At 40.7% G+C, this 262,029-nt stretch overlaps 2 protein-coding genes across 2 annotated transcripts; one reads left to right on the forward strand and one right to left on the reverse strand.

The window, feature by feature from the left end:
• Positions 1–60,772: 60,772 nt before the first annotated feature.
• On the reverse strand, positions 60,773–165,803 carry rnf150a (ring finger protein 150a). Its single transcript, XM_073042750.1, has 7 exons — positions 164,736–165,803; positions 135,031–135,281; positions 105,605–105,676; positions 103,203–103,285; positions 97,236–97,332; positions 86,438–86,648; positions 60,773–69,063 (listed from the first exon to the last, which is right to left on the reverse strand). The coding sequence occupies exons 1-7, from the start codon at positions 165,190–165,192 to the stop codon at positions 68,945–68,947; spliced, it is 1,290 nt and encodes a 429-aa protein (XP_072898851.1). The 5' UTR covers positions 165,193–165,803; the 3' UTR covers positions 60,773–68,944.
• A 32,927-nt stretch (positions 165,804–198,730) lies between these two features.
• znf330 (zinc finger protein 330) lies at positions 198,731–228,089 on the forward strand. The gene is made up of 9 exons (XM_073042751.1): positions 198,731–198,991; positions 202,394–202,413; positions 204,073–204,143; positions 209,104–209,183; positions 209,577–209,703; positions 222,214–222,318; positions 223,084–223,130; positions 224,628–224,745; positions 227,530–228,089. Exons 1-9 carry the CDS (start codon positions 198,872–198,874, stop codon positions 227,805–227,807), a joined length of 966 nt encoding a protein of 321 aa, XP_072898852.1. The 5' UTR covers positions 198,731–198,871; the 3' UTR covers positions 227,808–228,089.
• The last annotated feature ends 33,940 nt before the right edge of the window (positions 228,090–262,029 follow it).

Below are 262,029 nucleotides of genomic sequence, written 5' to 3' on the forward strand. Positions count from 1 at the left end.
AACTGAGCACAGTACTCCAAGTGGGGTCTGACCAGGGTCCCATATAGCTGCAACATTACCTCTCGGATCCTAAATTCAATTCCTCGATTTATGAAGGCCAATACACCATAAGCCTTCTTAACCACAGAGTCAACCTGCGCAGCTGCTTTGAGCGTCCTATGGACTCAGACCCCAAGATCCCTCTGATCCTCCACACTGCAGAGTCTTACCATTAGTACTATATTCTGCCATCATATTTGACCTACCAAAATGAACCACTTCACACTTATTTGGGTTGAACTCCATCTACCACTTCTCAGCCCAGATTTACATCCTATCAATGTCCTGCTGTAACCCCTGTCAGCCCTCCACACTATCCACAACACCTCCAACCTTTGTGCCATCAGCAAACTTGCTAACCCATCCCTTCACTTCCTCATCCAGGTCATTAATAAAAGTCACGAAGAGTAAGGGTCCCAGAACAGATTCCTGAGGCACTCCACTGGTGACTGACCTCCATGCAGAATATGACCCATCTACAACCACTCTTTGCCTTCTGTGGGCAAGCTAGTTCTGGATCCATGAAGCAATATCCCCTTGGAACCCACGCTTCCTTACTTTCTCAATAAGCCTTGCTGGGGTACCTTATCAAATGCCTTGTTGAAATCCATATACACTACATCTACTGCTCTTCCTTCATCAATGTGTTTAGTCACATCCTCAAAAAATTCAATCAGGCTTGTAAGGCACAACCTGCCCTTGACAAAGCCATGCTGACTACTCCTAATCATATTATATCTCTCCAAATGTTCATAAGACCTGCCTCTCAGGATCTTCTCCATCAACTTACCAGCCACTGAATTAAGACTCACTGATCTATAATTTCCTGGGCTATCTCTACTCCCTTTCTTGAAAAAGGGAAAAACATCTGCAACCCTCCAATCCTCCGGAACCTCCCCCATCCCCATTGATGATGCAAAGATCATCGCCAGAGGCTCAGCAATCTCCTCCCTCACCTCCCATAGTAGCCTGGGGTATATTTCATCCGGTCCTGGCACATTATCCAACTTGATGCTTTCCAAAAGCTCCAGCACATCCTCTTTCTTAATATCTACATGCTTAAGCTTTTCAGTCTGCTGCAAGTCATCATTGCAATCACTAAGATCCTTTTCCATAGTGAATACTGAAGTAAAGTATTCATTAAGAATCTCTGCTATTTCCTCCGGTTCCATGCACACTTTCCCACTGTCACACTTGATAGGTCCTATTCTTTCACGTCTTATCCTCTTGCTCTTCACATACTTGTAGAATGCCTTGGGGTTTTCCTTAATTCTGCCCACCAAGGCCTTCTCATGGCCCCTTCTGGCTCCCCTAATTTCCTTCTTAATCTCCTTCCTGTTAGTCTTATGATCTTCTAGATCTCTAACATTACCTAGCTCTCTGAACCTTTTGTAAGCTTTTCTTGATTAGATTTATTACGGCCTTTGTACACCACGGTTCCTGTACCCTACCATAACTTCCCTGTCTCATTGGAACGTACCTATACAGAACTCCACACAAGTATACCCTGAACATTTGCCACATTTCTTCCGTACTTTTCCCTGAGAACATCAGTTTCCAGTTTAAGCTTTCAATTTCTTTTCTGATAGCTTCATAATTCCCCTTATTCCAATTAAATGCTTTTCTAACTTGTCTGTTCCAATCTCTCTCCAATGCTATTGCAAAGGAGATAGAATTATGATCACTATCTCCAAAATGCTCTCCCACTGAGAAATCTGACACATGACCAGGTTTATTTCCCAATACCAAATCAAGTACAGTCTCTCCTCTTGTAAGCTTATCTACATTTTGTGTCAAGAAACCTTCCTGAACACACCTAACAAACTCCACCCCATCTAAACTCCTCCATCTAGGGAGATGCCAATCGATATTTGAGAAATTAAAAATCTCCCATCGTGACAACTCTGTTATTATTACACCTTTCCAGGATCTGTTTCCCTATCTGCTCTTCGATATCACTGTTTTCTATTGGATGGCCTATAAAAAACACCCAGTAAAGTTATTGACCCCTTCCTGTTCCTAACCTCCACCCACAGAGACTCCGTGGATAATCCCTCCATGACGTCCACCTTTTCTGCAGCCGTGACACTATCTCTGATCAACAGTGTCACGTCCCCACCTCTTTTGCCTCCCTCCCTGTCCTTTCTGAAACATCTAAAACATCTCTGTTTTGTTGAAACAGGGTCCAAATCCTCATCTGTATCCCGAGTTAACTGAAAAGAGGTGCTCGGAATAAGGCTCCAAGGGTCTACATTTCAGAGCCTTTCCGTTAGACGGGACTTGGTAACTGGTTCTCTTAGGTTTGACTGCTAGGGCTCCAGTGTTCTTGGACACCCCCTTGTTAGGCTTCTTGGCTTGCTCCTGAACTAGAGACCCTCTATCTCCGGTTCCAACACACCCCTGACTAAACAGGGTCAGGACTCGCGCTGTCCTATTTGCCCCGGAGGTAGGACCGGGTCTCCCGAAGACTTCTGAACAAAAGTCAGCCTCGTTGTTGGCTGCTGGTCTCAGAAGAGTCTGGGGGTTGGAGCACCAAACTCAGAACATTCCTTTTGCAACAACTTGACCATGCAATGATTCTTCCTTCCTTCCGGTTCACAGCAGGGTTATGCTTGGACAGCGAAGAGTGACCAAGGATCAGGGGTATGTGAAAAGAATCGATGAAATGGAAACGTATGTCCTCTGTATTTCCACCTGTCCTCACTTGCAAAACCAATGTCTGCTGCAGGATTTGTCCAGACCCAAGAGGGCAACTGTCCAGGGCTGTTGCAGGCATGGGCTGGCTCAACTCCTGCAGAGGTATATTGAACCGACGGGTGGTCCCCAAGTCCAGGAAATTACCAGCTGCGCCAGAGTTCACAAAGACATTCGCCTCTTGCTGGTTCTTCCCCCAGGAGATCTCAGCCTTCAGCGTGACTCCAGAATCAGCAGGGTTGGAGTAGTGGCCTCTACCGTCACTGGATGGTCTGAGCAGTTCTCCAGCTGGATGCAGCTTTGGACATTTGGCCCGCAGGTGACCTGCCTCCCCCAAGTAGTAGCAGCAGCATTGACTCTGCCGCTGCCTCCCAGTGATCAGGAGTCCTGTGCAGCCAGTCTGCACAGGTCTACAGGATCTGGTGCAGGAGATACGCTGGTCATTGTCCGAGGTCAGGAAGTGGAACTGTAGTGTGTTGAGGCCGGGCTTGGGCTAGCCCTTTGTGACCTCTAGGGATAGTCTCACCTTTGCTCCACAGGCAATTATCAAGGCAGATGGACTGATCAATCAGTACCTTAGAGTCCTCTCTCAAGGGAAAGGCATCCTTTAGTTCACCTCAGAGACTGTGGCGGTACAGAACGGCCAAGGCCACACTCCTCTGCCAAAGTCCAAAACCGAATGGCGTAGTCGGCTGCTGAACAACTACCCTGACGTACCTCCTTCGTACGGTCTGCGGTTCCATTTGCTCCCGCAGGATGATGGAAATACCCTCTTTATGGTGTTCATGATTTCCTCTGAGTCCGAGCAAATTTCCGACCTCTGCTCCCAATGCGTGGAGGCTCAGGCCAGGGCTTTCCCAGTCAGACAAGAAATCATGAAGGGCACCTTTCCGCCCTCCGTAGGGAACTGCGATGGCTGCAGTTCAAACACCAACGAACATCAAGTGACGAAGCCGCGGCAAGAGCCCGGGTCACAGCCAATCTCTCCGGGGTCAGAAGACAGACCGACTCCACAAAGCAACCGACAGCCTCACCCGAGCGATTCTGGCTTCCTGCTAACGACCAGAATTTTCTCGTTGTGGCTGCCCGCAGCTGACGAGAGGCTCCAATACTCCGCTGAGTGCATGTAACTCTCAATGGTACTGTGACGAGAGATCTAGGCGAGGATGGTTGGGACCCAAAGGCTGGCGTATCTGAGACTAGGATCCAGACATGAGAGGAGGACAGGGTTCTAAACTAGACGCTAGGTGCGATGCCAAAGTAGAGCTGACGATTGAGCACCAAACCTCGGTTCAGGTGGTCTTTAATTATTAACATCCCAGGGCCAAAACATGCCCACCAAATAGCGCGGCAGGCCCAAGGTTTTAAAGGGGCTGCATCAGCTATCCATGTTCCAGAGAGTCAGGGCATCTAAACCCTGGACGTTGGCACAGTCAGGTGCGTATCTTAACGTAAAAGTAGGGAAGGATTAGAACTTGGGTTGGTAAGTCACAGTTGATAAATCAAGTGATTGGAATAAAGGCAATTCAGATGGGGTGATGTTGGGGTAAAATCGAACACTATCAACAAGAGGTGTCGTGACAGCCAAATCTCAAGGTAGTAATTTGGTGCTTTGGAGCAAATGAGCTGGTGAAGATAAAAGGAAGCCGAAACAGGTATTCTTACAGAATACTTGAATTTGCAGTCCAAAACTCATTTGTGATTGGATTTAGGGTCAGGTATGAGGCCAAGTTTGCAAACATTCTGAATGCAAAAAACTTCAGCAACACACACAAAATGCTACAGGAACTCAGCAGGTCAGGTAGCACCTATGGAAGAAAGCAGATAGTCGACATTTTGAGCCAAGATCTTCATCAGGATTTCCAGCAACATCAGTCTCTCTTTTCCCCACAAAAATTGCAACTGCTGGAGATTTGAAATAAACTCAGGACTTGCTGGAAATACTTCACAAATACTGTACAGAGAAACTGAGCTACCATTTTAAATTAGTAACCTTTCACCCTCTGATCTCATGACCTGATAACATAAATTCTGCTGCCCTTTTCATCGAAGCTGCCTGAAGTTGGGTATTTCCAGCACTTCCTGTTCCTATTACAAACAGTCTAGTTCAGTTCCAAACACTTGCTAGGGTAAGAGATGGGATTAGTGGCTTGAAAATGGAGTAAGCAGCAAGAACTGCAAACAACTGCACTGGACTTCCCTAGAACCGGAGACCCCAGCTGCACACCCACTCCTGGACGTCAAACAGGCAGCTTGACAATGTAAGGATAGGAAGGAAGACAGGAAGGATGTGGTGTTGCAGGTAGAACTGGGTGTTATCAACCACTGAGAACATAAGTTTTTATGTTATGTTGCTGGGTGACCTCAAGCTGCTGCAGACTTCTGCTGATTTTTCATGAATATATACCAGTGATCACAGTAAACCAAGTCCAAAAAATGAATAGAATTGTATGCTATCAGAATTTGTAGCTCTGTACTCCGGCATACCCTTCACTTTGGTCTTGACCATCAAGCTGAGAGACGAACATTGCTTCACTGAGGATTTAGAGTGGCATAATACACAAAAAACTGGAGGAACCCAAATGGGTCAGGCAGCATCTATGGAGCACTGAATCCGACTGGAAACACTGACTGTCTATTTCCCTTCATAAATTCTGCCTGACATGTTGGGTTCCTCCAGCAAATGTTGCTCCAGACTGCAACATTCTGCAGTCTTTTGTGTTATCATTCAGAGCAGTCCAGAGGTTCCACTTTGCTGAAGTCACTATCTGTAAAATGTACAAGCAAGGACAGCATCTTGTGATCAGGGCCAAGCGAACTACAATCACTCAAAGATCAGATCAAAGCTTTTCAGTCCGACCATCATCGGTCATCAATGGCAATAGAAAATTAAACTAATTGGAGATTGAGACTTCTTAACAGTCCTCATCCATATAAAGAGGTGAGCCCAGTACCTGCCTTCAGAAGTAAAAGCTGAAGCATTTGTAATCATTTTCAGTCAAACAGAAAGATTCCAACATCACAGAGTTCACTCTTAAGCTAATTATAGCTACTCTCTATAATAGCTAAAATAGCCAAGTGTACTGGATATATTAAACGTTATGCCACTGACATTGTACTGTTGAACTGGCTGCATCTTAGTGCAAGCAGTTCCAGTAGAGATACAGAACTAACAGCCTGAAAACAATATGAACATTTGCCTCTAAATGTCCTGTCCTCTTAAACACAGCAACTTGTCTCTCCATTAATGGACTATCATTAGTAAGTTGATGAAAGTTTAAATTGAAGATGGTATCAAAAAGCAGCCATTCACCAATTACTGTTCACTGGTGTTTAGCTTAGGTTACAACTGGCTGCATCATAGCCTTGGTCAAAACACAGACAAAATGTCTGAACTCCAGAGATAAGTGGAGAGTGTCCTCCCTTGACATCAGTTGTGTAAGCCCGAGTAAATACAATCAGAATCAGTGGGAATCAAAGGGCAAACTCGTCACTTCCTATTTGGCACAAAGGATAGTTGAAGTTGCCAGCTCGAGGACATCACTGTAGGAGATCCCATTGCAGCCACAACAAGCCTTTCATCATAAAATCAGACGTGATCGCATTTACCGAAGTTGCAAAATGATTGATTTCAATTTAATGAAGTAATATATATTAACCAGATTTCAGGATTGGACTGATAAGTGGTATCAGTACATAGGAGCTAAGCAATGGCTATTTTTTTATGTTAACTGACAGTACCACTGCTGGATCCTTCACTGTAAACAACTTGGAGGTCATTGATCAGAAACCTAAATGAACCAGGCACATGAACACCATGCCTAGAAGATTAATTCAGATGCTGTTTCTCTGTGTTGAATGAGTTGCCTTCTGAGTGTTCAAAGCCTTTCCAACACCTACAAGACACAAGAGCCATTGAGTAGAATGCTCTCAGGTTATCTGAACAAGTGCAGATCTAACAACATTCAGGAAGCTTAACCCCATCCCAGGCTATGCAGTTAACTTGAGTGGCATCCTGACTACTAAATCAGCTCATTGCATAACTTAGAAGTAGTGTGTAACATGTAAGATGTGAATTGGTGCAATTCACTAAACCTCCTTCAATCCTTCTTACAAAACTGAAATCTCTAACATTTTGAGGAGCAGTTCATCAGGTACATAGGGTTAACCGCCTGCAACTTATCCTCCAGGTTATACACCTCCCATCTTGGAAATATATCATTAATCCTTTATTATCAAGACAAAATTCCAGAAACTCCTGCTCTGCAGCATCATTTACTTCATTAAATGAGGAACTGATGAGTTTACTCATTACAGGGAAGACAGAGGTGCAAGAAGCTACTTACCAATTTCTTCACAAGGTCATTTAAGGAGGGATAGCAAGCGTGGCCTTGATACTGCATTGCAAATGAATGTGTTAAATTGATATTATCAATTGCTACTCTTGCCTTAGCTAAGTGGAACCAGTAATATGAAATAGGACTCTCGATTAATCCATGATGACTCTGGAGTTAAAAATATAATAATATTCTTAAAGCTTGACTGTTCTTTATCAATGACAACTCCACCTTCAATACTATAATTCCAAGCAAATTCATCTTCAAATTCCTAGTCTTGGGACTCAACATCTCACTTTGCAACTGGATCATTGATGTTTCAACAACAGCTTTACCCCCCCTCTGCCATCAGATTTCTGAAAGGACAATGAACCCATGTACACTACCTCACTATTTTAGTTTGCTCTCTTTTGCACTACTTACGTGATTTAATATATATAAAATTATTATATGTTATTATATTATATATGTTATTGTAATTTATAGTCTTTTAAAAATTATTATGTATTGCAATGCATTACTGCCACAAAACCACACATTTCATGATGTATGCCTGTGATACTAAACCTGACTCTGATTCCAGCCATCGGACCTCTGTAAATAAGGATAGAAGGCAACTCCTCTGCCATGATTGTTCTCAACATACGTGCCCTGCAAGTGTGCATCCTCAGCTCCTTGTTCCACTCACGACTGCTCGGCCAGGTTCTGCTCTAACTCCAGCTAGAGGTTTGCAAACGATTCCTCTGTAGTGGGCCTTATGCCAAATAATGATGGGTTGGAGTACAGAAAGGAGAGACAGAATCTAGTGACGTGGTGTTAAGACAACAACCTATTCCTAAATGTCGGCAGACAAAGGAGCAGTTTATTGGCTGCAGGAAGAGGAGCTGTGCACATGGTCCTGTTTACATCAGTGGTGCTGAGATCAAGAGGTTGAGAGCTTCAAGTTCCTGTGAGTGAACATCACCAACAGCCTAACATAGTCCAGGTTATGACACTTACCAATTTTTTTTAAATCGATGCGCCACAGGAAAGCATCCTATCCAGATCGTGGCATGGTACGGCAACTGCTTTGCCCATGGCCGTAAGAAACTGCAGAGTGTTGTGGATATGGTTTAGCACATTACAGAAACCATGGATTCTGCCTACACCTCTTGCTCCAACATAATCAAAGAATTCACCAACCCTAGACTTCCTCTCTTCTCCACCATTTCAACATGGACCATGATGTTGTGATGATCTTTAAACCTACTCCATTATTAATCCAACTCTTCCCTCCCAGATATCCTATATTTCTTTCACCCATATGCCTATCTAAGATCTCATAATGTATCTGCCTCGATCACCACCCATGGTAGTGTGTTCAATGCACTTATGATTCTTTGTGTAAAAAACCTACTTCTGACAGCAGCCCCCCCCGCCCCCCAGTACTTTCCTCCAATCTCCTTAAAATTATGCCCTTTGGTATTATCCATTACCAAACTGGGAAAAAGGCGCTGGCTGTCCACTCTATCATGCCTCTTACTATTTTATACACCTCTACAAGTCACTCCAAAGAGAAAACCCTTAGCTCGCTTAACCTTTCCCCATTATACATGTTCTCTAATCCAGGCAGTGTCCTGCTAAATTTCCTCTGCAGCCTCTCTGCAGCTTCCACATCCTTCCTATAATGAGGTGACCAGAACTGAACACAATACTGTATCTGTGATCTAATCAGCGTTTTATTACTCCTGGCTCCAGAACTCAATCCCCCAGCGAACGAAGGCCAACAGGCCAACACACCCCACATTGTCTTAACCACCCTATCAATTTGCAGAACAATTAGAAAAGCCTGAAAGCACGTAACACCAGGCTAAAGGACAGCTTCTATCCAAGTGTGACACAGCAAATCTATTGAACTGTTTCCTAGAACAATAAGTGGTTCTCTTGATCTCACAATCCGTTTTGTTATGACCTTGCATCTTACTCTGTGTAACTGTACCTGCACTGTCCATTCACTATAACTGGAACACTTTAATCTGTACTCTATTATTATTTTACCTTGTACTACCACCTCAATGCACCCTTGTAATCCACTGCTCTGTATGAATAGCTTGCAGGACAAGTTTTCCACTGTGCCTCACACAGTATGTGTGATGATAATAAACCAATTTAATTTACCGCTTTAAAGCTTGGAATGAAATGAGCTAAAGGCTTTTACACCCAACTGTCTCTTGTTGAAGATGTAATTTTGCTGCCATTGTTTGCCAATAAAAGCCAAGAAAGGAACTGATTTAATAACATTCCTCTTTCAGGGCATTGATGTCAGGGCAATCTGCATTAAACCTTTCATGCCCTGATGTTTACGACAACCCTTCCCTTAAATGCTCTGCATGTGAATTTATATGTGAGGTCTGTCAAATCACCACCAATTTTGTATGTTTTTCCATTAACTTTAGCGAACGAAAAATTGGTCACAATGGAAAACATCAGCCAATCTACTAGCCATTCACTTTATATCCTTATTTAGATTTAACTGTGTTTCCTTTCTTAGCTGTCCAATCAATTCCCCATGTTTATCAATAAGTAAATAGCTGAAGTCTGAAATAGAAACAGAAAATGCTGGAAATACTCACTAGATCAGGCAGCATATGTGGAAGGAGAAACGGTTTCTAACTTTGCCTGATTTCATTTGACAAAGGTAATACTTAGCTTCAAATTGGCTGCCATTTTAATTCTCGTTCCACGCACACTCTTACCAGTCAACCTTTGGCTTCCTGTTTCAATGAAGAGAAATGGATTAGAATGTGACCTTTCCACCTGGCAAGTTGCAGCCGTTAACATAACAAACATGTGAATATACGAATCAGGAGAAACCAGCCATTTAGCCTTTCAAACCTGCTCTGCCAATTGTTAACATCTTGACAGGTCTCCGCATTGATTTCAACAATTTCAGGTAATCTGCGCTGTGAGTTTGTGTCAGAGCTCAGCAGTGCAGACTGACAGTCGCCAACCTGTAGCTTTAGCTCAGGTTTGCTTTCTCCACAGGTGCTGGTGACTTTCTGGATATTTCCAACATTTGCTTTGATTATTAATTTCCTGCAACTGTAGTCTTCTGTGTCTCTCTGATTCAGCATTTTATTTTCTCTTAGCTGTGTCCTCATTCATCTCTCCACTTACATCTTCTCAAAGTAGGTTACGGGCAATTAACAATCCTCACCAACTTTCTTTAACTAGCAGCCCTGTCGTTTGCACGGACTCTACCTCATTACAAGTATTCCCTTTGTTCTCTTCACCCCTCCACCTTCTCTGCAACTGAAAACATGCATTTGTTCTAACACCACCTAGTTCTGTTGAAGGGCCACGGACCTGAAACATTGACCCCGTTTCAAATACACTCATTAGAAACACAAAATAATTTAGAAGCAGACCTTTTCTGAAATCACCTTTTAAATGGCTTATATTTACCCTGTCTCCCAGACATAAAAATCATTAAATTGGCAATTAAAAGAGCAACCAGAAATCTTGCATCCAATATTTGATGGTGTCAATATAGTTTCATGAGTATGAAATGACATTTTAGCTGCAGAAGCACTAAGGTGTGGGCAGGTAAGAAAGCATTGCTGTCAATTATATTTGATGAATATATGAAAAATATAATGTCATGATTTCACTATTTTAGAATTAAGCTAGTTGCTTCCTGCCAAGCATTTAACAAAAACAAGATGTCATTTATACAACCTTAGCACAGCTATACTTTCATATTAACTTTGTTATTTTTAAAGGCAGACCACTCGATGCAGCATATTAACAGGCATTGACTATTTCAGCATGAAGATTTTGGTTATCTGTTAAAAGCAGGAAATAAAACCACAGTACTCTCTTTGAAGTATGAAAAACAAGCTCCTCACTATTTGAGCCAGCACACCACATAAGGAATGGAACACGTTAAAAACGGTGTCTTTCTGCAATGTGCGCACCCAGTACGTGCAATTCTGCCAGTGAGACAAGTTAAAGCAACGCACAAATTGAGTGCAAATTGAAATGGGGTCATCATTTTCCTGTTTGTTTAATTATCACAGAGGCTAACCTGTTTTAATCATTTAAATCTGTCGAATCCAAAATGATTGCATGACAATATAAATAAAGGAAATTAAAACAGAACACAGACTTGTATAATTGCACCTGGAAGTAGTTTACATTTTTAAAGAGCTGGTGGAATACTGTACCCTTTATTTCTCTTACCTTTCTGACGAGCTCTGCGGAGTTAGGATAGGGCATGGATTAGAAAGTAGAATTCACAGATGTTGGTGCTAGTATGACATCAGCATCACACATTCACATTCAGACTATCCATTCTGCGGGTTGCCAGAGTGTCTTTACCCCTATGAATATGTCATTCTGCACCTAAAGTAAGATAAACACTGGCTACCTAAACATGGCCAAGTTTAGCCCCCAGTTGTCCAGAAATTCCTCAGTCATCTGTGATATGGTAGCATCAGCATTTTCTACACTATCTTCAATAATCATTTTTTAAAAATTATGTTTTATTGAAGGCAGGAAATTTCTATGTAACTATTTTTTTACGATACCTTCTTCTCAGGCAGCACCCTGGGCTCATGGATGAGTTACCTCCAATTCAGTTTTGTGGGTTCTCGATGGCTAATGAGGTCAATTTTGGAACCGCAACCTCTTCCACAGATGGAGTGCCTGGTGGCTAATGGGGTGGGCAAGTAGGTTGTGAGGTGTACACTCGTCCACCAATGTGTTTCTCGTGCAGGAGTCAGTAGGAGTGCTGTAACTCTGCAAGGGGGTTTTGAGCAAATCCCTGAATCTTTTTCCCTATAGAGCGGGAAGTCCCTATCCTGACAGTTATAAGAATAGGATTCTGTGTGTTTCAGGGTTCTGAAGTTTGAAATGCAAGAGCAGTAACTCAAAGTCGAGTTTATTGTCATATGCCTAAATACATTTACAGTATGCATAGGGACGTACTATGTAATACTGAACTCTCAGGACCAGAAAGGAAATAGATGTTGGTTCAGTTATTCTTCTAGTGAATTTGAAGAATTTTTCAGAACAAGATTACACTGGTTTTCCAGTGTCCTGAGATGCCTATCAGAATGACTTCCGTCCAGTTGCACTCATGCCCATCATTGCAAAGTGCTTTGAGACACTGGTTCTATCACATCTGAAAACCTGTCTGCCCACTACCCTGGACCCCCATCAATTTGCCTATCGCACCAACAGGTCAACAGAGGATGCCATCTCCTCGGCACTTCACTCTGCCCTGACCCACCTGGACAGCCCCAACTCTTACGTCAGAATGCTGTTCATTGACTTTAGTTCGGCATTCAATACTGTGATCCCCTCCAAGCTGATCGTCAAACTTCGCCAGCTTGGTATCAGCTCATCCCTCTGCAATTGGACTTTCTGACTAACAGACCCCAATCTGTTAAGTTAGACAACCTCTCCTCCTCCACTCTCACCCTGAATACTGACGTGTCTCAGGGCTGTGTGCTGAGCCCTCTTCTGTAATCCCTTTTCACCTGACTGCATTCCTGTACATGGTTCTAGCTCCATAATCAAGTTCACAGACGACACCACGGTGGTTGGCCTGATCAGAGGGGATGACGAGACGGCCTACAGGGATGAGGTCCAGCACCTGGCCGCATGGTGTGCCGACAACAACCTGGCCCTTAACATCCAGAAGACCGAGGAGATCATTGTGGACTTCAGGGATGCTAGGAGCCACACTCACGTCACCATCTACATCAATGGAGCTGTAGTGGAGTGTGTATCAAGCTTCAAATTCCTCAGTGTCCACATTTCCGAGGATCTCACCTGGTCCCTGAACCCCTCCATCCTGATCAAAAAGGAGCAATAGCGCCTTTATTTTCTGCAGAGCATCAAGAAAGCTCACCTCTGTCCCAGGATACTGACGGACTTTTACTGCTGTACAATTGAGAGCATACTCACCAACTGCATCTCAGTGTGGTACGGCAATTGTACTGTATCGGACTGCAAAGCACTCTGATGAGTGCTCCGGTGGTGAAAACTGCCCAGCGGATTATCGGCACCCAATTGCCCACCATTGAGAACATCTACCATAAACGCTGCCTGGGTAGGGCAGGGAAAAAGCATTATCAAGGATGCGTCTCACCCTAACCATGGACTTCTTACACTCCTCCCATCTGGTGGGTGCTACAGGAGCCTCCTTTCCCACACCAGCAGGCTCAGGAAGAGTTTCTTCCCTGAGACTGTGACCCTGCTGAACCTCACGTTACAGCGCTAAGCAGTATTGCACCCATATTGGACTGTCTCAGTACTTTTATATTTGTGTGCTGTAGCACTTACTTTTTATTCACAGTTATTTTGTAAATAACACTATTCTTCGCATTTCTGGTTAGACGCTAACTGCATTTTGTTGGCTTTGTATCTGTACTCGGCACAATGACAATAAAGTTGAATCTAATCCAATCTAACATAATCTAAAAAAAATTGTCTGGATCTCAGAAGCATATATAGGAGGGCCAGGACCATGAGTTTTGTGCCAGATCGGAGATCCGTGTTTTTGTGTTTCAATGTGGTAGGATGGGACAGGGAGATGAAAGGTCTAATGGGCATCTTGACCATTCTATGCAAGTATTGAGGTTTTACCAACTTTTAATAAGAAAATTGTTGTTTCTTCTGCAATATGACAGCCTTCTAATAATGGGCAGAGTTCACATGGCAATGAATTAAACCTGCTGAGCGCTACATGATGTGTGCTGGTAGGCAACACCAAGTCCTTTCCAAACTGCTCACATTTGCACCTTTTTAGTGATCCAGCGGACTAGTGTCTGTGGTGAACAACTCTTCAAAGCTCTAAGTACATATACTATATTATCAAAGTATATATGTCACCATACACAACCGTGAGTTTAATTTTCCTGTGGCGTTCACAGTAAATACAAGAAACACAAAAGAGTCAATGAAAAGACAGGATGGACAAACAACCACTGTTCAAAAGACAACAACTGTGCAACTACAAAATAATAATAATAAATAAACAATAAATATCGAGAAAATGAGATGAAGAATCCTTGGAAGCGAGTCGATAGGTTGTGGGAACAATTCACTGATGGGGTGTGTGAAATTGAGTGACTTTATTCCCACTGGTTCTTGAGCCTGATGGTTGAGAATGTTCCAGAACAGGGTGGTGTGGGTCCTGCAGCTCCTGTACCTCATTCCTGATGGCAGCAGTGAGAAAGGAGCATGGCCTGGAAGATGGAAATCCTTGATGCTGTTTTCCTGTGACACAGCTTCGTGTAGATGTGCTTAATGATGGGGAGGGCTTTACCCATAATGGACTGGGCTGAATAGACTACATTTTGTGTGCTCTTGCATTGAGGGGCATTGGTGTTTCCATTCCAGGCCATGATACAACCAGTTAATATACCCTCTAGCACATATCTATAGAAGTTTGTCAAAGTTTTAGATGACATGCTGAATCTTTGCAAACTTCTACAAAAGTAAAGGTGCTGCCATATTTTCTTTATAATGACCCTAACATAAACGGAGGAATTCAAGGTTGCTGTCGTTCTCCAGCTCTGATCCCCTGATGAGGACTGGCTCATAGACCTCTTGTTTCCTCCTCCTGAAGTCAATAATCAGCTCCTTGATCTTGCCTACATTGAGTGGGAGGTTGCTGTTGTGGCACCACTCAGCTAGATATTCAATATCCTTCCTGTTCATCACCACTTTTGATTTGGCCTACGACTGTAGTGTCATCAGCAAACTTAAGTATGACATTGGAGCAGTGCTTGGCCTCGCAGATGACCCGAGTGTTAGAGCAAAGGGTAAGAGACGATAAGCTCCGCCTGGTAGCAAGCAGAAATTCGGCATGTTATTGCAGCAAAGAGCAAAATGTGGGAGGTTTCATCAGCATTCACTTTGTCAGACATCACGCTACACAACATCTTCTGTTTGTAAAATGCTTACATATTGCATCGGGAAAATGGCAATTTTCTTACTAAAAGTAGTTAAAAGTTCAATATCTACATGGAACAGTTGAGTTACCCAGTAGGACATTCCATCTACCTGTCCTATCTTACCTTGATGGAGGCAGAGTTTAGGCAGGGAAGAGATATTCTGCAGCCAAATGAGACATGGAGCCAGATGTTGTGTACCAAGGTGTATGATAAGGTACAATATTTGCGGACTAACCCTGTTATGTCATGTTTCGCTGTTAAAAGAACTGCAGCCCATTCACAAAATCACGATTGAAGTGTAAATGCTAGGCACCATTAGTACCTGAGCTCATGGCCAGGCAACAGGAAAACTGTAATTGTTGGGGAAATTCAAAAAAATAAAGATAAACTTAAATCCCTTTACTTTCCCTTCTATATTCCAAAATATGGGTAGATTTGGAGGTTCCTATCTGTTGCGCTCTTTTAGGCCATAGAGCTGGTGCTATTAATGGGAATTTCCATAGTTAGACCACAAGACAATAAGACATAGGAGCAAGATTGGCCATTTGGTCCAACTAGTCTTCTCCACCATTCTATCATGGCTGATTTATTATCCCTCTCTAACGTATACTCCTGCCTTCTCCCCAAAACCTTTGACACCTTTACTAATCAAGAACCTAACAATCTTCACTTTAAATATACCCAATGACATGGCCACCACAGCAGTGTGTGGTAAAATATATCAGAAATTCACCAACTTCTGGCTAAAGAAATTCCTCCTTGTCACTTTTCTAAAAGGACGTCCATCTATTCTGAGGCTGTGCCCTTTGCTTCCAAACTCTCCACTATAGAAATCATCCTCTTCACATCCATTCTATCTAGGTCTTTTAACATTCGATAGGTTTCAATGAAATCGACCCTCATTCCTCTAAACTTCATTGAGTACAGGCCCAGAGGCACCAAAAGCTCCTCATATGTTAACCCTTTCATTCCAGGAATCATTCTTCTAAACTTCCTCTGGACACATCTTTCCTTAGGTAAGGGGCCAAACCTGTTCACAAAACTCCAAATGTGGTCTGACCAATGCCTTATAAAGCTTTTATATCCTTGCTCCTATATTCTAGTCCTCTCTAAATGATTTTTGAATTGTCTATTCCTTTATTCCTTTTATCAAAGTGCATAACCACGTACTTCCCTACACTATATTCCATCTGCCCAATCTTTGCCCATTCTTCTAATCTGCCTCAGTGTTTCTGTGGACTTCTTGCTTCCTCAACACTACCTGACCCTCCACTTACCTTTATATCATTTGCAAAGATGGCCACAAAGCCATCAATTCCTTCAGGTAGGGGAAGATGCAGGGGTGAAAAGGTTGCTACCATTTTATCCATATAACATCAACACAAAACTATTTGTTTTCTTTTCCACACTATTTCATAACCATAAAACACCCCAACGTTGTCCAAATCAAGCTACTGAATAGTCTGGAGTAACACATACAAAATGATGGAAATGCAGCATCTATGGAATTAAGTTGAATTGACTTTATTTCTTACATCCTTCACATAAATGAGGAGTATAAATCTTTACATTATGTCTCCATCTAAGTGTGTAATCGTAATAATTTATAATAAATAGAACAGTCAATGTAACATAAAAGTACATTCAAATCAGCGTGTGTTAATCAGTCTGATGGCCTGGTGGAAGTTGTCCCGGAGCCTGTTGGTCCTGGCTTTTATGCTGTGGTATCGTTTCCTGGATGGTAGCTGCTGGAATAGTTTGAGGTTGGGGGTGACTCGGGTCCCCAATGATCCTACGGGCCCTTTTCTCACACCTGTCTTTGTAAATGTCCTGAATCATGGGAAGTTCACACCTACAGATGCACTGGGCTGTCCGCACCATTCTCTGCAGAGTCCTGCGATTGAGGGAGGTACAGTTCCCATACCAGGCAGTGATGCAGTCAGTCAGAATGCTCTCAGTTGTGCCCCTGTAGAAAGTTCTCAGGATTTGGGGGCCCATACCAAACAGTCAATGTTTTGGGCCAAGACCCTTCTTCAGGATTGAGAAGGAAGGGGGAAGATGCCAGAATAAAAAGGCAGGGTGAGGGGAAGGAGGATATCTGGATGGTGACAGGTAAAGCCCAGCTGGCTGGAAAGATAAAGGGCTGGAGAAGAAGGAACCTGATCGGAGAGGAGAACCTGAAGAAGGAGGGGACCCATGGGGCAATGATAGGCAGGTGAGAAAAGGTAGGATGGCCAGAGTGTGGAATAGAAGAAGATGAGAGAGGGAGGGATTTTTTTTAACCGGAAGGAGAAATCGATATTCGTGCCATCAGGTTGAAGGCTACATGATGGAATATAATATGTTACATCTCCACCCTGAGGGTAGCCGCATCTTGGCACAAGAGAAGGCCATGGGCTAACATGTAGGAACAGGAATGGGAATTAAAATTTCTTCTATTCCCCATTCTGGCCTCTTACCTCTTTTCAGCTGCCAGCACCTCCCCCTTCCCTTTCTCCTATGATCCACTCTCCTCTCCTGTCAGATGTCTTCTTCTCTAGCCCTTTATCTTTCCCTCCTGCCTGGCTTCATTTATCACCTTCTAGCAATCCTCCTTCCCCTCCCCCCACCTTTTTACTCTGGTGTCTTCTCCCTTCCTTTTCAGTCCTGAAGGAGGGTCTCAGGCCAAATCGTCGACTGTTTATTCTTTCCATAGATGCTGCCTGATGTGCTGAGTTCCTCCAGTATTTTGTGCGTTTTGCTTTGGATTTCTAGCATCTGCAGAACTTCTCTTTTTACTGAATACTCTGAGTTGCAGAATTTCTGTTTGTCTTATGTACTGTCCACATCATCCCTTTTACTTCAAACTCCTGATTGTTTTATGTGAGATATTCAGAAAGAAGTCCCGGAGGAATCCTTATGAAAGGAAGCCCATCAATTTACAAAGTAGATGGCCTCTCCTGAGTTTCAGATCCGTATATTCACAAGATGCTTGATTTTCGATTTGATAAAACCCAAGTAAATCTCCCATAGATATTTAGTGTCCTCTAACTCTTCTATCAGCCGACCTGTAAACCTGATTGACTGCTGTATTCAGAATACTTAACGCTTAAATTGACAGTACTGAGCTCTTGGCAGGGTGTCGGGGAAGGGTGAGGTAAGGGTTATTGATTGAATAGAGACATTGATGTGTACACACACCCAACCAAACAGACATTCTCAAAGTTGCAGTGACTTGAAATGGAAATATTTTTCTTCGTGGCAGTCGAGTGGTAAACAAACTAAGTTAAAATTGAGCTCAAATAGGCATAGAGGGCTTGGAAAAATAGTGTTCTCTTAGTAGATCAAGTTTAATTTAATTTGTTCAGTTTAATCAGTTCATTGCTGAGTCCTCAGGAATGATAATGTTAAAATGAATTCAAAGCAAACTCTGCTGTGAAATGCATGAAATGGCAAGATAAATATCAGGCTTTAAAAAACGGAATCATTATTGGTTTACTGCTATTTGGTAGCAAACTGAACAGAAACTCGGTTGGTTAATAAACTCCAGCACTTACCTTTTCCAAAGCTTCACTAAACAAATCAGTATCTGATTTTGCATTGTTAAAACAAAATACATTTTATGTGTGGACCATGACAGATGGAATTGGGAAGCAGAAGCGGTAGTGGAATTCTGGAATTTCCTCCATCAAAATATTATGGAGACATGATCAAATAAAACTTTCAATGCTATAATCAACAGATACGTTTCAAGGCATTGGGAGCATAGTGAAGAAGAACAGTGAAAAATGTAGATGGGAGAACTTTTGATGAAGAGTAAAGAAAGGGCAGAAGAACTGAACAAAATTACTTTTCTTCTTGGAAATCACACACAAAAAAAATCTCCTGGGATTACTGGAAGACTAAGAGACCACTTTTGGTAGAGAGAGAAAGAAACATTTTTAAAGAATTAAATCAACATGACTGGCAGAATAACAGTTCAAAACAGATTAGGTGGGCCAAAGGGCCTGTTTCTGTGAGACCACACTTAGAATATTGTGTATCATTTTGATTTCCTCAGGTACTTATTATTGGAGTGTTGTTTCCAAATTGATGGGTCTCTCATTTTAGGGGAGACTGGGTTCTCTAGGCCTCTGTTCTCTAGAGTCCGAGACCTCAAGAGGTTGGATCCAGGGATCGTGCTCCACCATCCTGGCAGTTGAAGTTTCAGCCGAGGGTACTAGATGTCAGCAGTTCAACCTCAGGGACGTTCTATTCCTGAAACTTGTGCCGTGACTTGTAGAGTCTCGAGGCAGCAGGATCATGGAAGGAGTCAGTCATGAGATTCTAATTGCAGGCGACGGACTACATGTCCAGTTCTGCAGGAGTGAACCTGCCTTTTCCGGAGGTTAGGATACCGGCATTCTCCATCTTTCCAGGCATGCGGTCATTGTGCCAGCAACAAGAATCTTGGTGGCTGACTTCAGGCTGCCTCATCCCACAAAGCTCACTTCTTCCTGTCTTAATTTCTTTCTCGTCCCCAGGCCTGATCTCTTCCTTTCTATGAGGGCAACATTTTCTTTAGGGAATATCTTTTGCCAGAGGATGGTGAATCTGTAGAATTCATAGCCACAGACGGCCATGGAGGCCAAGTCATTGGATATATTTAAAGTGGAGGTCGATAGGTTTTGATTAGTCAGGGTTTTCAAGGTTACGGAGAGAAGACAGGAGAATGGGGTTAAGGGGGATAACCATGATGGAATGGCGGAGCAGGCTTGAGGGATAAATGACCTAATTCTGCTTTCATATCTTATGGTCTTATTCTCTAACATATCAGATGCCATCCACAATCTCCGCAGCTTCAGGTTGTCTCACATCATCCAATTCTTCAACACCCCATCTGCAGTAGTGTGCAAGTCCTGTGTTTCTTCCCTGAACAAAAGCCTAAGTTGTTCCCTCAACTCCATCCAGCTCTGCTTGTCAGACATCTTCACACAGAACATCTCTTTTAACTCAAACAAAAAGCATGAGAACCTGTGTCTATTGGTTTGTGGCCTCATGGACGTCTGTTTTAGTTGTCTAAAGTCCTTTTCTCATCACTCTCTGTTATATTGATGCACACGTGTGTGGCCTCTGCACTGTAGATACCAATTAAGCTAGGGAGGGTCCTTGCTCTGAGCACTGCTCCAATAGTCTAATATTTAGACCTTCCTGTTTTTGTCCCTCGACATTGTTTTGATGAAGCTCAATACAAACCTAATTATTTCAGAAGCTCAACACCTGCTCAACCTCAATAATCGATCATAGGTATTGTACTTTAGCACATCGTCATTCATCGGTACAGGCCTTCGTGATTGAATTCAAGTAAAATGTCCTGATCAAGATTTTCAATGGCAAAAAGCAATGATCTTATGTACGTCACAATATATTTTGCTCAATTTTTAGTAGTTTACATATGTACTTCCATAAAAAAGTGGTGTAGTTCTTTTTGTGTCTGAAAAACATACATAGCAAAGCCAATAGACCTACACAGAGAGCTTGTTTGGAAAGCAATCTACCGTAGTTAAACACAGTGTCAGTGTACAATGAGTACTTGATACTAGCACTACCCGGGTAATGAACACCCAAACTATGGACACTAATATATATATATTTCCATAAACATTATTAAATTCAAACCAAGAACCTGACTCAAAATCAGCCCATTTTCATATTTTCAAGATCACCTTACCATTGTGATAAAGCACCATTGTTTCTTTATTCCATATCCACACTTTAATGTCTAATTTAATTTATATAATCCTTTATAATTATTGAATGCTGTTGTTTTTTATTGCATGTCGTGCCAACACACCATCACAAATTGGTAATACATGTACAGGTAAATGTGTATGGCAAATAAAATTGATTCTTGATTCTCAAGAACACAGGCTGCTAGTTTCACCATGGGAGGCCAAGTAAGAGAGTTGCTTTGGACACTGAAATGACATTGCGTCTACTAATAATTGGAATGATATTCTATTAAAGACGCAGGCTCTATCACTTCCTGCGCGTCCCCTTCAGTGTCATGAATGGTGTCTCTGTCTTCCAGAGGGAAATGGACTGGATGGTGGACCAGTGCCAACTGAAGGCCACGTTCCCATATCTGGATAACATCACCATCTGCGGTCACGACTGGCAGGATCACGACACCAACTTCCAACAATTTTTCCAAGCGGCCAAAGCTCTTAACCTCACCTATAACAGGGATATAGTGTGTGTTCGGAACCACCCGACTTGCTGTCCTTGGGTATGTCGTGGAGAACGGGGTCATTGGCCCTGACCCCGACCGTTTGCCCCCCCGTTGGAACTCCCTCTTCCCAACACCCTCAGAGCCCTCAAAAGGTGCCTGGGCTTCTTTTCCTATTACGCCCAATGGGTCCCCCATTACGCAGACAAGGCCCGCCCCCTGGTCAAGTCCACCACATTTCCCCTCTCTGCCAAGGCCCGCGCGGCCTTCAGCTGCATTAAAGGGGACATTGCCAAAGCAACGATGCATGTGGTGGATGAGACCATTCCTTTCCAAGTAGAGAGTGATGCCTCCGACTTCACGCTGGCTGCTACCCTCAATCAGGCAGGAAGGCCAGTAGCATTCTTCTCTCATACCCTTCGAGGCCCTGGAATTCAGCACTCCGCGGTGGAGAAAGAAGCCCAGGCCATGGTGGAAGCTATTAGGCACTGGAGGCACTATCTCACCGGCAAAAGGTTCACCATGCTGACCGACTAGCGCTCAGTTGCGTTCATGTTTAGCAACCAACAGCGGGGCAAAATCAAAAATGATAAAATTTTGAGGTGGAGAATAGAACTCTCCACCTACAACTATGATATCCTGTACCAGCCTGGAAGGCTCAATGAGCCCCCTGATGCCCTATCCCGGGGAAAATGTGCCAGCGCTCAGCTCGACCGGCTATACGCCCTCCATGCAGATCTTTGCCACTCGGGGGTCACCCGACTTTACCATTTCGTGAAAGCCCGGAACCTGCCTTGCTCCCTTGAGGACATCAGGACGATGACCAGGGACTGCCAAGTCTGCGCTGAGTGCAAACCGCACTTCTACCGTCCTGAAAAGGCACAACTTATCAAGGCCACCCGCCCCTTTGAGCGACTGAGTGTTGACTTTAAGGGCCCCCTTCCCTCCACTGACCGCAATGTCTACTTTCTCAACGTAATCGATGAGTACTTGCAGTTCCCCTTCGCCATCCCCTGCCCCAATACCACTGCCATGTCCGTCATAAAAGCCCTGCGCCAGCTCTTCACTCTGTTCGGATATCCCTGCTACATCCACAGTGACAGAGGGTCCTCATTTATGAGTGACGAGCTGCGCCAATACCTGCTGGCTAGGGGTATTGCTACTAGTAGGACCATGAGCTATAATCCCCGGGGGAATGGACAGGTGGAGAGGGAGAATGCCACAGTGTGGAAGGCCACACTCTTAGCCCTCAGGTCAAAGGGACTGCCAGTCTCTCGCTGGCAGGAGGTCCTCCCAGAGGCACTCCACTCCATCCGCTCCCTGTTATGCACGTCCACCAATGCCACCCCTCATGAGCGACTCTTTTCTTTTCCCAGGAAGTCGACCACCGGGACCACCCTACCGGCTTGGCTGACGTCCCCAGGGCCAGTACTGCTCCGGAAACATGAGAGGAGCAATAAATACTCCCCGCTGGTCGTGAGGGTTCGCCTATTACATGCGAACCCCCAGTATGCCTACGTGGTCTTACCTGATGGGCGGGAGGACACGGTCTCAATCTGCGACCTGGCGCCCGCAGGAGCACCAGACCCCTACCCCGAATACTCCACGGTGACTATGAACCCAGTACCCACCAATGTATATACCCACGAGACACCGTGCACGCCAAGCCCTACACAGACTCCTCTGGACACTCCCATACTGGGCGCCATGCACACGCATGAGGGATTACTGACGCCTAATGGGCTGGCACCTCAAGTCAGGCCAGAGCCAGCACAACCACCGTTACCGGTGCTACGTAGATCACAGCAACAGACTCGACCACCTGATAGACTTGACCTGTAAATATACTTGTAAGAAACTTCGCCCCATGGGAGACTCTCTTTTAAAACAAAGGAGGGGTGAATGTGGTAAACTATGTATACCTGTCTGGACATGCCCCTCTGCTGACTGCTCCTGTGGCTCCTCCCACAGACCCCTGTATAAAGGCGATTGGAGGCACTGCTCCTCCCTCAGTCTTCAAGATGTCGTGTTCCCTTTTTCTGTTAATAAAAGCCTATCGTTCACTTCCAGTCTCCGAGAATTATTGATGGTGCATCAGTTTGTTTACTCTTCATATAGATCAATTCGTGACAACTGGAGGTTGGGGTAGTACAAGGTGAAACAATCTCTTAAGTAGAGAATAGAGTGTTACAGAGAAAGTATTGTGCAATTAGACAATGAGGTGCAAGGCCATGAAGAGGTAGTTTGCAAGGTTAAAAGCCCTTCTTATCTTACTGGGGAACTGAAGCTGTCCTTGAACCTAGGTGAGGTTTTCCTGTCTGACGGGAAGGGGGAAAAGAGAGACTGTCCTGGGTCGCTGGTATCTTTTGTTATACTGGTTTCATTACTGAGGCAGTAAGAGTCCAAGGAGGGGAAGCCGGTTTCTGTGATGTGCTGACCTATATCTGTAGCTTCTTGTGGTCTCATCCAAAGCTGCTGCCATACCAAACTACTGATGCAGCCAGCTAGAATGATTTCTATTGTGCACTATTTAAAAATGTGTGAGGGTCAAAGGGGACAAGCCAGATTTGTTTGGCTTCCTGAGGAAAGTGAGCTTTCTTGGCTGTGGCATCTATGTGGTTGGATGAGGACAGGCTTTGGTAATGTTCAGTCCCGGGAACTTGAAGCTCAGCACTATTGATAGAAATAGAAGCATGTGCACTGCACCCACTTCCTGAAGGCAATGACCTGCTCTTCTGTTTTGCTAGTGGTGAGGGAAGGGTTGTGGACATGATACCATATCACTAGACCCTCCATCTTCTTCCTGTAGTTTGGTTCAATATTATCTGAGATGCAGGCCACTACTATTTTATCATCTGCAACTTGTACATAGAGTTGGAGCAGAACCTGGCCACAAGGTATGTGTGTATGGAGTGTGGAGTACAGGGTGGAGATGAGGCCTTGTGAAACACTGGTATTTAGAATAATCGGCAAGGGTGTGTTGCCAATCCTTACTGACTGTGTCTGTTGGTCAGGAAGTTGAGGGTTGAGTCCCAGCCTGAGGAGCTTGGGGATGTTTCCTTGTAATTTTAGCACTGAAGGTAGAGCTGTAATCAATAGCTGATATTTCTACTTTGAGATTTTCCCCTTCCATTTCGGTCCTGAAGAAAAGCCTCTGCCCAATACATTAACTGTTCATTCCTTTCCACAGATGCTGCCTGGCCTGCTGAGTTCCTCCAGCATCTTGTGTGTTGCTTTGGATTTCCAGCATCTGTAGACTTCCTCACGTTTTCAATACGTACTGTCTCAAGTAGGTGTCTTTACTTTGCCCTTCATAGATACATTACTTCACACTTCTCGAGATGAAATTACATTTGGTAAGATGTGCTTTTTTTACTTTGACAGGCCCTGAGCCAGAGAAATGATCAGATTCATTGCAATTTCCTTTTACCAAACATTGCCATCTGGATTACCCATTCAAGGGAGCCAGTAGAGTTCACAGGGTTAGTAAGTTGAGGGCATGCTATGTGGTGCCAGAAGCGTGGTGACACAGACTGTCCAGCACAATCCTCGCTCATTCAGTTTGGCACAATTTCACTGCATGTTTCAATGGTCATGTGACAAATAAAGCTATCCTTTGTTTTCTTTCTTTCATTCCCATGTTACCAGTCCTCACCCTCTTGCCCATAACCTTCTACTTTAGAACATCATCTCCTCCCATTCTTCTCTCTGATCTCCTCCTCAGTGACTCTTCAATTACCTCACAGCTCTCTGATATATCTCAATCCATTGTTTCCCACATACAACCTTCTCCCCAGATAATTTGAGTTTTCTCCACCCTGATGTAATTTCCTTTCATCCTTGCCTGCAATCCTTCCCCCAATTGTCTCCCCAAACTTTGATACCCTATAAATATCCCCAGGCTTCTCTCGCCACACGATCATCTCCCAACTATTCTCCCACTCCACCACCACCATGGTGAGAACTGCCTAAGGAAGACACATCCAGTGATTCACATCTGAATGTCTATGTTCGATTAAGAAATGTCACACTTTGTGACCTGGCTCCAAACCTACATGGTTCCATCACACAATAGCTTTTCAATGTGTGAAAGCAAAACTGAAGAATTTCTAGACCTATCTTGGATTCCTTTCCAAACAAGTTTCTGCCAAAATATTCCTTCATCACTACAAAATTTAATGTATGACTTCATCCACCATTGTTTCTTGCAGCAGCACCATTTTCACAAATAAATACTAAACTCGCTTGTAAACACAGTGGAACAAAGCAAAGTACTTCAGTTGATTTTAATACTGTTTAATGGCTAGAATTTCAATGCCCATTTATTTTCTTTATTTTTAAAAGATGAGCTTTATTTGTCACATGTACATTCAGTGGCCACTTTATTTGGTATCTCCTGTACCAGTGAGTGCATGTTTGTGGTCGTTCTGATGCTGCAGCCATCCACTTCCAGCTTCAATGTGTTTTGTGTTCAGAGATGCTCTTCTGCGCACCATTGTTGGATCGTGTGGTTATTCGAGTTATTGTTGCCTGTCAGCTTGAACCAGTCTGGCCATTCTGCTAACACGAGGAAATCTGCAGATGCTGGAAAATCAAGCAACACACACAAAATGCTAGTGGAACACAGCAGGCCAGGCAGCATCTATAGGGAGAAGTGCTGTCGACGTTCCGGGCCGAGACCCTTCGTCAGGACTTGCTTTCGATGTTTCGGGCCGAGACCCTTCGTCAGGACTCGCTGCCGACGTTTCGGGCTGAGACCCTTCGTCAGGACTCACTGCCGACGTTTCGGGCCGAGATTCTTCGTCAGGACTATTAGCCATTCTGCTCTAACCTTTCTCCTTAACAAGGCATTTTCATCCACCAAATTGTCTCTCTCAGGATTTTTTTCTTTTTCACACCATTCTCTGCAAACACTACAGATTGTTCTGCATGAAAGTCCCAGGAGGTCAGCAGTTTCTGAGAAACAAACCACCCCATCTGGCACTGATAACCATTTCACGGTCAATGTCACTTAGATCACTCTTCTTCCCTATGCTGATATTTGATCTGGACATCAACTGAACCTCTTGACCATGTCTGCATGCTCTTATGCATTGAGCTGCCACCACATGATTGGATGATTTTATATTTGCATTAATGAGCAGGTGTATTTAATAAAATGGCCACCGAGCGTACGTCAAATCAAACAGTGAAATGTGTCATTTTCATCAAATAAAACTAAGCGAGGATTGTGCTGGGCAATCTGCAAGTGTTCATTCTTTTTGCCGGGCCACAATAGCACAGGGCCAATAAAAAGAAAGCAGGTGTAATTAGAGTGGCCATTGTGGGAATGGGGCTTTGTTAGAGTGGTCCGGCTTCGGATCAACAGGCTTGGGCAAGCACAGGCAGAGCTTCTAAGTAAGCTTTTTCTCTGTTAGTAGATAGCTAGTGTGCTGACAGTGGGTCAGGACATAGTGGTATGATGTGGGAACTGTGGAAGCCCTCCAGTCTCCCTGATATCAATATCTGAATGAAGTGCATTGAACTGGAGCTCATTAGAGATGGGTTTAAGAAACTGCGGATGCAAATTAGTACATTTTTGTGGTACATATAGGTTCTGATTAAATATTAGACAAGGGAAGGAGGGCCTGAACAGAGAATGTGGGGAGTTGGGCAGAAAGCTGAAAAGCAGGATCTTCTGGGTGGTAATCTCTGGACTGCTGCCTGTGCCACGTGCAAGTGAGGGTAAGAATAGGACGATTTGGCAGATGAATGTATGGCTGAAGAACTGGTGCACGAGGCAGGGTTTCAGATTTCTGGATCTTTGGGATCTCTTCTGGGGAAGGTATGGCCTGTACAAAAAAAGGACAGGTTACACCCGGGCCCAAGGGGGACCAATATCCTTGCGCAGTAAAACAAAGGTGAGTAGATATCAGACCATTGAAGATGGTGCTGGAGAGGTAGCAATGGGAGCAAAAAAATGGTGGAGGAACTGAAGTATTCTGTGTAAGTCTTTACTGCATGAGACACAATAGAATGCAAGCAAAGTGAATGTGTCAGGGGGCAGAAGTGAGTGTCATTGCTATTCCTAAGGAGAAGGTGCTGAGGAAGCTGAAAAGCCTGATGGTAGTTAAGTCACCTGGAACAGATGGACTGCACCCCAGAATTCTGAAAGAGGTAGCTGAATAGATTGTGGAGACATCTATAATGATCTTTCAAAAATCACTAGATTGTGGAATGGTTCCTGAGGACTTGAAAATTGCAGCTGTTACCCCACTCGTTACAAAGAAAGGAGACAGAAGAAAGGAAATTACAAGCTAGTTAGCTGGACTTCAGTGGTTGTAAAGGCACTGTAAAGTCTCATTAAGGATGAGACTTCCTCGGTAATTGGAGGCATATGATAAAACAGGCTGAAGTTAGTATGGTTTTCTAAAAGGGAAATCTTGCCTGACAAATCTGTTAGAATTCTTTGAGGAAATAACTCTCTTAGACAAAGGAGAGTTGGTGGATGTTGTTTATTTGGATTTTCAGAAAGCCTTTGACAAGGTGCCATACATGAGGCAACCTAACAAGATAAGAAACCATGGTATTAAAGGAAAGTAACTAGAATGGATAGAAGATTGGCTGACTGGCAGGAGGCTAAAAGTGGGAATAAAGGGGGTCTTTTCTGGTTGCCCTGCCACAAGGGTTCGGGCCTTTCTTCATGTTGTATGTCAGTGATTTGGATGAAGGCATTGATGGCTCTGTGGCCAAGTTTGCGGTTGATATGAAAATAGGTGGAAGGGCAGTCACCTATAGGTGGCAGGGAGTCTGCAGAAGGACTTGGACAGATTGGAAGAATGGGCAAAGAAGTGGCAGATGGAATATGGTGTAGGGAAGAACATGGTTATGCAATTTGGCAGAAGGAATGCTCTGGGCCTGTACTTGCTGGAGTTTAGGCTTTAATGAGATCCTTCCTCATTCTTCTATCAAATATTGAAAGGTCTGGATAGAATGGATGTGGAGAGGGTGTTTGCTATAGTGGGGGAGTCTAGGACTAGAGGGCACAGTTTCAGAATTGAGGTACATCCATTTAGAACAGAGAAAGAAAAATGACTTTAGCCAGAGGGTAATGAATCTGTGCAATTTTTTACTATAGATGGTTGTGTAGGCCAAGTCATTGATAAGGCTGATATGGCCTGATTAATGAAGAACCTCAAAGGTTATGGGGAGAAGGCAGGAGAATGGGATTGAGAGGGATAATAAAACAGTATGATGGAATGGTAGAGTAGACTCAATGGGCCAAATGGCCTAATTCTGCCCCTATGTATTATGGTCTTATGGTTGCAATGCTTCCGCACCAAATAACATGCCCCTAGCTACACGTCTTTGGAATGTGGGATGAAACTGGTGCATTCGGTGGAAACCCACATGGCCAGAGGGAGAATGTACAAACTCCTTACAGGCAGCAGCTGCAATTGAACCCCAATCATTGCTGGCACCATAATAGTGTTACATGACAGTTTTGTAGTGCCCTCAGCATTATTTATCAATACTGTTCTCCAAGAGTAGAATTAGGCCCATCGAGTCTATTCCACCATTCAATCATGGCTGATCCTTTTCTTTCCCCCTCCTCAGCCCCACTTCTCCATGTAACCTTTGATGCTGTGTCCAGTCAAGAACCTATCAAGCTCTGCTTTAAATACACCCAACAACCTAATTCGGGGGATCGAAAGGGTTCTCATTTACTTCCATCTTTCCACTTAGGATTCTTGTTCCGTGTTAAAGCTGACTGCAAATAGCAACTCTTACTGTCAGTTTGTGTGCATAGTTAATCTTTTAACTTCAGTGCCTTCTTGTTGAGCTCCACTCTGTTTCATAACTGAAAAAAAATTAGAAAATTAGTGAATCGAACCATTATTTTCTGACATTTATCAAATGAGTCATTGACAATGAAAGTCATAAATCCTTCCAAAAAAATTCTTTTTACAAATTCTGCAGACCTTGTGAAATGTAATCACATTCTTTTTTTGGATGTGTTAAACCACAGCAAATGGCTTACTTTTCATCACTGACACTGCACTTCTTGCGTGGGTGTTGTAAAACGGATGTACAATCTAATGCAGAATTCACTGTTTTTCTTTAAGTGAGAAATCATACACCTTTTAACCTTCTGATATTTAAATATAATTCTTCTGTCAAATTCCCCATTGTCACCATTCTGAGTCACCTATTGACCCAAATAGGTGTATTGCGCTTTAGAAATATTCATTGTGGCTGACTCTCAGTGACCATAAGATGATACACAGCTACTGGGTTTTTCATGTGTTTTCTTTATATTTATTTGTAGGATATAAGCATTGTTGGATTGTCAGTATTAATAAGCGTTTCCAATTGGCCGCAGCAAGTAGAGTTAATCTACCTTCTTGAAACGTCCCTGTCAATAAAGTGTAAATAGTTCCATAATATTAGTGGGGATTGAGTTACAGTATTTTGGCTCATTGACAATGCAGGAACGGTGACATACACTTAGTGTCCACTTTATTAGGTACACCTGTATATGTGCTTGTAAATGCAAATGTCTGATCAGCCAATCACGTGGCAGCAACTCAATGCATAAATGCATGCAGACACAGTCAGGAGGTTCACTTGTTGTTCAGACCAAATTTCAGAAAAGGGAAAGAAATGTGATCTAAGTGACTTTGACCATGGACTAGTCCTTCGTGCCAGACAGGGTGGTTTGAGTATCTCAGAAACTGCTGATTTTCACTTACAACAGTGTCGAGCGTTTACAGAGAATGGTGTGATTTCCTTTTAAAAAAAGCATCCTGCGAGCAGCAGTTCTGTGGGCAAAAATGGCTTGTTAACGAGAAAGTTCAGAGTGGATATAGCTCAGTCCGTTACTGTAAATCACTCCCCACCACTGAGCACATTTACACGGAGCACTGTCATAGGAAAACAGCATCCATCAAGGACCTGTACCACCCAGGCCATGCTCTCTTCTCACTACTGCCATCAGGAAGAGGGTACAGGAGCCTCAACACTCACACCGCCAGGTTCAGGAACAGTTGTTACCCCTCACCCACCAGGATCTTGAACCAGAGGTGATAACTTCATCTGGCCCATCACTAAACTAATTTTGGATTTATTCAGTATGCCCACAAAGTAACAAATCTCAGGGTTGTATGTGGTGACATATATATACTTTGATAATACATTTACTTTGAACTTTGCCCTGCTAATCAGGCGCGAGTTGGATCCTTTGAGAAAATATTCACAGTGGATCCATTGAAAATAAAAGGCTGTCTATAAGGAGTTAACATGAGGAAATCTGCAGATGCTGGAAATTCAAACAACAACACACACAAATGCTGGTTTCGTCAGGACGAAACGTCAACAGCGCTTCTCCCTATAGATGCTGCCTAGCCTGCTGTGTCCTACCAGCATTTTGTGTGTGTTGTTGTTCTATAAGGAGTTTATACATTCTTCCCATGATTGCATGGGTTTCTTCCAGGAGCTCCCAAAGTACAAAGTTTCTTCCAGTTTTCTCCCAAAGTACAAAGATGTACTGAACTGGGCATTATAAATTGTACTGTGACTAGGCTAGGATAAAATCGCAGGGTTGCTGAGCAACGCAGCTCAAAAGGTCCAGAAGGGCCTATTCTCTGCTCCCTCTCAATAAAATTTTTTAAAAAAGGAAATTCTGAGCCAAAACCTTTATCATGTCCTAGACTCTGTCAGCTGCAAATTCCCTAGCAAATCCAGCAGAAATGCACTTTATTAGGTACCTCCTTTGCCTTTATGTTTGTGGTCTTCCGCTGCTGAAGCCCATCCACTTCAAGTCAGGCCATTCTCCTCTGCCCTCTCTCATTAACAATGCACTTTCACCCACAGAACTGCTGCTCACTGGATGTTTTATTTTGTTTTGCACACCATCCTCTGTAAACTGTGGAAGTCCCAGAAGATCAGCAGTTTCTGAGATATTCAAATCCCCCTGTCTGGCACCAACAATCATTCCATGGTCAAAGTCACATGGGTCATATTTCTTCCCCATTCCGATGTTTGGTCTGAATAACCAGTGAACCTCTTGACCGGGTCTGCATGCTTTTGTGCATTCAGTTGCCATATGATTGGCTGATTCGATTTTGCATAAACAAGCAGGTGTACAAGTGTACATAATGAATTGGCCACTGAGTCTAGGTGAAGAGGCAGGTAGTGTTGACGAAGAGAGAGTCTGCAGAAAGACTTACCCTGTTCAGGAGAATGGACAAAGAAGTGGCAGATGGAATACAGTGTTGGGAAGTGTATGGTTAGAATCAATGGAAGATGTCCTCTGATTGCACTGATGAGCTGCTCCATTATGTGTAAAGTTGAGAACAGAACTAAAAGCTGTGCAGTAACCTGCAAATGTTTGCACCTCGGATCCTATAATGGAAGAATAATAAGACATTTGGACTGGTGAAACTACCCTTAAGAACTCCTACACTAACCCCCAGGAATGAACTTAATCACCTTCAACAGCCACAACTATCTTGCTTTGTGTTACACATGACAAACCACTGCTGACTTTTCTTCTCTGATTTAAATTTTGCCTTGACACCACAATCTACCAGATACTGCAATCAGGTGAAAGGCAGTCAGTCTCAGCTCTGCAATTCAACATCATTGTCTACGTTTGGACCAAGGATGTGTGAAGCGTGGGGTCGGGTGATTCTGAGAAAAGACATCAGTGAGGAGATCAACGGCGAGTAAATCCTGTGTAACGGCACTGCTTTTGACAATTCCATCACTCTTGCTGACGATTGAGAACAGAATGATGGGGATGAACTGTGTGCTTGCCCTTTCTTATACACTATTTGCTGTTTTGTCATGTAGGTGCTGGTTTTGTTTTGGAACAGCCTGGATGAAGACTTAACTGGCTCTGGGTCATGAGCCCTCAGCACTGTAACTCGGTGACGTCAGGGCACTGCTCAGCTTTTTCCTGATGTTCATCGAGTAAAGCAAATTGGCTTATGACAAGTTTTTGTGAAGGTTAGGAAGAGGCTGAGGTTGATCAGCTGCTTATCACAAGTTTTCAGCTTTGGATTTCACACTCCTGTTCCAGCACCAATGATGGCAAGTTCATTCAGACTCTTCCTCCCATGAGTTTCTTAATTGCCTTTGATCAGTCATGACAGAATGTGGCAGAGCTGCCGAGCCACGTGGAATCCATTGGTCGTGCGATTGTGTAGCTCTATCTATAACACGTAACATTAGCTGTTCAGTAAACAAGCAGTCTTACAGATGTAATTTGATATTTAGATGCACAGTTAACCCTTCTGATCAACTCACAGCAAGAAACAGCCAGATTTATGCTGCTTGCAACAGGAATTCTCCCACAAAACATAGCCAAGCAATGAAAGATGACCCTGTGGAGGAGCATCTATGTCCTCACTCCTGAGAACAACAACTCTTTCTTGGTGTTCTCCAAATCTGTGCAGCCTAGAAAAGCTGCAGAAATTTGGCAGATGGGGACAAGATTTACTGTAAATTATGACAATCTAGAAAAGGTTGAACAGAATTATATGAGGTAATAGTAAAAGTTTGAATTGATATTAACTCTGTGAAGGGCAGGAAAAAACATATCAACACTTTTATACTATCCAGCCAATCTTCCATTTCTATTACTCATTGCTATATCCCATGGGAATAAATTGAAACATTGTTAGGTATATTATTATGTCCTATCTACTTCTAGGATTTTCCCTTGGGACTGAGGATGATTTGGTTCCTCTGGTTCTGTAGATTTTGAGATGGCTTGACATTTTTGGGAGTGATTGCTCCTTTCATTTTTTTACACTGAGCTTCTATATGCTCCGAACAAATGGACTCAACATTCTCAATGAGCTTCCAAGAGAGATGGCAGCATGCTCAGATCCAGCAGCTTCCACGGTGCCAACCAAAGGTGATGATATTGTCTTTTTGAAACGTATCTTTTTACGATCGCAAGATCCTGCGGGAACTGAAGGAGCTGGGCTTGGTGCGGACCATGTTGTTGCCTGCTACCGAGAGGCGTTGTCGGTGCGCAAAGGCGGTGCGCAGGCTCTCAGCAAGTGATTGTTTTAGTCATCTTTCTTGTGATCAAAAGACCCTGTTGGACGTCAGTAATGTGGAATATGCTGCAAGTTTGGTTCACTGGTTATTGGCAGGACTGGTGGCAGGGGAGCTGCGTGGCCTCAGTTGTAGTGAGGACTAGGCCTCGAGCTGCGGTGTCTCAGGAGAGATTGCCGGAGGTGGTGTGGCGCGGCGTCCATGCTGGCATCAGCACAGCTGTGGCCCTCCAGTGTTTACTCAGCAGAAGACAAAACCAAGTTGCTGAGACACCTATCTTAGTTTGGAAGTCTAATTAACAAACAGTGCTCTGGAAAATAAAACCTAACATTTGTACACCTGTTAAGTTTCACTGGTAAACAAACTCAGCATTTTGAATTTGCTACTTTGGATTTCCAGCATCTATAGAATCTCTTGTGTTTAAGTTTCACTGGTTTGCTGCTTTCCAGCAATCATCTACAATTCCATCACAAGCGTTGCTTGCTTAACTGAAATGTTTGAAGCCCACGTTTTTGACTCTACTTCTTAATCAGTATTCCTACCCCAAATATGTTTCAAGTACCATACTTAGTTATCATGTTCCTTGAAGCCTTAACGTACCTAGTCTGGCTTCCAGCAAAAGTTAGTGCCGTGGATTTTACAGCCTGCATGTTCCTGCTTCACCAAGATTTGTAGCTGTCATCATGCTTTGTATCTGAGATTTCACCATATGGAAACAGTTAATATCAGTGTTTGTTCTATCCTTGCATTGCAGCAAAACTTTGAAATACTAAGCCATACCAGGAGCACCTTGAAGTGGGCCTTTTTACATTGAAACTATTTTCTTCTCAGATTTCTAAGTTATTCTCTTAACTTCTCCATTTCTTTCTTGTGTCTCACCTTCAAACAGTGCCATAGTTTTCCTTACAGAGTGTCAGCTTGTGTCTGGGGTGTTTCACACAAAGCTGAATTGTTGTATCCTGAAGCAGGAAGATATGACAATGCAGAAGTGTGTATGATGAAATTTAGAAAGACCAATCAAGATCAAACAATGCATCTCTTCTGAGGACTGGCTGAGCAAGCTGGAACTTTTCTCTTTGGAGTGAAGGAGGATGAGAGGTGACTTGATACAGGGGCATTTATTGAAATGCAGCACAGACTATGCTCTTCCAGCCCTTCAAACCTTGCGATCCCCCAATTTAATCCTAGCGTAATCACTGGATAATTTACAACGACCAACTAACCTACCAACTGGTATGTCTTTGAACTGTGGGATGAAACTGGAGCATCCGGAGGAAACCCACATGGTCACAGGGAGAATGTACAAACTCCTTACAGGCAGCAGCGGGAATTGAACCTGGATCACCTGTACTGTAAAGCCTTGTGCTAACCACTACGCTACCATGCCACCTCACAGTAAGAGCCATAGATCGAGTGGATAGCCTGTGATTTTTTCCCCCAAAGGCAAAAAAGGCTACTACAAGGGGGGGCATAATTTTAAGGTGATTGGAGGGAAGTATAGGGGAGGATGTCAGAGGTAAGTTTTTACACAGAGAATGGCGAAGGCATAGAAATCCCTGCCAGGGGTGGTGGTGGAGGCAGATACATTAGGGATATTTAAAAACTCTTAGATAGGCACATGAATGATAAAAGCTGGACAGCTATGTAGGAGGGAAAGGTTAGATTGATTTTAGAGGAGGTAATAAGGTCAGCACAACACCGTGGGTCAAAGGACCTGTATTGTGCTGTGATGTTCCATGTTCTATGATGATTTGGAACGCGCCCTTTATCCGCTTAGTGTTTGTTGTATTCCCATCTTGATAAATTTTAAAAGACGCTAGTTTATTGCATTTCCTTCTAATTATAGGAACATTCAAAAATTTCCAAATACAGAAAACCCCTGAGTACTGTGTATCTGCTGGTTTATTAAACAGTAGCTCAAATTGCCAAAACAATTTCAAAAACCTATTATATGTCAGATGACAGAAGTGATGGGTTTTTGTCCAAGTTTTTGGATGGTATGAAGATAGGTGGAGGGGAAGATAGTATTGAGGAAGCAGGGAATCTGGAGAAGGACTTAGATCAGAATCAGGTTTAATATCATCACCTTTTTTCTATAGGGATGTTAGGGGGGAGGGGTTAAGGGGAGGGGGGATGGGTAACATACATTTTCTTTTTCATACACTTTTATTCTGTAACTACTTGAAAACACAATAAAAAAAAGTTTTAAAAAATATATATATCATCACCTTGCATTGTGAAATGCATTCTGCAGTAGCAGTACATTGCAATACATAGAAATAAAAACTGAAATTACAATAAGATATATATATATATATATATATATTTATATTTATATGATAATCCAATAAATTAAATAAATAGTACGAAAAGAGAGGGGGAAAAAGAAAAAAATACTGAGGAAATGTTCACTGGCTCATTATTCATTCAAAAATCTAATGGCAGAGGGAAAGGAGCTGTTCCTGTTGAATGTGTGTCTTTAGGCTCTTGTATAGGTATGTCCTGGGTGATGGGGGTCCTTAATGATGGATGCTACCTTTTTGAGGCATTGCCTTTTGAAGGTGTCCTCGATGCTGGGGAGGCTAGTGTCCATGATGGAGCTGGCTGAGACTACAACGTTCTGTAGCATTTCCCAATCCTGGTATGGCCCCTCCATACCCAACAGTGATACAACCAGTTAGATTGCTCTCCGTGTTACATCTGTAGAAATTTGCAAATGTCTTCAGTGACATATGAATTCTCCTCAAATTCCTAATGAAATATAGCCACTGTCATGCCTTCTTTGTAATTGCGTCAACATATTTAACCCAGGATTGATGCCCGGAGATATTGACACTGAGGAATTTTCCATCTCTGATCCCACAATGAGGATTGATATGTGCTCCTCCAAATTCCCCTTCCTGAACTTCACTATCAATTCCTTGGTCTTACTGATGTTGAGTGCAAGGCTGTTGCTGTGACACCCACTTAACCATCTAATATATCTCTCCTCTGTGTGCCTCCTCATCACCATCTGAAACTCTGCCAACAATAGATGTGTCACTGGCAAATTTAGAGATGGCATTTGAGCTGTGCCAAGCCACAGAGTCGTGGGTGTAGAGAGAGCAGAGCAGTGGGCTAAGCACACATCCTTAAGGAGTGCCAGTGTTGGATTGTCAGTGAGGAGATGTTATTTCCAGTCCACACAGAGTGGTCTCATGGCAAGGAAGTCAACGATCCAGGTGCTGAGACAGGTACAGAAGCCCAGATTTTGGAGCTTTTTGATTAGAACGAAGGATTTGATTGTGTTGAACATTGAGCAGCCTGATGTAAGTATAACTATTGTCCAGGTGATCCCAGACTGAGTGGAAGGCCAGTGCGATTGCATCCACTGTAGACCTACTACAGCAGGCATAGGTCCTTGCTTAGGCAGGGTTGAATCTATGGGGGGTGTGGGCCCAGGTTTGTGGGGATGTGAAGGTTAGGATAGAGATAGCAGTAAGGTTGGGGGATGGAGGTGAGAGGCTGGAAGGAAGGGGGGTCTGGAGTTTAGAGTTAGGGGCAGTTGGAGGGCTGGAGGAGAGAGGGGAACCTGGCAGGGGGAGAGCAGGGCCTGGCAGGGAATGGAGCGTGGGTTTGGGGGGGGGGTGAGCCTGGGTTTATGGGGATATGGAGGTAATGGTAGGGTTGGAGACAGAAGTGAGAAGGAAAGATGAGGAGTTTAGGGTTAGGGATAGTGTTGAGGGATGGAGGTGAGCAAGGTTTGTGGAGGTTAGGGTTAGTGGTCGGGTTCTGGGATGGAGGCGAGGCCTTGCAGAGGACGGGGGTGCTTGACAGTGAGAGAGAGGCAGCCCTGATAGGGCCAGGGTTTGTGGGGTTAGGGGTAGGGGTAGGGTTGGGGAATGGAGCTGAGGGGTTGGAGGATTGAGGGGAGACTGGCAGGTTAAAGTAGTGTTGGTGAAGCACAGCAAGGACTTGCTGGTGGCAAACGAAACAATTTACTGATTTGATCACACTTTTCCTCGGATTTGCTGACTGCAATCAATAGCCTGTAACTCCCCTTTCAGAGTTGAGCTTTTGAACCACCTGTACAATCTGGTATTTTCACAGTGGGAACTGAGGTGCAGGACAGCTGGAGCATGGCGTGTCTGGGTTGAATAAAGGGCCTGAGAGTCCTGGGCCCGAGAGTTCAGAATGACCCAAAGTTTGGCCATTACTGGAGTGAACTTGGAGGCAATTCAATGTGATGGAACTGAGGCGAGGTAGAGCTGACGTGTGGGGCCTGGGCCCAGGCCCGAGAGTAAGGATGGGCCTGAGGTTTGACCGAATTAAGCACTGAGCCAAATTGGAATGGTCGGGTGTGGGCAGAATAGGTGGTGGGGCCCAGGCCCGAGACCATATCGAAGAGGGAGGGCCCTGGTCCGAGAGCAAGGAACGACCCAAGGATTGGCCAGATTGAAAAGGTCAGGGTTGTGTGGTGAGAGGCATGGGACGGGCCAGTGTCCAGGTCACTGCTCGATGAGTTTTACTCAACTTTGCACTGAACTAAGGCTGCGGCCTGCAACTAATGGGCTCCTGAATCAGTTGTAGTGATAACTGGCTTTGTGGCTGTCGATTCACTTCCATGAACTTCAGTTCTGAATATCATTTGCTTACTTTTATTGTTTGCATGATTTGTTTTTTTTTCTGCAATTAGGTGCTTTTTAATGGGTTCTATTGGGTTTTCATTATTTTGTCTGTCTATAAGGAGACTAATCTCAAGGTTGTATATAGTGTGCGTGTGTATATATACATATATATACTTACAGCAAGGAGGAAGAGTGATCATGAGTCAGTTTGAGGAGCGGAAAGCTAAACGGAGAGCACAGCGGACCATTTCACAACACCCTACACATGCAGCAACTGTGGCAGAGCCTGCCGTTCTAGGATTGGCTGCAATAGCCACAGCCGACGCTGCTCGACAGACCAGTGACTAACCAGAGGCGCAGTACCCACGGTCGACCACGGCTAACGGAGGCCACACTTAGATAATAAATATGCTTTGAACTTCGCTCTTCTTGAACACTGCTAAGATTGTCACCCTTTCGAAGCAGGTGGGAACCTTCGACTGCAGCGGTGAGAGATTGAGGATGTCCTAGAAGACTCCTCCCAGTTTGGTGGCACAGATTTTCAGATCCTTACATGTTCTTGATGCCTAGCAAGGGTTCATGCTCTTGAAAAATGTTTTGATGTCAGCCTCTGAGACAGGTGCTGCAGGGATTCACACTGGTGTAGTTTTATTCTCCCTTTCAAAGCTTGCATAAAAGGCATTCTCATCTGGGAGTGAAGCATCACAGCCATTCATGGTGTTAGATTTCACTTTGGAGGAAGTAATGGTCTGCAAACTCTGACAGAGTTGATGTGCATCCAATCCCATCCGTAGCTTTACTTGGAATTGTTTCTTTGCTCTTAAGATAGTTTTCTGAAGGTTGTACCTGGAAATCTTGTATATTTCTAGATCACCAGTTTTGAGATCTTGGCCTTAATACCTCTTTGTGCAATTGGTTCCTGGATTTCTTCACTTGCTGACCCCAATCAGTTCAGATTGGCAAATCTCCATGATTTCCATCAGCACAGGTGCACCACAAGGCTGTGTGCTTTGCCCCCTGCTCCTCTTGCTTTACACTTGTGACTGTGTTAAGTCAAGTCAAGTCACTTTTATTGTCATTTCGACCATAACTGCTAGTGCAGTACATAGTAAAAATGAGACAACGTTTTTCAGGACCATGGTGTTACATGACGCATTACAAAACCTAGACTGAACTACGTAAAAAACAAAACACAGAGAGGAAAAAAAACCAACTACACTAGACTACAGACCTACCCAGGACTGCATAAAGTGCACAAAACAGTGCAGGCATTACAATAAATAATAAACAGGACAATAGGGCAGTAAGGTGTCAGTCCAGGCTCTGGGTATTGAGGAGTCTGATAGCTTGGGGGAAGAAACTGTTACATAGTCTGGTCGTGAGAGCCCGAATGCTTCGGAGCCTTTTCCCAGACGGCAGGAGGGAGAAGAGATTGTATGAGGGGTGCATGGGGTCCTTCATAATGCTGTTTCCTTTGTGGATGCAGCGTGTAGTGTAAACGTCCATGATGGCGGGAAGAGAGACCCCAATGATCTTCTTAGCTGACCTCACTATCCGCTGCAGGGTCTTGCGATCTGAGATGGTGCAATTTTCGAACCAGGCAGTGATGCAGCTGCTCAGGATACTCTCAATACAACCCCGGTAGAATGTGATGAGGAAGGGGGGTGGGAGATGGACTTTCCTCAGCCTTCGCAGAAAGTAGAGACGCTGCTGGGCTTTCTTTGCTATGGAGCTGGTGTTGAGGGACCAGGTGAGATTCTCTGCCAGGTGAATACCAAGAAATTTGGTGCTCTTAACGATCTCTACTGAGGAGCCGTCGATGTTCAGCGGGGAGTGGTTGCTCTGTGCCCTCCTGAAGTCAACAACCAACTCTTTTGTTTTGTTCACATTCAGAGACAGGTTGTTGGCTCTGCAACAGTCCGTTAGCTGTTGCACTTCCTCTCTGTAGGCTGACTCGTCGTTCTTGCTAAGCACAACTCCAATTCCATATTCAACTTTGCTGATGACACCATTGTTGTTGGCCAAATCAAAAGTGGTGACAAATCAGCATTAGGGGGGAGATTGAAAATCTGGCTGAGTGGTGTCAAAACAGTAACCTCTTACTCAATGTCACCAAGACCAAGGAGCTGATTATAGTCTTCAGGAAGAGGAAACCAGAGATCCATGAGCCAGTCCACAGCAGAGGGTCAGTTGTTAGGAGGGTCAGCAGCTGTAAATTCCTAGGTGTAATTATTTTGAAGGACCTGTCCTGGGCCCAGCACGTAAGTGCAATTACAAAGAAAGCATGGCAGTGTCTCTACTTCCTTAAGAGTTTGTGGAGATTCAGCACAACATCTAAAACTTTGACAAACTTCTGTAGATGTGTAGTGGGGAGTAAATTGACAGGATGCATTACAACCTGGTATGGAAACACCAATGCCCTTGAATGAAAAATCTTACAAATGGTAGTGGAAATGGCCCAGTCCATCAAGGTAAAGCTTTCTCAGCCATTGAGAATATCTACATGAAATGCTGTCGCAGGAAAGCAGCATCAATTATCAGAGACCTCTGTCACCTAGGGCATGCTTTCTTCTCACTGCTGCCATTAGAAAGAAAACACAAGAGCCTCAGGACTTGCACCCCCAGGTTTAAGAACAGTTATTATCCCTCAGCCATCAGCCTCTTGAACTAACAGGGATAACTTCACTCAACTTCAATTGCCTCATCATTGAAATGTTCCCACAACTAATGCATTCACTTTCAAGGACTCTTCATCTCACATTCTCAATATTTATTGCTTATTTATTTTTATTATTGTTTCTTTTTGTATTCTGGTTGAATGGCTATTTGGGTGGCTTTTCTGTTATAGTTACTATTCTATAGATTTGTTAAGTATACCCACAATAAAATTAATCTGAGGATTGTATATGGTGACATATGTGTACTTTGATAATAAATTTTCTTTGAACTTTTGAATGCCATAGACCTAGACCTCAGTAGACTATGAATCTCTTGATTCATCCAAAGCTTTTAACTTGGGTATGTTCTTGAATGCACACAGTCATCCACACAGGTTTCGATGAAGTCGGAGACAACTGTGGCGTATTCATCCAGACTCGAAGATGAATTCCTGAAAATTGTCCAGTTCACCAACTCAAAGCAGTCCTGCAAGCACTCCACTGCCTCTCTTGACCATACTTTCTTGGTCAAGAAAGGCTGCAGTCTTTAGTGACTGCCCATACACAGGGAGTAGAAATACAGCCAGTGGAAATAAAGGACTTTCCAAAGTGTGGGTGTGCAATGACACGGTAAGAGTTCTTGACGGTGACACAACAGTGGTCAAGAGTGTTGGTTCCTCTGGTTCTACAGGTGAAATGCTGGTGGTGGTTGTCAGACTTCCTCAAGCCGGCCTGGTTGAGATCCCTCACAATGATAGGGAAGGCATCAGAGTGAGCTGCCTCGTGCCGGCTGACCACAGAGCTCAGCTCCTCCACTGCCTGCCTGATGCTGGCCTAAGATAGAACGTACACCACTACCAGCATTATGGTGGAAAACCCCCTCAGTAGATAAAACGAATGACATTTGATCACTAGCTGTTACAGGTCGTGTGAGCAGGACAGAGAGAACTGCCAAAACTGTGCTCCACGATTAGTTAATTACAAAGTGCACTCCACCTCCTCTTCCTTTAAACGACTGAGCTACCCTGTCTTCGTGGAGAAATGGCGGAGGATAGCCACGCAGCAGTCCCTCGTGTTCCTCTGGTACAGCTATCTTGCTCTGAGGTCTTCAGTTTTATTTTCTAGAAGCCGTACATTCGCCAGCAGGGTAGTCGGGAGTGAGGGTCTAAGGCCTCTGTGTTTCAAGCCTACTTGAGGCCCGCCCAGCATGCTTTCCTCACTCCCTTATTCTTAAAGGGAAACTGCACTTGCAACCTGAGTTTGAGGTCCAGGATCCATCGATTTTTTTTAATATATAAAAAATATCTTTGAATGACTTAACTGAAGTACCCATGGCTGTGACAGTGGTCTTCAGCTGCAGTAGTGAATATTTGGTGATTTCCATTGGAGCTGCATGCAATGAGTCGTTCCTAATGGCACCATCATTAAACCTGAGATGATACACAGAGTGGGAAAAAAACAGATTGAGGGAATGGCCAAAGAAGTGGCAGGTGGAATATAATGTGGGGAAGTGTATGGTCATGTAGCTTGATAGAAGGAATAAAGGCAAAGATTATTTTCTAAATCGGGAGAAGTTTCAACAATCAGAGTTACAAGGGGACTTGGGAGACCTTGTGCAGGATTCCCTGAGGGTTAACTTGTAGAGTGAGTCGGTGGTAAGGAAGGTAAGCATTCATCTTGAGAGGATTAAAATATAAAGGAAAAAATGTAATTCTGAGACTTTATTATACATTGGTCAGAGTCCACTTGGAATATTCCAAACAGCTTTGGGCCCCTTATCTAAGAAAAGATGTGCTGGTTTTGGAAAGGGTCTAGAGGAGGGTCATGAGAATGATTCCGGGAATTAAAGGATTAATGTATGCGGAGCATTTTATAGCTCACTGGAGTTCATTAGGATGGGGGGGGGGGGGAGGATCTCATTGAAATCAATCAAATATTGAAAGGCCAAGATAGAGTGGATGTTGAGAAGATGTTTCCTGTAATGGGGGAGTCTAGGGCTAAAAGGCACAGCCTCAGAATAGAGGAACATTCATTTAAAACAGAGCTGAGGAGGAATTTCTGTAGCCAGAGGGTAGTGAATCTGAGGAATTCATTGCCTGTGGAGGCCAAGTAATTGGGTATATTTAAAGCAAGGGTTCATAGGTTCTTGATTAGTCAGGGTATCAAACATTATGGGTGAAGGCAATAGAATGGAGTTGAGAGGGATAATAAATCAGCCATGATGGAATGGTAGAGCAGACTCGATGGGCTGAATGGCCTAATTTCTGCTCCTATGTCTTATCATCTTATGGCATTACTCAAAGCCTATCAGAGAAGGTGCAGCACCACTTGGCTCATGACTTCTCAAAGTGGAGAAAGAGTGTTCAGGATGGCATGCAGAGTCTTGCGTCCATTCATTAGGAGCACAGAGAATCACGCTGTAGGCAGCAGAAGAGGCAAGTCAGACTGATTACCCACCCAACCCGTCAGGCTTGCTGTGGCTCAGTCTTGTCCCCAGCCCATAGCATTCTCAGTCCTGAAGGTGTGACTAAGCAGAGAGGAAGAGGACAGGTCTGTGTCCAGAGGAAGTTTCATGAGGAGCGAACATGTCCTGTGGGCTGGACAAAATCATAGTCAGAGTTACACAGCATGGAAGTGGTCTCTTTGGCTCAGCTTGTCTGTGTTGACCAGGTTGAGTGGTCCCAATTGCCTGCGTTTAGCCCACATTCCCCTGAGCCTTTCCTATCCATCTATCTGTCCAAATGTCTCCAAAATGTTTTAATTGCACCTGCCTCTACCACTTCCTCTGCCAGCTTCTTCCACCTCTCTCTCTGTGGAAAAAGTTTCTCGTTGGGTCTTAGTGGGAGCGTGATGGCCTCAAGTGTAAATGAAGGTGCCAACCTGATCTGAGTTGTGATTGAGCAATGAGCAACTGAAGCCATGTAAAGAACCCTCATCAGATGCGTTTCTATTCGCGGCCAGGCCACCTTCATCCGCTGTTTACCATTGTGGGATTAGGAATACCGGAATAATCAACATTTCCCCTGAACAACACCCACTAGCTTGATGCCCAGTCATCCGTCTGAGGTGCGAGATGCCTGACCCCTTCTTGAACCCAATACTCCTGGTCTGCTTGATTCATTTTGGCCCTGCCACTGAAGGTGGAGATTTGGGAACTGCTTCCCTAAGAGCTGCTGCCATACTGAGATCCCTGTTTCTCTTGTAGCTCTGCCATTCCCACAGTTGTTGTTACTGCACCGTAAGTTCGAGCTTATCTCCTTGTATGAAGTGCCCTTACATAAATTGCTTGTCTGTGAATCCCTGAAGAAACTGGACTGGATGCCCTACAGCACCATTTTTACAAGGATTTTTATGCACAACACACTTCCGATTCAACTGCAACTCTGACATTCAGCAGAAATTAAAAGTGCATCTTAATTTAACACAGTGGTAAGAAATAAAAGTAGGTGTATAATGTTTTGAATTAGAACATTTTTTTCTAACCTTCTTACTTTCCAATCCCACGCAAGAGACTAAAACCATTTGTTTGGTGATAACCGAATGTGTTCCATGTGGTAAATGTGTGTAATTTCCGTTAGGTGGTAAATTTGAGGCGAACTCTGTTGTCAGTAGTGACAAAGTAGCAGAATATAAAGTCATGCAGCACATTGTACTAAATAGCACATTACTTCATTGCACAAGCTGTTCAAATAAGATTTATCTGATTAACAAACATCTGATGGCCTTAGACACTGAAGATTAATCACACCCTTACTCCTCAGGACTATCATTTTATCCAGAAACTGCTTTAACCAAAGCCTCTTAGAACTAGGACCTAAAACAATATTTTGCAGACATACTTAGCAGCTTAAACTTCATTTGTGGGAAGTAAAAAAGAGTTAATGTTTCAGATCAATGATCTTTAACAGGAAAGACAGGCTGAAGTTCTTCGAAGAGGGGTAAGGCAAACTTAACTGAGGTGAACTAAATACAAGGAGGCTGGATAGTTTAAAGACGAAGACACGATTTCTTTGGCAGAGAGGTCAAAATCCCGGGATGCGATGCTGTAAGCTGGGCGATGGAACGGACCCCGAGTGGAGGTCCGAGGCTAGGAGGTTCAGCGAGGAGAGGAGACAAGGACAGACGTGCTTGGTTGATCACTTCAGGTGGTCCTGAGCTACGAGTCGAGGAGTTCGGAGGGGATCGAATGGTGGCCAGTAGAGTTCATTAATTGAGCTCCAACAGTTGTGCACGAAGTGGTTTGGACTTTGATAAGTTTGGCGCCTTTTCTTTATTTTCTTTTCCTTCATATATACTGTATCATTATTAATTACTTTGTTCTAGTAAGATCTATAAAGTGTAATTATTTAATCACATATGGTGTACTGTCTGTTCTTTGGCGTGGTGGGGATATCACACAGCATCCTCACAAGCTGATTATCCAGTTTGGCGGGGCCGAAGGCTGCTCCCCCTAGACGGAAGCAAGTTGAGCGAGTCTGAGGCGAGCCGGGGGCTACATTGACTTTATAGATCTTACTTAGAACTAAGTGATTAATAACGATACAGTACATATGAAGGAAAAGAAAATTTTAAAAAAGGCGCCAAACTTATCAAAGTCCAAACCACTTCATGCACAACCGTTGGAGCTCAATTAATGAAGTCTTCTGGCCACCATTCGATCCCCTCCGAACTCCTCGACTCATAGCTCAGGACCACCCGAAGTGGTCAACCAAGCATGTCTATCCTCGTCTGCTCTCCTCGCCAAACCTCCTGGCCTCAGACCCCCACTCGGGGTCCGTTCCGTTGCCCAGCTTACAGCATCGCGTCCTCTCTCTCTCACCCCCTTGCGCCGACTCCCCAAAAGCCCACCAACAGTAGTTTACAGACCCAGAAGAGAGAATCACATTAATCCCAATTGGTTAACAAATGAATACAATTCTCACAATTATCAGCAACTCTAAACCCAAACAAGCTGCGAGAGAAAGCAGTTATCATAACAAAGAAGCATTCCTACTTTTAACAAAACAAAGAAGCCATTTTGATTAACATACGCAGTAACAAAGAAGAAAGAAACCCCCTTACAATTGTTTTACAACTTTGAATAACAGTGGATTTAATTTGGCTTTTGATCAAAAGAAAACGACTGTCTTGTATCAAAGTGAAAGCAGATCTCTACAAAGTGATCAAAACTAATTACAAATATGAAACACAAAATAAATGATTGCAGAAGTATTTCCCCTCCCCCCTTCAAGTCAGTATTTAGTAGATGCACCTTTGGCAGCAATTACAGCTTTGAGTCTGTGCGGATTGATCTCTGTCAGCTTTGCACATCTGGACACTGCAATCTCTCCCCATTCTTCTTTACAAAATTGCTCAAGCTCTGTCAGATTGCATGGGGATTGTGAGTGAACAGCCCTTTTCAAGTCCAGTCACAAATTCTCAATAGGATTGAGGTCTGGACTCTGACTTGGCCTTTCCAAGACATTAACTTTGCTGTTTTTAAGCCATTCCTGTGTAGGTTTGGCCTTATGCTTGGGGTCATTGTCTTGCTGGAAAACAATTCTTCACCCAAGTCACAGTTCTCTTGCAGACTGCATCAGGTTTTCCTCCAGGATTTCCCTGTATTTTGCTGCATTCATTTTACCCTCTACCTTCACAAGCCTTCACAAGCTGATGCAGCCACCACCATGCTTCACGTTTTAGACAATGTGTGGCATTTGGTTTACGCCAAACATAGCATTTAGGCTGATGACCAAAAAGCTCAATTTTGGTTTCATCAGACCATAGAAACATCTTCCAGCTGAATTCATAGACTCCTATGTGCCTTCTGGCAAACTCCAGCTGAGATTTCATGTGAGTTTTTTTCAACAGTGGCTTTCTCTTTGCCGCTCTCCCATAAAGCTGCGATCGGTGAAGCACCCGGGCAACAGTTGTTGTATGCACAGTCTCTCCCATCTCAGCCACTGAAGCTTGTAACTCCTCCAGAGTTGTCATAGGTCTCTTGGTGGCCTCCCTCACTAGTCCCCTTCTTGCACGGTCACTCAGTTTTTGAGGACGGCCTGATCTCGGCAGATTTACAGCTGTGCCATATTCTTCCATTTCTTGATGATTGACTTAACTGTACTCCAAGGGATATTCAGTGACTTGGAAATTTTCTTGTATCCATCTCCTGACTTGTATTTTTTCAATAACCTTTTTTACGGAGTTGCTTGGAGTGTTCTTTTGTCTTCATGGTGTAGTTTTTGCCAGGATACTGACTCACCAGCAGTTGGACCTTCCAGATACAGGTGTATTTTTACTACAATGAATTGAGACACCTTACCGGCACACAGGTTTCCAAATAACTAATAACTAAATATGTGACTTCTAAAACCAACTGGCTATACCAGTGATGATTTGGTTTGTCATATTAAAGGGGGTGAATAGTTGTGCAAATCAATTATTTTGTGTTTTATATTTGTAATTAATTTAGATCACTTTTCACTTTGACATGCGTCTTTTTCTGTTGATCAGTGTCAAAAAAGCCAAATTAAATCCACTGTTATTCAGTGTTGTAAAACAAAAAAACATAAACTTCTGGGGTGTGTTGGGGGCGGGGGTGAATACATTTTATAGACACTGTATGTAAGTGTTGTCTGTAAACTGTAGCTCAGTAATTGATGTTGGGGTGACGTTGGTTGGACAGTTTCCCATTAGCCTTGTAAATTAGCTCCATTCCAGCTGGAAGCTCATTGAAGGTGAGGCACAGTACTGCAGTGAGAAAGACTGGGGAAAAAACTTCAGGAAAATGTGACAGCCTTGCTTATACTGAGGTCGGCTTCATTGAGGATTCCTTTGATGTGAATCATGGCTGATATGTCACCATGCCTCTGCACAATAGCAATAAGGAGAATAATCCCTATGGGAGTACAGCCTCCGTGGTCTTGGACAGACGTATTTAGAACACAGAACAGGATATCACAGGAACAGGTTCTTTGGTGTCTGTACTGATCATGATGCCATCTAACTAATCCCACTGAAATGCCTCTTAATACTCATATCATGTCTACTTTTACCACCTCCATCGGAAGCGCATTCCAAGCGCCCACTACTTCGTGGTTTAAAAAAAACTTGTCTCACATTTCTTTTAAACGTTTCCTCGCATCTTAAACCTACGCCTTCTAGTATTTAACATTTCAACCCTGGAAAATTGACCATCTTCCTTATCCATGCTTCTCATAATTTTATATTCTTTCATCATCTTGTCCCTCTGCCTCCGACACTCAAGCGAAAACAACCCAAGTTTGGCCAGGTTATTGAAGGAGGCAAGAGATGAGACTGCTGGAGCCTTAACCAGTATCTTTGTGTCCTCTCTAGTCAGAGGCGAGGTCCCAGAGGACTGGTGAGTGGCAAATGTTGTACCTCTATTTAAGAAGGGATCAAGGGAAAATCCTGGAAACAATTGACCAGTGAGTCTTGCATCAGTAGTAGGCAAATTGCGGGAGAAGGTTTTTAGGGATAGGATATATGAGCATTGGAAACCCATGGATAGGATGAGTCAGGAGAGATAACTAGGGAGAGTCGGCATGGCTTTGAGAGGAGCAAGTTGTGTCTTACCAACTTGATTGAGACATTTGACAAGGTGACAAGAGAGATTGATGAGGGTAGGGCAGTGGATGTTGTCTACATGGATTGTAGTAAGGTGTTAGATGAAGTCCCTTATGAGAGGCTAATCCAGAAGATTAGGATGCATGGGGTCCACGGTGAATTGGATGTTTGGATTCAGAACTGGCTTGCGCATAGAAGTCAGAGGGACTTATTTAAGTTGGAGGTCTGTAATTAGTGGTGTTCCGCTGGGATCTGTGCTGGGACCTCTGCTGTTTGTGATGTATATGAATGACCCGTATGAAAATGTAGATGGGTGGGTCAGTAAGTTTGTCGATGATATTGAGATTGGGTTGTTTTCTCTTGAGCGGCGGAGGCTGAGGGGAGATCTGATAGAGGTTTATAAGATTATGAGAGGTATTGACAGGGAAGACAGGGAATATCTCTCTTCAAGGGTAGAAATGTCTAAAAGCAGAGGGGTTTGGTTCAAAGGGAATGCGAGGGGAAAGTTTTTTTTTACTCAGAGTTGTGGATGCTTGGAATGAGCAGCCTGGAATGGTGGCAGAGGCAAGTACATTAGAGGCTTTTAAGAGATGTTTAGATAGACACATGAATATGACGAAGATGGAGGGATGTGGACAGTGTGTAGGTTGGAGGGATTATTTTTGGGGTTTATTATTTACATTTTATCTGGTTCAGCACTGTGGGTCAAAGGGCTTGTTCCTATGCTGTACTGTTGTATGTTCCACGTTCCAAGTTCTCCTTATAGCAAATGCACTCCATCTAGGCAACATCCTGGTGAGCCTCTTCTGTACCCTCTCCAAACCCTCCACACTCTTCCTGCAATGAGGTGATTGGAAATGCACACAGTATTCTAAATATGGCCTAACCCAAGTTTTATACAATTACAATATGACTGGTCAACTTTTATACTCAAAGCTATAACTAATGAAGAAAAGCATGACACATTTTCTTTATAACCTGATCCACTCGTGTTGAAACTTTCAGGGAGCTAGAGCTTTGCACTCTAAGATCCCTCTGTACACCAATGCTATTAAGAGTCCTGCCTTTAACTATATATTTTTCTCTTGCATTTGACCTACCAAACTGCAACACCTCATACTTGCCTGGATTAAACTCTATTTGCATTTCTCTCCCAAATTTCCAACTTATCTATATCCTTCTGTATCCCTTGACAATCTTCCTCTCTAACCACAATTCCACCAATTTTTTGTTATTTCCAAAATTAGTAATCAGATCACCTGCATTTTCATCTAAACCATTTATAGATGTAATAAGCAGAGCTCCCAGCACTTACAGATCACTACTGGTCACAGACTTCCAGTCAGAGAAACACCCCTCCACCACTACTCTCTGTTGTCTTTGGTAATGCCTATTTGATTCCAATTTACCAACTCACAGGGATCCCATGTAACTTAATCTGGAGAAGCTTATCATGAAAGTCTAAGGTCCACATAGATGTGAATCACTGATCCACTCGTCAATTATCTTTATCATTCCTCACAAAGTTCAATAAAATTTGGTGAGGCAGGACCTGCTCTGTGCAAAGCTATCCTGGTATTCCCCAAGAAGTAAATGTTTTTCCAAATCTAAATAAATCCTGTCCCTAAGAATACTCTCCAGTAATTTCCCTACCACTGAGACAAGGCTCACTGTCCGACAATTTCCTTATTTGTCCCAGTTACCCTGTTTGAATAATATTGGCTATTCTGCAGTCTTCCAGGACCTCATCTGTGACTAAAGAAGAAACAAAGATCTCAGTCAACAATCTCCTTCCTTGCCTCTTTCAGTACCCTGCGATAGATTCCAGCTGGCTCTAGGGACTTAATCATTTTTATTATTTTTCAAAAAAAATTTGATTCTCAATTTTAAACATGTAAAATTATGTTTCTCAGAATTTTATATGTTTAAAACTAGAAATCGTTCTGTGAAGTTTGGCAGAACTTTTCTGAAATTTCACATGACCTCAATTATCACAGCTGAGAACAATGGACACTGAGGAAGGGCCACTGTGGGGCTAAAAACAGATGGCAACTACTCTCAAGCTGGTGGTTCTTATTCAGGTAGAGACCCTGTATCAGGTTCTCAACCCAAAACAGTGAAAACTCCTGACCCACACAACCTCACTCATTGCTGTTCAACCAGCTGAGTTCCCCCAATAGTTTGTTTTTTCCCTGCATGTTCCTGCATCAGCAAATTCTTGATTCTACTCGTGGTTCTAATATTTGCTGTTTTAGGCAGACAATATTTGAAGTTGTTGGTTTCATTTAAAATGGATGAATGTTGTTTCATGGCCATAAAAGCTGCAATTCACTTAACATAGTCAGAATCCAAGTATGCAAAGCACTCATTAACTCTTGGGTTTTTCTAATGTTCATTAACTGTAGAGGGAGCCTGTTCTGAGAGCAATGTTTATTTTGTTGTTATTGGCCTCCCTCTGCTGGCAAAACAATTTGTTATGTTACAGCTAGCTCTTACTATATGTTGTACTGAGCATAGCGATTCCTTTATTCCACTTAATATTAAATGTTCTGCATAGCTTACTAATTAGCATCTCTGCACGTAGATAAATTTATATCTGCTGTGCGCAGCATTACCAAGTGAGGTTTTTGTCCCAGAGTTGAGTCATAAGGAAAATTACAATGCCATAAATGAAACTTTGTGAATGTGGCAACATCCTCTCAAAGGTAGCTGGAAGCAAATTATTAGCATTATAATTATTGTCTTCAATCCTTCAAATGGAAACTGACTTAATTTTCATTGATGTAGGAGTGTGTGTAAGGGGATGATGTTGGTGACTGACAAACATGGTAACCATACACTTAGAGGATCAAATGGGGCACTGGATGTCAGAACTGGCACCTGCTATCCTGGCAAAGAGGATGCCCCCATCTGAACCCTGTGTCATTCACAAAGTGTCTAACTGTGTTCATGTAATCCATCCTCTACCAGATTACTAGGGTGGTGGAGTAGAGATACACCTCTACCAAAGGAGGTATAGGGTGCTACTTCCTTCCGCCAGCCTGCAGGTCACCCTTGGGCAAGGTGTATTACCTGCTTGGGAGCAGGTGGTGGATGGTCTTATGAGCTGCTGGTGCATATCACATTCTGGTATGCAACCACGGATGAATTACAGACAATTCCTGAAGATTGAGAATGGGGTCGCCATCTTATAAAGCCACTGTACAGAAGAAGGCAAAGCACTTCCGTAGAAAAATATTGCCAAGAACAATCATGGTCATGGAAAGACCATGACTGTCCATGTCATATGACATGGCACATAACTGCCATAAGATGTAGGAGCAGAGCTAGGCCATTTAGCCATTTCATCATGGCTGATCCATTTTTCCTCTCAGTCCCAATCTCCTACCTTCTCCCAGTATCCCTCCATGCCCTGACCAATCAAAAATCGATCAACCTTGAATATACATTAAAAATTGGCCTCCACAGCTGCCTGTGGCAAAGATTTCCACAGATTCTTCCCTCTCTGGCTAAAGAAATTCCTTCTCGGTTTTAAAAGGACACCCCTCTATTCTCAGGCTGTGTCCTCTGGTCATAGACTCTCCCACCATAGGTAACATCCACTCTATCAAGGCCTTTCACCATTCAATAGGTTTCAATGAGGTCATCCCTCATTCTTCTGAATTCCAGAGATCCCAGACCCTGAGCCATCAGGCACTCTTCATATGACAAGCCATTCAATTCTGGAATCATTTTTGTGAACCTCTTTTGAAATCTCTCCAGTTTCAGCACATCCTTTCTTTGGTTAGGGGCCCAAAACTGGTCACAATACTCCAAGTGAGGCCTCACCAGTTCTTTATGAAGTCTCAACTTTACATTCTTGCTTTTATATTCTAGTCCTCCTGAAATGCATACTAACATCGCATTTGCATTCCTCACCACTGACTTAACCTGCAAATTAACCTTTAGGGAATCCTGCACAAGGACTCCCAAATCCCTTTGTGTTTCAGTTTTTTGTATTTTCTCTCCATTTAGAAAATAGTCAAACCTTTCATTTCTTCTACCAAAGTGCAGGACATACATTTCCTGATACTCTATTCCATCTCCCAGTTCTTTGCTCATTCTCCTAAACTGCCTATGTTCTTCTGTAGCCTCTCTATTTCATCAAAACTACCTGCCCCTCCACCCATTTTCACGTCATCTGCAAACTTTGCAACAAAGCCATCAATCCCATTATCCAAATCATTGACATATAACATTGATGTACCATCAATAACTCTCGGAGACGTGAGGCGAGATATAGGCTTTTATTGGCTGGAAGAAAGAACAAGCAGCAATTGACCACCACACTCCATCCTGGAGACTGAGGCCGGGGCTGTGTCTCCAATCGCCTTTATACCGGGGTCCATGGGAGGAGCCACAGGAGCAGTCAGCAGGGGGGTTGTGTCCAGACAGGTATATGTAGTTCACCACAAACATAAAAGAATCAGTTCCAGAACAAATCCTTGTGGAGCACCACTAGTCACTAGCAGCTAGTCAAAAAAGGCTCTCTTTATTCTCACTCTTTGCCTCCTGCCAATCAGCCACTGTTTTATCCATACTATTATCTTTCCTGTAATACCATGACTCATAGCTTGTTAAGCAGCCTCATGTGTGGCACCTTGTCAAAGGCCTTCTGAAAATCCAAGTACACAACATCAACTGATTCTCCTTTGTATATCCTGCTTGTTACTTCTTCAAAGAATTCCAACAGATTTGTCAAACACAATTTTCCCTTGAGGAAACCATGCTGACTACAGCCAATTTCATCATGTGCCTCCAAGCACCCTGAGACCTCATCCTTAATAATCAACTCCAACATCTTCCCTGCCACTGAGGTCAAACTGTTTCCTTTCTTCTGCCTCTCTCCTTTCTTGAAGAGTGGAGTTATAGTTGTAATTTTCCAGTCTTCCGGAACTATTCCAGAATCTATTGATTCTTGAAAGATCATTACTAATGCCTCCATCATCTTTCCAGAACTCTGGGGTGTACACTATCTGGCCCAGGTGACTTTTGTACCCTGACCTTTCAGTTTCCCAAGAACCTTCTCTCTCGTTATGGTAACTTCACACACTTCATGCCAATGCCAATTTGCCAAAGAGCAAATCAAATAAATCATCTTCTCCATTCCACTGAAGGACGCCAGGCTACTTAAGAACAGGACAGGTAATGGCATGGCTGTTTGAGAGTGCCTGTTGATCTACTTTAGAACAAATGAAATGAGGGCAAGTGAAGACCATTTAGCTTCTTTCACCTGCAACACCATTCAATGAGATTGCAGCTAATAAACTTTCTTGCCGTTTCCTTAACCCTCCACCTCCCATGATCAAAGAACTCGTTTCTCTGCTTAATAACAGCAGCTACAGTTCTCTGGGGTAGAGAATTCCGAAGACTCACAACCCCCTGACAGAAGAAATTCCTCCTCACCAAATCCACATGTGGATGACCCCTTGTCCTGTGATAAGAATTCTTGGTTCTAGACATGACACCACATCATCATTCTCACTGTATATGTCCCATCAAATCCCCTCTTTCAGTGAGATTCCCTGTCATTCTTCTAAACACCAGAGTACGTGGGTCTAATTGGCTTAATGTTTCCTCAGAGGACAACCCTCTCTTCCCAGGTATCCATCTTGTTGTCTTTTGCTCCACTGACTCCACAGCAAATGTATCCTTCCCTAAATAAACCATAAATATGAGCTGTAATCCAGCAGCGATGTCATCAAATTACTGTAGAGTTACACTGAAATCTGCTCACACTTGAACTTCAGCCCGACAATAAATGGCAACTTCCTATTTGTTTGGTATCAGTCTCTGCCGTTCCTTTAAAGTCATCAGCTGCGTAAGCCTGCTGCAGGGCAACAGCTTACTCTACTGCTCTGGCTTGTGTATCGTGTAGACAGCTGGGATGCAATATCCATGGTTGACCCCCAACTAACGGAAAGCCTCGCTTATTTGGTTTCTTAACCACTTGTTGCACCTGCATGTCAGCATTGGGTTTTCGGTATACAGATTGCCGAGTGCCAGCTTTTAATCTTTTCATATTATTTAAACAACACTCTGATCAGGTTACAGGAAGCAGCTTCATTTTTGATCTTGTTGATTTAGTCTATGAATATGGCTTCCACATCAGATACAAGAGCCTTTGATAAGAGGATAGATAGCCCTATTCTCCTGCCAAAGATTGAAGTACAGAGGGCAGATGAGGAGGGAGCACATGACTAACTGCTGGGAACTGATATCCTTTGTTTGATCATACACCAGCTGTACTCTCAGGACATAAAATCCCTTCTGGATGTATTACATTTTGGAGTTTACACGCTGCATCTATAACATAGTCAGTGTACTCTCTATCTCAGGGAACTCCACAGGGCATGGCCCTGTACTTGCTCTGCCTACTGTGGTCTTGCAAATGTGAAAGGAAAGGAATGGAGCAGAACGTAGCTCAGGCATGCTAAGGAGATTATGGATCCAGAAAGAGCAAGATATGTAAAAATTGATGGCCAGTCTGATTTCAATGGGCAATGGCAAAGCAGTTCTAGTATTGCTCCACATCTGTAGTTGTGGCTGCACCTCATACTAGACATCCAGTCCTCGGTATCTGAGGGTTTGCTAGCTGCAGGTCCACATACTCACAGATTTTAACTTGGCTTTAGGCCCCATTATAAATTTTTCATCATCTTCTGGCTGCACCAGAAGGATTTAAAACACCTCTGTATGACTGGGAATATTACAGATGCATTCCTTTTAGATGAGGGCTCCTCACAAAAACCAACCCAATCACAAAGGTAACAAAAGAGTCACAGCCTCTGGCCTCTTACCTTCTGCCACCTTGCTCCCTGCCTCCCTCTCCCTCTCAGCCTTCGACTTGCTGTTCCCCCAGTCTAAGAAGGCATTGAGTGCTCACTTTGGCGTGATACAACGGGATATGCATTTTTATGGGTATTGTAACTTCTTAATGTGATTGCTGATGGTATTGATGCAATTAGAACATTATAGAGAATATATTTAATTGGGCAGGGCTTTGGGTTATCAGGAGGGGGATAGTGGGATTTGTGTTGTTGGTTATTGATGGGAGTCCTCTGCCACTATCCCTCACAGATAACAAGGACTGAGTGTTTTTTTTTTGTGAGGCACTCTCTTCTGCATCTTTCTCAAAAACATAGTGGCTAAGACGTATTGAAGGTAGTTCAATATCACCATCCACATTATCACTCCTGCATACTTACTGCCTTACAGAAAAGGTGATTTGCCATCTGAGTCCATGCAGTTTCCCAGTTGTGGGAAGTTATCTGAAACACCAGCAGAATCCACAGTCATGGTGAGTGTGTGCAAACTCCATACGGACAGCATCTGCAGCCTGGACTGAACCTGGATCCTGAAGCCACAGGCAACAGAGCTAATTGCTGTTGACCAGAATGAATTACAGTCTAAAAATCAGTGAATTCAAATAAGTCAAGGACAATGGAAGCAGACAGACCAATTGTCTTTGTTCTTGCCATGAGGGAGGAGATGGAGGCTGCCATTTTATAAAGAGACTCCGTGTTTTTTCCATTTTGTGAGTTGAAGTCACTTGGCTTGATCAGTGTTTTAAAGTCGACACAATGATGCCTCAGGTAATCTGCTGAACTAGGGATAATTTCCAAATAAGAATTTATTTGTGAGGTGTAATCTGGTTGGATTTAACATACAGGTTTGTGACTGATGGGGTCTGTATTTGCCCTGTATGATGGAAGCTGGTTGCTGATTGAGAACCAAAAGGCATAAATTACTAATTGTCACTTGCTAGGAAAGGGGAAATAAATGGATTCTGGCCTGGAACAGAGCCAATAAAACGGTGTTAAAGGTCAGACACATGACCCATAGCCAATGACACTGGAGTGTAACATTTGAAATGGTAAGGAATCAATATAAAGACAGACATTTCAAGTGTGCTGGCAGCAATGACTCTCCAGAGATTAACCATCACAAATGAGGGCCCCACAGACACATGGAGATTTGAAATGGGGCTACCAGGAACCTGTGGCCAGCAGCAGAAACTCCTTTTTAACTGGTATTATATTTTCTGTTCTTTGACTGTTCAGGGAAGGTCAGGGAAACTTGGTAGGTGTGGTAAACTATGTGTATATCTGTCTGGACTTGCCCCTCTGCTGACTGCTCCTGTGGCTCCTCCCACAGACCCCTGTATAAAGGCGATTGGAGGCACTGCTCTTCCTTCAGACTCCAAGATGTTGTGGTCACATTTGCAGCTAATAAAAGCCTATCTTTTGCCTCCCATCTCCGAGAGTTATTGATGGTGCATCAGTAGGTGTGCACACAGGTTATGTACAGTTATGTAAATTCATGTGTCCTTCCAATGAGCCAATAAAGGTAGTTATCAGTAATTACAGATTATCCCTACGTCTCCCTGATCATTATTGCAGGGGGTTGATTCTTGTAATATTGCTGAGCCACTGCATTACCTTTGAGGAGGTCACCCTAGTGTGCCTGTTCTCTCCTTGTTCTTCCTATACAACCACACTGTACATAGAACGTAAATGAACTCCCCATGTATTGGAACAACTGGTTCATTCTGAATCCCTGAAGTGGAGACAAATGCTTGCTCCGTACCAGCACTCCCTGCTGTTTTCACAAGTTGCAAGCAGTAGAAACGATGAATATCAGCAGGCCGCTATGACATGGACTTCCTAGGGCAGCTACAGGATGAGGAAAAAATACCACAAAGGCCGAATCTGCAAAGTCCTCCACATCCACTGGAAGGGCAAGTAAAACGATGTTGGTGTCTTCTTTCATCCAAAAGCACCAACACTGAGGACCTAGTTACACTCAGTCAACTATATTTTGCTGACCACATTGTTTACATCACGCCTGATACCATCCATATTAATGATCTATTCTAAGCACAGTCATTGGAGGATATCCATGCTGGTAGAGAAAAAAGATTCAAGCTGTTACTCTGAAGAAATACAGCAGTACCTATGAACACATGTGAACCTTTGGGCAATGACTGCTTTGAATACAGAAGTAATATTCAGAAGCTGGATTTCATTAAAGTAATGGCACTTGCAACAAGGTGTGTTAAAATTGCGTTGGCATATATTTATTGCTAAACTTGAATTAAAATAGCAACCACAGGCAAAAACGATGTCTTCTGCTCGAAGGTTTTCAACTTTCATTTTCATATTTCCAGAAGATGTTCCAGAAGGTAGTTCCTCCGGTTTCTGTGCATGTTAGACCTTTGCTTGCACTGGGTCAAGTGTCCGTCCTATTGGCCAGAATTTGATCTATTATTTAAACTGCAATGTGATCACGGCTTTTTAATCCCAGCCACCTCTGATTGCTTCATTAACTTATTTATTTAGCAATACAGCAGAGAGTAGGCCCTTCTGGCCCTTCGAGTCACGCTGCCCCAGCAACTCCTGATGAACCCAATTAACCCTAACCTAATCATGGGACAATTTACAATGACCAATTAACCTGCCTCAGTACATCTTTGGACTGTGAGAGGAAACCGGAACACCCGGAACAAAACGTGTGTTCCATGGGGACGATGTACAGACTCCTTCGAGACAGCACCGGAATTGAACTCCAAACTCCGGAAAGCTCCAAACTGTAACAGCGTCATGCTAACTGCCATGCTACCGTGGTGCCCATGGTCTAATGAACGTTTTGGAAATCCTTGGGTAGTTCAATAGCATCCATTTAGAGAACAAGAGTGTTAAATGTTTCAGGCTAGAAACCTTTCAGTACAACTTGCTTTGACAAATTTAATGCCTTTATTGGCATAGATTTCGCCATTGCTTATCCATTTAGCTGGTCAGGTCCCATTTCAGGGTGAAAATCAAAAATCTAAATTTGCTTTAACTGAAATTGTTCAAAACACCCAGTAGTTCAGATAGCATTTTTTGAAAAAAGAAAATTAACATTTTAGATTCAAGATTCACATTTAATGCTTTCTGTTTTCATCCCATTCAAAATGGCCCTATAAAACCTTCAACACTGATAATAATTTAGCAACATCCAAATCCTGGAACTGGAAGCTATACATGTAGTATGACAGTCATCAATAGACCTCTCTTTCTCACAATTCAGTACATGGCACAATGCTCATGACAACAGCAGTAAATTGTCAGGGGGTACATACAGCTTAGGGCTGGCCAGTGGTGTGGTGGAGTCTGTGATGTAGTGGCATCAGTACGGAATTTGAGGCATATGGTCCCAAGTTTGAATCCGGCCGGGTCTCAACCTGGACAGCAGCAGTATCTGCTCAGAAGAGAGGCCTGGCACTCTGCTTCCGTATCTTGCCATGAAAACCCTATGGACAACTACACCATTCATAGTGTTACCGTGAGTCGACGATGACTTGATGGCACTCAACAACATAGGGCTTCAGTATCAATTCCACAAAGGACCAAATGTGACCAGATCAGAACAGCCATGAGAGAGCCCATGGCCAGGAGTGAAGCTGAGAACATTGACAGCTTCCACAGGCTGGTCACTGAAAAACTAAGTGGATAGCACAAACTGTATGTGTAGCCTACATCGTGTCAAACACTCAAGGATTAATTGAACTCTGGACATTATTTAATTTAGCACCTAATAGAAAGGATAAATGCTGGGATTTGGCTCAGAAACAGATCTAAACTAGTAAATGATAATGTTGGAACTGATGACTTTGCTCTTCATCTGAGGAATGGCTAATACTGGTGGAATGGCCATGACAAAATCCCTGGATACATTTAAGAAGCATCTGAATGTTGAAAGTGGGCATTAGGGACATTTCTGATGGGAAGAATCATTCAAATGGCTCCACATCTGTAATTACTTCACCACCATGCAATTGCTGAAAAATTAGTACCAAGTCAGTGAATATCTGGACACCGCTAAGGTCCACAGAAACTCATGGAATAGAAGTCTAAAAGCAAAATGGCAATGTGGCAAAATGAACAAAAATAGAAAATGCTGGGACAATTCAGTAAGTTAGGCAGCATTTTAGTATTTCAAGTTCAACTTGATGAAACCTTGATGCAACTCTTTTGCTCTCTGACACAACTAACAATGAGGTCTGCACTTGTCTGAATGTCAGGGATGCATTTTATTAAAACCAGCATTTGACAATAACTGAACAAGAGTCATTTGGTCAGCCAGTTTAAAACCTATGCTGCATGAAGGTACATAGGACCATATCAACAGAGACAATGAAAAGCAAAGCAGATTATCTTTACTGGGAATAAATTAAACATATCAATTTGCATTTGTATGGAAGCACTTCTACTTCAAAGTGCTATTGTTGTTATTACATTGGGACAATATTTATAATATTAGCATTAGTTTTCATGCCACTACCACAATGTTGAAATGTGTAAATGCTGAAAGAATTGAATAGGTCTTGACCAGCAAAGCAGTTCTTACAGTGAGAAAGGCCAACTTGATTGTTAAAGAGCCACAGTAATCCCAGTCTCCCGAGTAGAGAAAACTTCTGTTATCATAAAGCCCCACTGTCTGTGTGATCATACCTGGAAGGTTATGCTGTTTGAGGCCATTTATATTAAGTAACAGTAAATCATAACTTTAAGAGCATAAGCCACAGATAAGCACAATTGTAAGGTCACAGTTCTCAAAATTGCATCATTGTTTTGCTGAAGACCAGATATGTATAACTCTTACAGGCTGCCCTTGCATATCATGCAAATAAGGAAATTGCTCCCTTATCCCCCAGCAAGCAACTACCCCAGATCAACTGTGAAGTGCACATTTTTTGAGGTGTTGGAATTTCTGGGATCATGTACCTTACAACTCCTCCTGGTTAAAGACATCTTTGTTTCACATTTCATGCAAAGAATGAGGTCTTTGAAAATGTGATTTTGTGTCAAAGTCAAACTATTAGCTCAGGCTACATTCTCACATCCTGCATGGCAGTTTTACCCTCTGTGTTCTAGGGCAAGCATAAAAAAAAATGCAATGACATACTCACAACTTCATTCTCGAGCTGATTTACGAATGAACATGTAGAAGCACTCTATGCTTTTGGAAGATTCTAGTTTTTGGCATTCAGATAAGAATATCCTTTCACTGGATACTTTACTCACCAAAAATAGGCATCAGAACTTTTCACAGTGGCAATCAGAAAATATTTTAGATAGCAAGAATACTTAATATTTTAGGAAATGTAAGAGAATACTGATTAATCTTACTCTTTTGTAAAAGACAACATAAAATGCAACCTACTACTAGTGGCAATTCCAACTGAAATATTTAATCACAAACAAGAGAAAATCTGCAGATGCTGGAAATCCAAGCAACACACGCAACATGTTGGAGGAACTCAAAAGGCCAGGCAGCATCTATGGAAAAAGAGTACAGTTGACATTTTGGGCCGAGACCCTTCATCAGGGTTGGAATCTTGCCACCTCTCAGAAGAAAAAAGCCTCTATAATCACAATATAGAGATCTTGACTACTTCTTAAAACTGGAAGTATTGTTAAAAAGTGCGCCACAAATCGTGTGTCTGGTAACTGAATGAAAAATAATTTTCTGTTTCTCAGCACCATAACGTCCCTCTTCACAATCACAAAACTCTGCAGAGGTGCCCAGAATATGAAGGTTGGACAATGAAAGTTCTTGGAAAATCAGCACTAATCTGATTAATAAAGAAACAAACATGACTCACTCCTTAAGAAAACCATTCAATTAAAATTTATTGGAGCCCACTGATCTTTTGTTTGATCTTTCATAGTTGCATCACCTTACCTAGTACATATGAACACAGCAAAACATAATACATTGTTTTGTAACAAAATAATAGGCTAATGAATATTGTTTGTTCATTTGAATTTAACCCCTCCCCTTCACACAAGCATCAAGTCAATGTTGAAGCAAGTAATGTCAAACAATAAATGCTTTATTATTGACTGCATCAGACTAATCTGTTTTTCCCAGTAACATCCATGGATGCCCTCTTTTTCAGACTATATAAAGTGCATTATGGAGAAGAAACAAACAGTTTACTTCAGCAATAACAACCCACTTCAAATATAAAATAATTGCAACACTATTTATAAAAGAAAATGTTTAGAGTAAATGCATTATAACTAATACAACTGCATCATATTTTAGCTTTATACTACAAAATTATTTTGCAAGCTGTAGCATCTGGCAAAATGCCAACTAGAAAAGTCTATTGTAATCACCAGACAATCCATTTGCTGCTTGAATTAACACTTAGCAAACTAAGTAGTTATTTGAAATGTTAGAATAGCATTGATAAAACAAAATAGATGTTTTTCACTGGACTGATGTTTCTGAGGCCAATAGCAGCATACCTGACAATATAGTGAGGTGCATCAAAAAACATCTTTAAATGCAAGGCAAACAGTGAAACTTTCTGCAATAACATAACTAATGACTCTTGGAACTGGACAGCCCTGCTTTGCTACAGTCAGATAAAAGTTGGACTATTTAAAGACAGCTTCAACAACCTTTGGCAAACAGTAGGTTGAAAGAACTTAGATATGTGAATACTAAGCATGTTTACTAAGAATGAAATCTTATTACGTACATAGTCCCAACTACTGATGTTTTAGAGCTGTTTGATAAATAGCATTCTTAAATGTTACAAAACTGGACCAACCTCCTCTCATTTGTCTGTTATTAACACCTAACTTCTACTGCAAACTAACACTATAAACTGACTCCACTTTAAAGTCACTTTTGCTAGCTCCCTGAAAATATGTGATCAGTACAATTCAACTTCCTGCTCAATGAGAAAATCCCTCTTTTTTCAATTTTACCTCACTGCCCCTCTGCAACATTTTTAGACTAAGTGCTTCATTTGATTGATGATAAAGCAATGTAGATTTTCTTGAAAAATCTGTACACTTGTAAACAACTAAGGAGAATCACAGCACTGGTAGGTAGATACATCCAAACAAAATTGCCACATCACTGCTATGAACCTCTGCAATTCAATCTGGCAGCATCATTTCCTTCTGGCTGGTGTCTTTCCTGCATGGTACTACAAAGATTTTTTTTTAAACAGTGAAAGGACAAAATGCTAAGCGTAAGAGTAACTCTTGATCAAAACTGGATTAATATTCAAGAAATAAATACCAAAGCAAGTCATCAGTAACCATATATAGATGTTCCAATTAAAGATTGTTAGAGAGCAATGGATAATCTGTGCCTAAACAATGGTTTCACTACTTGTCATTATAATAAATTACTAATTTATTCATTCCATTGTGAGAAATTCTATTAAATGATTTTCAGCCAACATACAAAGTTAATCAAACAACAACTAACCAGGGCTGAAATTGGCATCACTTCTTAGGCTGGGAATTTTGGCAACAAATGAGAGTAATAGGGATAGAAATTGATCTTCTATGATACACACAATGTTGTGAGATCTGTGCTTTGAATTCTACTTGTTTTCAATGCCTTCAACATTGTGCATTTACCTCGGATCACAGAAAAATAATCTACCATGGTGACTGGACTGAACTGAACTGATCTATTCGCATAAGCACTATTCTCTGACTTAATCTTAGAGAACTGAAGGCTTTCAGAAAATAAATTTTATTAATATTCATTTTTAATGAATGTATTAAGCACTGAGATGGGATTTAACGATGGTCAGTGATCATTTCCTGCAATTGTCTGTGGTTTCAGACATTTGAAAACCTGTTTAGTAGGACAGAAGTAGTTGGGAGTCTGAATGGTTTACTAATTATACAACATTCACATTAAGAGAAATACTGCATTATCAAGGATATACTCATAAATCTTTGGTTCTAACATTAATAACATCAGATGATTAAATGTAAACGGAATGATATTCCGTACTGTAAATTTTTTTGAAACTGTTAAAACTTACGAAACAACGATTAGTGTGCTGTTTTCATGGTCTCAAGCACAAAATTGAGTATCTGAATGAACAGCATGATGAAATTAAAAACAGAAAACACTAACTAACTCAGGCAGCAAAGGCGAGACAGAGACACGGAGTACGAATGAGAGTTAAAAAACTTTCATTAGAACTGAAATAGGTTAAAAATAAGTTAAGAATTAAGGAAAGGAACAGGAGAAAGGAAAATGACAGTTGGTGATTGTACTGTATGTCAGGGATCAAATGACAAAACATTTTCTAGCTCTAATTGATGGCCATTGATCTTTATATTTGTACCCTTGGCATGTTCTGATTATTCGGAATAGTTGCAGAATTTCTTTTTTAAAAATATTTCACACATCCACAGATTTTTGATGATACTGTAAACTAAAGTATCTTTTCATACCTATTTTAGCTCAGAAAAAATAGCTCAGGGTTTACTTTGAAATCTTATTTCTTGTCATCTTTGTAAAATTAGTCCCTATTGTGTTATGAAGACAAAGCCAGTAATCTGAAGAATGAATCGTTGAAATGCCATGTGTATTTCTGGAACAAAAAAATTTTGTTGCATAAAATGGAATTAATTTAAATGGCAGAAAAATGTTATTCTGATTTATTCAAATAGAATACTTGAAAAATAAAACTTCTTAAACAAATCCAAAAGATAATGGATCAAAATTATTTTTCTATGCAAAGAACACAAGAATGAAGAGCTAATAATTAATACCACTACCAATTACTTATAAAGCACATTAGTCACAACCTTTATATTCAGAATTTTAAAATGTCTTCTAAACTGAGTCGTTTTCAAAATGATAACATACAAATTAGGAAGTCAAAATTAATGTAAAAGCATCTGTCCAGTTTAATTGATTGCAGAAATCAGTCAGACACAAGGATTTTATTAAGCTTAAAAGGATGCAGAGAAGCTTCACGAGGATGTTACCAACACTTTATATGGGGAAACTGGGCAGTCAGGGGCTTTACTCCCTGTTGTTGGAGGCTCTGGGGTGACCTTGTTGAGGTATATAAAATCATGAGCTATAGATTGGGCAAATGAACGTGGACAGGCTATTGCTAAGGGTAGAAGTGCTTGAAACTAGAGGACATAGATTTAAGGTGAATGTGGAAAAATCTAAAGGGGCAAATTTTTCAATACACATCATGATAGATATGTGGAGTGAACTCTCAGACAGTGGTGGAGGTAGGTACAATCACAATGTTTAAAAGTTATTTAGACAGGTATGTGGATAAGAAAGGGTTATATGCATATGTGGCAAATGGGACTAGCTCATTTGGGCAACTTGGTCCATGCTGCACAACTCTATGACAAATGTATTACGGTACTTTGTTACAGCCTCTCCTAAATTTGTCATGATCAGAATTTTTATTCATACAAGTACTAAAGAAGAAAGTATGTGCAGAATACAGCAAGTCATAGTTTATGGTAAGCCACAATCCTCATGCATTCTTGCAAAAATCAAATAGATTGCTTAGGGCATACTTGATTAATCAAGTGTTTGAAGTATAGTCACAAGAAAATGTTGTGGTCTTTTTTATCTTAGTTATTCTCAACTTCTCTTCTAAAGTGTGACCCAATTTCTACTCAGCATAATTATACAAATATCTGTTCAAAAACCTATTATACACTCACCAGGAGACTGATCCCAAAGTATCTCAGACCTGCTAAGATACTAAGTGCCACTCTGAGTCTCCACATCTCTCTAATGGAGGCAACTTGTAAATCTGGGTACAATTTTATGGACAGTTCAAAAGTTATTAAGGTTATGTGCTCAGTGGTTGAACATTTTCAATTGAATTATATGGCTTTTGAATAGAAAAAAGAAATGAGTTTTTTCTGGTAAAACTCATGCTTACCTTGTGAATTTTCAAATGAACTCTTGCAATTAACTTGATTCATAAATTAAAAAAATAAAATTTAATTGTTTCAATGATTTGAACTACACCGATGATTGGAGTGTTAGCATTCTAACGGTAGTAACAGGTGCTTTAAAAAAGTTACATACAAACTAAATGAAAGTCAACTTGGCCAGAACTTATTGTTTTTCTTTTAATCACAGTAATTTCAATATGAAATAAAGCATTGAGTTGATTATAAAAGGAAAAACGCTTTTCCAGAAGTACAAAACTGATTGTAGTTTTAATTGATTGAACAATTTTGAGTTATTCAAAAATTCGCAAAACTACTATTTACTGTCCGCTCCTGTGTCCTTCCTATGAACAAATGTGTTAGTAGTGTAATGTAGGGGCAAGTTCTTAATAAAAATAATTCATAAGAGAAAGACTGTAGAATGTTTAAACATATATCCTTAGAATGCATTAATTCTTTAGCTGGTATTTAGCATGTGAAGGGCTCTAACATCAAAGGAGAAAAGTCATTTGGAACACAAACTATTTAACAACACAGCATTTCTTGCAGAAGGCCATGCTTTGCAAATGTCGTTGAAGATCACTGAAGTGCACCTCAAATGTCTAAGTGCAAAGGAAGTGAAAGGGGAGGGACACAATTAACTTCGTGGCCCTGTAGTCAGAAAGGTAGATGGCTGTCAACATGATGCAAACATCTTTACAGAATCTCAAAATTAAATGTAGCTGTAGCTTGAAAGAGATGAATGACTAAGTGGATCAATACAGTCTGATCAAACCCACATTTAGATAGGCTAAGAGTTATATACAGCAACATATATCAGCATTGTTGAAGCTAAGCTAACCATTTCTGGAGACATGAGTGCAACTGGCTGTCAAACAAGCTCCTCTGGTCGTCTAGCTCAACATTACCGTGACTGAGTCTGAAGAAAGTTTAAATTTGTTTCCTTCTACAACCTTTCCTTTGCAGTAACTTCTCCATTGCTTGAGAATCAGTGCTAAACATTATTCCACTCCCAGTATTTTGAAGGGACTATCCCGTCTTCACTCTGACTCACTCCCACCTGCACCAATAGACCCTCCCTTTCTCATAGAACCTTTGCAAGCAACTGCAGGAGATGCAACGTGTGCCCCTTCACATCTTCCCTTCCCTTCCCACCATTCAAGAACCCAATACTCCCTCCAGCTGTAGCATTTATACTTTTTTTCAAGTTATTGCACCGTAATTAGCCCTCTATGGATTGGGCAACTGTTTTGTAGCATTTATCTGTTCAGTCTGCAGGGCTTCAGGTTGTCTGTTATTAGACTTTCAATCAAACTCCCATTTCATTTTTTTCCCCTTTACACTGTACAGTTGTATACATTTTAAGTATGCACCTTCTTTTCAAACTAGGCACGTTATAGACCTTAGACTCAACAGCAAAGACAAAATAACAGTTTTTTCCCCCGTTTGTATAATTTCTGATACAATAGTCATCAGCCTGCACTTTTAACAGTTTTTTTTCCCATCTCTTCAGATGCTGCATGAACCACTGGGTTTTTCCAGCATTCTCTCTTATTTCTGATTTCCAGCAACTGTAATGTTCTGCATCTCGTCGCGATCTGTGTTTCTCTATTCTACGTCCTCGATAATCAATTAAAGAGCCTTCACCACCCCTCTCAGCCAGTACCATTGCTATCACTTAAGTGACTCATTTGCTCTTCACCCTATCACAGACCCTTTGAGCCTTCAGCTCACTCCCTAAAATCCTAAAACATGCTTATATTAAAACTTTGTCTTAATAAGAAGTCATTGTCCAAAACTGTATTGCTCTGCATAGGTGACCTGCTGAACATTTAGGGAAACAGTCCCTGCAGAAAATCACAAACCTTGGTGCACAGGTGAACGCAGATCTTGATAAAACTCAGTGCAAAATGATAATGCAAGAAAATGACCAGAACTTAGTATAATAACATTATAATAAACTTATACAGATACTCAAACTTTGAGAAAGCTTACTCTGTAAAACTTCAGCAATGCATACAATGTTGTTCATAATACCAAATTAAAATTAGCAAATTTTTTTCAAATATGGAAAACAGTATAGCTATTCGCTATTTTACAGCAGAAAACAACAATGTACAGCACAGCACGACTCTTTAAAAATATTATTTTCTTGAAGAGGTGAACACCTCAAATGATTTTCTTTCTTACAATGATGAGTTTCATCCCATGGTGTGTGACAGAGATTTAAAAGGACTAACAATAGCTGACACAGTATTGATAATAGCTATTCTGATTTGTTATTTTGTTCAATTAGGACTGAGAATTTCATGTATGTATGATATTTTTCCAGTCAGTAATAAGCAATCTTAAATATGAATTGAATTCCTTTAAATTCTTCAGCCCCTTAGTTAACCTGAGGCACACTTCATTATCAAATATGTTTTAATTTGTTCCAAAATTTATTAGCAGTTAAACATTTAACATCCATCATCAAGTTTAAACTAGAAAAGAGTAGGTTGATCATCTCCTATGCCATATGGTCTTTCTTGAATATTTCAAATCCTACATGAGGGGATATTTTCTTTCAACATCAATCAAAATACTATCTCCAAAACTTTCAAATCAATACACCATCAACTTCGCCTATTATTGTACTGTTCCAAGTCAAAAGATGTACCAGAACAATTACAAACCCTACTAACTATATGATGATGTCTGGGATCCAAAAGATCACCCCAGGGCTTTTAAATTTACTCTGAAGCATTACAATGATCAGGTTCCCTATTTTGATGTGTTAATCTCAATAGTTAATCTACATATGGAACAAAAGCAATATTTTCAAAAATATATAACCTCTGTTACATTGCAGGAATTTTCCTTTCTTTTTGGACAGAACTTATAAATTTGCAATAACATTATGCTTTAGTACTAGGTTCTTTCCTGCAAGGGAAGGATCCATATGCAAAAATGCTGCTGTAGAATTCTATGACTTGAATAGTCATTTATTCAGATTGTACTGTATAACGATCCGTAATTTTAATACATTTTCATATATTTTCAATGTACAAAAGCTATTATTGGATAGATGACATAAAGCAACTAAAATTCAAATTACATAAAATACTAAAAAATTCTTTTGAAGTACAGCAGTATATTGCGTAAATTCATTTTTGGCAGAGGTCAGTTGGTGTAAAGTATGCTGTAAAACTAATATTAGTTTTGATTCCTATCTCTTAAAAGCCATTAAGGGCATAAAGCTGGTGGTTTAACCTATTTGGCCAATTATACAGCTACAGTGTTACTGGCCAAAATGTCACAGATTCGGTGGGGTGGGCGGGCGGGGGGGGGGTGATGTCAAGAGTCAATCATACACACAAATCCCAATCTATCATGAACTCATAGAAAGCAAGTGGGCTGGTACTGGAACATTCATTCTGTCCAAATCTCCAGCACAGCATATTGCTTATGGACAACATCTCTGTGCAATATTATCACCAACTCTTCCAATGGCCAAAATTACATCAAGAAATGGCAACTGAACTTCCAGGTTTCTTCTTTCCTGCATTTGCAAGCTGCTTTTTTGAATAATTACTGCACAAATAAACTTTACTTAATGCTGACAACAAAAAAAGCCAGTGATTCACAAGACTGCAGAACTTGGAATCAACTTTAAAATTCATTTCACAACTTAAGAGCACCAACTGAATGTTTTTGTGTCGAGGCATTGATTCCAGGAATCTGTTAACCCTCATAGGATCAAACTCTGGAAAAGCAAGTGTCAGTCACAAAAATAAAATTTAAAACACAAATAAATCATTGACTATCATTGGAAACTTAAAATAAAAAGCATACATTGTTATTTTCTTCTCAGCTCAGCCACTGAACCATGTTACCAGCTTGTTTGAATGTAGGAATGAGGCAAGTGATAAGCCTGTGGGTTCTTTGTGAAGAAAATTGACATCAAATGCTATACAATTTGTGTCTAGTAAACGATTGTCGCTATTGCTCTCACAATCATTCTTGTCTGAATGCACAAGATACTTTGCAGTTAATCTGTGAGCTTGTCTGAACCACATCATTCATCCTTCTCAGGATTTCACTTCCTCGCAGTCCTGGTCAGTAGAGAGCTCTATGTCAGAAAGTCCAACTTCAACAGCCAGAATCAGTGAGGTGTCCGAATCACTGCTCACAATTGGTCCTTCATCATCTTCAAGGAAGAGAGAGAAAAGATGTACATTTAAATCACCTCTTATAACTACAGCAACATCAAAAGGATGTTTTAAGCTACTATCTATATTTTTTTTATCTGAATGCATTAGGACATCTTACAGGATAAACTTATGCTTCACTCTGGTATAGAAATATACCTTTACAGTCAAGAATGAAATTCACATTAAAAAGATGATAAAATCGATTAATTGGAAATCTGCAACTGAATTAAAGTACCAGGGCTAGAAATACTAAAATGTTTCTCCACTGTTAATTAATTCTCACCCTAGTTCAAAGATGAGATTTGTCATAATCAAATTTCATTAATATATAGTCTCACATATTTTCTAGAGTAGAAGTGCAAGAGACAATGAGCAACGTGAACAGCAATTACAAAATTCTTACTGGGTAGCTGACCTTTAACTCCTATTGATCTGATCAATAAACAGCAACTTCCACGAGGAACTAAAAAATGTATTCAAGAGATGCAAGTTACATGGTGCACATGATACAGAACTCCAAGCCTTTAAGTCACAGTGATGTAGCTAATGGAGTTGCTACCTTACAACTCCAGAGATCCACATTCAGTCCTGCCCGTCAATACAGAGTTTGCACTTCCACTCTGTGACTGCGTGGGTTTCCCCCTCAGTGATCTGGTCTTCTCGCATATCCCCAAGATATGCAGGTTGATAGGTTAATTGGCCATTTTAAACTACCTCTTGTGTGTAGGTCGAAGGTAGAATCTGTGGGTACTTGAGAAGTATGTGTGGAGAATAAAATGAGGTTTACAGTTCTCCTATGTTTTAATGGGTGATCAGAGGCTGACGAGACACAATGTGCAGAAAGGCCCGTTTTCCATACTTGATTCAATGATGCTTCTTAGTCTAATAAGAAACTTTGGAGCCCTGGATACTTGCAACAATAAACTGAAGGTACTTGAAAGATACCACCAATATGCTTCCAAATCCTCCAAACTGAACTTCAACATCCTATCCCAGACCAAATTTCCCAAGTAATAAAGCTCTAGCTTCACTTAACAGGCTATGTCGCTCACATGCCCAACAACAGACACCAACACCAGATGCTCTATTCCAAGTCTCTAATCATGTGAAGGAAACAGCAAACACACACAGGAAAGAATGCCATGTAAAATTAGTAGCTACTGAGAGGCAGCAGCAGAATAAGCACCTTGAATTCTTGCATTCTGTGTCCTTGCTAAGATTCGAGACTCCAATACAACCCAAAATACGTTTTATCCATGGAGGTCAGCACCAAGCAAGCCCAGGATCACTTTAAGCTATTGTTGCAGATCTCTGCCACATCTCATTACTGTGTTAGGACAATCATTCCATCACTCAAGGAGACTTTAACTCCCTTTTCTTCAGCTCACCAGAGCAGGCAAAGGAGGCATGAAAACTTGGTCTATATTGCACCTTTCCCTGAAGCACAGACATTTCAGAAACAAGAGTTCATTTTTTCCACAGGATTCATCCAATTAACATCTGGCAGTCAGCCCTGTCAGGTAAATGTAGCCCCAAAACAAAATGTAGCGCAGTAGTGCGTAATCATCGATCGTGATTCAATCCACACCGCTGTGTTTCTACGTTCTCTCTGTGACACGTGGGTTTCCTCCCACATTCCAAAGATGGATGGTTAGAATTAGTCAATTGTGAGCATGCTATTCGGTGACTCTTGCGGGGCTGCCCAACACAATCCTCAGATTATGCTGTCCGGTAATGCAAAACGACACTTTTCACTGTACATGTGAAGAATTAAGCTAATCTTTGTAAAGAAGTTGCCTCCTCTGATTCACCAGGGCCAACACTCCTACACTCAGATTCATCCATGTTCCCCTAAGAAATGGTTGCATAATTTGCACCTGTGGTGCATCATACTGAGAACCGTGAGAATGTGAACATATTAATATAGAACACTGCACTGACATTGAGATCATAATTTATTCCCCAACATTGACACCCGTACTTTTCTAGTTCAATCTTTGTTAAATAGGATTATCTTTAAAAATGTGTTGTGTTAAAATGTTTTAAATAGTCAATGAGATCACACTGCAATAGAAAGCAAGCATCAGGTCTCACAAGAATGCTAAAAAAATGATCAAAACAAACTTTTTTTTTTAAACTGGTTCTGCCAAAAGTCATTGGAAGAGCAATTGGTTCTTGATTATGAGTCTGGCAAGTTAAAATCTATATCATTCAATGCAGCTGCTGTGCCTTCTGGCATCATTTCTGCAGCACGGAGGATTAATGCTGGATTGGGTCTTAAGGCAGAGAATAATATACTATCTTAGGTTGCTTCAGAATTTACAAAACTTCATCAGTCTTAATAAGCAATTTCTGACAGCAAATAGCAAGATACCTGTACTTAAAAAAAACAAATACTCTCAGATATGGGATATACATGTAACACAATGGTACAACTGCCTCACAACCTCAGCAGCCTGGAATAGCTTCTGAACTCCAATGCTGTCTGTTCAGAGTTTGCAAGTTCACCTTGTAACTGCATGGATTTTTCCCCAGAGTGCTCCAGTTTCCTCCCACAAGCCTAAGAATGACACCTCATATTCAGCTTGGATCCTGAATTTTCTGATCTCAGTAAATTCACTCACCATGTGCTTTTGCCCACTCTCACCAATCCATCCAGGGTCTCTCCTACTGTTCAACTTTTTCATCTTTCCCCCATCATTTCCTAGAATTATCACCTTCTCCCACCTAGTTCAATTGGCCTAACAGCTTTCCATTATTTGTTTCCACTTATCACCTACAACTTCTGTCTCTACCTTACCCCTCCCAACCCGGCTCCATCTGTCCATCATCCCCCTCCCCCCATAGTTCCACCTACCAGCTTCTGTCTCACCCCTTCCTTTCACTTCTATATCCCAGCCATCTTCCCTCCACACAGTCCTGCCATAGGGTCTCAACCCTACATATTTACCATCCCTTTGCCTCTACAAATCCTGTTTGACCCGGAGTTATTCAGCAGTTTTTTTTTGCTCCAGGTTATAACATCTTAGCTCTGCACAAATGTGCCAGTTAGTAGGTTGATTGTCTCCTGTACATTATTCTGGGGAAGTTTTGATTGAGATGTACAAGAGAATATGTTACAGAAGAAAATATGGGAGAAGAGATTAATGGTATTGCTGAGAGCTGGTATTGACGACAGGCTGGAAGTACTTTTACGTTAAAGGAAAATACAAAAAATTATAATTAAATGGTTAAAGATTATACAGAGCCTAAAGACAAGGAACAGTCATTTTAATACCCTTAAATATCACCTGATTATACTTCAGGATAAATTGTAAAAGCTCTCTTTGTTTCTGCCATACTTTGAAATTTGACTGTGGTTAGCCACAAAGATCAAGTTGTTCCTATTTTAATATCAATTTGACTAAAAAACTCAAAAATATTCAGTCTTTGATAAAAATTATAAACTACAAACATAAGGGGCTATATTTACAGCTTCCTTCGGGCAGCTGTCAAACACTAGTAACATCAAGGTCAGGTGAAATACACTTCGGATAACACAGACACCATGGAGCCAGTACATTCATTAGAAGTCTACCTGTGTAGAAACAATACCACCGTTGTTAGGATTTAGTCATGAAATTTGTACATGGACTTGTGCATACAATATTAGTTTGCAATGTAAATACTGTTTCCATCCTTCACAGTGGCTTCAGGAAGGGGAAGTCAAGGGATCATACACCAGTCCTCATTGAGCAATCAGAAGTGGAAAGGGTGTTTAGTTTCAAGTTCCTGGGTGTCAACATCTCTGAGGATCTATCCTGGGCTCAACATATTGATGCAATTACAAAGCAGGCACGACAGCAGCTATATTTCATTAGGAGTTTGAGGAGAACTGGTATGTCATCAAAGACACTTGCAAATTTCTATAAAAGTACTGTGGAGAGCATTCTAAGTTGTTGTATCGGCATCTAGTATGGAGGCGCACTGCACAGGATTGGAAAAAGCTGCAGAAAGTTGTAAATTTTGCCAGCTCCATCATGGGCACGAGCCTCCCCAGCACCAAGGTTACCTTCAAAAGCTGATGCCTCAAAAAGATGGCATCCATCATCAAGGACTCCATCACTCAGCTTATGCCCTCTTCTTATTGCCAAAATTGAGGAGCTACAGGAGCCTGATAACATACACTCTAGCTTTCAGGAACAGGTTCTTCCCCTCCACCATCAGATTTCTGAATGGACAATGAAACTCCCATGAACACCAGCTCAGTATTTTTTCCTCTCTTCTTCTACTACTTACTTAATTTAATTTATTTAATATAGTATATACTTACTGCAATTTGTAGTTTTTATTATTACGTTACTGCAAAATAACAAACTTCATAACATACTGTATGCAAGTGATAGTAAATCTGACTGATTCTGGCTGTGTTAGCATTAACATGAAGTAGACCAGTAGATAGTAAATCCATAACAGTTTTCAGCAATGAAACTTGATAGCATATAACAGCATAGAAAACAATCTGTACATCCACTCTTACTGATACAGACTGCCCTTGGGTAATGAGTAGTGGTTCTGTTTATCCAGATGTCTATAAGGAATTTTTAGTTCATGTTGGAAAACACACAGGATTCACTCAATATAGTAAATATACTTCCACAGTACTGTAATGGGCCACTCTTCTGGCAAGATGGCAGTGCACTCGGACGTAGCGGCCTCTCTGGGGCCAACCAAAGGTGGCTTGTCCTTTTTACGATCACGAGACACTGCTGGACATGGTGCAGACTGTGTTGCTGCCTACTTTAGAAGGGTGCCAGAGACAGTGCGCAAAGGAGGTGTGCAGTCTTAACAGCGAGTGATTGTCTCGGATGTTTTTCTTCCGAATGTAAGTTCCTGTCGGACAGCAAAGGAGCTGCATGGCCTCAGTTGTAGCACAGACTAGGCCTTATGCTGCAAGCTTGCCTGTTGCAGCCACCTGGAAGGGGAAATGCTGGAGACAGTGTGCCATGGTATCCATGCTGGATTGGGGGCTGGCCCCACCCATTGGTCTGCCCTCCAGTACTCACTCAGTGGAAGACAATCTGAATTACATGCATGCATGTGTGCATACGTTCACTTGCGGTCTGGTAAGGGCTTGTTCTTGCCAACGATATCAATGCATCAGCAATTTACAGGACATGTCACTCAGGGGCTGGGGCTATATTAGATTTTTTTTGTGACTGTATATTTACTGCTAACTTATATGTTGTATATGTGCCTTGTGCTGTGTATGATTGTTGGTACTGTGTTTTGCACCTTGGCCTATTGGAGTATAAAAGTATAAATTTTGCTGTGTAACCAAAACTATACAGTCAGTTTTGAAACTTGCTATTTGATATGCATGTACTCAATTTAGTAGGAGAATGAAATCTTAAGAATGTAGAAGACAATGGTGTGTTAATGAGAGGTAGCTAAGAGATGTAGATTAGAACATGATTAAGTCAATTGGTAGAAACAATGGTGGCAAGATGTACGTGTGGTACGTGTGATACGCAACTATAGACCGATTACATATGCTAATGCAACTGGACCAGGAGATTGTCCGAGGATCGGTGGGCAATCAGCGACTAGCTCAATGACTGTCTCAGCTTTGATTTGCAAATTAAAGTTTAACCCTTCTTGAAGAATCTTCTGCGTCTCTTGGTCATTTGTGGGGCACGAGAAACCACGACAGGCCCCAGAGGAAAGCTGTTTCGGTAGGCTATATTTATAGGTATTTGTGTACAGCTGAATGACAATTAAACTTAAATTTTAACGTGAACTATTAAAGCACATAAAATGAAAATAAAGTATAATTATTGCAAGTGGAATGAGGAAACTAGTTATGCCATTCATAGGAACAATGGACTTTAAAATTTAACAATATTATGGGAGCTTGTTTGTATGTAGGGACATCCATAAGTCAGGTGGTCATAACCCAGGGACAGCCTGTACTGAGAAACAGCTTGCTAGGTCTATGAAAATAGCCACCTGCAATAAGCAAGGATGACATAAGTGGTGGAAAATGTTAATTATTCATTCACACTGAAATTGTCTGCTTCCAAGATTTCCACTTCCAAGCAATAAAGGCTAGATGCATTTTTAGTAGAGGTTACATGGCTGATGGTGCTTGTGATTGAGGAAGAGGTCTGATGCTTCATGAATGTAAACAAATTGGGTTGATAGATCAACAATAGATCATTGTTGTTCGTCACCTATATCAAAGATCTGGATGATAATTTGGTAAAACTGGATCAGCATATTTGCAGATGACACCAATCACATTCAGATTTAATATCACCAGCATATGTCATAAAATTTGTGATTCTGCAGCAGCAGTACAATGCAATACATAATTATAGAGAAAAACAAATTACAGTAAATATACTGTATATACAATAGTTAAATTAAATTAGTACAAAAATAAAAAAAAAGTTTTGAGGTAATATTCATGGGTTCAATGTCCATTCAGAAATCGGATGGCAAAGAAGCTGTTCCTGAATCAGTGAGTGTGTGCCTTCAGGCTTCTGTATCTCCTTCCTGATGGTAACAATGAGAACCATGCATGTCCTGGGTGACAGGGGCTCTTAATGATGGATGCCACCTTTTTGGGGCGTCGCTCCTTGAAGATGTCCTGGATACTACAAAGTCTAGTGCACACGATGGAGCTGACTGAGTTTACGATTCTCTGCAACTTATTTCAATCCTGTGCAGTGGCCCTACCCCCATAATCAGGCAGTGATGCAGCTAGTTAGAATGTTCTCCACAGTATATCTGTAGAAATTTGTAATTGTCCTTGGTGACATACCAAGATTAGGTGTGTAGTAGACAGTGAAAAAGATTATCAAAGTCTGCAGTGGGATCTGGACCAGCTAGAAAAATGGGATGAAAAATATCAGATGGAATTTAATGCAGACAAGTGTGAGATGCTGCACTTTGGGAGGACCAATCAGAGTAGGTCTTACATGGTGAGCGGTAGGGCATGGAGGAGAGCCATAGAACACAGGGATCTGGGGATACAGATCCCCAATTCCTGGAAATGGCATCACAGGTAGATCAGGTCGTAAAAAAAGCTTTTGGCACATGGCCTTTTGTAGATCAAAGTACAGGAGTTGGGACATTATGTTGAAGTTGTATAAGATGCTGGTATGGCCTAATTTGGAGTATTGTGTGCAGTTTTGGTCACCTACCTACAGGGCACATTTTCTTTTTATTTCAGATTTTAAGCATCTGCAATTATTTGATTAGAACTGGCTGCTTAATTTCTTATACAGTAACAGTTTAACATTACAAAATAAGAATGAAAAAGTGAAAATGCACAATAGATCAGCCAGCTCTTTGAAAACAGACATTTTAAATCAGAATAGTTCTGATGAAGAGTCATTAATCTAAAATGTTAAGTCTGTTTCGCTATCCATACATAACCTCTGACCAGGTTGTGTATTTCCAGAGCAACACACACAAAACACTGGAGGAACTCAGCAAGTCAGGCAATCTGTGGAAATAAATAAACTGTCAACATTTCAGGCCGAGACCCTTCATCAGGACTGAAAAGGAAGAGGGAAGATGCCAGAATAAGGTGGTGGGGGAGGGGATGGACAAGCTACAAGGTGATAGGTGAAGCCAAGTGGGTGGGGGAGGGGTGATGAATTAAGAAGATGAGAGGGATAGGTGGAAAAGGCAAAGGGCTGAAGAAGAAATCTGATAAGAGAGGAGACTGGACCATGGGAGAAAAGGAAGGAGCAGGGGCACTGTGGGGGGGGGGGGGGGGGGAAGGTGATAGGCAAGTAAGAAGAAGAGGTAAGAGGCCAGAGAGGGGAATTGAAGAAGAGGGAAGGGGCAGGGAAAAAATTACCAGAAGGTGGAGAAATCCATACTCACTGCATCAGGCAGGAAGCTGCCTAGACAGAATATGAGGTGTTGCTCCTCCAACCTGAGAGTGGCTTCATTGTGGAAGAAAAGGAGGCCATGGACTGACGTGTTGAAATGGGAATGGAGATAGAATTAAAATGGCTGTCCACTGAGAAATTCTGCTTTTTGTGGGTGGAGTGGAGGTGCTCGACAAAACGGTCCCCCAATCTATATCTGGTTTCACCAATGCCGAGGAGGCCACATCAGGCACCCTGGATACAGTAGATGACCCCAACAGATTCACAGGTGAAGCACTGCCTCATCTGAAAGTTCTATTTGGGGCTCTGAATGGAGGCGAGGGAGGAGGTGAATGGGGAGGTATAGTATTTCTGCAGTTTGCAAGGATAAGTGCCAGGAGGAAGATTAGTAGGGAGGGGGCAAATAGACAAGGGAATCACAGACCAAGTGAACCCTGTGGAAAGTGGAGAGTGGGGGGAGGAGAGGTAAAGGTATCTTTGGTGGTAGGATCTTACTGAAGATGGTGTGAGTTGTGGAGAATGATGTGTTATATGGGAAGCCTTGTGGGGTGGGAGATGAGGACAAGAGGAACTCTATCCCTGTTGAGGTGGTAAGAAAATGAGGTGAGCACCGATATCCGGGAAATGGAGGAGATGCAGATGAGAGCAGCATCAATGGTGCAGGAAGGGAATCCCTGTTCATTGAAGGAGGACACTTCTGATGTGCTGGAAAGGAAAGCCTCATCCCAGAAACAGACAAAGGATTTGAGAAAAGGTAATGGCATCTTTACAGGGGACAGGGTACTGTGTTTCACTTCAGATTTCTAGCACCTCTGCAACTATGAAGCATATTTCAATGTAATAAAATAGTCCAAAACTGAACACAAAAGCTTTGTCAGAGAAAGAAAAAGCAAGGTTATGAAGTAAATTTTAGAACAGATGATAGATTTAGAGAGTGTATATTTAAGAAGAGGATGCAGTGACATTTAGGGAAGAGAATTCCAAAGCTAAAATCACAGATAAGTAGGTGGGAAGAATTCTTGGAAGGTTCCAGGTTTGGTACGCTACTAGGAAAAAGAGATGCAAGGAAGGAACTAAAATACAAAAATGAGAACTTTAAAAGTTCAATGCATAGGAATAACCAGATGCCATACTTTCATCTTAAACTGGTGGATTGCTCTGGTAATGCTCATACTAAATAGGAGGATATCTTGTTTTGAATACAAGCTACAAAACTTGTAATGCATATATATCCAAGGCTACTGATTTGACGGTGATTAATAATTCAAATTAAACTTTTAAATACTGTGAAGTTTTAAATTATACTTTCAGGCTAAATCTCAATTTCCAGAAAATCACTCTCACAAACACTTTCTTCTCTGTCTCTCCAAATTTTTGGGTTTGATTTCAGAATTTCAGACTGACAGCTTTTTAATTAGAACTATTCTGACCGGAAATGCCTGCTTTCACAGAGGTGCCTAATCAATTGATTTTGAGAAGTGGAGAAGTCTACCATGCATCAATCATATTGTTGCATCACTGGTTAAATAATGTATGAAGAGTATGAAATATAATTCTGAATTTATGATAGCTGCTGGCAATTGATTGTACACATTCTGTTGTATGCTTGCACTGAATCTCAACACACAGAGAAGGCTGAAGCAAGATTTCAAAGGTGAGCTGCAGACACACAATTGAGTTTTTAAAACATTGTGCAAGTGGTCAGAGAATTAACAAGTTATTCACAACCATCAGAGAGAAAGGTAACTTCTGAAAAAAATATTTGTCATTGATTTTCTGTCCTTTGGTTTATAATTTTGATGGAAATGCATTCATAAAACATGGAATAAAAATAGGAAAAGCAACTCATCAGGTTCCCAGCTTTGACAGGTCATACATCATCCATTCTATTCTGGTATTCACTTATAATCAATTAAATGCCTGTGGGGAAAATCTGAATAATTATTTCTCAGTTCCCAAAAATACCATAGCAATTCCACAGTATCTCCTACCCTCTTCAAATAACATCATGCGATGTAAAAATGCACCTGCCAGGGGAGGACCCAACTCCCAGAATGTCAGAATCATGTTAATTTAAAAATAAAAGGCTGTAGCGCAAGTTTTATGCACAAGTTCACATTATCTATTCGGTGTAAAACAAATAATTTATTCAAATCAATAACCTTAACTAAAAAAAGCAATAACAGGAGATAAAATATGAGGATAAACTAACCAACAATAATGGATTGCATAATTTTTTTTAGATAGATACCTTATTGTTCCCAAAGGAAATTAATGTTACAGTAGCATTGCAAGTGTACAGATGTAAATATTAGAAGTAGAAATAATCAAGAATAAGTTACCACAGTCTAATGGGGGGGGGGGGGGGGGGGGAGAGGGGGAGAGGGTTTAATCACTTCCCTGGCTACAGGTTGACTCATTATAGAGCCTAATGGCCAAGGGCAAGAATGACCTCATACAGCATTCTTTGGAACAGTGCTTCTCTGGTCAGCCAGGATGGCATACAGAGTGAGAGAAACATTGTCCAGAATTGCCAAGATTTTCTTTAGGGTACTTTGTTCTACCACAGCCTCCAGTGTATCCAGTTTGACTCCTATAACAGAGCCAGCTTTTCTAATCAGTTTATTGACCCTGTTGGTATCACCCTTGTTACACCAGTGATAACAGACTGGTAGAACATTTGAAGGAGCGGCCTGCATGCTCCAAAGGACCTCAGTCTCCTCAGGAAGCAGAGGTGACTCTGACCCTTCTTGTACACAGCCTTTGTGTTGGTGCTCCACTCAAGTCTGTCATCCAGGTCCACCCCCAGGTACTTGTAGGTCCTCACCACATCCATGTCCTCACCATTAATGGTAACAGGAAGCAGTGCTGGCTTAGTCTTCCTAAAGTCCACCATTATATCCTGTGTCTTACTGATGTTGAACTGCAGATGATTCAGCTTGCACCATTGACAAAGTCCTTCACCAGGGCCCTGTATTTATCTTCCCATCCTCCCTTTATACACCCAACTATTAATACATAAAGGATGAGAGAGATGCAAGATTGGATATTAGATTGCTGGAAAATGATGTCAGAGAAGTAGTAATGAGGATCAAAGAAATGCCTAAAAAACTGAGTGGGTATTCTGTGCCAGTCTTCACAGCCGAAGACACCAGTAATTTGACAGACATTTCAGACTGTCAGGGGAAAGAGGCAAATGGAGTGGCTGTTATTAAGGAGAAGGTACTGAAGAAGCTGAAAGGCTTGAATGTGGATAATCACCAGGGCAAGGTGGACTACATGCCAGAGTCCTGAAAGAGGTAGTTGAAATCACTGGAGTCAGGGAGGGTACAAATATAAAACACCAGTTTACGAAGGGAAGAAAAGACAGGAAAATTATAGATTCAGATTTATTTATCACATGTACATACATTGAATCATACAGTGAAATGTGTTGTTTTGCATTAACAAACAACACACCCAAGGATGTGCTGGGGACAGCCTTTAAGTGTCGACATGCAATCCAGCAACAACATAGCACGCACACCATGCTCTGCAAGGAAAATACAGAAAACAACAAAAACATTATCTTATGGTCTTACTCAGTTTGAAAATTTAAGGTCCTGTATTAACTGGCCAAAAAAACACATATAACAAATTATAACTTAATAAAAGCACCCACACGATGTACGTGAATTTCAAAAGGCTGATAACCAAGCAAACATTTTTAGCATACACTGAAAATGAAGACAAAATGTAAATGTTCTGGCCTCTAGGGGTGCTGTTCATTTTGAATGAACATCACTTCCTATTTGTAAACTGTTTGTACATCAATTACTGAGCGGTTCAATTTGGATTTTGACTTGAAGTATACAATAGAAAGACATCCACTCCATCCACTCTTCATTTGCCCTTGAAACAGCAATATCAGAGAGTCTTAAGCTTTCTTAATATTGGTAAACATCTAGATGTACTTTGAAGGAAGTATTATGTTTATCATTTATCATTATAAGGCTATTGTTGTGCCAGGAGTTCACCTCATTTCTCTGTAATTTCTTTTACTCCACTGTAATACAAATACATTTAACTTTAGTTTCTCCCTCTCAAACTGCAGGGTAAATTCTATCATATTATGATCGGTCTCCTAAAGTTTCCTTTACCTTAAGCTTCCTAATCAAGTGTGGTTCATTACACAACTCCCAATCCAGAATAGATGATCCCCTAGTGGGCTCAACTACAAGCTACTCTAAAAAGCCATCTTGTAGGCATTCTACAAATTCTCTCTCGGGATCCAGCACCAACCTGATCTTCACAATCTACCTCCATACTGAAAACCCCATGACCACTGTAACTTTGTCCTTTCGACAAGACTTTCCTATCTCCTGTTATGATTTATAGCCCACATCCTGGTTAATGTTTGGAGACTCGTACATAACTCACATCAGGGTCTTTTTACCTTTGAAGTTCCTTAACTCTACTGATATGGATTCTACATCTTGTGATTGTTTGTCACTCCTTTGTAAGGATTGAAGTTCATTTTTTTTAAACCAACAGAGCCATATCAGCTCCTCTGCATACTTGTCTGTCCTTTCAACACAATGTGTATCCCTGGATGTTAATTCCCAACTATAATCTTTCAGCCACAACTCAGTGATGCCCGCAATGTCATACTGCCAATCTCTAACTTCGCTACAAGATCATAAGACCATATAATATAGGAGCAGAATTAAAACATTTGGCCCATTGAGTCTGCTCCAACATTTCATCAAGGCTGTTCCATTTTTTCTCTCAGCCCCAATCTTCTGCCATCCCTGACCAATCAAGAGTCTATCAACTTCTGTCTTAAGTATACATAAAGACTTAGCCTCCACAGCTGCTTGCGGCAACAAATTTCACAGATTCACCACTCTCTGGCTAAAGAAATTCCTCCTCATCTCCATTCTAAAATGACATCCCTCTATTTTGAGACTGATCTTAGACACTCCCACCATAGGAAACATTCTTTCCACATGCACTCTGTCAAGGCCTTTCACTGTTCAGGAGGTTTCCCTATCATCTAAGCAATTCTGTAAACTGCATGCATTCAAATATAATACCTTCAGTCCTGTATGCAACACCCTTTTCAATTCTGTCCCCCCTTTTACAGTGCAACTCATCCCACTGATTACAATTTTTCCTTATCATCTACCTGTCCCTCCTGACAATCTCACTACACACTGCTTCTGCTTGTAAACCAACAGCCCTATTCCTCAGCCCTTTCACTCCAGTTCCCATCCCCTTGCGAAATCAGATTAAACCCTCCCCAACTGCTTGAACAAACCTGCCTGCAAGGATATTGGACCACTTGTGTTCAGGTACTACTGATTTAGCAGTGGCTCTGATTATACAAATTAAACATTTTGAATCACTTTTGTGAACCGAACATGTTTATTTGAACTTAATAATTCAAGTTATTATCCTTGACTGCATTTTCCTTCAGGAATAGTTTCTCACCAACGCCTTAAGAATCCAAACTACAATGTTGAAATCCCAGGACATTGATGATTTGCAGCCTCTTCAAGTTCCTCTGTTGCAGTAGCTTAGGAACGGTGCAACTCAACTATAGTTGATAACACCACACCATGATCCTCATCCCATCCCACAAGAACTGAAGCACCAACACCCCTAAGCTGTTCTCCTGCTATGTTTACTGCCATCAACCTTTCTTCTTGTAGTATCTACCTCACTTCGTTATCCTCTTCTGCCCTCATTCCTTTCCTATTACCACTTGATCCAATTATTTCCTTACTTTAACTGATGACTGTACTTGGTTTGAGATAACAAGATTTAGAAACCTTAAAATCTCCAACTCTCGCAACATTTGATTTAATATTGGGAATAGATTTTGTAAATTTGTCATTTTACTCAGCTTTAGAAGTATATGGAATTCTCAGGGAAACTTGCCAGGGAAAATCATTTGGCTTTTGTATACTCCTAATGATTTTATATGATTTCTATTACCGTAGATTCCGGACTACAGAGCGCACCTGATTAAAAGCCGCTGGCTCTAATTTTAGAAATAAAATCAATTTTTTACTTGTACAGGCCGCACCGGATTTTAGGCCGCACCGGATTTTCGGCCGCAGGTGTCCCACGTTGTAATATGAGATATTTACACAGAAAGATATTACACGTGAGGATTTTTTAACTTTTAATTAAATCCATATGGTAACATAAACAAATACATATTGCAAATGCTTTTTTTCGAACCGTGCCTGTAACGCGGCTACTTTTAAATATACGTTGCGTATACTTCTTTACTGAACAACATTCCAATATCTCCTAATGACTGGTAAAAAATATATATACTGCAGCCTACCAGGAAAAGTTATTGATCGCCTTTAACTTAAAAGCAGCGTTTTCGCTCAGCCGCTCGCCCCCCTCCTTCCCGTTTATCGCAAACCGGTATCCCACAAGACGCGGCGAAACCGGGTGTGATGTCATAGCATCCCGCGATGTAGTACAGAAAACAAATATAGTTAAAACAGTTCTAACTTTAACTAACAAATGAATTACTAAGCGAAAATATTATAAACTAAATAACTGCCATAAAGGCAGCACAATGCTTTTCTTCGAGTGTTTTCCATGTTGATGAGGGTGAGTACAAATGACTGATTTACAATAATTTAATTGTGAAAGTGCGCTTGATTTATCGTACAATTTCATTGGACCTCTGTGAACTACTCATCAATTTTATTGGTCTACTGTTACGAGGCAAAATGTTTTTGGCGGCATGAAAAAAAAACCATGTATTAGCCGCTCCGTATTAAAGGCCGCAGAGTTCAAAGCTGTTCAAAATGTGGGAAAAAAGTAGCGGCTTAAAATCCGGAATCTACGGTATATGTTCCAAATCTAAACATTTACTTTCAAATTGACTAAGCACATTTCATAGTGCATAGTACCTAATTACCTTCAGCTTAAATGAAATTCCACGACCACAGATTGTAAATAGGTTTGAATTAGGGTTCCAGTGTTATGGTTAGCAGCGATTAACGATCCTGCAAGTCTAAAGCTTTCTAAAGGATTTGTAGATTTATGTTTATCTCTTCTTGTAAGTATTCCAATACATTAAAGATCTCATGAAACAGCAAAGCAAGCAGTATGAATGTCAAAATAAGAACATCTAAGACAAGTTGCATTGTACAGAAGCAACAAATGGATTGTAATTAAGCAAGGTGTATATTTTGAAGTTCGGATTTTATTCATCATACTGGTTTATGGTGCATTATATGACGGTATCTAGCCTTCAAAGAAAACTTCAAAAGAACAAGAAAAAGTCCACCTTTTGCACCCAGATTAGAACTAAAAGCCAAAAGGCATTGCAATCATTAAAAGTGTCTTTGTGGATTTTTCAAACAAGCCACAAAGCTTAACTACTGCAATCTGAACTCATGACACAAACCTAATAAAGTACATGTATCACTGCATTTAATGTTTTGTGTCAGTCACAGGACACAATCTTTCATCTTTCTTTCTGCCTTTCCTCTCTCCATCTTCTCTTTTCTTTTCCCATTCTGCTTGTAAATTGTTTTACATTTGAATTCACTGGTAAATACTTTCCAGCGTACCTTTTAATGTAAAATATCTATACTATTTTTTCAGTAGGAAAAGCTACACAAAGTCTGCCAGCAGAATCTTATTAGTACATTATCATTACGTAAAGGTCAGCTATTTCCAAGGCAGAAAGTTCTTGATCTTGCCAGTGATATCAGGGAACAGCAGCAAAGAGAAAAATCAAAATATCTTTATGTATTCATTGCAACACATTAAAAAGATAATTGAATGGTACTAATATGAATAACCTAATTTCTTCCTCTTTCTCTCACTTTCAGCCCTATAACAAAGCACTTAAAACATTTTCTTTAATTGTTAAAGAATAAAATGCAGACCTTGAACCACTAATGGCTAGAAGCTAGCAAGGGCTGTCATCCCAAGGATATAACGTTAGAATCATTCTGGAACTATTGTTAGACACACAGCTGTGCTTCTCCAATTTCTCAGTTCAGGGTGAGAACAAAATTAACCAACATCCTGAAAGTCCCTTTCCACACTATTTGCATACAGGTCCTGCAAAGAGTATGTGAAGATGAAACTACTCCCTGGATCTGTCTAGATCTAGTGAAACTGATAGCCAATCAGCAGAAGGTTCATTCATATGCTGTTCACAGAACAGACCATACAGTCAATGGATGATGGCTTATTAATTAATATGCAGATTAATGCAAACTAAACTCTTGGAATATTTTATGCCTTATGTCATTGAATGCAAGCCTGCTGGCAGATTGTCCAATGTTCAGTGGCATGCAAGGATTTGTCTTTGAAGGCACCCTGACCCTAACAGAACTGTAGAGGCCAGTCATTAGTTCTTTTGGCTGGCTAGACCATCTTACCACACTGCCCAGTTCCTGTGTGTAATGCTCCATATTTATCAGAATTGAGAAGAGTGGGAGTTGAGGAAGTGCAGGCTGAGTAAAGATGGTAAGAATTAGATATTGAAAGTCGTCTTTTTTCCCCAGACAACTTGCTCAGGTATCTGCATTGCACTTATATGCCAAGAATAATCTCACCAGTTCTCATGTTACCAAGCAGTTTAGCAGAATGTTTTTCTGCCTTGTGGTGAATTATGACATATTACCTTCTCCAGCAAGCATCTACTACCCACAGTGTGCTTTGAGAAAGATGAACCCCATAGAACTACTCTTCTATTGGACAAATCCCAAATTATCTTCTATTTGTGTGCAGTCAAGTTGACCTGATGCATTTACGAAGTGTAGGCTGCATTTAAGTACTAGTGGTGAGATGAATGGTGGTAACATCTATTTCATGCTGTGACTAAGTTCATTGTGTCCATTAAAAATGAAAGCAGGATACATGAATTTCTAACACTATAAATGTATGATAATTAAGTTAAATTAGATAAGTATAATGTATTACAAAGAGAATATGATCAACACAGAAATAGCAAAACTTCAAAATGAACATAATTTGAAAATATGACACTAAACATCACCAATCAATGCACAGCAATGACCAACCCACGTTGAACAGTGATCAATACAGAACAGCAATCAACAACAGCAGGATATTTAGGTGGATAAATAGCTAAAGCAATAGAATACAAATTAGGTGATTATATAAACTGGACATCATTATGTATAGCACCTTTGTCTGGAAATTCCAATACATCCTAAAAATTGCATAGGAATGCCAATGATGTCATGGAGAAAAGACATTTTTTTAAATTGTCTCACTGCAGTAAAATAAAGTTTTGGCTGAAGTACTAAAATTTGTTGCCTAGTATTCTTCTCCTAAATCCTCTACAGTTGGAGTGGGTGGGGGCAGGTGGTTACGTGGAGTAATTGGCAGCAGCATCAAAAGAGAAGGGATTAGGGGAACCAGCATCAAACTTGAAAGGGTGCTTTTTTTTAAAAAAACTTTTCCATTTATAAGTAAAAAGGCAACTTACTGTTGCTAGCAGTAACAATCTCATCTACTTGCTGAAGAGGTTCATTGTCCTGAATTGTCTGTGAAACCCCAACGGTTCGAATAGGAGGATCAAAGCCAACCAAACTCTCATTCACGGTCACATCACTTGCGCCTGTAATCTGATTCGTTGGTGGTCCTCCCATGGATCCTTCGTAATCCGTTGTTACATCATCTGCACAATCTGCATTTGGCTAGATAAAGGACACAAGTTACAACTAAGCAACTCGTTTTCGTATTTCCTGGTACAAGGAAATAAAACTTATGGACATCACTTATTGTGATTTCATATAATAATTATCACATTCCAACTGATTATTAAGCAATGTTTAAAATGTTTAGCAATATCACAAATATACTCCATGGCTGAGCATTCACAGCTTTCTGGAAAATACCATTCAAAAAATTCATAATATTTGAATATATAAATTCTCCTTACATAAATTCTAAATGATCAATCCTCAATTCTATGAATGACCTGCGATTGTAAATTTCCAAGTTAAAAAGCATCTTCTTTTAAACCACTTCAGTCAAATTGCATAAAGGTGTATTTACTTCAATGAAATTCCCTTACATGCTTCTAAATTCAAAGGAATGAAGCCCTGGCTTTTTAATCTCCCTCAGGACAATCTTCCTCACTCATTTACCCAGTGACCTTTGATGTGTTTCCTTTTAAGTACGTAAAATCCTTTAATAGTCAGGGTCAGTCAGAGAGATAGAATAAGGAAGCAGGCTTTTTTAGCTCAAGTTCGTATCAGCTATCAAACACTGATTTTTACACCAATTCCATTTTATTTTCCCCACCTCTGCCACTCTACCAGATTCTGCACTCAATGTACTAAGTGCTCTTTGCAACAGCCAAACTGCAGATCTTTGGATTGTGGGAGGAAACCCACAGAGCCACAGGTAGAACATACAAACTCTATACTGATAACACCAGAGGTCAGGATTAAACACAGGGCACGGAGGCTGAGGCAGCAGATCTACCACTGTGCCGACCATTTCCTTTTCTAACTGCCTGAGGTTCTGCATGATTACTTTCTAGAATTTGTATAAAGAAGCTCCCCGTTTCTTTTGAATGCCAATATATTCCCATCATTTTTTAAAAAACCACTTTTAAAACTTTTCCTGACAACTTTTACATTGCTCCACTTGGCATTCTTTAGCCACATTCTTGCCCTCTCACTTAGTCCACCTGTATCTTTTTGCAAACTCCCTTTAACTTGCTTTCTATTCAACTCTGCATTTTTAAAAAGGAATATTATAACCATTATCCTCATATCAATAAAAGTAGTAAATAGCAGAAACCTAAGCATAGTTTCTTGAGCACCCAGTCATTAGCAAATAACCCATTTATTTCTAATCTATCCAATAAACAAACCTCAGTGAATTCTAATATAGTCCCACAGCACTCAGTCTTATGAGGAACCACCTGAATGGCAAAGAGAATGCAATTTATCATGTCCAATGGTTGTCAACTTGTACTCCAACCTCCACATCAGTTGTTTGTGGCTTCACGTCCTACTTCAGGAATTGAAGCACAAGTCTAGGATGAGACTTTGCACGTGTATGGTGGGAGTACTGCACAGGTGGTTTGTATCACAGAGTGTGCCGTTAAACTGGGTCCTGTTTTCTTCTCTGTTCTACGTCTGGCAGTCGGGCTAATACTTAACCATTAATCATCCCAACCGATCATATGCGTGTTGCAAATCATGAGAACTTGCTGTGAGAACACTTTCTACAATACTAATCATGCTTCTGATGTCATTTGCTGTGAAGTGCTTCTGCACAACTTGAGGATCTCAATGGTGCTATACAAATAATCTTTTTTCACTGTTTCTCTCTTATTTGTCCCACTTCTTACAACCTCAAAAATTCAAAGGATTTGTCAAAGAGAAAAATTCTTTCCTAAAGTTTCAGATCCTTCGCATTAATATCATGATTTATTTTTTTAAAGTGCTCAGATGCCTGCAATTACAGAATGCATCATGTTCACTTCCATTGCTCTCAGGCTAACTGGTCTCCAGTAACACACTCTCTCTCTTTCACATTTTGTGAGTAGTGAACCTGTGGAACATTCTGAAAGCTACCATATTTTGGAAGGTCAAGCCTAATTCACTGACTACTCACATTTTTCATACTCTAATACGTTGTTTATCAGGCATTGTAGAGGCAGCAGCCTATTAATTCCTTCTCAGGAGACTTCATTTAAAATAAATACAAGTACTCAACATTGGAAACAAAAAAATCTTCATTCACACAATTCTTCGTTCTGCACTATATCCCAAAAATATTAATTTATTTAATACACGTGACAGATCTTCAATCTCTATTATAATTCCTTCTCTTTTTTGCCTGCAAGAAACACTTTAACTTTCATTAATCTTTTCCTTCCCCTCCCCCCCCCCTCCCCACCCCCAACCCTGAAGTAGCCTACAATTCCACATACATTCTTTCTGGTTTCCTCTCAAATCCTCAGTCTATTTTCATTCTGTCAATTGTTTGGTCATTTCTTACTAGATCTCAAAATCCTCCTGTTCCCTTCGTTCAATAGATTTAAAAAAAACTAAACTCTTTTCTCAAAGCACACATTCATTATATTTAACTTCTCTTCTTAGATCATGTTTTTCCTGGAGAATTTTATTTCTTAAGGAAATGTAAATTTGTTATAAATAATGTAGGCCATAATTTACAGGAGATGGAATTGGAAAAAATGGACTCTGAACTATGTTAAGCGAAATGATTCCATGAACTCAACAGACAGTTTATACTTGGAACTACACCTCCTTGTGCTGCCATCAAACACCAAAACACATTACTTGCTTTGGCTGTCCCTTTACAACTTTCATTCCAATGATCCTTTCACCTGAATGAGCAAGAAGTATCTGTACAAATACATGACACTCGAATCCAAGCAAACCACCACCTCACCCCCCATTTGCTGAAGTGATCAAGGTCCACGAAGTTTGTATGGAGACCTTGCTCCACAAAGAAATTTGATCCTTCACATTCCAATCTAACTTTAGTTAATATGCAGGTGCAAATCTTGCACACTGTTTTTTCTTATGGTCTTTATTATTGCTTGCTCTCAAGAGAGGTCCATAATTTACCACTCCCTGTACATTCATGAAAAACACCCAAGATAGAAGAGGAGAAGGAAAAGGGCACATCAGTCTGATTGATAACTGCTAAGGGCTGAAGATGCTAAATCAGAGATACATTCTTCACTTGGAGAGAAAACCAATACTTAACAGTCAAATTGAGAAGAAAGTAAAATTAGATTAGGAACAGTATCAATAGGATAATACCTGTCGCATCTTCCCCTCCTTCCCACTTTATATTTTCCACAGGACCACTTGCTCTGTGACTCACTGGTCTTTGGTCTAGCACTTTCCCCTGCAATTGTAGCAAGTGCATCATTTGTCTCTTCGCATCCTCCCTCACCATCATCCAGAGTCCCAATCAGCTCTTCTGGCTGAGGTGCACATGTATCCCCTTCAATCTGGTCTACTGTATTCAGTGATTGAAATGCGGCCTCCTCTACATAGGTGAGATTAAGTTTAGACTAGAAAAACATTGCACAGCATCTATCCTGCTGATGGAATGCAGGAAATGATAAGATGCATAGAGAACTACCTCCATGCAAGCTAAGAATTATCAACGGAGGCAGATGTATGTCATTTCTCAGTGGAGGGAATATACAAATCCTGGGCCAGTTAATATCAAAGCTCCCTCAAAAGCTGATGTGAGTAGTGTTGGTGATCACTCAAAATTTGAGACTGTTCAATTTCTTTCAACATCAGAGCCTCAGTTACTACTACCCAATAACTAATTGCTGTTATAACAGAAATCGGAGATTATAAACCAGAAACTGTTTATTGTTACCTGGTAGAAAATTGTTTTTCTTTAGGGATAAAAAGAAATGCCAGTTAGGAAGAAATGGGTCTCACTGGGAAGTAGACAATAGCTCCCAAAGGATTCAATTTGTTGTGTTTCTTGGTATGATTCCAGGTATTCACATAGGCCCAGAAACTTTGAAAATAGCTCCGTGATTTGGGCTGCAGCAAATAACCTGTAACTGCCCAAACTAAGAGAGTAGCACTGACACCAAGACCAAGAAAACACCAGCATCACTTTGGGCACAAGTATTTTGCCTCTCTTCACTGTTTCTCAGGTAATGGTCTCACCACTACTGTGCATAAGCTGTCTCTTCCAAGTCAGGTATTTATTTCAGTTACCCTGAGTAGGCAATCCCCATGAGCAGTGTCTTACTAGTGGGGCAGAAAACACGTAGGTGTATGGTTGGGACTATGCCTTGTGAGGAAGGCCAGCAAAGATGATCAGGAAAATTCTGAGGGATTAGCGCCCTTAATGAATATTATTCCTGTCTCCTCTTGTCATCACAACATGGATAGGGATCCGCTTGTCCTTACCTACCACCTCCAACAGCCTCCGAATCCAACACCCCGTTCTTGGTAACTTCCGCCATCTCCAATAGGAACCTACCACTAAGCAGTTCTTTCTCTTCCATCTCCCTCTGCTTTCCATAGGGATTACACTTAACGTGACTCCCTTGCCCACTTGTTCCAACCCCCTTCTCCCCACTAATGTCCCTTCTGGCTCTCCACCTGCTCCTACATCTGCTCTCTTGCATTCAGTCCTGCGCGGTGAGCAACACTTCACCGGAGCATCTTCTGGGGGTCATCTACTGCATCCGGTGTGGCCTCCTCTACATTGATGAGACTGACTGAGATTGGGGTCTACTTTGTCAAGCACCTTTGCTCAGTCCACTGCATTGGCTATTCATTTCAATTCAACTTCCCACTCCCATTCTGACATGTCTTTCCATGGTCTCCTCTACTGCCACAATGAGGCCAAACTCAGGTTGGAGGATCATCACCTCATACTGGTTGGGTAAGCCTCCAACCTGATGGCATGAACATCAATTTCTCCAACTTACAGTAATTTCTTCCCTCTCCTTTTCTATTCCCCTTTCTGTTTACCTTCTCACTTTTCTTCATGCTTACTTGCCCATCATCTCCACTCATTCCCCTCCTCCTTCCCTTTCTTCCATGGTCCACTGGCCTCTCCTATTAGATTCATTCTTTGTCCCTTTACCTCTTCTAGTTATCCCATCCCAGCTTCATCTCACCCACTCCACACACCCACCTTCCCCCTCACCTGGCTTCACCTACCAATGCCAGCCTGCACTCCTTCCTTCCCCCCCCCCACCTTATTCTAGTTTCTTCCTTTCCAGTCCCAATGAAGAGTCTCAGCCAGAAATATTGACCATTTATTCCACTCCATAGATGCTTCCTGACTTGCTGAGCTCCTCCAGCTTTTTCCGTGTTGCTAAAGAATGTTATATTATGTTTATGTAGCAATTTTCATTTTGATTGATAAATTTGGGTCCTTGATTAAAATGGTTCATTCTTTCAAATGTGAACAATCTAAAACTGATAAATTCATTCATCCGGTGCAGCACTTTATAAAGAATGCCTCAATGGATCCTATAATGCTGCTAGTTTGAAAATTACATTATTCTCTCATTTATTTTGTGCCTGAAAGCACAGATATCCCTAATGCTACCATAAACCACTGATAGCCAGTCTCAGGCAGGTGCACAACTTCCCTTCATGGAATGAACAACAAATTCTCTTAAGGCATTAAGAGAAACAAAGTAAATTTGTCTCCCCTGACCCTGTTCTATTTCTGAAGATTCAAATTAAACCTGGGCATTGTTACAAACATGATGCCACAGTCAATACTTGCTCCACATCTATTACTGCAAAAGGTAATATGAGCTAATGTATTGTTTGCAAACAGTTCTGAAGAGATGAAACCCGATATTGGGAACATCAGCTATTTGGAGATCCTGCTCATTTTGTTCAATTCATGAAATGAATGTCCCCAATGTTCAAGTTCACCAGTTTGAAATGGTTCATACTAATTGAAATTATTCCTATTTTGCATCATTCTCAAACCTTTGTTAAATTATAATATGGAAAAAAATCTCAAAACTTTGTCAGTACTCTACATTAGCAATGTTGTTTGCAAAGATGGATATGTACTTCATTGCACACTGATGCCATAATTTTAGAACTGCTTGTAGGTGCTGGGCATTCCTGGCATAAATTTGGTCTATGTCTGCAATATAGTTTGATTGATACAGATATCCAAAAAAGATTATTGAACAGGGAACAAAAAACCTCTCAGCTTGGTATTTCATGGGGAATTACTTCTAGACTTGGTTCAACTGCATAGCTAAAGAACTGAAAACTACGATGAAAATTGAATGTAATCAAGCAATCACAGAACGCATATTTAACAAAGATACTGACTGTAAATTACATTGCTATTATAAATTGTTGAGTGCAGAGGCATAACGGGAACAATGCCAAGTACTGCAGTACTTGCTCCTCCTCCTCCTGGAGTGTCTCAAAGACTGATGGTGCCGGGGCTGAAATATGGAAGAACTTGGGCACACGCAAGAATAAGAGAGTCATGTGAGCTCCCTCTAAGTGTGGCTTCAATCATGAAGGTAGATCATGGTCAGTGAAAACATACATTTAGAGAGTAGCAGCTCTTCATATTTTTGAACCATTCTAGGTTCTTAAGGATAACTTGAACTATAGGAATGCAATCCATGGGTCCAGAAAATTTGCAGCTGGGATACTGTGTACAGTTCTAGTCTGTTTATTTAATTTGGGAGATGTATCTGGTGACATAGTGCAACAAGGAGAACTGTATCCTCACAGAGCCAGTGAGGATTCTGACCTTGGGTACTATCTGTATGGAATTTCCATGTTCTGCCTGTGACTACATACTGGAGATCTAATTTCCTCCACATCATAAAGGCACATGGGTAAGGAAGGTTAACTAACCACTGTCCCCATATGTAAATGGGAGTAGAGTCTGTGGGAAATTGATGGGAGAACAAAATGGAATGAGATAGGAATACTATCAATGAGTGTGTTATGGTAGGCATAGAGACAATCAGCGTAACGGCCTGCTTACATGCTGCCCAACACTTTGATAAGTCCATGGGATAATGGACTTGTTTAATTTGGAACATGTGAGGAGGTTGAGCCTGTTTGAGTTGCATGCCGAAAGTGAAGGCAAGAATCTGCTGTCTGGAATAATCCAGATGCTATAGTGATCAATATAGTGACCCAAGCAAGTGCAAGCACAGCTGCTCGTTGGAGTTATGAAGAATGAGAGGTCATCATGTTGTAACGTCTACATTTCTGGCCGACTCCTATTCCCTAGTTGTTATTATGTTCTAGTGTTCTTAAATAGACTGAGCAACTCTGCTGAAGGGAAATATTTGTCATGGAATACAGGATATCAGTGATCTCCCTAAAGCTGCAGCCAGTTGCACACTGAAAGGCAAAGTAGAAATCACTAGCCAGCAAGGAGCTGGGTGACAGTTACTCAAGGCAGTCCATGTACAGATACCTAGCTAGAGCTACAACAGGCAGAATGTTGAAGATTCCTGTGAATGCCGATTGAGGAACCCCACTGAGTTGGATAGGGTGCAGGGACAAGTGTCCCCCTCTCCATGGGTCCTCAGTGTGATTGATCTGCATGAGGCACCTGATGTGTAGCACTAATTCATTCCATGAGAAAACCGCTGAAGAATCCATGTTAAAAAGGTTTTAATATGAAAAGTGAGTTGGTACCCAACCCAGTCAGTGTCCATCAATAGTGGGATTCAGAATAAGAATGGTCTCAAATGTTCTGCAGTAAATTGCTGTGGTTTGTGTAAAAATTTCTGGCCTTTTAAATCTTGCTGTTTCAGAGAATGCAGCGCCATGAAAGCATGCTCTATTGTTATAATTTGCCAACAACTGAATGAAACAACATGACCCAATTTCTCCTGGCAATGATCCAAATGAATGTTGCACAAGAACTGATGTCACTGTGTGCAACATATGTGAAAACCATTGTTTTAATCACCACTGGCTGGTCTAATTATCTGGAGAAAAATTCTGAATGAAAAATTGCAAGAGCACATGTCACAAGCAAAGAGATTAATTTTTCAGTGCTGGAGATGATACAAATAGAATTTCTAGGTACCTGTCTCTTTGCAAAACACTGGATCTAAAATAGCCTGTTCCTTGATATTCTGATCTAGAAAACAATCTTAAATGATTTTCATGTGCTGCTGCATTTTTCACTGTATGAGGTAAAACTGATCAAAAGCAATTTTCCTTAAGTTTCCATTCCTTATGTGGATAAAGATATGTATCAATTCTATCAAGTGCAACACAAACAAAATGCTGGAGGAACTCAGCAGGCCAGACAGCATCTATGGAAAAAATGCACTGTCGATGTTTTGGGTCAAAACCCTTCGGCAGGTCTGGAATAAAAAAAGCTGAGGAGTAGATTTAAAAGGTGGGGGGGGGGGGGGAGAGAAACGGCAGGCGATAGGTGAAACTTGGAGGGGAGGGATGAAGCAAAGAGCTAGGAAGTTGATTGGTGAAAGAGATATAAGGCAATGGAAGAATGAGGGTGGCGGTGAGGGAGAGGAGCACCAGAGGGAGTGATGGGTGGGCAAGGAGATAACATGAGATGGGGAAAAGGGAGAAGAAATGGTGAAGGGTGGGGTAGGCATTACTGGAAGTTTGAGAAATCGATGTTCATGCCATCAGATTGGAGGCTACCCAAACAGAATATATGGTGTTGTTCCTCCAACCTAAGTGTGGCCTTATCACAACAGTGGAGGAGGCCATGGATGGACATATCAGAATGAGAATGGGAAGTGGAACTAAAATGGGTGGCCATTGGTTGCTGGACTTTGGTAGGACTTCCGAAATGTTGACTAAACTTTTTTTCCCCCCATAGACACTGCCTGGCCTACTGAGTTCCTCCAGCATTTTGTGTTGATGAGAAATTAAAGCCACACAGTGACTTTAAGGCTGTTGCACAAAACTGTATTCATTGTTATTGTACTATTATTTGTATATCTGTTTTAAACTACAATGATACATTAAAATAATTTTGTAAGCATAAGAAAAAGGATTTGAGCAATTTGTTAACATCCTTCCCAAGTACAAGAAATGCTACCGCTTAAAAAAAAATACACTTCAGGCTATTCAGGAGGTTTGCCAGCATCTCAAGCATCTTTACGTGCACATCTATCAGCCCTAACGTTAAAGCAGCACCTTCAAACCTGGCATCAGTCTTTTAGAAGAGAACACATAACACCTCACCCTTTGACAATCTGGCACCTGACCCCTGGTAGCTCCTCACCACCATGTGCAACAATTGCAATTTGACAATCCTCAATATTATAGAAAGTGCCAGTGTGTGAACTGAGATTGAGTTACCATTTCATTTTCAGCAGCTAACCTGGCAAGAGAACTTGGGCTTTCTACAAGAAGAAATATGGTAGAATAAAGTGAAGGAAAAAGTAAAACATGCACCTGCACACTGTAAAGTAGAATAAAACAAATGGTTACAAAGACATGGAAGAGCAATGGAGTACCAGATTTTCTAAATCCTGGGATTTTGAAACATGTACTAACACCAATGTGCAGACTTTGCTTACCAATCTCCAATTGTGCGTACCCGTTTCAACCTTCTCTTGGTATTCAGGGAAAAAATCAACCAGTTGAAGTAGCTTATTTACATGGCCAGTCATTATATATGACATTGTACTAGCGGCAGTGAGAATCTGGGGCAGAGATCAGTGGCCATGGAATCCTAACTTATGGAGTTATCTGAATATGGCTTATATCAGCCGTTCCCAACCTGGGGTCCACAGACCCTTTCCATAATGATATTGACCCATGGCATAAAAAGGGTTGAGAACCCCTGGCTTAAATAAAGGCATCAATGCTCTTCTGACTCAAGAACATCCAACTGGGTGAGAACAGGGAGTAAGTAATATTCTCTGGGTAAGGGCTTCTCCAGCATTTAGGGTGTTGTTGTAGCATAATTTCACAAAAGTGGCACAATCCTAAATTGCACAGCAATTGATATCTGTGTTCAAAACATATCAAAGTAAAATTATAAACAGTTAAATTTAGAAATTATAAAATGTACAATGCACTCATAATAAGCATTCAAAGCATAACAGAAATGTCAACATCTATTACATTCTGTGCAAAGATCTTTCCTCCCGAATTTCAACTTTCTACCTTTAACCTTAAATCTATGCATTTAAGTGTCTGACACTTTCATCATGGTTCAAAGACTGATTACCTACCCTATCAACGTCACTCAATTTTCTATACTTGTATTAAGTTGTCCTTCAGAATTTGACAATCCAAAAAAAAATCCAAGTTTATCCAACCTCCGCTTATAGGTAATACTGTCCAATCCAGACAAAATCCTGGTGAAACTCTTCTGCACCCTCACTAAAGCCTACATATTTCTGATATAACAAACAGAACCGAACACAGTACTCCAAATGTGACCTTACTAAAGATTTATACTGCTTAACATAACTTGTCAACTTTCATGCTCAAAGCCCTGACCAGTAGAAACCAAGAATAAATAATAATTTACTGTTGAAATAATTTTTTTGTGACTTTAAACATTGATCTTACACAACTTTAGGAATTCAACGTTGAACAACATGAGAAGCAAACTACTAGGTCACTACCTCCAACAACTTAGCATATTGTAACCACTATTTGAAGAGGAACACTGACTATATTAAAATACATAGCAATGTCAAGCATTTGATGCACTCTTTATTTTGCAAACCAAGGATGAAATCCAAATCTCTGCAAAAGCCAGTAATTTAATGCACAACATTAACACAATCCTACCGGAATTCCAAGTGCCTTCAGAATGTTCATTTTGCACATTGGGCACGTGCGGTGATCTAGCAGCCAAGGATCCACACATGTCTTATGGAAAAGGTGCCTACATCACATCAGAAACACAGTTCAGTCAACCAATACATAATGACCACAGTTTACATGTCTAAAAGGAAACTATAAGTGACAAGTCACATTCATGGACCAAAGGCTTTTATCCGAAAACTTATTACTTACTTGATTAAAGACATCACTCAAGAACATCAGACTGAGTGAGAACAGGGATTAAGTAATGTTCTCAGGAAATAAGTAAATTGCTTTCTCTAGCTATCTCTAGCATTCAGGGACACGTCACGGCACGTATGTAGAAAGATTCATGTGTAGCTAATATATTCAGAAAGATCAATATTATCAATAATGACAAAGATAATAAATACTGCTCAATCTGAATTTGGAATAGGAAGCATTGGAATGGAAAAAAATGAACAACATTTTAGTCCATGGAACTGAGTCTGAACTGCATTTCCGTCAGCAACTGATTATTTGCCATTTAAGGGTAGACAAAAAGAAAATCATGATGCTAGTATACAGATTGAACTCATTTCTCATGCACTCCCTTTTAAGCACAGGCAAGACCAAATTACATCAATTGCTTGCATCACACTGCAACTCTCCCATTCTTCATTCAGTTGTTCATGCTGATAGAAAAACATTTCAATGCAAGTTTAACTCATCTCTCATTATTTATTAATGAAAACCCTTTGACTGCAAATGAATCAATGTTCTAGTAAAAACAAAATTTTGGTGGTTTTTCAAAAGTTATATGGGCAATTCTGAGGAAGTTTAACCCTCACAACACAATGTGCAAAAGAAATTTAATATTTTAACACTTTGGTTACTCCATCAAATAGGCAATCAGGATTTTTGGTGGAATTGTTTTTTTTTTTAAATGCTGGTTCCCATCACACAACGACTGCAATAACAAAATAAAGAAATATAACACTAATCATCATCTACCTTTTCCAATACAGTAATTTATTTTTACTCACATCGCTAAACCATTTCTGTTGAACTTTTTTTTAAAAAAAACATGAAGTTAGTTAGTTTTTAAGATACAGCTGCTTAATTAAATCAGATTTCAACTGAAATGAATTGCAGCACCCACATAATGAAATTTATGAGCATCAGCTCACATGCATTGAAAAACTCTTCTAAATTAATGAAATATTAAATTATTTTGTGAAACCCATTACAGTATCCATATTTCTTTTGAATATTTCAGATAAACTTATCCTTCTGAGGCAGCACCCAAGGACATTTCAAGTAGCTTCCTCAGCCGCAAATTGAGAGCAGCTTAAGCAACATCAAGGTTGGCAGCTGGAAAGTGGTACAGAAGAGAGTTGAATATTGGGTGGTGGTCAGAAATGAGGCCAGGAAAAGGGTGGCGAGCTGAATTCTGAAAAGCCGATGCTGGAATTAAGTTTGGAAGAACAGCTTGCTTCTATTAACCCCAAAAATGGGTTTATTGGAGCTACATGGTGCTCATGATTCAGTAATCAATTTGCTTCTCATCCACTTGTCCGTGTGGTTTAAAATTTTCCGGTAAAGTTCTATGCAACTTTATTTAACATATCCCTAGGAACCAGTATATATGTTTGCTTGAAGATGAAATGAAAGCAAAATTGTGCAACAACCTACCTAATGGCCAGGGAACATAAAAACCAGAACAAACTTTCTGTTGCATTATTTACAGGAAGGAGCAAACGCTGAAGGAAAACCATGCCGTTTAGTATTGGATAGTAAGGTGGCAAGAATAAAGCACTGATAAGCTCCCAAATGAAAACATTCAGTTTGACATTTCACACATTATATATGGTAGCTGTTATACAGCGGCATGCGAACGTTTGGGCACCCTCCGGTCAAAATTTATGTTACTGTGAATAGTTAATTGAGTAGAAGATGAATTGATCTCCAAAAGTCATAAAGTTAAAGATGAAACATTCTTTTCAACATTTTATTTTTGTTTTGTACAATTTTAGGGTGAAAAATAGGAAAGGAGCACCATGCAAAAGTTTGGGCACCCCAAGAGATTTGAGCTCTCAGATAACTTTTACCAAGGTCTCAGACCTTAATTAGCTTGTTAGGGCTATGGCTTGTTCACAGTCATCGTTAGGAAAGGCCAGGTGATGCAAATTTCAAAGCTTTATAAATACTCTGACTCCTCAAACCTTGTCCAAACAATCAGCAGCTGCCTAGCACTCTGAAAATTAAAATAAATAATGCCCACAAAGCAGGAGAAGGCTATAAGAAGATAGCAGAGCGTTTTCAGGTAGCCGTTTCCTCAGTTCATAACATCATTAAGAAATGCCAGTTAACAGGAACGGTGGAGGTCAAGTTGAGGTCTGAAAAACCAAGAAAACTTTCCCAGAGAACTGCTCGTAGGATTACTAGAAAGGAAAATCAAAACCCCCATTTGACTGCAAAAGACCTTCAGGAAGATTTAGCAGACTCTGGAGTGGTGGTGCACTGTTCTACCGTGCAGCAACACCTGCCCAAATATGACCTTCATGGAAGAGTCATCAGAAGAAAATCTTTCCTGCATCCTCACCACAAAATTCAGCGTCAGAAGTTTGCAAAGGAACATCTTAAACAAGGCTGATGCATTTTGGAAACAAATCCTGTGGACTGATGAAGTTAAAATAGAACTATTTGGCCACAATGAGCAAAGGTATGTTTGGAGAGAAAAGGGTGCAGAATTTCATGAAAAGAGCACCTCTCCAACTGTTAAGCACAGGGGTGGATTAATCATGCTTTGGGCTTGTGTTGCAGCCAGTGGCATGGGGAACATTTCACTGGTAGAGGGAAGAATGAATTCAATTCAATACCAGCAAATTCTGGAAGCAAACATCACACTGTCTGTAAAACGGCTGAAAAGAGGATGGCTCTTACAACAGGATAATGATCCTAAACACACCTCAAAATCCACAATGGACCACCTCAAGAGGCGCAAGCTGAAGGTTTTGCCATGGCCCTCACAGTCCCCCAACCTAATCATCATCGAAAATCTGTGGATAGACCTCAAAAGAGCAATGCATGCAAGATGGCCCAAGCCTTTTTCAAGGAAGAATGGGTGAAAATCTTCCAAACAAGAATTGAAAGACTCTTAGCTGGCTACAGAAAGCATTTACAAGCTGTAACACTTGCCAAAGGGAGTGTTACTAAGTACTGACCATGCAGGGTGCCCAAACTTTTGCTTCGGGCCCTTTTCCTTTTTTGTCATTTTGAAACTGTGGACGATGGAAATAAAAAAGTAATCTTGCTTAAAATATTAAAGAAATGTGTCATCTTTAACTTTATGCCTTTTGAAAATCAGGTCATCTTTTACTCGTTTAGCTATTCACAGTAACAGAAATTTTGACCGAGGTGCCCAAACTTTTGTATGCCACTGTATATTTGCATACATCTAGTTACAACATCTTCAAAATACTTATAATTCCCTTGAAAGAATGCATATGTTTAAAAGAAAACAGGAATCTGTGAAAAGCTTGGCAAAGCTGAACAGGGTGAGTACTTGAGTGGACCACTCTCAAAATGTGACACATATTAAAAATTTGCAATTTCCAGGTATACAGGTAGTCCCTGAGTTACGAACGTCCCACTTACGGACAACTCGTACTTATGAACCGAGGAAGGAGAATGCCGTCTGCCATTTTAAGTCGGATTGCGACGCAGTCTGCCATTTTAAGTCGTTGCCGTTGACACTGTGTTGAGTGTGTAACTTTGCATTTGGTTTAAATTTTTCTTAGTAAGATTCGCCCTGACCCCGACCCCCCCGCCCCCGTTCTGACTCCCGTACCATCCGTGCCAGGTTGATGTCGAGCTCGCAACTCAACCTCGTTAAAAAAAACACTGCCACGTCGTTTAAATTCCCACACGGAATATCGTGGAGGATCAAATACCCAAACCCAGCACAGCCCCCACTTGTACCATTTAACCTTTCTCAGTGTGGTGCAGTTTAGGACTCGGGGAATTTAGTGCTGTGGTCCTTAGGACCCAGCGGACCTCGGGAGCTGGCTCAGGCTGGGACTCGCCGCCCTCAGTGTTTCTGTTCCATTGATAGGAAGTGATCGCGATTGAAAATAAAGTGGAAATAATAAAGCGTTTGGGAGGAGGTGTAACGCCATCAGTCACTGGAAAAGCGTTATGCTACAGTCGGTCAACAAATGGAACGATTTTAAAGAATAACGGATAAAGTGAGAATTATGGAGCATGTGAAAGGCCCTGCCCCAATGAAAGCTACAATTATTACTAAGCAACGCAGTGGTTTATTTATTGGAATACATACGTTTAAGTGTTTTATATGCATAGAAAGGTAAAATATACACTATATACTAAGACAAACATTTGACTAACTGATGCTAAGTAATACCGGCTGTACTTGTTCTGACTTGCATACAAATCCGACTTAAAGACGGGCTCAGGAATGGAACTCGTACATAACCCAGGGACTGCCTGTAATGTTACTGACTTGATTTCCCACCACACCTGTAGTTGTTGAAAATCAATGTACCTGAATAAATTCATCATAATTTTATAGTTCTTTGGAGGTAGAATAAAAAAATTCTCTTTCAATTTCTTATATTTTGTTTTTCAGTCCATATACAATGAAAAATCGTATAGTCAAAGTAAATGTAGTTTGTTTTTAAATGATGTATCTAGCTAACCTCCATGTCAACATATGGAGAGATTCCAGATCCAGTAATTCTAGTTTAGGTACTATATACAGAAATCACTCATGTATTACAAAGAAATTCAAGGAATTAAACAGCTGGAAAACATCCTTCAACTTTTAACTGAAGTGGAAAAAGTAGGTATTGTCAGTGTTAATTTCATCCAGATCAAGACCCAAGTACTGCAAGAGTAAACTGCCTTACCAGTAGTGAGAAAAGTAAATTTGGAAAGAATCAACTAGTTATCCGTACATACTTATCATTTCATGAAATAATATCAATGCTTACTAGTGTTCAGATGTAACAATAATTATAAACACCACAGAGTTGCAAGGAATAAACTTTATGCATTATAATTCTGTGAAATTATCTGAAATTAAATCAGTGACAGTCATTTAAAGAATACAATTTACAGAGTGTAAGAGTTGTAGTACATTCCAAGGGTCCCATTTCTAATCCCCCATTGTACAGAAACAAATTAATTGAAGTTGTTTTAATTATAAATTTAATAGATTTTGATAATATTAAACCAGATGTGCAGTTGAAAGGAAAGATAACAAAATTCTTTGAAAACAATTCATTTATTTATTCAGGGCTTGGTATATGAATCATAAATAAAAACTTTTAAATTTTTATTTATAAGTAAAATCTATAACATAACAAGGGTAATGCTTCTGTCCATCCCTATATGCTCTTAAGATGGTACAAAGCCATCTTCTTGAACTCCTGCAGTTCTTCTTGTGAAAGTATTCCTACAACAGCATCAACAGACAGCAAGAGGGGAAAAACAGAGATGGTAGGATTACCATATACTTGGGAGTCCCTATTCATTTTGCTGATGAAGATCATGGCTTTGGTCAGTGTCAACAAGCAAGCAACTGCAGTGCACTTTACAGATGATATTCACTGCAGCTATAGTGTGCCAGTGGTGAGTGAGGTACTAATCAAGTAAACTGCTAGGGTGGTGGATTTGGTATAAATCAGACTGCAGGTGCCAGACTTCCTAACTGTTATTTGAGCTGCAATCATTTAAACATGTGAAGGGCATTCACTATCACAACCCTACTTCTTCCTTAATAATGTTACAAAGGCTTTGGGGTGTCATGTGGTGAGCCACTCACCACGATTCCCAACCTCTGAATTGCTCTTGTATTTGTAGTTGCTTCTGTTGATACAATGGGGATGAATAGCAACTCTCATGGAACAAGAATCCACAAACAAAGCTGAAAGCACAAAGCCAACTCACCGGCATGGTAAAATTCGGACAACGTCATTTGGCTTGTAGCCTTCAATACAAACAGCACAATTATCAAAGTCTGACTCTGTTTCCTGAGAACAAAAAAGTCAACAGCAAAAGTCAAAAACAAAGAAATGTAATGAAACCATGATTATTATTAGCCAATAGTGGATATGCTGATATGGTAGGATTCATTTGTTTTGCACCTAACTATAATTCTATTATACCTTCCTATATGAATAAATGAAATAATGAGACAGCAGGTCACCATCTTACACAGCAAATAGAATTGAACCTTTGCTTGGTTTAATTATAATGCAATATAAAAGCTAGCTGAGGAAACAATTTTTTAAATATGTAGCAATGTTAGAGTCGGGGTCCTGAGAGAGGCTGCTGAAGAGACGTTGGTCATGATCTTTCAAGAATCACTTGATTTTGGCATGGTACTAGAGGACTGGAAGATTGCAAATTTCACTCCACTCTTTAAGAAGGGAGGAATGCAAAAGAAAGGAAATTATAGGCCAGTTAGCCTAACCTCAGTGGTTTAGAAAGTGTTGGAGTCTATAATAAAGGATGAGATTTCAGGGTACTTGGAGACCAATGATAAAATAAATCAAAGTAAGCATGGCTTCTGTAAAGGGAAATGTTGCCTGACAAATCTGTTAGAGTTCTTCAAGGATGTAACAAACAGGGTGGACAAAGGAGAGGCAGTGGATATCATTTACTTTGATTTTCAGAAGGCATTTGATAAGGTACCACACATGAGGCTGCATAACAAGATAAAATTCCCTGACATTACAGGAAAGATACTGGCATGGATAGAGGAATGGCAGATAAGCAGGAGGCAGCGAGTGGGAATAAAAGGGGCCTTTTCTGGTTGGCTACCAGTGACTAGTGGTGTTTCTCAAAGGTCAGTATTGAGACTGCTACTTTTTACATTGTCAATGGTTTGAATAACGAAATTGATGGCTTTGTGGTAAAGTTTGCAGATGATACAAAGATAGGTGGAGGGGTATGAGGAAGCAATGCGTTTGCAGCAGGTCTTAAATTGGAAGAATGGGCAAAAAAATGGCAGATGAAATAGTGTTGGGAAATGTATGATAATACATTTTGGTAAAAGGAACAATAGTACAGACTATTATCAAAATGGGGAGAAGGTTCAAATTACAGAGGTGCAGACAGACTTAGGAGTCCTCATGCAAGACTTGCAGAAGGTTAATTTACAGGTTGAGTTTGTGCTAAAGGCAGTAAATGCAATGTTGGCATTTATTTCAAGGGGAATAGAATATAAAAGCAAGGAGATAATGCTGACCCTTTATAAGACACTAGTCAGGCCACACTTGGAGTATTGTCAACAAATTTGGGTCCCATATCTCAGAAAGGATGTGCTGTTATTGGAGAGAGTCCAGAGAAGGTACACGAGGATGATTCCAGGAATGAAGGGGTTAACATATGAGGAGCATTTGGCAGCTTTGGGTCTATACTCACTGGAATTTAGAAGAATGCATGGGGATTTCATTGAAACCTACCAAATGTTGAAAGGACTAGATAAGGTGGTTATGGAGTAGATGTTTCCTATGGTGTGGGTATCCAGAACTAGAGGGCACAGCCTCAAATATGAGAGCAACCTTTTAAAACAGAGTTAAAGATGAATTTTTTAGCCAGAGAGCAGTGAATCTGTGGAATCTCTGCCACAGACTGTAGTAGAGGCCAAGTCCACGGATATATTTAAGGTGGAAGCTGAAACGAAGTTGGAATGATTGGTCAGAGCATGAAAGGATATGGAGAGAAGGCATGTGTATGGGGTTGAGTGGGATCCGGGATCAGTCATGATGGAATGATAGAGCAGACTCAATGGCCTAATTCTGCTCCTATGCCTCACGGTCTTAGCAGATACTACCCACCCCTAACTAACCTCACGAGGTAGTGTGTCTATTTGAATTACTACCATCCATGTAGTTGAAGGTATTGCATCACTGGTATTAAAGAGATCTAGGATTTTGAATGTCCGGCAATTGATTTTCTAAATTGAGATGCTATGCAACTTAGGGAGTATTTTAAAAATGCAGTTATCTTTATATACCTTCTACCTTAGTATTTGTGAAGCATTGAGATAATGAATTTTGAAGGTACAGTTCAAGAAACACTTGTAAATTGTTGAAATGGCATCTTGTAAATGGCACAATCTGCAATTAAGGTGCAATGGAATAGTGTTGTGGACTGGTGCCTGAGCTTGTTGAGTTTAGTAAGTGAAGAATATTCTACTACATTACAGACTTGCAACATATAGATGTTAAGAGCAGGGAGAGTCAAGTGGTGTATTACTCACTGCAGAACAGGCAAACTTGGAAGTCCCTGTGGCTACTGCAACTGTATGGCTGACTCAATTATGTTTTTAGAAAAGTTAATACCTTATCACCTTTCTTGATTGTTCTAACTTGAAGCTTCCCAATGGCTTTTTTAGCAGCATCTCCAAGGCGACGCTGGAAAACAAAATGTTTCACTGGTTACACTTTCGTGAAATTACAACTTCTACTATACAGCGAACTGTAATTCAACATTCACAAAATGCATGACAATATTTGTATCACCAGAATGGACAGATATTGTGGGAAAGTATGAGCTCAACTGTCAGTTCACCAACAATTCTTTTCTTAACACTCGTGGACCAATCTTTCCATGCTCAAAACCCAGATGCTGCTGTCAGTAGTTTGGTGCCAGACAAGTGACTGCATCTCAGCACTAAACCCCTCATGAAGTCAGAATGGGACTGTAAAGTTCGAAACTTCTCCAGAACCTACAATGAGATATACAAATAAAGATCCTGTGCCAAGTTGGTGGTAGCACAGAAAGTGCTTCTTATTCATTTCAATGGAGGGAAACATCTTACAAGAAATTTGGTAAATACTAATATTGTGTTTTTAACTTTTGGTTTTGAAAAAACTTATCAAATGCTTTGAATGTCAGAAACATTCAGATGTTGCCAGTTCTACCCAACTCAGAAGCAAGATTTTTTTCAGTTAACAAAGTACTTTCATTTAGAGAAATTTCTTTTGGCTTCTTTCCATTTTAATCTGTACAGTCAGTCCCAATATGAACCATGAGTAAAAACATTTGAACTATTTTTAAAAATGTATAAAATTTTTAAATATATAACTTAAATATGCCAACACTTTTGTCCATCTCTATATGCCCTTAATGTGAGGTGGTACCATCTTCCTGAAATTCCCTGCAGTTCTTCTTGTGAATTATTTCAACAACACTGTTACAGTGTTCAAGGAAGTCCCCGTCATTACAAAGTGACTTGGTCTTAAGGATCAGAACTGTTTTAGGACATAGAAACAAAGGACATTTCAGCACAGAACAGGCCCTTCAGCACACAATGTTCTGCCTACTCTAAGATCAATCCAATTCTTCTTTTTTACATTACCCTCCATTTTCTATCATCCATGCGCCTAAGATAGATAGATTGATTGATTGATTGATTTATTTATTTATTTATTTTGCAAACATTCCTAATGTATCTGCATCTACCACCATCCCTAGCAGTGTATTCCATGCACTAGCTATTCTACCCTCTAAAGAACTTAAAATTATGCACTCCTTACTACCCACAACTGACCCGGGAAAAAGGAGCTGGCTGTCCATTCGACCTATGCCTTTTATCATCTTATACAGCTCTATCAAGTCATCCCTCATCCTCTTTCGCTCCAAAGAGAAAATTCCTAGCTCTTGCAACCTTTCACCATAAGATATGTTCTCCAATCCAGGTGATGTCCTGAAAAATCTCCTCTGCACTCTCTCCAAAGATTCAACATCCTTCGTATAATGAGGAGAGCAGAACTGAGCACAATATTCTAAGTGTGGTATACAGGCAGTCCCCAGGTTACGAATGAGTTCGGTTCCTGAGTCCATCTTTAAGTCGGATTTGTATGCAAGTCAGAACAAGTACATCCGGTATTATTTAGCGTCAGTTAGTCAAACGTTTGTCTTAGTATATAGTATATATTTTACCTTTATGCATATAAAACACTTCAGAAACGTCTGTATTCCAATAATTAAACCACTGCGTTGGTTAGTAATAATTGTAGCGTTCATCGGGTCAGGGCCTTTCACATGTTCCATTATTCTCACTTGATCCTTTAAAATTGTTCCGATCGTTGACCGACTGTAGCCTAACACTTTTCCAATGACTGATGATGTTTCACCTCTTTCCAAATGCTTTATTATTTCCACTTTATTTTAAAATCGTGATCGCTTCCCATCAATGGAACAGAAACACTGCGGGCGGTGGGTCCCGACCTCCGCCAGCTCCCGTGATCGGCTGGGTTGTAAGGACCACCGCATTGAATTCCCCGGGTCCTAAACTCCACCGCACTGAGGCAGGTTAAATGGGACAAGTGGGGGCTGTGCTGGGTTTGGGTATTTGATCCTCCACAATATTCCGCATGGAAATTTAAACTGGAGGTGGTAGTGTTTTTTTTACGAGGTCGAGTTGTGAGCTCGACATCAACCCGGTACGGATGGTAATGGGAGTCACTGGGTCGACATCAACCTGGCACAGGAGCGGTCTGTCACTGGATCAAACTCGAGAACCTCAGTTCTCCAGCCCGGCGCTAATCTCACTGCGCCACCAGCCGACTGGATTCAGGGTGAATCTTGCTAAGAAAAATTTAAGCCAAATACAAAGTTACACACTCAACACAGTGTCAACGGCAATGACTTAAAATGGTGGACGGCATCGCGATCCAACTTAAAATGGCGGACGGTGTTCTTCTTCCTCAGTTTGTAAGTTTGTCCGTAAGTCGGACGTTCGTAACTCGGGGACTACCTGTAATCGGGGTTTTATAGAGTTGCAACATTACATCAAGGCTCTTGAACTCAATCCCCCTACTGATGAAGGCCAACAACAATCTTTGAGGGATCAATGGACGTGGACACCACGATCCCTCTGTTCCTCCACACTGCTGAGAATCCTACCATTAACCCTATATTCAAGACTTCAAAAACTTCACACTTATTTGAATTGAACTCCATCTGCCATTTCTCAGCACAGATTTGCATCCTACCAATATCCCAGTTCAATTATCAACAGCCTTCTACAAATCTCCATATTTCACAATTTTCTGAAGGACCTAGCAGACCAAACAGGTATGGAAACTTTAAGCGGATGAACATTCATTGCCATCACTGGAAGCAAGGTGGAGGGTAGGGCACTCCAAGCCAGGCTGAAACGCAGAGGGATGGGTCCCCCTCTACCCAGCATCTTGCTAGCAAACGTGCAGTCACTGGAGAATAAAATTGAGCACCTGGGGGCAAGATTGCTGTAATGGAAGGAAATTAGAGATTGTTGTGTTCTATGTCTGAGCAAGATGTGGATTTCTCCTAGAATGCCATATTCAGCAGTCATACAGGAAGGCTTCTTGATTTACTGAATGGACCAAACTGTTGATTCGGAAAAGGCAAAAGGTGAAGGTGTGTGTTTCATGATAAACTCTCAGTCATACTCTGATGAGGCAGCTTTGTCGAATTCTTATTCCCCCAACCTTGAACACCTAACAGGTAAATGCCATCCATTCCATTTACCCCAGGAATTGTCATCCACAATCCTAATCGCAGTTTACATACTTCCAGTGGCCAACTATAATCAAATGCTTGAGATACTGCAAGATGCCATCTCCAACCAAGAAACAGCCCATCCTGATACATTTCAAATCAGTCAGAGACTTCAACCAGGCTGGTTTGAAGAAAACCCTTCCCAATTACCACCAGCAAACAACCTGTAGCACCACAGGTCCCAACACACTAAACTACGTTTATACTAAGATAAGCATTACAGTGAGCCAAAACAATTAGCACCTAGTGGTCAGCTGAAACCAATCCCAGGCTGACTTTCACTGATGATCTTTGTCCCAATCAAGGATTCATTTGTTCTGGGATAAACCATTTAAATAGTTGTACTGGGAGTTTGAGCAGAATTTTGAGACTTGTGTAGTTTCAATGAATAAAGGGTTATTTTGAATTCCAGTTGTCCTATTGTCTGGCTTCAGGTCTCATCAGTAGTTATAGGTATGCAAACAAAACCATAAGGAATGCCTATTGTTCCATGCCTAGACTGCACTTCAGTAAATTGGATCACTTGGCTGTCTCTTCTTACCTGCATACAGGCAGAAGCTAAAGAGCAAAACTCCAGAGATTCGGAAGACAAGGAGGTGGTTGCAGGAGGCAGAGGAACAATTACAGGATTGCTTCGAGTCAGTGGACTGGGCCATGTTCAAGGACTCATCTGTGGATCTGAATGGTTGTCACTGACTTTATTTAAAAAGTTGTAGATGAGCGTATCCCCACAAAAAAATCACCCAGAGTCTTCCCCAACCAGAAGCCCTGGATAAACCAAGAGATTTGCAATCTGTTGAGGACCAGATCAGGGGCATTCAAGTATGGTGACGAAGAAAGTTACAGGAGATACAGTTACAATCTCTGGAAAGCCATCTCACGGGCAAAGTGGCAATTCCAGACTAAACTTGAATCAATGGAGGATGCTTGCCATTTGTGGCAGGGCATGAATACTATCGCCTTTTATAAAGCTAAATTAAGTGCCATAGGTGGTTCACAACAGGGCTTCACCAGGTGAGCTCTATGCCTCCTATGCTTGCTTTGACCCTCGAATTCACACAGCCCCTGGTGATCCTGTGATTTCAGTCTCTGAGTCTGACATGTGAGCAGCCTTCAGGAGGGTGAACTATTGGGCCCTGATGGGCTATCTGGTCAAGTGCTAAAATCCTGTGCTGATCAACTGGTTGGAGTGTTCACTAAGATCTTTAATCTCTCACTTTGGCAGTCCCATGTACCCACCTGCTTCAAACAAGTTTCAATTATATCAGTGCCCAAGAAAAAAAAAAGGTAACCTGCCTCAATGACTATCATCCAGCAACACTTAGATCCCCAGTGATGAAGTGCTTTGAGAGGCTGGTGATGAAACATAATGCTTGAGAAGCAGTTTGGATCTGGTCCAATTTGCTGACCAGAGCAACAGGTCCACTGCAAATGCCATCTCATTGGCTCTTCACTCAACTATGAAACATCTGGATAGCAAAGGTGCATACATCAGGATGCTCTTCATCAACTACAGCTCAACATTCAAAACCAATCAAGGTGGTCCGATACTTTGGCCTCAAAACCTCTTTGTACAATGGGATCCTCGATTTCCTCACTGGCATACCCTAGTCCGTTTGGATTGGCAACAACATCGCCATGATTTCCATCAGCACAGGTGCACCACAAGGCTGTGTACTTAGCCCCCTGCTCAACTTACTTTACACTTATGCACAACTCCAATGCCATATTCAAGTTTGCTGACACCACCACCGTTGGAGACCAAATCAAAGGTGGTAATAAATTAGCATATAGAAGGGATTAAAAAATCTGGCTAAGTGGTGCCACGACAACAACCTTTTGCTCAATGTCAGCAAGACCAAGGAGCTGATTATTGACTTCAGAAGAAGGAAACCAGAGGTCCATGAGCCAATCATCATCAGAGGATCAGAGATGGAGAGAGTCAACAACATTACATTCCTCAGTGTTATTGTTTCAGAGGATCTATCTTGGGCCCTGAACTTAAGTGCAATTACAAAGAAAGCATGGCAGTGCTTCTACTTCCATAGGAGTTTGCGAAGATGTGGCATGACATCTAAAACTTTGACAAACTTCCATAGATGTGTAGTGGAGACTATGTTGACTGGCTGCATAACAGCCTGTATGGAAACACCAAAGCCTTTGAACAAAAAATCCTACAAAAAGTAGTGATACGGCCCAGTCCAATACAGGTAAAGCCTTCCCCACCATTGAGTTCATCTACACAAAACACTGTTGCAGGAAGGCGGCATCCACTATCAGGGACCGCTATCACCCTGGACATGCTTTCTTCTCACTGCTGTCAACAGAAAGGTAGTACAGAAGCCTCAGGACTCAGACTACCAGGCTCAGGAATAGTTATTACCCTTCAGCCCATGCACATGAACGAAAGGGGATAATTTCACTCATCCCATCATGGAAATGGTCCCCACAACCAATGGACTCACTTTCAAGGACTCTTCATTTCATGCCCTCAATATTTATGGCTTATTTATTTACTGTTATTATTTCTTTCTTGTCATATTTGCATTATTTGTTGTCTTTTGCACACTGGTTGACCACCCAAGTGGCCTTTCATTTAATATGTTATGGTTACATTCTATAATTGAGTATAATCCACAAGAAAATGAATCTCAGGGTTGTATATGGTGGCATAAATGTATTTGGGTAATAAATTTACTCTAAACAGTCTTCTACACTATCCACAGCATCACCAACCTGCGTGTCATCTGTAAACTTATCAACCCACTCTTCTACTTCCCCATCCTAGTCACTTAAAAAGATTACAAACAGCAGAGGAGTCAGAACAGATCTCTGTGGAATACCACTGTTCACCCACCTCCACGCTCTCTCTACAATCACCTTTTGCCTTCAATGGGCAAGCTAATTCTGAATCCACACAGTAAAGTTTTCCTTTCCCATCCTTCTGCCTTTCTAAATGAGCCTACCAAAGGGAACCTTGCCAGACACCTTGCTAATATTGATATACACTACATCACAACTTTACCTTCAATCTGTTTGGCCACTACTTTGAAGAATTCAATCATGCTTGTGAGGGATGATCTATCCTCACAAAACCATGCTGACTATCCCTAATCAGTCTATGCTTCTCCAAATCCTGTTGCTATGAATCCTTTCTAATAATTTGCCCAGAACTTAAGTAAGATTCACCAGTCTATAACTCTGAGTGTTATCCCTACTTCCTTTCTTGAACAAAGGATTAAAATTTACCACCCCCCCAATTATCTGGTGCTACTCCTGTTGCTAGTGAGAACACAGAGAACACTGCCAAAGGTGCAGTAGCATCTGCCTTCACTGTGTGCAATAGCCTGTGCAATAACATGTCTGGCCATTGGGGACTTATCCATCAGGTTTCTGCTGGAAAGATGCCCAAGGTAAACATGGGTTTAGTTTTTAAGTTGTCAAAAAGTCATCTGAGTAGACTGCAAAATGAAACAATGATCATCCAACCTCACCCAAATTCTTCATTAATCCCACATCTTCCTCAACTATTTACATTTCAGTTTGAAGTCCATGTGCTTAGTTACTAGCATCCAGTGATCTTGAGTTCCTTCCAAGTGTCCCTCCATCTTGTTGTCCAAGTTTAATAACTACTTGAAATTCAATCATGTTGACTCAGCTTTTCATAACTACTTAGAATCTTTCATTCTTTGGCTCAGTACTGCTTTTTCCTTACATGAAGTCACAGGCCTTGTACTTGTATATTAACTACAATTATATAGCAAAATATTCAGTAAACCTTATTTTCCCATTTATTTTGCATTCATACATCCAGGGACAAATAATATGATATTCCGGAATTTCTTAAAAATCATTACCATAGTCTTTGAAATAATAGTCAGTTTTATTTTTCCACTGAATTTTTTGGATTTCCAGCTCACTTTATCTTTAATTGGAGCTCCATGCCTTCAGTTATAGCATCAGGGGATTAAGTAAACATGTTACCAACAAATGTATACGAAAGATATATATTTTAAAAAATCAGCAGAGAGTCAGAGTTACCCACCATAGAAACCTGTTTGTGCTGACCAAACTGCCAACTTGATCTAAACCCTTTGCCTGTGTTTGGCCGAGATCCCTAAACCTTTCCTCCATGTGCCTCCCTAACTAGTGTTTAAACTTTTCAATGACACCCACCCCAGCACTACATCTGGAAGTTCACTCCACATTTCTACCACCATCACTGTGGAAATGTCATCCCTTAGATCTCTTAAAACTTTTCTCCTCTCATCGCTATTCTCTTCCCCAAATTCCCCAGTTTTCATGACCTATGTCACTGTAAATACAGATAAGAAATTTATTTTTTGTTTATTATTGCAACAACCTCTGTGCCTTAACACATTGATCGGTACAGAGACCTATACTCTCCCAAGTTAATCTTTTGCTCTAAACATACTCTTTGAATCTCTTAGGATTTTGTATTGTTGTTTCTGCTAAAGCTATCTTGTGCCCTTTTTGCCCTCCTGATTTCACTTGAATGCAATCCTACATCCTTTATAGTCCTCAAATTAGACTGCAATTAAGCTTGCGCAGTAATTAAAACTGCAATCACATGGAAATGATGGGCTTCAATGTATTTATGCAGAATTTATATTTGTAATTTTAAGATCCTACGATGATATAGTACATAATGATACCCAATGATAAGATAAAAATAACTAATGCAGTGGCACTGGAATTTGTAATATGACACAGGCTATCAACCGCTTCTCCTTGATCCCAATGATGGCATCAATTAGACCAAAATTTACTGTAAATAAAAATGAAAACGTTTCAACCAGAATAGACAAATAATAAAACAATTGAATTGTATTCCACCACCATTCTAAAAGCTCAAGATCAAGCATTAAACTGTCCAGAAAAGCAACAAACCCCAGATTCTAGATGTCTGAAACATCACAAAAAATTAAAAATGCTGGTCAGTAGGTCAAGTAGCATCTGTGCAATGAGAGAGGGAGTTAACGCGTCATGCCAATATCCTTTCATCAGAATAGATAGTAGCCAAACTGCTGAGTAATACCAGTGCCACTGACAGCAGCACCCTTTTTTTGTATGACTGCAATCTGTAAACAGGATTCACAATCTACCAGTTTCACTTATGCACTCCACAGGAGTGGGTCGCACAAAGAATAGCCTTTATCTGCACAAAATCAACTAAGTGTAGCACAGCGGCTAGGTCTACATGCCACAGTGTTCTGTAGCTCTGAATTCGACACTTGTTTAAATGACAAAGCATATCCAAGCCAATGCTGCTGCTTTTGTCTATTTTGTCTATCACCACAATAGGTCTACAGCAGATGTGATCTCATTGGTTCTTCATATGGCCTTGAATCACAATACTAACACTGGTAGCTCTTTATTGACTACAGCTCAACATTTATCACAATTATTCCTACAGTTCTGATCAAAAAGTTCCAAAACCTGGGCCTCTGTACCACCCTCTGCAAATGGATCCTTACCTACCAGATCACAGTCTGTGCAGATTGGAAATAACATCTCCATCTCACTGCTAATCGACACGGGCACACCTCAAGGATGTGTGCTCAGCCCACTGCTCTACCCTCTCTACACCCATGACTGTGTGCCTAGGCCACCTATAATTTGCTGACGACACAACTATTATTGGCAGAACTTAAGATGATGATGAGAAGGCATACAGGAATGAGATATATCAACTAGTTTCAGGAACAGCTTCTTCCCCTCTGCCATCCGAGTCCTAAATGGACATTGAACCTGTGAACACTACATCACTTTTTTAATATATTATTTCTGCTTTTTGCATGATTTTAAGTCTATTCAATATACAGATACTGTAATTGATTTACTTATTTATTATTATTTTCTTCTATATTATGTATTGCATTGAACTGCTGCTGCTAAGTTAACCTTGCTGGTGATGATAAACCCGATACCGATTCTGATAGTCAAGTGGCATTGTAGCAACAACTTTGCACTCAATATCAGCAAGGCCAAAGGATTGATTGTGGAATTCAGAAAGGGTAAGATGAGGGAACACACATCAATCCTCAAGGGATCAGAAGTGGAAAGGGTGAGTAATTTCAAGTCCTGGGTGTCAAAATCTCATGCTCCCTCCTGGGCCGAACACATCAATGCAGTTACAAGGACAGCAGCTATATTTCATCAGCTGTTTGAGGAGATTTGGTACGTCACCAAGACACTCACAAATTTCTACCAATGAATCGTGAAGAGCACTCTAACTGGCTGCTATGGGGGGGGGGGGGGGGCGGGGTCAATGCACAGAATCAAAATAAGCTGCAGAAAATTGTAAACTAAGTCAGCTCCATCATGGGCACTACCCTTCCCAGCATCCAGGATGTCTTCAAGAAGCAAAGCCTCAAAAAAGGTGGCATCATCATTAAGGGCCTCCATCACCCCAGATATGCTCTCTTCTCATTGCTACCACCAGGGAGGAGGTATAAGAGCCTGAAGACAAACTCAACAATCCAGGAACAGCTTCTTCCTCTCTGCCATCAGATTTCTGAATGGACATTGAACCCATGAACACTATCTCACTACATTTTCCTCTCATTTTGCACTATTTAACAAAAATTATATATACACACTGTAATTTACAGTATTTAATTATGTATTACAATGTACTGCTGTTGCATAACAAATTTTCCCATATATGCAAGTGATATTAAACCTGATTTTGATTCAATAATTTCATTTGCAGAAATCCAAAATTCACAAAAAAAAACTTGCTAGAGATAAAAATCCTACCATGTAGAATGGCAATAATAAAAAGCAGTGGAAAAGTTTTATGCGTACATTAAGGTTACACATGTAGAAGGGCTTCTTGATAAGATGACATGAAGACAAAGATGAGACCAGATTCATAAGGAGCATAATAACAGTTCAGAATTGGCACACTGAATGGTCTGCAAAATTCTAATAGCTAAATATTTTAATAATCTAACTGCTTAACTGTCACAATCTTTTCATTATTTGCATAAATGTTAAAGATTTTTTAAAAAATAGATTACATGATAACGAAAATATCTAGACACCAAAAGAGAATTTGCTTACATACAATAGCTTTCTTGGTCTCTGTGTAGTATATGGTGACATTATGTACTTTGATAATAAATTTACTATGAACTTTGGTTTTCTTAGAGCATTATGTAGGACAATGACCTTTGAATTATTAAAATGCACATCATGGGTCTTTTCCACTATAGAGTTTTGCATCGCCTCGCCTCTGAAGAAAAACATCTGCTCGTTGCTTTACTTTTTAAAATTCAATTACTGAACACAGTAGTCAATAAGCACTGACCAAACTCCCACAAATCATAATACACTGGATTCTAGGTCATCCACTTATTTAGGGCAATTCTTAAAGAACAAAAACTAGAGAGTACCCCTGTGGCTATCCCACTGAACAATAAGTACTCCTGCTTGAGTACTGTTGGGCAGAGCATCTTACCTGGGGGAAGAGGCAGTGGCCGTGCTTCTGGCACAGAGTCCGACCCTGTGGCTCAGAAGGGTAGGGAAAGGAAGAGAAAGGCAGTAGTGATAGGGGACTCTATAGTTAGGGGGTCAGACAGGTGATTCTGTGGATGCAGGAAAGAAACTTGGATGGTAGCTTGCCCTCCAGGTACCAGGGTTCAGGATGTTTCAGATCACATCCACGATATCCTGCAGTGTGGGAGGGAGAACTACCAGAGGTCGTGGTACAGATTGGTACCAATAACGTCGGTAGGAAAAGGGAAGAGGTCCTGAAAACAGACTACAGGGAGTTAGGAAGGAAGTTGAGAAGCAGGACCGCAAAGGTAGTAATCTCGGGATTAATGCCTGTGCCACGTGACAGTGAGTATACAAATAGAGTAAGGTGGAGGATAAATGTGTGGCTGAGGGATTGGAGCAGGGGGCAGGCATTCAGATTTCTGGGTATTTGGGACCTCTTTTGGGGCAGGTGTGACCTGTTCAAAAAGGACGGATTGCACTTGAATCCCAGGGGGACCAATATCCTGGTGGGGAAGTTTGCTAAGGCTACTGGGGAGAGTTTAAACTAGAATTGTTGGGGGGTGGGAACCGAACTGAAGAGACTGGGGAAGAGGCGGTTGGCTCACAAATAGAGAAACCTTGGAGACGGTGTGTGAGGGAGGATAGGCAGATGATAGAGAAGGGATGCACTCAGACCATCGGTTTGAGATGTGTCTATTTTAACGCAAGGAGTATTGTGAACAAAGAGTATGAGCTTAGAGCATGGATCAGTACTTGGAGATATGATGTGGTGGCCATTACAGAGACTTAGATGGCTCAGGGACAGGAATGGTTACTTCAAGTGCTGGGTTTTAGGTGTTTCAGAAAGGGCAGGGAGGGAGGCAAAAAAGGTGGGGGTGTGCACTGCTGATCAGAGATAGTGTCACAGCTGCAGAAAACATGGACATCATGGAGGGATTGTTACAGAGTCTCTGTGGGTGGAGGTTAGGAACAGGAAGGGGGTCAATTACTCTACTGGGTATTTTGTTTTTAATATAGGCCGCCCTATAGTAACAGAGATATCGAGGAGCAGATAGGGTTGGTAGATTTTAATCTCCCAAATATCGACTGGCATCTCCCTAGAGCTGAGCGAAGGGCGCTGAGTAGGCTACGGTCAATTATGGAAAACTCTGAACATCCTCTACATAGCACCATCCAGAGACAGAGAAGCAGTTTCAGCGACAGGTTACTATCGATGCAATGCTCCTCAGACAGGATGAAGAGGTCAATACTCCCCAATGCCATTAGGCTTTACAATTCTACCGCCAGGACTTAAGAACTTTTTAAAAGCTATTATTAATGCTTTTTGAGATAGTGATTTAGATGCATATCATATTTTTTACTGAGTTAAGTATTGTATGTAATTAGTTTTGCTACAACAAGTGTATGGGACATTGGAAAAAAAGTTGAATTTCCCCATGGGGATGAATAAAGTACCTATCTATCTATCTATCTATCTATCTAGAGCAAGGGGTTTAGATGGGGTGGAATTTGTTAGGTGTGTTCAGGAAAGTTTCTTAACACAATATGAATGTAGATAAGCCTACAAGAGGAGAAAACTGTACTTGATTTGGTATTGGGAAATGAACCTGGTCAGGTGTCAGATCTCTCAGTGGGAGAGCATTTTGGAGATAGTGATCATAACTTTGTCTCCTTTACAATAGCATTGGAGAGAGATAGGAACAGACAAGTTAGAAAAGGAGTAAAGGGAATTATGAAGCTATCAGGCAAGAATGTGGAAGCTTAAATTGGGAACAGATGCTCTCAGGGAAAGGTACGGAAGAAGTGTGGCAAATGCTCAGGGGATATTTGTGTGGAGTTCTGCATAGGTACGTTCCAATGAGACAGGGAAGTTATGGTAGGGTACAGGAACCGTGGTGTACAAAGGCTCTAGTAAATCTAGTCAAAAAGAAAAGCTTACAAAGGTTCAGAGAGCTAGGTAATGTTAGAGATCTAGAAGATTATAAAGCTAACAGGAAGGATCTTAAGAAGGAAATCAGGAGAGCCAGAAGGGGCAATGAAAAGGCCTTGGCGGGCAGGATTAAGGAAAACCCCCAAGGCATTCTACAAGTATGTGAAGAGCAAGAGGATAAGAGGTGAAAGAATAGGACCTATCAAGTGTGACAGTGGGAAAGTGTGTATGGAACCGGAGGAAATAGCAGAGGTACTTAATGAATTCTTTACTTCAGTATTCACTACGGAAAAGGATCTTGGTGATTGTAGTGATGACTTACAGCGGACTGAAAAACTTGAGCATGTAGATATTAAGAAAGAAGATGTGCTGGAGCTTTTGGAAAGCATCAAGTTGGATAAGTCACCGGGACTGGACGAGTTGTGCCCCAGGCTACTGTGGGAGGCAAGGGAGGAGATTGCTGAGCCTCTGGCGATGATCTTTGCATCATCAATGGGGATAGGAGAGGTTCCGGAGGATTGGAGGGCTGTGGATGTTGTCCCTTATTCAAGAAAGAGTAGAGATAGCCCAGGAAATTATACACCAGTGAGTCTTACTTCAGTGGTTGGTAAATTGATAGTGAAGATCCTGAGAGGCAGGATTTATGAACATTTGGAGAGGTATAATATGATTAGGAATAGTCAGCATGGCTTTGTCAAGGGCAGGTCGTGCTTTACGAGCCTGATTGAATTTTTTGAGGATGTGACTAAACACATTGATGAAGGAAGAGCAGTAGATGTAGTGTATATGGATTTCAGCAAGGCATTTGATAAGGTACCCCATGCAAGGTTTATTGAGAAAGTTAAGGAGGTATGGGATCCAAGGGGACATTGCTTTGTGGATCCAGAACTGGCTTGCTCACAGAAGACAAAGAGTGGTTCTGCATGGAGGTCAGTCACCAGTGGAGTGCCTCAGGGATCTGTTCTGGGACCCTTACTCTTCCTGATTTTTATAAATGACCTGGATGAGCAAGTGGAGGGATAGGTTAGTAAGTTTGCTGATGATGAAAAGGTTGGGGGTATTGTGGATAGTGTTGAGGGCTGTTAGAGGTTACAGCGGGACATTGATAGGATGCAAAGCTGGGCTGAGAAGTGGCAGATGGAGTTCAACCCAGGTAAGTGTGAAATGGTTCATTTGGTCAGGTCAAATATGATGGCAGAATATAGCATTAATAGTAAGACTCTTGACAGTGTGGAGGATCAGAGGGGTCTTGGGGTCCGAGTCCATAGGACACTCAAAGCAGCTGCGCAGGTTGACTCTGTGGTTAAGGCAGCATATGGTGTATTGGCCTTCATGAATCGTGGAATTGAATTTAGGAGCTGAGAGGTAATGTTGCAGCTATACAGGACCCTGGTCAGACGCCACTTGGAGTACTGTGCTCAGTTCTGGTGGCCTCACTACAGGAAGGATGTGGAAGCCATAGAAAGGGTACAGAGGAGATTTACAAGGATGTTACCTGGATTGGGGAGTGAACTTGGCCTTTTCTCCTTGGAGCGATGATGAGAGGTGACCTGATAGAGGTGTATAAGATGATGGGAGGCATTGATCATGTGGATAGCCAGAGGCTTTTCCCCAGGGCTGAAATGGCTGCCTCAAGAGGACACAGGTTTAAGGTACTGGGGTGTAAGTACAGAGGAGATTTCAGGGGTAAGTTGTTTTTTTTAAAAAAACGCAGAGAGTGATGAGTGCATGGAATGGGCTGCCGGCAATGGTGGTGGAGGTGGATACGATAGGGTCTTTTAAGAGACTTTTGGATAGGTACATGGAGCTTAAAAAAATAGAGGGCTATGGGTAACTCCAGTAATTTCTAAGGTAGGGACATGTTCGGCACAGCTTTGTGGGCTGAAGGGTCTGTATTGTGCTGTAGGTATTCCATGTTTCTAAATTGAGAAAATAGCCGAGATTTCCTTCATTTATTTGGGACACTATGCCACTTAATTAGGAGAGAATGTTGCCAAACAATTTCTAACTATCGTCAGTCACTTGCACTTCTTTGCGTCACCATTAGACACTAAAGCATGCTTAAGACTAATCAGGTTTTAAAATAGTATCAGCTGCCTGTGCTTGTGTTCAAAAGCCAGTGATTTCTGACACTGATAGCTTCGAGAAATAAGCAGCAAGACAAATCAGAACTCTTTTGCTCACTGCAGTTTCAAACATTCCAGCTTAAAGGTGCCAGGAGTGAAAATGAAACAAATTGCACTACTTCAACAAATTATGAATTATGATTGCATTGACCATCATCTTGAAAGTCACGATGTAAATGAAAATTGGGAGGATGCAATTATCTAAAGCAGGGATTCCCAACCTGGGTTCCACAGACTCCTCAGTTAATGACAGAGGTAGATAGCATAAAAAAGGTTGCGAACCCCTGGGCTAAAGCATTGTATGAAGCCAGTTCAACATCTTCACTAGGTGTCTTATTTTGCTCATTTAATCAAAAGAACACGGCAGATGAATTCCTCCACTGATAACTATTAGGAACTAATACAGTTTTATAATACTCTAGCAGTATCTGTAGCACTCTAATTTGTTCTGTATTTCAATTCAATACACAAATTGTTACTAAGTTAAATGGTAGTTCGTCTCTTAAATTTTAAGTATACCTTTTAACTATTTGCATTGGGCCAAAATGTACTGGCTCCAATGTGTCCCAATTAACCAGAATCCACTGTAATAGAATAATAAAAATTAATCTGTTTCTCTCACATTGAATAAGTAATGAGAATATGCCAGGAATAAGACCCTGCCTTCATACCCTCTATATCTTCCTGAATAGCTATATGAAAGAAAGCATATCTAATAACAATCTATTTGCTGCATTGAAATCCAACCTAGATTTGCACTGCAGCTTTGGGGGTGGGTTTAAGCCGACTCAGGGAAGAACTTGTGGCTCACTAATCTTCCTATACCTAAGTTACAATGTTCTTGAATGAAAGTTAGTCATATCTCGAGACAAAAGACTGCAGATGCTGGCATTTGCAATATCAAACAGTCTGCAGGAGGAACTCAGCAACTCAAACATCATGTGGGGGAAAACAAAATGTCTACATTTTAGGTCAAATCCCTGCAGAGTGGAGGAAACAACCAGGATAAAGAGAGGAAACGGTGAAATTGAGGCCAGTGGTGAGAGGAAGACTGAAAGAATGGGGAAGAGGGTTGTTGGGGTAAAAATAGGCACATCAACTCATGAAGAGGGGCTGGTTTGAGATATGATAGATGGAGGTAGACAGTTGTCATGATCTCAGCCCCCTCCTTTGTGAGAATCGCAAGAGCCCTAGTCAAGGGGGGGTCAACTGACCCAAGAGGGGGAGAGACGTGCTGAATAGACACAGGAAATGGGAGAAAGAGAGGGAGACGTGCGGAAGACCACGTTCTCCCGAGAAGCAGAATAAAGTGACTCTGACTATTGTCTCATGAAGACCACGTGTAAAGCCCTAGGGCAAGATTGCCTCACCCCCCACCCTGATTGACATCTACAACCCTGCCAGTCCAGATAAAAGGTGGGCTGCCGAGGCGGGGCCTCAGACGCACCAAGGAGACACACGAAGAAGACACGATAGTGCTTCCCGTCGGAGCGGGACGCCATTCTGAAGGAAGCCACGTGCGTTAGATTCCGGATCGGGAGTCTGTGGCTGGAATCACGGACAATCGCTTTTAACTAACAACCGGGAAGCCTGCTCTTCTGATTCCACGGCGGTGCTCCGTAGGGACCCGGGCAGGTGAAGCTGTTTAATGACATCTCTCTCTCTCTCTCTCTTTCTAACAAAAGTGCACCAACGCGACACCACAACCGACGGCGGCTGGTGGAACTGCAGTGATCTAAAAGACTTTTAGATATCCAGCAAACGATATATATCTACATTACCCCTAGACAACGATAGAGCTTATTTCTGATTGATTATTACTATACCTGTGCTTTAGATTGAGTTGTGACGACGTATATGATCTGAATGTTTTGTATTAACCATACGTTTGTGCCCCTTTATAAATAAAAACGTTTGAAAATAGTAGCATCCGGCTTCGGTGGATCCATCTATCTTTGCTGGAAAATTACCCAGATATGATAGATGGAGGTAGACAGTAAAGAAAAAGAATGGGGAGTCAGGAAGAGTGTGGGGAGGGTGAAAAGTCAGAATATGAAGACTAATAGTGCTCTAATCTGATAAAGCTGGTGATAATGGGAACAATTCGGGAAGAGGTGAAAGGAGGAAGGAACCATGACCTGATTTGTACGAGGGGTGGTAAGTGAAATGTGCAATAAGTGGGTGAAAGGATGGAAAAAAAGGAGGGGTGAAATAGGTGGGAAAAGGGACGAAAAGAAGAAGACTGAAGAAGAATTGGAGGGAAGAAGCGAACAAGGAGGAGATAGATGGGAACTGAAGATGAAAATTATCTGAAACTGAAAAATTCAATGTAGATAACATTGCACTCTAGACTACCCAGCTGGAATATGAAATATTGTTCCCCAAGCTTGCATTGAGCCTCACTCCAATAGTGAGAAAGATCGAGAATAGACAAGAGAGTTTGGGAATTTTAAAGGGAATTGAAATGGCATGCAACTGCGAGCTCAAGATGGCCACCACAGACAAACTGCAGGTGACATATGTCAGAAAGACGAAATGAAGGAGGTGAACAGTTGGAGTTTGTCGTATTTCTTTTCAGAGCAATGACCACCCCTCCCCTCAGCACTATGTATTGATTTGCTGTCTGCACACAAATGTGTATTGCTCTCTCTCTCTCTGCAACGTGAATACACCAGCTAAAGCCATTTCCCGTCATTTAATATATGTAGTTGTGCACAGACACAACAGAAGTGGTGTGCGCAAATCTTTGCTTCACTTCGAAAGCCTGTTCAAGACCCTGAACCATGATGAGGGAGAAAGTGCAGTGGTAATTGTTGCCTCTCCTTCATTTACAATGCAAAATATCAGGAGTCAGGGAAGGTGTGGGTGAAGGTGGATTAGTAGAATAAGGAATCACCAAGGGAGTGGTCCCTCAGGAAGGCAGTTGAAATGTGGCTGGTAATGGGACCTCATTGCAGCTGGTGGAAGGACGATATTTTGGGTGCAGATGGTGGGAGGGTGAAAAGCAAGGACCAGAAAACCCTTCTGTTCTGCCTGGAGAAATGAAAAACAAAAGAAATGCAAAAGGGGACTTTGTTAAACACAGAAGGGAAACTGGCAGTGTAGCAGTTAGTGTAATGCTACCACAGTGCCAAATATGATGTGGGATCAATTTCCGCTGCCATCCATAAGGAGTTTATATGTTCTCCCCACGACTATGTGGATTTCCCTCTGTGTGCTCCCGTTTCCTCACACATGAAGTACAGTTAGGGGTAGTGAGCCATGGGCACCAGAAGCATAGCGACACTCGCAGCCTGTCCATCTCAATCCTTGCTGGTTTGATGCAAATGACGCATGTCGCTGAATGTTTTGATATATGTGACAAATAAAACTAATCTTTAAGCTATTATTTAAAGTCAAAGCCAAATAATTCACATTGATCGACATAGAACGGGGGCATTTAGGTTTAGTGATGCTGAGGTTAAGAAAGTCTGGAGTTTAATGAAGGTGGAGCTAGCACAAGGAGACAAATGTGGTGGCCAATTTATAATTGGAAATGCATAAAATCAGATTAAGGACTCGACATTGAGGAAGTAAAATTTAAGGTTTGAAACTTTTCATTTGTGCTAAATATAGTTCAAAGCATGCTGTTTCCATTCATTAATTCACCTGTATGCACAGCACAAAATTGTGGCAGGCATTCAGAGGATCACATCAATATTCTTTTGCCCCTCCAATAAGAATTCTGAACTAGCAAGCAGCTTTATTTTCTCTAACCTCAAAAAACTCTCAGGAATGTTACACCAATCAAAACTAGGTGTCTATCACTGAGGTTCAACAAGGGGATTTATTGAGAAATATAGCACAGATACTAACTAGAAAAATATAGGACCTGCTCAAAGTGCTCTACAACCTGAACAACATAAGATCTGAAATACCTTTAAGACAGTAGTATTTTTATTTATGTAGTAAAGGATGTCAAAAGTCATATACAGATCTTTGAGACTGTAGCAACTGTTATTTGTAAATTGGTAAAGATGGTAAATTTGCATGTAGCAAATGTACCACTGACCTGCTATCATCAGCTAACATCTTCCAATTATGTTTTTGTGCTAACCAATATTTCATTGAAGGCACACTGCTCTTTTTTTGTTTGAAAAGTGCTATAGAATTTTTATTTTGTTCACCTGAACATCAAGTACATACCAAAGTCACAGGTAAATTTAGTGATTTCTGTTAACTGCAGTTTTTGTTTAAACTATAGTGAGACCAAGTATTAGCTCGCCATTATTATTTCATAAAAATGTTGATTAGATTGTGGTAAATAAGTCAAACAACATGTCTTCTATTTCCCACAAGCTGGACTTTATCTTCAGAAAAGTGGAAAAAAATTGCAACCTCGAAGGGTTCTGCTGCATGTCATGAAATTGTTATACCTGAACAATAAGTGGAAATCAATATCATTAGATCCATCTATGGCTGATAATTCATATTTCAAAAACATTGGTCTATTGATTTGGTAAAATGTAAATGTGTCTTGAGGAAAGATTTCTGTCCGAAACATTGTCTGTTTATTCTTCTCCACAGATGTTGCCTGACCTGCTGAGTTCCTCCAGAACTTTATGTATTCCTCAAGATTTCAGCAACTGCAGAATATCTTGTGTTTTTAAACTTATTAAGCAATCTGTACATAACCTTTTACCATCACAAAAAAAATGGTGTCAACAGAACAAACCTTGTTGTCACACACCAGCTACAGAAGCAAATACATATTACTGAACTTCAAGTTCAATTAAAAATAATAATTAAACCATTTTTTAGCTCTTATACTTCAAGGTAACACTGATAATGTAATGATAATGATTAGCATGGGATCTAAATATGCAAATATACAATGATGATTTCAGAAAATGCTGGAAACACAACAGAACTAGCAACATCTGTAAAAAGAGTTAACATTTCAGATCAAAGCATACATGAAAATTCTACAGCAAACTGAATGACTGAATACCATCTTGAACTGTCAGCTTCAGCTACTTTGACCCATACAATTCTAAAGGGAATTTTTTCAACCAGTGGTAGGCTGGAATCAAAAGACAAGGTCCTAGATGAAGGGGCTTTTCTTCATTTAAAGGATTTTAGAAACAAATCATATCACCCTAACCCATGTTTAATTGCCCCCGAGATGACAACAAAGCACTAACTTTCTTGAAGCACTGCAGTCAACTTAATGAAAGTACACCCAGTGTCAATTGGTGGGAGCTCCACCAACCAGACCCAGCAACAGGGAAAGATGGTGAGACATTTCCAAGTAAGGACAGTGGAATACTTAAAAGATTACCTGCAGGTGGTGACATTCATCCAGATGGTGGAAAAGTTGTGGTCTGGGAGATCCTACCAAGAAAACCTCGTTAAGTTGTTGTAAGTGCATTTTGCACATGGTACCCACTGAATCATGAAGCACTGGTGACACAGGGGTACACGCTTCTGACAGTTGACTGGCTGACAATTAAATGGGTTGCTTTATTTTGAATATAATTATTCTTGAGAATTGGAAGAGTTTCACTCAAACTTGAGGAAATCCAGCTCCATATGATGTTCCAACAACAAACATTTTTCTTTGACTTAAATAACAGGGAATGGAGAGCTCTCTATCAATTAACTTTAACTTCAGTTTTAATAAAATGCCTTGATACCCATTAGTGAGGGGTCTTGGAAAAGATGGAAGTTGAAAGGACATTTCCTCTTTTGGAACCATATGGAACAATTGGAAAACGTGTACAAATAAAACTATATAATGTTAAAGGTTGGCCATTTGTAGCCTGAATGAGGCAAATTGTTTTCTCTCAAAATTGAGTCTTTGGAACTCTCTTCCTTAAAGAAAAAAAACAGGTAACTCTTTGATCAACTTCATAAGCAATTGATACGCAGAGGGCAAAAAGTATTGGAAATTAGATGGAATGCAGAGGTGATGTTACAATCAGATCATTCGTGAACTTCTGAATGACAGAACAGCTCAGGGCTTTAAGTGACCTACTCCTATTCTGAATGTGTATGTTTATATGCCACATCCAGTTAAATACTGCCAATGTCAAGAGCAATCAGTATTTTATTTCTGGAATTTGGTTTCTATTTCTGTTCTTCTCCCCCCCCCCACCCCCCCACCCACCATGTTTAAAACAAGGCAGCAACTGAAAACTGCATCTAAATAGTTTGGCCAAAAGAGAAATCTAAATGTCTATAAGCGATTTGTTGAGTTAGTGATGCTTGAAAAACACGTGGTAATAATACTCATCACCTTGCTAGTCAGATTGAAGATGCATTTTGATGAACATGATATTATTGGGAAATTTTCCACATTGTTAGGTAAATGTCAAAGCTGTAGACACACTGGAAAATCTGAGCTTATAGTGCCAGAGTCACGATTTGGTGTCCCACAGCCTTGCAGCAGCTAGCTATCACCTATAATGAATTAAATTGCCTTAAGATTGGTTTCTGTAATCATGTAACCTCAGGGAAAATACTAAGTTAGATAATCTATTTGGCACTTTCTGAATTAAGACTTGGCTTTTAGATTTGTGTAAAGAATTATTTCATATACAAGTTCATCTATGTAACATCTTTCCATCTCTCTAAATTTAAAAACTAAGATAACCTCACATCTTCCCTGCATTATATTTCAGCTGCCATGCCCTCACCCATTCATGTAGCCTGTCTGAACTCCCCTGGAAGTCCAAGCCGACATCCAATTTGATTCCCCCATCCAAATTATTGAGATAAACTGTTAGAAACCAGCACAGATCCCTGCAGCACTTTATAGTCACAACCTCAGTTCCTACTACTTGATTTCCATTCATTAACTACTTCTTATATATCAGTATATTACTCCCAATACCATGTATCCTGATTTTAGACTATAAGTTCATAAGATATGAGAGCAGAATTAAGCCATCTGGCCCATCGAGTCTGCTCTGCCATTTCATCATGGCTGATCCAATTTTCTTCTCAGCCCCAATCTCCTGTCTTCTCCCTGTATCCCTTCATGTGCTGACCAATATAGAATCTATCAAACTCTGCCTTAAATACACAAAAACTTGGCCTCCACAGTTGCCTGTGACAAAGAATCCTACAGATTCACCAGTCAACATAAAAAGAATCAGTCCCAGAACAGACCACTGTGGAACATCACTAGTCACTGGTAGCTAGTCAGAAAAGGCTCCCTTTATACCCACTCTTTGCCTCCAGCCAATCAACCACTGCTTTATCCAGGCTAGTATCTTTCCTGTAATACCATGGGTTTGTAACTTGTTGAGCAGCATCAAGTCAAGCAGCGCCTTTTCAAAGGCCTTCTGAAAATCAGCACACATCAATCAATTCTCCTTTGAAGTAGTAACTAGCAGGATAGACAAAGAATTCCAACAGATTTGTCATGCAAGATTTTCCTTTGAAGAAACCATGTTGACCATGGCTTACTTTATCATGCACCTCCAAGTACCCTGAAACCCCACGCTTAATAATCGACTCCAACATCTTCCCTACCACTGAGGTCAGACTAACTGTGATATAGTTTCCTTTCTTCTGCCTCTCTCCCTTCTTGAAGTGTAGAGTGACATTTACAATTTTCCAGTCTTCCGGAAACATTCCAGAATCTAATGATTCTTGAAAGATCATTACTGACGCCTCCATGATCTCTTCAGCCACCTCTTTCAGAACTCTGGGGTGTAGACCATCTGGTTCAGCTACTTAAGACACCTTCAGACCCTTCAGTTTCCCAAGAACCTTCTCTCCAATTATGATAACTTCACACACTTCATGTCCCCCAACACCTGGAACTTCCACCATACTGCTAGTGTCTTTCACAATGAAGACTGATGCAAATTACTACCTCTCCAGCATTGCTTTCCAGTGTTCCGATGTCCACTCTCACCTCTCTTTAACACTTTTGTTTTATAAACTTACTTTGTTTAATAAACTACCAAAAATATTATAAAAGTTCAAATACACCACATAAACTAATTTGTCTCATCTATTCTCTTAGTTAACAACCTCCAAATATCCCAGAGATTTATCAAGCATGCTTTGCTTTTCAGAACTTCATGCAGGTTCCACCCAAATCCTATTACTATTGTCTAAGTACCCTGATAAAACTTCCGTAAAAACAGATAGCAATACTTTTTCTGTTATTGATTATTCTGGCATCATGAGCCATGAAGAATATTGGCACACTGACAGTACCTCTTTAAAATGGAGAACACTAACATTGGAGATTTTTTCCTCCATTCCATTTTGTAGTTATTCTCATGATCTCATGTTAAAATGCTTTTAACTAATAGTGAAACCACACTTCACAAGTCAACACCCACAGACTCCCTACTGTACTGAATGGATTGTAGATACCGAACACTGCCATGTTCTGACCAACTTACAATATTGCATCTATACTGTTGTGTATGTGGCCTGGTTACACAACAATGCTATTACTAAAAACATTGGAGGCAGGAGCTAAGGTTCATGGCTCTGTACTGGCAGAAACCAAACTTTAACACACACGCAAAGATCAAAACGCGCCTAATAGCGCATGCTCAATATGCGCCTAATAGCGCATTCGATGACGTGTTACTAAAACAAAGTAGTCCCTTATTATACTGTAGGCTATACGGTACATATACCATAAACTGACCTGTGGATGAAAGCATTAAAATCACTTAGTTTGCATCAATTGTATGTTGCCATTAGCCTTAGAATACTATACATGTTGAAGCTGACTTATTTTTTTTAACTGAAGAGATTTTTGGTGTTCACCTCTACCTTGGCAAAGAACAAAAGTCTGAGATCTTTCAAAATATCAAATGGTAATTCTATCACAAAATACTTGAAAATTAGGTACTTTTTAAAATAAAATTAAACCTCATTGATAGTAACAGCAATAATTGTACAAGACACTGACAGCTTAGATACCCAATTATCCTATGGTCACTGTAGATATGCTGGACAAAAGCTTCTTAAGCCTGCTCAGTGAAGCCTTGGGTGGCACAATAGACTTGAGGAACAAAAGCAGGATGCATGAACAGGCAATAACCCCCCCCCCCCCCACTCCATCAAACTGCTTATGAAAAAAATTAAAAAGAGTAGCACAGTCTTGTTCCTTGCTTTGCACTTATCAAAGCTGTGATTTTTTCAATGCTTCTATCAGAGACATTAACAATACAAATAAAAATATAATTTTAGAAATTAAAAAAAATCAAAAACGTGATTTATAAAGTTATGTATATACTTAACATATAATTTGCCTACATTTTTAGCTTTCTCTCTCCTTTGAAATTAATGGGCCACAGTCAAATTTGTCAAAGGATCTGCCAGCATATTTTCCAGTTTTTTTGATGGGAAATTCCAGCAACTTCATACATCACTGCTGGATGCTGTGCATTGTTCAGCAGCAAAACTTAGTGACAGATTTCCCGTAGCAATATATCACCAAGTTTGTAACATCTGCATTTGAATATGCAAAACATGGATAAAGACCAACTTTATTTGTCACATATACCTTGAAGCATCAAAACATATTCAAATATATTCAAGTTAGTTCTGAATATGCTAGCATTTATATGGAGAGATACCAACAATTCACTGCCAAACTACAACAACAGCCATGTTACTAGGTTTATATGGTATTATGGTTTCTTGTACAATTTTTGTTGGTAATTGTGTGTATGAACTACACTCTTCAGTTTGTTTCTCTCAGACTATTCCATTATGTTCAAAAGAACATCTCCATTTTACATTTACAATTCTAAGACTCAGCTTTGGGGTTGTAGATCAAAATAAATCTTCAACAGGGTATTATTGGTCAAAGGAAAATAACAAAGGCTCTAATTCATTCAGCTATGGAACAGCAACTATAGTTATTAAGTCATATTCTATAAAACTTCAATTTGCACACAAATGAATATTTACCATTTTAACTATTTGATCATGGGAAATGATCCTCCTTATCAAAGTTTATTACTTAAACAATAAAGTATCTTGATTACATGAACAAGGCTGCAATAATAGTTTAAACTTGAATTACTTTTTTTAAAATCAAAAATAATGGAAGCTGATATTGCAGCCTGAGAGTTTTAAATAAAAAACAAAATGGAAGCACATCAAAGTGTTCATTTGCAAAGGTATTAAATTGGAATAGGCTTTGGAGTTAAGGGAAGAAATGCTGAAACTGTAATCAAGTTGGACAAACACTCAAGCTAATAACAGGCAATGTTTAAAACAGACAAAAATAATGCACAAAAGATAATCTGCATACTTCAAAAAGCTAAGGATAAAGATGAAAGACAACTACAATTTTAATAATCCAAATATACAAATTTAGCAATAAACAATAGTGCCAATAAAATGTTGCACATCACTGCTTTGGTTATGCATTTAGAAGAGATAATCATCAACCATTATACAGCTAACCCCTCAGTTACACCAGAAATGGTGGGCACAGGGAAGGTCGGGGGGGGGGGGGGGGGGGGGGGGAAGGGAAAGCAAAAGTGAGTTACGTTCCTACGAAAAAGGTCCTATCATGATATTTTGTAATGTGTACTTGTGTCACTTATTCAGGAATCAAGAAATAAATTGGAAAAGAAAACACCTTCATTTTCCTGTATAAATTCTGTGAGAGTGCATTTTACTTCACATCTCAAAATTTTCGGGTTGTGTTCAACGAATTCTGCAAATTTCCATAACTTAAATAGCTGGGGGATGGTGGGAAGGCCGATCGGCTGTAGCACACTTGTCAGGATACATCTTGAATACTGTTTCCACATCAGAATCTCCAAAATAATTTGAGCTTACAAGCAAGAATAAAGAGCTAATACTTTGATCCCCAACTCTGGAAACAATTTATAAAGGAAAATCTGCAAGAACATTAGGTTTTGAACTTGAAGGGTGCAGTCAGGGGAAATTTTGGAGATATACAAGACCTTACACTTGATAAAATGTTAATCCAGAATATTATTTACTGACTAGTAAACAAAGTACACTGCAGATGCTGTGGTCAAATCAACACGAACAAACAAGTTGGAGGAACTCAGCAGGTCGGGCAGCAATCGTGGAAACGAGCAGTCAACGTTTCGGGCCAAAACATCAGGACGAAGGGTCTCCGCCCGAAACGTTGACTGCTCGTTTCCACGGATACTGCCCGACCTGCTGAGTTCCTCCAGCTTGTTTGTTCATGTTCATTATTTACTGCCTGATGCATCAAAACATTTCCCATGCAAAGTCTAATCAGCATCTAGCATACAATTTTAGACAGAGTGTTGAGGCAAACATTCTTTGTTTATCAATTTGGAATGGACCCAATGAATTTCCTTCATTCACATCATCATATTTTGTCCAACCTTATGAAATGGAAAACTAAAGTTCAAGGTACATTATCAATGTAGGTATACATTATACAACCTTGAGTTTAGTCTCCTTACAGGCAGCAACAAAACAATAAGCCTAAAGAACCCATAAAAAAGACCAATAAACACTCACTGTGCAGAAGGGGGAGAAAAATCATCCAAACAATGAAAGTAAACAAATAGCATTTAGAATGAAAGTGAGTCTTCAGACGTGAAGCCTCTGGTGCAGGCAAACAGCCTCAACCTACTGTAGAACCGAGCAAACATCCAAATCCACAAACGCAAACCCTGGAGCACACAGTATTGGAGTATAAAAGTTGCATTGTTTGCTGTGTAACCACAACTATGTAGTCAGCTTTGAGTTTGCTATTTGCTATGCATGTATCCAATTTAGTAGGAGAATGAAATCTTAAGAATGTAGAAGACAATGGTGTGTTAATGAGAGGTAGCTAAGAGATGTAGATTAGAACATGATTAAGTCAATGGGTAGAAACAATAGTGGCGGATGTACTTGTGATACGCAAATGTAGACCAATTGGATATGCTAATGCAACGAAACCAGGAGATTGCTATAAAAAATGCTATGTACAAGGATCGGTGGGCAATCAGCGACTAGCTCAATGACTGTCTCAGCTTTGATTTGCAAATTAAGGTTTAACACTTCTTGAAGAATCTTCTGCGTCTCCTGGTCGTTTGTGGGGCACGAGAAACCACGACAACAGCAGCCTCAAGCTCAATGCAGCAAAGAGCAGAATAAATATCACTGGCCCAATCCCCACTCTGCCTTTTCAATCCATCTGGCCCAAGTTCAAATTGTCCAACCATTGGGTTGTTTCTCACTGTAAGATCCCAGCCCTATTGCATCGATAGACTCTGGGCCTGAACTCCTCTGCCACATTTTGGCCCGTATCTAAACTTTACAAATTGGCCCGGTGCTTAGATTGATCAAACTTCACTCGCGGTTTAAGTGAACAGGCCTCAAATAGGCCTCTCCACTTGCCCTGACCTCCCCATGCACCTGCACGCTTTGACTCTCGACTCAGCCTCACTTTTACTAATCTCTTCATTGAGTGTTTGCAGTGATCATTTATTTTTTATTTAAAAACAGAAAAAGTGTAATTAAAGTACTTAGTTGCAGTTCTTGTTTTGTTAACCACCAGTAAGTTGTTGCCCAACTTCAGCAGCGCTATCTTTTATCAATGAGATGGAGGTGCGTTTGGACACAGCAGCCTCTCCGAGGCCAACCAAAGGAGTTTTCCTCTTTACTAATTTCTTTTTTTAAAAATGATAGCAAGACAATGCTGGACTCCAAGAACATCCGGTACTGCAGGTCTACCCCATCAGTGAGCTGCTCGTTGGCGGAGGTGCTAGATTTGTAGACCATGTTGCTGCCTGGAACAGGAAGGCTTCAAGTTGGTGCGCGAAGGTAGCATGCAGTGTAACCATGGGTGATTGTGTTGGACGTTTCTCTTGTGATCGCAAGACCTTGTTAGACTTTCATAATGTAAGATGCCGCAAGCCTGTTTCCCTTGTTTGGTATCGTTGGAGCTGTGTGGCCTCTGTTTTAGTGAGGTCTAGGCCTCAAGCCGTGGACTTGCCTGCTGCTGCAGCTCAGGAGAAGAAAAGCTGGAGGCAGTGTAGCATGGCATTGGTGCTCAGTTGGGTGCTGACCTGTCCCATTGGTGCTGCCCTCTGGTGTTCAATCAGTGGAATGACAAGCTGGATAGCATGTGTATGCTTGCTGTGCACTGCTGGGAGGTGCATCATCAAATTGTGTGACATGTTACTCAGGGACTTGGGCTATATATGTTTTTTTGTTCGGTATTTTGAATGTGCTGTGAATATTTTGTACCTTGGCGCTAGAAGAATGTTGTTCCATTTGGCTGTATTCATGTATGGTTGAATTATAATTAAACTTGAATGTAATTTGATCTTAAACTAATGGTTCTGCACAACTCTCCTAAATAACTGAGTTCTACTACTGATTAATAATTACATCATTGACCACACTTACTGGTCTATATTTGTGTTAAACCTACTCCACTGCCAAAGAATGAAATATTTTGATTTTTTTGATACTCTACCAAATATTCTTAAGTCAAAGGTGCAGGAAAACGTTCCTTCAAAAGCAGACATATATCAAACCTCACACTGTCAATTTTTGCAACAAAACATTTTTTTAAAAAGGCAAACATCCTTCCTTTGGCATTCTCAATATTGGCAAAGAAGAGAGCTGCCCATGCATTAATCTGGGTTGGAACTAATCTAGATAGCTGGTATGGCATTGGTGTTCAACCCATTTTAAATATTTTTGAAGTATTACTTTCCATGAAAATTAATCATACAAGATGAAATGAATCTTTAAATAAGGCCTGAAAGAAGCTTAAAAGGTTATAGTGTAATTATCCACTTCTAGTTAAGGGTTAAAGATCAAGCTTCAAGTCTACCAATTAGAGCACACAGGAATCAAGCCCTTGGCTTGGAACCAGTGTGGAACAGATTTATTCCCAGAAACAAAACATTTCTTTGAGTAAGCCCTTCTGATTCTTGTGGCTTTTCCTCTAAGTAGAAATTACGTGCAGAAGCTAAATATTGACAGAGTCAGATTGCTAGATGGGGGTGGGATGATTAATAGTTGGCAGATTATTGGTTAAGAAACCCAGGAACTTTTTATTTCCATTCAAGTGTAGCATTTTGTTTTTCAAAGTCCTTATCTACACAGAAGCCTCATCAACTGGTCTGGCTTATAGGAAGCTCTTTAGAGCAATCTACAGCCCCTAAACTCTCCAAGTGAAGCACAGGGGAAGTCAGCACCATAACCAGTTTCAGGGACTGGATGTTTAGAACTGCTTTAGGTGGCAGTCTGATGGTTAGGCGTGGACCTTTGTGGATCAGGATTTCTCCTAAATTTGTCCTTCAACACCCATCAGCAATCCAGTTTTCAAAAGGTCTTAAAAAAAATCTCATCTGAGAGTAAAGTTGAATGCAGCACCAAAATATTTTAAATGGCCAACATGCTTCCTGGGAGTAGGCTGGCTTTCTGACACTTGCCTCACCTGTTAAATCTAGAAGTACACAGGTTGGAAACAGGTTAGATTAGGTGCGATATTCCTGAAATTTTTAGCATCTCACTCAACTCAGCAGTCTGTGCAAATTAGAATTTAACACAATAACTGTCATTCTAGGAATAAACACGAAAGGATATGGACATTTCTTGATAAAGAAGAAAAGTGAACTAACCTGCTAAAAACAAGGAACTGAAGTGACATTACCTGATTTCGGTCTCGAGCATTTGCATATCTGAACCTCTGGATATAGTAGAAGACCAACCAGGCAAGCGAAATGATCATCAAAACAATAAATGAAATCGACACAAATACAACTGAGGTACGGCTAACATATTTTTGTAAATTACGTGTTCCAATCTTTATGTACATCATAATGGTGATATTCCTTTCAAGTAGGCTCATAATCTCACGTCCTTTTAGTTCCGGAATCATAATGGCAACAATATCTCCTGTACCTGCAAAAGACAAATGGGAAATAGTGAAAATTAATTGAGAATGAAGCTTACAGAATTACTTGTCCACTATTCCACAAACTATTCTTTTTGTAACCCACACCACCAAAACATATTTTTCGGAATTACAGGGACAATCAACAATTTAGCAATTCCTTGTACAGTGAACAATGATTTATAATTACAAGGTTCCAATTATTGGGCTATCCTCAAACTGGTATTTTTTTTTCAGTCATCAGTCATCCAACATTTACAGGAAAACATGCTGCAAAAGTGGGTTGGGGGGGGGGGGGGCAGGGAATTATCACACAAACTTACCTGATCTGGTATAATCATTCTGTGTTGTAACAGACACATTTGACTTGCTCTCGCTCAGTGAATTATGTGCATTTCTGCACAATGTATTTCTCCTTCTAGCTCAGTACAGGTGTATAATTGAGCTTTGTTCAGCAAAAAATCGTGCAATGTTGCAATGAAATGCTAGGGTAAAATGAAAATCCTGTTTTCTCTTCCTGCTCCAATGTTTTATAGCTAAAACCCAAAGTTCTGTGAGCCAAATTATGCATAATTTAAACCAATGCCCTCACATACATCTTTTTGCTAATCGTGAAGTCAGTTACCTGTTGCAATACCCACCAAATTTGCCTCAAGCAGAGGAGCCTCTCTTCAGAAGTTTAAGTTTGAGATATTTTGAAACAGTTTAATCAATCAAAATAAACAAAAAATAAGGTTAACATACATTACACGGTAAATTGCTGCAACTTTCCAGGGTGTTGTCAAAAACACAACTGGAGTTTTTGTGTTTAATTCTGGTATTCATATGCAAGGTCACATACAATATCCAAGTTCCCAGATTGTTTAAGGGTTTTATTCCTGAGAATGGTTTGCCGGTTTATTTCTCCCCAAGTCAGAAATGTCCATTTTCTCTGATAACCCACATAAATCTTGCTTTAAATACACTTTCTGAAATTCTTTCATTTCACTGAATATTCACTATAACACTACGCACAGTTAAATTAGTGGAGTATATACTATGTCCAGTCATTAATGAATCCCATGAAACATTTTATTACTATCTGGAAAGTTGAAGTTGCTAGTAATGCAAGTTACAAGAGCCTCTATCATACTTACATATGAACTTTTTCAAATAAAATATCCTTGAATAAATCCCGATATGAAGCTTTGGTGAGCAAGTTGAATCTACATTCACTCAAGTTCAGAAGAATGAGAAATGAACTCATGAAAACATTAAAAAAGAGGATGTGCTGGAGCTTTTGGAAAGCATCAAATTGGACAAGTCACCAGGTCGGACAAGATATAACCCAGGCTACTGTGGGAGGTGAGGGAGGAGATTGCTGATCCTCTGGCAATGATCTTTACATCATCAATGGGGACGAGAGAGGTTCTGATTGGGCAAATATATAAGTCATTTGGGAGCCATTTCATTTACTCAGTCATTTAGGCATGGGATCCAAGGGGACATTGCTTTGTGGATCCAGAACTGGCTAGGCTTGGGATTCAAGGGGACATTGCTTAGTGGATCCAGAACTGGCTTGCACACAGAAGGCAAAGAGTGGTTGTAGACAGGTCATATTCTGCATGGAGGTCAGTCACCAGTGGAGTGCCTCAGGAATCTGTTCTGGGACCCTTGCTCTTCGCAATTTTTATAAATGACCTGAATGAGGAAGTGAAGGGATGGGTTAGTAAATTTGCTAATGACACAAAGGTTGGGGGTATTGTGGATAGTGTGGAGGGCTATCAGTGGTTACAGTGGGACATTGATAGGTTGCAAAACTATGCTGAGAAGTGGCAGATAGAGTAAAACTGGTTAAGAAGGATTACAGTACATTGGCCTTCATCAACTGTGGGATTGAGTTTAAGAACCGAGAGGTAATGTTACAGATTTGTAGAATCCTGGTCAGACCCCACTTGGAGTACTGTGCTCAGTTCTGGTCGCCTCACTACAGGAAGGATGTGGAAGCCATAGAAAGGATGCAGAGGAGATTTACAAGGATGTTGCCTAGATTGGGGAGCATGCCTTATGAGAATAATCTGAGTAAATTTGGCCTTTTCTCCTTGGAGCGCCGGAGGATGAGAGGTGACCTGAAAGAGGTGTATAAGATGATGAGTGTCATTGATCATGTGGATAATCAGAGGCTTTTTCCCAGTGCTGAAATGGCTAACACGAGAGGGCACAGTATTAAAGTGCTTGTAAGTAGGCACAGAGAAGATGTCAGGGGCAAGTTGTTTTTTTTTTTAAAAACATGAGGGTGGTGAGGGCATGGAATGGGCTGCCAATGACGGTGGTGGAGGTGGATATGATAGGGTCTTTTAAGAGACTCTTGGATAGGTTAATGGAGCTTAGAAAAATAGAGGGCCATGGGCAACCCTAGGTCAGGGGTCACCAACCTTTTTTGCACCGCAGACGGGTTTAATATTGACAATATTCTTGTGGACCGGCCGTCGGGGGGGTGGGGGGGGTGTGCGGGTGTTAATCACGACCCAATATAGGTGATATGTCAACCATAAGTCACAAGTGGCTAATACACTCAATTTCATTTCTAAAAGGGTTTATCTAACAAATTTATTATTAAACACAGTGCATACTTTCCTCGCATGAATATAGTGATAAGTCAATTATAACTCACTTATAAGTCAATAGCATCATAACATTTTAAGTAACGTTTGGATATTCAACACAGAGCGCATATTTTCTTCGTATGAACATATAAAATCATTGCAATACACCAGTGAGAGGACAAGGTAACAGCTGGAGGTCCCCATACCGGGGCCGCGGCAGTCGCAGTCCAGAGAGAGCAACCGACCGAGCGAGGAGTGCGACAGGGCGCCTGCCCATCCTCCTTGTAGGTAGGTAGGAACTATCCGCCAACAAAAGTTTGGCTCGAGGGATGACTTTCAGTAGATGGCAGCGAGATAGCTGCTCTGCTACTTACGAAACCGAGCCCGGATTAGGTCATCTGCGAATACTTTAGCACCGGGTTCCCCACGAACATTCGGTGTGCTAAACAGGTTTAGAGGCAGCGCCCATCTGTCCGCGCTCCAGACCAGTAGCAACAGCACATCGTGTCAGCCGCACGAGGCCAACCAGTGATCCCTGGCGCGACTGTATCACTGCATTTAGGCGACTGATAACCTCGCGTGCGTTCAAGTTCAACAGTGGGCGTGACAGGGAATGAGGAAAGGTGAAGCTGACTCACATTGTTTCATATCACCAAATCAAATTGTTTCCTCGTGGCCCAGTAGCACATGCTTTGCGGCACGGTGGTTGGGGACCACTGCCCTAGGTAACCTCTGAAATAAGTACATGTTCACCACAGCATTGTGGGCTGAAGGACCTGTATTGTGCTGTAGGTTTTCTATGTTTCTATTTTCCAGAAATGGACAAAGTGGATGCCCTCACGGGAAAACCTAGCACTAGAGAGCATTGTTTCAGAATGAAGGATCAGCAGCGATGAGCAGGAATTTCTTCCTCTGAAGGTTTTAATTGTTTAGAATTCTCTATGCCACAGCTGTGGAAGCCGAATCATTGAAGGCCAAGATGGGTAGATGTCTGCTCTATTGAGAATTAAGGTTGATGATGAATAGGCAAGTACGTACAGCTAAGACCCAAATCAAATTAGCCATAATTCCACTAAAGGAAGGATGAATGACCTGGGATGGATGGGGTTAAGAGGGGTTGGAAAGTTGTAAAAGGACCATGAGCATAGACAAGAGTTGGCTGAAATGGGGTGGTGAGTTAATGCAAAGCCTAATAACAGAGTACTGCAGATTGCTTAACAATGCACATGTGCAGCTTAACACTTCGTTGCCAAAAACAGGGCTTTGACTTAGTAAAAGTGCCTACCAAGAAGTCACCAATATTTGTGCAGAAGTTTCTGAATCAATTTTGCCAAAGTAGCAGATGTCATAGGAGGTAGAACACAGTATTGTCTTGTTATATTAAGCTGCCTCTATCTTCGTTCTTCTAGTCTAACAGGTGTGATAAGTTATGTGGATTTAAAAAAAAGTAACCACTTATGAAAAAAAACTCTTCCACTAAATAGTTAACCTGATCCAGGACTCTCCTACAGATAATATGAACATTTATATTAACAGCAATCACACCTTCATAAAATGACTTCAAAGCACTTTCACAATTCTTTTTTGAATAACTTCTAACAATTTTAATTAAATATCAGATGCTGTCTTTTGCTTCAAAAACCCAAGTGGCTTATTCAATTGATTCACAGAATCTTTATAATTACACCCAACCCTTGAAATGAAAAGCACATTTCAGCTTAGTGCCAATTATAATTGGTCTCATAGTTTAATAATATACAAGGTCCTTTGCCCAATTTCATATTTATTACATTTATTTGAATATTTAGTTCAAAGTAAAACAGACAGTGAAAACAATGGTAAAGAACAGCACACAGTTGGAGAAGCTGTCTATCATATGCCATGATAAACCCAAGCTTTATCTACTAGGATCAACAGAATTTAAATGAATCAACAGTGCATACTATTTAAAAATTGCAAAAGACTATAGTCCTGAGAATTCAAGAGACCCTTTGGTGCTAAGAATTTTTCATTTAGATGAGGCTGAAGGACTCCTTAAACTTTGGAAATATATTATGTCCAGTACAAAGAGATCAGTTGTTGACAGTCCTGCAATTAGTGCTAGAGCCTCATCTTTTATGAACACATGGCTATAAGTGGAGGAAACAGATGCTGCCTTAGCTGCCAAACTTCGTTTTTATTATTTCTATCACAGGCCAGCTGGACAGATTTGTTCATTGCTTTAAACAGCAACATTTGAAATTACAGGGCTTAGAGGGATTTACTGATGTGGCTAGTACAAGCCACAATGGCACATCTCTCTAGTATAAACATATATTCAATACACACACTCAACTGTGAAGAAGCAGGGTTTTTTTTTTAATGCTCCAAGAAAATGTATAATGGCATTTATTCAACCAAAGAACTTGGTGACTTCAGGGCTTAAAAAGATAGGTTAACTCATTTGCTTTGTGCAAATACCTTGGACTTTAAACAAAAACTAAAATATAAATGCTCTAGAAGCATAAAAAGAACAATTTTTTTTGTCCATGGTATGATGTTCTGATAAGAAAGTCTGGGCCACAAGTGTTTGAGGACTGGCCACACAACTCACATATACTGGAAGAGAAGGAATTCCTTTTGAAAAAGAGCCTCCCTTTCATAACTCTTCTTGTGTTTGACTGTGCGCAATGCAACACATTAGTCATTGTGCTTTGCTGATCCTAATATAGCTCAAATACACTTTTACTTCCTACCATGCCATCTGCACATTTTATAACAATGGACATGGTGTTACTGGGAGCTTTGAGCCTTATTATACCAGAATACTCCACAAACAGGAAGAGAATGCAATTAAGAAAAGGAAAGGACAGAATCTGACACAGTAACAGAAATAAGAGGCTTAAGAGGAGTCAAATCATCAGCTTTGAATGATAATCAGCTCAGATTCTGGTCCAAAATTATCAATGACTACAAAGGCTTCCCCACTACAGAAAATGATATTGTGAAGTTAGCTGGGAAAAGGACAAGCTTAAAAGTTATGAGAATGGGAGACGATCAAGCTTACTGTTAACCCATCAGGTTAACTTTTAGAAACCTCAATAAAAGCTTCAACTTTTAGAAAGGGTTAGATCAATTCCTACCATGTAGCAGAGATCTCCATGAGGAAGTGACCAACGATGCAAAGCAATAGATCACCTCCTCTCCAAGCCTTATGGGGCACCTACAAAGAATATCAGTACTTGCAGCAGGAGGAGACAAAATGATGAATCAGTTCATTTTATCTCAATTTCATCAGGTTGTAAATTAGAATTATAAAGTTTTAAAAAGAAATCCCATTCATTTCATGTTTAAGTCTCCTTAATTATGAAGTCAGGCCATCAATCTTGGTACCAGGTTTTCCATAGGCTTAATGCCATGAAAGGTCTAAGCTTTCAGACAGCTATTCAGGAACACTTCTATCAGGCAACTCGGGGTGTAACTGAGTAAAGTAGTTGTGTGAAAATTAACAGCTTAAACTGCTTATCGTAACTAGGAGGTGGATAGCAATGCTTAAATTCACAATTTCTCTTCAATACTGGTTAGAAGAGACGCTGAACTATCCTCCATCAGATTAAGTCAACAGCCCTCCCTTATATCATGTCAAATTTGTTATTTTGTTTCCTACTTAACAGTTAAAAATTGCTTCCTTTGGCAGTAATGTGCTTTGGGAAGCTCGTAACTTATATCACAATCCCAAGTTCAATGTTTCTATACTAAAATGTAAAACTTGGGAGAAAATTGATACATATTTAAGGCACTAAATTGAATAAATATTGGCTCTTACTACAGTTCATACTCAAGAAAATATCTTCAATACAATGCTACTAATAAATTCAACAAATAATGTAAGAGTGGGCTGTGGAGTTATTCTGACTATGCAAGTGTTTTTAAATAGACTCAGTAGAAATATAATGAAAGGAGTTCTGAAGAACAAAGCAAAATTAACTATATCTGACACAAACCTTATTAAAAGTATCAAGTTCGGATCAGTTTAACCAAGGAACAAATCCGATAAAGAACACGTTATCCTGTATTGCTCCATAGGATGCTGCCAATCTATCCTGTGATTCCTCCACGTACCATATTTCAGCTGCTGCGCTGCACTGAGTACCTCCCTCCATTGCCTCCATTACTCGATCCCTGCCAATAACAAGCCACGTTTGGGAAATGGAGCAAAGATTTCTACAGAAATGAGAAATTGCGGGAAGAAAAATAAGCAAAAAGCATGTTAAACTGTAAAGATGCTATCACAGACCACAAAGCATGATAAAAATAATCCACAGATAGAAAAGCTCAGAACATAAAGATGATACCAACAAAAAATAAAAATCACACCTCTAACAAGGCAATGCAGGTAAAGGTCTGCAACCTGGAAAGGGGTAAAGGGACCTTCAATGGAAGCTCATAGAAGGAGGCACAGGACTGCGCATCGAGTTCTATTGCGCCGAAAGAAACCCTTCAGTCAATTGGGCCATCAAGTAACTATCTATACTAATCTCATTTCCTAATATTTGCTACAAGGCCTTCTACACCTTGGCATTCTATTCTTCATCCAGATGCTTCTTAGATGTTGAGAATATCTGCCTCCACTGCCTTTGCAAACAGTACACTCCAGATTATAATGACTCTCTGGGTGAAAACGGAAGTCTTCCTCAGATCCCCTCTACACTTGAGTTATTTGCTCTTGTACTCGGATTCTGATTAATGAAGTATAGCAACCACCCCACTTGCCTTGTTCACCAGCCTATGCACCAGTACTGCCATCTTCATGAATCTTTGGACTTGACCACCAAGACCTTTATTCTTCAAAACTCCAGAGAGGCCTACCATTCATGGTATATCTCCTATTCTTACTAGACCTCCAAAATGTGTCACCTTACACTTATCAAGGTTAAATTACATCTGCCATTGCTCTGCTAGATTTACCAGCCTTTTAATATTATTTTGTAGCCTAAGACTACATTCAATATCAACAATTTTCTCACAGGAAAAACAACCAGGGGCTGATTGGTATGCCTACTAAAGTCCTTGGTGTATTGAGAAATCTGATAGAAAGACCAAGCACATCTTCTGAGTAATATGTAAAGTTTTAGAGATTGGAACCAATTTTTTCCAGTCTATCCTTAAATAGCACTTATCAGAACACCTTTCTTGATGCTTACCAAGTGTTCAGCCATCTGTATTTAAAAGAGGGCATCAGACAATTGCTGGCTCTAAAAATGACAACACTGGCATCAATCAGTTTTTGATACTCATTTAAATCATCTTATTCCTAATCTCCATGTATTCCCAAAAGACAATACACGAACATAGAAACATAGAAAATAGGTGCAGCAGTAGGCCATTCGGCCCTTCGAGCCTGCACCGCCATTCAGTATGATCATGATTGATCATCCAACTCAGAACCCTGTACCTGCTTTCTCTCCATACCCCCGATCCCTTTAGCCACAAGGGCCATATCTAACTTCCTCTTAAATATAGCCAATGAACCAGCCTCAACTGTTTCCTGTGGCAGAGAATTCCACAGATTCACCACTCTCTGTGTGAAGAAGTTTTTCCTCATCTCGGTCCTAAAAGGCTTCCCCTTTATCCTTAAACTGTGACCCCTCGTTCTGGACTCCCCCAACATCGGAAACAATCTTCCTGCATCTAGCCTGTCCAATCCCTTTAGAATTTTATACGTTTCAATAAGATCCCCCCTCAATCTTCTAAATTCCAGTGAGTATAAGCCTAGTCGATCCAGTCTTTCTTCATATGAAAGTCCTGCCATCCCAGGAATCAATCTGGTGAACCTTCTTTGTACTCCCTCTATGGCAAGAATGTCTTTCCTCAGATTAGGGGACCAAAACTGCACCCAATAAATGTTAATGCCCTCATAATATAGCACTATTCTTGGTATGCACCGAGTATGGTATATTTGCCATAGGCACAATTTGGAACTTCCAAGCTTCTCTTAATGTCCAAACCACTGGATTAGATCAAATTGAATTTAGTCCCTGACTCCTTTAAATTAAGGAGGAACAATAAATGCTGGCCTTCTCCTGGTACCCATATCCTAAATAGAAATTACAACCAATACTCCCCATTCATGTTTTACAAAGATGTGTTTAGTGTCCCTTTATCTGAGATTATAATGACAAAAAACCATTCAGGTCTTAATTTAGAAAAAAATATATAAATAAGGAATAATTGTGTTATGCAGAAAAGTGTAAGAGACTATTGCATGCACTACAATCACTGATGACTGAACCAAAGGCATCAACAAAGTAGAATACCGTAGATTTCGCACTACAGAGCGCACCTGATTAAAAGCCGCTGGCTCTAATTTTAGAAAGAAAATCAATTTTGTACTTGTACAAGCCACACTGGATTTTAGGCCGCACCGGATTTTAGGCCGCAGGTGTCCCACGTTGTAATATGAGATATTTACACAGAAAGATATTACACGTGAGGATTTTTTAACTTTTAATTAAATCCATATGGTAACATAAACAAATACATATTGCAAATGCTTTTTTTCGAACCGTGCCTGTAACACGGTTACTTTTAAATATACATACGTATCGGTAACACACAAATTACGTTGCGTATACTTTTTTACTGAACAGTGCACGAACAACATTCCAATATCTCCTAACGACTGGTAAAAAAATATATACTGCAGCCTACCAGGAAAAGTTATTGATCGCCTTTAACTTAAAAACAGCGTTTCGCTCGGGTCTAATGCCCCCACCTTCCCATTTATCGCAAACCGGTATTTCCCACAAGACGCGACGAAACCGGATGTGACGTCATAGTATCCCGGGATGTACAGAAAACAAATATACTTAACACTTCTAACTTTAACTAGAAAATACTAACAAATGAATTACTAAGCGAAAATATTATAAACTAAATAACTGCCATAAAGGCAGCACAATGCTTTTCTTCGAGTGTTTTCCATGTTGATGAGGGTGAGTACAAATGACTGATTTACAATAATTTAATTGTGAAAGTGCGCTTGATTTATCGTACAATTTCATTGGACCTCTGTGAACTACTCATCAATTTTATTGGTCTACTGTTATGAGGCAAAATGTTTTTGGCGGCATGAAAAAAAATCATGCATTAGCCGCACCGTAGTAAAGGCCGCAGTGTTCAAAGCTGTTGAAAATGTGGGAAAAAAGTAGCGGCTTATAATCCGACATCTACGGTAGTTCATTATGCAGTTAAAGTAAAGAGAACTGGCATTTTTTATTATTGTCACATGTACCAAGACACAATGAAGAATTAATTTTGCAAACTGTTCATGCAGATCAAATTATTACATAGTGCATTGAGGTAGAACAAAGTAAAATAATAATGCAGAACAAAGTGTAACAGCTACAGAAAGTTCAATGCCAGCAAATAATAGGTAGCAAAATAGTTTGTGAGGTCAAGATCTATGGAAATGAATAAACAGTTCACATTTGACCCTTCTTCAGACCATAAGCAGCACTGGGGCCCCCACAGATGACTGTATTCGCTCCCTTTCTGTTTACCCTGTAAACTCGGACTTTAGATACAACACTGAGGCATGTCATCTGCAAAAATTCTTTGATGACTCAGCATTTGTTGTGAGTTTAAAGGGAGGACAGAGGATGAGTACAGGGCCCTTTTGGAGGACTCCATCAAATGGTGCAAGCTGAATCATCTGCAGCTTAACATCAGCAAGACAAAGGAGATAGTAATGGACTTTAGGAAGACTACGCCTGAACTGCACCCTGTTACTAATGATGGTGAGGACCTACAAGTACCTGGGGTTGCACCTGGATGACAGTCTTGACTAGAGCACCAACACAGAGTCTGTGTACAACAAGGGCCAGAGTTGCCTCTACTACCTGAAGAGACCGAGGTCCTTTGGAGTATGCAGGCCTCTCCTTTACATGTTCTACCAGTCTGTTGTCACCAGTACAATTTTCTATGCAGTGGTGTGCTGGGGCAATGCCATCAACACAGCTGACGCCAACAGGTTCAATAAACTAATTAGAAAGGCTGACTCTGTTATAGGAGTCAAACTGAACACACTGAGGCTGTGGTAGATCAAAGGACCCTATGGAACATCATGAAATCATTACAATTCTGGACAATGTTTCTCTCCCTCTACATGCCACCTTGGCTGAAGAGAACAACAGTTTTGGTAATAGATTAAGACAACTGCACTGCTCAAAAGAGCGCTATAAGAGGCCACTAGACTCTATAATGAGTCAACTTACAGCCAGGGAAGTGATGACCCCCTCTTGTTAGACTGTGTGAGGTAACTATTTTTTTTTTTTAATTCTTTCTTACTTCTCTAATAATATTTGTATACAGTATTTGTGCACTTGTAATACTATGTGATCAATGAAGTATCTATCTATCTATCTACTTCCTCAGGAGTCTGCAGAGATTTGGCATGACATCAAATACTTTAACAAACTTCAATAGATATGTAGTAGAGGGTGTATTGATTGGCTACATCACAGCCTGTTATGTGAACACCAATTCCCATTAATGGAAATTCCTACTAAAGATGGTGGATTCAGCCCAGTTCATCACGGGTAAAGCCCTCCCAACAATTGAGCACATCCACATGAAATGCTGCCGTAGATGCCTTGTGCAGGAAGGCACAGAGTCGACTGTACTTCCTTAGAAGGTTGGCGTCATTCAATGTCTGCAGTGAGATGCTGAAGATGTTCTATAGGTCAGTTGTTGAGAGCGCCCTCTTCTTTGTGGTGGCGTGTTGGGGAGGAAGCATTAAGAAGAAGGACGCCTCACGTCTTAATAAGCTGGTAAGGAAGGCGGGCTCTGTCGTGGGCAAAGTACTGGAGAGTTTAACATCGGTAGCTGAGCGAAGGGCGCTGAGTAGGCTACGGTCAATTATGGAAAACCCTGAACATCCTCTACAAAGCACCATCCAGAGACAGAGAAGCAGTTTCAGCGACAGGTTACTGTCGATGCAATGCTCCTCAGACAGGATGAAGAGGTCAATACTCCCCAATGCCATTAGGCTTTACAATTCAACTGCCAGGACTTAAGAACTTTTTTAAAGCTATTATTAATGCTTTTTGAGTTAGTGATTTAGATGCATATCATATTATTACTGAGTTAAGTATTGTATGTAATGAGTTTTTGCTACAACAAGTGTATGGGACATTGGAAAAAAAAATGTTGAATTTCCCCATGGGGATGAATAAAGTATCTATCTATCTATCTATCTAGGAAAGCGGTATCCCAAGATTTTCACTCTTTTCCTTGCTGCTGGCTTCAGGAAGAAGGTACAAAATCCTCAGGACTTGCATCACCAGGTTCAAGAACAGTTGCTACCTCTCAACCATTAGTCTCTTGAACAAAAGGGGATAACTACACTCACCTGCCTATCAATTGAGATGGTCTCACAGCCAATGATTTCACTTTAAGGACTCTTTATCGCATTATCTCATATTCTCGTTATTTATTGCTATTTATCTATATTTGCATTTGGACAGTTGTCTTTTGCACTCTACTTGATCCTTCAGTGACTTTTGTAATGGTGACTATTCTATGGATTTGGTGAGTATGCCGGCAGGTAAAAGAATCAGGGTTGTATGTGGCAACATGCATGTACTCTGATAATAAAATTTACTCCGAACTTTGAGCCTAGCTTTATACCAACCAATTTATATACCTGTTGCAAAGTTAATGTAGGTAATAAGTCTTCACTTCATACTAATATTTTTATTTCAAATTAGTTATGTGAATTAAATAAATTTAAGAACTTTAAATTATTCTCATCCTTTTGAACTCTGTATTAATTCCTTTGATCTGATACATCTAAATGGATTCAGTGGGTAATGACAGCAATGGGCTATCCAAAGGCCATCAAAGGGATCTGGGAAATTAGACTCACAAATAAAAGCCTGAGGCCAAGTAGCTGCACATGGATTCATCCTCTTCACAGAGGGCAACAACATCAATGCTGTAGCCTGACAGAGTATGGGGCTGAAAAGTTAATGTGACCACAGGCACAAAGGATTGCAGTGGTGAGTGGGAAGCACAGGTCAGACTGAACTTAATAGTAGAGAGGGTTCTAGAGCTCTCAACACCTTAAAAGTATGGATGAAAAATCTACAAGAAAACAATTTATCAATTATGAGCTACAGAGTGTGCTTAATTAGATATCTATTGCTAACAGCAGAGTTAGTAGTAACAACATTTAAAGATGTTTTTACTGATTTAACCTAGAATGCAAGATCTGTGAGCTTCTTGCAGCAATGCATTCAAATCCACACTGCTTTATTCCTGACAGGGAGCACAACAACCATATGCTCCCACAACTATATATTTGGGTCATGAGGTCAGGCCCAAAGGAAACAGGCCCTTTGGTACACTGTCCTTACCAACCATCCAGGTTAATCCCATTTTATTCTCCCTACATTCTCTTCGGATTGTCACCAAATTCTACCTCGTACACACTAGAAGCAATTTTCAACACCAACCCAAGTGATTTTTAGAATGCTGGAGGAAACAAGAAGAAACCAACAAAGTCAAAAGGAAAAGAGTGCAAATTCCCTACAGTTGGCATCAGACATTAGGATTATACAGTTGGGTTGCAGGAGCCAAAAAGCAGCAGCTCCCTTAGCTGTAAATTCCAAACAACCAAAGTCTTAAAGTGATAAATACACCAGGGAAATTAGAGAAACTGAATAGCACAATCATAGGCATGGTATTCAATAGCACCTTTCGCTTTGCTGTTGGCTATAGGGTTGATTTCTTACCAATCTTCTGATACTCACTAACTAGTGCATGCCAACACAATAGAGGCAGGCATCAATATTTGGCTACAAAGTACCCATGACTTAATCTGACTAAAAACAAAGAACATTCTTCATCTAACTGAGACATTAGCAAATGTGAGAAACTTCAAGTTTCCAAGTTTGACTGTCAGTCAAGAATTCTCAACTCTACAACCACCAACACCCAAGCATATAGCAAAATTCTGGTAGTGAGGTGGACTGGCCAAAAAAAAATGAACAGGAAAGTGTCACAGCTGCATGTGCACAAGATGAAAACATTACTTTTGAGCTGGCATGTTAAGACTTATTTTACTTTAAACTGTAAATTTCATATCGGGAGAAAAATATCACAGCTGAATGGAGAGAGCAGAAAATTTTAGGTATATTGGCCAAAACTAGGGTATGAAATACAGTTTAAAGGAATTCAAATAGGCAGCATCACTTTTGAAAAGCTCTAACCCAGTGCAATGCCACAAAATTAAACATAATACATTTGTAGCATTCACTTTCTGAACCACAATTTGGTTAGGGAGCAAAGGATCACTATAAGTAATTAGATTTCTCCACAGCTCATGTAACATATTGACCACCAAAACCTTATCAAGACAATTACATTTTCTTTTAAACTGCAATTTGTTTTCCAAATTTTGTTTCAACATTGACATACAGTATCCCATTTTTAGTCACCCCATCCCCAAATTAATCAATTTGAAACTTCAAAGATCTCCAGAGAGATCCCAAAGCTACCATCTGAAGAATTTTGTTTTGCTAACTTGAGTCTGTGTGGAAAGCCACACCATATTTAAGGAAGCACCATATGCTTTATATACCGTAGATTCCGGATTATAAGCCGCTACTTTTTTCCCACATTTTGAACAGCTTTGAACTCTGCGGCCTTTAATCCAGAGCGGCTAATACATGGTTTTTTTTCATGCCGCCTCGTAAACATTTTGCCTCGTAACAGTAGACCAATAAAATTGATGAGTAGTTCACAGAGGTCCAATGAAATTGTACGATAAATCAAGCGCACTTTCACAATTAAATTATTGTAAATCAGTCATTTGTACTCACCCTCATCAACATGGAAAACACTCGAAGAAAAGCATTGTGCTGCCTTTATGGCAGTTACTTAGTTTATAATATTTTCGCTTAGTAATTCATTTGTTAGTTAAAGTTAGAAGTGTTTTAACTATATTTGTTTTCTGTACTACATCCCGGGATGCTATGACGTCACACCCGGTTTCGCCGCGTCTTGTGGGATACCGGTTTGCGATATACGGGAAGGTGGGGGCATTACGTGAGCACATCAGACCCGAGCGCATCGGACCCGAGCGCATCAGACCCGATTAGACCCGAGCGCATCAGACCCGATTAGACCCGAGCGCATCAGACCCGATCGCATCGGACCCGAGCGCATCGGACCCGATTAGACCCGATCGCATCAGACCCGAGCGCATCAGACCCGAGCGCATCAGACCCGAGCGCATCAGACCCGAGCACATCAGACCCGATTAGACCCGATCGCATCAGACCCGAGCGCATCAGACCCGAGCACATCAGACCCGATTAGACCCGAGCGCATCAGACCCGATTAGACCCGAGCGCATCAGACCCGATTAGACCCGAGCGCATCAGACCCGATTAGACCCGATCGCGTTACGTGAGCTCATCAGACCCGAGCGAAAACGCTGCTTTTAAGTTAAAGGCGATCAATAACTTTTCCTGGTAGGCTGCAGTATATATATTTTTACCAGTTGCTAGGAGATATTGGAATGTTGTTCGTGCTGTTCAGTAAAAAAGTATATGCAACGTAATTTGTGTTACCGATACGTATGTATATTTAAAAGTAGCCGTATTACAGGCACGGTTTGAAAAAAAGCATTTGCAATATATATTTGTTTGTTACCATATGGATTTAATTAAAAGTTAAAAAATCCTCACGTGTAATATCTTTCTGTGTAAATATCGCCGAAAATCCGGTGCGGCCTTTACAATTAAAAAATTGATTTTATTTCTAAAATTAGAGCCAGTGGCTTTTAATCAGGTGCGCTCTGTAGTCCGGAATCTACGGTACTTGTAAGGGCATATTCAACTTTTGCTTATAGATTTAGCATGAGATGGAACTACAAAGGTGTAGTTGGGTTAAGCCAAATAGAGAGCAAATTAAATCTAATTTTCATTTCTACAATGATTGGGAGACCACAAATATCTTTAAATCTTCAAACAAGACCATTTATTATAATGTCATGCCCACCTGGTTCACTTTTTCATGTAATCTAGTAACTTGAATGGTGCCTTACATAGTTTAAATATTTTTATTTCTTCATATCTAAATTGTGCTAAGTTTATTGGGCAAACCAAGAAGTTGAGGCCAGCTTTATAAGTTGCAGACCAGCTTTAAATGAACACTCCTCAAAAAACTTGTTCCTGATAAACAATGTCATAGACACTGCTGCAACCATAAAAACAAGCTGACCACAAACTAAATGCTGGAGGAACTCAGCAGCATCTATGGAAAAGAGTACAGTTGACTTTTCAAGCCGAGACCCTCCATCAGGATTGGAGAAAAAAAGATGAGTCAGAGTTAGAGGGTGGGGGAGCGATGGGAAAAATATGAGGTGATAGATGAAACCGGGGAGTTTGGGGGAGGATGAGTTAAAGAACTGGGAAGTTGATTGGTGAAAGAGATACAGGGCTGGAGAAGGGGGTAGGAAATCACGATAGTAGAGAAGGTCATGGATGGACACACCAGAATTGGAATTAAAAAAGGTGGCCACTGGGAGATCCTGCTTTTTCTGGCGCGGAACTATTCAGCAAAGCAGTCTCCCAATCTCCGACGACTCATCTTTTTTTCTCCAGTCCTGCTGAAGGGTCTCGACCTAAAACGTCAACTGTACTCTTTTCAATAGATCCTGCCTGACCTGCTGAGTTCCTCTAGCATTTTGTGTGTGTTACTTGGATTTCCAGCATCTGCACATTTTCTCATGTTTGTGAGGAAGCGACAAAGTTAATTTCCATTGAACAGGCAAGAGTTTTCAAGTTTGCCCCCACAAAATCTCTTTGATCTTAAATGTATGGGTATTACACATCACTCTACTGTTGTTTTAAGAGAACAACCTTTTTCCAGTGCAAGTGATTTAATTTTCCCTGCAAAACTTTGTCTTAAGGTAGCTAAAGAAAACCACAAAAATGTCACACAGCTCAGCTACATCATCAGGCTCAAGGCGATAAAGGGATGCACAGTGTTCATTAATTACACCTTTAAATTGTAAAAGATGTTGAGAAGGCAGCTGTAATGAAGGAAGCGTACATAAAGACAAGAGATTCTGCAGGTGCTGGAAATCCAGAGTTACACACAAAGTTCTGGAAGAACTCATCACCTATGGAGAGGAATAATTTCAGGCTCAGTCCCTTCATCAGAACTAGAAAGGAAGGGGGAAGAAGCCAGAATAAATCGGTTGGGGAAGGGGAAGAAGTACAAGCTGGAAGGTGATAGACCAGTTCAGGTAAGGGGGAAGGCAGGTGGGTGGGGTAGGGAGAAAAGGTAGTATGTGATCTATTTAGTTATGATTCACCCATTTTCTTAAAATATGAGAGAGTAATTAAAACAGTATTAAACTATGCGAGTACTTGCATTAATTGGTTAATCAGCTTCAATTCAAAATTTCATCATCTTGATGGCACACTTACTGCTTCTCAACAATCTGTCCAAGTAAAGTTGTGTGTGCTGACAGTTATGAAAAATTACCTTTGAGACTATAGCTCCTCCATTCTGCTTCCATATGAGGTAATCAAATTTCAAATGTGTTACAAGATGTTCCTGGCATTCATGGAAAATATTCATTTATTGATGTATAGTGTTGACTATCCTATTCAGGACAATTATTGTCTTTTAGAAATTAAAGATTTCAGAATAATATTCTGTATTAAACTCTGTAAGTATCAATTCCAATAACACAGGAGCAACCATGCAAGCCCGCCAGCCTGTTCTGTTATGAAACTAGATCATAGCTGTATTTTAATACTATCTATCTCCCACTGATCTACATGTAGGGCTAGCTTACTAACCATTCCTCACAATTTAACCCTTTTAGCATTAACATTCTACTAATTCTGCAATGTAAACCTCCAAGGTCAACATGTACCACTCAAGATATTATTTCACAGTGCACAGATTTTCAACATTTGGAAAATAGCATTTGAGATGTTGATAGTGACCTGTAGATCATATTTCTGCAAGCCTGAAATTAAATTACCGTATATACAATCACATCCTACATGTGAGACTGAAAATTATAACCCAGAATTTAATTCCAAATGTTTTGTTAATTGAAAGGTGATCAAAGGTTATTCCCTTTCAGCCTCCCAGTTCTGATGCATTTTATTTTGAAAATAGTGAATTTAAAATTTAATTTTGCTGGATGATAGTCTTTTTCGGAAGGGCAGCATTTATTACCTACACCTGATGACACACAGAAGGAGGTGGGAAGCTAACTTTATGAACTGCCTCAGCCTTCCAGTCCCATAACTATTTGGTAGAAAGCTCTGGGATTTAGTACTTTCAATAGTGAAGGAACAGCCATACCCTTCCAAGTCTGGATGTGTGTAACAGGAAAGGCAAGTTGGAGGTGATAGCATGTCCATGCACATAGTACCCCTTTCTTTCTTGGCTGTACAGGTCATGGCTTGGGAAGCCTCCTCGACCCCCCAGAATTGGGCAGCACAGTAGCGTAGTGGGTAGCACAATGCCTTACAGTACCAGCGATGCAGGTTCAATTCCTGCCATCGCCTGTAACGGGTTTGTACATTCTCTGTGACTACATGGATTTCATCCGGGTGCTCCAGTTTTCTCCGACAGTCCAAAGACACAGATTGCTAGGTTGTTTGGTATTGCCAATTATCCCATTGTTAGGCTGTGATTAAATTGAGGGACTGTTGGACAGTGCAGCTTGAAGGGCCTACTGTGTGCTGTATGTCAATAATAAAAAAAGAATTGCCTAGGTAAGTCACGAATTCATCTTCCATGTGGCATATACTGCAACGGCAGCAGAGAAAAGAATGTTTAAGGTGAGAAAACTGCTCATACAGCACAGGTCATTTAGCCCACAATGTTCATGCCAATGACCAAAGAACCATCTATACTAATCTCAATTATCAGCATTTGGTCTGTAGTCTTCTGTATCTACCAATCAAGCAGACTGCTTTTTGTGGATGGTGTTGGGCTTCATGTTTAGAGCTACATTTGTACAGTCATAGGGAGAGTATCCATCATGCTCAACCTGTGCCTTATGAAGGGCAGAAAAGCTTTAGAAAAACAGATGGCGCAACCCCTTTGCAAGATACTCAGCTTCCAAACTGCCGTTGTACTTGGTGCAGCTTTGCACTGATCAACATTGACAACTCCCTCTCCATTCCAATCCGCCAAGACATTAATCAGAGGGGAAACGGGGGAGGGCAACGTCAGGATACTGTACTCAGATTTCCTCTTACTGGAGATGGGCATTTTCTAACACTTTAGCAGTACAAATGTTAGTTGCTACTTATCAGCCCATTTCTGAACGTTCTTCAGCTCTTGTTGTGTGCAGGCACAGTTTGTTTTATTTAGAGGAATTACAAACTGAATTGTGCACAGTGTCAGCTTCAGCAAACATTCCCACTTTAAAATGGAAAAATGGTCACTAATAAGACAGCTAAAGGTGGCTGGGATGAGATATGCCCAGATCAAGTCATCTTTGCATCCCTAAATTTCAGGATCTTTTTGAAGCACTATAAGGGAACTTGAACAATTCTTGAGTACCCCTATGTTAAATAGCTCTTTCCAATGTAATGCTGCTTTGTTCAAAATGTGTTACTTTGTTTTAAAATGTTTCCCATTGTTTCCTTCACACACACAAATAAACTTGTCAGTTGAATTTTTTGACCTGCTTTTCCTAGTTCTATCCCTTTGCCCTTAAAATTATCTTCATTCCCATATGTTGGTCTAAAATCTTTTGTAGTGATCACTAGTTCTTTGCTGTTCCCTACCAAATGTTGTCCTTTCTTCCAGATCACGTTCCATTACTAAATACAGAATTAAGTATTATATATGGGGCAGATCAAGAGAGAAGTCACAGAAACTTTGTGAAATGCAAATAATGATTGCAAGTACTTTTTTTTTTAATAAACTTTTTTTTATTGAGTTTTCAAATAATTGCAGAAATAAAAGAAGTACTTTTTAAAGCAATTTTTTGCCACATATCTATACTGGTATGGCTACACATTTCTTGTTATTTGAAATTTGTTTCAAACTGTTTAGTTAGAAATATCTCTTCTATATTTCATGGATAGCATATGGATATTTCTAACAAAGGCTCAATTTAATGACTAGTATTATCGGCCCTTAAAATTGCTTATGAAAGACCATGTTGCTGTTAAGTAGGGAGTTCCAGGGTACTCAAGTGAGAATGTAGGAATTAGAAAGGAACTTGCCAAGAATGGCAGTCCAGTGTGTCTGTTACCTCTGCCTTTCTGTAAAGGAAAGACAGGTTGGGCAATGCCATTAGGAAAAGCTTGGTGAGATTCCACAGTATACTTGCAGAAACCATGCAGAGCAATGAATGTGTCGCAGTGAGTGTTTAAGTTTGCCAGACAAGACGGCTGCTTTCTCATGCATGCAAACAAGCTTCTTGAATTTTTTCCCCCAAAAAGATTCATTATATTTCATTAATAACAAACAAGTTAACAATGTAACATAAGAAAAGTTCTGGCAAATCAAAAAGCAATTGGCTTGCAGCAATGGGCATTACAGCCCAGTAAGTTCCTTGTCAACTGAGCTGTCCAGAATGGTGATGGTGTGGGGCTCTCCCAAGTTAATGCCTCAAAATGTGGTATGTCCACAATCAAATTCTTTGTTGGAAATAAAAATAAGGTAGGGACAAGTGGAGCAACTATTGTGTGAGTGGACCAGTATTAGAGTGGGGAGACATGCTTCTCCTTTCTTCGTCAGTGCAGTGAGAATAGTTTCAGGTACTGTGTTATGTACACTGTGTGAGATGTGGGAGACCTCCAGCCTCCCAGTCAAACTCATCTGCACCAGGTACACTGAGCTGCAGCTCTATGACCTTTAGCTCATACAGGAAACCGCAGAGGCAATATATAGAAGCTACAGTCACCCCGAAGTTGCAGGAAGCATCTGGGTAACTGTCAGGAGAGGGAAGGGAAATGGGCAGCCAGTCCAGAGTACCCCTGTGCCTGTTCCTCTCAAATAATAAGTTACCAATTTGGATATTATTAAGGGGGGTAACCTATCATGGGGAGCTACATCAACTGGATCTCTGGCACTGAGTGAGGCGCTATGGCTCAGAAGAGAAAGGGGGACAGGAAGACTGCAATAGTGACAGGAGATTCCATAGTTAGATTACTAGACATGAGATTCTGTGGACATTAAAGAGACACTCAAATGATACTTTGCTTCTCAGGGTCAGGAACATTAGATCTGGTCTAAAAGAGAAGGGTGAGGAGCCAGAAGTCTTGTACATATTGGCACCAATGATATTGGTAGAAAAAGAAAGGTGGTCCTGAATTGAGAATTTAGGGAGCTGGGTAGAAAGCTGAAAAGCAGGACTTCCAGGGTAATAATCTCTGGATGCTGCATGTGCCACATGTCAGTGAGGGTAAAAAAAAAAGGATGATTTGGCAGATGAATTCCTGGCTGAGAAACTAGTGCAGGGGACAGGTCTTCAGATTTCTGGATCACTGGGATCTTTTCTGGGGAACATATGACCTGTGCAAAAGGGGCAGGGCACCCCTGAACCTAAGGAGGACCAACATCCTTGCTAGCAGGTTTGCTAGAGCTGTTTGGTAAGGTTTAAACTAAATTGGCTGGGAATGGGAACCCGGGCAATGGGGCTGACGATGGTACAGTTTGTATACAACTAGATGTAGTGCACAGTAAGATTGAGGAAGGACAGTCAGATGAAAGGGCAAAATTGCAATCAGTGAGACTTCTACAACCAACAAGTAGTTTTAAATTATCCACGTGTTCAAAGATTGGGCTCAAAGGCATTATAAACTCATTACCTGAAGCACATGACAGAATGGATCTTGGAATTAAAATCGAGAAATCAAGATGTATTTTGTCAAACTGCCTCTGCTGTACACTACCCAGCACAACAATAGAGTGCACAATGAGATCTTAAAAACTGTGGACTATTTCCATATCCTGGCAGCCAGCTCTCAGCAAATGAAAACAACGATGACGAAATACAGCATCAACTTCATTGTGACAGCACACCTTTCGGCTGACAGAGAAAATAGTGATTTTTCATCCAAGACATCAAAGCTGGCACAAAACTCATGGCTTACCCGGCAGCAATGAGACCTGCCTTCAAATGCTTCTCCATGGCTGTCTACAAGCAGACACCTCAAAACACTTTGGAGATGGCATCAAAACTGTTCCCTGCCAGTGGGTTTGGAGGATTTTGTAGACAAGAAAATTAACAGTTGTATTCCCTCGGCATCAAGGCTCTAATTATTCAGCAACCATATCCTTCCATTTGCTTGCACAACAGTAGACTCCTGAAACTAAAGAGTTTCAATTTCCATCATGAAGAGGTTCTTAAAAGTCTTCTTGATCTAATGTAACATTGCCACTTTGTATTGATCTAGGAACCTTTCTGACATCTTGAGAACCTTGTATCCGTATATTGGCACAGAGAAGCTAAACATAAGCATAGAAAAACAGAGAAAACCTACAGCACAATACAGGCACTTCGGCCCACAAAGCTGTGCCGAACACCTCCCTACCTTAGAACTACCTAGGCTTTACCCTAGCCCTCTATTTTTCTAAGTTCCATGCAGGCATCCAGGAGTCTCTTAAAAGACCCTATTGTTTCTGCTTCCATGCCTGCCGTCAGCAGCCCATTCCACGCATTCACCACTCTCTGCGTAAAAAACTCACCCCTAAAATCTCCTCTGTACCTGCTTCCAAGCACATTAAAACCGTGCCCTCTCGTGTTAGCCATTTCAGCCCTGGGGCTGACTATCCACACAATCAATGCCTCTCATCATCTTATACACCTCTATCAGGTCACCTGTCATTCTGTCGCTCCAAGGAGAAAAGGCCGATTCACTCAACCTATTTTCATAAGGCATGCTCCCCAATCCAGGCAACATTCTTGTAAATCTCCTCTGCACCCTTTCTATGGTTTCCACATCCTTCCTGTAGTGAGGCGACCAGAATGGAGCACAGTACTCCAAGTGGGCTGACCAGGGTCCTATATAGCTGCAACATTACCTCTCGGCTCTTAAACTCAATCCCAAGACTGATGAAGGCCAATGCACCTTATGCCTTCTTAACCAGAGTCAACCTGAATAGCAACTTTGAGTGTCCTATGGACTTGGACCCCGAGATCCCTCTGATCCTCCACACTGCCAAGTATCTTACCATTAGTACTATATTCTGCCATCATATTTGACCTACCAAATGAACCACCTCACATTTTTCTGGATTGAATTCCATCTGCCACTTCTCAGCCCAGTTTTGTATCCTATCAATGTCCAGCTGTAACCCCGGACAGCCCTCCACACTATCCACAACACCCCCAACCTTTGTGTCATCAGCAAACTTACTAATCCATCCCTCCACTTCCTCATCCAGGTCATTTATAAAAATTGCGAATAGTAAGGGTCCCAGAACAGATTCCTGAGGCACTCCACTGGTGACTGACCTCCATGCAGAATATGACCCATCTACAACCACTCTTTGCCTTCTGTGTGCAAGCCAGTTCTGGATCCACTAAGCAGTGTCCCCTTGAATCCTAAGCCTAGCCAGTTCTGGATCCACAAAGCAATGTCCCCTTGGATCCCATGCCTAAACGACTGAGTAAATGTAATGGCTCCCAAATGACTTATATATTTGCCCAATCAAGCATCTCCTACCCCATCTATGACAGTCTCCATGTCCCATTCTAGCCTATCAGACTTCTGAGATCCAAAGATTTGGAATAGAAGCATGTCATCAACAGTCCAACGGATTGTCCAGGATGCAAATCACTAGTACTTTCAACTGGTACTTATAAAATACATTGGTAAAGGGGAACTAGAAGCTGAGACATCAGAAATGCATTCCAATGTCATGCATTTCCCTTTTAGACACAGAAGTGTTCAACAATAATTTCTAGAACTTAAGTCTGGTTTTATAAAGCATGTGGTTTGGATAATCTAAGAATATATTCAAAATATTTGTATGATATTTGGCAAACAATTAATTTGTACATAGTATAATTTCATTAAAATAACTGGAAATAAATAGCCAGTTGTTCAGTTTTTCAGGGAGGAATGTGACTGGAACGCAAGGCTAACACATGCTTTTTTATTTTTAAATAAAGATTTCCTGATACTTTTTCTATGTCTACCTGCACAACAGATGGGTCTTGACAGCAATGTTTCATTTGAAAAACAGCACTTCTAAAAATAAGGCACTTATTCACTACTGACGAGGAGTGCTACAGATTGTGTTGCATGCCTCAGTCTGTAATGACATTATGTTTTTAAACTGGCATTGAAACATATCACAAAATCACAATACTCTAAAATCAAAAGTTGCTAATAGCATCAGTGAAAAATGTGTAGTTTCTTCACTGGTGAAATACAGGGCACACTGTGGAAGCTTCATCTGAGACACTTTGTTCTTTAATACATTTCATTGTCAGTTAGATGAGTATTAAATTCTGGAGCTGAAATCTATATGAAAGCGTCAACATTGATAAAATATGCATTTTTGCTGGTAGTAGATTTGATAAATGCCAGTAGTTTAATTGGAATTTCATGAATAATTTTCTCATGGGACAAGGAAGGAAATGGTAAAAAAAATAACTTGGATACTTGTGTGAACCTTATGGGACAAAAGTAGTAATTCTACGTCCACTTCTTGCGTGTCCATACCATTACCAATCATTACTGCTGATGATGCAATTACACTGGCTCACCTAAGAAAAAGATTCGAGTGTCACTCACACAAAGATTTGTTTTGTTTGATCCCAGATATCCCTTCAAGACAGTTCCTGGCAGGTAGGGTAATCTTTGCTTGACTCCCAAATTATTGTTTCTTTGAAACCTGCATATTTGGCTTAGTTAATTGGAGGGGGCAAGTGCAAGGAGCAAGCGTGACCTCCATTTCCAGCAAACATATATTAAAATCTATAGGTATTCAGCTAACAATTATTTAAATAAAACTTCAAACTACCTCACCAAGTTACATACAGTCATAAGGTACAAAGAAAATTGAAAAAAAGAATCTCAATATTCTATTTAAAAACAATTGTCCTGTCAATTCATCTCATCACTGACAAGATTAACATCCCAAACAACTGCAGAGGTTGGTCCTAACAAACCACATGATCATGCACTTTTTTAAGACCCTAAGACCACAAGGTAGAGGAGCAGAATTAGGCCATTTGGCCCATCGAGTCTGCTCCACCATTTCATCATGGCTGATCCAATTTTCCTTTCAGCCCAATTTCCTGCCTTCCCCCTGTATCCCTTCATGCACTGACCAGTCAATAATCTAGCAACCTCTGACTTAAATATACATACAGATTTGGCATCCACAGCTATCTACGGCAATGAATTCCACAGATTCGCCACTCTGACTAAAGAAATTCTTCCTCATCTCTGTTCTAAAAGGATGTCCCTCTATTCTCAGGCCATATCCTCTGGTCTTAGACACTCACACCATAGGAAAAATCATTTGCACATCCACTCTATCAAGGCATTTCTCCATTTGATAGGTTTCAATTAGGTCACCACTCATTCTTCTAAATTCCAGTCAATACAGGCCCAGAGTCATCAATTGCTCTTCATATAACAAGCCGTTTATACCTGGAATCATTTTCATGATCCTCCTTTGCACCCTCTCCAGTTTCAGCACAGCCTTTCTAAGATAAGGGCCCCAAAACTACACACAAGTGAGGCCTCACCAGTGCTTTCTAAAGTCGCAACATTGCATCCTTGCATTTATATTCTAGTCCTCTTGAATCTTGCCCGAAAACTTATTAAAATTTGTCAATACAAATTTTAATATACAATTGACAGCACAAAGACACGCCTAACAGACCTGCTTCTTCACAGCTCAAACCATCTAGTTTAACCCTGATCAACTGGTAAGTTAACTAGCTATCATAAATTATCCCCTTATGTATAAATGGGTGGTTGAGTGTGGAGAGAGCTGATAAGATGCAGGGAAAATAAATAGGGTTAGTACAGACTGGAAGGGCTGAAGAACCAGTTTCAACATTCTGTAGTCAAACTTACCTTTGCAACAGTATTGGTTTAATCAAATAGCAGAGTGAGGTTGCCAAAGGAGCAAAAGCCCACACTTCAACTGGTAAAATTGGAAACCAAGATGTGATTTAAAAGTTACACTCAAAATCCTGTAGGAACTCAGCAGGTCAGGCAGCAACTATGTAAAGGAATAAAGAATCGATATTTCTGGCTGAGATCCTTCATCAGGACTGAAAAGGAAGGGGGAAAGAAGCCAGAATGAGTTGGGGGAAGGGGAGGAATGCAAGCAGGTGGAAGGAGGAGGGCAATCAGGTGGAGGGAGGGAAATGAAGTGAGAAGCAGTGAGGGCTAGGTGGGAAAGGTAAAGGCTGAAGAAAATGGAATCTGATATAAGAGAGTGGACTGCTTGGAAAAAGGGGAGGAATAGCACCATCGGGAGGCGACAGGCAGGCGAGGGGAAGAGAAGGGCTAAGGAAGAGTCAGAATGTTTAATGGAAAAGGAGAGGAAAGGGGGAAAAATTACCAGAAGTGAGAAAAAATTGTCATGCCATCAGGTTGGAGGCTACCCAGACAGAATATGAGCTGTTTCTGCTCCAACCTAAGCATTGCTTCACTGTGGCAGTAAAGGCAGCCATGGAACAACATGTCCGAATGGGAATGGGCAGCAGAATTAAAATGGTTGGCCACCAAGAACTACTGCTTGTTGCAGACAGAGCAAAGGTGCTCAACAAAGCAGTTGCCCAATCTACGTAGGGTCTTACCAATTGTAGAGGAAAGAGGTGAATGGGCAGGTGCAGCACTTCTTCCATTTGCAAGGTTAAGTGCCAGGAGGGAAATCAGTAGGAAGGGACAAGTGGACAAGGCAATCGCGGAGAGAGAATCCCCTGTGGAAAGCAGAGTGTGTGCAGGGAAGGGGAGAGTATGGAAGGGAAGAGATGGGGATGTGAAGATATGTTTGGTAATAGGATCCCATTGAAGATGATGGAAGTTGCGGAGAATGATGTAAACACAAAGTACACTGCAGATGCTGTGGTCAAATCAACACGTACAAACAAGCTGGATGAACTCAGCAGGTCGGGCAGCATCCGTTGAAATGAGCAGTCAACGTTTCGGGCCAAGACCCTTCGTCAGGACTGAAGAAGGGGGGCAGGGTCCACTGGTATCTTCTATAAACCCACTGACTCCCATAACTACCTTGATTATACCTCTTCCCACCCTGCCAAATGTAAAAAAATGCTATTCCCTATTCCCAGTTCCCCCGTCTCCGTCGCATCTGCTCCCAGGATGATCTGAGAATGGTGAGCTGGATGTAGAAACTCAAGGGGTGGTAGCTAAGAAGAGGAACTCTACCTCTGTTAAGGCTTTGGGAAAATGGGATACGGGTGGATGTCTGGGAAATGGAGAAGTTGTGGGTGAGGACAGCATTAATGGTACAGGAAAGAAAACTACATTCTTTGGAGGAGGACATCTTTGATGTTCTGCATAGGAAACCATCATCCTAAGAGCAGATGCAGCAGAGACGGAGATTTTGAAGGTTTAGATACTTGAGTCTCAATTTTTAAAAAACACCAAACCAATAATGTGACCATTTATTTTTGGTCGCATTATTGGTTTCCATAGAGACAAAAAAATACAATGACATGTTTGATTGATACGTGGTTAATTAAGTGTACCTAATTTAACTTCCAACAATTTGCAGGAAACTATCATCCTTGAACAGTAATGTAAAAACTAGCTTTTCTGTAGTACGATAACTCTACAAATACAGAAAATATAATTTGCACTAGAAGAACTGTATTGAAAATGCACAAATCCTTCCAAAGTAAAATTTTACTCATGACCTTTACCTGTCTTAATTCAAAAGTACTTGGGCAACGAGTTTTAATGAAAAATTTTCAAGTTGGAATACTAGATCTTTTTACCGCTACAGACTCTTAGTATTTACATCATTTTCTGTTTACATTAGCACACCTACAATCATTTCAGCAGCTGGAAATTATTACATGACAGAACTAAACAAGTTCCAAGAACACGCTTATGATGTGTACTACAAAACAAACCCGACAATTATCTGTCCGTATTTTACAAGATATCATTCATTATCATATTCCAATATTTGGCAAATTACTATAAGTTAATCATCCTGAGTACTTCAACATCGACCATAATACAATACCTCTCAGTTACTTAATCGAAAGGAACAAGATTTTACTTGCAGAGGGTGACTCAAACTCATCCCAAACAGGACAAAAAGCCGAAAATAAATTTAGCTACCAGAGATCTCTGGAAAAAAGTTTCTCTTCCCACACCCCCTCCAAGAATTTAATGCTCTTTTAAATAAGTGGAGTCACATTTCAATTACCACATAATATTTCAACATAAACATTCAGTTGCTTTCCTCTAAAAATATTAAAAGCTCCAGCTTGTAATATTAAAGTGCTTTCAGTGATTTGATCTGAAATGAATCATTATACTATAACACATTACTTTTCAAAAAGATGACAATGCAGAAAAAATTGCTTAGGACTGAAACTTTCATTTTTGCACATTCTGCAATTAGTTCAATGACTTGTAGTAATAACTAATGTTCTTACAGCAAAAAGCTATATAAAATTACTTAAGCCACATGACAGAATGGGGGGGGTGGGGAAGAGGAGAATCACTATCTGCATAATTCCTTATAAAGTGAAACCTTATTTTCAGTGCTGGTTGTGGAACACACCAGCAGCAAATGAAATAATGAACATAAAAAATCCATTTAAAAAAATAATTTGGTATACCTTTAACAAAAAAGTGTGGGAATAAAAAATTATTCTCATTTGTCACCAATTAAAAATAAAAAGCATTAGTCTTATATAATAAGCAACCATCAACTCAGGAATATACTGAAAAGAGCATATGGTGTTCCATAAATGTACAGTTCAATTTTCCCTAATCACCCAAAGCATTTGCAAACTTTTTAAACAAAATCTTACTGACTTGACTTTTGGATACTTTCAAGAAACTGAATGCCACACATTGCCAACAATAGGATTCTAGACATTGGAAAAAAAATACAGGATTTGAGTCTCTGAAAGTTGTTAATTTAAATTTTTGACAATGCTATTCACCATAGTGTTTCATCTTCAATTTAAATGATCAGTCTATCTCAGATATATTTAATAAGGTTGAACATAAATTAAGTTTCTTTCAGCTTGGCAGGGCATCCAAAATTAACTCAAATATTGCCAATTTAGCAGCATTCACTTTCAAGAAAACATTTTTCCTTATGTACTCAACAGATTAAATAACAATTAGCATATTAGGGTTAATAGCAGCTCCAAAAACAGCGTTTTAATATAGTGTCTATAATACACCAAATCAGAACATTAATTCTTGACATATATTTATGAAGATGACCTAAAGTTTGTACAAAAGAGTTCAGATTTTAAGAGAACGTGGTGATGCAGAAACCTTGATGACCCTTGACTGCAAGTGCAAGATTCCCCAAACCATACTAGGTATGGAGAGGTTATATAACAAATGCTATAGGACGAGGCCACAATTATAAAAAGAACTCGAGTTAAAAATCAGCTCGTTTCTTTTAACTCTATTCTATTGCACCAACACTGTACAGGAATGCAAAGTTGAAAATATTATGTAAGAACTGAACACCAAATTATTCAGTAAACTAAGGGATTGCATTCTACTTCCACGCCAACGTTTTTAGGAAGATGGGGGAAGGTGGCGGATATGATGGTTCCTAGTCATGTAAATACAGTTACCAGCTTCTCCCAATCTATCAATCAGTATGCATCCTCAATCTCCCTTCAGACCAGCTCACCTGCATGAGGCATCGTGATAGTCTCATTGACGTTGCTAGCCCCCAGGTTGTAAATGACTACAGCGGATGCATTCTGCCTGACAGCATGCCAGATTTTCTCCTTGTAAGTACAGTTCCCTTTGGGTATGACTGCGATCCAACCCTTGGTGGCAGCGGCGGCGGGCACCTGAAACTTGGCCTGAGGGTCACACGCCAGCCTGTCATGGTGAGCGGGCAGTGCCAGCAATCCCCCGGCGTCCTGCTTGAGCGAATGCTGCCCGTAACGGCCGCACTCGCTCTTCTCCGACCTCCACTCCGAGGTGGCCGGTTCCACGTACGTGATGTTGACGAAAGCAGTGTACCATTCCTCTTTTTCCGCCACCGTGAAGTCCAGGCACAATAAATGCACGAAGCAGAAAGAAAGCAGCCATGTTGAGAGAGCCAGACTGCGGCAGGCTTGCACCAGAGACATGGGCATTACTAATAACGATTCAGTTACAATAATGAAAGGCTATTTGCTGCTCTCTAGCGCACCTTCCTCCTAGACTTCCTTCACCTTTCTCTTTAATGCAGTCGAGTTGAGTGAAGGGAACCCCCTTTCAGATCGTTTTGTTTTTGTCCTTGCAAGATGCTGCTCGCCATGCAGTGGAAGGCGAGCGTTGTTTAAACAAAATGCATTGTTTGTTTGTCCCTTAAATAAACGCTTTGGACGGAGATGCAGAACGTTGAATGGAGTGGTGGATCAGCCGATGCACCTTTCCCCGACTCCTGCCTCTCAGTGGAGCTGCTGCTGCCGTGGCTGGCAGTCGGCTCGATATTGCAGGACCATCATGATGTCGATGATACAGCGTCGCTGGACACAGCCGCCGCTCCTTCGCCCCTCAGGCAGACGGCGGCGAGTTCTTCGGCAGCCAAGCGAGGAATACACACGCAGGAAATTGGATAAAAAGCGCCACCAGCTGCAAAGCTCCAGAACCGCCGCTCCGGTGCTTTACATTCGCAGGCCCTCGCTTCATGTGCCTCTCCCGTCTCCCTGGAGACCGAGACCGGCCCGTCAAAAGAAATGATCTTCGCAGGATGTGTTTTAGAGTGCTGACGCAATCACGTAAAACCGGCGCGTGGAGGGGGTGGGGAGTTCGGGTTCCGATGTTCCATTATGACATCATCATACAGCCAACGCCGCCGCCTCCTCGACCATCGCTGCGGACGGATGCGGCACGATCGTTAACTTACAACTGAGTTCCTTTTTGTTTATGCTCCCTTATTCGAGGTGTTATAAAACTTTTAAGACTTCGTTTCCGTCGATTGCGGTTCATTCGGAGTGACAACAGTTTTTGTTTAGTTCGTAAACGAATTATTCTATGTAGTCATTCTTAAAACTAAAAGGTTTGAGAAAATTTTATATCTATATAGTTAATGTCAAGTTCTCTCGATAGTTCGTTGAATTTGTTAATTTTCGCGAAAATTTTAGAAAATGTCGTTTCTAGCCTTGAGTGCAAACACTAGTCATTTCAGCCTACTGCACAATGTTGCTCTTTCAGTCAGACATATGGCAGCTTGGAATCTCAGGGCTGCGCATGATTTCATCGGTGGATCAATCAGTACTTAAGCCACTTAACCCAATTAGTTCGAGGATGGGCTGCAATTCTATTCAATTTGCCCAGTTTGACCTATGTCCTTGATATCTTCACCTAGCACAAATGTATTGAACATAATCTTACTACAAGATTTACAGCCTTTTGAGGCGAGTACATTTCAGATATCTGGCTTCCGTCGTGTTGACAAAGAGTTTCCTGATTTCATTTATCTAATACTTTGCCAAATTACTTTTTGTTCTTGTACCTCCACCAGAGGAAATACCTTCTCCTTTCTATCTTATCCTATATTTGCTACAAATATTTTGATTAAATCGTTCCATAAAGGTTCTAATGATAGGCAGATACAACTGATGTTTATGCAACTATCCTTATAACATAAAACCCTGCTATCTGCAACATACTGAAAAGCCTGAGCATATAGACATTAAGAAAGAGGATGTTCTGGAGCTTTTGGAAAGCATCAAGTTGGATAAGTCACTGGGACTGGATGAGCTGTACCCCAGGCTACTGTGGGAGTCAAGGGAGGAGACTGCTGAGCCTCTGGTAATGATCTTTGCATCATCAATGGGGATGGGAGTGGTTCCGGAGGATTGGAGGGTTGCAAATGTTGTTCCCTTGTTCAATGAAGGGGTTAGAAATAGCCCAGGAAATTATAGACCAGTGAATCTTACTTCAGTGGTTGGTAAGTTGATGGAGAAGATCCTGAGAGGCAGGATTTATGAACATTTGGAGAGGAGTAATATGATTAGGAATGGTCAGCAAAGCTTTGTCAAAGGCAGGTTGTGCCTTACGAGCCTGATTTAATTTTTTGAGGATGTGACTAAACACATTGATGAAGGTAGAGCAGTAAGTGTAGTGTATATGGATTTCAGCAAGGCATTTGATAAGGCATCCCATGCAAGGCTTATTGAGAAAGTAAGGAGGCATGGGATCTAAGGGGACATTGCTTTGTGGATCCAGAACTGGCTTGCCCACAGAAGGCAAAGAGTGGCTGTAGACAGGTCATATTCTGCATGGCGGTTGGTGACCAGTGGTGTGCCTCAGGGATCTGTTCTGGGACCTCTATGATTTTTATAAATGACCTGGATGAGGAAGTGATGGGTTAGTAAATTTGCTGATGACACAAAGGTTGGGGGTGTTGTGGATAGTGTGGAGGGCTGTTAGAGGTTACAGCGGGACATTGACAGGATGCAAAACTGGGCTGAGAAGTGGCAGATGGAGTTCAACCCAGATAAGTGTAAGGTGGTTCATTTTGGTAGGTCAAATGGTGGCAGAATATAGCATTAAAGGTAAGATTCTTGGCAGTGTGGAGGATCAGAGGGATCTTGGGGTCCGAGTCTGAAGGACACTCAAAGCTGCTGCACAGTTTGATTGTGTGGTTAAGAAGGCATACGGTGTATTGGCCTTCATCAACCATGGGATTGAGTTCAAGAGCTGAGAGGTAATGTTACCGCTATATAGGACCCTGGTCAGACCCCACGAGGAGTACTGTGCTCAGTTCTGGTCACCTCACTAGAAGAAAGATGTGGAAATTATAGAAAGGGTGCAGAGGAGATTTACAAGGATGTTGCCTGGATTGGCAAGCATGCATTATCAGAATAGGTTGAGTGAACTTGGTCTTTTCTCCTTGGAGCAATGGAGAATGAGAGACGACCTGATAGAGGTGTATAAGATGGTGAGAGGCAATGATCATGCAGATAGTCAGAGGCTTTTTCCCAGGGTTGAAATGGCTAACACAAGAGGACATCGTTTTAAGGTGCTTGGAAATAGGTACAGGAGAGATGTCAGGGGTAAGTTCTGTACAGAGAGTGGTGAGTGTATGGAATGGGCTGCTGGCGACGGTGCTGGAGGCAGATATAGTGAGGTCCTTTAAGAGGCTCCTGGATAGGTATATGGAGCTTAGAGAAATAGAGGACTATGGGTAACCCAACATAATTTCTAAAGTAACTACATGTTCGGCACAGCATTGTCGGCCAAAGTGTCTGTATTGTGCTGTAGGTTTTCCATGTTTCTATACTTTCCAAAGTTCTGTAGGATCAAATCATCTCTTAACCTTGTCATTCCAGCTCTCTTGAGATAGAAGCTAGCATTCATAAGACATTTTGATTGTTCAAATCCAAATGCAAATCTTGATACTCCATCAGACATTATTTGTAGTACTTATAACTCTATTCATTTTCCTTTGTAGAACAACTAGTCTTGGTTGTCCATCACTTCCGACAATGACACTTGTCTACGCAGCTCATCAATTGTGCATTTTGAGGTGACTCTGCAGTCCGATTCTAGAGAGGCATGAGTGTTGATAGTGTTACGAACCCCGTAACTGGGTTACTTACCAGCAAAGATAGAGACGTCCGTTGGAGTCTGGTGATACTATTTTTAACAGTATTAGCAAAAATACACAAAAATAATATCAATGTAAATATACAGATAATATACGTCGTCAATACTAAACCTAAAAGTGCGGGTATAATAATAATCAATAAGAAGTAAGCTCTATCATTGTCTAGGGGATAATGAATTGTCCGATGGAAATCTAAAGTTCATTTCAGTTCATACAGGCTGCCGTCATTTGTTTGTCGCTGTGTTGCAATTGTTGGAGAGAGAGAGAGAGAAATAGAAGAATAACCTGCCGACTTTCCTTAGTACGATCTTGATCCGTATCCGTCCTTTAGCTAGACCGTTCCGTGGAGGATTCGCCACCCAGGCAAGGATGGACACACACACAAGCCCCCCACTGGTCTCATATGTTTCTCCTGGTGTGTCTAAGGGGTGTTCCCCAGACCTGTCTTTTATTCTCACTCACGGGGTCTCAGATGTCAATCAGGTTGGGATGATGCAATCCCTCAATCAGACCACTCTGGTTGTCCCCTGAGGGGTTTCAATGAATAGTACAGTACTCAATACACAATTCCTTCTCCAAGAGACAGTAGCAGTAATCAGTGGTTCCGTTCCGCTTATGTCAGGAGACATTCCACCTTGTTGTGTATTCTGCGTCTCTCTCTCTCTCATTTCCTGACATGCTGTGTATCTCTCTCATTTCCTGGCATGCTGTGTATCTCTCTCATCTCCTGGGTCTCATACCCGAAATACTAGTGATCTTGCGATTCTCAAAAAGGAGGGGGCGACTTTGCACCCTTCAGCCCCTCAGAGTTGCTCCACATTCATAACACCCCCATCCTTCTAAGGATTTTTACCACAGGTAAAAATTAACTAATACAGAGTCTTACAGGATTTCAGAATCTAACACAATACAAAAGAGGTTTTTTTTTCACTACAGAGTAATACAGTTATACATTCAATTCAGCATCTAGACAGTTAGCGATTACATTGTCACTTCCTTTAATATCTTAATATCTTGTACCTTAATAAATTCCTGTAGCATCAGACTCCAATTTAATAACCACCTATTTTTTATTCCTTTTCTTCAGCAAAACAAAACAAAAGGGTTGTGATCTTAGCTTACGTGTATATTACAAAAGTTTATGCAAATACTAATCTTTATTTTACTTTCAAACTTAACAGTCAATCTTCCATGGTGTTGTCTTTATTATTTACATGCTTTGTCGGAATCCCTTAAAACCGGATCCTGTTATTTAAAGTGGCATCCCGTCAACCTTCGCCCCTTTTCCAGTTAACTCCCACGTGGTTAGCTTGCTTACCAGTGTGGAATAGGCTTTTGCATGCTCCTTTCATAGGAGTTATTTTATCAACAATGTTTTCCAAACTTAGCCCATTTTCTGAACTTCCACACAATTCTTTATTTTTAAGCAAGTCGTTAGTTTTATCTTCAGGACCCTTCATTCTATTAGTTTTCAGTTTAATATCTGCAAGCGATCCCTCTTTGTCCAAACAACATTTCAAATTCTGCCTCTTCACTGCACACCCTTGAATAACATTAGCACATGGGGCACCTTTACATTCCAAATTAAACTGTAATTGATTCGGAGGCACCTTGGTAACAAGCCATTGTTTCTTTAGCCTGGTTACTGCTTCTGACACCAATCCCGACTTTAAATTTTCTTCATTCAACTTAGGAACTACATTTTTCCCTTCTCCTTCAATAATAATATCCACATCACCACCTTTTATCTCCTCACTAACTTTTAACACACCTTCGAACACAAACAACTGGGAATTCTCACTTCCCACTATTACCAAGGTTAACCCTTTCGTCACTGAACCAAGTCCATCTGACCCACAAGGACTGCATTCCTTTTTAACTGAATCAGATACCTCAGACCTTTTCTGAGTTTCATTACTAGGTTCAGTACCGCGTGCATCCACATCTGGAACACACTCAAACGGGACATTTGCCTCTTCCAGGCTTTCAATACCCGTACCCTTTTCAAATTCTAAATTCCCCTGATCCTCCCAGCTACTCTCTGGGCAACTCCCTTCCGGAGTAAACTCAACCCTGTGGGCTGAAACAACCTCATCTGCCAACCCAGCAGACTCCTTCAAGGTAATGGCATCCTTTTCATCTAGGACTGCCCTCATTTCATTATCGGGGACACCTTTAAAATTTTCAACTTCTTCAAACAGTTCTGTCAAGCCAGACAGATCATCCATGTCCAACCCTGGACCTTCTAACAGTCTTATCTGTTTCTCATTTTTACTCCGTGCCTCTATAAATTTCCTCCTGGCTAAGGGTAGGTCTACCTCCTCTCCTTTACTCTTTTTCACCTCCCTATTCTCTGTTTTATCACCCTCTAACCCCTCTTGGTACAGGGTCGGTAAAAACGTCTCAGCCAAATCGATACTGGCCTGATTTAAACTGGTCTCTTTCTCAGCTGTCTTTCTCGAAATGCTGCGAGTTGTCGCGCATGCGGGATAGATCTTGGAACCTAGGGGCGGGACCTCAACACTTACAGGCTTGCTCGTCAGCTTCATGGCTGACCAAACCTCACCACCAGCTAAATCATTACCCAGAAGGACGTCCACGTCAGTTCTCGGAAATTCTGATCGCAACCCTATTTCAACTGGTCCAGATACCAGCTCACAATTTATAATGATCCTATGCAAAGGCACAGCTTCTGTCCCTTTTCCTATGCCTCTCAAAGCTACCTCTTCCGTCTCAGGACCAAACTCTAGTACCTTACTGAGAATCAATGACTGCTCAGCTCCAGTGTCTCTCCAGATCCGCACTGGAACTAGTGTTTCTCCCTCTTTCACAGACACGGTCCCTTCTGAAATAAATTTCTCATGCCCCTCTCGTATTCTATCTACATGGGGCTTTCTTGTCGATTTACTGATCAACACAATACACCCTGTAGGGACTGCTGCTTTCCCTTTTCCTGTCTCCTTCCTCGGAGCAAAGCACTTAGCTGCAATATGACCCACCTTTCCACAATTAAAACAGGTCAAGCCAGGACCCCTCCTGCCATCTTGCCTTTCTTCCTCCTTATTTTTACCACTAGCTCCCGGCTGAATCTCTGCCTCAGCCGGCAGGCTTTCTCTACCATTCCCACGGTCTTTCTGGTAACTCTTATTCAAGGAAAACTTTGTCTTGTGGGTTAGGGCATATTCATCTGCGAACCTGGCAAATTCAGATATGGACTTATTTGGCTTCTCGTTCAAATACATCTGGATATCATCCGAAACACAACCTTTAAATTCCTCAATCAGAATTAACTCCCTTAAACGCCAAAAATCTTCTTCCACCATTTCTGCTGCACACCAGCGATCCAAGAGCACACCCTTCTCATAGGCAAACTCTGCATACGTCTGATTCCACACTTTCTTTAAATTTCTGAACTTTTGTCTATAGGCCTCAGGTACCAATTCTTAGGCCCGAAGAATGGCCTCGTAATTCTCATACTCCTCCTCCTCCACAGACAACGCCGCATATGCTCGTTGTGCCTTCCCTTTTAACACACTTTGTAACAACGCCACCCACTGATCTCTGGGCCACTTCTGACTCACTGCCACCTTTTCAAAATGCAAGAAATAACTATCAACATCCGTCTCCTCGACTCCTCGAGGTACTAACCTAAACTCCCTACCAACATTAAACCTCTCTTTAAGGTCTGGCCCTTGAGCTCTTTACTCTTTCCTTAACGTCTCCATGTCCAGCTCATGCTGCCTCTGTTTCTCCTTCTCCTCATACTCCCTCTGCTTTTCAGCTCTTTCCTTCTCCCTTTTCACCTCTAACTCCTTTAGCTGGAGCTCATATTCCCTCTGCTTTTCAGCTCTTTCCTTCTCCTTTTTCAGCTGCTTCCAGCTGTTTTAACTTAATTTCATGTTCCAACCTTAATTTTTCCAACTCTAACTGAACCTTCCCACTAGCTGGTACCTTTTCAGGGATCTGTTCCACTACCTCAGCCAAAAACACATTCTTCTCAATATAATGCTGAGTTATGACCCTCCACATCTCCCACTTTTTCATTGACAACCTCACCTCTGTGAGATTTAGTCCTTTCGCAATATTTATCAAGTCCGACTTTGTGGCAGCCTCTAGCGCCTCCGGAGTCGGGTTTTTTATAAATTCATCTACGTCCATCTTTGCTGGTTTCCTGTCTGGTTACCCGCGCAACCAGATCCAAGTTTGGACTTAAAAGCCCGATTTACTGGCCCTCCAATTTGGTATCAAATCCCGGACGAGCCCCCAAGTTGTTACGAACCCCGTAACTGGGTTACTTACCAGCAAAGATAGAGGCGTCCGTTGGAGTCTGGTGATATTACTTTTAACAGTATTTATTAGCAAAAATACACAAAAATAATATCAATGCAAATATACAGATAATATACGTCAATACTAAACCTAAAAGTGCGGGTATAATAATAATCAATAAGAAATAAGCTCTATCATTGTCTAGGGGATAATGAATTGTCCGATGGAAATCTAAAGTTCATTTCAGTTCATACAGGCTGCCGTCATTTGTTTGTCACTGTGTTGCAATTGTTGGAGAGAGAGAGAGAGAAAAATAGAAGAATAACTTGCCGACTTTCCTTGGTACGATCTTGATCCATATCCGTCCTTTAGCTAGACCATTCCATGGAGGACTCGCCACCCAGGCAAGGATGGACACACACACATGCCCCCAACCGGTCTCGTACGTTTCTCCTGGTGTGTCTAAGGGGTGTTCCCCAGACCTGTCTTTTATCCTCACTCACGGGGTCTCAGATGTCAATCAGGTTGGAATGATGCAATCCCTCAATCAGACCACTCTGGTTGTCCCCTGAGGGGTTTCAATGAATAGTACAGTACTCAATACACAATTCCTTCTCCAAGAGACAATAGCAGTAATCAGTGGTTTCGTTCCGCTTATGTCAGGAGACATTCCACCTTGTGTATTCTGCATCTCTCTCTCTCTCTCTCATTTCCTGGCATGTTGTGTATCTCTCTCATCTCCTGGGTCTCATACCCGAAATACTAGCGATCTTGCGATTCTCAAAAAGGAGGGGGCGACTTTGCACCCTTCGGCCCCTCAGAGTTGCTCCACATTCATAACAATAGTGAAGAGAGGTAAACCAGTAACCTATATTTAACAGCTATAATTTTCATCGTGATATTATTCTCCAGGCTATATGAGTCTGAACATGATACTCCTCCTAATGTCAACTTATTCATGTAGAGAAAGTATTAGTCTTCTTTGAATGCATGTCTTGTCTATTAATAGTAGAAATATAATAATGCATTGCAAATCCTGTAATGATGACAGCTCCAGATTTGCTTTATGCAGTTCTGCATCATCACAAATGACTTGCTTCCACTCCAGTTCTGAGGTGACTGGTTAATCCTACCCTGGACACTGCAGATGAGAAACATTACACCGGATAAGGCAAGTGGTTAGATTGTTTAGCACATCCATACTCCCTTTGCTCTTTGTGCATGGTCTCCGTGTGCTCCTGTCACAATGATTCAAAGTGGTCACTGCCCTCCTGGATACACTTCTTCTAGGTTGAGCCATAACAAACAAGGATCATAGTGAAGAGGTTATATTTTTTTTCAAGAAATGTGCTTAAGTTTTTTTTAAAGTATCTGGCCCAGACAGGGTACCTGGCCAAGTACTAAAAACCTGTGGTGGTCAACAGGCTGGAGAGTTCACTGAGATTTTTAACCTCTCACTTTGGCAGTCTGAGATACCTACCTGCTTCAAGCAGGCTTCGATTATACCGGTGCCTAAAAAGAAAGTGGTGACCTGTCTCAATGTCTATCATCCAGAAGCACTTACATCCACAGTGATGAAGTGTTGTGAGATGTTGCTGATGAAACATATCAACGCCTACCTGAGAAGCGATTTGGATCCAGTCCACTTTGCCTACCAGAGCAACAGGTCCACAGCAGATACTATCGCATTGACTTCACTCAAACTTGTAACATTTGGACAACAAAGATGCATACACCAGAATGCTTTTCATTGACTACAGCTCAGCATTTAATACCATCATCCCCCAAAACCAATCTATAAGCTCTAAGACCTTGGCCTCAGTATCTCCTTGTGCAATTAGATCCTGTATTTCCTCGATTGCGGACCCCAGTCAGTTTGGATTGGCAACAACATCGTCTCCACAGTTTCCATTATCACAGGTGCACTCAAGGTTCTGTGCTTAGCCCCCTGCTCTACTTGGTTTACACTTATGACTGTGTGGATAAGCACATCAGCAATGCCTTATACAAGTTCTCTGACACCACCACTGTCATAGGCTTAATCAAAGGTGGTGACAAATCAGCATATAAGATGGAGATTGAAAATCAGGCTAATTGGTACTATAACAACAATCATGCATCTTACTCAGTGGCCACAAGACCAAGGAGCTGATAATTGACTTCAGGAAGAAAACCAGAGGTTCACGAGTGAGTCCTCATCAGAGGACCAGAGGAGGAGAAGGTCAGCAACTTTAAATTCCTCAGTATTATTATTTCAGAAGACCTGTACATAAGTGCAATTAGGAAGAAAGCTTAACAGCGTCTCTACTTCCTTAGGAGGTTGGGAAGATTCGGCATGACATCTAAAACTTTGACAAACTTCAATGGATGTGCAGTGTAGAGTATATTGACTGGTTGCATCACAGCATGGTATGGAAACACCAAGGCCCTTGCATTGAAAATCCTTCAAAAGTAGCAGACACAGTCCAGTCCATTACGGGTAAAAGCCCTCCCCACCACTGAGCACATCTATATGTAACATTGCTGCAGGAAGGTAGCATCCATCAGCGGGACCTCCACCACCCAGGACATGCTCTCTTCTCACTGCCGCCATTAGGAAGAGGTACAGGAGCTTCAGGACTCACAGCACCACGTTCAGGAACAGTTATTACCCCTCTGCCATCAGGCTTTTGAACCAAAGGGGGATAACTTCATTCAACTTCACGCCCCATTATTGAAATGTTCCCACAACCCATGGATTCACTTTCAAGGACTCTTCATCTCATGTTCTCAATACTGATTGCTTATTTATTTATTATTATTATTACTACTATTTCGTTCCTTTTGTATTTTCACAGTTTGTTGTCTTCTACACACTGGTCTTATGCCCAAGTTGATACTGTCTTTCATTGATTCTAGTATGGTTATTATTCTATTGTGAATTTATTGATTATGCCTGCAAGAAAATGAATCTCAGTATTCTATATGGTGACATGTATATACTTTGATATTAAATTTACTTTGAACTTTGTTTAGAGGTAATTAACACACAGAAGATTATACAATTATTGTGTAGGGACCAAACCTATACTATATTAACCTATACATCTGACAGGATCTTGTTGAAGTTAATGTGACATATAATAAGAAACAAATGGCAAGCCAAAAATTCTAACACTGAACTCTTTAAAAATGCTGATGCCAATAAGGAGTGTTCAGATCATTCAAACATAGGCTATGAGATGATGGGGTATGAGATCATGGGATATGAACATCAGATGAATGAATCTAATAGAAGATTTCTTGAGAAGTAATTCCATGACAGACAGCAAAGTGAAAACAGAAGTTAAATGAAGATAAATGGACTGGTTTGGATTGGCAATCAGTAACTAATTGGATACCACAGGATCAGTACTGGGATATTAACCATTTATTGATGACTTGGATAAAGGGACAGAATATACTGTAGGCAAATTTGCTAATGATACAAAAACAGATGGGTCAGCAAATTATGAAGAGGACATAACCTGTTAATGGATGTAGATAGATAATGTGAGAGGGCAAGAAGTTTGCAAATATGGCTGGAAAATGGAAGGTTATTCATTTAGGTAAGAAGAGATTGTTAATTTAATATGATTGAATCTATAAAATATTTGCTCATGATTCAATATGCCATAGATTATTCCCCACATCCAAAGTAAAACTTATTATCAGAGTACATGCATGTCATCACATACAATCCTAAGATTCTTTTCCCTGTGGGCATACTTAGCAAATCTATAGAACAGTAACTGTTTACAGGATCAATGGACAACAAACTGTTTAAATGCAAAAATAAATAAATAGCAATAAGTAACACGCATGAAATACCAAGATAAAGAGTCCTTAAAGTGAGACCACCAGTTGTGGGAACACCAGAAATACAGTGAGTGTAGTTATCTCCTTTTGTTCAAGAGCCTGATGGTTGACATGTAATAACTGTTCTTGAACCTGGTGGTGTGAATCCTGAGGCACCTATACCTTCTACCTGATGGCAGCAACAAGAAAGAGCATAGCCTGGAAGGTAAGGATCTTTTTGATGATGGACGCTGGGTCATAGCCTCAAGATTTTGGGTAATAGATTTAGGATAGAGATTGAGAGAAACTGCATTTTTTTCCAGAGAGTTGTGAATCTGTGGAATTCTCTACCAAGGGAAGCAATAGAGGCTACCTCATTAAACATATTTAAGAAGCAGTTAGATAGATTTTTGCACAGCAGAGGAATTAAGGGTTACGGGGAAAAGGCAGGTAGATAGGTGGAGCTGAGTTCACTGCCTGATCAGCCATGACCATATTGAATTGTGGAGCAGACTCGATGAATCAGATGGCCCACTCCTGCTCCTATTTCTAATGCTCTTAATAGGTAACAAACCTTCTAAGAGTAGTTCAAGCTCGTCTTAATGTTCTGAGAATTCATTAGGTAGGTACTGAACATGTCATTAGAGCACTTTAACTAACTGACAGTGTTCTAATGATCAAGATTATCAGGTTACTCCAAAGTACAGAGAGTTCTTGATTTGGAAATACTGCTACTATATTTTTTGTCAAAGAGTAATTCAGTTCCTCCATTATTGGATCATAAATGGAAAGTAGAATAATATGTGTAAGAATCAGAAGGATTCAGAAGTGGCATAATTAAAAATAATAATCTTCATCTTTACTTTCACTTTAGAATTACACAGTTACGTATAGATGCAACAGCAATTTCCTCGCATAGGTTTTATTAATTTAATTTCTATTTAAAGATTCATCAGACCGCTTACAAGGTTGAAAGACTACACATATAATTTGCCCTTTGACATTAAAGCCAGAAATATATCAGTTGCTAAAGTTGTCAATCCTTGCTGGCCCATATATGTGGTCTCTATGTAAAGTGGCTTCAGAAAATGATAAGGATACATTTTAACCAGTTTTTAACTGCCTCATCTGATGTTCTTGAAATCATAACTCATGTAATTTTCATTGTTGTGAACTTCAATAGGTGATGTATAAATAGAATGCATGGATACATGCACAAAGAAATGTGGGAAACAAACAGTGACATCAAGAGGCTACAAAGAAATGTAGATTGGCTAAGTGAGACAAGTGACTATTACAGCTTGTTATTGGGTTGATAGTATGTGAAAAAGCCTGATGTATTTATTGGGAAATAAAATTCAAAGATGTCTTCATTGACCTTGAACATGAATGTGAAACCATGAAACTTCTGGTGACACAGTGACCATGTCATTTGGGGTTGAATACTAACATTGCCTTTGAGTTATACTTGCTTCCACTGCTGTTTGGCAATGATCCTGGAAAAATTCCAGGTCCCATGTGAGTAGATAATCTTTCTGCTCATCACCTCATCTACCAAATCACCTCCTCCTATATCTGAAAATCAAGATGTCTACTTTATTCACTGTTCTTACCTCCCAAATTAAAATGATTCCTAGAAGTGGGCAATGGGCTCACTCTGCCCTTCTCATCCACCCCCTTGCCCCTTTGAGAGATGCAGGCATGGATTTAATCTGCACTACGTAGTATTGACCTTAATTAGAATTAGAATTCATAGAATTGTGCTAGATTAGTTGGCATGATTTGGTTGCTAAAATTATGATGATGTCTAAATATCTCACCAAATATGCACCTTGTCTTTAGGCTTTTCTCTAAATTAGTTTTGGTGCCAGTGCAGTGATTGCACACTGTACTAGTTGTGACAAACATTAGTTGTGTCTTCATCATCACTGCACTTTTCTATTCTTCCACTGTTTGGTCAAATTGCAGATCCAAAAGGAACATGAGTAAAATCACAAAGAGAGGAAAAGCAAGAAGTGCATGCTTACAAAATCTATACATAGTGACTTGACAGGGAGCCTAAGGTCACCAGTAGTTAGGGCTATGATGTTCAATGGTTATAACCCTATTGCTAGTCAAAGTCTCAGTGAAGTGTTCATGTTTTCTTCAAGGTTAGGATATGTATACAATCTGAATATTGATCATTACCCCTGCTGATCTTCATTATATAACAATTTCCTGTAATGAGGATGGAGATATTTGTGTGAAATTGCACCTTTTGCAAGTGAAGTGATGTGGGGGTGTCTCTAAGTGTTTGTGAGATATAGTGCATCATAATGTTATATCTGAGTTTTCGTTGACAGCCTGTTGTTAGGTGAGTATTGAGTGTCTGGTGAATTAAGCTTTGTTCGAGGCTAGAGGGAGAGCAGAGCAATTGGCTGAACACATATCCTTACTGGGGTCTCCTGAGAAGGAAGTTGGAGGAAGAGGTACAGAGGACCAGGTTTAGAAATTTGGTGACTAATGCTGAGGGGATGATGATACTGAACACCCAGCTGGATTGCAACAGGTCCAGCTCCTTGCTCAGGCAGAGTTAATTCTAGCAGTAACCAACTTCTCAAAGCACTTCATTTCGACAGAGGTGAGTGCTACCAGTTGATAGTAATTGAGGCAGCTCACCTGCTCTTCTCGGGCACCAATATGATTGCTGCCCTTTTGAAGCAGGTGGGAACCTCTGAATGAGGCAGGGAGAGGTTGAAGTGGTCCCAGATTTGATTGGAACATACTATCCATCATATTAGATGGGTAGCTAATGAAAGTTATCAATCTAAAACTTTAATTCTTTTTCTCTCCATTGCTGTTATGTACCCTGCTAAGAATTTCCAGCATTATCTGTCTTCTTGTGCTTAATATTGCAACACCAGCTACTTACAAATGAATGCAATATACAAAGATGATCACCAGTTTACTGCTACAGGTAATTCTCATAATTCTCCTCTGTTATTCTTTATTTCTTATCTTCTTACAGTTAGTCAAGGTTAGAAGTTGCTCGATGTTTTTGTTTTCATTGCACTTTATAATTGCTAATATAATTATAAGACGTAGTTATTTTTAATTACTACGTAACACTTTAATCCAATAATCATCTTATATATTATGTAATCCTATTTACAATATTTCTGTGACATTAGCATAGCTTTTCTTTTGCTTGGCACATTACTATTTTATTATTTCTGATGGAATGTAATGTTTTATCTTGAGTTCCACCCCTGATTGCATGATTTGTTGCTTGTAAATTACTGTTCTATTACTATCTGTTCACACATTAAACATGCGCTGAACGTGACCCCTTAGGAACACTTAATGTGGAAGCTTGGCTTTATCATCTAAGTGTCTTTAATATTGAGAGATGTTTCAAAAATGTATTTGAATTATGAAATTCTTTCCCACTATCAGCCTCAATATATTGACTTTGGCTGATAGACTACATTTTTTCTGAACAACAAAATATTACTAGCCTCCTTCCCTACCCCCACCTTTTAATTCTGGCATTTTCCCCTTCCTTCTCAGCCCTAAAGAAAGATTTCAGCTCAAAAGATTTCCTTCAACATTTCGCATGTGTTGCTTACAGACTGGAAATCTGAAATTAAAAACCGTAAATACTGAGATATGGAGCAGGTGTGACAGTTTGGGTGAAAAGAAAATGAAAATTGCCAACTGATGAATTTCACCAGAATTAGGAAGATTTGAAAATCAATCATAATTTAAGTTAGGAAGAAAGAAGAGAGATTGAGAAAACAAAGTTAATGTCTGTGATGTATAGAGACTGAGAAACTAATTCCATCTGATCTGACTGGAGAAGTTGTAAATAGGAAGTGATGGAAGACAACATAACGCAGAGGAAATATGGTAGAACATTAAGTCACAAAACACTTCAATTGCAAGAAATCTGAAATTTAAAAGAATGTTGGAAATAATCAAAATATTAGGCAGTATGTGAGAGGGAGAAAAATGGAGTTAATATTACAGGTGCTGCTCAACATGTTGAGATCCGCCAGCAAATTTTTATTGCAGAGTTTCTTCATGCTTATTTAGGGAAAGAAGCACGTTTGGAACTATTGCCATTTCTTATGAAAGTTAAGCCAGAAAAGATGTGGATTTGACCTGTGATTCTGAAATGGATCACCTTGATGTTTGTCAGCCAAGATTCAAGTTTATTTATCGTGTGTACATCGAAAAATGCAGTGAAATGTGTTGTTTGCATTAACAGCCATGAAAAAGATGTTTCTTCACAAAACAAAATGAATGCAACAGGCAACTGAAAATCTATCATGGCCCTACCTTCTGGTAACTTTCCTAGAAAAGAAATGTCAGAGATTATGAAGATTGTAAATGGCTTCCTTCTGTATTGTTATCATTTAGTGATTCTGACATTCTCTGCATTTCATTAACTAATTGAGATATGATTAAATAGTGGATTAATTTTAATTACAATGAATTGGACTTCATTATTGATTTTTTTCTTATGGATAATTAGATAATGCTTATATTGATACTCTAAAAACAACATAAACAATCAGAATTCTATACTTAATGCATGCTCATTAAATATAACACTGGGCAACAAAGATTTTTCTTTCTGAATACTTTTGGGTGTATGTTATGGACTTTGGGCTGCTGATCATGAAAATCGCCATAAAATTTCCCTATCACACACCATTTTTAAAAACTGTCTCTATTTGTTATTTCAATTCATAATTCAAGTCAAAATAACTGATGTCAAGATTAAGGAAAACCTTTCTGTTGGTCCACAAATCAAACAGGTCAGCAGTGACAGGCAATTCAAAGGGATTCTAGTGGGATCAGAGAAAACCACATGGAAGGCATTCAAGGATGTTGAAAATTTTCTTGGTAACTACAGAGCACCAAACTACGTGCAGCTGGTTGACAACATGCTTCAAGCATACAAAACCATGAAATGCAACATGTTACTAAAGATTCATTTTCTGCATTCCCATTTAGACTTCTTCCCTGCAAATCTTGGCACTCCCCGTGACAAGCATTGTGAAAGGTTTCACCAGGACACTGCGATCATGGAGTACTGGTAATCATATCAGGGCAAGTGAAATCCTTCAATGCTGGCAGATTATTGTTGAACACTTAAATGAGAAGCCTCAAATACTGAGTAGAAATGAAAATCATCAACAAAACATCTTCAGATTAGTTAAACTTTTGCAAAGCGTCAGCATTGTTATGCAATTGAAGGCATTATATTCAATAAGTTAATTTTTTGTTTCTCTATATTCAGGTAGTCTGAAATTATACTTGTAAGTAACACTTTTGAAAAAGTTTATTATCTAGTATAATTGAGATGTGCCAGTTAGTAGCATAGTGGCACTAGCTGGACTTCGGAGCGAGAGGTCACGAGTTCGAATCCGGCCGGCTCCTTTGCACGCTGTCCATCCATGCCTGGGTTGAGTATTGAGCTAGCAACTGGAACTTGTAAAAAAAAACCTGGAGAGGGATGGGCTCCACCAGGTTTCAGATGCCCAAGACACGCTGTATGATGAGCAAACACCAAAAAGATCGGTGCAAAAAGCTTGTCATGACGGCGCCCCGACGACTCCACCAGGAGTTAAGGACACGGAGACACACACACACACACACACACACACACACACACACACACACACACACACACACACACACACACACACACACACACACACACACACACACACACACACACACACACACACACACACACACTTGAGATAAGAGAAATTTTGAGCAGAAAAATGAAACCTTTTTGCCCTTGTTGAATTTATGGCTTCAAATGTTTGGTATATATTTGCCATTTGTATAATGAGTGGAAGGTCAGAGGCATAAAATAGAGGCAAAGTTAGTGGAGCTGCTGCCGTACAGATCTAGTAACCCAGTCAATCCTGCTCAAGCAGAATTTACATGTGTTTCCTGGAATCAAGTGTGTTTCTCACAGGTACTTGGGTTTCCTCCTACATTCCAAAAATGCACAGTTTGATAGATTAACTGGCACTAAAAGTTTTCAATAATATGTTGATTGGCAGTGGAACTTAGGGGCAATGTATGAGAATGTGGGGAAACAACATTCATCCAGGCAAGATGCACAACACAGAACATACTGTATAACTCACACACAACACATAAAGTAATATTATCACAGATAAATTAACAAATAATAAATAAACAGAATAATGCTACCGGCATTTCACACAGGATAAGACCTAGGTGGTGGCACAGAATTCTTAAGGATGTGGTAGCAAAGTGACCAGAAGTAATTCAGATCAATGTTTGCATGACTTAATCTCCACAAGATTGCCAATTAATAGAATATTAACCAGAGAACATATAGTAATAGAACAAAAGTACACGGAGCACTTTGTTCTGTTTCTGCAAGAATTAGTAAGGTAATGTACTTAAATTATCACAGCCTCAAAATTGAATCAATCTCAAAAATGAATGTCCATCCTAAACCAGAAAATACTGCTGGACAAAACGATAAGTGATCCCTCTTTTGCCTCTAGATCCCAACCAATATATCCTCATTTTTGTTGTTGCTTTCTATGAAAACAAAGCCCTATTGAAGATCTCCTTTTGCTATTTTAAATTGCAATAATCTCAACATATTTTTCCATTTTTTGTCATTCCTCTTTTAAAAACTATAAAGTTAACATGAATTTTTAAAATAATAAATGGTTTTGTCCATGGTGAATTATTAATTGGACATTTTAATTGCTGACAGAATACACAGAGGGTTAAAGGTGATGATTGATTTTACATAGGTTCTGTTTTGCTGAAGCATTTTTCCAGAGTCTATATAAATCTTGGTGGGAGATTGGGGTTTGTCAAACCTGTGAGAACAGTCATTATGCTGCAGAGTGTATACGGCACAGTGTAGATTCAAAGAGGTCAGTTGAGACCCATTGTGCTTAGTATGGTAAATGTAAAAGACTAAGGTAGAATGTTTCAGACTTCATAGGAAATAAAAATGTTTTTGCATAAATAATCCCTGAATAACTGAGCACCTTTTGTAAACTGGTGAGGGTGTAACCAATAAAGTAGCAGGGTCTAATCTTATTTAAGAAAATGCAGCATGAATACTGTGTTTGGAATAAAGAAGCATGCCACTATCAGTGACAATGACTATGAAACATACAGAGATATTCTCCTTCTCTGCATAACATGGAAAACCTCACTTGATTCTTACTCAACAGACTCATTGTAAATATATCTGCTGTAATTTGCCAAATATACAGTCCAAGTGGAATGCTTACATAAGAGCATGTCCTTGAATGCATTCTTTACCAACAGACTGTGTCTTTGATGGTCTGTGGTTAAGTAAGAAAGTTCATATAAATCATTCACCTGTGTGTCCTCATAAAGTTGAAACAGAAATTCATACACAAGACCATAAAGTAGAGGAGCAGAAGTAGGCCATTCGGCCCATCGAGACTGCTCCGCCATTCAATCATGGGCTGATCCAATTCTTCCAGTCATCCTCCCTCCCCTGCTTTCACCCCGTACCCTTTGATGCCTTGGCTAATCAAGAACCTATCTATCTCTGCCTTAAATACGCCCAATGTCTTGGCCTCCACAGCCACTCGTGGCGACAAGTTCCACAGATTTACCACCCTCTGACTAAAGTAACTTCTCCACATCTCAGTTCTAAAATGATGTCCTTCAATTCTGAAGTCATATGCTGTTGTCCTAGAATCCCCTACCATGGGAAATAACTTTGCCATATCTAATCTGTTCAGGCCTTTTAACATTCGGAATGTTTCTATGAGATCCCCCCTCATTTTCCTGAACTCCAGGGAATACAGCCCAAGAGCTGCCAGACATTCCTCATATGGTAACCCCTTCATTCCTGGAATCATTCTCGTGAATCTTCTTTGAACCCTCTCCAATGTCAGTATATCCTTTCTAAAATCAGGAGCCCAAAACTGCACACAATACTCCCAAGTGTGGTCTCACAAATGCCTTATAGAGCCTCAACATCAAATCCCTGCTCTTATATTCCATACCTCTAGAAATGAATGCCAACATTTCATTTGCCTTCTTCACAACCGACTCAACCTGGAGTACCTCAGTGTAATTCAACATATTCCTTCAGGGGGGTGCAGGTTGACCACTATCCATTGCACATCAATGGCTCTGCCACGGAAAGAGTGAAGAGTACAAAGTTCCTTGGTGTGCACATAATGGACAATCTAATCTGGACCCACAACACTTACTCATTAGTCAAGAAGACACAGCAGTGTCTACACTTTTCTGAGGAGATCGAGGCATGCAATGTTCCCACCCCTATTCTACCAACTTTCTACAGGAGCACAATCAAGAGTGTCCAGTCTGGCTGCATCATTGTATGGTATGAAAACTGCAAGGTATCAGAGTGCAAGACCCTACAGAGGATAGTAAAAACTGCTGAGCATCACCAGGTCTCCCCCCCCCCCCCCATTTCTGATATTTACACAGAGTATTATATACAAAGGACCCAAAGTATTGTTGACGATCCCATCCCACAATCTCTTTGACCAACTACCGTCAGGCAGGAGGTACAGGACCTTCAGGTCTAGAACTGCCAGACTGAGTAACAGCTTCTTCCCCCTGGTTTTGAGGCTAATAAATACCCTGCCACCATCGAGGTCGCATCACTGGGACGCTGAGCTGTTTACTGTTTACCTGTGCTATGCACTATATGCATTTTAATAACATTTTATTAACTTATTTTTGGTAATGTTTTGTTTAATGTGCTGTATGGGATATGTGTATTGTGGGTGTAGTGTGGTCCAGAGGAATGTTGTTTCACTTGGTTGTATATTTACAGTCAGATGACAATAATCTTGGATTTGACTTGACTTATTTATCCCTCAAGGGACCTGGTTTGGAATATATGCATCAGTAACAGACACAATGCCATTATCTATGATACTCGAATAACTGAATCTTAGACTAAAATCTGGGATAGATTTCTCCTTGAGGAACTCTATGCAAATAATTGCACCCGGATGGTCCACATGCATATCAATATTGACCGACTTTATAAAGCGCTCATGAAATGAGTGACGAGGCATAAGTGATAGGGTAATGTATGCAGACTCTGAAACAATGTCTGGTTCTGTTTCTGATAATACACACTATGATAAATTTTAAATATGTTTATACAGATTTATGTAGAATACACAGAGAATTTATCATTGAACTGCAGGATACATAGGGTTTGTTTTATTGGAGAAATATAACTACAATGGAAATTAAGAAAGAATTCAGTGAGTTTGTGCTTGGTCAAAAGTATTACTTGAACTATAGAACTAGAGCTAAGTTTTGAAATAAGGACATACAAAGTGACAAGACTGTCTTTTGTAATGATCTACTGGGGGAATCTCAGTCGATGGAGAAGAATCTGTTGCGGGAAAAGAATTGTTGATGGTTCATGTCAAGACTCTGCTTCAAGACCCAAAACATTGACAATTCTTCCCTGGCTGTAGCTTCTGCTCAACATGCTGAATTCCTCCAGCAGTCCATTCGTTGCTCTAGATTCTGCATTTGCAGTCTCATGGGTCACCATCCATTGTCTATTTTATCCTTGAGTACTAGTGCACCATTCATCTATCAAAGTTAATAACTCTACGTCAACCTGGACATCTTTTAACTTAATTTAGCTATCCCCTCCCCTCCAACCCCTGCACTTGTTTTGTGAATGGCCTTAAGTTGACTTTTCCCTTTTCACATGATATCACCAAACTATCAAATCAGCTGACTAACGTGGGCCCCAAGTACGACATAGTTCTTCCAGTTCTGCTGTGGGAGAAGCCTGGAGCCACAGATTGGGACTCTTTTTTTTAGTCATTGGAATTACCAGTTTAAAAAAAAATGGACAGTAAGTCTTCTGGACAGTGAGCCTGTGGAAAACATCGGGCTCGGATGGTGTCACTACCTCTGTCCTTAGATCAACCTCTGTCCTTAGATCAACCGCAGGGATATTAGCAAATATGTTTAACATTTCCCTTCTTCAATCTCGGTTTTCATCTGCTTTAAGAGAACCACTATTAGCCTGGTATCCAAGGAAAACAAGATAATGTGCCCTAATGACTACTGTCAGTGGCTCTGACATCTACCAACATAAAGTGGTTCAAGAGGTTGGTTAAGGCCGGCATTAACTCCTGTCTTCCAAACAACCTTGATCTACTGCAATTCACCTGACAAAGCAGGCCTATGCTGGATGCCATTCCCCTGGCCCAACACTCATCCCTGGAGCATCTGCTCAGCATTAGATTATTCTTTATTGACTATAGATCCATCTTCAGCACTTCAATTGCAAACAAACTCATCACCAAGCTCCAGGTCCTGGGAGTCAAAACCTCCCTTTGCTGACTTCCTGACCAACAGACTTGAGACAAAGAAGCTGCTCCTCACGTTCCTTCTTTTGGCTATTTGCAAGAAGGCGTGGGATGGGCTTGGGTCCTGGATTGCCCTACCTAAAACGAGTAGTTGACTTGAGATGTTTGTAAGTGGACAAAAAGGAAGCTTAAATTACCTCTGCATTAGCTTTCAGCAAGCTCCTTTCTGATGTGAAATTAATAAGCCAAACTAAATGAAAGTCTTGGGAAAGGAGTTGTTCATTATTAAGTTTAGTACAGGATCGCCTACAGCTTGGTTTTAATTATTTTGTTTGTTGGTTAGTTGTGTTTATATGTTGGCTCTAATTTTTATATCAGTTTTGTAGCCTGAATGAGAAAATAATCTGAACAAGAAACAAAATGAAATATCTGCAAACAGAAAAAATAAGTATAAATTGAAAATGGGACAAAATAATACAATTATTGCCTTTATTGAATACAGATGAAGCAAAATAAAATAAATGGGACAATATAAAGAGCAATCTAAAAGTAATCTAAGATAATCTAACTTCTACATTTTAAATATTACCCCAGGGCTTCACGATTTTTGTTCCTTTTATGGCTTACTAGTTACATCATTACAATCCTTTAATTCAGTTCTAGAAATTCTCTCAGGTTAAACTAGATAAGATCTGTCGCTCTACTGTTTCATATTCCTAGGGAATGGATTTGTGCTGAGATGAAGGAGGCACAGGAGCCTCAGGACTCACACCACCAGTTATTAAACCCAACCATGAGGCTCTTGAACCAGAGGGGATGACTTCACTCAACTTCACTCATCCCAACATTGAAGAGTTTCCACAACCTATGGACTGATTTTTAAGGACTCTTCATCTCATGTTCTCAATATTTATAACTTGTTTATGTATATTTTATTATTTAGTTATTTTTATTTCTGTATTACACAGTCTTTTGCATATTGTTTGTTCGTCTTGTGTGCGGTTTTTCATTGATTATATGGTATTTCTTTGTATCAACTGTGAATTCCTGCAAGAAAATGAATTGCAGGGTCATACAGAATATGGTGACAATAAATACTTTGATAATAAGTTTACTTTGAAATTTGAATTTGAAGCGTAAACACAAAGTTTGCAATATCTCTATACAATCACTTCTGTTCTGAATACTATTTGTTTACTTTTATTTGCACAATTTGTGTTTTTATCTCTCTGCACATTGGGTGTTTGATGGTCTTTTTTATGGGGTGCTTTTGGGTTTCTTTGTTTTATGGCTGCCTGGGAGGAGACAAATCTCAAGGTTGTATAATGTATGCATACTTTGATCATAAATGTACTTTGAACTTTGCTTTGTTTCCAAAGCATGAGGCAGTGAGTCTAGATTTATAATATTTCATCTGGGGAAATGAGAGGTCATCTTGTTTCAATTATGTTTAAAAATAATTGGTTACAGCCAGATATAAATCTGAAGGCACAAAAGCAGTACCATATACTGAATTGCTTACATTAGACTATTCTGTCTTTTAAGCTATTTAATCTTCATTACTATTTAATATTTTCAATGTTTGGAAATGAGGGAAGGCCTGTATTTGTGTGGTATTTTCACATATACTTTTTCTGCAAATTTCCTTGGCTTCTTTTGAGTTTCTGCCATGCATAATTTTATATATATTACAAAATATTTAAAGAGAGAAGGGGAAATATGTTCTCATTTGGAGCCAGGAAGTTGTTAACTCTAATATGCCTGATTCAAATTTTGATTAACTCCCGATTGACTTATCATCTATTGCTACATCAATTTCCTTCTTTTCCTCTGAAAGAGCTGTGGGTGTTTAAACACTGTGCCATTTCTCCAAATCCTAATATCTAGCTTCTGTTCTGCTTATTACACCAAAACGCCTTAGATAAACTTAGAACGGACATCCTTCATGACTCTAATTATGGTGTGTATACTTCCTACCCTGCCCAACCTCTCTACAATATTTGATACAGCTTATGATATCATTCTCCTCCATCGGCTCTTCTGTATTGTCTACCTTCATAGGACCATCTTTGCTTCAATTTATGTTCTTTTGTTTTCCTTTGTAAAGAAAGTTGGGATTTTTTCTATTTTAAAAAAATAACCAAACTTCTAGTGGTAGTTTTATTTCTGAATAAAATATGGTTTATTGCAATTGACTCATAGCCTAATTTTGCTCATATTTCTTATGGTCAAATGTTTTTGTCACTAAGGCTGAGGAAGCTAGAAACTTCTGCTCCTGAATTGCTGATGAAAATATACAGCTTTAATGCTGCTGTCTTATAAAGAGCTTTACAAGCTGATTTTCGCTGATACCAGCAGTCAGATGGGACCATAACAATGAGAGAGATGAACAGCAATGGAGATATAAAGAGTAGAGAGAAAATTGCTGAGCCACGGGGAGATCCCATAATTGGGAATGTAAAACCTATTAGTTCTGCATGACAATCACCTAATGCATTCTATCATGCACATTAAATTAGCACATTTTAGTGATTACAATTTGTCAACTCTGGAGAACTGGAGAGTTTTGGATTTAAGAATCCTTAAAGTCAAACTGCAATCCTGTCTCTCACCATTACTATTGTATTTTGTTTAGGATGTTTTTGCAGCAATAAAAGTGAGGATTACTACTGTACTTCTATTTGAGAATATAACAAAACCAAACAACCTCCTTAATTGGTACTCCATCCTCACTTAATTCATCTTTGTCACATCATGGCCACATTCATTCATCTGCCAGGAAGATGGATGGATTATCTATGTTTAACATAATAATGTTTGCTGATTTGTTCCTAAACCATATAACTGTAGCAATTTAATCAAACAACTGAAAATATTAAAGCTGCTATATGACTCCTCCACTTTCATGATGTTGAAGTGACTTAAAATATAGATACAGGATGTGCTAAAATCTCACATTCGTTTAACATTTGAATTGCATGGTCATCCTTACATCTACTTTTAATTTGCTTTTCACTTCTAATTTCAATTTATGTTGTGCATATTTAATTTTCTTGGAGCAACACACAAAACCTTGGAGGAATTCAGCAGCTCAGCCAACATCTATGTTGCGGAATGGACACTAATTATTTCCTGCTTTTTCTGTGTTGCTCCAGATTTCCAACATCTACAGTTTCTTGTGTCACTAGTTGTTTGCCGTAAAACTTCTTTGATTGACATAGTTTGTAGTTATTTGGTACGCTTCCATAAGCACAGAATGCCTCTAATCATTTTCTGAAGTTTAATCACGTGGTAAAATCTGGAAAACAATTTGCTCACAACAAGTTTGCACTTACAGCTTTGTTGCAAGTTGTGCTACTGCAGGCTGAGGAATCACTATCAGATTGAATTCTTCCTCAGGTAAGGTCTTCATGTGAGAAGACAGAAGCAACTATGGTTTAATACAACATTTAAAATGAAGCTCCTTCAACGATACTACGCCCTCCATTTTTAACTGAACAGTATGCTTAAATTATGTTTTCAGGTCCCTAGAGAAGGATTTAAATCTACAACTTTGATCTCAAAATGACTGTGCAACATTGATTGAAGCTACTTAATATTACACATGGAATAATAGCACCCAAATGTAAATTGTTAGCCTTTTGGGGAACATCTACAGATAGAGAAATAAATGTTGTATTTCAGGTCAATGATCTGTCTTGGGAAGGCATGGTACATCAGATTAAATCATTATGGACAACAAGAGGTAGAATTTACTCTGGAAAATTTGGCCAGATTGTTATGAAGAGGCCTTTATGGCTTACTGCTGTGCATTTTGCAGGTGGTAAGTATTGTGGCCATAATATTACAATATTGGAGGACATGAGGGTTTGGTTGAGTATAGATTGTCAATCAAGCAGTTGCTTGATTTTTAATGTTATTGAGTTTTACTATTTTTTGCAGCATACATCCAGGCCAAACCAAATACTATATCTTGCTTTAAGAGTCAGAAGATACAAAAGACCACTTCTAAATGGCTCCCATATTTACGAAATTTATGTAGTTATTCCAGTCGGCTTCTTGTCAATGATGCCCCCTAAATTACTGATAGTGATGCTGGAGAATTGGTACTGTAAATACAATTCCATTTTAAGTGGAGATGTGACAGTCCTTCTTCCTGGAACCAATCATTACCTAGCATTCATGTGCTACAAGTAGTTCTATACAAATCTTACTACATGTAGAGCTGAACTGCTCAATTTCTGAGGAGTTACTTCTAAAGTTGAACACTATATAATCATCAGTGTAAACCCATCTCCTAACCCTATGATGGAGGAAGTGGTTGAATATGGTTGTCCCTAAGACATGACCTCAATGAAATCCTAAAGTAGATTTCCTGGGCTGAAACCATTGTCTTCCAGCATCAACAATAATCTACCACATCTTAACATGATTCCCACTGAATTCAACTTTACTAGTTTCCATGCTGCATACTTGGCCTCGTGTCAAGTGAGTTATTCTTGTATCACCTCAGGAATACTTCTTTGTTTATGTTTGGTCCAAGGCCAAAATGGATGTGGACCTCAATGATCCAAGTACAGTAAGGCATATGAAATTCTAAAATTGCTAGGGGTAAGATCAAAGCCAAAAATTCCCAATGGAGATGCATAAAAATACATAAACAAAGGCAATAGTCAAATTCTCACATCCAATAATAGAAGTATTTGGAAATAATCAACAAGGTATATTTAGACATGTAAGCATTCCATTAATAATAATTATATTACCAGAATGAAGGAAGAATATTGGAGTTATTGTTGTGTAGTTATTCGTTAACATTACAGCATTGCTTGTTTTAACTTCAGACACAATCCTGTGAAAAAATGTTCTTCCATTGACTGCCCTTCCTTGAAAAAAATCAATATTTAAGGAAAAAAATATAAGCGTTCTTGCTCTATTAGCTGGAAAGTGGGTTTAGAACAATGCTACCAATGAATAATGAAAATAGACTGAAAAAGGATGGGTCCAAATATATCAGTTTCTGCAAGCTGAATGTCAGGGATAATTAATGATTGTAAATGTGTTCAATCATGCATTTTGAGGGTAGTTAACATTGTTTTATCAGAATCAGGTTTATTATCACTGGCATGTGTTATGAAATTTGTTAACTTAGTAGAAGCAGTTCAATGCAATACATAATATAGAAGAAAAAGAAAAAATAATAAAATAATAATAAAAATAAGTAAGTAAATCAATTATGTATAATATATTGTATAAATTAAAAATCATACAAAAACAAATAATATAATTAAAAGGTGAGGTAGTGTTCACGGGTTCAATGTCCATTTAGGAATCAGATGTCAGAGGGGAAGAAGCTGTTCCTGAATCACTGAGTGTGTGCCTTCAGGCTTCTGTACCTCCTACCTGACGGTAACAGTGAGAAAAGGGCATGCCCTGGTAGCTGGAGGTCCTTAATAATGGATGCTGCCTTTCTGAGACATCACTTCTTGAAGATGGCCTGGGTACTTTGTAGGCTAGTATCTAAGATGAAGCTGACTAAATTTACAACCCTCTGCAGCTTCTTTCCGTCCTGTGCAGTAGCTCCCCCCGCCCCCAGTGATGCAGCCTGTCAGAATGCTTTCCACAGTACATCTATAAAAGTTTTTGAGTGTATTTGTTGACATATCAGATCTCTTCAAACTCCTAATGAAGTATAGTCACTGTCTTGCCTTCTTTATAACTGCATCGATATGTTGGGACCAGGTTAGATCCTCAGAGATCTTGACACCCAGAAACTTGAAACTGCTCACTCTCTCCACTTCTGATCCCTCTATGAGGATTGGTATATGTTCCTTCATCTTACTCTTCCTGAAGTCCACAATCAGCTCTTTCATCTTACTGACTTTGAGTGCAAGGTTGTTGCTGCGACACCACTCCACTAGTTGGCATATCTCACCCCTGTACGCCCTCTCATCACCATCTGAGATTCTACCAACAATGGTGATATCATCAGCAAATTTATAGATGGTATTTGAGCTACGCCTAGCCAGAGTCATGTGTATATAGAGTAGAGCAGTGGGGTAAGCACACACTCCTGAGGTGCACCAGTGTTGATCGTCAGTGAGGAGGTGATGCTATCACCAATCCGCACAAATTGAGGTCTTCTGGTTAGGAAGTTGATGATCCAGTTTCAGAGTGAGGTACAGATTCTGTAATTTCTCAATCAGAATTGAGGGAATGACAGCATTAAATGCTGAGCTATAGTTGATGAGCAGCATCCTGACCTAGCTGTTTGTGTTGTCCAGGTGGTCTAAGACCGTGTGAAGAACCCTTGAGATTGTATTTGCCGTTGACCTATTGTGATAGGCAAATTACAATGGGTCTAGGTCCTTGCTGAGCTAGGAGTTTAGACTAGTCACGACCAACCTCTCAAAACATTTCATCACTGTAGGTGTGAGTGTTACCAGGTGATAGTCATTAAGGCAGCCCACATTATTCTTCTTAGGCACTGGTATAATTGCTGCCTTTTTGAAGCAAGTGGTAACTTCTGCCCGTTGCATTGAGAGGTTGAAAATGTTCTTGAATACTCACACTAGTTGGTCGACACAGGTATTCAGAGCTTTAACAGGTACTCTATTAGGACCTTCCACCTTGACAGGGTTCACCCTCTTTAAAGACAGCCTAACATGGGCCTCTGAGACAGAGATCACAGGGTCATCAGGTGCAGGAGGGATCTTCACAGCTGTAGTTATGTTCTTCCTTTCAAAGCAGGCATAGAAAGCATTGAGTTCATCTGGTAGTGAAGCATTCATGTTATTGGGCTTTGCTTTGTAGTAAGCAATGTCTTGCAAACCCTGCCAGAGTTGTCATGCATCTGATGTCGCTTCCAACTTCGTTCAAAATTGTCTCTTCGCCCTTGAAATGGCCCTCTGCAAATCATACCTGGTTTTCTGGTACAGGCCTGGGTCACCAACCTTGAATGCCACAGATCTAGCAGATGACATACCTCCTGATTCTTTCACAGCTTTTGGTTTGGGAATGTAGAGTAAGTCTTTGTAGGCACACACTCATCCTCACAGGTTTTAATGAAGTCGGTGACACTTGCAGCACACTCATCCAGGTTCGAAGACGAATCCCTGATCCGGTCCATTGATTCAAAGTAGTCCTGTAGGTGCTCCTGTGCTTCCCTTGTCCATTCCTTCTTGGTCCTCACTGCTGGTGCTACAGTCTTCAGTCTCTACTTATAATCAGGGAGCAGAAGTACAGACAGGTGATCAGACTTCCCAAAGTGAGAGCGTGGAATAGCACTGTAGGCATTCTTGATGGTGGTGTAGCAATGGTCCAGTGTGTGTTTCCTCTGGTATTGCAAGTGATCTGTTGATGGTAATTGATTAGTGATTTTTTTCAGGCTGGCCTGGTTAAAATCCCCCAAAACAATGGGGAAGGTGTTAGGGTGTGCTGTTTTGAGCATGTTGATCCCATTGCTCAGATCATCTAAAGCCTGATTGACAGTATTTCTGCAGTTTTGAGACTAGTTTGCATATAGCAAAATTTTATTTTCTTAACAAATGTTGCACAGTTGTCAGATGACATTTTAGTCTGAAGAAGGATCCAGAGCTTTAGTCTTTCCATTGAGTCAACAGATGCCTCAAATACACTAACTTGTGATATCAGGGATAATACACCACCATGTGGCAAGCTGCATCAATAACAATCATTTCCACTGCTGCTTTCCCATACACTTACCAACAGAATTGACAGCGCAGAAGCAAGCCAATCAACACAACAGGTTTACATTAACACTCTTCCCTGTTTCCTTCAATTCAGCTTGGTTTTCTTTTAAGTACATCCGAGCTCTTCGATTCATCAACTCAATTTTCCAATTTTTTTGGAGTAAAGGCTTTTGAATTTATTAGTGTCTTACTTATTATTTGTCATCCTTAGTTTTGGATTTCTCCACCTAAAATAATCTTTTCTACCTTAACCTTATCAAATTCCTTCATAATGTAAAGAATTTCACTGGGTTATCCCTTTGTCTTGTTCAGAGAGAGGAATCCAAACCAAGGTAATCTTTTCTGATAGTCAGTCAGTTCTGAAATTATCCATGCCAATCCACTTTGTATCCCGTTTCTTTTCTCTATCCCTTCCTGAACCGTGCAAATTTGCATATATTAGTGATAATCTATCAATATTAAAATATTTTTGTTCTCGCACAGTTAAAACTCTGTTAAAGATTTTGTAAAAGTTATGCAAATGCATTTGTTAGTCTCTTAAAAAAAAATCTTTTCCAGTCTTGCAGCATAGTTGAAGACTATCACCCCAGCATGATACATTGCTCTCCTTCTCTGCAAGGTCTTATATTCTCATTCTATTGTCTTAGTCAGAACTGGACTGTAAATGTAGCTTAACCAGTCATTAAAAGGAAATAGAAAAGAGAACAATACAGCACAGGATCAAGCCTTTCGGCCTAAGATATTCTACTGAAATAACTAGTCTAGTAATTAAATGCTTAACTAAACCAAGCCCTTCTGTCTACATGCCTCCAATCTCTGCACATTCCTTCCAATCTGCACAGCTAAGGCCTCTCATTGTATTTGGCCCTACTACCATTGCTAGCAGCACATTCCAGGCAGCCACCATTTTCTATGTAAAATCAGTTGCCCTGCACATCTCCTTTGAACATATCCCATCTCAACTTAAATGCAATCTTGAGATTCCTTCCCAGTGGGCATACTCAGCAAAGCTATAGAAGAATAACTATAACAGGATCAATGGAAGATCAACTGGAGTGCAGAAGACAACAAAATGTGCAAATTCAAATATAAATAAATAGCAATGAATAATGAGAACATGAAATAACAAGATAGAGTCCTTAAACTGAGATCACTGGTTGTAGGAGTATCTCAATGGATGGGCAAGTGAGTGTAGGTATTCCCTTTGTTTAGGAGCCTGATGGTTGTTAGGTAGTAACTGTTCTTGAACCTGGTGGTGTGACTCCCAAGGCTCTTGTACCTTCTACCTGTTAGCAGCAGTGAGAAAAAAGCATAGCCTGGGTGGTGTGGATCTTTGAAGGATGCTGCTTTCCTATGACAGCTTTTCATGTAGATGTGCTCAACAGTTGGGAGGGCTTTACTCGTGTTGTACTGGGCTGAATCCACTATCTTTTGTAGGATTTACCGCACTAAGGCATTGGTGTTTCCATACCAGGCTGTAATGCAGCCAGTCAATACCCTCCACAACACAAGTTTTAGATGTCATGCCGAATCTCCACAGAAGTAGAGGCTATTACAGCAACAGCAACCAGGGTGCAATTCTACCGCTGCCTGTAAGGAGATCGTACATTGTCCCCGTGACCACGTGGGTTTCCTCTGGGTGCTCCAGTTTCCTTCCACGTTCCCAGGTTAGTCGATTGGTTGTTCACATGGGTATAATTGAACAGCATGTGCCTGTTGGGCCAGAGGGACCTGTTACTGCGCTGTATCTCTAAAAAACACTTCTATCAGATCTCTTCTCAGCTTCCGCTGCTCCAGAGAAAACAACATGTTTGTCTAATCTCTCCTTATAGCACAAATGCAGACTCCAGGCAAAATTGAAATGCAACACGCTGAAGATGTCCAGTATCAGGAGAATAAAATTGAAGACCTCGAGGCAAGGGTTACAGCATCAGTGGTGAGGATCATGAAGGAGTGGTCAAGGGAACTTGAGGACTGTTTACAATATTGCTTTGAATTGGTGGACTTGACCATATTCATGGGTTCATCTTTTTATGTGACTAAATATGCCTTGGCCATCACCAACCTCACCAAGACCTGTGTGGATGAGAGTGTGCCTTTGAGAACATACCAGATTTTCCCAAACCAGAAGCCCTGAATGATTCACAGTCTACTGAGGACTAGACCCGTTGCATTCAAGATCAGTGATCCAAAATCTTACAACAAGTTCAGGCATGAGCTATGGAAGGGCATCATGGAAGCAAAAAAACTTTCATGAAATCATCATGCAAGTTGCAAGTGAAATTAAAGCATAACAGCTGTGACAGGGCTTGTATGCAATTTGTTCCTATGGAGCAAAACCTAACAGCATAAAATGGCAGTGAAGATTCACTTCTCGATAATCTCAACACCTTTAATGTCACTTTGAAAGGGCGAATAACCGTACACCTGTGTAAACCCCCACTGCAGCTGGTGATCCTGTGATCTCTCTCTTAGAGGCCGATGTCAGCATTCTTCTGGAGGGTGAGCCTTTGCAAGGCATCAGGTCCCAAATGGTGTAGCTGGCAGGGCACTGAGAACCTGTGCTGACTACCTGGCCATAGTGTTCAAGGACATCTTCAGCCTCTTATTGCTGCAGTCAGAGGTTCCCACCTGCTTCAAAAGCACAGCAAGCAAATCAGTGCCCAATAAAAGCAGCATAAGCTGCCTCAACAACTATTGACACAACACTCACATCCACTGTAATGTTGTGCTTTGAGAGGTTGGTCATGGCTAGAATTAACTCCTGCCTGGACAAAGACCTGGACCCACTGCAATAGGCCTGCACACAAACTTACTGGCTCTCTACTCTTATTTGGAATATCTAAACAGCTACAAAGATACGTCAGGCTGCTATTTATCAATTACAGCTTGGCATTGGCCGCTCACTATTAATCACCAAGCTTCTAAACTTGAGCCTTTGCTCCGCCCTCTGCAACTGGATCCTCAACTTCTTCATCAGGAGGCCAGTCAGTACAGATTGGTGATAACATCTCCCCCTCACTGGCAGTCAAGACTGGAGCACCTCAAGAATGTGTGCTAAACCCACTGCTCTACTTTCTCTAGACTCGCGAATGTGGTTAAGCGCAGCTCAAATGCCGTTTATAAATCAGCAGATGGCACAGCTATCTCAAATGGCAATGAGGATGCATACAGGAGATGCATTGTCTGCTCCAGTGGTACTGTAATGACAACCTCACACTCACCATCAGCAAGACTAAGGAATTAATTGTGGACTTCAGGAAGAGGAAGTCGGGAGAAGACAGCAATCCTCCTGGAATGGGTGAACAGACTTAAGTTCCTGGGTGTCACCATGACTAAAGATCTGTCCTGGGCCCAATTCATTGATACAATCATGAATAAGGCATGTCAGTGGCTGGACTTCGTTGGGAGTTTGAGATTTGGTATGTCACCAAGGACTGTAGCACATTTCTATAGATGCATGGAGGTGAGCATTTTTTGGTTGTATCACGGCCTTGTACGGAGGCTCGAATACACAGGCAGAAGGTTGTAGACTAAGCAGCTCCGTCATGGGCACAACCCTCCCCTCCATCGAGAATATCTTCAAGAGGCTGTGCCTCAGAAAGGCGGTGTTCATTATTAAGGACTCTCAACATTCGGGGCATGCCTCAAGGAGGTTCGGGAGACTGAAGACCATCAGATTTCCGAACAGTCTATAAACCCATGAACACTACCTCGTTGCCTGACTTGCTGAGTTCTTCCAGCACTTCATGTGCGTTCCTACCTCGTTATTCCGTGTGTTTTTGGTTGCATTATTTATTTATTTATTTATTTACCCATTGGCGTCAGCGACCACACACGCCATCTAACATTGGCAGGGCAACTCAGCGGAGCGTCACGAGCGCGCCGGATGTTCTGCTTTCGTCACGACTCCCGGCGACGTCACAAGCGCAGGGCGGAATGAGGCACGAGCTGCCGGTTCGCTGGCTCCGGGTCCGGTGAGCGCCCCTCCCCCTCCCCTCCCCTCCGGCCGGGCTGTCGCCCCCGTCTCGCTGGCAGGCACATCGCAGCGGCTTACAGGATGCCGAAAAAGAAGACCGGGGCGCGAAAGAAGGCTGAAAGTCGCAAAGTACGCGAAAAGTTGATCCGGGCTGCCAAGGACAACGTGGATGTGGCGAAGCAGCCCTGCAACGCTTCCATGGTGAGCAAGCCCGGCGGCAGGTAGCCTGTCAGGCGGTGGCGAGCATGCAGTGGAGTTAGGCCCAAGAATTCGCTGACATTAGCTATTCACTCTGTTAATGTCAGACTCTCTCTTTCTAATGTCTGATTGTTTGGAAATGTGCACTCCCAGACTTAGATCCAGTGCTCCCATAAAATTGCTGTTTATCCAAAGATAAGCTATTAATTCCATTTCCGTTGTGTCTGTTGTACAATTGTTTCCACTAAGGTAACGCAGAAGTAGTGATAGTTATTCCTTGCAGTCAGCTAACTTGGCGTTTGAAGCAGTGAAAAGTGAATTACGTGAAATGGACCATTATAACAAGTGTTTGTGTATATTGCAATACATGACATGAAAGAGTCAGTTCCCCTGTTACACTGATGGTGTCCTGGAGCGTACGTAGTTTTAGGATTCCCTCGTGTTCCATTCTTCATGAGCTCAGACATCTGAAACCTCCCTAATCTTGTCCTAACTCGTGCAAAGCTGCATACATCCAACACCTGATTAATGCTCTTGTTTGGTAATGCCATTTAAAAAAAATACTCATTAGTCTTGGTGTCCAAATCCACCGTACTGTTTGAAAATGGGTGGGGGAAGGAAGAGCAAAAAACAACTGATGTAGAGATTTGAAATAAAAACAAATTGCAGAGCTTGACTTGCCGGGTATATCTTTCAGCTCTGCATTTTTCCTTTGCCTGTAATCTCACTCTCTATTCGCCCTATTTTGGATTCTGCTTTTCTCATCTGTTGCTCTCCCCTCTTCCACATTTACTGGACTGCTCCTCTGTAACTTTACTGCATGGCAGTCCTGACTTCAGCATGGCTGAGTGGAAGCAGCTCACCGTAAGCCGTTGAACTTTCTGAATTTAAGAACCCTTCCACACTCCCCTCCATCTGGCAGAGCTGGTTCCCTCCACAACCGCCTAGCAGAACTGATCCTCATCCACAATAATTTCTCTTTCGGCTCCTTCCGTTTCCTCCAAACTCAAGTGTAGCCATGGGCACCCACATGGGTCGCAGCTATGCCTGTCTTTTTGTTGGTTATGTGGAACTGTCCATGTTCCAAGCCTTCACTGGTAATGTTCCCCAACTCTTCCTGCAGTACATTGACAACTTTGCTGGTGCTGCTTCATGCACCAATGCTGAGCTCATGAATTTTTATCAACTTTGCCTCCAGCTTCCACCCTGCCCTTAAATGCATTTGGTCCTTTTCTAACATCTCTGTCTCCATCTCAGGAGACAAACAGTTTATCGCTTTTTTTTTTATATAAACCTATGGATTCTCACGGTGATCTTGACTATACCTCTTTCCACCCATCAGGAAGAAGGCACAGGAGCCTCAGGACTCACATTAACAGGTTCAGGAGCAGTTATTACCCCTCAGCCATCATCAGGCTTTTGAACCAGTGGGGTTAAATTCATTCATCTTCACTTACACCATCACTGAATGGTCCCCACACCTATCAATTCACATTCCAGGACTCTTATGTTCTCAATTTTTATTGCTTATTTGTTTATTATTTTTCTTTCTTTTGTATTTGCATAGTTTGATGTCTTGCACATTGGGTGCCGTCTTTCATTGATTCTGTTGTGGTTCTTGGATTAACTGAGTTTTTCCACAAAAAAGAATCTCAGAATTGTATGTATATGGTGACATATATGTACTTTGGTAGTAAATTTACATTGAATTTTCTTACCCTTTCTCCTGTGAAAATGCCATTCCCTTTTCTCTGTTCCTTCATTTCCACTGCATCTGTTCCCAGGATGAGCCTTTCCTTTCCAGGACATCATAGATATCCCCCTTCAAAGAACATCCTCAACCATTGATGCTACCCTCACCTGCATCTCCTCCATTCCTGATCATCTGTGCTCATCCCGTCGTCCCCTCACCTTAACATGGATAGAGTTCTTGTCTTCACCAACTACTCCTTGACCCTCTGTATCCAACACATCATTTTCTTCAATTTCTGCCATCTTTAACGACTGCTTACCATCAACACATCTTTACCCTTCCCACCCCCCCCCCCCCCCAAACTTGGGTTCAAGGAGCAGCACCTCATATTCTGTCTAGGTAGCCTTCAACTTGATGGCATGAACATTGATTTCACCAACTTCCAATATTCCCCCTCTTTAATTCCCTATTTTGGCCTCTTGCCTCTTCTCACCTGGCTATCACCTCACCCTGGTGCCCCTCAAGGAAGAAGTGGGAATTTTAGACCAAACTTGAATCAATGAAGGATGCTCAAGAGTTGTGGCAGGGCTTGAATACTATTACCTCTTATAAAGTTAAATCAAGCAACATTGGAGTCAGCAGGGCTTCGCTTCCAGATGAACTCAGTACTCACTTTGATTGTCAAATCAAGAAGGAACTCCCCATCCCCCAATGATCCTATGATTTCAGTCTCTGGAGTCAACATGTGAGCTGCCTTCAGGAGGATGAACCCACGAAAAGTATCTGGCCTGGACAGGGTACCTGGTCAAGTATTAAAGACATGTGCTGATCAGCTGGCTGGTGTGTTCACTGAAATCTTTAACCTCTCATGTTGGCAGTGTGTGGTACCCACAGGCCTTAATTATACTGGTGCTTAAAAAGAGCGCACTGACCTGCCTCAATGACTATTGTCCGGTAGCTCTTAATCCACAGTAACAAAGCGTTTTGAGAGGCTGGTGATGTAGCATGTCAAGTCCTGGCTGAGAAGTGACCTGATCTGCTCCAATTTGCCTGCAGAAGCAACAGGTCTAGAGCAGATGCTATCTCACTGGCTTTTCACTCAACCCTGGAACATCTGGATAGCAAGGATGCTTTTTATCAACTGTAGTTCATCATTCAATACCATCATCCCCTCAAAACTAATCAATAAACTCCAAGACACTGGCCTCAATACTTCCTTGTATAACTGGATTCTGGATTACCTCACTGTAAACCCCAGTTAGTTCAGATTGGCAACAATATCTCCTCCACAATCTCCATCAACACAGGTGCACCACAACACTGTGTGCTTAGCTTCCAACTCTACTTGCTTTACACTTATGAATATGTGGCTAAGCACAGCCTCAATGCCATATTCAAATTTGCTGATGACACCACTGTTGTAGTCTTAATCTATTGTTGCATGACTGTGGTCTCACCTTTAGTAGCAATAAAGAAGAAATGTTGATATAATAAAGAAAATAATGCTTGTGATTTTTTTGTGATATTATTGTTGACATTGGCATCATTGGTATTGCTGCTGTTTATTATCCATCCTGAGTTTTCCAGGTTTATTGAAAATGAGTCAGTTCCATTTAGTTAAGAGTGCTTTAAAAAGTTGCATTTATTCAATTTTTATATTGTGGTTCTGTTTTAGTTATACCCTGAAAATATTTTCTCCTTGTTTTCAACAGGAATGCGACAAGTGCCAAAGGTAAGTGAAGAGAGAATTAATGCTCAGTTTTTGCACTTATGAATCAGTGTGTTTTTTTAATTTAATTTCTGTAGTTTTAATCACTCAATAATTCCATCATGTTGCCCTGTTGTGTACACCCAGTGGCTATTTTATTAGGTATAGGAGTAGAACTTGGTGCAGACTTCACTTGCTGAATAAGATTCAATGTGGTGTACGCTCAGAGATGCCCTTCTGCCTGTCACTGTGGTAATGCCTGGCTATTTGAGTAGCTGTCATCTTTCTGTAAGCTTGAACCAGTCTGGCTATTCTTTGACCTCTCTCATTAGCAAGGTGTTTTTGGCCACAGAACTGCCACTCACTGGATGTTCTTCCAGTAAGATGGTGGCGTGCTCAGTCGCAACGGCCTCTCTGGGGCTTACCAAAGATGGTTTTGCCTTTTCTGAGCTTTTTTATGATGGCAAGACAATGCTGGACATTAAGAACTTCAAGTTCTACAGGTCTATCCCATCAGCAAGTTGCTCATAAGTGGAGGAGCTGAGCTGTGTGCTACGAAAAGCCATTGGAGTTGATGCGCGAAGGTGGGATAATTGCAAGTGATTGTCTTGGATGTTTTTCTTGTCATCACAAGACCCTGTTGCACATTGGTAACGTAATATTGCAAGCCTGGTTCACTGTTTTATTGGTGAGATGGACAGCGGGAGGAGCTACATGGCCTCAGTTGTAGCGAGGACTAAGCCTAGTGCCATGGGCTTGCCTGTTGCAGTCATCTGGTGGGGGTGGGGGGGGGGGTGGTGTGCAGTGGAGGCGAAGTGGCACAGGATCCATGTTGGATTGGAGTCTGGTCCCTCCTGTCATTACTGCCCTCCAGTGTTCGCTTGATGGAAATCGAGCTGGATTGTGTGTGTGCGTATTAGTGTGCCGAATGCTGATTGCTTGTTCTTGCCGACAGCACCCATACACCATCAATTTACAGGACATGTCACTTGGGGGCGAGCTGTTTTAAATTTGTATATGTATTTCTTGTGACTGTATGCTTACTGCAATCTTATCAGTGCTATGTGTGCCTTGTGTTTTCCACCTTGGCCACGAAGGAACACTGTTTCGTTTGGCTGTGTTCGTGTATGGTTGAATGATAATTTAAAAACACTAACTTGTTTTTTTGTTTTCACACCATTCTCTGTAAACTTTAGAGACTGTTGCGCATGAAAATCCCAGGACGTTAGCAGTTTCTGAGATACTCAAACCACCCCAATCTGGCACTAGCGTTCATTCCATGGTCAAAGTCACTTAAATACATTTCTTCTCCATTCGGATGTTTGGTCTGAACAACAATTGAACCTGTGGACCATGTCTGCATGTTTTTATGCATTGTTGCTACTACATGATTGGCTGATTAGGTGTTTGTATTAACAAGCAGGAGTACTAGGGAGCCTGGTAAAGTGGCCACTGAGTGTCTGCTACAGTGTTATACCATTAGACTTCCTCATTGAAATTTTAGCTTGCTATTAATGATTTTTCTTTGTACTTGTTAACTCCTAAACAAAGGATCCTACTAATTGTTCATGATTTGGATTTGTTGACAGTGTCCATATCATAGTGGAGTAGATGCATATCATTTAATGTTTCTGTGCCTAACTTTGCATTATTTCCCATGTTCATTTTCCTCCTTTGAACAAGACGGCAAAAGAACCGGGCTTTTTGTTACTTCTGTAATTCGGTGCAAAAGTTACCTATTTGTGCCCAGTGTGGTAAGTTGTAAACAGTGATTTATTGAATTATTTCATTTGTCTTAACATGCTTTCTACCTGTAATGTTTGGTAATAATTAAGAAGTTTATAGAGAGGCTGCTGCAAAAGAACATTTTTATTTGTGAATAAATCTCCATCAACACATCTGTTGGTGTAAAAGGAGTAACATAGTGCTGATGGCAAGAACTCTTGAAACTTATCTGTTCCAGCTTTGCTAGCATTACCTTATCCTAGGTGGGAGAACAGTATAGATTATCCTGTGCTAATATAGATTTATCAGGGTTTGCTGTCATTGGAATCCTGAGTGACCTTGTACAAATAGATTTCATTTAATATATTTCAAAATGTTTAACTTCTGGTGGGGAAAAAAACCTGCTTGTACTTTACGTACACATAATTTTATATACCTCTTTCAAATCTCCCCTCATTCTCCTATACTCCAGGGAATAAAGTCCTAACCTCTTTAGCTTTTCCATAGACCCCAGATACTCAAGCCCTGATAACATCCTTGTAAATTTTCCCTGCAGTCTTTCAATCTTAGTAATTTTCTGTCTTCTAGGAAGGTGACCAAAACTGCACACCATACACCAAATTGGACTTTACCAATGTCTTGTACAACTTCAGCATGACATCCCAAAGCCTGTACTCAATACTTGGATTTATGATGTCCTAGCTGCCAAAAGCTCTCTTTTTGACCATCTACCTGTGATTCCACTTTCAAGGAATCTTGGATCTGTATTCCCAGGTTCCTCTGTTTAATCAAGCTTCTCAGTGCCCTACCATTCACTGTGTAATATTTATCATGGTTTGTCCTCCCAGAAGGCCACGTCTCTCACTTGTCTGCATTAAATTCCATCTGCCATTTTCCCAACTGGTCCAGATCCCACTGCAAGTTTTGATGATTTTCCTTGCTGTCCACTACACCCCCTATCTTGGTGTCATCTGCAAATTTGCTGATCTAGTTTACCACATTTTCATCCAAATCATTGATATAGGTGACAAAAACAATGGACCCAGCACCAATCCCTACAGTACATCATTAGTCACAGGTCTCTAGTCATAGAGCAATCATCTACTGGAAGTCTTTTCCTGCGAAGCAAATGTCAAATCCAATTTAACCTCTTGACCAACCTTCATGTCAATGGCCTTGCTAAAGTCTGAGTAGACAATATCCACTGCCTTTCCTTTATCAACTTTCCTGGTAGTCTCCCTTAAGATTGGTCAGACACGACATATCACGCACAAAGCCTTATTGACTACCCCTATCCATATACTTGTATGTCTTGTTCCTTAGAATACCTTTCAATAGCTTGCTCACTACAGACATCAAGTTCAGCAGTTTATAACTCCCTGGCTTATTCTTAGGGCCTTCCTAAAATAATGGAACATTATCTCTCCTCCAATCCTCCAGCACCTTACTCAAGGCTAAGGATGTTTTAAATACCTCTACTAAGGCCCTTGCAACAACATTAGTAGCTAGAAGTGTTATGTTTTTAGAGTTCTTTCTGCATGTGCATTTAATGACTTGCAGTTGGTTAAAATAAATGACTCGTGTAACTTCAGTTGAACCAATGCCTTTCCTATTGATTATTGAACAAGTTCACCAAGTACCAGCTTTGTGAATCAGGATGAAATAATAGACACTGGAGAATTTGGAAAATAGGTTATTGCAGGACAGATCTTTCTTCAGTTGTGGATGCAGCGTAAGAGTTGGAAAATGTATGTGGTGGGAGTTGCAAAGATGTAGTTGGAAATGGGCATGTTTCTTTTCAGAATTAGGGGTTTGGTGACCTGCAGGAAAAGGCCATGAGTGGAGGAGTTGCTGGTGTTGGTTGTATGAATGAGTAGGAGTGAATGTGGAGGAGAAATTAGTTTCCATGAATGAGAATGTTAGACATTAGCCAAAAATGAAATCTGCAAAAAAAAACCAAGCAAACTTTAGAACAGACATAGCCAGGAATTAAAACTCAGCATAGAAAGGTTTCAAAATAAGACGAGAAGAAAAAAATAACAGCAGAGGTGAAAAGGAAATTAGCAGTGGAAAGACTTGAGTAATGTAGTGGAACTGGGGAAAAATAATTTTACAAATAGGACATTGGAGTGATGAAGAATGGGGCTTTTACTAAAAATAAGTTACAATAGTGTACTTAAATGTTTTGTATGTTGACAAATCTTTGTACAGAATTTGTATATTTATGATGGGAGCACATCTTGAATAAAAGGCCAACTCCAAATATTCAAATGTTTTGAGATAGATCACATTGACATTTTAAGTACTTCTGAGAATAAAAGAAAACCTAGATAGTCATATCATTCTTCCTTCCTTTAAATGTCATATTGTGAGGAACAGCTGTTTGAATACATAGCATTGCTTCCAAATGCTGACCAATGAAACAAGTATAACTGATAAAGTTTGGTTTGCAAGCTGTTGTCAGAAAGTTTATGAACACTGTAGAATTTTCTCTTTTTCTGCATAGCTATGACCAAAAATGTGGTCAGATCTTCGCACAAGTTCTAAAACTAGATAAAGAGAACCCAAAAGAACAATGAATTCATAATTATATCAAGACATTTTACAGGAGAATGTTGGGTAGCCATCACCTGAAGCTTAAAAGAAGTTGGATAATCAACAAGACAATGATCCAAAAGACAACAGTAAATCAACAGAATGGCACAAACAACATTCTACTTGTTCATTTAATTGAGAAAAATAATCCATTATTACATATATTTGTTGGAAAATGTATGTGAACTTTTGATTTCAGTAACTGGTGTGACCTCCTTGTACAGCAATAACTTCAACCAAATGTTTCCAGTAATTTGATCAGTTCTGCATATCAGCTTGGAGGAATTTTAGGCCAATCCTCTTTACTAAATGGTTTCAACTCTCGGATGTTGGTGGGCTTCCTTGCATGAACTGCTTGCCTCCAGTTCAAAAATGTGTATTTTCTTTTGAAACCACTCTGTTGATTTACTCTTGTCTTTTGGATCATTGTCTTGTTGATTATCCAACTTCTCTTAAGCTTCAAGTGACGGACTGCCACCCAACATTCTGTAAAATGTCTTGATACAATTATGAATTCATTGTTCCCTCAATGACTACAAGTTGTCCAGGCCCTGAGGCAGCAAAGCAGCCTCAAACCATGATGCTCCACAGTCGGGATCAGGTTTTGGTGTTGGTGTGCAGTGCCCTTTTTCCTCCAAACATAACGATATGCATTTCTGCCAAAAAAAGTTCAACTTTTGTCTCACCTGTCCATAGAACATTTTCCCAAAAGCATTGTAGAACACCCAGGTGGTCTTTTGCAAACTTGAGACATACAGGAGTGTTTTTGTCTTTTGTTTTTGGAGAGCATTGGTTTCCTCCATGATGTCCTTCCATGAACACCATTCTGGTTCAGTGTTTTTCTTTATAGTGGACACAATGAACAGAGACTAGCAAGTTCTAGAGATTTCTGCAGGTCTTTTGCTGTTACCCTTGGGTTATTTTTCACCACCTTCAGCATTGTACGTTGTGCTCTTAGCATGATCTTTGCAGGATGCCTACTCTTAGGGAGAGTAGCAAAAGTACTGAGTTTCTTGTATTTGTAGACATTTTCCCTTACTGTGGACTGATGAACACTCAGGTCTTTAGAAATGTCTTTTTAGTCTTTTACAGCTTTATGCAACTCTACAATTCTTCTAAGGTCCTCTGAAAGTTGTTTTGTTCGAGGCATGGTGCACATGAACAGATCTTTCTTGAGAAAGGGAGGTTCTACTTTGTGTGTCTTTTTTTGTAGGGTAGGGCACATCTACAGCCCATTCCTCCAAGTTCATCTCATTGATTGGAACACCTGACTCCAAATCGCTTTGTAGAATGCATTACCCCAGAAGTTTGCATACTTTGCCCAACAAATATGTGTAATATTGGGTCATATTTCTCAATTAATAAATGAAAAAGTATAATGTTTTTGTTTATTTAATTGGGTTCTCTTTATCTAGTTTTAGGACTTGTGTGAAGATCTGATCACAGTTTGGGTCATATTTATGCAGAAATAAAGAAAATTCTACAGGGTTCACAAACTTTCTAGCACTACTGTAGTTCATAAATTCTTGTGGAGACAGCACCACCATTACCTATTGTATCCTCTTAAAGTGTGTTACATTATTGTAATACAGCTCTCTTAATTCCAATGCCTTCAACTTGGTCTTTGGTTTCACAGTTTCCAAAGCAAGTCTCTTTAGTGGTATCGTGCTTTGAACTTTTAGACTGCTCCCTTTACAGATTGTAGAATTTATTAATGCAGTTATCCTTGTAATTTCAAAACCAATTGCTGCTTGTAACTTTGGAAGTAGTTTGGAAACTTTTTTTTGTTTATATTAATATATTTCTAAAATCCAAAGTTAAGTTTTTTTTATCATAAACACAAGTACATCTATGCACAGGTGCAAAGAATAATTTACTTTCAGTAGCATCATATGAGTAACATTGTCCAAAAGAACATAAATTACCCTCTTGACAGTGGCTACCACTTCCCAACAGTTGTTATTCTGAATATTGGGGATACAGAAAGAGCCTGGTATTGGCAGGGCTCTACTATGGGAGGTGTTGCTATCCTAATGTGACAGGTTTATCAGAATTTAGCATGGGCCAGGTGCCCTTCTATTAACACACTTGTGAGAAAGATCTATGGATTTGTTGTCTGATGTAAATAGCTCATGCACTGGAGGTGATTCATCCCCACATTACTTGGTTCTTTTAACTGACTGACAGCAGTCACACATAACGCAGTGATGAACATAAAATATTGCAGATGCAGGAGATATGAGGGTTAAACAAAACCAGTTAAGATTTTCAGCAGGTCATTACAGAAAACAGATGAGTTTGTGCCTACAGTACAAATTTAATATATTGTAAGTGTATTTATCTTCTTCATACAATGTGTCTCCTTTATAATTTGCATCTTTCTGTGCACTCTAGGTAAAACAAAATGTATGTTGAAAAGTTCAGACTGTGTTGTTAAACATCCTGGTGTCTACAGTACGGGGCTTGCCATGGTGGTGAGTATATACGTGGCTTTTCTCCGGGTTATTTGGAAGAATTCTATTTCAGAATATGCTATACCCAGGATTTTTCTCAAATGTGCTCTGCATCTATTTTAATTGTATTCATTTTTATTCATTAAATGTAATAGTCTCTATGCTTAACATCACTTGTGTTGCTGAATTAAAGGAGCTCACAAGCTGTAAGTCTGAGAATGAACAAGCTTTTTCTCTTGTGTTATCAATTTGAGTGGTGAATGTAAAACTTCAACAGTTGCCAGTAGAAATTTGGTGCTGTAATAAATCTTTAAGTTGATTTAATATGATACAACAAGATACATGAAATGGAATATGTGATAACAGGTATTGCATTTCCTCTCTCCCCCCCCCCCCCCCCCCCAACCCCCGCAGGGAGCAGTTTGTGATTTTTGTGAGGCCTGGGTGTGTCATGGCAGGAAATGTCTGAGCACACATGCTTGTATCTGCCCACTTACTGATGTTGAATGTATCGAGTGTGAGAGAGGTGTATGGGATCATGGTAAGGATCACCTCCTTTTGCCTCTTTGGAGAAATATTAAAACTTTTACTAGGCAATCATATGTCATTTTTATTCACAAATGTTGCTTGATTAATTGTAGCATTTTCTATTTTTATTTGAACATTTGCAGTTTATTTTTCCATACCAATTCCTATTCCTTTTTTTCCTATTCTTAGACCTAATGTTATTGATGGTACACTTAAATGACTACATAATTATTTTATTTATTGAGTATGGACTGGCTTAATGGCAACTGAGATGAGATGTAAATTATTTCCCATAATCTTTTATCTATGTCATTTGCTAAAGTTGAAGGTTATAAAAATAGCATTAAAATTAGCTGGAAACAAAATTACTGCTTTTATTGGTATATTGAGTATTTTTTGGCGTGACATTCATTGAGATGAACATTCTACTGACCAAATAGTTACTGCAGCCTTTCTCAACCTTTTTGCCCTGGAGGAATCCTTGAAATAATTTTCAGATCTCAGGGAGCCCTGAATTAAAAAAATTATTATATATACAGCTCACAGTACATTAGTGTAATCATTAAGTTGTAGATAAAATAATCCAAAAATAATTGTTAATGCTCTTTTAAGTAGAGAATGAATTTTTAGCCAACCTTTCCTGAAAAAAAAAGTTAAGCTTAGCTTACCTTTCTTGAAACTAATCTATCTTTCCCTTTCATAAATTTTAAGAACTGATAAGGCAAACATAATAAACTTCTGTTAAATAACTGGCTTAAGCTAAAATGGGATTTAATTTTTCTAGAAGTATGCTCAGTAGATTTAATTTAAATAAAGGTTGTAAATTCATTTTAATGCTATTTACAACATGACAATTTATGGATAATATTGAATAGTAAAATTACTGAAAACAATAAGCCAGAACAATATGAATAAAAATATAGCCTAAGACACAATTTTATACAAGGTTTTGGGGGAAAAAAACCATTTTCTTACTAAGTGACATGATCAGGCTCAAGTATAGGCCTAGCATCTGAAACCTGTGGTTGTTGTTTGCCGCAGACTAGGCACAATGGAATAGAGCAACTTGGATCACCAGTTCCTATAAAACCCAATGATTAGAAGCTTTCATTGTAAAGATGGACTGCTTGTCTGTTGTTACACTAGGGTACTGAAATGACTCAAAGATTGTAATTTTTCACCAGTAACTTTATCAGAATTGTCCATAGGCCCAGACCTGGAATCCTCCTCTTCAAAAATCATCACACTGGACCGTCTATAGAATGAAAACTACCCTCCAATTTCCAATTACACCAGTAGAGTTTGTTCGCTCCTTAAGTTATTTGGCAGCATGCAAGGGGAAGTTGGGAGAGGTAATTTGGGAGGGAGAGACTGATGATCCTGCCCAAGTTGGGCGAGTCCCTTCAATGCTCAAAATGTGCACTTAATGCTCCTCATTAGCCTGCTGCCTTCCCCTCCATGCAATACAGCACTCACCAATTATCAATCATCTCCCCATCTCACGTCAAAAACTGAGAATGCATTCATCCAAATAAACAGTCCTACTGCGCACTGCCTTACTGGATTGAGAGACCGCTAATGAGATTGCTAACGGCTTCTTGTTCACTGCCCACCACTGTGAGTGCTAGCTTTGTGCGTTGCACAAAATTCAATACATGAAGTGTATGTTTTTTTAAAATCACAATCTCTCACAGAGCCCCTAGTGACCTCTCGCGGAACCCCGGTTGAGAAACCCTGAGCTAACGGAAAGGGGAGGGGAAGGCTCCAGCACTATTCACAGTATCAGCAATCACAGGGTCCAGCATGTAAAAGACAAGGCTGAGGAATTCACAACCATCTTCAGGTGAAAGCGAGTGCAGATAATCCATCTAAATTTCCAGCCAAGATTCCCACCATTACTGAAGCCAATCTTCTGTCAATTCAGTTATCCATAATACCAAGAAATGATTAAGAGCACTGCATGCAGACAACATGCTGGTTATGGTACTGAAGATCTGCAATCCAAGACTAGCTAAGCTGTTCCAGTACAGTTACAACACTGGCACATACAGGACTGGAAAATGGCTTGGATATTCCCATTGACAAAAAACAGGACAATTTCAAAACTGCTGATTTAATGCAAAATTAGTCTATCTCAATCATCAAAGCAATGGAAGATGTCATTGACTGGTACTATCAAATGGCGTCACTCAGTTTGTCTTCCCAGGATCACTTGTTCTAGACTTTGTCACAGACTTGGACCAATTAGCTGAATTTTAGATGGAAGCTGAACATGGCCTGTCTGTGGTATCAAGCCAGCAATTTGACTGGATGTGGTATCAAGGAGTCCTTGTGAAACAAAAGGGTGGGTAGTATGGGGGGGAAAAGTGCTTGGACTCCTACTGTGCTCAGAGGGAGGTGATTTATAGTTGCTTTAAGTCAATCATCCCTGCTTTTTGGGTATTATTGCAGCAAATTCTTAGTGGAGCTGTCTCAGCTGCTTCGTTTATAATCATTCTTCCATTTTGGTGATGTTCAATTCTACCTGCAGCTCTTCAGCAAATGAAGTAGTACGTGCCTGAATGCATTAAGAAGTGACAGCATTAGAGCTTGGGCTGATGTATGACAATCAACTTTCTTGCCACAGAAGTGCGCACAAATGCAGTTTACAACAAGAGAAAGACCCGTGACATTCAACAGAATATTGTTGCTCAGTTGTCCACTATCAAGATATTAGAAGTTGCTATTGAACACCACTCCATAGGATATAGCCATATTAATATCCTACCAGCTACCAGAGTAGGTCAGAGGCTGGCTATCCTGTGGCCCCGGCTCATCTCCTGACATCCCAAAACCTTTCCATCATCTCTAAGCCACAAATCAGGAGCATGATAGAATAATCTCCATTTGCCTGGATGATTACAGCACTAGAGGTACAGTGGAATTGGGATCAGTGGGACCAGTACACTTTGGCCCAATTAAGCGGTTGCCCCAACAAAGTTTCATAGAAATAGTTTAAAAGATATTTTTTTAAAAAACTAATTTTAACTGAGTAACAAGTTATGCTGTATGAAATACAGAACAAATTAGAACACATCAATACTACTACAGTACTAGAAAACTATTGGTTACTAATTGTTATTGACAGGAATTCATACAGTGTATGCTGCTGGATTCTTTTGACTGTAAATGAACAAAAATTAGCACAGACACCTAGTTTAGATAATGGACTGCCTTAGTACAATGCTGTGGGCACTTGAACCCTCCAAATCTTCATTTTCATTGGTGATTGTCAATACCTTCAAATTCTTTGTTGTTCCAAATTTGTTAAAGTAGTGGAATTATTTCATTTTCATTCCTGGCTGTTTCTGGCATCTCCAAGTCTGAATGCTTGAAACCACAGTGGGCAAAACAGTTCTGAATTGTCTTGCTGCTTATTTCTTACTAACCTTCATTGACAAAAATGCTGCTTTTTAAACACAAGTACATGCAACTGACTCTTTAAAAAATTGTTTGCTCTTAGCACAGTGTAGTGAACATGTTTGACACTAGTTATAAACTGTTTGGCAACAGACAGCTGTCTCAATTAAGTGGCATAATACCCCAAATAAGTGGCTGCCATGATATAACTGATGCCTAATTAACTGAATCCACTGTATTCTAATAGCTCAAAACTTTCCAGGATAAAGCAACCATCGATTGCCTGACAGTTGCATTCTCTCCATAATCAGTGAACTGTTCACTTATCAGTTCCTATGACTATCTTCAAAATATATTTTTTCACCTAAGCACCTTCAGCTGTATCTCCCAAACTATGACATCTACCACCAAGAAGGGCTTTAGGTACATGGGAAAGCAATCACCCTTCTAAATCACATAGAATTCTGACTTGAAAATATATCACTGGTACTTTCTTACTTCTGTGTTTGAATCCTTCAGCTCCCTGCTCATCAGGACTGCCCAAGAGTGATGCGGTAAATGCTGGCCTCACCGGATTTGGCAGAAACCCAAAAAATATTAACAAATAAATGACATGCTACCAGAACTCTCCATTCTTCACAGCTATTTGGAACCAGTTCTTGCAGGGCTTCTATTGGCAAAGTTACCAATCGGGAATCCAGTTCTTGCCTATCTGGTGGATCTGTACCAGGTTACTCAGTGGGAGACTTTCTTGCCTGGGGCTGGTCTTGTTGAGTTTCTGCCCAGGGTGATGAATGTGGGGAACTTGATGATTGGAATGCCAAGAGTATGTAGTCAGATTCTCTCTTGGAATCTACTCAGAATGGCCTCCTCAATGACTTGATAATGCAATGAAAGGGGAAATATAAAAACACTTTTTTTCTTTTTTCTTTTCTTTCTTTTCAAATCTTTTTATTAGTTTTTAAAAAAAAAACAGAAGAAAAATATTGTTACAAGACATTTGAGAGTACATAATAGATTGATAAACATTCAAATATATATTGATCCATACATAGAATCTCTCAAACTCATATAATAATATAAATGATTAAGAGAAACCCCCCCCAAAACAAAAAAAAACAACAACTAAATAGAAAAAAAAACTAACCAACATGGGCAATCGCATAATGTTATATATATACAGTAGTGCCTATGACTCCCAACCTCCATCCACACCATTCAGGATAGTGACAATAAGGTTCAGGATCAGACCGTTTAATTCATATGAAAATGCTGAATAAATGGTCTCCAAGTTTCCTCAAATTTAACTGAAGGATCGAAAACCACACTTCTAATTTTTTCTAAACTTAAACAGGAAATAGTTTGGGAAAACCACTGAAATACTGTTGGAGGATTGGCTTCTTTCCAATTCAGTAAAATGGATCTTCTAGCCATTAGTGTAATAAATGCAATCATTCGTTGGAATGAAGCGGATAAACACTTATTATCTATCATTGGTAGGCCAAAAATTGCAGTAAAAGGGTGTGGTTGGAGATTAATATTTAAAACTCTTGAAATAATATTAAAAATATCTTTCCAGTAGTTATGTAAGCAAGGACAGGACCAAAACATATGAGTCAACGAAGCTATATCAGAATGACATCTATCACAGGTTGGATTAACATACGAGTAAAATCGAGCAAGTTTATCTTTAGACATATGAGCTCTGTGTACGACCTTAAATTGTATTAGAGTATGTTTAGCACATATAGAGGATGAGTTTACCAATAATAAAATTTTTTCCCATTGCTCAGTAGAAATAGGGCAATGCAGTTCTTCCTGCCATTCCTTCTTAATTTTTTCAGATATATCTGGTTGTAGATTCATAATCATATTATAAATGATAGCAACAAGACCCTTTTGACAAGGATTAAGAGCTAAAATTCTTTCTGTAATGTCCAATGGACATTCTTTCGAAAAAGACTTTAGTTCATTATATAAAAAATTTCTAACTTGTAGATATCTAAAAAAATGGGTTTTAGATAAATTATATTTATTAGATAATTGTTCGAAGGACATAATGTTATCATCCAAAAACAGATCACGAAAACATGTTATACCTTTTGTTTTCCATAAATAAAAGGCTTGATCTATGGAAGATGGTCGAAAAAAGTAATTAGCTGTTATAGGACTTGACAGTATAAACTTATTCAAACCAAAAAATTTACGAAATTGAAACCAGATTCGTAATGTATACTTGACTATAGGATTAGTTATCTGTTTATTCATTTTAAATAACGAAAAGGGAAGTGAAGATCCTAAGATTGAAATCAATGAGAAATCTTGCACAGATTTACATTCCAAATTTACCCATTGTGGGCCAGCAACTGTAGTCGATTCTTGTGTCCAAAATATCAAATACCGTATATTAACTGCCCAATAGTAAAATCTTAAGTTTGGTAGAGCCAAACCGCCCTCCTTCTTAGGCTTCTGTAAATATTTTTTAGCTAACCTAGGATTTTTGTTCTGCCACAAATACGACGATATTTTAGAATCAACTGTATCAAAAAAAGATTTAGGAATAAAAATTGGTAATGCTTGAAATAGGTATAAAAATTTAGGTAGTATCATCATCTTAATGGCATTAATTCTACCTACCAAAGACATAGATAGTGGGGACCACCTATTAGCAAGTTGCTTAATTTGATCTATTAAAGGCAAAAAATTAGTTTTAAATAAATCTTTATGTTTTTTAGTAATTTTAATACCTAAATAAGTAAAATAGTCTGTAACAATTCTATATGGTACCCGATTATAAATTGGAGTATGCATATTTAATGGAAAAAGTTCACTCTTATTAAAATTCAATTTATACCCAGAGAAGTTACTAAATTGAGCAAGCAAAGAAGAAATAGCAGGAATAGATCTTTCAGGATCAGATATATATAATAACAAATCATCTGCATATAATGATACCTTATACATCGTCTCCCCGCGGGTAATACCTAAAATATTGGGTGATTCACGAATAGCTATAGCCAAAGGTTCCAAGGCAATGTCAAATAATAAAGGGCTTAAAGGACAACCTTGCCTTGTACCCCGAAATAGTTGAAAAAAAGGGGATCTTTGATTATTAGTGAAAACCGAAGCTAAAGGTTTCTGATATATTAATTTAATCCATGATATAAATTTTGAACTAAAATTAAAATGTTGCAAAGTATTAAATAAATATGACCATTCGACTCTATCAAATGCTTTTTCGGCATCTAAGGAGATGACACATTCTGGGATTTTAGATGAAGAAGTATAAGCAATATTAATTAATTTTCTAATATTAAAAGATGAATAACGATTTTTAATAAATCCAGTCTGATCCTCAGAAATAATCCGAGGCAATATATTTTCTAATCTAACAGCCAAGATTTTACTAAAAATCTTAAAAGTCCATATTCAGCAAAGATATAGGCCGATAAGATGCACATTCAGTGGGATCTTTATCTTTTTTAAGAATTAAAGAAATAGAAGCTTCATAAAAAGATTGTGGTAGTTTACCTATACTTAATGCATCTTTAAAAATTTTACAAAGCCAAGGAGAAAGTATAGAAGAAAAGGATTTAAAAAATTCTGCAGAAAAACCATCTGGGCCCGAAGCTTTACCCGAGTTCATTAAGAAAATGGCCTTTTCTATTTCAGACTCCGTAATAGGTGTATCCAAAAATACACTATCCTCAGCAGTTACTTTTGGAATATTCAATTTCCTTAAAAATTCACTCATTATAGAAGAGTCTTTAGTACATTCTGATTGATATAAAGAATTATAAAAATCTTGAAAGGCTGTATTTATCTCTTTGTGATCAATCGTCAGAGTACCATCTTGTTTACGAATCTTAGTAATTTGTCGCTTATCTGAAACAATTTTCAATTGGTTAGCTAGTAATTTACCAGACTTATCTCCATATGTATAAAATTGAGCTTTCGATTTAATTAACTGACTTTCAATCGAAGAGGTTAACAATAAACTATGCTCCATTTGAAGTTCCACCCTTTCTTTATAAAGTTCTTTACTAGGGGTCAATGCATAAATCTTATCAATTGCCTTAATTTTATCAACTAATGTTGATATTTTAGAGTTAGTTCGTTTCCTAACTCCGGCAGAATATGAAATAATCTGTCCACGAATATATGCCTTAAAAGTATCCCAGAGAGTTCCACTAGAGATGTCTGCTGTGGAATTTATTGAGAAAAACAAATCAATTTGCTGTTTAATAAAGTTAATAAAGTCAGAGTCCTGCAGTAAAACAGAATTAAACCTCCAACTTTTAGTACTAATATGTGAATCCGTCACCTTAATAGATAACTTCAAAGGTGCATGATCAGATATAACAATAGAGTCGTATTTGCAATCCATGACATCTGTAAGGAAGTGCTGATCAATGAAAAAGTAGTCAATCCTTGAGTAATTATGATGCACATGGGAAAAGTATGAGAACTCTTTATCATTAGGGTGTAGAAAACGCCAGATTTCACAGATAGCTGAATCAATCATAAAAGAATTAATAAGAGAAGCCGATTTGTTCGGAAAAGTTTGAATGGGTTTGGATCTATCCATCAAAGGGTTTAAACAACAATTAAAATCCCCGCCCATTATCAATCTGTATTGATTCAAATTAGGAAAGGATGTAAATAAACATTTAAAAAATTCAGGACAGTCAGTATTTGGAGCATAAACATTAACTAAAACAACTTTTTGATTAAAAAGCAACCCAGTAATAAGCAAAAATCTACCTTGCGGGTCTGAAATTGTTTCATAATGTATAAAAGCAGTTGATGAGTCTATAAAAATAGAAACACCTCTCACTTTGGCTTGCGAATTTGAGTGATACTGTTGGCCCTTCCAAAACCTAAACAACCTCTGACTATCCACCTTCCTAACATGAGTCTCTTGTACAAAAATAACATTCGCATTCATTCTATGGAATACTTTGAATACTTTTTTCCGTTTAATCGGATGATTTAAACCATTAGTATTCCAAGAAACAAAGTTAATAGTCTTATCCATATTGACAATACATATTACAGTTAACATATAGGTTTAAAAGAAAAGTGAACTCATGAACTCGGAAGGGGGAAGTAAGTTCAAAGGGAAGCCGGAAGTCACAGCACCGCAGCCATTTTAGTAGTTTCATATAAGCCCATGAAGTAAAACTAAGCAAAAAGCAAGCAGAAAAAAGAAAAAAAAGAAAAATCTCCCTCCCACCACCCTCAAAACCCCAGGAAAAAAGCCAAACAGAGGCAAGCGAGCGATCTAATACTAAAATTACCCCCTTGTCTCAAGACGGCAACTCAGACGTAACAAAGTTAAAAAAAATACAAACAACCCACATTATAAAAAAGGGTTGATATAGGAAAAATTAAAATATAAAATTAGTGTTATAAATGTATATTATCAAAAGGGTTAAAAAAATTAAAACAATAAATGAAGGTTTAACACTTTCGAACAGATCAAAACAGTTATGACGCTACAGACACTGGAGTCTGTCGGGAAGAAGAAACGCCATTTTATTCTTCCAAATCTTAATATTCAAATGCTAAAAATGTAAAAAAAGAGCGTATATCGATTTAAAAAAAAGAAAAAAAAAATAACCCTAATAGGTCATCTTCAACATTAATCGGTTAGTAATATATAAAAATATGAAATCGGAATAAACCCGGTAGAAAAAAGAGAGCTTTAATCGTATATAAGAAATACATATGAACCGTATCAAAAAAGAACCCAAACGTCAATCTATAACAGATCCAAATCTATAGGCTAGATTACATTGATCAGCCCGATCAAATGTCATTGTTCCAGGAAACCTTGAGCATCCGCTGGCGATTTAAACAGCCGAAAAGATCCATCTTGAAGGGTGACTCTCAGGTGTGCTGGAAACAGCAACGCTTGCTTGTAGCCTTTCTGGTGAAAATTCGACATAACCGATCTGAAAGCCAGCCTAGCCCGTAGTACTTCGGGGCTATAGTCCTCCAGAATGCGAAAATTAAAATTTTGATAGGTTATCATACCTTTTTTACGAGCCGCACGAATCAGTCGTTCTTTGATGTGAGGATAATGGATCCTGAGAATTATGTGCCGTGGTTTCAGACTTGAATCTGCCCGATATCTAGAGACTCTGTGAGCCCGATCGATTAATGGGGGGTTATCCAGGACTTCTTCGCCCAGGACATCCACTAGAAATTTGGAGAAGAAAACGGTCAGATCACCGCTTTCAAATTTTTCCGGGATTCCAATTAACCGAAGATTTTGTCTTCGAGAACGATTTTCCAAATCAGTAATTTTAGCTTTATAGCGATCCATCTGTTGGATCGTCGAAGTTTGCTCTTCTTGCATTTTTTCGATTATACGATCCTTCTTACGAGCAGCTTCTTCAAGAACCAAAATGCTTGCTTGTTGTTCATTTGATTCCCGTGAAAGGGTCAGGAACTTTTCTTCGAGTGATCTCAAACGATTGTCATACTGTGCAAATCTTCCAAGTAATTTTTTCTCCAATTCATCAAATCTAGCGTCTATAAACTTCACAACAACTTCTAAAGTTAACGGTTCTTTCGTCTGTTTCGGTTCTTTTGCTCTAGACATTTCAGCGGGTTGAGAGTAATTCAAATAGTTTTTAAAAAAATTCTATATGTTTAGACCCCTTTAAAATAAGTTTAAGGGGTGTTTGTAGGTTAAAAAAAAATGTAAAAGGTTTGGAGCAAAGCCTAGATGCGGTTTACTCCATGAGTGCCATCTTGAGACTCCATAAAAACACTTTTTAAATTGTTTTCATTGCATATGTGCAAGAATAGCATAATCAAATCTGCTTATGTGTTGTCTGTAACACGAAAGTATTTAGGCATATTAGTTGTAGCAAACTAGATGCCATATAAATATCACTGGACAACAAAGATTTTGCTTCATGAATAGGTTTGGATGTAACTTATGGAAAATCACTATGAAATTCCCTTAATATGTGCAATTTTTCTGGATTTGCCTAGATTTATTATTTCATTTCATAATTAAAGTCAATTAAAATGTTGAGCCACTGTAAGCTGAATAGTTTTCCATCTTGTCCAGGCATATTTTGGGTTGCCAGTGTGACCCACAACAATGTTATCTCTTTATTGATTCTTCAGTGTTAAGCCTGAAAGCTGTGCTGTTACACAATGGCAATGTCCACCCTTCAATACCAATCAGTTATGTGATACACATAAAAGAAAACTACTGAAATTTGGAAGTCTTGTTGAAAGACGTACAGTACAGCAACACAACTGGAATATCTGGTGATCTAACAGAAATAGTGCTGTTACTAGGAATGCAGCTTGGACACACCAAGTACAGTTGTTTCATTTGCGAATGAGATGGCTGTGCTAAAGAATCTCACTAAAAAGGATTGGCCACTCCGCAAATAGTTAGCTCCAGGGCAGGAAAGTGTGGCACATAAGCCACTTGTAGATCAAAGATATTTCTGCCACCTCATATAAAAGTTTGGCTTATGAAAAATTTTGTGAAAGCGATGAACAAGGACAGTGAAAGATTTTGATATTTGATATTTTCCAGAATAACTGGTGCCAAGATTAAGGAAGGCATTTTTGTTGGTCCACAAATCAAGTAGGTCATTAGTGACAGGCAATTCGGAGAACTTCTAGTTGGATTGGAGAAAATCACATGGAAGACATTCAAGGATGTTGTTGAAAATTTTCTTGGCAATTACAAAGCACCAAGCTACGTGTAGTTGGTTGACAATATTCTTCAAGCATACAAAACCATGAAGTGCAACATGTTACTAAAGATTCGTTTTCTGCATTCCCATTTAGACTTCTTCCCTGCAAATCTTCGCACTGTCAATGACGATTAACCCATAGTGCCTCTCATTGGCTCTATTAGTAAATTCCATCAGTGTGGATAGCAACATTCTGTAATTGGAGACCAGCATTACAACATGAAATGCACGTGGTAAAATAGTAGATTAATATTAAGTTTATTTATTGAGATAGTGTGGAATAAGCCTTTCTGGCCCTTTGAGCCATGCCAGCCAACAAACCCCCCCCCCCCCCCAAATTAACCCTAGCTTAATCATGGGACAATTTACAGTGACCAAATAACCTACCAACAGGTATGTCATTGGACTCTGAGAGGAAACAGGAGCACCTAGAGGAAACCCACGTGATCACGGGGAGAATGTACAAACTCCTTTCAAACAGCAGTGAACCAATGGATGTAATTATTTCTGAACTTGATTTATGATGTGTCAAGTAGATTGTTTCCATATTCCATTAGTTAATTGGTTTGAAATATTGAACATAATTTACCATATATTAACCAATAATCCATGTCTGACTTGTCACTTTAGACTTTAAATTGTTGGCTGGCATCCATTTAATCATTGTAATAAAATACAAGGGGTGATTGATAAGGAGTCAATTTTAGAAAACCTAGCACATTTATTTTTCAGCATTGTCCCCTCCTACATTTACACACTTAGTCCAGCAGTCGTGGAGCATACGGATCTTGGACCTCCAGAAAGTGTCCACAGCAGGGGTGATTGATAAGTTCATGGCCTAAGGTAGAAGGAGTTGAGTTATACAGCTCTTGTTACATGCACATGCAGGGCAACTTTCTGAGTGAGTAAGCAGAAAGTTTGAAGTTAATAACATCTCCTTCTACCTCAGGCCAGGAACTTATCAATCACCACTGTGGACACTTTCTAGAGGTCCAAGTTCCGTATGAAGGAGGGGACTATGTTGATAAATAAATGTGCTAGGTTTTCTAAAATTGACTCCTTCTACCTTAGGCCACAAACTTATCAATCACCCCTTGTAGATGGCTCAATTCCGTGTAATAAATGTATTATATTTTAATGCTGAAGATGTCATATCCTGCTCCGTCTGTGATTTTTTTTAATTGCAAAATCTACGGACAGATTAAGTGAATGGAAAGCTCATGATAACCCATGAATTTTTTTTAAACTTGGGTTTTCCAGGTCCTAGCCTGGATTATTTAAATTTCTGTTGCACCAGCTTCTATCTGATGTAAAGTTGAATTTTTGGTAGCTTGGCTTTCACAAGAGATTTTCTAAACTTCTCAGATCATAATTCACATCTTTTATTACAGGGGGGAGAATATTCCGGTGCTCCTTCTGTAACAACTTCCTCTGTGAAGATGATCAATTTGAGCATCAAGCCAGCTGTCAAGTTCTGGACTCTGAAACCTATAAGTGTAAGTTCTTGGTTGTCTGATGCAGATCTTCTCAGTATTGACTCCGCAAGTAGTGGGAAAAAATACCACCAATAAGTTGATGGTGTTTGTAAGCTTTCATTTTGGTGGTTGTCCAGAGGCAGGTTTAGTAAAATGTGTCCTAAATGCTGTACACTTAGAACCATATTGGAATCAAGCTATATTGGTTGAAAATCTTGCCTGTGGTCTGGAAGTGACTAAATGATTTCAGGACAATCTGTACTGGCAGAGAACTTCAGCAGAGGAAATTACATTTACCAGTTAATTTCAAGGAAACAAAAGCACTGCAGTCACTCAAGATACAGTTACATGTTACAATGGGAAGGAATCAACATTCTCATTTGATGAGGAACTCTTAAATATTCTCTTAGGATATTGGTGTACATTTTTAAAAAAATGATATTGGGTGGTGAAAAGGGATAAAATCAAAACGGAGGCCTTGTTATCTTTATTTTCCAGCTATCTAGAGGCTTTCAAGATAGAGGTTTTTCATTTTTACTTGGGATGTACCACAGCACTAAGAGATTTACAGGTTTCATTGGAAAACTGTGATTAACAACACAAGAGCTTTACTCTTTCCATTGTATCTCTGTTATGATACTTGTAATCAACCAACAAAATAAGCATGGGTGGGGGAGTTCCCGGGTTTCTTGTAATAAAGTTTGGGGTTTGGGAAAAGACTATCATTAAGCCAGTTCATGATTTGTTTATGTTTCTACCTTACTAAAAGAATTGCTTTCTTGGCAGGCATGTCTTGTAATCGTCTAGGGCAACATTCTTGTCTACGCTGTAAGGTAATAAGGGTTTAAAATACTTTTGTTCCATAGATAGGACTTGAATCCACAAACTGGGTAATTTAATTTGCCTCTTTGTAATGGGAGTAGAAGCATTTGTTTTGTTTTGTAAAATGATAACTTCCATTGACATGTAAAGCTTCCATTTCCTTTGACACATGGTTCACACAAAGTGCTGTAGGAACTCTGCCCCTCAGGCAACATCTATGGGGAAAAAGAGTGAACGGACATTTCTGGCTGAGACCCTTCTTCGGGACTAAGGGGAAAGATGCTTGAATAGAAGCATTGGGGGAGGGGAAAGGGGCTAGCAGGAAGGTGATGGGTGAAGCCAGGTGGCTGGGAAAAGTAGAGGGCTGGAGAAGAAAGAATCTGACAGAGGAGAGTGGACAATAGGATAAAGTGAAGACAAAGGGGACCCAGGGGAAGTAATAGGCAGATGAGATGAAGTGAAAGGTCAGAGTGGGGTTTAGAGGAAGGTGGCGGGGGGGGGGGTGGAATTGGTTCACTGGAAGAAGAAATTAATATTCATGCCATCAGGTTAGAGGGTACCCAGAGGAAATGTAAAGTGTTGCTCCTTCATTCGGAGGGTGGCTTCATCTTGGCACAAGAGGAGGCCATGGATCAACACATCAGAATGCGAATTGGAATCAATATGTTGGGCCACAGGGAAGTCCTGCTTGTGGTGGATGGTGTGGAGATTCTTGAAAAAATGGTCCCCCAATTTATGATGGGTGTCACCAATGTAGAGGAGGCATCGGGAGCACGGGCTCCAATAAATGACCCCCCCAAGCAGATTCGCAGGTGGAGTGTTGCTTCACCTGGAAGGACTGTTTGGGGCAATAAATGGAGTTGAGGGAGGATGAAGTGTATGGGCAGGTGTAACACTTGGACCACTTGCAGTGATAAGTGCCTGGAGGGAAATTAGTGGGGAGGGACAAATGGACAAGAGAATTACTTGGGGAGCAATCCCTGTGGAAAGCCAAGGGGTTGGGGAGGGACGTAAAGGTATGTTTATTGGTAGGATCCTTTCAGAGATGGTGGAAGTTGCAGAGGATAATGTGTTGGTTGAGGAGGCTGATGGGGTGCTAGGTAAGGACAAGAGGGAATCTATCACTATTACGGTGGTGGATAGATGGGATGAGTGTGGATGTATGAGACCATCCTCAGTGGAGGAACAGCCCCTTGTATATCATCATCTGAGTACCCTCCAACCTGTTGGCATGAATATTGATTTCTCCTTCCGGTGAACAAATCCCCCATTCCCCACCTGGACTTGTCACTTCTCACCTGCCTCTAACTGCTTTCCCCTTCCCCCACCCCCACCTTTTTATTCAGGAATCTTCCCCCTTCCTCCTCAGTCCTGAAAAGGCATCTTGACCCGAACGTTGACTGTTTACTCCTCTTCCAGCATTTTGTGTTGCTTTGGATTTCTAGCATCTGCAGAGCTTTGTGTTTCTGTTTCATAATTGTTTTTTTTAATCCCTCTTTTCTCTGAAGGCCTGTTACTGTGATGATCATGTTCGCAGCAAGATTTTCAAACAGGAAAAGGGGAAGGGGCCACCCTGTCCTAAATGTGGCCATGGAACACAGGAAACAAAGGATTTAAGCATGTCCAGTAAGTTCAGTCATTATTTGAACCAACAGTTCCCTACAACAAGGTGAAACCTTATTGTAGGGAATTCATGCTATTTCAAAAAATGAGTTGGTTGGATAAGTCTACTTTAATTCAAAGTCCACTTTATTCAACATGCTGAAGAGATTTTAAATAACTTATTAGATTTCACGCTATGGTTGTGCTTCCCTTTTTGTGAATTCAAAATCATTGTTTGCATTCATTGGATTTTATAGATCTCCCTACCTATATTTACAGCCTTTTTTCTTCTTGCAATAGTGGCTGTGCCTTTTAGCTGTTGAATCCCTTGGTCTGAAATTCCCTTCTGTACTTTTAAATTATTACTCAGTTTTGTGTGCCTTGTCAAAAGAGCTCCTTTGACACACTTTCCTCAACTTTGTCCATGACCCTTTTTTTTGAGAGATCTTCAGGCAGCTCTAACCAAAATATAAAATAACTGAATTATAGGTTGTAGATTACAATTTTGGTTATTTTTGTCTCGGACTGTAGAATCGCAGGATAGGCTTGTATCTAAATTCACCTTGGACTTGAGAGAGAAAGTGAATGATAATTTGCAAAATTGTATGTATGGGGAGGTGGTGGGGAAGAAACGAGTGGCTTTTGAATCATCAGCTTTAAACTAACTTCCACTCTGAACCTTATTAAGGAACTCTATTACAGCTGTAGTTTGTTTAATTTCTGGCCCTGTCTTTGTTAGAATACAAAATGAAATGAAATGTTTTGAACCATATGAATGTTTAATTGACATCAGTTGGGTGAAAAGCCAACCACCTGAAGCCATAGGCTAGTTACTTTGTCTGGCCTGATTGATCTCGAGTGGTGCTAATTGTCAAACAGGGTAATTCTTGCAGTTTAAGATGTACAATAAAATGCAACAGAAATTGACCTGTTCTCAACAAATGATGTACATTTCAACCAAATGTTGCATTGAAATTTAGGATTCCAAAGAAGAAATGTGTATAGAAATAGTGCAGTGCTATAAAGGCAGAGTTATTTGAGATGGACTACAGAAAGTAATCCAAGAGACAACAATTCAACCAGCAGGTCCAGGATGTTCAATGGGGATTTATGACAGTTAGAAAGAGGGATGCCAAGGGATGTGAAGATGATGTAAAATTGAAAAGTAGGACAGGCAAAATGGAAAATGCAATGAAAGACTTGGAAACTGACGAATGGAAGATTTTTAGAGAAAACTGTGTGATATCAAAACCAACAGTAAGAATTTCTATAGATGTATACATAAAAAAAAACAGCTAGGGCAAGTGTGGGACCTCCAGAGAACAAGGTTCATGAATTAATAATGGGAAACAGACAGCAGACATACGGAAACAGTTATTTTTTGCATCTCCCTTCATCAAGGAAGAGGGCCCTAAGACAGTCTGAATTCAAATAGCATGAAAGAACTTGTAGAAATCCCAATCACAAGGGATAAAGTATTAGAGAAAGTAATGGGATTAAAGGCAGACAAATCACCAGGACTCAGTGGCCTGGGCTTAAGAGTTTGTGGATTCATTGAATGAAATTCCTCAAAGCTTGTTAAATTCTGGGAGTATACCAGAAAATTGCAGTGAGGTTGGGGATATGCCGACATGACTTCCTTGTTCATAAAAGGAGGAAGACAGAAGGCAAGAATCTGTGGGCTAATTAGTCTAACATGTACTGTTGGTATAATAGTCAATTAAAGAACAGATAAATAATAACTTAGGAGAGCTGAATATAATCAACCTAGTCCACGTGGTTTTATGAAAGGTAAATCATGCTTGACAAATTTGCTTAAATTCTTAGAGGATGGGACCAGAGGGTTAATGGTGTGGAACCTGTAGATGTTGTATATTTAGATTGGATAAGCTGCCATGTAAGGGTTGGTGGATAAATTAATAGCACCAGGTACTGCAGAAAGTAAGTTAGTGTGGTTTGAAGACTGGCTATCAGATTGAAAGTGGAAAGTTGAATAAATGGGTCATTTTCAGTCTTGAAGGATGTAGCTAATGGAGTACCTTAGAGATCAGTCTTGGCTCTCAATAGTTTACCATTTACAACAATGCTCCACAGAAGTGAATTAAATGTAAGGTTTCCAAATTTCCCAATGATATGAAAATGATTTGGAAGGGCTGCAGTGTGATGCAGATGTACTCAGTGTTTGGGTGAAAACCTGGCAAGTTCAGTTTAATGTAAAGGAGCATGAGATCATGTACTTTAAGAAAAATCAAAAGGTGGACTATTACAGTTTCTAAATGGAAAGAGACTGCACTGAGTTAATTTCAGAGGGACCTGAGTGTTCTAGTGCATGAAGCACAAACTTAGCAGGCAAATACAACAATTTGGCCTATATTTTGAATGAGATGTAATTTAAAAGTAGGGAGTTGTTGTTACAATTGTATAGGTTTTTGATGAGACTACTGGGATACGAGACACTATTTTGGATATAGTGGCAGTGAAAGCAGTCTAAAGGAGATTCACCGGGCCTAGTGCCCTATCAGGAGAGGCTTAACAGTTTGTGTCTATAAACTTTGAAGATTAGGAGATTAAGTGGTGACTTTATTCAAACATAAGATCCTAAGGGAGCTTCAGAACTGGGCATCAGCGCTAACTGCTGTGTCACCTCAAATCTCAATACAACAGTAGAACTTGCAAACTAGTTTTTGCAAATTGATATAGAAAGGGAAATATTCCTTATGGTCTTATATTGAATATGAACTGTAAACCATTAACTGAATCCCAAAAAGTCCTAAATTGTATATCAAGTAAATTGTTTTTATGTTGTAGCTCGTGCATTGAAGTTCGGCAGACAGAGTGGCTTAGACGATAGTGGTGCATCTGGCTATGATGAGTACTGGAAAAATTTGGCATCTGGTGGAGGTGGATCATGTACAGTTGATGAAGATGAAGAATATGGTGAAGATGATGAGGAATATGATGAGGAGGATGAAGAAGTTGATGAAAAAACAGAAAAAGATGATGATAAAGGGTATCTGGACACTTTTGCTGGTCTAAATCTGGGGAGCACTTACGCAAGTGGCTATGCACACTATGAAGAATCATAAAATGTATGGACATTCATTGATTGTAACTTTATATTTAACAATGTATTTTGAGGTGAGCATTAAAATAAGGTGGATTGTAAATGTTCTTCATGGAGTGCAGAATTGTTGGCTGGCTTAAAGCTACACCTCAATGAAATCTTTCTCAGCTGTTTAAATAAATATGAATTACCAAATGTCATGTCCTATTATGCTTAAAAATTAATTAATTGTAGTTTCCTAGGCATTTGTTTTTAAATTTTGATTTCTCCTTTTAACATGTGTTAATATACAACCATTCAATTAGCACCTGTGCCACTCTTTGCTTAATTATTCCTGTTCTTAGTAATTCCTTTTCGCAAAAATGTAACTAGCAATGGCAGTATTTATTGCCCATTCCTAGTTGCACAGGAAAAACTGTTGAAGAAGGTAATTTATCAACACTTTGAGGGCAGTTTGAGGTGGTTAATAAACTTACTCTTGCTAATGGTGCTTGTCCATAAATAAGCAGTTAAAAAGTAAGAAATAGTTCCCCTTCCCACTTTCCCCTTCATCTCAACTTGCCTATCATCTGCTAGCATGTACTCCTCTTCCCACTTTCTTATTCTGGCATCTTCTTCCCTTCTTCCCCTGCTCACCCCCCCCCCCCACCCCCCCCCCCCCGGCTTCCTTACCAGTTCTGATGAAGAGTCTCGGGCCAAAATGTTGACTGCTTATTTCTTTCTGTAGTCACAATTTGCCTTGATGTGTTCCTCCAGCAATTTGTGTACAGTTCATGCATAAAACCATAAGATGTAGAAGCAGAATTAGGCCATTTGGCTCATTGAGTCTGTTCCACCATTCCATCATGACTGATTTGTTATCCCTCGCAATCTCATTCTTCTGCCTTCTCCCTGCCATCACTTTTGCTGCCCTGACTTACTAGGAACCTATCAACCTTAATTTTAAATATACTCAATGACTTGGCTTCTACAGCCATCTGTGGCACTGGATTCCAGAGATTTATTACCCTCTGGCTAAAGATGTTCCTCTTCATCTCTGTTCTAAATGGATGTTCCTCTATTCTAGGCTGTACCCTCTGGTCCTAGGCTCACCCACTCTAAGAAACAATCTCCCCGCATGCACTATCTAGGCTGTTCAAAATTCAATAGATTTCAATGAGACCAGTCCCCTCCTCTTTTTAACCCCCCCCCCCCCAATTCTTCTAACTCCAGCAAGTACAGATCCATAGCCATCAAATGCTGCTCATATGTTAACCTGTTCATTCCTGAAATCCTCCTTGAGAATTCCTCTGGACCCTCTCCAATGCCCACACATCTTTTAGATAAGGGGTCCAAAATTGCTGACAATAGTCCATATGGTCTGACAAATGCCTTATAACCATTACATCCTTGCTCCTAAATTCTAGTCTTCTTAAAATGAATGCTAGCTTTGCATTTGCCTTCCTTACCGCTGATTTAATCTGCAAGTTCACCTTTAGGGAATCCTGCACAAGGACTCCAAAGTCTCTTTGCAACTTTGATTTAAAAAAAAAAAAAGAAATTCTGCCTGTTTAGAAAATAGGCTATGCCTTTTATTTCCAAAGTGCATCACCATACACTTCCCCACACTCTATTCCATCTGCCACTTCTTCGCCCATTCTCCCATCTATTTTAAGTCCTGCAGACTCCCTGCTTCTTCAACACTACCTGTGCCTCCACCTATCTTTGTATCGTCTGCAAACTTTGCCACAAAGCCACCAATTCCATCATCCAAATAATTGACTTATAATATGATAATAAGCACCCCCAACAGTGACCCCTGCGGAACACTACTAGCCACCGGCAGTCAACCAGAAAAGGCCCTCTTTATGCTCACTCTTTGCTTCTTGTCTGTCAGACAAACCACTATCCATGCCAGTATCTTCCTTGTAGTACTGTGGGCTCTTGTTGAGCAGTCTCATGTGCAGCACCTTGTTAAAGGCCTAACTAAAATCCAAGTAAACAACATCTGACTCTTCTTTGTCGATCCTGTCTGTTCTTTCCTCAAAGAATTCCAACAGATTAGTCAGGCAAGATTCCTGCTTAAGCAAACTATGCTGATTACACCCAATTTTATCATGTGCCTTCAGGTACCCTGAGACCTCATCCTTAATAATGGACTCCAACATCTTCCTAACCACTGAAATCGGGCTAACTGTCCTATCATTTGCTTTCTTTTGCCTCCCTTAAAGAGTAGAGTGACATTTGCAATTCACCAGTTGTCAAGAATCATTCCAGAATCTAGTCATTATTGAAAACTCTTTACTAATGCCTCCACAATCTCTTCAGCTATCTCTTTTTGAGCCTAGTGTGTAGTCTGTCTGGTCCAGCCAGGTGATTTATTTACCTGCAGACCTTAAGTTTCCCAAGCAGCTTAATAGCAGCTACGTTCACTTCTGCCCCTGACACTCTTGAATTTCTGGCATACTGCTAGTGTCTTCCACAGTGAAGATTGGTGTAAAAAACCTATTTTGTCTGTCTGCAATTTCTCTGTACTTTAGTACTACCTCTCCAGTGTCATTTTCCAGTGTTTTTGCTGCTCTTTTACTCTTTATATATCTGAAATAACTTTTGGTATCCTCTTTATCTTTTATCTCCTTATGGCTTTTTAAGTTGCCTTCTGTTTTCTAGGCCTTCCAAACCTCCAACTTCCCACTAATTCTTGCTATGTTATCTGCCCTCTTTTCCTTCTACATCTTCCAATCCTATGTCAACTCTTTCTAAGGATTTAATTTAAATTTCTTTTTACCAACGCAGCTACTCAGCCCCTCTTCTTATCTCCCTGTCTTTGATACAAAGTGTACCTTGGATGTTTAGCTCCCAACTACCTTCAGCCACAACTCAGATGCCCACAACATTGTTACTACCAATCTCTAAAAGCAATACAAGATCATTACCTAATTCCATATACTGCATGCTTTCAAATAGTTTCCTTTAGTTTTGTATTTATCACCCTGTTTGATTTTTCCCTATGTTACACTTTAACTTGTTTACTTGTTGCTTTGTTACTGTCAGTGTCACCTTTCATTGCTTTGTTGTTAACTGAATACGTACTGATACAGTGAGAGGATTCAAATAGATTCGTCTTGCTTTTCATGACCAGGATTTAGGACTTAACCTGGAGAATTTTTAACTGTATTGGGTGCATATATTAGGAGAATAGCACTGCAGCTATTTGCTCTAATCCTACATTAATCTGTTTTATCCAATATTCTACAACTTGCTAACGTACTTAGGTCAATTTATGATGGCCAATTAATCAATTGTTTTGAGTGTGGAAGGAAACAAATGTATCTGAAGGAAACCCATCATGTCACAGGGAGAATGTCAAAGCTCCATGTGGACAGCACAGGAAGTCAAGACTGAACTGGGATCTCTGCAATTATGGGGCAACTTGGAAAGCCAACTCTGTTCCATGTCACCAGACTCTGAGTAAATGTGTGGACAGTAGGGGAAATCTTTTCCCACAGTCAGCCTTTGTTGTTTCAGGAGTACCAACAATGAAAGTGTTTTTCCCCTTTAAAAGGTGAAGGCTAGAAATAAATGCCAGTGGGTGAAGTTCACCGAGGTGAAGTTCTTGTGGTCAATAAGCAACATGGAGAGAGATGGCTAAGTATTGCAGTCATATACATATAATGCAGGACAAACGGCATCCTATCTGCATTGCAGCCAGCTGGAAAGTATTCGTCGCATGTCTTGATCCGTGTGTTTTAGTTTGGAATTGTTAATATAATCAGATTATATTTATGTAGGGGTTAAGGCCGAGTTAAACACCTTCGAACCCCAGCTGATCTGAACAGTTCTGATTTTACAGAGACAGCTTAAGACCCAAAGAGCCACAGTTTCAGGAGGAGAGAGTAAAACTGCAAATATTTTACAAAGACCACATGCCTCTATTTTCAAATCATAGAAGAAACCATGTAGCAAATTGCTAGTGCCGGCTCTTTGTTACAGCTATTCAATTAACCCCACTCAGCTCTGAGTGCATACTTTTCCTATCTAGTATTATCTAATTCTATTTTGGTTTTGCTGAATCATTGAATTTGTTTCCTCTTCGATTGTGCATTACATTAAATAACAAGCCACTCCATTTAAAAATTACTCACGTTGACCACTGTATTTTGAAAAGAAATTGAAATAAGCAGGGACTGATTTCTTTATCAAAAGGACATGGATTCAATTTCTTTCTGAGGGATCTGAACACAAAAATATGCTGCCATATTAATATAATACTGATGATATGGAGTATTTTATATATAGAATTCTAAGCAAGATCTTAGAAGTAAAAGGTTGAAAATCAGAAAGTTTTTTTCCCTGCTGTCCTTTATGTCTATCCTTCAAGTGACATCATCAGAAGGTTATCTGATCACTGTATATATTTCTGGGTGTTTCAATAGCTCTTGCGACATTAATGCATGTCATACCTTAAAATTAATTTTCTTGATTGTGAAGCGCTGTAATGATCAGAAGTTATGGAAGATGATTCTAGAAATTTTAACAAGGCTGCGCTTAGCCCTTTTTATGTTCCAATGATTCAATTTCTAGCTTCTCACATCCTCTGAAGTTGTCTCGACATCTTTCCTGAAGGTTGGTGCTGGAAGATAAATATAGTGTCCCAGCTGAGGACTAAACGGCACATCATGAAGGATTGGCATACAGTATTAGCATTTTTTAACTCTGTTCCTCTATTTAAAAGCCAGAAGAGGTTAGAAATGGCTTTATGCAATTCACCAAAGCTGGACGAATTTAATCCAGTTGATTACTGCCCAATCAGTTGACTGACATTCATCATCAAAACAATGGAAGGTCTCTACCTTGCAGAGGGCTGACAGCAGGCTTTGTACATCTCATCCATTTCCCTGGACAATACCGCAGAGCACCAGGCCACTGCCTCCTTGGCCATTACAGATCTTATCTCATCAGCCTCTAACTGATATAACCCCAACCCCACATTGCCCATTTTACCTCTTTCCTAAAATCTGTCAACAGGACCGCCTTGGTAGACCCATTGAGCCTGCTCGCTGTTGCTCCACTAATGCTCTTCATATCTTGACTCTATCCTGTCCAAGATTCCGGGGTGCCACCTGTTCTGTCCATGATTTCATGCTAGTCACAACATCATTATCATGGACATCCAGTGTCCGATCCCCATTAGAAATGTTTTGGGGCGTTCTGTGTCTTTTGAAACTAAGAACTAACCCGTTCCCCTTTACTATCACTGTCATCATTTTGAACAGCTTCTCTTTGATTCCTCCCACTTCCTTTTTTTTTAATTCATTTATGGGATGTGGGCATAAGCCAACATTTATTGCCTATCCCCAGATGACTTTGAGAAGGTGGCAGTGAGCTGCCTTCTTGAACCGCTGCAGTCCTAAGGTGTTGGTACACCCATAGTGCTGTTAGGGAGGGAATTCCATGATTTCGACCCAGCAACATTGAAGGAATGGTGATATGTTTCCAAGTGAGGAAATGTTCAAGTGGTGAGTTCCCAGGTATCTGCTGTTCTCATCCTTCTAGATGGTAGTGGTTGTGGGTGTGGAAGGTGCTGCCTTAGGAACTTTGGTGTGTTGTTGCAGCGCATCTAGTAGATAGTACACACTTTGTCAATAGTGGAGGGATTAGAAGGGGTACCAATCAAGTGGGCTGCCTTGTACTGGATGGTGTCAAGCTTCTTGAGTGTTGATGGAGCTGCACTCATCCTGGCAAGTGACGAATATTCCGTTACACTCCTGACCTGAGCCTTGTAGATGGTGGACAAGCTTCAGGGAGTCAGGAGGTGAGTTGCACGCCACAGGATTCCTAGCCTTTGACCTATCTTTATTGATCAAATGTGTCACCATAAGCACTCTTATCGGCCCTAGCTACTCTTGTCTTTTAGTTGGCTACATCGCTCCAAATCTATTCAGAGCACCACTCCCCAATCTTACTCCACTAAATCAATGGAGTAAGATTGATGCTTCATCCAGCATTTTCTTTGATCTTGTCAATTTCATCACCTTTGCCAACAATTTCCAACTTGCTCTCAAATTTACCTGGACAATCTCTGACACTGGTCTTTTCTTTCTGGGTATCTTGTGACTGCCTCATGACCATGATGTAATTGAGTATCTGGTGAGCATGATGTAATGGTCTTGTGATGGTGGGCTGATGTAATTTCCCGCCAGTGAGAGGTCATGTGATGGCCTGTTCCAACAGGTATAAATGGGAAAGACTGCTGTGACGCAGGAGTTTTTTTGTGTTGAGACGTCGTTTAAGTTGTCAGTTACTCTATTATTCTGCATATTTGGTTTCATGACGCAGTTTTGTTTCAAAGTGGAGTTTTGCTTTCTATTGTAAGTTGTGCTGGCAGTTTTGAAAATCACTGCTGGTTATGCTTGATGTCTCTTTGATTTAATTTAAGTATTGGAGAGTGAAGATTTACTGAGATACGGGGACCCGAAGGATTTCGGGCAAGGCATATTTCGGCTGGGATCAGCAGTAACATCACGTTGTCGAGGAATTTGCTACTTCAGGAAAGTCTCTCCTAATTGACTGTATAAATCGCTGGACTTTTGCATTTATCGCTTTAAGAACTGTTCAAGTTGCCGTATAGCAGTTAACTTCTGGTTAAGTTAGTCGTTTGTTTACTTTTCATTTGTTGTTGGCTGAGTTTAAATAAATGTTTCTTTGTTTATATAAAAACTGGACTCAATTCTATATTCATTGTTGCTGTAGTGTAACACTACATACTCTCTGCATTAAGTTTTATCTGGCCAAATTTATTAGCATGCCGATGCTCTCTGAACTTTGACAATATATCTAATAATATACTATATTTTTGATTTTGCTATTATCTTAATGGCACAACAAGATCAATCTGATTGCAAACACGAAAGATTCTGCAGATGCTGGAAATTCAGAGCAACACACACAAAATGCTGGAGGAACTCAGCAGGTCAGGCAGCATCTTTGGAAATGAATCAACAGTTGATGTTTCGGGCTAGGATCCTTCATCACAACTGGAAAGAAAGGTGGAAGCAGCCAGAATAAGAAGATGGGGGGTAGGGGAAGGAGAACAAGCAGGAAGGTGACAGATGAAGCCAGGTGTGTGTGGGAGGGGTTATGAAGTAAGAAGTAAGAAGATAAATGGAAAAGGCAAAGGACTGGAGAAGAAGGAACTTGATAGGAGAGGAGAGTGGACCATTGGAGAAAGGGAAGGAGGAGGGGCATCAGGGGGAGGTGATAGGTGAGGAGATGAGTTAAGAAGCTAGAGTAGGGAATAGAAGAAGAGGGAAAGGAGAGGGAAAAACTACCAGAGGGATAAATTTATGTTCATGCCATTTAGCTGGAGGCTACCAAGACGGAATATGAGGTGTTGCTCCTTCAACCAGAAAGGAGCCTATGGACCAACATGTCGGAATGGGGATAGGAATTAAAATGGTTGGCCACTGGGAAATTCTGCTTTTTGTGGTTGAAGCAGAGGTGCTTGAGAAAAATAACAACACACACAAAATGCCTGTGGAACACAGCAGGCCAGGCAGCGTCTATAGTGAGAAGCGCTGTCAACGTTTCAGGCCGAGACCCTTTGTCAGGACTAACTGAAAGGAAAGATAGTAAGAGATTTGAAAGTAGTGGGGGAGGGGGAAATGCAAAATGATAGGAGATGGAGACAGAAAGATCAAGAAAGGGGAGAGAGGTGTCGGGAATGGACCAGGTAAATTTGAGGGCAGGGTGAAAGTTGAAGGCAAAGTTAATGAAGTCGACGAGCTCAGCATGCGTGCAAGAGGCAGTGCCAATGCAGTCGTCGATGTTTTACCAGGTAAATTTGAAGGCAGGGTGAAATTTTTCCGACACCTCCCTCCCCTTTCTTGATCTTTCTGTCTCCATCTCTGGAGATGACCTATCTACTGATATCTACTATAAGCCTACAGACTCTCACAGCTACCTGGACTATTCCTCTTCCCACCCTGTCTCTTGCAAAAATGCTATCCCCTTCTCACAATTCCTCCGTCTCCGCCGCATCTGCTCTCAGGATGAGGCTTTTCATTCCAAGACGAAGGAGATGCCTTCCTTTTTTAAACAAAGGGGCTTCCCTTCGTCCACCATCAACTCTGCTCTCAAACGTATCTCTCCCATTTCCCGCACATCTGCCCTCACCCCATCCACCCGCCACCCCACTGGGGATAAGGTTCCCCTTGTCCTTACCTACCACCCCACCAGCCTCCAGGTCCAACATATAATTCTCCATAACTTCCGCCACCTCCAACGGGATCCCACTACCAAACACATTTTTCCCTCCCCACCTCTTTCTGCTTTTCGCAGGGATCGCTCTCTACGTGACTCCCTTGTCCACTCGTCGTCCCCCCATCCCTTCCCACCGATCTCCCTCCTGGCACTTATCCTTGTAAACGGAATAAGTGCTACACCTGCCCCTACACTTCCTCCCTCACCACCATTCAGGGCCCCAGGCAGTCCTTCCAGGTGAGGCAACACTTCACCTGTGAGTCGGCTGGTGAGGTATACTGCGTCCAGTGCTCCCAGTGTGGCCTTTTGTATACTGGTGAGACCCGACGCAGACTGTGAGACTGTTTCGCTGAACACCTACGTTCGGTCTGCCAGAAAAAAGCAGGATCTCCCAGTGGCCACACATTTTAATTCCACATCCCATTCCCATTCTGATATGTCTATCCATGGCCTCCTCTACTGTCAAAATGAATCCAAACTCAGGTTGGAGGAACAACACCTTATATACCGGCTGGGTAGTCTCCAACCTGATGGCATGAACATTGACTTCTCTAACTTCCGTTAATGCCCCTCCTCCCCTTCTTACCCCATCCCTGACATATTTACTTGTTTGCCTGTTCTCCATCTCCCTCTGGTGTTCCGTCCCTCCTTTCTTTCTCCTGAGGCCTCCCGTCCCATGATCCTTTCCCTTCTCCAGCTCTGTATCACTTTCGCCAATCACCTTTCCAGCTCTTAGCTTCATCCCACCCCCTCCGGTCTTCTCCTATCATTTTGCATTTCCCCCTCCCCCCACTGCTTTCAAATCTCTTACTATCTTTCCTTCCGGTTAGTCCTGATGAAGGGACTCGGCCCGAAACATCGACAGCGCTTCTCACTATAGATGCTGCCTGGCCTGCTGTGTTCCACCAGCATTTTGTGTGTTGTTTGAATTTCCAGCATCTGCAGATTTCCTCATGTTTGCTTGAGAAAATAGTTCAGTTTATGTCGGGTCTCACCAATGTAGAGGAGGCCACGTCAGGAGCACTACACGACCAGTAAATTCACATGTGAAGTGTTGCCTCAACTGGAAGGACTGTTTGGGGTCCTGAATGGAGGTGAGGAATCAGGTGAATGGGCATGTGTAGCATTTCTATCACTCACAGGGATATGCGCTGGGTGGGTGATTAGTGGGGAGTGACAAATGGGAAAGAGAATTACAGATTGAGAGATCCTTGCAGAAAGCGGAGTTTGGGGTGAGGTAAAGATTTTTTTTTGGTAGGGTTCCATTGAAGATGGCGGAAGTTGTGGAGTTGTGTTGGATGCAGAAGCTCATGGTTTGCTAGGTGAGGACAAGAGGAACCCTATCCCTGTCAGGGCAGTGGGAGGATAGGATGAGTGTGGATATCCGGGAAATGGAGTAGATGTGGGTGAGGGCAGCGTCAATGGTGGAAGAAGGGAAACCCTGTTCTTTGAAGAAGGAGGACATTTCCGATGAAGCCTCATCCTGGGAACAGATGTGGCAGGACAAAGGGTCAAGACAGTCATGGAAATCAGTAGGTTTAAAAAAGATATTAGTAGTCAGTTTGTTTCCAGAGATGGAGACAGAGAGAACAAGAAAGGGAAGAGAGGTGTCAGAAATGGACTAAGTGATTTTAAGGTTAGGGAGGAAGTTGGAGGTAAAATTAATGAAATTAGTGAGCTCTGCATGGGTGCATAAAGCAGCACCAATACAGTTGTCAATGTAGCACAGAAAGTGTTGGGGAGCATTACCAGGGAGGGTTTGGAACATGGACTGTTCCACATAACCAACAAAAAGGCAGGCATAGGTGTGGCCCATGTGGGTGTCATTGGCTACACCTTGAGTTTGGTGGAAGTTGGAGAAGCCAAAAGAGAAATTATTGAGTGTGAGGACCAGTTCTACCAGATGGAGGAGGGTGTTGGTGGAAGGGAACTGGTTGAGTCTAATTGTCAAGAAAGAAGTGGAGAGCTTTAAGGGCTTCTTAATGAGGGATAAAAGTGTATAGGGACTGGAACGTGGTGAAAATAAGGTAGCTGAGCCAGGGAATTGAAAGTTATTGAGGAGATTGAGAGATTGCAAAAGGTTGTGGATCTAGGTGGGAAGGAACTGAATCAAGAGGGATAAAACAGAGTCGATGTATACTGAGAAGGGTTGAGAGGGGCTGGAACAGGCACAAACAATGGACCTACCCAGACAGTCAGGTTTCTGGATCTTGCGGAGAGGTAGAAATGAGTGGTCTGAGGTAAGGGGGCTTTGAGGTTGGTGGCTGTGGATGGGAGATCTCCAGACTTGATGAGGTTAGTGATGGTGTGGGAAACAGTTGCCTGATGATCTGGAGTGGAGTTTTTTTTCAAGGGGTAATTAAAAGGGGGCATCTGAGAGTTACCACTGGCCTCAGCAAGGTAGAAGTTGAGATTGGACAGAGAGAGTGGAGGGCAGTGTATTCAGTGGAGTTAAGGTCTGAAGAGGAGCGAGGAGTGCTGAAGTTGAGCCAGTTGAAGTGTTGTCAGCAAACAGAGATGAAAAGATCCAGAATCCAGGACAAGTAAAGAACCAGAGTGGGGTATCCCAAATAGAGGAGGATCTCATTACATGTAGGAACAACACGGTCCCATATTGTGAGGTGTCCAAGTTATTGTCATATTTGATTAGTTCTATGAACACTAGATGGCACTCTTCGAAATACAATAACGTACAATGTTAGTGAATTGAACTCTTCAGTCTGTATATATGGATCTTAGAACATCAGTATTACTATATCTCTTTCTGCCCCTTAGTCTGAAAAGTGCCCCTTAATCAGATAAGTAGTCAAAGAAAAAGGTGAAAATGCATGTTAGCAAAAAAAAACCAATAACATCAACAATGGTAGAAGCAGGAATGTGCACCCATTACAATGAAGACCATTCTTTCTCATCTTTGGATTTGAAAAAAGTCAATATTAAGTTTTTTGATTTCAGTTTGCTTTTTCAAGGCACAGTTTGAAAGAGTGTCGAGTGAGTTCCGATGATGCTTTTGTCACTTTAGGTTTTTGTTTACACATGGTCTTCCAACTGCTTGTCATCACAAGAGTACAGACATAAATAACTCCTGGCAACTTACTTGACGAGAGGTCCACCTTAGGTTATTCAGAATGTCTGTTCTTCCTTACAATGATACAAGTACAGCACACACAAAACATTCTTTCCATTCTATATGCTCAACTTGTACGATTTTCCAGAATATGCCAATAAATTGTAGTTTATTTTCATTGTTAATGGAATCAAGTGTTAACTGGGACAGGAGTAGTGCAGGAAAGAGACACTGATGTAGTAGATCAGCAATTACATTACTGAATGCAGGACCAACCATGTCATACAATAGTTCCTTTTCACAGGAGAAGGCTATTTGACCCATTTCAAGATTGTTTTATTGCCATTCTTCAGTACAGAGAGTAAAGAAGAATAAAATGATCGTTACTTTGGACCTGATGCAGCCTAAAAAACACAATAAGCACAAAAAATACAATAAATATAAAATCAATCCTATAAAACACAATGTACAAGTAACTCAGTCTGGCTGTGTATGCATAAGGTTAGCTTATGTACGTAGACTTATTGGATGTACAAGTGACGCTAGGTGCAGGAGTATCTGAACATTAGGTGACATATTTGACTCATTAACTCTCTCACATGTATTGACTGGCTGCGTTATGGCCTAGTACGGGAACACCAATGCCTTTGTGTGGAAAATCCAACAGAAGATAGTGGGCTCTGCCCAGTACATCACATGTAAAGCCCTCCCAACCATTAAACACACCTACATGAAACATTGCCACAGAAAGCAGCATTCATCATCAAAGATCCTCACCACCCAGGCCATACTCTTTCTTCACTGCTGACATCTGGTAGAAGGTACAAGAGCCTCAGGACTCGCACCACCAGGTTCAAGAACAGTTACTACCCCTCAGCCATCAGGCTCTTGAACAAAAGGGGATAACTACACTCATTCTATTTCTGGTGTTCCCACAACCAATGGTCTCATTTTAAGGACTCATTATCTTGTTATTTCATGTTCTCATTATTTATTGCTATTTATTTGTATTTGCATTTTCACAGCTTGTTGTCCATGGATCCTGTTTGCATTTACTGTTCTATGGATTTGCTGAGTATGCCCACAGGAAAAAGAGTCTTAACTCAGGATTGTATGTTCTGACTTGTATGTACTTAGATGATAAGTTTTACTTCGAACTTTGAATGTGCCCAGCGACCAGAACGCCCCACACCCCGATTCACTTGTCACCCATCCACACCTGGGCCATCTTACAACAACCAATTAACCTTCCAGCAGATGTTTAAGATGCAAAAGGAAACCAGATGTAAACTACAGGGTAACAGAGAGATTTGAAAAGGAATTGTCATTCAAAATTGATTTGTCCCTTTATTCTTCAAACAATAGAACAAAGCTATCACAGTTATAAGTGTACAACAGTAAAATGAGCACAAAGTTAGAGGATTTTGTGAAGCTTTTAAAAACCAACAGAAAGCAACTAAAAGCCATGAGGAGAGAGAAGATGAAATATGAAGGTAAGCTAGCCAATAGTATAAAAGAGTATACCAAAAGTTTTGTTTTCATATACATAATGAGTAAAAGAGAGGCAATAGTGGATATTGGTAGTAATGGGGTTAAAGAAATGGCATTCAAATTTCATAAGTAGTTCCTGTCAGTCTTCACTGTGGAAGACACAAGCAGTTTGCCAGAACTTTGAGAGTATCAAGGGGCATAAGTGAGTACTGTATAGTTGCTCTTACTATGGAGAAGGTGCTTAGAAAGCTGAAAGGTTTGAAGGTAGATAAAATACCTGGTCTAGATGGATCCCATCCCAGGGTACTGAAAGAAGGGTAACTGAAAAGATTGTGGAGACTGTAGTAATGACCTTTCAAGAATCACTAGATTCTGGAATGGTTCTGGAGGACTGGAAAATTGCAAATGTCACTCCACTCTTTATGAAGGTAGGGATGCAGAAGAAAGGAAATTATAGGCCAGTTAGCCTGACTTCAGTAGTTGAGAAGATGTTGGAGTCTGTTATCAAGGTTGAGGTTTTGAGGTACCTGGGGGCACATGATAAAGTAGGCCAAAAAAACCAAAGGAGTAATTTTCCTGACAAATCTGCAGGATAGACAAACGAGAATCAATGGATGTTGACCATGTAGCAGACTCCCACTTTTCACGCAGCTGATGAATCCAAAAGAATAGCAAAGACCAATCGTTTGGCACCTATGGCTTTGCAGGAGTTGCCAGTCAGCATTGAGCTCAACATAGGACTGCCTAGGTGACTCTGGATCCAGATTTTTCTTCAGGATTTACTTCTGAAGCCTTCGCCATGGGTGGGTAAAGCTGCAAGGCAGTGGAGGTTCGAAATCAAGAGGTTTTCCTTCTGAGCTGCCAACCACAGCTGATGAGCCCCATCTGCCTGAAGTAACTGGTTTTAAGGCACCAGTAACCTCCCTTGCCCCTTCTCCTGTCAGTAGAAATGGTTCTGCCAGGATGAGTACATAGCAAACCCACACATGAAAGCCAGGAGCTACACTTAGTTGTCAGAGGCTACTTGAGATGCACAGCTTTGGGAACATTTAATAGGTAGTGGGAGCTTATCCCCATTACCATCCCAGCTATGGCAAACCTTCAGGAACATTCTACATCTCGGAATCATTAAAATACACCTTTTAGATTCTCCTCAAGTTCCTGCACTGTCTACTTTTTTAGGGATGTTGTTTTGACAACCTATAATACCAGGACACCTCTGATCAAATCGTCCAGTGGTCTCTAGCAGATGCCTGGGACTGACACACCATTCCAAGTGGAAGTCTATTGTACTGGAGTGGTCTAATATGCACTCAATGGCCACTTTATTAGGTACACCTAATATGAATATCATTGTGAATATCTAATCAGGCAGTCGCGCGACAGCAACTTGATAAGTAAAAGCATGCAGATGTGGTCAGGAGGTTCACTTGTTGTTCAGACTAAACATCAGAGTGGGGAGGAACTGTGATCTGAGTGATTTTGACCGTGGAATAATTGTTGGTGCCAGATGGTGCAGTTTGCACGCACAACAGTCTCTAGAGCCTGAAGAGAATGGTGTCAGGAATAAAAAAGCATCCAGATATCAACAGCTCTGTGGGTAAAAATGCTTTGTTGATGAGAAGAATGGCCAGACTCGTTCAAGCTAACAAGAAGGCGATAGTAACTCAAATAACTATGTGTTTGGTGCATCAAAAAGAACTTCTGAATGCACAGCACTTTGAAACTTGAAGTGGATAGGCTTCAGCAGCAGAAGATAACACAGGGTTTCATTCCTGTACCTAATAAAGTATAATTACTTATTACTGGGTGTAATTACTTATCATTAAATCACCAAATCAAAATGATGCTATTCAATTAATTCAAAGGTGAAAACATCCAACACTTATAAGGTGTGGAAACAGCTAAGTTTTATAATATATCACCCTTTATTCTATTTGAGCTGACCTAATGGCTGTTCCAAATAAACAACATGTTCAGAGTCACGATTACAGGATACACAGAATCCTACAGCCTTATTGGCACCATACTGATTAACTAAAAACATTGGCATTCTGGCAGGTAAGCACAGGTAAGATCACCATATCAAAATAAAGCAGTGTCTATACAGGTCTTTGAAGAACAATACAGTGCATTCCCTCATAACTATTCTCTACTCCATACCTATTTATATCCATTTTTAATTTGTATTAATTAGTCACCTTTAACATGTACACTTCAGTTTTTGTACTGTATGATAAATCAAAGAGATAAATTTCTTCACAGCACTGCTAATTAGCTGCAAGGAATAGGAGGACCTCTAACTGACCCAAAGAAGTTACAGCGCACATAGGCAAATGTTCCTGGTGTTAGCTAAGTTTTGTGATGTGGGTATTGGTCTATGTGTGATTTTGAGACAATTGCTTTGCAACAGCAATAAATGATTTTAATTATATTCATTTGTCCAACCTACTACTAATGCTACCCTACAAATGAGCTACATAAACAGCAGCCAAATTCACACCCTGAATGAGATGTTCCATTTTCTGTCATCAGCATTCCCATTTTCTGAGTCCTCGGTGCAGTGAATCATGTATCAGCACACCTGGATGAAATTAGTATAGCTGAATAATACCCTGCTGCCCGCAAGGCAGCCGTCCCTGTTAGTCATAGAATATTGAACGCGGAACAACACAGCACAGTACAGACCCTTCAGCCCACAATGTCATGCCAGCCACTTAATCTACTCCAAGCTCACTCTAACACTTCCTTCCCACATAGCTCTCCATTAGTCTTTTATTCAAGTTCCTACCTACAGAAAGTCTCATCATTCTCCCTGATGTATCTGCATCTACCCTTGTTACGAAAACCCCGTAACCAGGTAACTTACCAGCAAAGATAGATGGATCAGCTGAGTCGGATGCTACTATTTTCAAACGTTTTATTCAACAAGGGCACAAACGTATGGTTAATACAAAACATTCAGATCGTCAAAACTCAATCTAAAACACCAGTGTAACCATAATCAATCAGAAATAAGCTCTACAGTTGTCTAGGGGGTAATACTGAGTCCAACGGAAGTCTAAAGAGTCACTCAGAAGTTTGCAGGCTTTTTCCTTTATAATTTAGAAAAGATGCACACTTGCCCGTCGTCTTGGCAGAGCAAATCCTTGGAATCAGGGGAGCAGACTTCCCCGTTGTTATTTAAAAGCAGTCTTTCGTTGGTTTTAGCCACAGATTCAAATTCGGAATCTAGCGCACGTGGCTTCCTTCAAAATGGCGTCCCGCTCCCACGGGAATCGATCTCGTGTCTCCTGGGTGCGTCTGCTGGGTGCGTCTGAGGGTCCTCCCCTCAGACCCGCCTTTATACTTCTTCACGGGATCGCAGGTATCAATCAAGTTGCAGGTAATGCGATCTTTCTCTCAACCAGCCCACTTTGCCCGAGGGCTTTTCACGTGGTCTCCATGAGACAATAGTCAAAGTCACCTTTATTCTGCTTCTTGGGAGAACGTGGTCTTCCGCACGTCTCTCTCTTTTGGGTCAGCTGACCCCCCTTAACTAGAGTTCTTGCGATTTTCACAAAGGAGGGGGCCAACAGCATAACACCTCCCCCCATAATGGGTTTTTAACCAGCGGTTAAAAACAGGTTGACACCGGATTTCTTTTTTCTCTCTCTTTTTTTTTGAATCTACATACTACACAAGCTTTTCTCTTCACAGAGTACTACTGTTATACATTCAAGTCAGTATCTAAACAGGTAACAAGTACAGTGCCCCTTTTCTTTAATACCTTACCCTACCGTGCCATACATCGTATACTTAATTCAGCACCTGGATAAACAATCCGCTAGCACATTATCACTCCCCTTTATGTGCTGGATCTTAATATCAAATTCTTGTAGCATCAGACTCCAGCTTAATAACCTTCTGTTTTTATTTTTCATATTGTTCAAGAATACCAGCGGGTTGTGATCGGTATAGACCACTAGGGGTCTTTACGCCGGACAAATGTACACTTCGAAATGTTGTATCGCTAACACAAGCGCTAACAATTCCTTTTCCACGGTAGAGTAATTCCTCTGGTGTCTATTGAACTTCCGAGAGAAATATGCTACCGGGTGCTCCACTCCATCCCCCGCTTGCTGCAATAGGACTGCTCCTGCCGCCTCATCGCTGGCGTCCGTGGCCAAGGAGAAAGGGGTTAACAGATCGGGCGCTTTTAACACCGGGTCATGGCACAATACGGCTTTTAACTTTTCAAAGGCATTCTGACAAGAATGACCCCACTCAAATTTTTCCTCCTTCTGCAGTAATTTTGTAAGGGGGAGCGCAATGTCCGCAAAATTTTTACAGAATTTCCGATAGTATCCCACCATGCCCAGAAACCTCCTCAGGGCCCTTTTATTGGAGGGTACCGGGACCTTGGAAATAGCCCGGACCTTCGCCTGCACAGGGGCCAACTGCCTGTCTCCCACCACATACCCCAGATAGGTGATCGTGGCATGACCAAACTCACTCTTGGCGAGGTTTACAGTAAGGTGGGCTGCCGACATTCGGGTAAACAAACTTTCTACAGCCCCCAGATGCTCCTCCCAGGTGTCATTCCAAACTACCACATCGTCAAGATAAGCCTTGGTGTGGGTTAACCCCTTTATCACAGCGTCTATCATCCGCTGAAATGTCCCTGGGGCATTTTTCATCCCAAACGGCATAACGTTGTACTCGTACAACCCGGACGGGGTGACAAAGGCTGAAATCTCTCAAGCCCTGTCCGTTAAAGGAACGCACCAGTACCCCTTTAGCAAGTCAATTTTTGTGATGTACCTTGCCTTCCCCAGTTGATCAATGCAATCATCCACCCGGGGAAGAGGGTAAGCATCGGTCTGGGTAACCGCGTTGACCTTCCGATAATCGGTACAGAATCTTATGGTCCCGTCCGGCTTTGGGACAACCACGCAAGGAGAAGCCCACGCGGAAGAGGATTCGCGGATTATCCCAGCAGCTAGCATATGTTCAATCTCCTTCTCTACCAGCTGGCTCTTTTCAGGATTCATCCGATAAGGGGCTTGTTTAATAGGTTGGGTTGAGGTAGCTATCACATCATGTTGCGAACCATTACACCTTCGGGGAACATCTGGGCATAAGTCTGCATGCCGGTTAACGAGCTGTATTACCTGCTCCCGCTGTTCAGGCTTTAAGTGGCCAACTTTACCCGCAAGATTCGCCAATACGACAGAGTTCTCTAATCTGGTAGGGACTATACCTATCTTGTCGAACCGTTCTGGTTCCTCCTTACCATCCCCCTCTACCTCATCGGCTTTCATGGCCGCACCAACAACCGTGGGGGTGGGTTCGTGATACCCTTTTATCATGTTCACGTGAACTAACTGGGTCGGCTTTCGTCGGTCGGGGGTTTCGATCACGTAATTCAGCGAGTCTATTTTCTTACGCACTGTATATGGTCCTTGAAACCTCGCCCCCAGGGGGTGAGTAGCTACCGGGAATAGGACCAGGACCCGGTCGCCCACATGAAACTCTCGTTCTCTCGCTCTCTTGTTATACCACTGACCCATTTTTTCCTGAGAGGCTTTAAGGTTTTCGTTTGTCAAGGCGCATACTTGACGCAGCCTGTCCCGGAATTTCAGCACATAGTCGACCACACTGACTTGGGCGGTCGGGTTAGACCATTTTTCTTTCAGTAGGGTTAGGGGTCCCCTGGGCCTGTGACCGAAAACCAGTTCGAACGGACTGAACCCCAGGGAGCACTGCACTGTATCTCGTACGGCAAATAACAAAAGGAGTAAAGCCTCATCCCAGTCTCGAACGTTCTCCTGGCAATAAGCTTTAAGCATGGTCTTTAGGGTAGCGTGGAACCTTTCCAATGCTCCCTGTGACTCCGGGTGGTACGCAGAGACCATAATCTGCTTCACCCCGAGCTGGGTCATCATCTGCCGAAATGCGCTCGACGTGAATGTACTTCCCTGGTCTGATTGTATCTCCTTGGGTAGCCCCACGGTGGTAAAGAATTTGATAAGGGCCTTCACCACCGCAGAGGTCCTAATACTACCCAGAGGCACGGCCTCGGGAAATCGTGTAGCAGCACACATCAGGGTCATGATATACTGCCGCCCACTCGCAGTTTTAGGTAAGGGTCCCACAAAATCCACAATGACTCGGGAGAAAGGCTCCTCACATGCGGGAATAGGTCGGAGGGGGGCCTTAGGGATAACTTGATTCGGCTTACCCACCACCTGGCAGGTATGACATCTTTTACAATACTCAGTAACATCTTTTCTCAGATTGGGCCAATAGAATTCTCTCTGAACCCGCTCCACAGTCTTCTTTATTCCTAAATGCCCGCCTAAAGGTCCCTTATGGGCTAAGTCAAGAATGTCGTCCCGATATACTTTCGGGACTACTATCTGATGTAGCACCGCCCAGTCCTCATCAGCCTGCACCGCAGGGGGTCTCCACTTCCTCATCAACACCCCCTCCTGGAGATAATAACCCTCTGGCTCTGCCTCCAGTTCAGTCTCGGAGAGAACCGACTCTCTCAAGGCTACCAGCTCCTCGTCACCATTCTGTTCCCGTACAAACTCTCTTCTGGCTAAGGACCAGTCTACCTCTTCCCGATTTCCCACTCGTTCCTCCCTACTCTCCGTTTTCCTTTCCTCAGACTCCCGTTGGTACAGAGTCGGTAAAAAAGTTTCGGCCAAATCAAAACTGGCCAGATTCCACCCGCTCTCGGTCTCAGCGGCCCTTTTCGACATGCTGCGAGTGACCGCACATGCGGGATAGAATTTTTTTTCTGAGGGAGGGTCTTCAACTCTCACGGGCTGGGTGGTCAGCTTCACGGCGGCACCCATCTTCCCACCCGCTAGGTCGTTACCCAGAAGGACGTCCACTCCTTCTCCCGGCAACTCCGGCAGGACCCCCAGATCTACTGGTCCCGACACCAACTCACAATCTAGAAAGACCCTATGCAAAGGCACGACCTCGGTTCGGTTCCCGATACCTCTAAGGGCTACCTCCCCCGTGCGAGGGCCGAATTTTAACACATTACGGCTAATTAACGATAGTTCCGCCCCCGTGTCTCTCCAAATTCGTACGGGAATTGGGGGGTCCCCTTCCTTCAAAGCCACGGTTCCTTCGGACCTAAATGTCTCCCGCCCCTCCTGTATTCCATCTGTCTGGGGCCTGCTTGTCGATTTTCGGATCGACGCAACACAGCCTATGGAAATAGCTGCTTTCCCTCGTTCCGACTCCTTCCTCGGAGCAGTGCATTTTGATGCAATATGTCCCACCTTTCCACAATTAAAACAGTTTAAACCAGGAGATCTCCAGGTTTCCTGTCTGTTATCCTCACTTTTTGTGCTAGCTCCCGGCGGAGTTTCTCCCTTAGCTGGCGGACTTTCCCTACCATTCCGACGGTCTCTCGGGTAACTTTTTGGCGAGGAAAACTTTGTCTTGTGGGTTAGGGCATATTCATCTGCGACCCTAGCCATCTCTGAGATGGACTGATTCGTCCTCTCATTTAAATACATTCGGATCTCTTCCGGAACGCAACCTTTAAATTCCTCAATCAAAACTAACTCCCTGAGACGCCCATAATCCTCGGCCACCTTTTCAGCTGTGCACCAACGGTCCAAGAGCACACCCTTCTCATGGGCTAGCTCGGTATACGTTTGATTCCACCCTCTTTTTAAATTTCGGAACCTTTGTCTATACGCCTCAGGTACTAACTCGTAACCTCGGAGAATGGCCTCCTTTACTTAAACATAATTTCCGTCCCTTTCCGGGGGCAGCGCGGTATATACCCGCTGTGCTTTTCCTCGTAACACACTTTGTAACAACGCCACCCATTGCTCTCTGGGCCACTGCTGATTCCCTGCCACCTTTTCAAAAAGCAAGAAATAACTATCAACATCCGTCTCCTCGAACGGGGGGACCAACCTCAACGCCCGACTAATATCAAACCCCTCCTCTCTCTCTTCCCCTTGAGCTCTTCGCTCTTGCTTTCGCCTGTCCAGCTCCAATTCATGGCTCCTTTGTTTCTCTTTCTCTTCTGCTTCTGCTTCTAGCTGCTTTAGTTTGAACACATGCTCTCTTTCCACAGCCCTTTCCTTTGCGGCTCTCTCTGCCTCTTTTTCCCTCTCAGCTCTCTCGGCTTCTTTTTCCCTCTCAGCTCTCTCTCTCTCTGCAACCTTCTCAGCTGCTTCTACTTCTAGCTGCTTTATTTTGAACTCATGTTCCAGCCTTGCTTTCTCCAACTCTGCCTGATCTGTCCCACTCACTAATCTCCTTTCGGGAATATTTTCCAAATCCTCAGCTGCAAACACCTTCTTCCCAACGTAATGCTGTTGTATGACCCTTCGCACTTCCTGCTTTTTCATTGCTGGCTTCACCGCTGTGAGGTCTAATGCCTGCGCCAAATTTACCAAGTCTGATTTTGTAGCCTTCCCTAGCGCCCCTACCGTCGGGTTTCTCCTAAATTCCTCCACATCCATCTTTGCTGGTTTCCCGTCTGGCTACCTGCGTAACCAGATTTAAGTTTGGACTTACAGCCCGATTCACTGACCCTCCCGTTTGGTTTCAAATCCGGGACGAGAACCCCACTTGTTACGAAAACCCCGTAACCAGGTAACTTACCAGCAAAGATAGAAGGATCAGCTGAGTCGGATGCTACTATTTTCAAACATTTTATTCAACAAGGGCACAAACGTATGGTTAATACAAAACATTCAGATCGTCAAAACTCAATCTAAAACACCGGTGTAACCATAATCAATCAGAAATAAGCTCTACAGTTGTCTAGGGGGTAATACTGAGTCCAACGGAAGTCTAAAGAGTCACTCAGAAGTTTGCAGGCTTTTTCCTTTATAATTTAGAAAAGATGCACACTTGCCCGTCGTCTTGGCAGAGCAAATCCTTGGAATCAGGGGAGCAGACTTCCCCGTTGTTATTTAAAAGCAGTCTTTCGTTGGTTTTAGCCACAGATTCAAATTCGGAATCTAGCGCACGTGGCTTCCTTCAAAATGGCGTCCCGCTCCCACGGGAATCGATCTCGTGTCTCCTGGGTGCGTCTGAGGGTCCTCCCCTCAGACCCGCCTTTATACTTCTTCACGGGATCGCAGGTATCAATCAAGTTGCAGGTAATGCGATCTTTCTCTCAACCAGCCCACTTTGCCCGAGGGCTTTTCATGTGGTCTCCATGAGACAATAGTCAAAGTCACCTTTATTCTGCTTCTTGGGAGAACGTGGTCTTCCGCACATCTCTCTCTCTTGGGTCAGCTGACCCCCCTTAACTAGAGTTCTTGCGATTTTCACAAAGGAGGGGGCCAACGGCATAACACCATATACTCCTGGTAGAATATGCCACATAGTTATCGACACTGTGTAAAAAACTTACCTCTGACGTTTCCCTTTTACTTTCCACCAATCACCTTAAAATTATACCCTCTTGTATTAGCCATTCTGCCTTGGCTCTCCACTCTATCTACACCTCTTATCATCTTATACACATCTATCAGGTTGCCTCATTCTCTTTTGCTCCAAAAAGAAAAGCCCTAGCTTTCTCAAGCTTTCCTCATAAACCATGCTCTCTAATCCAAGCATCACCCTGGTAAATTTCCTCTGCACCCTCTCGAAGTTTCCACATCCTTTCTACAATGAGGTGACCGAAGCTGAATACAACACTCTAATCTGTGGTCTATCCAGTGTTTTATAGACCTGCAACATTGCCTCATTGTTTTTGAACTCAATATGCTGACTGATGAAGGCCAGCAACGACTTCTCATCTGCTTTTCTCCAGTCCTGCCGAAGGGTCTCAGCTCAAAGCATCGACTGCATTTTTTTCAGTAGATGCTGCCTGGCCTGCTGAGTTCCTCCCACCACTTTGTGTGTGTTGCTCAGATTGCCAGCATCTGCATATTTTCTCTTGTTTGTCCAGCGTATCATATTCCTTCTTAACCACCCTATCAACATGCATTGGTTGCTTTGTGGAATCTATAGACAGGGGCCCCAGGATTCCACTATTCCTCCACATTATTATGAACACTGCCATTAACCTTGTATTTGACCTTCTAATTTAACTTTCCAAACTGTATCACTTCACACTTTTCCAGATGGTACGCCATCTGCCACTTCTCAACTCAGCTCTGCATCCTGTCATTGTTCCATTATAACCCACTTTCCCACTTACTCATCCAACTCATTCATGAATATTACAAAGAGCAGATGTCCCAAAAGAGAGCCCGGAAGAGCACCACCAGTCACCAACCTTCAAGTAGAATATGCTCTATCAACTCCTCTCCTCTGCCTTCTGTGGGCAAACCAATTCAGAATCCACACAGCCAGCTTTCCCTGGATTTCATGCCTCCTGATTGAGCCTACCATGGGGAGCCTTGTTAAATGCCTTATTAAAATCCATGTACACCACACCTATCTCTATCAAACTGTTCTGTCATTACTTTGTAGAATTCAGTCACAAAGTCATGCTGATTGTCCCAAATCTGTCTATGCTTCTCCAAATGTTCATAAATCCTGCCTCTAAGAATCTTTTCCAGTAATTTGCTGACCACTGATGAGCAGTGAGTACTGATGAGCACTGATGAGTAATTTGCTCACCACTCATCCGTTTAAAATTCGCAGGATTAGTTTTATTACCTTTCTTGAAAGGCTTAACATCTCTTATCTGCCACCCTCTAAGCTTCTTGTATTATTTCTGTGGCTAATGAGGGCGCAAAGATCATCAGCAATCTCTTCTCTTGCTTCCCAGAGTAACCTGGTGGATATCCCAGCTGGCCTTGGTGTCTTATCTATCTTAATATTTTTACAAAAGTTCCAGATGATCTTCTTTCTCAATGTCGACTTGTTCCAGCATATATTCCAGCATTCGCTGACCTCACATTTGTCAAGGTCCATCCTACTGGTGAATACTAAAGCAAAGCAAAGGAGGACCTCCCCTACCTCCTCCGACTCCAAGCATGTTTCTTTTTTTTATCCCTGATCAGTCTTACCCTCACTCTAATCATTCTCCTCTTCTTCACATATGTGTAGAATGCTTTCAGGTTTTCCATAATCTTTCTGCTAAGGCCTTCTCATATCCTCTTCTAGCTCTCCTGAGACCCTTTGAGTTCCTTCCTGGATTCCTTACAAGTCTCAAAAGCCCTGTCTGACCTTTGTTTTCTAAACCTTAAGTCCTTCTTCCTCTGACGTAGATAAAGAACTCACGAAAAGTATGTGGCCTTTCAGTTGGCTGGTATTTTAAGTTATATTTACCACCCTCCAAGAAAGCCTGTAATTAAGTTTTACCACTTATCTAATTAGACCCATGCCAGGATAGAGGATACAAATGCAGGCCAAGAAAGGGCAAAGATCCTGGACCGTGAGTCCACCAGTTACGGGAAAATCCATTTGTCATGTTTACTCAGGAAATGAAACTGTGAAAAGAGAACTAAAACTGAGCAGAAGTGCCTTCATGCTGAAACAAAGCTTTTTTAAAAATGTTCACAAATGCTGAGAAAGGAATTACCTCCCCCTTAGGAAAAGCCTGTTACTCTGGAGTTAATTTTCTGGAACTTCCCATTTGGGGACGTTTACTGACATCTCATCCCATTAAGTTTACTCACCAGAAAGTCTGAGACCCTAGAGTGTGGGACTTTTCACCATGTACTTTTAACTTTGCTTAAACCAGTACCTACCTAATCAGTGAAAAAAGGCTCTCCATTTATGTATCTTGAATACTAGTGCACAAGAACTTTTCTGAATTAGGTACCGTTCATTTTCCAACCACACATACAGTAATACTTCAAGGAAGGTAGCCCAGTTCATCAAACCTACTTCATTTTTCTTTGTTCAGATTAGTTTAAAATACTTGATATTAATATGAAAGCGAATAACTATCACAGGAAATGTAAATTTGTCAAAACATATTTGAGTATTAAGGAAACTAATCCAATGTCATTATTCCAATACTGGATGTTTTTCAAGCAGTCTTTTGGAGTTAATGGAATTGTTGGGAACTACGAAGAAATAAAGCTAGGTGATGGCAGCCTATTCAGAGAAGGTGATGTGTTTCTGGAATGATGTTGCCAAGATAGAACAAGCAAAAGAGAAACAAGAAAAATCCATAGAAAGGTCTTTGTTGAGATATGGGACAAGGAAGTGCAGACAATGACAATGTTGTGATCTTCTGTCCATGACTGGAGAGAAAGGATTGGAAGTAGTTTACCTGAAAACTCAGAACTGAGACCTCCTAACATTTTTGTTCCTTATACAAGTTCAACCTTTACAGTACGGATAACGAGGATAACCGTACTTCTTTATTCATTTCACGTGTTGCATGCTGCAAATCACCTAAACTATTCTATTCGCAAATAACAAAGTTACTGTGTATAACTGTCCCTCACAAATTGTTCTGAGGATAAATATAATTTTTTTAGTTAAGGATGACTAAGTTGGTTTACTGTCAGGTTAGTTTGAACTTGTTACAAATGTGGTTCTGATGTTCGTACCTCCTCATTGTACCTTTATCCTCATTGTCCACCGATGTGGCGCATGATCAGCTTTATAACCAATTCCTGATTGTCTGCCTGGGCATGCTAGCTTTACTGACTGTATGTATCATGTTTCTGTGCTGCTTCCTTGTACGGAGGCCCAAGCTGAAAGCTTCTGAGGTGAAAACTTAACTCTGATAAATTGAGCTTGGCTAGGTTTATTATTCTATGTATTCTAAGTTGTTTTTCAATTGTGAAGAGTTACTCTTTCTTATTGTAACTGCCTAATAATTTTCCACACATGCACTCCTTTCTTTGTGTGTTTCTTTTTCTATTTAATTAATCGTGATGGGGAGAATAATTCCACAGAAAGAGGTTAGTGAGATTAACTGCAGAAAATCTGACAGGGATTAAATAGCCTTGTTTTTTATCCATCAATTATCTAGCAATTTCAGAAATGCAATAAACTTCAGTGGAGAACCTTTCGGTGAGAAGGCACCGCTGCTGTTCAGGAAAATTTAACACTGTACGGTGGCATCTGTGTGTATCTCTTTAATATAAATTGCTGGGTTTCTTTCTAAACAGTGATAGCAATGAATTCTATTTTTTCCTGAACTTTCTAGTCAAAAGCAGTTATCAAGATATTAATTATTACATATAGAATTGCCTCATTACAAATATATACTGGAAGTACATAGCAAGTCTGCATTACAGGTTCCATGTTGTTTCATATTTTTGTTCATTTGCTTTACTTAAGCAATGTGTTACAAATTAGAAATGCAAGACATGGGAGGCAAACATGAACAATCAGCTTATGAGTCAGAGACCAATACAAATGTTCCTGAAACTTGCTCTGAGTCATACTTTTTATATATAATTCTCCACTCAAGAGACGTACATCAAACTTAATAATCACTCAACACCACTTCAGCTCAATGTTGATTTTCTTTAATCAATGTCATGAGCATGGTACCAGAGCGGCTGTGTTAACAGACTTACCTTTGTTTTGGGGACTTGAATTCAAAATCTCACTGCAATAATGGAACAATATAAATACAAATAACTAAATAACATTTGAAATAAATTATGGCTTTCCTCAGTATTTTGGTGGCAAATGTTGTGAAAACTTATCCTATTCACCATAGTCTTTCATGGAAAGAAATTCTGTTATCCTTACATGGTCCAGTCTCTATATGATTCCTCACTCACCGAAAGTGTTGAATCATAACTGTCCTCCGAAATAGCCCAGCAAGTTACAGAGAGGACCTTAAATATTGGCAAATTATAAAACATCTTTTTCTTACATTAATTTGCCTATGCATACTTTGCTTTTAAAGATTTATCCAGCAAAGGATATTATTTATCAGACGCCAAAAGAACATTGCCAAACCTACGGTACTTATTTCTAAACTCATTGTTAAGTTTAATCAGATACAACAATAATACAGTATGTAGGTGTGGTTGCCTTCTGATAACTTGACCACTTGATCAATGAATCCTTCCAGACACATTTCGTTTGATCGGTGTTATCAATAACTCAGAAGGTTCTGTATTCAAGTCCTACTCTGATTCTTTAACAGAAAAATCGATGTTGAAAATAAACATTGTAAGAAGAGATAGCTGTACTACTGGATGTCCAGTCCTTCAGATGAGTGCTCTTGCATCATATTGCTTTTGACATTGATGATTTACCATCATCCACTTCTTGGAGATAAATTATTCATTGTTTAAACCTCTGGCTTCTAACCAAAGATCAATAGCTCTCACTCTCCTGGTTCAAATCAAGAATCCCTTGAACTGCAAACAACACACACAAAATGCTGGTGGAACACAGCAGGCCAGGCAGCATCTATAAGGAGAAGCACTGTCGACGTTTCGGGCGGAGACCCTTCGTCAAGACTAACTGAAAGGAAAGATAGTAAGAGATTTGAAAGTAGTGGGGGGAGGGGGAAATGCGAAATGATAGGAGAAGACTGGAGGGGGTGTCTTATAGATGCTGCCTGGTCTGCTGTGTTCCACCAGCATTTTGAGTATGTTGTTTGAATTTCCAGCATCTGCAGATTTCCTCGTGTTTTCCCTTGAACTGCAGTATATTTTATGTACAAGAGAGGTGGGTTGCACCTGAATTGGATGGGCCCATTATTCTAGTTTTGAGATTTGCTAGTGCTTCTCGAGAGGATTTAAACTGAGTGGCCAGGACATGGGGCCATCAGCAGTAGAGTGACTGATGAGAAATCAGGCGGTAACATGAGAGCAACTTCAGGCATCAGGATAGACAGGAACACAGTAAAGAGAGAGGAGAGACCATTGGTTCATATTGATTTAATTTAATGCAAGAGGCTTGAAGGTAGGGGAACAAACTCAGAGCATGAATTGTCTCTGAGTACTAGGATATTATAGCCATAACAGAAACATGACTGTGGGAAGAGCAGGACTAGCGGCTCAGTGTTCTACAACACAGATGCTACAGGCATGATAGAGATGTGGGTAAGAGCGGAAGTTGATTTGCTTTCTTAATGAAAGGGGACGTAACAACCAGCATTAGAGAAGATATTCTTGGAGGATCATCCAGTGAGGCCATATGAGTACAATTTACAAACAGAAAGGGGATCTCAATCTGATGGTATTGCATCGTAGGCACGTCAGTAATGAGCAGGAATTGCAGGAGCAGATATGTAGAGAGACTGAAGTTAGCTGTAGGCATAATAAGTTAAATTAGTAGGATATTTTAACTTCACCAATAGTGATTGGCCAACCAGAGTATTAAAGGCTTGGACTGAATGGAACTTGTCAAATGTGTCAAAGAATGTTTACTTTATCAGTATAGAGAGGGAACTACTAGAGCGTGCAACACTGGACCTCCTCCTAGAAATGAGGTAGAGCATTGGCAGAAGTATCTGTCCATGAGCACCTTGGATCCAGTGACCATAATTCTGTTAGTTTTAAAGTAATTAGGGAGAAAGACTCAACTGGCTCGCAGATTAAAGTCCTAAACTGGGGCAGAGTAAACTTTGAAGGCATTTTCCAGGGTGCTGGGTGAGATCATTTGCAGGGAAAAGAGCATTGCCAAGTGGGAGGCCTTTAAAAGTGAGATATCAAGAATTCAGGGCCTGGGTGTTCCTGTAAAAAGTGAAGGGGAAGGCTGGCAGGTTGCAGGAACCCTGGTTGATGAGAATATATTGAAGCTCTAGTCAAGATGAAGGGGGAGGCATACACTGTGCATAAGCAGTTAGGAACTTGCAGATCTCTTGATGACTACAAGAAGTGAAGGAGCAAACTTAGCAGAAGTTAGAAAGGCTGAAACAGGCTGTGAGAAGAACCTGGCAGACAAGGTAAGGCAAATTAAGAGTAATAGAGTTGCTAGGGAGAGAATAGGGCCTCTTAAGATCAGCATAGCCATCTGCCTGTGGAACCAAGCAAAATAGGAATGGTTTTAAATGAATATTTCTTCTTTACTGTGGAGAAAATGATGGTAGCTAAGGAAATGTGGGCAATGAGTGGTGTCATCTTGGAAGACATGGGAATTAGCAGAGAGGAGGTATTGGATGCCTTAAAGTGAATTGAGGTGGATAAAGCCCAGGGCCTGACCTAGTGAACACTTAAAACTCACGGGATGCTAGGAGAGAAATTGCAGAATCATCTCTGGCCAGAGGTGAGGTTCAGGAGGACCAGAGAGTGGCTAATGTGATAGCAAACGCAAATTAGGAAACTATAGGCCAGTGAGTCTGATGTTGGTGTTGGGTAAATTGCTGGAGGGAATTCTGAGACACAGGGCCTACAATATTTGGAGAGACAGCTTTTAGGGCAGTCAGCAAGGCCTTGTGTATGGGAAGTCATGACTGACATATCTCTTGGAGTTCTTTAAGGAACTAACCAAGAGGATAGATGAGGGTAAGGCAGTGGATGTTGTCCATATAAACGTTAACAAGTTCCACATAGCAAGCTAATCTGGAATGTTAGATAGCATGGGATCCAGGTGGAGATAGTGGACCGTATTCATAATTGGCTCAGTGGTAGGAAGCAGAATACGATGGCCGGTTGTGGCCTCCAGAGGTGTACTGCAGGGGTCAGTGGCTGGTTCTTTGCTGCTTGTACAACTTGGATGTGAATGTACAAGCCATGGTTTGTAAGCTTATGAATGTTACTAAAACAGGTGCTATGGTAGACACTGTAGAAGGTTATGAAGAATTACAGGGCAATATCTACCAGCCAGGTATGTGGGCCAAGGATTGGCAAATGGCTTTTAGCCCAGAAAAATGTGAGGCATTTTGGGAGATAAAACAGAGTAGGGCCTAAAGAGTCAATGGCAGAGCCCTGGGGAGTGCTGAGGAACAGAAGGACCCAGAAATGCAAATACATAACTTGCTGAAAGCAGCACCACAGGAAGATAGTGTAGTAAAGAAGATAACAAGTATGCTGACCTACATCACCCAGGACACCGAGTTTAGGAGTTGAGAAGGTTTGTTGTGGTTACAGAAGTTATTGGTGAGGCTGCACTTGGAGCGTTGTTTCCAGTTTGGGACTTGAAGGCCTAAGTTACAAGGAGAAGTTAAATAGATTATGACTGGAACGTAGGAGATTGGGCTGTTATCCCATAGGGTTATATAAGACCACGAGTGGCATGGACAGGGTGAAAACACAGCATATTTTTTCCCCAGGGAGGGGGTATTAAAATAAGATCAGAGGCAAGAGATTTATAAGGGAAATTAGGGACAGATATTTTACACAAAGTCCAATGCATATTTAGAACAAACATTGAAATAGTGGTTGAGGTAGGCTCATTAGCAACATTTAAACACTGTCTAGATAAATATATGGATAGAAGGGGTTTAGAAACTCTATATTAAATGTGGGCAATGGGACTAGATGTATCATGGAGAACATTCTAACTGGTTGCATCACTGTCTGGTATACAGGATTGAAAAAAGCTGCAGAATGTTGTAAACTCCATCGTTGGCACCAGCCCCCCCAGAATCGAGGACATCTTCAAAAGGCAATGTCTCATCCATTATTAAGGACTCCCATTACCCAGGACATGCCTACTTGTCATTGCTACCATCAAGGAGGTGGTACCAGAGCCTGAAGACACACACTCAGTGTTTCAGGAAGTTTCTTCACCTCCGCTACCAGATTTCTGAATGGACAGTAAATACATGAACACTACCTTACAATATTGTCCTTCCTTTTTGCACTGCTTAATTAATTTAATATTTTGGTACACTTAATTATAATTTATATTTTAATTACTTATTGCCATGTACTGCTGCCACAAAATAACAAATTTCACAACATATGCCAATGATATTAAACCTGATTCTAAGAAGGAAGTATTATGGGGCATGAAATGTAAATGGACCATTAAGAACTGACTGTACCAAGTGATATGACCTCTATTTCCTCACCCCCTCCACCCCGCTAAGCCTGAAGGTGTTCTGATTGCTGTACTGTTGGATATTTTGCTCAGCTTATGACTCATCTTAGTCACTAAATCTTCCAGATATCAATTGTAGATTATTTTATCATCCGGGCAGATTGAGCACTTAATTCAATTTGGCACTTAAAATTGGGAGTTGAAGGTAGGGAGGGGGAATATAGTGGAAAAGAGATATTATAATACCACAAAGCCATACCCAATTATATCCTACATTTAGTAGCTTATATGGTTTGGGTAGTTCCCTTTGACTTTAGAAAACAATGTCCAATATTTCTCCAACACATGGCATACTATAAATCAATTTAATTTGATCCATCTGGAAATTTATGACACTGCTTCTTGGCAAGAATACTTAACAGCCAGTTATTAATTTAAGAAGCATGAAGACTTTCAAAATAACTTACTCAGTTGAAATGAATTTCTGTGATATACTTTGGGTATATCAGGAATATACTTATTGTGGTTACACTGTTAAGAGCATGTGCTCAAATTCCTTAATATTCACACCAGTCTTCCCCAGAATAAAAGCCAACATTTAATGAGTTTATTCCAGTTTTAACATTGATTCATAAGTGATTTTTCTCATGCAAATATGCTGTTGCTCATTACATTTGTTTCTGGACTATAAATAATACACTCAAGTAACAAGATTAGCAACAATGTTGGTGTACAATTCAATGTTAATGTGGAGGAAATTGTGAATAACTTTTAATAAATACAGTAGGTATGAACACAAGGGCCAACTTCTATGAACATTGACGAAGTTGACATGTTCCCATTGAGATGATTAATGGAAGCCAGTTTTGGCCATGTCAGTGAGAATTCCTTAAAAGGGGTATGTCGTGGCTCTAACTAAAAGGAAAACTGGTGGAAAAATCTGCAGTCGGAAAAGCCAGCTCATTGCAGTCATGGAGTCATACAACAGAAAAGGAGGCCCTTTGGCTCATCCTGTCTGTCCATGCCAAACATCAAGAACCTATCTATATGAATCCTATTTTACTAACATTTAGTAGGTAGCTTCATTGCCTTGGCAGTACAAGGGCTTGCCTTGATACTTCTTAAATGTTGCGAGGGCCTCACCTTCCACCACCCTCCTGGGTAGTGCATTTCACATTCTGACCATCCTCCATGTGGAAAAAATCATTACATCCTCTAAACTTCTACTCATTTTAAACCCATGCCCCTGGTTATAGGTACCCCCACTATGGGGTAACATTTACCACTGTGGACCCTACCTGTACCCTTCATAATTTCACACACTTCAATTAGATTCCCCCCCCCCCCCCACCTCAGGCTTTGCTCCAAGGAAAATAAACCTAGTTTATTCAGTCTCTCCTCATAAATCAGACACCATCCTCCCCTTGGAGCTCTTCTGCACCCTCTTCAGAACAATCATGACATTTGCTACAACTGCATCCAATACTCCAGATGTGGCTTCACCAAAGTCAATAAAACTCTGACATACCATTCATGCTCTATGCCCAGTGCCCGGGCTAATGAAAACAAACATCCCACAAGTCGTTTTTACTACCCTATCGACATATGTTGCCTCCTTCAGTTCCTTTGCTCAGTACACTTTTGGGCCATTGTATATGCCTGACAGTTTCTTAATTTCACAATAAATATTACCTCACACTTATCAATATTGAACTCTGTTTGCTATTGCTCTGCCAGTTTATCAGCTGAGACCAGAATCAAAATCAGAATCAGAACTCTGTTTGCTATTGCTCTGCCAGTTTATCAGCTGAGACCAGAATCAAAATCAGAATCAGGTTTAAAATCATCAGCATACGTCGTGAAATTTGTTAACTTTGCAGCAGCAGTACAATTCAATACACGATAATATATTTTTTTTAAATGTGAATTACGGTGTATGTATATAAAAATTGTTAATTTAAATAAGTTTTGCAAAGAGTAATTAAAAAGATAGTGAGGTAGTGGTCATGGTTTCAATGTCCATTCAGAAATGGGATGGCAGAGGACCATGAAACCATAAAACATAGGAACAGAATTAGGCCATTCAGCCCATCGAGTTTGCTCAGCCATTCCATCATAGTTGATCCTGGATCCCATTCAACCCCATACACCTGACTTCTCACCATACCCTTTGATGTCCTGACCAATCAAACTTTTCCTTTAAATATATCCATGGACTTGGCCTCCACCGAGGTCTGTGGCAGAGCACTCCACAGGTTCACTACTCTCTGGCTAAAAAAATTCCTCCTTATCTCTGTTCTAAAAGGTCGCCCTTCAGATTTGAGGCTGTGCCCGCTGGTTCTGAATACCCCCATCACAGGAAACACCCTCTCCACACCCACCTTATCTAGTCAACATGCAGTAGGTTTCAATGAGATCCCCCCCCCCCCCACACCCATTCTTCCAAATTCCAGTGAGTGCAGGCCTAAAGCTGCCACACACTCCTCATATGTTAACCCGATCATTCCTGGAATCATCTTGGTGAACCTCCTCTGAACTCTCTCCAATGACAACAAATCTTTTCTGAGATATGGGGCCCAAAAGTGTTGACAATATGAGCAGCCTGAGGATAAGAAGCTGTTCTAGAATCGCTGAGTGTGCGCCTTCACGCTTCTGTACTTCCTTCCTGACGGTAACAATGAGAAGAGACCATGCCCTGAGTGGTGAGGGTCCTTAATGGTGGATGCCGCCTTTTTGAGGCACTCCTCCTTGAAGACGTCTTGGATAGTACCCGTGATGGAGCTGATTAATTTTGAGACACTCCTCCTTGAAGACGTCTTGGATAGTACCTGTGATGGAGCTGATTAATTTTGAGACACTCCTCCTTGAAGACGTCTTGGATAGTACCCGTGATGGAGCTGATTAATTTTGAGACACTCCTCCTTGAAGACGTCTTGGATAGTACCCGTGATGGAGCTGATTAATTTTGAGACACTCCTCCTTGAAGACGTCTTGGATAGTACCCGTGATGGAGCTGATTAATTTTGAGACACTCCTCCTTGAAGACGTCTTGGATAGTACCCGTGATGGAGCTGATTAATTTTGAGACACTCCTCCTTGAAGACGTCTTGGATAGTACCCGTGATGGAGCTGATTAATTTTGAGACACTCCTCCTTGAAGACGTCCTGCCTCAGGAATTGCTGCTGCAATTCTACACTGCAGTCATTGAGTCTGTCCTGTGCACCTCCATCATTGTGTGGTTTGGAGCCGCCACCAAGCAGGATAGAACCAGACTACAGCGCACAGTGAGGACTGCCGAGCGCATTATTGGAGCCTCCCTGCCCTCTATTGTGGACCTGTACTCTTCCAGTTTGAAGAAGAGGGCGGGGAACATCATAAAGGACTCCTCCCATCCTGCGCACGGACTGTTTGATCTGCTTCCGTCTGGTAGGCGCTTCAGATCCCTCCAGACTAAGACTAATAGGCACTGGAGAAGTTTTTTCCCTACTGCGGTCACTTTGCTGAACAGTTAACTGCCGGTTAACTGTCGGCTAACTATTACTTGGATTGCACTACCTGTATGTACAATTTATATTTTCATTTATATTTATCATTATT

The sequence above is a fragment of the Hemitrygon akajei genome, chromosome 4, assembly GCF_048418815.1.
Source record: "Hemitrygon akajei chromosome 4, sHemAka1.3, whole genome shotgun sequence".
Lineage (NCBI taxonomy): Eukaryota > Metazoa > Chordata > Chondrichthyes > Myliobatiformes > Dasyatidae > Hemitrygon > Hemitrygon akajei.

Bases quoted from the DNA above. Each gene is read 5' to 3' on its own strand.
- rnf150a (XM_073042750.1), bottom strand. From the start codon at position 165,192: ATGCCCATGTCTCTGGTGCAAGCCTGCCGCAGTCTGGCTCTCTCAACA. The intron at 103,286-105,604 runs GTATTAACTTTT...TTTTGTTCTCAG, and splicing joins CAATCAAGAAAGGTGATAAG to GAAACAGAGTCAGACTTTGA. The intron at 69,064-86,437 runs GTAAGTTGCCTT...TCTTCCTTGAAG, and splicing joins GATTGTTACTGCTAGCAACA to ATGATGAAGGACCAATTGTG.
- znf330 (XM_073042751.1), top strand. From the start codon at position 198,872: ATGCCGAAAAAGAAGACCGGGGCGCGAAAGAAGGCTGAAAGTCGCAAA. The intron at 198,992-202,393 runs GTGAGCAAGCCC...TGTTTTCAACAG, and splicing joins AGCCCTGCAACGCTTCCATG to GAATGCGACAAGTGCCAAAG. The intron at 209,704-222,213 runs GTAAGGATCACC...CTTTTATTACAG, and splicing joins GAGAGGTGTATGGGATCATG to GGGGGAGAATATTCCGGTGC.